The sequence below is a fragment of the Homo sapiens genome, chromosome 1 (assembly GCF_000001405.40).
Source record: "Homo sapiens chromosome 1, GRCh38.p14 Primary Assembly".
NCBI lineage: Eukaryota > Metazoa > Chordata > Mammalia > Primates > Hominidae > Homo > Homo sapiens.
In genome coordinates, this window is record NC_000001.11 from 212,817,037 (window position 1) to 213,098,644 (window position 281,608).

General features: G+C 42.5%; 5 protein-coding genes, 2 long non-coding RNA genes and 2 pseudogenes across 75 annotated transcripts in view, besides 38 other annotated features; 5 read left to right on the forward strand and 4 right to left on the reverse strand.

Moving 5' to 3' along the window:
- RPS5P4 (RPS5 pseudogene 4) lies at window positions 6,921–7,471 on the forward strand (annotated as a pseudogene).
- Window positions 13,105–30,613, reverse strand: SPATA45 (spermatogenesis associated 45). Its single transcript, NM_001024601.3, has 3 exons — window positions 30,544–30,613; window positions 18,837–19,151; window positions 13,105–13,225 (listed from the first exon to the last, which is right to left on the reverse strand). Exons 2-3 carry the CDS (start codon window positions 19,111–19,113, stop codon window positions 13,206–13,208), a joined length of 297 nt encoding a protein of 98 aa, NP_001019772.1. The 5' UTR covers window positions 19,114–19,151; window positions 30,544–30,613; the 3' UTR covers window positions 13,105–13,205.
- Window positions 34,952–35,539: an enhancer, noted in NCBI's record as "OCT4-NANOG hESC enhancer chr1:213025330-213025917 (GRCh37/hg19 assembly coordinates)". NCBI's record gives its function as "activates a minimal SCP1, AML or CMV promoter by ChIP-STARR-seq in naive H9 embryonic stem cells {active_cell/tissue: H9 hESC(naive)}" and the evidence as "EXISTENCE:reporter gene assay evidence [ECO:0000049][PMID:30033119]".
- Window positions 38,133–38,330, reverse strand: RPS28P2 (ribosomal protein S28 pseudogene 2; annotated as a pseudogene).
- FLVCR1-DT (FLVCR1 divergent transcript) lies at window positions 39,568–41,102 on the reverse strand. 2 transcript variants are annotated; one of them, NR_027286.1, is made up of 2 exons: window positions 40,730–41,102; window positions 39,568–39,882 (listed from the first exon to the last, which is right to left on the reverse strand). It is a non-coding gene; the product is annotated as an FLVCR1 divergent transcript (long non-coding RNA). The 2 variants fall into 2 exon arrangements; NR_027285.1 differs by having other exon boundaries at window positions 39,568–40,136.
- On the forward strand, window positions 41,239–82,327 carry FLVCR1 (FLVCR choline and heme transporter 1). 8 transcript variants are annotated; one of them, XR_247024.4, is made up of 11 exons: window positions 41,239–42,154; window positions 46,689–46,833; window positions 55,642–55,782; window positions 66,335–66,402; window positions 68,257–68,360; window positions 70,855–70,965; window positions 71,453–71,558; window positions 72,110–72,221; window positions 77,950–78,017; window positions 78,180–78,318; window positions 78,576–82,327. XR_247024.4 is itself a non-coding variant. In NM_014053.4 (10 exons), the coding sequence occupies exons 1-10, from the start codon at window positions 41,417–41,419 to the stop codon at window positions 78,252–78,254; spliced, it is 1,668 nt and encodes a 555-aa protein (NP_054772.1). In that variant the 5' UTR covers window positions 41,239–41,416; the 3' UTR covers window positions 78,255–82,327. The 8 variants fall into 8 exon arrangements, 3 of the variants coding, with proteins under 3 accessions (NP_054772.1, XP_011507749.1, XP_011507750.1); XR_007059232.1 differs by lacking the exon at window positions 70,855–70,965; NM_014053.4 differs by having other exon boundaries at window positions 78,180–82,327.
- Window positions 41,340–41,399: a silencer, noted in NCBI's record as "silent region_1806". NCBI's record gives its function as "represses an Ori minimal core promoter by ATAC-STARR-seq in GM12878 lymphoblastoid cells {active_cell/tissue: GM12878}" and the evidence as "EXISTENCE:reporter gene assay evidence [ECO:0000049][PMID:35858748]".
- Window positions 41,480–41,689: a silencer, noted in NCBI's record as "silent region_1807". NCBI's record gives its function as "represses an Ori minimal core promoter by ATAC-STARR-seq in GM12878 lymphoblastoid cells {active_cell/tissue: GM12878}" and the evidence as "EXISTENCE:reporter gene assay evidence [ECO:0000049][PMID:35858748]".
- Window positions 45,907–46,408: an enhancer, noted in NCBI's record as "H3K4me1 hESC enhancer chr1:213036285-213036786 (GRCh37/hg19 assembly coordinates)". NCBI's record gives its function as "activates a minimal SCP1, AML or CMV promoter by ChIP-STARR-seq in primed H9 embryonic stem cells {active_cell/tissue: H9 hESC(primed)}" and the evidence as "EXISTENCE:reporter gene assay evidence [ECO:0000049][PMID:30033119]".
- Window positions 46,409–46,908: an enhancer, noted in NCBI's record as "H3K4me1 hESC enhancer chr1:213036787-213037286 (GRCh37/hg19 assembly coordinates)". NCBI's record gives its function as "activates a minimal SCP1, AML or CMV promoter by ChIP-STARR-seq in primed H9 embryonic stem cells {active_cell/tissue: H9 hESC(primed)}" and the evidence as "EXISTENCE:reporter gene assay evidence [ECO:0000049][PMID:30033119]".
- Window positions 91,143–91,998: an enhancer, noted in NCBI's record as "OCT4-NANOG-H3K27ac-H3K4me1 hESC enhancer chr1:213081521-213082376 (GRCh37/hg19 assembly coordinates)". NCBI's record gives its function as "activates a minimal SCP1, AML or CMV promoter by ChIP-STARR-seq in naive and primed H9 embryonic stem cells {active_cell/tissue: H9 hESC(naive and primed)}" and the evidence as "EXISTENCE:reporter gene assay evidence [ECO:0000049][PMID:30033119]".
- Window positions 91,999–92,856: an enhancer, noted in NCBI's record as "OCT4-NANOG-H3K27ac-H3K4me1 hESC enhancer chr1:213082377-213083234 (GRCh37/hg19 assembly coordinates)". NCBI's record gives its function as "activates a minimal SCP1, AML or CMV promoter by ChIP-STARR-seq in primed H9 embryonic stem cells {active_cell/tissue: H9 hESC(primed)}" and the evidence as "EXISTENCE:reporter gene assay evidence [ECO:0000049][PMID:30033119]".
- Window positions 92,857–93,712: an enhancer, noted in NCBI's record as "OCT4-NANOG-H3K27ac-H3K4me1 hESC enhancer chr1:213083235-213084090 (GRCh37/hg19 assembly coordinates)". NCBI's record gives its function as "activates a minimal SCP1, AML or CMV promoter by ChIP-STARR-seq in naive and primed H9 embryonic stem cells {active_cell/tissue: H9 hESC(naive and primed)}" and the evidence as "EXISTENCE:reporter gene assay evidence [ECO:0000049][PMID:30033119]".
- Window positions 96,699–97,300: an enhancer, noted in NCBI's record as "OCT4-NANOG-H3K27ac hESC enhancer chr1:213087077-213087678 (GRCh37/hg19 assembly coordinates)". NCBI's record gives its function as "activates a minimal SCP1, AML or CMV promoter by ChIP-STARR-seq in naive and primed H9 embryonic stem cells {active_cell/tissue: H9 hESC(naive and primed)}" and the evidence as "EXISTENCE:reporter gene assay evidence [ECO:0000049][PMID:30033119]".
- Window positions 97,301–97,901: an enhancer, noted in NCBI's record as "OCT4-NANOG-H3K27ac hESC enhancer chr1:213087679-213088279 (GRCh37/hg19 assembly coordinates)". NCBI's record gives its function as "activates a minimal SCP1, AML or CMV promoter by ChIP-STARR-seq in naive and primed H9 embryonic stem cells {active_cell/tissue: H9 hESC(naive and primed)}" and the evidence as "EXISTENCE:reporter gene assay evidence [ECO:0000049][PMID:30033119]".
- Window positions 97,902–98,503: an enhancer, noted in NCBI's record as "OCT4-NANOG-H3K27ac-H3K4me1 hESC enhancer chr1:213088280-213088881 (GRCh37/hg19 assembly coordinates)". NCBI's record gives its function as "activates a minimal SCP1, AML or CMV promoter by ChIP-STARR-seq in naive and primed H9 embryonic stem cells {active_cell/tissue: H9 hESC(naive and primed)}" and the evidence as "EXISTENCE:reporter gene assay evidence [ECO:0000049][PMID:30033119]".
- Window positions 99,707–100,306: an enhancer, noted in NCBI's record as "H3K27ac-H3K4me1 hESC enhancer chr1:213090085-213090684 (GRCh37/hg19 assembly coordinates)". NCBI's record gives its function as "activates a minimal SCP1, AML or CMV promoter by ChIP-STARR-seq in primed H9 embryonic stem cells {active_cell/tissue: H9 hESC(primed)}" and the evidence as "EXISTENCE:reporter gene assay evidence [ECO:0000049][PMID:30033119]".
- Window positions 100,087–103,352, forward strand: LOC124904507 (uncharacterized). Its single transcript, XR_007066874.1, has 3 exons — window positions 100,087–100,164; window positions 100,324–101,350; window positions 102,549–103,352. It is a non-coding gene; the product is annotated as an uncharacterized LOC124904507 (long non-coding RNA).
- Window positions 103,269–104,068: an enhancer, noted in NCBI's record as "H3K4me1 hESC enhancer chr1:213093647-213094446 (GRCh37/hg19 assembly coordinates)". NCBI's record gives its function as "activates a minimal SCP1, AML or CMV promoter by ChIP-STARR-seq in primed H9 embryonic stem cells {active_cell/tissue: H9 hESC(primed)}" and the evidence as "EXISTENCE:reporter gene assay evidence [ECO:0000049][PMID:30033119]".
- Window positions 111,272–112,214: an enhancer, noted in NCBI's record as "OCT4-NANOG-H3K27ac-H3K4me1 hESC enhancer chr1:213101650-213102592 (GRCh37/hg19 assembly coordinates)". NCBI's record gives its function as "activates a minimal SCP1, AML or CMV promoter by ChIP-STARR-seq in naive H9 embryonic stem cells {active_cell/tissue: H9 hESC(naive)}" and the evidence as "EXISTENCE:reporter gene assay evidence [ECO:0000049][PMID:30033119]".
- Window positions 111,932–111,991: a silencer, noted in NCBI's record as "silent region_1808". NCBI's record gives its function as "represses an Ori minimal core promoter by ATAC-STARR-seq in GM12878 lymphoblastoid cells {active_cell/tissue: GM12878}" and the evidence as "EXISTENCE:reporter gene assay evidence [ECO:0000049][PMID:35858748]".
- Window positions 112,215–113,156: an enhancer, noted in NCBI's record as "OCT4-NANOG-H3K27ac-H3K4me1 hESC enhancer chr1:213102593-213103534 (GRCh37/hg19 assembly coordinates)". NCBI's record gives its function as "activates a minimal SCP1, AML or CMV promoter by ChIP-STARR-seq in naive H9 embryonic stem cells {active_cell/tissue: H9 hESC(naive)}" and the evidence as "EXISTENCE:reporter gene assay evidence [ECO:0000049][PMID:30033119]".
- Window positions 121,077–121,277: a silencer, noted in NCBI's record as "peak689 fragment used in MPRA reporter construct". NCBI's record gives its function as "represses an SCP1 promoter by STARR-seq MPRAs in K562 erythroleukemia cells {active_cell/tissue: K562}" and the evidence as "EXISTENCE:reporter gene assay evidence [ECO:0000049][PMID:32103011]".
- Window positions 133,491–133,640: an enhancer, noted in NCBI's record as "active region_2520". NCBI's record gives its function as "activates an Ori minimal core promoter by ATAC-STARR-seq in GM12878 lymphoblastoid cells {active_cell/tissue: GM12878}" and the evidence as "EXISTENCE:reporter gene assay evidence [ECO:0000049][PMID:35858748]".
- Window positions 133,505–174,549, forward strand: VASH2 (vasohibin 2). 4 transcript variants are annotated; one of them, NM_001136474.3, is made up of 9 exons: window positions 133,505–133,704; window positions 134,303–134,356; window positions 134,553–134,782; window positions 144,130–144,218; window positions 148,686–148,742; window positions 149,235–149,309; window positions 155,544–155,925; window positions 156,919–157,034; window positions 171,476–174,549. In NM_001136474.3, the coding sequence occupies exons 3-9, from the start codon at window positions 134,702–134,704 to the stop codon at window positions 171,546–171,548; spliced, it is 873 nt and encodes a 290-aa protein (NP_001129946.1). In that variant the 5' UTR covers window positions 133,505–133,704; window positions 134,303–134,356; window positions 134,553–134,701; the 3' UTR covers window positions 171,549–174,549. The 4 variants fall into 4 exon arrangements, with proteins under 4 accessions (NP_001129946.1, NP_001287985.1, NP_001129947.1 ...); NM_001301056.2 differs by having other exon boundaries at window positions 134,303–134,782; NM_001136475.3 differs by lacking the exons at window positions 134,303–134,356; window positions 134,553–134,782.
- Window positions 134,161–134,210: an enhancer, noted in NCBI's record as "active region_2521". NCBI's record gives its function as "activates an Ori minimal core promoter by ATAC-STARR-seq in GM12878 lymphoblastoid cells {active_cell/tissue: GM12878}" and the evidence as "EXISTENCE:reporter gene assay evidence [ECO:0000049][PMID:35858748]".
- Window positions 138,365–138,414: an enhancer, noted in NCBI's record as "active region_2522". NCBI's record gives its function as "activates an Ori minimal core promoter by ATAC-STARR-seq in GM12878 lymphoblastoid cells {active_cell/tissue: GM12878}" and the evidence as "EXISTENCE:reporter gene assay evidence [ECO:0000049][PMID:35858748]".
- Window positions 141,269–141,926: an enhancer, noted in NCBI's record as "H3K27ac-H3K4me1 hESC enhancer chr1:213131647-213132304 (GRCh37/hg19 assembly coordinates)". NCBI's record gives its function as "activates a minimal SCP1, AML or CMV promoter by ChIP-STARR-seq in naive H9 embryonic stem cells {active_cell/tissue: H9 hESC(naive)}" and the evidence as "EXISTENCE:reporter gene assay evidence [ECO:0000049][PMID:30033119]".
- Window positions 142,586–143,243: an enhancer, noted in NCBI's record as "H3K27ac-H3K4me1 hESC enhancer chr1:213132964-213133621 (GRCh37/hg19 assembly coordinates)". NCBI's record gives its function as "activates a minimal SCP1, AML or CMV promoter by ChIP-STARR-seq in primed H9 embryonic stem cells {active_cell/tissue: H9 hESC(primed)}" and the evidence as "EXISTENCE:reporter gene assay evidence [ECO:0000049][PMID:30033119]".
- Window positions 142,683–142,832: an enhancer, noted in NCBI's record as "active region_2523". NCBI's record gives its function as "activates an Ori minimal core promoter by ATAC-STARR-seq in GM12878 lymphoblastoid cells {active_cell/tissue: GM12878}" and the evidence as "EXISTENCE:reporter gene assay evidence [ECO:0000049][PMID:35858748]".
- Window positions 143,304–143,804: an enhancer, noted in NCBI's record as "H3K27ac hESC enhancer chr1:213133682-213134182 (GRCh37/hg19 assembly coordinates)". NCBI's record gives its function as "activates a minimal SCP1, AML or CMV promoter by ChIP-STARR-seq in naive H9 embryonic stem cells {active_cell/tissue: H9 hESC(naive)}" and the evidence as "EXISTENCE:reporter gene assay evidence [ECO:0000049][PMID:30033119]".
- Window positions 150,662–151,307: an enhancer, noted in NCBI's record as "OCT4-NANOG-H3K27ac-H3K4me1 hESC enhancer chr1:213141040-213141685 (GRCh37/hg19 assembly coordinates)". NCBI's record gives its function as "activates a minimal SCP1, AML or CMV promoter by ChIP-STARR-seq in naive and primed H9 embryonic stem cells {active_cell/tissue: H9 hESC(naive and primed)}" and the evidence as "EXISTENCE:reporter gene assay evidence [ECO:0000049][PMID:30033119]".
- Window positions 150,791–151,085: an enhancer, noted in NCBI's record as "tiled region #306; K562 Activating DNase unmatched - State 20:ReprD". NCBI's record gives its function as "activates a minimal TATA promoter and a strong SV40 promoter by Sharpr-MPRA in K562 cells {active_cell/tissue: K562}" and the evidence as "EXISTENCE:reporter gene assay evidence [ECO:0000049][PMID:27701403]".
- Window positions 162,594–162,643: an enhancer, noted in NCBI's record as "active region_2524". NCBI's record gives its function as "activates an Ori minimal core promoter by ATAC-STARR-seq in GM12878 lymphoblastoid cells {active_cell/tissue: GM12878}" and the evidence as "EXISTENCE:reporter gene assay evidence [ECO:0000049][PMID:35858748]".
- Window positions 162,931–163,225: a silencer, noted in NCBI's record as "tiled region #1741; K562 Repressive non-DNase unmatched - State 12:CtcfO". NCBI's record gives its function as "represses a minimal TATA promoter and a strong SV40 promoter by Sharpr-MPRA in K562 cells {active_cell/tissue: K562}" and the evidence as "EXISTENCE:reporter gene assay evidence [ECO:0000049][PMID:27701403]".
- Window positions 164,476–164,695: an enhancer, noted in NCBI's record as "active region_2525". NCBI's record gives its function as "activates an Ori minimal core promoter by ATAC-STARR-seq in GM12878 lymphoblastoid cells {active_cell/tissue: GM12878}" and the evidence as "EXISTENCE:reporter gene assay evidence [ECO:0000049][PMID:35858748]".
- Window positions 164,806–164,955: an enhancer, noted in NCBI's record as "active region_2526". NCBI's record gives its function as "activates an Ori minimal core promoter by ATAC-STARR-seq in GM12878 lymphoblastoid cells {active_cell/tissue: GM12878}" and the evidence as "EXISTENCE:reporter gene assay evidence [ECO:0000049][PMID:35858748]".
- Window positions 174,550–175,145: 596 nt separating the features above from the next.
- ANGEL2 (angel homolog 2) lies at window positions 175,146–198,831 on the reverse strand. 13 transcript variants are annotated; one of them, XM_017002774.2, is made up of 9 exons: window positions 198,618–198,831; window positions 196,057–196,382; window positions 191,174–191,430; window positions 190,093–190,162; window positions 187,997–188,418; window positions 183,750–183,876; window positions 183,290–183,347; window positions 180,119–180,282; window positions 175,146–178,156 (listed from the first exon to the last, which is right to left on the reverse strand). In XM_017002774.2, the coding sequence occupies exons 2-9, from the start codon at window positions 196,373–196,375 to the stop codon at window positions 178,005–178,007; spliced, it is 1,569 nt and encodes a 522-aa protein (XP_016858263.1). In that variant the 5' UTR covers window positions 196,376–196,382; window positions 198,618–198,831; the 3' UTR covers window positions 175,146–178,004. The 13 variants fall into 13 exon arrangements, 12 of the variants coding, with proteins under 12 accessions (XP_016858263.1, NP_001287682.1, NP_653168.2 ...); NM_001300753.2 differs by lacking the exon at window positions 196,057–196,382 and adding an exon at window positions 194,172–194,422 and having other exon boundaries at window positions 198,577–198,831; NM_144567.5 differs by having other exon boundaries at window positions 198,577–198,831.
- Window positions 197,668–198,256: an enhancer, noted in NCBI's record as "NANOG-H3K27ac-H3K4me1 hESC enhancer chr1:213188046-213188634 (GRCh37/hg19 assembly coordinates)". NCBI's record gives its function as "activates a minimal SCP1, AML or CMV promoter by ChIP-STARR-seq in naive H9 embryonic stem cells {active_cell/tissue: H9 hESC(naive)}" and the evidence as "EXISTENCE:reporter gene assay evidence [ECO:0000049][PMID:30033119]".
- Window positions 198,257–198,844: an enhancer, noted in NCBI's record as "NANOG-H3K27ac-H3K4me1 hESC enhancer chr1:213188635-213189222 (GRCh37/hg19 assembly coordinates)". NCBI's record gives its function as "activates a minimal SCP1, AML or CMV promoter by ChIP-STARR-seq in naive H9 embryonic stem cells {active_cell/tissue: H9 hESC(naive)}" and the evidence as "EXISTENCE:reporter gene assay evidence [ECO:0000049][PMID:30033119]".
- Window positions 198,257–198,866: a biological region, named in NCBI's record as "NANOG-H3K27ac-H3K4me1 hESC enhancer GRCh37_chr1:213188635-213189222".
- Window positions 198,557–198,866: an enhancer, noted in NCBI's record as "active region_2527". NCBI's record gives its function as "activates an Ori minimal core promoter by ATAC-STARR-seq in GM12878 lymphoblastoid cells {active_cell/tissue: GM12878}" and the evidence as "EXISTENCE:reporter gene assay evidence [ECO:0000049][PMID:35858748]".
- Window positions 228,171–229,129: a transcriptional cis regulatory region, noted in NCBI's record as "candidate enhancer chr1.11646 targeted for multiplex CRISPR interference". NCBI's record gives its function as "positively regulates RPS6KC1 gene expression with high confidence in K562 cells {active_cell/tissue: K562}" and the evidence as "EXISTENCE:mutant phenotype evidence [ECO:0000015][PMID:30612741]".
- RPS6KC1 (ribosomal protein S6 kinase C1) overlaps window positions 234,205–281,608 on the forward strand; it is an 811,495-nt gene continuing 764,091 nt past the window's right edge. For 18 of the 46 annotated variants that reach the window (XR_007058661.1, NR_146207.2, NR_146209.2 and 15 more), the window contains exons 1-3: window positions 234,205–234,473; window positions 253,970–254,005; window positions 260,660–260,780. Coding sequence is in view for 12 of the 46 variants with exons in the window: in XM_047417936.1 (XP_047273892.1) it covers window positions 234,369–234,473; window positions 253,970–254,005; window positions 260,660–260,780 (262 nt within the window). In the remaining 34 variants the exon portion in view is untranslated. Of the gene's footprint in view, window positions 234,474–240,721; window positions 244,492–253,969; window positions 254,006–255,833; window positions 255,951–260,659; window positions 260,781–270,925; window positions 270,995–281,608 lie in introns of those variants that run through there. The other 28 variants (NR_146210.2, NM_001349651.2, NM_001349660.2 and 25 more) reach the window with 6 other exon arrangements.
- Window positions 234,334–234,433: a silencer, noted in NCBI's record as "silent region_1809". NCBI's record gives its function as "represses an Ori minimal core promoter by ATAC-STARR-seq in GM12878 lymphoblastoid cells {active_cell/tissue: GM12878}" and the evidence as "EXISTENCE:reporter gene assay evidence [ECO:0000049][PMID:35858748]".
- Window positions 240,735–240,894: a silencer, noted in NCBI's record as "fragment chr1:213231113-213231272 (GRCh37/hg19 assembly coordinates)". NCBI's record gives its function as "represses an EF-1alpha promoter that drives an FKBP-Casp9 reporter gene in an ReSE screen in phorbol 12-myristate 13-acetate-treated (for megakaryocytic differentiation) K562 erythroleukemia cells {active_cell/tissue: K562(+PMA)}" and the evidence as "EXISTENCE:reporter gene assay evidence [ECO:0000049][PMID:32094911]".
- Window positions 253,405–253,704: an enhancer, noted in NCBI's record as "active region_2528". NCBI's record gives its function as "activates an Ori minimal core promoter by ATAC-STARR-seq in GM12878 lymphoblastoid cells {active_cell/tissue: GM12878}" and the evidence as "EXISTENCE:reporter gene assay evidence [ECO:0000049][PMID:35858748]".

Here is a 281,608-nt window from a genome sequence, read left to right on the forward strand (position 1 = left end):
TAGGCTGCCCACTAGTCTAGGTTCCTAGGTTACAAAGATGAATAAGATATGATCTTTGCCCTCAGTTCACAATTTAATCAAGGAGATAGCCAAGTGGACAAATAATTTCATAGCAATGTGAGAAGTGCTATTGTTAGAGGAACCCCTGCTTACCAGGCCTCTGGTTTAATAAAACATGACTAGAGGCTGGGCACAATAGCTGACGCCTGTAATCCCAGCACTTTGGGAGGCTGAGACAGGCGGATTACTTGAGGTCAGGAGTTGAAGACCAGCCTGGACAACATGGCAAATCCACATCTCTACTAAAATACAAAAAAATCATTCAGGCGTGGTGGAACACACCTGTGATCCTAGCTGCTCAGGAGGCTGAGGCACAAGAATCACTTGAACTCAGGAGGCTGAAGTGGCAGTGAGCCGAGATCGCACCACTACACTCCAGCCTGGGCGACAGAGCAAGACTCTCTCCCCACCCCCCTACAAAAAAGAAAACATGACTAGAGTGACCCCATCTTAAAGTGAGTAGCTAGGCTCTCACAAGGCAGTTATAATATTAATACTTAAGGTCTGAAAATAGCCACAAGTATTATAATTACAAAATATTCACACCTGTAATCCTAGCCCTTTGTGAGGCTGAGGCATGTGGATCGCTTGAGGCCAGGAGCTTGAGACCAGCCTGGCTCACATGGCAAAACCCTGTCTCTACTAAAATATTAATAGTTTAAAAAGCTGGGTGTGGTGGCGCATGCCTGTAATCCCAGCTACTCAGGAGGCTGAGGCATGAAAATCGCTTGAACCTGGGAGGTGGTAGTTGCAGTGAGCCAAGATGGTGCCACTGCATTCCAGCCTGAGCAACAGTGAGACTCTGTCTCAAAAAAAAAAAAAAAAAAAAAAATTATGGTCATGCAGAACATCTCCCACTAAGCCTGCAGAATGTCCAGATGTCCTGAGTGCAGCCCACTTCACTCAAAGATAACATTAATGAGTAGGCTTAGTTTGAAGGATTAATGGTCATTATAGCACCAATAGCCTTGACCTTTAGTGAGCATATATGCACATTCCAAGTTTAATCATAGCTCCTTACAGTTTCTTCTAAGTAGAGACACTACCCAAGGACAGTGTGTTCCTCCTGCTTTCTGAGGACTTACTACTCTCTAACAGAGTAGTTCTAATAAACTTTCTTCCTTCACTGTGCTCTGTGACTCCTCTCCAGTTCTTCCCTGTGCTAGACCCAAGGACTGGCTCTTGGAGTCTCTTTTCCAGCAACACTATAGCAATGTAGAACAAAGTACTATAAACCAGTTCGTTGACACTTTCACATATTCCTTTTGACTATAGCTACCTGTGTATGTGTTTTCCATCTTTAGAAATTGCAAGCCTTTTGAGAACAAACCAATTTTAGTTTGTTTTTGCATCTTCTACATAGTCTGAAACAAGGCCTGCAATATGATATGCTCTCAATTTTTTTTTTTTTTTTTTTGAGACAGAGTCTCACGCTGTCACCCAGGCTGGAGGGCAGTGGTGCAATCTCGGCTCACTGCAACCTCCGCTTCCCGAGTTCAAGCGATTCTCCTGCCTCAGCCTCCCAAGTGGCTGCTATTACAGGTGCCCGCCACCACAACCAGCTAATTTTTTTGTATTTTTAGTAGAGACGGGGTTTCACCATGTTGTCCAGGCTGGTCTCGAACTCCTGACCTCGTGATCCGCCCTCCTCGGCCTCCCAAAGTGCTGGGATTACAGGTGTGAGCCACCATGCTCAGCCTCAAATATTTTTAAATTAGTGAATGGAGGCAGTAAGTCTTAAACTGACTGCAATAGAGAAAAATATTTATCTTTCAATCTGCAATGGCTATTGGATATCACATACCTTTCCACATTTTTTTTTTTAAATGAGTCCCACTCTGTAGCCCAGGCTGGAGTGCAGTGGCACGATCTCGGCTCACTGCAACCTCTACCTCCTGGGTTCAAGTGATTCTCTTGCCCCAGCCTCCTGAGTAGCTGGGATGACAGGCACCCGCCACCACGCCCGGCTTATTTTTTGTATTTTTAGTGGAGATAGGGTTTCGCCATGTTGACCAGGCAGGTCTTGAACTCCTGATCTCAGGTGATCCACCTGCCTCAGCCTCCCAAAGTGCTGGGATTACAAGTGTGAGCCACCGAGCCCAGCCTCCTTTCCACAGTTTTTTGAGAAACATATTTTTCTCCTTTAACTTATAAATCTACTAAATACCATCCAGAGATTTCCTAATGTTGAACCATTCTGAAAAATAGGAATAAACTCTTTTGGCCTGGAACAAGTCTTTCTGCATTCTATAGGAACACCCTCTCCCCTCAACTGAAAGGCAAAAAGAGATCTGCCACCTCCCTCGCCACACTGCCGCAGCATATGGTGACCTTCCTTACTAAAGGAAATGGTTTGTATTCTAGCTCCTTTTTTTTCTTTTCTTTCTTTCTTTCTTTTTTTTCTTTTAATTTTTTTTTTTTAGGTTAGAGCAGAAGTTTAATAAGCAAAAGGAAGAAAGCTGTCTGGATGAGAGAGGGGTCCCAGAAAGATGGGTTGCCCTCTTATTCTAGCTCTTGTCTTTATTTGAGTAAGAATCAGATGAAATTGTCTTATTCTTTAAAGAATTGTTATCGGCTCTTTTCTTTCATTATTTTGTAACTAAGAGTTCATTTAATCACCTTGCTGCTTGCTCTTTATCTCTGGTTCACTATTTTCCTGTCGTAATCCCCTCCGTACTTTGCTGTTGCACATTTCCTTCCCCTCTCCAAGCCCGCCTTCTAAACTAAACATGAAGGGGAATCCCGTTTTTGCATGGTCAAGCTTCACTCATACTTCAGAGTTTAATTTCTTGCCTTTGCCCTTTCTTGCCCTTTTGTGCTTTTGACAGAATACTTCAAAGCAGCATATGTAAATTTTCATTTCATTTATAGGATCTGAGTAACTTAGAAAGGGTTTCCAGAGACTGTTCTATGCTTGTTAGAGCTTAGCTTTTCAAGCATAGGCAAATCTCACTGTCCTTTATAAATTATGACAACGTCAGTACTGATGATTACAGAGTCAGTAAAAAAGATAAAATGGAAAGAGATGAGATAATTCAAAGATTACCAGTGCTACAAGTTTAAACATAGGACTCTAAGCAAAAATATCCTAATAGGACCTCCTGAAACCCTTCCTCTTTGGCTAATTCTGAAACACACATATCTCCAAAAAAGATGACTTCTTTAGTGAGCATTCCTGTAATTCATGAAAATCTGTAGTATTTATGCCTTAGGTATTAAAAATGGTGCAAATAACTTCTCATTTCTCAGTTTAGTAGTTTAAGTTATACATATTGAGGCTAGGCACAGTGGCTCACGCCTGTAATCCCAGCACTTTGGGAGGCTGAGGCAGGTGGATCTCTTGAGGTCAGGAGTTCAAGAGCAGCCTGGCCAACATGGCGAAACCCTGCCTCTACTAAAAACACAAAAATTAGCTGGTCTTTGTGGCATGCACCTGTGGTCCCAGCTACTCAAGAGGCTGAAGGAGGAGAATCACTTCAACCCAGGAGGTGGAGGTTGCAGTGAGCTGAGATTGTGCCACTGCACTCCAGCCTGGGCAACAAGGCGAGATTCAGTCTCAAAAAAAAGTTGTACATGTTGAGAACCTTGCCTAGCATGTAAGAACAGAAAGTGTTAAGAGCCTAATGTGTGTACAAGACTTTTCTGTGGATTACTTCTGAGGCTCAAGTAATTTAACTAAATTGTATAAATTCTCACAGCTAATGTGTGATACATTTAGAACTATAATACCCTGACTTCCATCCCAGCACTGTTTTCCAAATATCAAATGCCTCCCAGTCTGCCATCTACATGAGCTTAAGTGACATCCTTCACAGGCCATCCTTAGAGTATTGCAAATCAGGAACTCTGAATTGGGGGGCTGGCCTCTGAGTGTACAGGCAATAACTGAGGGAAGTATTAGGGAGGGAGAAGGGATCTTGCGGTTCACATGGATGGACGTTAGACAGGTTTGTTGTTTTTGTTTTGTTTTGTTTTGTTTTTGGTCATCCCATATGTGAGTTCCCTTTGTGTGGGGAATGCCTCACCTTATTAAGCAAACCTGCTTCCCACTATAGAAGTTAAAACTGCCAAGTAATCACTTTCCAGCCCCTCTTGCAACCAGGACACTGATTTTAAAAAGCCAGTACTGAGCTTACTCCATGCTTACAAGTGTGGGTAGTGTGGCAGGGATTTTAATGGCAATATTCTGAGGCTAGCTTGCAGAAGGTGGCAGTGTGTTAGCCACACAGTCTATGCCCAGTGTCTGTGGCAGTGGAGTCTCTATGGTTCTTGTACACTGGCTTGAGTTTGTTTTGTCATCCCTCCTGGAAATTTTATGAACTATTCAATATCCTTCAGTAAATTCCTTTTCTGCTTAAATTAGCCAAATTTGGCTGGGCACAGTGGCTTGTGCCTATAATCCCAGCACTTTGGGGGGCCAAGGCGGGAGGATCACTTGAACCTAGGAGTTCAAGACCAGCCTGAGCAACATAGGGAGACTCGGTCTCTACAAAACATTTAAAAACTCACCAGGCCTGGTGGTACATGCCTGTGTTCCCAGCTACTTGAGAGGCTGAGGTAGAAGGATCGCTTGGGCCCAGGAGGTCGAGGCTACAGTGAGCCATGATCGTGTCACTGCACTCCAGCCTGGGTGACAGAGCAAGATTCTGTTAAAAAAATAAATAAATAAATAATAATAATAAATTAGCCAAATTTTGTTTCTGATGCTTGCCTTTTTTTTTTTTCTTGAGACAGAGTCTTTCTCTGTCACCCAGGCTGGAGTGCACTGGTGCGATCTTGGCTCACTGCGACCTCCGCCTCCTGGGTTCGAGCAATTCTCCTGCCTCAGCCTCCTGAGTAGTTGGGATTACAGGTGCCCACCACCATGCCCAGCTAATCGTTGTGTTTTTAGTAGAGACGGGGTTTCTCCGTCTGGTTGGTCAGGCTGGTCTCGAACACCTGGCCTCAGGTGATCCACCCGCCTCGGCCTCCCAAAGTGCTGGGATTACAGGTGTGAGTCACCACGCCCAGTCATGATGTTTGCATTTTTAAGAACCCTGTTTAATGAGAAAATCAATACCCTGAAGTAGTTGTCATCAAGAGACCCTTAGGAAAATGAAGGAAAATAGGAAAGAAGGAAGAGAGGGAAATCTGGGATTGGTTATATAGCCTGCATAGGTCTCCAGGCAGCAAAATTCCAATTAATTTAAAGGATGAGACACTGGAAGGATATGGAAGATGCTGATCATACTTGTGAAAGCATTTTAAATTCTTATGGCAAGAAGGATATGTATTGACTTGGAGGCAACCAAGGGATACACTGCAATGAACACTGTTTAATATTTTGGGCCTACTTTTCATATAATAAAGTGAGAAAGCCCTCATTTTATGAGGCAGGACCCATCTTCCACCCTAGAGACTGAAAATGCCAAATATTTACTTTCCCAGTGTTCCTCACTATTATGGCAAATACATGACTTAAGTTCCACCAATCAGAGGTACACAGCCCAGATTTTGAGTCAGAAGCCAGGAATATAAAGAAACCAACTGCATGGGACTTTGTGCTGGTGTGGGAAGTAGCAGCTGCACCCATTTTCAGAGGCAGTGGTGGCACTGATCCTAGTAGCTGTATCTAGTGTCCCAAGGCAGTGAGTCTTCATGGACCAGCCTTGTGACCTGATTTGGGGCACTGTTTCTAGCTCTATAACCTACAAACCTGGTTTTTGGCCCTCTTGGAGATTATGTGAGCTACCTAATATATTAATAAATTTGTATGCTTAAATTAGTCAAGGTTGGTTTCTGTTTCTTGAAACTAAACTCTGACTGATAGGGAAGGCAATCAGTCCACAAAACTCCACCATTCCCAAGACCAAAACTTACCTTCCTCTCTTTCCCTCCCATCTTTCATGTATTTTGAGGCTTCTTTCCTGATTTTAAAATGTCAGGATAGGGAATAAGAACTTTGAATTTTCCAGGAATTGCTTAACCTCAACCCCAGAGATGGTCTTGAGCCATTAAACCCTTAGGGGTAGTTATGCCTTGCAATTCATCAATAGCCACAATTCACTGTTTATGTAATACTCCTGTCATTATAAAAAGCCCTCTTGTTGAGGCCGGGAGTTGTGGTCATGCCTGTAATCCCAGCAGTTTGGGAGGCTAAGGCGGGAGGATCACTTGAGATAGAGTTCCAGACCAGCCTGGCCAAATGGTGAAACCCATCTCTACTAAAAATACAAAAAGTAGCCAGGCATGGTGGGTGCGCCTGTAGTCCCAGCTACTCCGGAGGCTGAGGCACGAGAATCACTTGAACCCGGGAGGTGGGGGTTGAAGTAAGATGAGATCGAGCCACTGAACCCCAGACTGGGTGACTGAGCAAGACTCTGTTAAAAAAAAAATCCTTTTGTTGGAAACTCAGAAGAAAAGTCAGGAGTCAGGAATTAATTTGACCAGAAAGAATACACCCGTTGGAATCAAACAAAGAATCGAGTCTGTGAAATTGTAGCACAAAACCCCACACAAAACAAGTCCTAGGGGAACTTCTCCCCAATCCCCAAAGGTCACAAGAGATCTCCAATAACCCCATTTCCCAAGGTTCCTCTCTGGGTTTGAGGTGTGTCACACAGCTACCTCTACCACCACAACAAAGCTTGCCAATGCAATACTGTCACCAAACAGAAATTTACTGGACTGACTAACACATATTATCAGGGAAGCCCATTTTAACAGGGGCCTTCTGAAATCAGTAGCTTCCTATAGAAGGACTCTACATGCAAATGTCATTTGAATCTGCTTCCTCTCACTTTCTTATCTGGGACCCAAATGGAAACATTTATTATTGATGTAATTTAAGAAGCCTAAAAACGATCATTGAAATATCTAGTTTCCTGTCTGTGCCAGGGCGGCACGCGGTCCACGCCAAACAATAGAGATGCTCAGGCTGTGCCCTCAGGGACCAAATGGGAGACAATAGCACCTGCGGGGACAGAGAGCCCAGACATCAAGCTCTTTGGGAAGTGGAGCACCCATGATGTGCATGCAGATCAATAACATTTCCCTGCAGGATTACATTGCAGTGAAGAAGTATGCCAAGCACCTGCCTCACAGTGCAGGGTAGTATGCCGCCAAACGCTTCCGCAAAGCTCAGCACCCCATTGTGGAGTGCCGCACTCACTCCATGATGCCGCAACAACTGCAAGAAACTCGTGACCTTGCGCATCACCAAGCATGCCTTCGAGACCATTCACCTGCTCACAGGAGAGGACTCTCTGCAGGTCCTGGTGAACGCCATCATCAACAGTGGTCCCCGGGAGGACTCCATACGTATTGGGCGAGCCGAGCCTGGGCCGTGAGACCACAGGCTGTGGAAGTGTCCCCCTTGTGCCGTGTGAATCAGGCCATCTGGCTGTTGTCCACAGGTGCTCGTGAGGCCCTTTGGGGCAGCCCCACGAAAAAGAGAGAGAAGAGAAGAGAAGAGAAGAGAAGAGAAGAAAGAGAAAGAGAAAGAAAGATCAAAAACTGTTAATAAAATAGCAATTTGGTTTTCTTTTTCTGTGTGGGTTTTTTTTTTTTTTTTTTTTTTTTTTTTTTTTTTTGAGATGGGGTCTCACTTGACAGAGCGACGATCCAGGCTGGAATGCAGTGGCGCCATCTTGGCTCACTGCAACCTCTGCCTCCCTGGCCCAAGCCATCCTCCCACCTCAGCCTCCCAAGTAGCTGGGACCACAGGCACAAGCCACCATGCCTGGCTAATTTTTGTATTTTTGGAAGAGACAGGGTTTCGCCATGTTACCCACGCTGGTCTTGAACTCCTGAGCTCAAGCAATCATCTCACCTCAGCCTCCCAAAGTGCTGGGATTACAGGCATGAGCCATTGTAGCCAGACACAAAATTTGTTTTTATTTAAATGTTATTAATTTATGTTTAGGGACAGGGTCTCGCCGTGTTGCCCAAGCTTGTCTTGAACTCCTGGCCTCAAGCAATCCTCCAGCCTCGGCCTTCCAAAGTGCTGGAATTACAGGCATGAGCCACCACACCCAGCCACAAATAGCAAATTTCTTACAATTCCTCCAGAGTGCCAGTCAGCCTTGCTCTTTACTAAATTTCCCAGAAGCCTACCAAGGCTGCCCTGTGGATTTCCTGAGCCACCTGGTAGAGCTGAGGATAATGAGTTTCATGTGGGGCCCCCTCTACTCCTCTCTGGTTCTCAAGGGCACGGGCAAGGCCAGAGTCCATCCACCCCAGTGGAATTCAGAGAGTGGGGAATTGGGAATCACGAGCATTGGCCTGGGTCTTTCAGATGCCAGAGAATCCCCCAGTATAAGGTAAAGGGTTATTTTGGGGGACAGCTTCTGTGATGGTTAATTTGATGTGTCAACTTGGTGAGGCTACATTACTCAGCTAGTTGGTTAAACATTATTCTAGATGTTTCTGTGAAGGTATATTGTAAATTAGATTAACGTTTAAATCAGTGGACTGTGAGTGAAGCATGTTACCCTCTGTAAAGTGGATTGGCTTCCTCCAATCAGTCGAAGGCCTTAGAAATAGAAAAAGACTGACCTTCCCAAGCAAGAAGGAATTCCGCCAGCAGACTGCCTTTGGGCTTTGCAGGGAGCCAGGGCAGAAAAGGAGGAAAGTGTCTGTGATTTAGTGCTACTGAGGAAACCCATGCATTGACAGATATGAAACACTCCTGGGAGGGGGTAGAGAGCATGTGGACTTTCTGCCATTTCAGGTAAGGTCAGAGTCCCAATGGATATATTGTCTTGTGACTTTTGAGTTTCTGGTTTTAGCCTGAGACTGTTGTAGGGTGTATAGAGGAGGATAAAGTAGAAAATGCCTAAGGTGGTGTTAGAAATGCAAAATGCTTGTTCCCCAGTGCAGCAAAGAAATAGCACTCCAACATAAATTTAATTTTCTCAGCAAGGCAATTTTTACTTTCTGCAGAAAGTGTGCCCTTCACAGATGGAACAATGGTGAGAGCATACCTGGACAGGGGAAGGGAAGGAGTTATTCCTGATGCAGGTAGCTCCTACTGCTGTGTCGTTCCCCTATTGGCTTAGGTTGGACAGCACAGTCTAAGCTAATTCCGATTGGCTGTTTTAAAAAGAGCAGGAGTACGAGCCGGAGTGGCAGCGTGAGTAGTTTGGTGGGAAAGATGGTTAGGAACAGGTAACTAAGGTGACTTAGGTCAGACTGGGTGACCAGGCATGACTCAGGTCAGAGCAGGTGACCGGAATGAGTCAGGATGAAGCAGGTGACCAGGGGAACAGATGTGAATTACTAACTAGGACTGGTGGGAGAGTTGTTTACTGAAACCAGAGGCAAGGGGGTGAAGAGAACCAGGAAGTTAAGCTTTAAAATGGAGAATCAAAGAATAAGAGAGCTGAACATACTAATATACTCAGCCAGGCGTGGTGGCTCACGCCTGTAATCCCAGCACTTTGGGAGACTGAGGTAGGTGGATCACATGAGATCAGGAGTTTAAAACCAGCCTGACCAATATGGTGAAACCCTGTCTCTACTAAAAATACAAAAATTAGCCAGGTGTATTGGTGCATGCCTGTAATCCCAACTACTCAGGAGGCTGAGGCAGGAGAATTGCATGAACCCAGGAGAAGGAGGTTGTAGTGAGCCAAGGTCACGCCACTGTACTCCAACCTGGGTGACAAAGCTAGACTCCATCTCAAAAAAAAAAAAAAAAAAAAAAAAACAGGCTGGGTGCGGTGGCTCACGCCTGTAATCCTGGCACTTAGGGAGGCTGAGGTGGGTGGATCATGAGGTCAGGAGATTGAGACCATCCTAGCTAACACGGTGAAACCCCATCTCTACTAAAAATACAAAAATACACACACACACACAAAAAAGATTAGCCAGGCGTTGTGGCAGGTGCCTGTAGTCCCAGCTACTTGGGAGGCTGAGGCAGAAGAATGGCGTGAACCCAGGAGGCAGAGCTGGCAGTGAGCCGAGATCACGCCACTACGCTCTAGCCTGGGCAACAGAGCGAGACCCCGTCTCAAAACAAACAAACAAACAAACAAACAAACAAAACATGCTAACATACTGATTCTTTGAAGAGAAAATTGGGGTTCACTATAAATTTAACAGTGGGATCAGGGGTGAGGGAAGGTTTCCAGAAGGAGGTGTTATCAAATTAAATCTTGCACAAATTGAAGTTAGGTAGAGAGGAGGTAACGGAATAAGGCAAGTTCAGAGAGTCACAAGTAGGTCTATAAAACCAGAGGCACACAGCTGGGAGGGTGGATAGGGTTAGGAGAGAGCTGAGGTTAGAGAATGTGTTAATTGTACTGTCCAGCTGGGTGTGGTGGCTCACATATGTAATCCCAGCACTTTGGGAAGCTGAGGTGGGAGGATTGCTTGAAGCCAGGAGTTTGAAACCAGACTGGTCAACATAGCCAAAGTAAAAAAATTAGCTGGGCACGGTGGTGCACACCTGTCTTCCCAGCTACTTAGGAGGCTGAGGTGGGGCAATTGCTTGAGCAGGAGAGGTTGAGGCTGCATTGAGAGGTGATCACCCCACAGCACTCCAGCCTGGGCAACAGAGTGAGACCCTGTCTCAAAAAGAAAAAGAAGAAAAAGAAATGTACCGTCCATACCCTGACACGCCTTTACCAAAACCTATGTGTTTATTTCCTATTATTCATCCTAGCTAGAGCCAAAGAAATAATACTGTATTTGATAGTCTTTATTTGAGCTTCTGAATGTGGGGAGATAATTATCTACAGGACTCCCATGTTTCTGCACATCTAGGGAGCAGAAGCACTGACGACCTTTGTTTCAGGTAATCTCTTTGGAAGATCGTGACTCCCTCTGGAGCAGAGGGCAGCTCTGTTTACCATCCACTATAATGAAGATAATGTCTCTTTCTGGGCAAAGGTTGGGTTTCTTTAAGCTCAGGATTCCTCAGCTATGAGGCAAAACCTCTGCGTGTGTGGCATCTACCTGGACATCTTCACATCGCCCCATGGATCTTGAGGGAGTGGGGGAGGGCAAGGGGAACTGACCCCAACAAGAGGCTTGTGTTCCTTGCTGTGCTCTAAGTAGTAAAATCCTTTGCCTCTGAACCAGGAGCCTCATGTCTTCTGCAGGTGCCCATGACAGCTGTGCCAGGATAATCCTTTAGTTATTAACACTAGGTATTTGCTTTAAAACAAACAAACAAAAACAGGCCGGATGAAGTGGCTCATGCCTGTAATCCCAGCACTTTGGGAGGCTGAGGAGGGCGGATTGCTTGAGGCCAGGAGTTCACGACCAGCAACATGGCGAAACCCCATCTCTACTAAAAATACAAAAATTAGCCAGGCATACACTTGTCATCCCAGCTACTCAGGAGGCTGAGGTGGGAGAATCATCTGAGACCGGGAAGTCCAGCTGCAGTGAGCCATGATCATGCCACTGCACTCAAGCCTGGGTGACAGAATGAGACCCTGTGTCAAAAAAAAAAAAGGCAGACTTTCACCATGTTGCACAGGGTGGAGGGCAGTGGCTATTCACAGCCATGATCCTGGCACACTACAGCCTTGAACTCCTGGACTCAAGTGATCTCTCACTCCAGCCTCCTGAGTAGCTGGGACTATAGGTATCTGCCACCACTGCCTGGCTAGGTATTTGCCTTTTGGGAAGTGAAAAATTAGCTGTAGTTCTGTGTCGTTTGTTTTTATTATTTTTAACATTTTCTCATGGTTGATGAGTCTTATCCACACTGTGCCCTACTATATAGTCCTGACTGACATAGGGTTTTAAGCCAGCTGGCTTATCCATATCCCTTCTAATATCAGAATGCTTTGGCTCTCTATGAATCTGAGCTTCCTGTGGAAGTAGAGGGCAACCAAATAAAAAGTGAATGTCTTATTGAAATAAATACAAATGCCAAGAAGCTCTGGGTTCCAGGCCAGGCAGTGCTCTGCTTGGCATATGGACTAGGTTCTTAACCACACAAAGGAACATAAGCCAAGTTAAGATCTGAAGAGGCTCATGCCTGTAATCCCAGCACTTTGTGGGGCTGAGGCGGGCAGATCACCTGAGGTCAGGAGTTCGAGACCAGCCTGGGCAACATGGTGAAACCCTGTCTCTACTAAAAATACAAAAATTAACCTGGCATAGTGGCACACACCTGTAGTCCCAGCTACTCAGGAGGCTGAGATGAGAATTGCTTGAACCTGGAAAGCAGATGTTGCAGTGAGCCAAATCACACTGCTGCACCCCAGCCTGGGCAACAGACCAAGACTCCGTCTAAAAAAAAAAAAGTGATTTGAAGAGACTGTGATCCAAGAAGCAATGAAACGGAGGTGATAGTAGCCAAATAGGATGTGGCCATGAGATAATTCTAACCATCACCACTGTGGGGATGGACAACGTAATGTAACAGAAAGCCCTGTCTACAGGCACCTTATATTAGCCTCTCAAATATCTCCTTATTCAAATAATCAAAACCATAACTTTAACAGAGGAAGTTAATCTATCATTTATAAGCAAGTGTTAACTTTTTAGCCTTCAACCTGATCAGTGGGGTTGGTCAATATATTCCATTGAGTTATAGAAACAAATATAAACTATTATTTAAACATTTTAGATTACTAAGGAGAAGATTGCCTGGGCATGGTGGCTCACACCTGTAATCCCAGCACTCTGGGATGCCAAGGCGAGTGGATCACCTGAGGTCAGGAGTTCAAGACCAGCCTGACCAACATGGTGAAATGTCATCTCTACTAAAAATACAAAAATTAGCTGGGTGTGGTGGCGTGCGCCTGTAGTCCCAGCTTCTCAGGAGGCTGAGACAGGAGAATAGCTTAAACCCAGGAGGTGGAGATTGCAGTGAGCTGAGATCATGCCACTGCATTCCAGCCCGGGGAACAGAGCAAGATTCTGTCTCAAAAAAAAAAAAAAAAAAAAGGGATCACTGTAAACTAAACTCTTAGGTATTCATGTTTGAAAGTAACTAAAAAACTCAAATCCTCTCTTCAAATCATCTAAGTTTAAATGATAGAATGGAATGAATAAAGATATGTTTTATGTGACTTAATGTTTTTTGAGGGATCTAGTGAATACTTTTGTTTAGCTTTGTTTATAATTAATAATTTGTAAATAATTTAGACACACTGAAGAAGAATCAAAGAGAATGTATTTCCGTGTGTCTCTGGAGATGCACTTTATCCAAATATGGCATTATCTGAAAAAATAAAAAATAAAAAGTATTTGTTATATAACTTATAACACATTTCATGGTTTTTAAAATAACCCTGGAGGGCAGAGTATTGTTTTTCAGATACAGGAACTAAGGTTTAGAAACACCAAATGGGCCGGGTGCGGTGGCTCACACCTGTAATCCCAGCACTTTGGGAAGCCGAGGTGGGCGGATCACGAGGTCAGGAGATCGAGACCATCCTGGCCAAGATGGTGAAACCCCATCTCTACTAAAAAAATACAAAAATTAGCCGGGCGTCGTGGCGCGCTCCTGTAGTCCCAGCTACTCAGGAGGCTGAGACAAGAGAATCGGTTGAACCCAGGAGGCGGAACGTGCAGTGAGCCGAGATCACACCACTGCACTCCAGCCTGGGCGAAAGAGCAAGACTCCGACTCCAAAAAAAAAAAAAGAAACACCAAATGGCGGCCAGGCGCTGTGGCTCACGCCTGTAATCCCAGCACTTTGAGAGACTGAGGTGGGCGGATCACGAGGTCAAGAGATGGAGACCATCCTGGCCAACATGTTGAAACCCCCATCTCTACTAAAAAGACAAAAATTAGCTGGGTGTGGTGGGATGCGCCTGTAGTCCTAGCTACTCAGGAGGCTGAGGCAGGAGAAATCAGTTGAACCCGGGAGGTGGAGGTTGCAGTGAGCCGAGATCGCAACACTGCATTCCAGCCTGGTGACAGAGCAAGAAAAAATCTCAAAAAAAATTAGCTGGGTGTGGTGGTGCACACCTGTAATCCCAGCTACTCTGGAGGCTGAGGCAGGAGAATCGCTTGAACCCCGGGCAGCAGAGGTTGCAGTGAGCCAAGATCGAGCCACTGCACTACAGCCTGTGACAAAGTGACAGAGTGAGACTCCGTCTCAATAAATTAAAAAAAAAAAAAGAAAGAAAGAAACACCAAATGGTTGGGCACGGTGGCTCACGCCTGTAATCCCAGCGCTTTGGGAGGCTGAGGCAGGCAGATTGCTTGAGGTCAAGAATTTGAGACCAACCTGGGCAACATGGCAAAATCCAGACTCTATTAAAAAAATACAAAAGTTAGCCAAGCATGGTGGCACATGCCTATAGTCCCAGCTACTCGGGAGGCTGAGAGGTAGGAGGATCGCTCGAGCCCAGGAGGTTGAGGATACAGTGAGCTATGATCACACCACTGCGCTCCAGCCCCAGTGACAGAGCAAGACTCTGCCTCTAAAAAAAAAAAAAAAAACCTCAAATTACTAAAAGCATGATACTAGTCAATGACAGAGGCAAAACTTGAACCCAGGTGTTTTTAATTCTATATATTTAAATAAACTGCCCCCCTTTTGGGCTCCACATCTCCAAGTGGAAGATTGAAAAGAGGGCCTGGAAATCTCGGACTAAGAGAACTTCTTTCCTAGTCTTCACGTCACTATTAATAGAAGCAAAGAGGATCACCCAGAACTCCAAATACTCTATGCAAAATCTGTAACATTACTTCCCCTCAACACACAGGCCTCCCCACCAGGTTAGACCACCGCTAGGTTCGACCATCAGGACTAATCTCATTCTGTCCCTTATCCCTGTTTACACTGGACTCCTCAAGGAACCCAGGAGTCCTGGGTCATCCCTCATGCCCTGGATAGTAATCCCCATATAGTTATATGGGCAGCAATACACCCTCCATCCAACACTTCCTATCCCCCACCCTGCTGTTTTCTGTTTCCCCATAGCTCTTACCCATTTATCACTATCTGATCGGACATTTACTTCCTTTTTTTTTTTTTTTTTTTTGAGACGGAGTTTCGCTCTTGTTGCCCAGGCTGTAGTGCAGTGGCGCGATCTCTGCTCACTGCAACCTCCTCCTCCCGGATTCCAGTGATTCTTCTGCCTCAGCCTCCAGAGTAGCTAGGATTACAGGCATGCACCACCATGCCCAGCTAATTTTTGTGGGGTTTCACCATGTTGGTCAGGCTGGTCTCGAACTCCTGACCTCAGGTGATCCACTCGCCTCGGCCTCCCAAAATGCTGGGATTACAGGCGTGAGCCACTGTGCCCGGCTGAAATGTACTATTTTTTAACTTGTTTATCTGGCTCTCTACCCAGTGAAATCTAAGCTTTTTTTTTTTTTTTTTTTTTTTTTTAGAAATAGAGAAGAGGTCTCTCTATGTTGCCCAGGCTACTCTCAAACTCCTGGGCTCAAGGGATCCTCCTGCCTCAGCCTACCAAAGTGCTAGGATTACAGGCATGAGCCAGCACACCAAAACCTAAGCTTTTTGAGGCAAGATTTTATTCATCACTGTATTGACAAGCACGTAGAAGAGTGCCTGACATCAAGTAAGCACTGATATATATTCGTTGAATGAATAAAGAGTAAATGAGTGTTTCTTCCTCTTGCACAGGTATGCAAAGGAAAGGAGTACAGTGCCTTCCAATTCGTATTGAATATGTCCAGCAAAATTACTGTATTATTACCCTCCTGCATTTCTAAAGATTATTCCACAGCAACCAACTAAGGTTGCTGTGAGAAACTCTTAGGTTTGTGAGCCATTGCCCAAGGACATAGCTATTGGTCTCGAGAGGAATGAGGTAAGTTCTACCACTACTTCTGGGAAAGTATATTCCATGTCCCAACATTTATTCAATCAGCCAGGAAACGTTTCCTGAGTTCCTAATTTGTGCCAGACACTGTTCTAGGGACTGAAGATAAAGTGGTGAAAAAAGCAGATACCATCCCTGCCTTCAAGGAGCCTAGCCTTCATTAGGGAGTGATAAACACTGTGGTAAAAAAGAAAGCTGGGTAAGGGATTATAGAGTGTTGAGGAGTGCTGCTTAGATAGGGTGGTTTCTTTTGTTTATTTTTAATTTCAGTAGTTTTTGGGGTAAAGGTAGGTTTTGGTTACATGGGTAAGTTCTTCAGCGGTGATTTCTGAGATTTTGGTGCACCCATCAACCGAGCATATAGTCTTTTATTCCTTGCCCCTCTTTTACCTTTCTTTCCCTTGGGGTTCCTAAAGTCCATTATATAATTCCTATGCCTTTGCATCCTCATAGCTTAGCTCCCACTTATAAGTGAGAACAGACAATATTTGGTTTTCCATTCCTGAGTCACTTCACTTAGAATAATGGCCTCCTGGCCGGGCTCAGTGGCTCAAGCCTATAATCCCAGCACTTTGGGAGGCCGAGATGGGTGGATCACTTGAAGCCAGGAGTTTGAAACCAGTCTGGCCAACATGACGAAACCCCATCTCTACTAAAATACAAAAAAAAAAAAAAAAAAAAATTAGCCAGGCGTGGTGGCAGGCAATCCCAGCTACTTGGGAGGCTGAAGCACTTGAACCTGGGGGCAGAGGTTGCAGTGAGCTGAGATCACGTCATTGCACTTCAGCCTGGGTGACAGAGAGACTCAGCTTTCACAGAATTGAAGAGAGTTGGGGCCTTGCTCTGGGTTAGGCTTTGACTTAAGGAAATGTTGTGGCTGGGTTCATCTGTCCAGATCACTGAAACTTTCTCCCTATCAGCAATAAGGCTGTTTTGCTTTCTTATCATTTGTGTGTTCACTAAAGGGAATTTTAAATTTCCTTCAAGGGTTTTTCCTTTGCATTGATAATTTGGATAAATGACTGGCACAAGAGGCCTGGCTTTTGGCCTATCTTGGCTTTTGCCATGCCTTCCTCACTAAGCTTAATCATTTCTAGCTTTTGATTTAAAGTGAGACGTAATACTTCCTCCTTTCATCTCAGGTGATCCGCCCACCTCGGCCTCCCAAAATGCTAGGATTATAGGCATGAGCCACCTTGCCCAGCCCTAGAGTTATTTTTGAATAAAACAAACACATGACTGTTACAAATTAACTCTAAACACAGTGGAGAATCTCAGCTTTCTACACCACACTGTATCACACTCTACTCCACTTCCTAAGAGCACTGGGCAAGTGTAAAGTCACAGCCACATCAAAGAATTGAAATCTCAAGTGTGGTGATTCTTTTGTTTCTGATCTAAATTAATAATTTGTTGGTTGTATTAGATATGATTACACACCCCCTTCTCTTTTTTTCAAATAAATGAAAAAATGCTATCTCAGCTGCCTGCCTAGACTAAGAAACAAGTATTCACAATGAAGGTATTTATCAGCTCCCCTTCTTCCTCCTATAAAATAATACCACCACCATCACCACCATGCCATCCCCTGCCCCCAACAACCTTCGTCCACTTTTTTTTTTTTTTGAGAAGGAGTCTCACTCTGTCGCCCAGGCTGGAGTACACCGGAGTGATCTCGGCTCACTGCAACCTCCACCTCTGGGATTCAAACAATTCTCCTGCCTCAGCCTCCCAAGTAGCTGGGACTAAAGGTGCGTGCCACCACGCCCAGCTAATTTTTGCATTTTTAGTAGAGATAGGGTTTCACCATGTTGGCCAGGCTGGTCTCAAACTCCTGACCTCAGGTGATCCGCCTGCCTTGGCCACCCAAAGTGCTGGGACTGGAGGTGTGAGCCACCGCGCCCGGCCTCTCCACATTTTATTAGGGCTTTTTGTGTGATATTTGTCATCAAAAGGATCTCCACTGCACCTCAATTTTGCACATGAAATGTTTGTAAAGGCCAGAGAAATTGACGAGATAGCAGGTTTCTGAAGTTTTTGTGGTCTATTGTAACTATTATAACAACTCTTATCAAAATGTGGTTCTCAGGCCATTGGCATCAGCATCACCTTAGTCTGCTGAGAATGCAGATTTCCAGGCACCTCCCTAGAGTCTACTGAATGAGATGGCCTGAAGCTGAGGCCTGGGATTCTGTATGCATAAAAAAAGAGAGTCTCTGGTCTATAATAGATCTTACAATCCACCAGCCTAGTTTAATGACACTTTTACCTTCAAACAGATTGCCTTTATGCTATACCAGGGCAATACTCAGGGGACCTCTTTCAATCCCAGAAATTCTTCCTAATTTTTAGGAATACCTACAAATCATTCCTATACATTGGTTAAGAATCCTATCATAGGCCGGGCACGGTGGCTCACGCCTGTAATCCCAGCACTTTGAGAGGCCAAGGTGGGTGGATTACCTGACGTTGGGAGTTCAAGACCAGCCTGACCAACATGAAGAAACCCGGTCTCTACTAAAAATACAAAAAAATCAGTCAGACTTCGTGGTGCATGCCTGTAATCCCAGCTACTCGAGAGGCTAAGGCAGGAGAATCGCTTGAATCCAGATGGAGGTTGCTGTAAGCTGAGATCGTGCCATTGCACTCCAGCCTGGGCAACAAGAGCAAAACTCTGTCTCAAAAAACAAAAAAAGAATCCTATCATAGGCTGGGTGTGGTGGCTCATGCCTGTAATCGCAGCACTTTAGGAGGCCGAGGTGGGTGGATCACCTGAGGTCAGGAGTTTGAGACCAGCCTGGCCAACAAGGTGAAATCCCGTCTCTACTAAAAAATACAAAAAAATTAGCCAGGCGTGGTGGCAGGTGCCTGTATTCCCAGCTACCTGGGAGGCTGAGACAGAAGAATCGCTTGAACCCGGGAGGTGGAGGTTGCAGTGAGCTGAGATCGCGCCACTGCACTCCAGCCTGGGCGACAAGAGCAAAACTCCATCTCAAAAAAAAAAAAAAAAATCCTATGATAACTTCTTACTTTTTGGTGGAAAGTGCTTTCTCTCCATGTGAGCAAGGAGACTCAGCTTGATCCAGGAGCTCCTGCCACTGTTGGGAACAGGCTCTTTGGTTGTGGTATCAGTAAAGGACTGATAGGCATCCGGGAAGTGCCTCTTTTGAACTCTCAGTAAGCTGACTTGATTGCTTCGTTCCACCAAGCAGTTGGATTCACGCTTTTTGTTTATCTCCTCCAGGAGATGTTGTTTGCTTACTCCATGTTTTTTCATTATTTCAATGGTTCTGTTTATAGATGCCATTATGGTCACAAACCAATTGTCAAGTGATTCTTGCTGTCCTACAAACAAATGAAAAAATACTTTCAATTGTCTTTTTGACTCAGAAGCCAGTATTCACAATCACGTTTGCCAGTTTCTCTTTTTGCCTTCTATAAAATAACACCACAACCACCACCAAGCCTCCCACCCCACGCTTCACTTTTTTATTTACTTATTTTTTTAGACAGGGTCTTGCTCTGTCGCCCAGGTTGACACACAGTGGCATGATCTCAGCTCACTGCAACTTCCACCTTCCAGATTCAAGTGATTCTTGTGCCTCAGCCTCCTAAGTAGCTGGAATTACAGGCGCGCACTACCATGCCTGGCTAATTTTTCTATTATCAGTAGAGATGGGGTTTCGCCATGCTGGCCAGGCTGGTCTCGAACTCCTGTCCTCAGGTGATCCACCCACCTCAGCTTCCCAAAGTGCTGGGATTACAGGTGTCAGCCACTGTGCCCGGACAGCACACCTCACTTTTTTTTTATTTTTTTATTTTTTGAGATGGAGTCTCACTCTGTTGCCAAGGCTGGAGTGCAGTGGCTCGATCTCAGCTCACTGCAACCTCCGCCTCCAGGGTTCAAGCAATTCTCCTGCCTCAGCTTCCTGAGTAGCTGGGATTACAGGCATGCACCACCATGCCCAGCTAATTTTTTTTTTTTTTTGTATTTTTAGTAAAGACGGGGTGTCACCATATTGGCCAGGTTGGTCTCGAACTCCTGAAGTTGTGATCCACCCGCCTCGGCCTCCCAAAGTGCTGGGATTACAGGCATGAGCCACCGTACCCGGCCACACCTCACTTTTTATTATTGTTTCTTAAGGGTTTTATTTTTTGTTTTTTAGGTGTTCTTCAGGGGAAACAAAGGTTAAAAAGATATGGTAAGAGGATATATTATTGTTTTTTAAAATTATACTATGCATTGTTTTTTGCTTTTAGAAGCATTATTTCTTCTGATTATAAAAATAATACATGTTTATTACATATATTAATAATGTAATAGATAAATAATACATGTTTAATACATGATTATAAAAATAATACATATTCATGGTAGATAATTAAGAAAATACAGAAAAAGATAAAGTAGAAAAGTTAAAATTACTCTCGATCCAGAGACATCCATTAATATTTTGGGTGTTACTTTCCCAATAAGTATCCAAAGGGATTTTATTTTTTAAAAGTGGCGGCCAGGCGCTGTGGCTCATGCCTGTAATCCCAGCACGTTGGGAGGCCAAGGCGGGCAGATCACAAGGTCAGGAGTTCAAGACCAGCCTGGCCAACATAGTGAAACCCTGTCTCTACTAAAAATACAAAAAATTAGCCAGGCATGGTGGCAGGCACCTGTAATCCCAGCTACTCAGGAGCCTGAGGCATGAGAGTCGCTTGAACCCGGGAGGCAGAGGTTGCAGTGAGCTGAGATCACGCGATTGCACTCCAGCCTGTGCGACAGTGTGAGACTCTGTCTCAAAAAATAAAATAAAATAAAGTGGCCAGGCGCAGTGGCTCACGCCTATAATCCCAACACTTTGGAAGGCCTAGGTGGGAGGATCACTTAAGCCTGGGAGGTGAAGGTTGCAGTGAGCTGAGATTGTGCCATTGCACTCCAGCCTGGGTGTCAGAGCAAGATTTGGAAAGATAGCGAAATATTCAGCACTGATAAATGATACAGTCCACAGTCTCAAGAAGCTCAAACAATAGCAGTCAGGATTTTTAAAAAGCCCACGCTGAGATTACAGTGAACTTAAAAAGAAAAGAAAATCTTAAAAGCAACCAGAGAATAAAAGGAGGGACAATTGGACCAACAGCTGACTCCTCAACAAGCAATAACATAAACCAGAAGACAAAGAAATGGGGCTGGGCGTGATGGCTCACACCTACAATCCCAGCACTTTGGGAGGCCGAGGTGTATGGGTCACCTGAGGTCAGGAGTTCGAGACCAGCCTGTTCAACATGGCAAAACCCTGTCACTACTAAAAATACATAAAAAAATTAACCGGGCATGGTGGTATGCACTTGTAATCCCAGCTACTCAGGAGGCTGAGGCAGGAGAATTGTTTGAACCTGGGAGGCGAGGTTGCGGTGAGTCAAGATCATAGCACTACACTCCAGCTTGGGCGGCAGAGCAGGACTTTGTCTAAAAAAAAAAAAAAAAATACATTCGTCATCATCAGTCACTAGGAAAGTGTAAATCAATACTACAATGAGATATCACTACATACCACTAGAATGGCTGAAATGAAAAAGACTGACCAAACCATGTGTTAGCAAAGATATGGAGGACCTGGAATTCTCATATGCTGCTAGTGAGAATGTAAAATGGAACAATGTCTGGAAAATAATCATGCAGCTTCTTAAAAAGTTAAACATACTCCTATCATTTGATCCATTCCTAGGTATTTACCCTAGAGCAATGAAATTCTCCAAACACATGCATAAAGAAATGTATCTGTACATATGAAAACTAACACATGAATGTTAATCACAGCTTTTTAAAAAACTTTTGTTGTTGTTGTTGTTGTTTTTACACAGCTTTATTTTTATTTATTTATTTTTGAGACAGGGTCTCTTTCTGTCACCCAGGCTAGAGTGAAGTGGCGTGACCATGGCTCACGGCATCCTCGACCTCCCAGGCTCAAGCCATCTTCCCACCTCAGCCTCCCAAGTAGCTGGGATACAGGCGCAGGCCACCACACCTGGCTATTTTTGTTTTTATTTTTCATAGAGATGAGGTCTCATTATGTTCCTAAGGCTAGTCTTGAATCCTGGGCTCAAGGGATCCTCCTGCCTTGGCCTCCCAGAGTACTGAGATTACAGGTGTGAGCACAGCCACCAGGCCCAGCCCACTGCTTTATTTTTATGAGCCAAAAAGTTCTAACAACCCAAATGTCCATCAGAAGCAGAACAAATAAATTGTGGTATATGTGCACAATTGACACTGAGTTATAAAATATATTTATATATATTATATATATATATAATATATTCCTTTTACCTGAGATGCTAATTCATCAATATATATTTTTGAGTAGTGTTCATATATTGTTGATAAACACAATATTATGGCTGAAGCTCAAAATAACTATGCTGAGTAAAAAGAAAAAAAAAAAGCCAGACAAATCAGAATGTATAGTGTACGATTCCATGCATATAAAACTCTAGGAAATATTAGGCTAGGTATGGTGGCTCATGCCTATAATCCCAGCACTTTGGAAAGCTGAGGAAGGAGGACTGCTTGAGCTCAGGAGTTCAAGACCAGACTAAGCAATATAATGAGACCTTGTCTCTACAGAAAATTCAAGAATTTAACTAGGTGTGGTGGCACCTGCCTGTAATCCCAGCTACTCAGGAGGCTGAGGTGGAAGGATGGCTTGAACCCAGGAGGTGGAGGTTGCAGTGAGCCGTGATCACAAAACTGCACTCCAGCTTGGGCAACACAGCAAGACCCTATGTCAAAAAAAAAAAAAAATGCTAGGAAATATGAAGTCCCCTACAGTGACAAATGAAAATCAATGGTTGCTTGGGAATGGGGAAAGGTAGGCAGCAAGGGTGGCAGGGATTACAAGGGATATGAATAAACTTTGGGGCTGATGAATATGTTTATTATCTTAATTGTGGTGATGCTTTCCTGGGTGTATGCATATGTCAAAAACATCAAACTGTACATTTTAAACATGGACAGTTCATTGTATGTCAATGACCAGTCAATAAAGCTCTTACATAAAATTGGGCTGAGTACCTAGCACATTGCCTAATGAATATCAGGTGGTTGATAAATATTTTAATGAATGAATAAATAGTATATATTACTTACAAGTTTTGATTTTCTTTCACTTTAATATAGTTATTGTGAGAATTTTTCATGTCTTTACATATGTCATTAGTAATAAAAATGTAAGATTTGACAATGTAATAGTCTATCATGTGAATTTATAATTTTTTTTCTTTTTTTAAATTTAATTTTAGTGGGCCAGGCGCAGTGGCTCATGCCTGTAATCCCTGCACTTTGGGAGGCCAAGGCAGGCAGATCACCTGTCAGGAGTTCAAGACCAGCCTGGCCAACATGGTGAAACCCCGTCTTTACAAAAATACAAAACTTAGCCGGGCGTGGTGGCGCGCACCTGTAATCCCAGCTACTTGGAAGGCTGATTCGGAAGAATCACTTGAACCCGGAAGATAGAGGTTATAGTGAGCGGAGATCGTTCCATTGCACCCCAGCCTGGGCAGCAGAGCGAGTCTCCGTCTCAAAAACAAACACACAAAATTAATTTTAATTTTAAATTATTTTGTTTTCATTTTGTTTTGTTTTTTTGAGACAGAGTCTTGCTCTGTCGTCCAGGCTGGAGTGCAGGTTCAAGCGATTCTCGTGCCTCAGCCTCCCAAAGTAGCTGGGATTACAGAGGCGCACCACCATGCCCAGCTACTTTTTGTACAGGCGTGGGCCACCGCCCTCGCCTGTTTTGTTTTGTTTTGAGACCGAATCTCGCTCTGTCGCCCAAGCTGGAGTGCAGGGGCGCGATCTTGGCTCACTGCAAGCTCTGCCTCCTGGGTTCAAGCCATTCTCCTGCCTCAGCCTCTCGAGTAGGTGGGACTACAGGCGTCCGCCACCACGCCCGGCTAATTTTTTTGTATTTTTAGTAGAGACGGGGTTTCACCATGTTAGCCAGGATGGACTCGATCTCCTGACCTCTTGATCTGCCCGCCTTGGCCTCCCAAAGTGCTGGGATTACAGGACTGAGCCACCGCACCCGGCTCCGCGCTCACCTTTTAAATTCTCTCTCTCTCTCTTCTTTTTTGAGGCGGAGTCTCTCTCTGTCTCCAGGATGGAGTCCAGTGGAGTGATATCGGCTCACTGCAACCCTGACTCCCTGGTTTCATGCGATTCTCCTGCCTCAGCCTCCCCAGTAGCTGGGATTACAGGCATGTGCCACCACACCCAGCTAATGTTTGTAAGTCTTTTTAAATTCTTTTAGAGTGGGAGACACCATCTTTCCTTTTTTTTTCTTTTCTTTTGAGATGGGGTCTCATTCTGTCACCCAGGCTGGAATCCAGGGGCATGATCTTGGCTCACTGCAACCTCTGCCTCCTAGGCTCAAGTGATCTTCCAACCTCAGCCTCCTGAGTGGCTGGGACCACCACAAGTGCGCACCACCATGCCCAGCTAATTTTTTTGTATTTTTGGTAGAGACAGGGTTTCAACATGTTGCCCAGGCTGGGCTGAAACTCCTAAGCTCAAGCGATCTACCCACCTCAGCCTTTCAAAGGCTGGGATTACAGGTATAAGCCACTGTGCCTCACATTAATTATTCTTTTTATTGCTAGACTTTAGGTTGTTTTTGATTTATTTTTATAATAATGCTTTGAAACACATTGAAGTGACAGAAATCACACAAACACACATTGTTTTAGGAAAGCTACCAGAGCCATCAATTTTTCTTTCCTAAATAAGCAAAGAAGAGGTATCTTTCTTTTTTTTTTTTTTTTTTTTCTTTTAAGAAGGAGTCTCGCTCTGTCGCCCAGGCTGGGCGTCACTCCCTCTCAAAAAAATAAAATAAAATAATAAAAAATAAAAAGGTCAGTTTGTCAAGTGCCTATTTTTGTTTGTTAGTTTTGAAATGGAGTCTCACTCTGTCACCCAGGCTGGAGTGCAGTGGCGTGATCTTGGCTCACTACAGCCTCTGCCTCCTGGGTTCAAGAGGTTCTCATGCTTCAGCCTACTGAGTAGCTGGGATTACAGGTGTGCACCACCATGCCCAGCTAATTTTTTTGTATTTTTAGTAGAGAGGGGGTTTTCACCATGTTGGCCAGGCTGGTCTTGAACTCCTGACCTCAAGTGATCTGCCCGCCTTGGCCTCCCAAATTGCTGGGATTACAGGCGTAAGTCATCACTCCCAGCCTGAGTTAATTTATATTTTGTTAAAAGTCCATTTTAGGCTGGGTGCGGTGGCTCATGCCTGTAATCCCATCACTTTGGGAGGCCGAGGCGGGTGGATCACCTGACGTCAGGGGTTCGAGACCAGCCTGGCCAACATGGTGAAACCCGGTCTCTACTGAAAATACAAAAATTAGCCAAGTGTGGTGGCAGGCACCTGTAATCCCAGCTACTCAGGAGGCTGAGGCTGGAGAATTGCTTGAACCTGGGAGGCAGAGGTTGCAGTCAGCCGAGATCACACCATTGCACTCCAGCCTGGGGGACAAGAATGAAACTTGGTCTCAAAAAAATAAAATAAAAATAAAATAAAAGCCCATTTTATAGGTGAACTGCAAATAAAACATAGATGTCTTAGTTAAAAGTTCACCATGAAGTTCTCAAAATTCAAACTCTTATTACAAGTTACCTGACAACTGGAGCTAAATAAAACAAAATAGACACAGTAATAGAGTCTAGTGGTACAAGCATATTTTTTAAGTAAAAAAGATTTGATTAATATTTTACCTATGCTGCCTCCTAACTGTATGATCTTGTTTAAGTTACTTACCTTCTCTGGGCCTCAGTTTCCTGATGTGTTAAATGAAAATAATATCCAGGCCAGGTGCGGTGGCTCACGCCTGTGATCCCAACACTTTGGGAGGCCTAGGCAGGTGGATCACCTGAAGTTGGGAGTTCAAAATCAGCCTGGCCAACATGGTGAAACCCTGTCTCGGCTGGGCGTGGTGGCTCACGCCTGTAATCCCAGCATGTTGGGAGGCCGAGGCAGGCGGATCACTAGGTCAGGAGATCAAGACCATCCTGGCTAACACGGTGAAACCCTGTCTCTACTAAAAATACAAAAAAAAAAAAAAATTAGCTGGGCGTGGTGGCATGCGCCTGTAGTCCCAGCTACTTGTGAGGGTGAGGCAGGAGAATGGTGTGAACCCAGGAGGCGGAGCTTGCAGCGAGCCGAGATTGCACCACTGCACTCCAGCCTGGGCAACAGAGCAAGACTCCGTCAAACATACACACACACACACACACACACACACACACACACACACACTTAGCTGGGCGCGGTGGCACATGCCTGTAATCCCAGCTACTCTGGAGGCTGAGGCAGGAGAATTGCTTGAACTCCAGCGGCAGAGGTTGCGGTGAGCCAAGACCGCACCATTGCACTCCAGCCTGGGCAACAAAAGTGACACTCCATCTCAAAAAAAAAAAGAAAAGAAAGAAAGAAAAGTAAAGAAAATAATATCCAACTCACAGAGTGTCATAAGGACTAAATGAGCTAATAAATACCAAGAGCTTAATACAACCAACCCTCAATAAGTGGTAACTTTATCATATTAAATAGGCACTTTAAAAAAAGTTTTGTTCAATTTGATAAGTAAATAATTTAGTATTTTCTTTTCTCCCCAGTTTCTAATCTTGTTTACTTGCTGTGTGACTAGAATTGGCTACATAATTTGTAGGGTCCAGCGAAAATAAAAATGCTGGACCCTTTATTAACAAACAATGGAGACGTTCAAGGTAATGACAGTAAAACTTAAAGCCAATTGTGAGACCCTTCTGAGCAAAGGGCCCTATGTGACTGTTTGGGTCTCATGCCTGTGAAACTGGTCCTGTGTGTGACATAGGAACAGGCCAATTCCAACTGCTAATTCATCCAATTTTACAATCTCTTAAATGGAGATAAGTAATATGTTTAACTAATGACTTTGAAAGGTCTGGTCCAAAAACCAGACAAGTCTTACAGGTTAGTTCAGGATCTGTGCCTTATCAACCAAATTGTCTTGCCTATCCACCCTGTAGTGCCAAACCCATATACTCTCCTATCCTCAATATCTCCCTCCATTATTCTGTTCTAGATCAACCTAACTGACCCCATAAATCCTAAATCCTTTCCCCACTCTCCTTTCCATTCCTTAAAAGACAGCCCTAAAAGCTGCTCCCACACTAGCTCTCCCTAACTCATCCCAACTTTTTCATTACACACAGCCAAAGTGCAGGGCTGTGTGGTCAGAATTCTTACACAAGAGCCGGGACTGCACCCTGTAGCCTTTTGGTCCAAACAACTTGACTTTACTGTTTTAGCTTAGCCCTCATGTCTGTGTGCAGCGGCTGCTGCTGCTGCTTTAATACTTTTAGAGGCCCTCAAAATCACAAGCTATGCTCCACTTACTCTCTACAGTTCCCATAACTTTCAAAATCCATTTTCCTCCTCACACTTGACGCATATACTTTCTGCCCCTCAGCTCCTTCAACTATACTCACTCTTTGCTGCGTCTCCCACAGTTACCATTGTTCCTGGCCTGGACTTCAATCTGGCCTCCCACATTATTCCTGATACAACACCTGACCCCCATGACGCTATCTCTCTGATCCACCTGACATTCACTCCATTTCCCCATATTTCCTTCTTTCCTGTTTCTCACCCTGATCACACTATTGATGGCAGTTCCACCATGCCTAATCGCCACTCACCAGCAAAGGCAGGCTATGCTATTGTATCTTCTACATCTATCACTGAGGCTACTGCTCTGCCCCCCTCCACTATGTCTCAGTAAGCCAAACTCATTGCCTTAACTCAGGCCCTCACTCTTGCAAGGGACTATGCATCAATATTTATACTGACTCTAAATATGCCTTCCATATCCTGCACCACCATGCTGTTATATGGGCTGAAAGAGGTTTCCTCACTACGCAAGTATCCTCTATCATTAATACTTCTTTAATAAAAACTCTTCTCAAGGCCACTTTACTTCCAAAGGAAGCTGGAGTCATTCACTGCAAGGGCCACCAAAAGGCATCAGATCCCATCGCTCAGGGCAATGCTTATGCTGATAAGGTAACCAAAGAAGCAGCTAGCCTTCCAACTTCTGTCCCTCATGGCCAGTTTTTCTCCTTCTCATTGGTCACTCCTACCTACACCCCACTGAAACTTCCACCTATCAATCTCTTCCCACACAAGGCAAATGGTTCTTGGACCAAGGAAAATATCTCCTTCCAGCCTCACAGGCCCATTCTATTCTGTTGTCATTTCATAATCTCTTCCATGTAGGTTACAAGCTACTAGCCCGTCTCTTAGAACCTCTCATTTCCTTTCTATCGTGAAAATCTATCCTCAAGAAAATCACTTCTCAGTGTTCCATCTACTATTCTACTACCCCTCAGGGATTGTTCAGGCCCCCTCCCTTCCCTACACATCAAGCTTGGGGATTTGCCCCTGCCCAGGACTGGCAAATTGACTTTACTCACATGCCCCAAGTCAGGAAACTAAAATACCTCTTGGTCTGGGTAGACACTTTCACTGGATGGGTAGAGGCCTTTCCCTCAGGGTCTGAGAAGGCCACCGCAGTCATTTCTTCCCTTCTGTCAGACATAATTCCTCAGTTTGGCCTTCCCACCTCTATACAGTCTGATAATGGACCGGCCTTTATTAGTCAAATCACCTGAGCAATTTCTCAGGCTCTTGGTATTTAATGGCTCCTGGTTTTACCTCAAATCGCCACCCTTAAGTCTCTGTTTAAGTGGATAGAAGATCTTCATTGACAAAGTACACTCCTATACTTTCACCCTGATGAAGTCCTATTCTTTACTTTTATACTCACTCTTATTCTGGTTCCCGTTCTTATGCCACCCTCTACCTCTCCCCAGCTATCTCCACCACACTGTCAATCTCACTCTCTCCTAGCTGTTTCTAATCCTTCTTTAACAAACAATTGCTGGCTTTGCATTTCTCTTTCCTCCAAAATCACCCAGGCCTCCACTTATTCACTGCTAAAAAAAGAGGACTCTATATTTTTAAACAAACAGTGTTTTTACCTAAATCAATCTGGCCTGGTATATGACAACATAAAAAAACTCAAGGATAGAGCCCAAAAACTCACCAACCAAGCAAATAATTATGCTGAACCCCCTTGGGCACTCCTTAATTGGATGTCCTGGGTCCTCCCAATTCTTAGTCCTTTAATACCTATTTTTCTCCTTCTCTTATTCGGACCTTGTGTCTTCCTTCCATTTAGTTTCTCAATTCATACAAAACCACATCCAGGTCATCACCAATCATTCTATACGACAAATGCCCCTTCTAACAAGCCCATAATATCACCCCTTACCCCAAAATCTTTCTTCAGTTTAATCTCTCCCACTCTAGGTTCCCATGCTGCCCCAATCCTGCTTGAAGCAACCCTGAAAAACATTGCCATTATCTCTCCATACCACCCCCAAAAGTTTTCGCTGCCTCAACACTTCACCACTGTTTTGTTTTGTTTTTCTTATTATAATATAAGAAGACAGGAATGTCAGGCCTCTGAGCCCAAGCTAAGCCATCATATCCCCTGTGACCTGTACGTATACATCTAGATGGTCTGAAGCAACTGAATATCCACAAAAGACCTGAAAATAGCCTTAACTGATGACGTTCCACCACTGTGATTTGTTCCTGCCCCACCCTAACTGATATGATATATTCTCCCCTGCCCTTAAGAAGGTACTTTGTAATATTCTCCCCCCTCCACTTAAGAAGGTACTTTGTAATATTCTTCCCTGCCCTTAGGAATGTACTTTGTACACCTATCCCAAACCTATATGAACTAATGATAATCCCACCACCCTTTGCTAACTCCTTTTTTGGACTCGGCCCGCCTGCACCCAGGTGAAATAAACAGCCTTGTTGCTCACACAAAGCCTGTTTGGTGGTCTCTTCACATGGACGCACGTGACAAAAGGGGCTTTGAAGGGCTCCCCAAAATAGCTCAGTTGGGAGAGCATTAGACTGAAAAGGGCTTTGAAACTTCTTTTTCTTTTCTTTTTTTCTCTTTCTGAGACAAGGTCTCACTTTGTCACCCAGGCTGGAGTGCAGTGAGTGACTTGATCACAGCTCACTGCAGCCTCAACCTCCCGGGCTCAGGTGATCCCCCCACCTCACCTTCCAAGTAGCTGGAACTACAGGCACACACCACCATGCCTGGCTAATTTTTGTATTTTTTGTAGAGATGTCATTTTGCCATGTCGCCCAGGCTGGTCTTGAACTCCTGGGGTCAAATGATCCTCCTGCTTCAGCCTCCCAAAGTGCTGGGATTACAGGCGTGAGCAACTGTGCCCAGCCCAGGTTTTGAAAATATTAAACATGCATATACAGTAGATCCTCATTACTCATTGATTACGTATTTGCAAATTTGGCTACTCCCTAAAATGTATTTGTTATACATATAGCAAATAGCACTAGTAGCACTAGCCTGGGAAAAAGATCAAAACTGTGGTTTCCATATTGCTTTTGCGCCATCCATATTGCTTTTGAGCCATTGTAAAGTCGAAAAATTGTATGTCAAACAATTGTAAGTTAGGGGCCGGCCGTATTCTTTCTAGGAGCAATGGTTCAGTATTTGCTAATTTAATGTTTGTGGCAACTTTATAGAACATAACTATCATAATAATAAGAATTGACTGTACGAGAAAATATATTACTATTTCTACAGGTATATTATTATAAATTACCTTTAGCATACTACCATACAGCAACCCAAAGCGTGTTTCAAGTCCACTGGTGTGGATTAGCCCACTGGGATGACACCTTGGTGATGGAATATTCTGATCAGTGCCATTCCAACTTTGTTCTATTCATAGAAGCCTGGTTAAGAGAGGTTCTGGAGTCAGAGATCATTTACTTACCAGCCAGGTGACCTTGGATAAATATAAATTCCTCTACCCTCTTTTTTTTTTTTTTTTTTTTTTTTTTGGAGACAAGGTCTTGCTCTGTCACCCAGGCTGGAGTGCAATGGTGCAATCACAGTTTCATTATGTCGGCCACGCTGCTCTTGAACTCCTGAGCTCAAGCGATTCCTCTTGGCCTCCCAAAATGCTGGGATTACAGGTGTGCATCACCAGGCCCAGCCATTCAACCCTCGTAATATTGGTTTCATCATTTGCAAAATGGGGGCTAAAGATACTGCTTTCACCAAGCTGTGTGTTTGTATGTGTGGTAAGTGATGAGGAGAGTGTTGAGATTAAATTAGGAATGCATGTAAAGATTTTTGCATTGTGGCTGGCATCAATTTATTACATGTACTGATATGTTTTGAGCACATACTGTGCTTGGAGCTATTGTGGATACTGGGGACAAATGGGTCCTTGCCCCGATGAAGAAGAGTTCTAATCTAAAGATTCATTGTAAGTACTCAGTAAGTGGTAGCTACTTTATTGGTTTTATTAAAACTTTATATTTTACATGGGGAACTTGTTGTTGTTGTTTGTTTTTGTTTTGGTTTGGTTTTTGAGATGGAGTTTCACTGTTGTTGCCCAGGCTGGAATGCAATGACACGATCTCGGCTTACTGCAACCTCCATCTCCCAGGTTCAAGTGATTCTCCTGTCTCAGCCTCCTGAGTAGCTGGGATTACAGGCATACGCCACCACATCCGGCTAATTTTGTATTTTTAGTAGAAATGAGGTTTCACCAAGTTAGCCAGGCTGGTCTCGAACTCCTGACCTCAGGTGATCTGCCTACCTTGGCCTCCCTGGCCTCTTTTGTTTTTTGAGACAGGATCTCATTCCATCGGACAGGCTAGAGTGCAGTGGTGTGATTGAGGCTTACTGCAACCTCGACCTCCTGAACTCAGGTGATCCTCTCACCTCTGCCTCCTGAGTAGCTGGGACTACAGGCGTGGACCACCACAACTGGCTAATTTTTAAATTTCTCATAGAGACGGGGTTTTGCCATGTTGCCCAAGCTACATGGAAAGTTATTTTATTCATATATTTCTTTTCTAAGAAGAGGAGGTCTCCAGTTTTTTTTTTTTTTAAATCTTCAGGTCACTCTGGAATGTTTCCAATGTGGAGGAAGGGGCCCAGCAAAACTAACTAACTCACTCACTACATGGAGAAGCAACTCAAGAAACAAGCTGACTCAAGAAATTAGAGATCATTCATAGTGCCATTGTTGCCTTCAAAGGTGGGCAGTGCATTTTTTAAAAACACATTTATTTATTTTATTTTTTTGGTGGCAAGGTCTTGCTCTGTTGCCCAGGCTAGAGTGCAGTGGCATGATCTTGGCTCATTGCAACCCCCGCCTCCAGGGCTCAAGCCATCCTCCCACCTCAGCCTCCCAAGTAGCTGGAAGAATAGGTTTGTGTCACCAGGCCCGGCTAATTTTTGTATTTTTTGTAAAGACAAGGTCTCGCTATGTTACCCAGGCTTGTCTCGAATTCCTGAGCTCAAGCCATCCTCCTGCTCGGTCTCCCAAAGTGCTGGGATTACAGGCCTGAGCCACCGCTCCCAGCCAACACATTTATTTACTTTTAGAAAATACAGTTTAATCCATCTTGAATTGATTTTTGTATAAGGTGTAAGGAAGGGATCCAGTTTCAGCTTTCTACATATGGCTAGCCAGTTTTCCCAGCACCATTTATTAAATAGGGAATCCTTTCCCCATTGCTTGTTTTTCTCAGGTTTGTCAAAGATCAGATAGTTGTAGGTATGCGGCGTTATTTCTGAGGGCTCTGTTCTGTTCCATTGATCTATATCTCTGTTTTGGTACCAGTACCATGCTGTTTTGGTTACTGTAGCCTTGTAGTATAGTTTGAAGTCAGGTAGTGTGATGCCTCCAGCTTTGTTCTTTTGGCTTAGGATTGACTTGGCGATGCGGGCTCTTTTTTGGTTCCATATGAACTTTAAAGTAGTTTTTTCCAATTCTGTGAAGAAAGTCATTGGTAGCTTGATGGGGATGGCATTGAATCTGTAAATTACCTTGGGCAGTATGGCCATTTTCACGATATTGATTCTTCCTACCCATGAGCATGGAATGTTCTTCCATTTGTTTGTATCCTCTTTTATTTCCTTGAGCAGTGGTTTGTAGTTCTCCTTGAAGAGGTCCTTCACATCCCTTGTAAGTTGGATTCCTAGGTATTTTATTCTCTTTGAAGCAATTGTGAATGGGAGTTCACTCATGATTTGGCTCTCTGTTTGTCTGTTGTTGGTGTATAAGAATGCTTGTGATTTTTGTACATTGATTTTGTATCCTGAGACTTTGCTGAAGTTGCTTATCAGCTTAAGGAGATTTTGGGCTGAGACAATGGGGTTTTCTAGATAAACAATCATGTCATCTGCAAACAGGGACAATTTGACTTCCTCTTTTCCTAATTGAATACCTTTTATTTCCTTCTCCTGCCTGATTGCCCTGGCCAGAACTTCCAACACTATGTTGAATAGGAGTGGTGAGAGAGGGCATCCCTGTCTTGTGCCAGTTTTCAAAGGGAATGCTTCCAGTTTTTGCCCGTTCAGTATGATATTGGCTGTGGGTTTGTCATAGATAGCTCTTATTATTTTGAAATATGTCCCATCAATACCTAATTTATTGAGAGTTTTTAGCATGAAGGGTTGTTGAATTTTGTCAAAGGCTTTTTCTGCATCTATTGAGATAATCATGTGGTTTTTGTCTTTGGCTCTGTTTATATGCTGGATTACATTTATTGATTTGCGTATATTGAACCAGCCTTGCATCCCAGGGATGAAGCCCACTTGATCATGGTGGATAAGCTTTTTGATGTGCTGCTGGATTCGGTTTGCCAGTATTTTATTGAGGATTTTTGCATCAATGTTCATCAAGGATATTGGTCTAAAATTCTCTTTTTTGGTTGTGTCTCTGCCCGGCTTTGGTATCAGAATGATGCTGGCCTCATAAAATGAGTTAGGGAGGATTCCCTCTTTTTCTATTGATTGGAATAGTTTCAGAAGGAATGGTACCAGTTCCTCCTTGTACCTCTGGTAGAATTCGGCTGTGAATCCATCTGGTCCTGGACTCTTTTTGGTTGGTAAACTATTGATTATTGCCACAATTTCAGCTCCTGTTATTGGTCTATTCAGAGATTCAACTTCTTCCTGGTTTAGTCTTGGGAGAGTGTATGTGTCGAGGAATTTATCCATTTCTTCTAGATTTTCTAGTTTATTTGTGTAGAGGTGTTTGTAGTATTCTCTGATGGTAGTTTGTATTTCTGTGGGAACGGTGGTGATATCCCCTTTATCATTTTTTATCGTGTCTATTTGATTCTTCTCTCTTTTTTTCTTTATTAGTCTTGCTAGCGGTCTATCAATTTTGTTGATCCTTTCAGAAAACCAGCTCCTGGATTCATTGATTTTTTGAAGGGTTTTTTGTGTCTCTATTTCCTTCAGTTCTGCTCTGATTTTAGTTATTTCTTGCCTTCTGCTAGCTTTTCAATGTGTTTGCTCTTGCTTTTCTAGTTCTTTTAATTGTGATGTTAGGGTGTCAATTTTGGATCTTTCCTGCTTTCTCTTGTGGGCATTTAGTGCTATAAATTTCCCTCTACACACTGCTTTGAATGCGTCCCAGAGATTCTGGTATGTTGTGTCTTTGTCCTTTGTAGGGACATGGATGAAACTGGAAACCATCATTCTCAGTAAACTATCGCAAGAACAAAAAACCAAACACCGCATATTCTCACTCATAGGTGGGAATTGAACAATGAGATCACATGGACACAGGAAGGGGAATATCACACTCTGGGGACTGTGGTGGGGTGGGGGGAGGGGGGAGGGATAGCATTGGGAGATATAACTAATGCTAGATGACGAGTTAGTGGGTGCAGCGCACCAGCATGGCACATGTATACATATGTAACTAACCTGCACAATGTGCACATGTACCCTAAAACTTAAAGTATAATAAAAAAAAAAAAGAAAAGTAAAAATTGGAGTAAAAAAAAAAAAAAAAAAAAAAAAGAAGATACCTGTGAGTGAGACCTCTCCCTTCCAAATCGCCATTCGAATATTAATATAGTAAAATATTAGTGCCATTCAGATAGTATTAGGGAGGGTATGGAGTTTATTTCAGGACCAATTGGGAATATCAAGTAGTATAAAACCATTCAGATCTGGGAAAACCAACTTTATTTTAGTGTAAGACATCTGCCAATTTTATGTATTTTGTCATCCTTTTTAATACTGTCTTTGAATGATTTTTTTGGTATGAAAATAAATTTTTAAAGTGAAATAAAAAAAAGAAAATACAGTTTAGTTCAACATAGTTTATGTATATCTGCTTTCACTACATCTTAAGAGATTCAGAAAGTTCTTGTTAATAATAAGGCCCAGCATGGAACTAGGGTGTACTTTGCATTTGTATAACCCAGGTGGAAGAGCATATGTAGGCTAAAGAAACAAACAAAAAACCGATAAAAGAACAATAGGGCCTAGCCAGGGTGAAGGTACCTTAAGGCAACAAGAGAGGGAGGAAGGGGCTTCCGAGAAGGAGGGAAGAAAAAAAACTTCAGAAATAAGTGTTAGAGGGCTGTTGCAGTGGCTCACTAATCCCAGCACTTTGGGAGGGTGAGGTGGACAGATCACTTGAAGTCAGGAGTTCAAGACCAGCCTGGCCAACATGGCGAAACCCCATCTCTACAAAAAACACAAAAATTTGCCGGGCATGGTTGCATGCGCCTGTAATCCCAGCTATTTGGGAGGCTGAAGTGGGAGGTTGAATCTGTTTAGTAAATTGGGGGCTTAGAATATTTCATTTTTGGTTTACAGGGGCTTGAGTTCTCCTTGTGGCCTGTCTCCATATGGCATTTCCTCTAGCTACAGTTTTCAGGAGCTATTTGGTCTCTCAACTCTAAGCATACAAAACCCTTAAGACTCCTCTGTAGTAGATGCTCTGAACAAGCCAGGGCTGGGAAGGAGGTCTATTTATTTTTTGACTCAATTCTTTCATCAGAGTTTCAGTAAGTGAGTTACAAATTAGTGAATCAAGAGGAAACATGTGAAGCAGTTGCACAGTTTTTTCAGAGTAAATCTGGAAATGAAGATATTAGTTGCTACAGGTGGGAGGGGTGAGCAGAGGCAGATTTACCATGAAGTTAATATGAGGGTCTCTGAAGGCTTGTATCTCTCTCTCTCTCTTTTTTTTTTTTGACAAGGCCTCACTCTGTTGCCTAGGCTGGAGTGGCGTGATCTCAGCCCATTGCAGCCTTGACCTCCTGGGCTCAAGCGATCTTCCCACCTCAGCCTCTCAGGTAGCTGGGACTACAGGCATGCACCAGGCCCAGCTAAATACTGTATTTTTTTGGTAGAGAAGGGGTTTCGCCATGTTACCCAGGCTGGTCTTGAACCCAGGCTCGCCATTGCACTCCAGACTGGGCAACAAGAGCGAGACTCCATCTCAAAAAATAAATAAAAAAATAAATAAAAAGATCTAGAAAAGTGACAGAATAATTTGTTCCCATCTCACCAGTTTGGTTTCGCTGTACTGATGACCTCAACTGGCATCATGGACCGAGAAGAAACAAGACAAAAACACAGGAGAAAAAATCCTGGGACTCTTTTTTTTTTTTTTTTTTCAGGAATAAATATATACAAATAAAATGTCTCAATGGAGGGAAGAATACATGTGGGAGGATTCTGATTTCCAACCTTCTCCTCTACTCCTCCATTTCCAACTTGATCTTTTCACAAAATAGAACCATATAGCCTCTGCTGATCAGGTGGACAGAGCCTGATGCTAGTAGGAGTAAACTGAAGGCAAGGTTGCCCAAATCTACCCACCTCCCCATGAAACATCATGGATTGCACATCCAATAGCATTGTTCTGGTTTGCATCTTAACCTCTGAGGCTCGTAAACTGTGGCAAACCTTTGTTCAGGGACAGCTACATCACTCCTATTAGCATCTTGGACCTTGGCTCCTGGATGCTGTCCAGATCTCATATTGCTGAAGTGTTACTTATTCAAATCTCTCTGACTTGGCATTCCACACCCATAAAGTAGCTCAATCTCATCTTGACTCCCAGCCAAACGATGCTCCCAGTAGTATCTTTTTTGACAGAGATTAAGGTTCATTTTACGTTATACATCCAAACATTTGATATAAATAATGACTCATGTTTAAACTGGTTAATAAATATCTACCACTGAAGCCAGAGAAAGAAGACAAGATTAAGAAATTAGAATGGTGGCCGGGCACGGTGGCTCATGCCTGTAACCCCAGCACTTTGGGAGGCTGAGGTAGGTGGATCACCTGAGGTCAGGAGTTCGAGACCAGCCTGACCGACATGGAGAAACCCTGTCTCTACTAAAAATACAAAAATTACCCGGGTGTGGGCACCTGTAATCTCAGTTACTTGGGAGGCTGAGGCAGGAGAATCACTTGAACCCGGGAGGCAGAAGTTGCAGTCAGCTGAGATTTCATCATTGCACTCCAGCCTGGACTCCAAGGGCAAAGCTCTGTGTCAAAAAAAGAAAAAGGAAAAGAGAAAGAAATAGATTTCACTCCCTCCTTCCCTTCCTTCTGGAAGTTTGCAAGACTTTTTTTGTTTTTGTTTTTGTTTTTGTTTTTTTCTGAGACGGAGTCTCGCTCTATCGCCCAGGCTGGAGTGCAGTGGCGCGATCTCGGCTCACTGCAAGCTCCACCTCCTGGGTTTACGCTATTCTCCTGCCTCAGCCTCTCGAGTAGCTGGGACTACAGGCGCCCACCACCATGCCCGGCTAATATTTTGTATTTTTAGTAGAGATGGGCTTCACCGTGTTAGCCAGGATGGTCTTGATCTCCTGACCTCGTGATCCACCCGCCTCGGCCTCCTAAAGTGCTGGGATTACAGGCGTAAGCCACTGCACCTGGCCAAGATTTTTTTTTTTTAAGAAACAGATTTCACGTGGTGGTGGGCGCCTTAATCCCAGCTACTTGAGAGGCTGAGGAGGGAGAATCGCTTGAACCCCGGAAACAGAGGTTGCAGTGAGCCGAGATCGCATCACTGCACTCCAGCCTGGGTGACAAGAGCGAAACTCCGTCTCAAAAAAAAAAAAAAAATAATAATAATAATTTAAAAAAAGATTTCCTTCCTTCTCTCCTCCCTCCTTTTTTCCTTCCTTCCTTTCTTTTTCTCTCTTTCTTTCTTTCTCTCTCTCTTCTTTCTTTGTCTCTTTCCTTTCTTTTCTTTCTAATTTGGCACACAAACACTTTATTTAAATGCATATCTCAATTCCTGTGCGGCTGGCAAATAAAATAAAGGAGCAGATCATGGCACAGCATTCTCATGGACCAAGTGGTCGAACCCAACATCCAAGACCCAGTGAGCAGCCAAGCTCAGTGCAACCTCCAGGCCTCTCGCTCTGACTCCAACAGGGTGAGCACATAGCCCTTGCGCATGGGGTCTTTTACACTGTGGATGATGGAGTGGCTTGTGTCTTCCATAAATTCCCGCATGCACTGTCCCTGAGAGCTGGTTCTGCCCAGGACCTTGGTGACCCTGGCTAGCTAGATAGGCTGCACATGGCTGGTGTCTGTGATGGCGATGCAGCAGCAGTTGGGCAGAGAGAAGAAATAGATTTCTTTACAAAGCAAGTAATTATTTAAAATATTCACGGTAATTCAGTATTCATTAGCTGTACTCAGTAAATATTTATTGAACAGCTACTATGTGCTAGGTACTCGCACAAAGTACACTGGTTACAAATTCTTGAAAAATAGTAGCGGTAGCAAAAAGCAACAAAACTTTCAGCCCTGCCCTTATGGAACTCACATTCTAGTGGGCAGGGAGAAAATAACCAGAAAAAGGCCCAGCACAATGGCTCATGCCTGTAATCCTAGCACTTTGGGAGGCCGAAGTGAGCTGATCAGTTGAGACCAGTCTGAGCAATGTGGCAAAACCCCATCTCTACAAAAAATACAAAAAGTACTCAGGCTTGGTGGTCAGCCGAGAGAGAGAGAGAGAAGGAAAGAAAGAGAGAGAGAAAGAAAGAAAAGAAAGAAAGAGGCCAGGCTCGGTGGCTCAGGCCTGTAATCCCAGCACTTTGCGAGGCTGAGGCGGGCGGATCACGAGGTCAGGAGTTCAAGACCAGCCTGGCCAATATGGTGAAACCCTGTCTCCACTAAAGAAAAATACAAAAATTAGCCAGGCATGATGGCGCGGGCCTGTAGTTCCAGTTACTCGGGAGGCTGAGGCAGAAGAATCGCTTGAACCTGGGAGGTGGAGGTTGCAGTGAGCCGAGATCGCGCCACTGCACTCCAGCCTGGGTGACAGAGCAAGACTGTCAAAAAAAAAAAGAAAGAAAGAAAATAACCAGAAAAAAAAAGTAAAAATATAGGACATTTTAGGTGAAGGTAAGCACTAGGAAAGAAAGAAAAAAAAAAGCAGGGAAGGGATGTTGGCCGGGGCGGGCGGAGGGGGGGATTTATACAGTTTGGCCAAGGAAGACATTATAATAATGCACTTATTCCTTAGTTTAGAACATGTAGCATTTCACCTGTACCGAGAGATGCCTGATATATTTCATACATGACCAAAATAATAATGTAAGAGGCAATAAAAAAGTGCAGGGTTTTAGGGTTCTAGATATCAGCACATTTTAAGATTAAATGCATGGTAAGAACTTTTGTACTATATACACCTAGTTTGAACTTAAATTTAATAACAAACTCTTTGGAGTCTCTCTCTCTCTCTTTTTTTTTTTTTCCCAAACATAGCTTCCCAAGGAGCAGAAGGGCTGAATTTTCTCTAGTTCCAGGAAGACCGCAAGGCTACTGTGCTCTGGATGTCTCGTTTTTATTTTTTTATTTTTTTATTCTCCAGATCTCAAGACGGTGTCTGGCACATACCATTCAATACAAGTTTGGTACCTGGAACCCACTGAATATGCATGTCCAGTAACTATTAACTACATGTGTTGGTGCAAGGGAGAAGGTCGAGCAACCGGATCTGCTCCATCATAGCCCGTCTCAGTCGCTTCATTCAAGTCAGCGGGGTGAGGTTGAGGGGATTCCAACTTCACAAGGGCAGATTTCTCATGGACTCTCTTTCTCTGGTTGTACTGGAACACTTTCTGGCGTTATTCCTCTGCTGGGACAGCATGAACTTATGAAACGTGGTCCTGTCTGCCCTAAAGCCAGGGTCTCACCGACAAGGACAGCGATGCTGGGGCGAGAAATAAAGTTCGTCCTGGGCCTGCGTACGGTACAGCGCCCTTGGGAAGCCCTTGTGGAGTTAAGGGTGATGCCCACTTCTTTGTCTCCCTCATTCTGTTTCGGTGGCTCTCTCGTTCCCAGTTCCAAGCTGCCCACTTGTTAGAGGAGCCACTGCTTACCAGGCATCTGGTTTAATAAAACATGGCTAGAGCGACTGCATGTTAAAGTGAGTAACTAGGCACTCACAAGGCACCTATAAGGTTAATGCTAAAGGTCTGAAAATAGCCGCATTCTAAGCTGACCAACAATTATAATTACACAATATTTATGGCCATACAGGACATCTCCCACCAAGTCTGCGGAATTGTCCAGATGTCCTGAGTTTTTTTTTTTTTTTTAGACAAGGTCTCACTTTGTCGCCCAGGCTAGGCTGGAGGGCAGTGTGGTGCGATCTCAGCTCACTGCAACCTCCGCCTCCCAGGTTCAAGTAGTTCTCCTGCCTCAGCCTCCTGAGTAGCTGGGACTACAGGCATGCACCACCACGCCTGGCTACTGGCTTTTTTTTTTTTTTTTTTTTTTTTAAATAGATGGCATCTCAGTATGTTGCCCAGGCTGGTCTCGAACTCCTGGGCTCAAGGGAGACTCCTGTCCGGCCTCCCACAGTGCTGGGATTACAGACGTGGCCACCGAGCCCGGCCCAGCCCTCTACTCAGAGATAACGTCAATGCGCAGGCTTAGGTTGAAGGATTAATGGTCATTAGTGCACCAACAGCCCCTACCTTTAGTGGGCACATCAGCACATTCCACGATTAATCACAGCTCCTCACAGCTGCCTCTAAGTAGTGACACTACCGAAGGACGGGAGTTCCTCCTCCTGCAGTCTGAGGACTTGCACTCTCTAACGGAGTAGATTCCAATAAACTTGCTTCCTTCACTGCGCTCTGTGACTCGCCTCCAATTCTTCCCTGAAGTAGACCCAAGAACCCTCTCTTGGGGTCTGGATCGAGACCCCTTTTTCCAGCAACACAACCCGCGGGGCCGCCTCCCGCCCACCCTCAGGTGCAGGAGACCCCGGGCCATGCATCCTTCCGGGCAGGAAAATGTCAGCCAGCGCTCGCCGGCCGCTTTCCTCCCCCGCCTCCCGAAGTTCTCGCCCGGTAGCTCCCCGACTGGCTCTCGCGCCGGACAAAGGCGCACGCTGATTGGCCGGAGGGCCGTAGTCATGCAGGACGCGCGACTCTAGGGGCGGGACCAGACAAGGGGTGACTGCCGCGCGGCGCGGGGGAGGAGACCTTCATCTGTTCACGCGGTAGCGCGGATTGCGGTTCGCGGCGCGCGCCACCGGGGAAGGAGCGGTGGGCCGAGGGGTTGGAGGTGGGGCCCCAGGAGGACCTCGGGCTGTGGGCCGGGAGAGCGGAGTCGGGGAGTGGGGCGGGGGAGCGAGGTGGCGCCGGGGAGCCTGGGATATGGCGCGGCCAGACGATGAGGAGGGGGCGGCGGTGGCGCCCGGACACCCGCTCGCGAAAGGATACCTCCCGTTGCCGAGGGGCGCGCCCGTTGGGAAGGAGAGCGTGGAGCTGCAGAACGGGCCCAAAGCGGGCACCTTCCCGGTGAATGGGGCCCCCCGGGACAGCCTCGCTGCCGCCTCGGGAGTTCTGGGCGGGCCTCAGACTCCACTGGCCCCAGAAGAGGAGACCCAGGCCCGGCTGCTGCCTGCGGGCGCGGGAGCTGAGACCCCGGGGGCCGAGAGCAGCCCGCTGCCCCTTACGGCGCTCTCCCCGCGGCGCTTCGTGGTGCTCCTGATCTTCAGCCTGTACTCGCTGGTCAACGCCTTTCAGTGGATCCAGTACAGCATCATTAGCAACGTCTTCGAGGGCTTCTACGGTGTCACCTTGCTGCACATCGACTGGCTGTCCATGGTGTACATGCTGGCCTACGTGCCCCTCATCTTCCCGGCCACCTGGCTGCTGGACACCAGAGGCCTGCGGCTCACCGCCCTGCTGGGCTCCGGCCTCAACTGCCTGGGTGCCTGGATCAAGTGCGGCAGTGTGCAGCAGCATCTCTTCTGGGTCACCATGTTGGGCCAGTGCTTGTGCTCGGTGGCCCAGGTGTTCATCCTGGGCTTGCCCTCCCGCATCGCCTCAGTGTGGTTTGGGCCCAAAGAGGTGTCCACAGCTTGTGCCACCGCCGTGCTGGGCAATCAGGTAAGTACTGGAGTGGTAGGTGAAAGTCAGATCCTTAAAAGACCGGAAAAAGTCATAGGCCGTGAGAACTATGGCCTGTATGGATGAACTGCCCCAGGAGGTATTTGTCTATAAAAGAGGAGATGAAGCCGTTGAATAGGAGGCCGTCTTGGATTGAAGTGGGCTATAAATTTCTTTGTAAGGACAAAATTTTCCAAACGACCTTGTCATCTTGCTTTGAAAATTACCTATAAAATAATTAACTGGGCCGGGCGCGGTGGCACACACCTGTAATCCCAGCACTTTGGGAGGCCGAGGTGGGTGGATCACTTCAAGTCAGGAGTTCCAGACCAGCCTGGGCAACATGGGGAAACCCCGTCTCTGTTAAAAATACAGAAATTAGCCAGGCCTGCTTGCGGGTATCTGTAGTCCCAGCAACTCAGGAGGCTGAGGCAGGAGAATCTCTTGAACCCGGGAGGTGGAGGTTGCAGTGAGCGGAGATTGCACCTTTGCACTCCAGCTTGGGTGACAGAGTGAGACTCTGTCTCAAATAATAATAATAAACTGTAACCATAATAATAATAATAATAATTAACTGTATTGGCTTGTGTATGCCTAACATGGAAAATTTGTCAATGCAGTAACGAACAAGACTTGGGGTATTATTTTTGTCACCAGTGTATTTGTGAAAGGAAGGTATTGGGTTCTGGGAAGATTGTTTCCATTTTGAGAGGTCATTGTGAACAGCTCCCTTTTAATTTCATATATTAGCAGTCAGCACAGTTCCTGGCACATAAGGGACACATAAATGACTGCTAACCAAAAGTTCTGGGCTGGGCGTGGTGGCTCACGCCTGTAATCTCAGCACTTTGGGAGGCTGAGGCAGGCGGATCACTTGAGGCCAGGAGTCTGAGACCAGCCTGGCCAACATGGCAAAACCAAATACACAAAAATTAGTGGGGCATGGTGTGGTGCATGCCTGTAATTCCAGCTACTCAGGTGGCCAAGGCATGAGAATCTACATGCTTATTGCTTTATAGTCATTTCCCTTATCTAAAAGTACAGAAGATGGAGTAGGTTGAACTATAGTTGTTTGTCCAAAATAATTTATGACTGATACTTGAGTTGGTTGCATCTGCAGGTTTGGACAGAAGCTATTATAAAGTTTTTTGTGTGTGTGGTTTTTTTTTTTTTTTTTTGTAGAAATGGGGTTTCTCCATGTTGCTCATGCTTGTCTCGAACTGCTGAGCTCAAGCTCTCTGCCCACCTCTGCCTCCCGAAGTGCTGGGATTACAGGTGTGAACCACCACGCCCGGCCATGATTACATTTTCTTTGTCACACATCTCTCAGTTTAAATTCATTTTTAAATATTCAGTAGCATTTCTTGATCCCATTTAGAGTTGCCCAGTCACTCTCTTTACATTATTTTACTTTAATTCTCCTTATAGCACTCATCCCTGTCTCATATGTTATTGTTTACATGTTCATATGTTACTTACCTATTACTTTTCTCTTATCCCCACCATTAGATTGTAAGTTTCATGAAAATAGGAATGTGGTCTGAATGTACACAGCTGTATCACCAGCATTTATTACTCTCCATAAAACCATGTTGAATAAATAAAGGAGCTTCAGACTCATACAGATACTGGCCAGCTGGATAGTCTACTTGGATATCTCATGGGAACACACCACTCAAAATTGCTTTCTCCTTGCTCATTTCCCTTTATCTCTAATGCCACTGTCTTGGTTTGGGCCACCCACAGCTCTCACCTAGAGCTTGCTAACTGTCCTCCCTATCTGTAGCCCTTGCTGTCTTCCCTCTGTTCTCGCATTCATCCAGCGTGGTCTTTTACAATGTGCAAATCTGTTCCGGGCACATCCTTACCCCCTGCAGTGGCTTCCATTGTCCTTAGGATAAAATTCAAACACTCTAGTGTGACATATGGGACCCTCCAGATCTGCCTCCTGCCAGCCCTTCCACTTTATCTGTATGCACAACCCCTGTCCCCACAGACATATGCTTTCTCTGCTCTGTGCAGAACTATGCCTACTTATAGTTTCTCACAAGGTCGTGCCCTTTCCCTCCTGGCCTTGTATGTAATGTCCTGTTGGCTTGGAATATTTCTTCACTTGACTAACTCCAATTTCTTATTCAGATCTTTGCTCCTCCAGGAACTTTTTCTGAACCCCATTTCTTTTCATTCTTTTTGATAGCTGAATAATATTTCTATATAAGGTGCTCCCCCAAAGTACTCTCTTAGCTACCATGATCATATGTCCCAGTTTGCTTGGGATAGTCCAGGTGGTACACCTGTTGTCTGGTATGATTACTAATGAAGTCCCTTTCATTCTGAAGAGTATTCTAGATGGATAGTAAATTACGTGGTCTCCCCAGTCTTGGCACTGTTTACGTCTCAATCACAGTACTGTATTACCACCCTCTCTTGTAATTACCAGTTATATTCTTTCTATCTAGCTTTTTGTTTTATTTTTATTTATTTATTTATTTATTTTGAGATGGAGTCTTGCTCTGTCCCCCAGGCTGGAGTGCAGTGGCGCGATCTTGGCTCACTGCAAGCTCTGCCTCCCGGGTTCATGCCATTCTCCTGCCTCAGCCTCCCGTGTAGCTGGGACTACAGGCACCCGCCTCCACACCCGGCTAATTTTTTGTATTTTTTAGTAGAGACTGGGTTTCACCATGTTAGCCAGGATGGTCTCGATCTCCTGACCTCGTGATCCCCCCACCTCGGCCTCCCAAAGTGCTGGGATTACAGGTGTGAGCCACCGCGCCTGGCCTCTATCTAGCTTTTTGTAAGGGAGCAAATGAAATATTTGATAAGTGTGACTATCTCTGCCTCAGACTCCTTTCTTGGGCCCTTCCTCCTCACGCCCTTCCTCCTAAAAATCTTCCTCCTAAAAACCTTCCTCCATTGAACCTCCTAATAGTTTGATTTTATTTCTTGTGATTATGATATTTAGCCATATTTTTTGTTGAGGTAAAATTCACATAAATAAAACTAACCATTTTAATGTGTACAATTCAGTGGCGTTTAGTACATTTACAGTGTTGTGCAACTGTTACTTCTGTCTAGTTTCAAAACATTTTTATCCACCCGCAAAGAAGGCCCAATACCTACTAAACAGTCACTTCCCCACCATTGCCCCCTCCCCTAGCCTGTGGCAAGTACTAGTTTCCCTTCTCTTTCTGTGGATTGACCTGTTCTGGATATTTCATATAAATGGAATCATACAGTAGGTGACCTTTTGTGTCTGGCTTCTTTCACTTAGCTTATTTGCAAAGTTCATCCATGTTGTAGCACTGTATCAGTACTTCATTCCTTTTTAATAGCTGAATAATATTTCATTGTATGAATATACCACATTTTGTTTATCCATTTATCTGTTGATAAATGTTTGGGTTATTTTCACCTTTTGGTTATTGTGGTAATGTGAATAGGGCTGCTGTGAACATTCATATGTAATTATTTGTTTGAATTTCTGTTTTCAGTTTTGGGGACATATACCTAGGAGTAGAATTGCTAGGTCATATGGTAATTCTATGTTAAACTTATTAAGGAACTGCCAAACTTGTCTGCAGTGGCTGCACCATTTTATAGTCCCACCAGCCGTATTCAAGGGTTCCAATTTTTCCACATTCTTGCCAACACTTTTATATTGCTATTATTGTTATTATAGTAGCCATGCTACCTGGTGTGGAGTGGTATCTTATGGTTTTGATTCGGGCATGTTTTCAAATGCTTATTGACCATTTGTATATCTTCTTTGGAGAAATGTCTATTCAAGTCTTTTGCCCATTTTAAAATTGGGATATTGCTTTTTTGTTGTTGAGCTGTAATAGTTCTTTATATATTCTGGAAGCTATACCCTGATCAGATATATAATTTACAAATTTTTCTGATTCTGTAGGTCATCTTTTGTCAGCCTTATTTTGCATATTCTTATTCCCCTTTTGTAAGCATCTGCAGGGCAAGGACTGTATATTACACAGCTTTATAATAGCAGCATCACTCAGATGGTAGGAACTCAGTAAATGTTTTTTGGATAGGAGAGATATTGGTGAGCAATTTCCCTTTAACAATACAATAGTAAAAAAGACATTAGAGCATAGTAGTTTAGGCTGGGTGCAGTGGCTCACGCCTGTAATCCCAGCACTTTGGGAGGCCGAGGCGGGCGGATCATGAGGTCAGGAGTTCGACACCAGCCTGACCAACATGGTGAAACCCCGTCTGTACTAAAATACAAAAATTAGCTGGGCGTTGTGGCGCGCGCCTGTAATCCCAGCTACTCAGGAGGCTGAGGCAGGAGAATTGCTTGAACCTGGGAGGGAGAGGTTGCAGTGAGCCAAGATTGCGTCACTGCACTCCAGCCTGGGAGACAGACTTTGTCTCAAAAAAAAAAAAAAGAACATAATAGTTTAATTTTCAAAGCACCTTTATAAACACTAGCTGTCCTCTTTATGTTCTGTTAATTGCCAGCATTTACTTTTTTCTCTAATGATAATAGCTGTTAACAGGACTATGTGTTTTTCAGCTTGGAACTGCAGTTGGCTTTTTGCTACCACCAGTTTTAGTACCCAACACACAGAATGACACAAATCTCCTGGCTTGTAATATCAGCACCATGTTTTATGGAACATCAGCTGTTGCCACACTTTTATTTATTTTAACAGCAATTGGTAAGTGAATTACTTTCCCTAAAGCTTAAATGAATGCATGATAGAAATTTGAGAATAACTAACTCTGGAAATTTTTGTTGATAATATCTCAAGTGTCATGTGCTTTGTTTCATTCTTCCATGCCCTGTCTTGCTCAGGTAATGAATGCTACAACCCTAGGGATGTTATGGCCCACTACATTTATTTTCACATTGTGAAGGGTTTGAAGACTAATTCATTTATCCCTCTACTAACTTTTCTTCTTGGTAACTGTTGGTTTCAAATATATTACCTGCCTCCTCTTCCCATATTCGCCTACATGGTCTGCATCTTATGCCTCTTATGCCTACCTAGCCAGGAACAAGTTCTTGCCATGCTTTGAAGTGATGCACGTAGGCTATGGTCTTTCTGGTAATGCTAAATTCTCCCAAGGCTTTCCAATTTAACAATTAACTGGATCTGAAAATGTTGACTAGTGAATGGTCCTGGGCAGCAGCAAGCTGTTCAGCAGAATTTCAAACTGTGGCAACTATCTACTTGTTAGGCCACTCCAGCAAAGCACGGCTGCCACCACTCGTCACTGAGTCCTCTCGTCTGAGCCTGTCTCTTGAAGCAGTCAGTCAAAATCAACTGCAAGCAGCCATCATCAGTTTGGAAGAAGCTTTGGGAAGGTCTGCTTTTTAAAGTTTATTTTTAATGGGAAACTTTTGATTTCAGGGAAAAGGATAGGTAAGGTTTATTTAAGTAATATAGCTGCTAGCATAACTATAATATTGCCCTTTAGGCACTCATCTGAAATTGATTTGAAGAGGAAAAGAACTAATAAAGTTGAAATGCCATCTTTTAATCATTCAAATTTATAATTTCATTATAGCTGGAGTTTTAAATTTATATACTAGTTTTTACAATGGCTATAATAGTAATGGAAAATTCATATTTTGTGATCTCCAGATATAAAATTCTTAGTTTTCAAAGAAATGTATGCTGAAGATTCTAGAGTGTTTGGGTAGAGACTGCCTTGGTAGATGAACTGCAGGATCCAGGTACAGGAAGCTCAGCCCACATACTTAATTTCCCTTAATATAATGAGCAGAATGTTCTCTTGGTAACATATGAAGTATTCAAACATGTGTAATCCACTTGTTGGTTTTGGTTTTCAGTTAGTTATGGAGTGGCATATTTGTGATGTGCAGACTACTAAGAAGGACACATTATTCCTATCCTATTTTAGCAGTTTAGCAAAGTTTTAAAAGAAATTTGTATTCTTAAAAAAAAAACACCAAAATTCTTTTTTTTTTTATTATAAGTTTTAGGGTACATGTGCACAACGTGCAGGTTTGTTACATATGTATACATGTGCCATGTTGGTGTGCTGCACCCATTAACTCGTCATTTACATTAGGTATATCTCCTAATGCTATCCCTCCCCCCACCCCCCATCCCACAATAGGTCCCGGTGTGTGATGTTCCCCTTCCAGTGTCCATGTGTTCTCATTGTTCAGTTCCCACCTATGAGTGAGAGCATGCGGTAAAAACACCACAATTCTTAAGTCTGCTTTTCTGGTAGCCATGTTTGATTTGCTAGATGAAATAGGAAATACATTTTGCATAAATGGACCTTCCATTTGCAATAGGGATTTTTTTTTTTTTTTGAGACAGAGTCTCGCTCTGTCACCCAGGCTGGAGTGCAGTGGCATGATCTCAGCTCACTGAAACCTCTACCTCCCAAGTTCAAGTGATTCTCCTGCCTCAGCCTCCCGAGCAGCTGGGCTTACAGGCATGCACCACCATGCCAGCTAATTTTTGTATTTTCAGTAGAGACAGGGTTTCACCATGTTGGTCAGGTTGGTCTCAAACTCCTGACCTCAAATGATCCACCTGCCTCAACCTCCCAAAGTGCTGGGATTATAGGCATGAGCCACCAGGCCCGGCCAGCAATAGGGATTTTTAAAGTATAGAATTCTCTCTCTTTTTTTTTTTTTATCAAGACGGAGTCTCGCTCTGTCACCCAGGCTGGAGGGCAGTGGCGCTATCTGGACTCACTGCAATCTCTGCCTCCTGGGTTCAAGCAGTTCTCGTGCCTCAGCCTCCCTCCCTGGGATTACAGGCATTTGGCTAATTTTTGGGGTTTGGTTTTTTTTTTTTTTTTTTTTTGAGACAGAGTCTTGCTCTGTCAGCCAGGCTGGAGTGCAGTGGCGCAATTTCGACTCACTGCAACCTCTGCCTCCCACATTCAAGGGATTCTTGTGCCTCAGCCTCCCAAGTAGCTGAGATTACAGGCGCGTGCCACCATGCCTGGCTAATTTTTGTATTTTTAGTAGAGACGGGGTTTCACCATGTTGGCCAGGCTGGTCTCGAACTTCTGACCTCAGGTGATCTGCCCGCCTTGGCCTCCCAAAGTGCTGGAATTACAGGCATGAGCCACCGAGCCCGGCCTTTTTTGTGTGTTTTTAGTAGAGATGGGGTTTCACCATGTTGGCCAGTCTGGTCTCGAACTCCTGACCTCAAATGATCTGCCTGCCTCGGCCTCCCAAAGGGCTGGGATTACTGGTGTGAGCCACTGCACCCGGCCAAAATTCTCTTTCTTTTGATTACTTTTGTGTCTTCACATAAATTCTGATTTTCCTTTTTTTTTTTTTTTAAATCCTCTTCAATTGCTTGTCTCAGAAAGAAGTGAGAAAGTAAGAGATTGCATGTAAGATATCACGAAATCATACATGTGATGTGTGTATGTTTAAACTGCTACAAATAAAAGATCTTTACTTGTTGAAGGAGGGAGACCAAGAATGATAATAATAGGTATGACTATTGGCATATTACCCTTTGTTATTTGAGAAATTAAAAGAGATCTGATTATGTACTTAACTAATTATGTACTCATGGCCTACAGGTAGAGAGTGGAAATAGAAATGAGGGGAAAATAATGGGAAATATGGCATTAAACAAAGGCTCTTTGTCAACTTTTGCTTGGAGGACTCTAATTTTAATTTTATGATCCCAAGCATATTATAAAAGCAAGATAGTATACAGCTGTGATATGAAAGTCTTAAGTTGAAAATTGTGACATTTAAATAGAACACATACTTGTTTTCCTCATTCCCAAATATTTGCTATTGAGCAAACTTTGGATTACTTAAAAAAATCCATACCAAATAAAGTTCCTTAATTACTAAAAGGTGATTTTACTTCTCTCTGAATTCTATCCATACTTACTTTGGAAGTCCCACCACGTCCTCATAAAATAATTTAATTTTGTTGAGATTTTTCCGCAACGTGACATGTACTAAATTGATACTCAGCAGTCTGCTTAAAATATTTTCTCAAAGGTTCATGCCATGTAACTGTTCCTCTCCCTCATGGAGCTTATATTGAGTATAATCCATCTAGTGTTTCCAGGAATTAACCCAAGCATTCCACTGAATTTCACACTAATACCCTATTCCTATTAGGAGAACTCTATTATAGCCTCAAACATTTGGTTTGTTGGTATGTGCCAAACATGTTTGGAGGCTTACTACATGCTGTATCTCATTTAATCCTCATGACTCTGTGAGGAGGGTACCAATATTCCCATTTTATAGACAAGGAAACTGAGGCACAGAATTTAGTTAAATCTAATTTGTCCAAGGTTATAGTAAACACTGAAGGTCAGATTTAAGCCTAGACAATTTAACTCCCTATATAAAAGTTACAGATAAAAAATAACATTTTAATTTTTACTGAGCCTTATTTTTTGTTCGAATTCAGATTCTTGCATAAGTGGTAATGCTGTTGTATTTAAAAGCTGTTCTTGTGCAGCAGAGCAGTAAACTATGTCATTTAACTCATGTGTCAATTAAAATACTTTCCTGATTCACTAAAATGAGTGGATGACAGAAGCCAAAAGTAATCACAATAAAAATATTTAATATTAATATGCTTAAACACATAAGCATATAATGTGTGCATAATTTTACTTTTTTTTTTTTTTTTTGAGATGGAGTCTCGCTCTTTCACCCAGGCAGGAGTACAGTGGCGCGATCTTGGCTCACTGCAAGCTCTGCCTCCCGGGTTCACACCATTCTCCTGCCTCAGCCTCCTGAGTAGCTGGGACTACAGGCACCCACCACCGCGCCCGGCTAATTTTTTGTATTTTTAGTAGAGATGGGGTTTCACCGTGTTAGCCAGGATGGTCTCGATCTCCTGACCTCATGATTCGCCCACCTCAGCCTCTCAAAGTGCTGGGATTACAGGTGTGATAATTTTACTTTTAATTCTTTTTTAAGAGATGGGGTCTCGCCCTGTCACCCAGGCTGGAGTGCAGTGGCACAATCTCAGCTCACTGCACCCTTGATCTCCTGGCCAGCCTTAAGCAATCTTCCTACCTCAGCCCTCTGAGTAGCTGGGACTACAGGTGTGTGCTATCATGCCTGGCTATTTTTTATATTTTTTGTAGACAGGGTTTCACCATGTTGCCCAGGCTGTTCCCAGCTTGCCTTGGGCTCCCAAAGTGCTGGGATTACAGGCATGAGCCACCATGCCCAGCTGCTTTTGATTCTTAATTCAAGATATCTATAAACTTTATTTTATTTTATTTTATTTTGAGACAGAGTTTAGCTCTTGTTGCCCAGGCTGGAGTGCAGTGACGCGATCTCCGCTCACCGCAACCTCTGCCTCCCGGATTCAAGCCATTCTGCTCAGCCTCCCGAGTAGCTGGAATTACAGGCGTGCACCACCACACCCGGCTAATTTTGTATTTTTAGTAGAGGCAGGGTTTCTCCATGTTGGTCAGGCTGGATTCAAACTCCTGACCTCAGGTGATCCGCTTGTCTCGGCCTCCCAAAGTGCTGGGATTATAGGCGTGAACCACCATGCCTGGCCCGGCTGCATACTCTTAACAGAAATACATTTAACTTAGTCTGTAAGAATTTCAAACTCCTGAGGCAGTCTCTGATTTTTTTAAATAAATATTCCTCAAAAAAAGACAATATTTTTGTGTTGCACTTGATAATTACAGAATTATTTTACATATATTGTATCATGTAATCTTCATAACAGCTTGCTATTGTTATTTACATTTTATCGATGAGAAAGCTGTAAAGGTGAGAGACAGGAGTTTACTTCCTCAAAGTCATACAGTGAGCTGAGGCAGAGCCAGGATTCAAACATTTATTTGTCTTATAATAACCTAATATATGTAATATATGCCTGAATCACACAGGGACAAATAACGAAATTTTAAAAATGTTAAAATACGGTTTTAAAATGTAAAAGTAGCCCTAAACAGCAATAGATTTGCAACGTATTCATCACAGGAGGAAAAGTTTGAATGTGGTGCTCGAGAATATTTTGGCTACTTTATAAGACTAACACCAGAAGTGGAGAATAACTGCTTCAAATAATCAGTTGTTTTATTGGTGCAAATTTTTGGTTGGGAGAAGACAATAGAAAGCTATTATTTTTCTGTTTCAAAGGAGAAAGAAGAAGCCATATTTCATCCTTTGAAAGTAGCAGTTAGGTGTAAACAAGGCCATAGATCCATGGCTTTTTGTTTCTCTTTCTTCAAGTAGACTTAAGTTCGACTTTCCTACAACATGTAGCTGGTAAATACAGGCTTGATTTTTGCCAAAAGATAGTTTGACTTCCTGAAACTAACAGATAACTCTTGTATTCAAAAAATAAATGTAATGGATTTAAAGACTGGTAAGAAGTATTTTCTTTTCTTTTCATTTTTGAGACACAGTTTCACTCTGTCGCCCAGGCTGGAGTGCGGTGGTGCGACCTTGGCTCACAGCAACCTCCGCCTCCTGGGTTCAAGTGATTCTCCTGCCTCAGCCTCCTAGCTGGGATTAAGGTGCCCACCACCCCTGGCTAATTTTTGTGTTTTTAGTAGAGACAAGTTTTTGCCATGTTGGCCAGGCTGGTCTCCAACTCTTGACCTCAGGTGAGTTGCCCGCCTCAGGCCTCCCAAAGTGTTGGGATTAGAGGCGTGAGCCTCTGCGCCCAGCCAGAAGTCAGAAATATTTTCATTTTTGCATTTCAGTTCAGATTTGGGCCATTTAGATTTATTTTGCCATGGTAAATAAAAAAGTAAGAGACTTAAGATTCATTAAATACCCATGACTACCTTGTAAGCATAGTTTTTATTTTCTGAAACTTTGTTTTATAACTATGTGAGTTCTGCATTACCAATCTTAGTAAGAAGAGATATTTCCTATCTGATTAGGATACAAAGAGACTCAGGAAAAGACAACAGACATCCTAACAGTACAAGATCAGATAGAATGAAAGGAAGAGGAGGATTTGCAACTTAAACCTTTTATGTGTACCAGCCTTCCAATGTAAGGATATTAAAAAGTAAATATTTATGAGTTATATCTCCTCTTTAATTAGTTGTAAGATCTGTAAAAAGAAAAGTATATTTTAGTTTGATAAGTTTTAGTTATATCACAGTTAATGTGTTGGTCAGCAATGAACTGTAATTTAAAAAATTTTTAGCAGCAAACAGGAAAATTAGAGAATTGTAGTATTTCATGGAAATTTTAAGGGTCATTTCTTACTTTCCCAGTGATTGTTTCTCCCTGGCTGGTTTTCAAAAGCATTTGGGGAGTTTCGTGTTTAAAACAGTTTCTTTGGCTTCATCCTGGAGTTTCTGATTCATTGAGCCTTGGGTAGAATCTCAAAATCTGTATTATTTTTAATTTCCAAATGATTCCAGTTGCTAGGTCCATCAGATCTAACCCTCTTTCAAACACAAAGCAGGTCTTCCTTGTTGGAAGAAAGAAATAGCCAATTAAAAAAAAATCCTAATTTCTATTAAAAAAAATTTTTTTTCTTGCTGTCTGGCTGAGAATGGCAGAAAAATCCTAATTTCTAAAAAAAATTCCTAAACAATATTATTTACTGAATCCATTTACCTTCTTTTTTCTTTCTGTTTCTTTTTGTTTGTTTTGTTTTTTGAGATAGTCTCACTCCGTTGCCCCGGCTGGAGTGCAGTAGCACAATCTCAGCTCACTGCAACCTCCACCTCCTGGGTTTGAGCAATTCCTGCCTCAGCCTCCTAAGTAGCTGTAACTACAGGCATGTGCCACCATTAATGCCTGGCTAATTTTTGTAATTTTTTGTAGAGACGGGGTTTCACCATGTTGGCCAGGCTGGTCTCGAACTCCTGACCTCACATGATCCACCTGCCTCGGCCTCCCAAAGTGCTGGGATTACAGGTGTGAGCCACTGTGCCGGGCTTCTTTTTTCTTTTTGAATTTACCCTGTTTCATCAATCTTGAGGTATACCTTTTTCATGAAATCTCTGAAATCAAGATGCCTTTAATAATCAGTGGCATCTAACATTTGTGGTAATTGAGATATGGTTATGTGAAAACCTTCTATTGATACCTGGCAAGATCATTGACTGCAAGTATTAGAGTATCTTAGATTCAATGAAGTACAGTATTTTCCTTCTATTGTAATTAACAATTTTGAGAGAGTTTAAAGTTTTGAGTCAATACAAAGTCTAGATTTTAATTTCTGCTGTACCATATTTTAGCAGTTCAGCCCTTCTGTAAATAGTTTTTTGTGTTTTTTGTTTGTTTTTTACAGACAAGGTCTTGCTTTATCACCTAGGCTAGAGTGTAGTGATATGATCCCAGCTCACTGCAGCCTGTATTCCTGGGCTCAGTGAAGCGATCCTGAAGCGATCCTCTCGCTTCAGCCTCGCAAGTAGCTAGGATTACAGGTGCATGCTGCCATGCATAGCTAGTTTAAACAATTTTTTTCTAGAGACAGTCTTGTACAAGTGATGGACCCACTTTGACCTCCCAAAGTGCTGAGATTACAAAAGTGAGCACCATGCCTGACCTGTGAATTAGTCTTGACTTCTGGTTAGCCTAACCCTAAAGAAATCTCTCTCTAGTCATCTTTTATGGAAAGTTGGTCGATCTTTCCTGCACAGCAAAAAGGTGGTCTCTAGATGTTGTCTGCCTGGGGTGGCTGTGAAATTTCTAACTAGAAATGGATAGCGCTAAAACTTAGAGTGTCAGACACCATATACCACCACACTTTTATGTCTCTTAGCTCTACCCCTGTACTTTCCATATGAAGCTCAAGTGAGTTAGCAAGACCTAGCTCTGCTTCCATGAATCTACCTGGAGTTTTTCAATCCCAGAGGTGCAGTTGGATCAGATGATAAACTTTATATCACATTTCAGAAGAAAATGGTTACTAACTCAAGTCTTTTAAAAGTTCAATAGTATATTGGCTTCCTCATATCTGATTTTTTATTTCTTTTATTTTCCTTTTTTTTTGTTTTGAGACAGGGTCCTGCTCTGTTGCCCAGGCTGGAGTGCAATGGCGCAGTCACAGCTCACTGCAGCCTTGACCTCCCAGGCTCAAGGGTTCTTCCCCCTTCAACCTCCCAAAGAGCTGGGATTACAGGCATGAGCCACTGTGCCCAGCCTTCATGTTTATCTCTAATTACAAATTGAACTGAATTTAAAAGTAGAATTGTTGAATATTTAATGTAGTAAAAATTAGTCTTTCTTAGGTAAAAATAGAATAATCAGTAGGCAAGGTTGTGGCATATTATTGATGGTTTTGCAGTTCACTTATATGAATTGGCCATATCTCTGAGTTTTAGTCAGTTTCAGAGAACTGAGATGACAGTGTTAAACTATTCTTCACTTAGAAATCAGTGAAAATGAAAACCCTTACCATAAAAGACTTATATACCTCTTTAAACTTAAACTGTATTCTGTCTGCTCACTAAGAATGATACATATAATTACATATTGTAATATATAACAACATATTGTATATATATTAAATATACATAATCCTTTTCGTGTATATTCTCAGCCTTCAAAGAAAAACCTCGGTATCCACCAAGTCAGGCTCAAGCAGCTCTTCAAGACAGTCCCCCTGAAGAGTACTCCTATAAGAAATCAATAAGAAACCTGTTTAAAAACATTCCTTTTGTCCTTCTGTTGATCACTTATGGTAAGTGGTTTTCTTGTACTTTCTTTAATGTCTGTGTGAGCCTTTCAGCATTGTGGATTCTTTTCATTTAACCTAGTGGTTTGAACTTCAATGAGATTGGCCTGTTAACTCTACAGCATAATCATGAACTTAAACTAAAAGCAGAAAATCCAGGATGGATCTTCTTACATATTTTTAAAAATAATAATTTTTAAAAGGTAGTTTTTGGCCAGGCATGATGGCTCATGCTGGTAATCCCAGCACTTGAGTTGGCCGAGGTATGTGGATCACTTGATGTCAGGAGTTGCATGTCAGGACTAGCATGGTGAACATGGTGAAACCCCATCTCTACTAAAAATACAAAAATCAGCTGGGCATGGTGGCACACGCCTGTAATCCCGGCTACTCAGGTGGCTGAGGCAGGAGAATCGCTTGAACCTAGAAGGCAGAGGTGGCAGTGAGCCAAGATTGCGCCACTGCACTCCAGCCTGGGCAATAGAGTGAGACTATCTCAAAAAAAAAATAAAAGAAAGAAAAGAAAAGTAGTTCTCAAATACAGAAACTCGGTCTTCTTTTGTGAGTTCTCATGGAGTATTTTAGGCCATTTGTGAACTATAGTTATCCTGATGTAAGCAGGTGGGAAATGCTATCAACAATACTTTTCTTTGACACTGTGCAAGCTGGCATCTGTTTTGATTACTCAGTCAAAAGTGGACATTAAGGAACTCACCTTAACCAGTTCTGACATCTAAGAAAATTCTCTCTCTCCACATCTTTCAGGATAGCTGACAGATATTCATCCTGACACTGTAGCTTTGACTGCAGACACCAACACACTTGGTTTTCTTCAGAGTTTTCTGACGGTTCATTCTTTGTTTCTTGTGTTAACACCATTTACATGAACACCAGCACTCCCTATTTCTGTCTTACTTGCCTCCAGAAATCACTCACTGCTATTCTCTGTTTCACATTTTTTGGGGAAACACACTCTAGTACATAAATGTTTTACAAGTTGTAACCAATTAAGTCCGGACCTAAACTATTTTTATCAGGATTAGTTCCTTTTTTTTTCAGTAGAAATTGCTAATCACCAAAGTTGAACATTTAATCTAATTCCTATATACCCATATCCTGTGTATGGCATCATCCAGCTTCAACAGTTATCAATATTTTGCCATTCTTGCTTCATCTATTTCCTCCAGTTTTTTTCCTGGAATGTATTTTTTTAAGACGGAGTTTTGCTCTTGTTGCCCAGACTGGAGTGCAGTGGCACAATCTCAGCTCATTGCAACCTCTGCCTCCCGGGTTCAAGCAATTCTCCTGCCTCAGCCTCCCAAGTAGCTGGGATTACAGGCCCCTGCAACCATGCCTGGCTAATTTTTCATATTTTTAGTAGAGAAGGGGTTTCACCATGTTGGCCAGGCTGGTCTCAAACTCCTGACCACAGGTGATCTGCCCGCCTTGGCCTCCGAAAGTGCGGGATTACAGGCGTGAGCCAAAATGCCCGGCCTTTCCTGGAATATTTTAAAGCAAATCCCAGGTGCCATATCTCATCCTTATATATTAATACTTTTGCATGACATAGTTCATTTTCTTAATTTTGCTGGTTATCTCCTTGTTTAGGTTAAACCTAAAATTCCTAATTAGATATAGAGAAAATATAGTGGCTTATTGTTAAATAGTAGAGCAAATTCATTTCTTTTGCCTGTCATTTAATTTTCTTTTTTTCTTTTTTTTTTTTTTTTTTTTGAGATGGAGTTTCTCTCTGTCACCCAGGTTGGAGGACAGTGGTATGATCTCGGCTCACTGCAACCTCCACCTCTCAGGTTCAAGCAATTCTCCTGCTTCAGCCTCCCTAGTAGCTGAGATTACAGGCACATGCCACCACGCCCAGCTAATTTTTGTTTTTTTAGTAGAGGCGGGGTTTCACCATGTTGACCAGGCTGGTCTCAAACTCCTGACCTTGTGATCTGCCTACCTTGGCCTCCCAAAATGTTGGGATTACAGGCGTGAGCCACTGCATCCGGCCTGGCTTTTTTCTTATCACTCTTTTATCACTCACTTTCCCAATACAAAATTCTCTTTCAGCCACACTTATAACCAACCCTGTCACAGACGTACACACACACACACACACACACACAGACACATCTCCACATGCATATACACTGTTAATTCTAGTCTCTGTAATTTTGTGCCAATATTTCTTTTACCGGAAATGTGCTTCTTTTTTCTGTAAGCAATCCTATAAGAGCTGGCTTAATGTTTGCCTCACTTATTGTTCATTTTCGTGTTCATTCTTTTATTTATTTATTCCATCAATAGCTATCAAATACCAACTAAATGTATAGTAGTGCTCTAGATGCCTTGTGGCTAGAAAGAGGCATGATATATGATTTCTGCCCATAGGAAATTGATCATCTAATTGGGGAGATAATATAAACATCTGAAAAGTAACAATATAGTCGGTATTTATCAAAAGGATAACAACACAAGATGAGTTGTATGGCAAGTGCATGCTGAAGCCCTTCATTGAGGCCTATCATTGAGAAAGGATAAATGAAGGGAAGCCCTAGGGATGGCCGGGAGAGTCTCACAGAAGGGAGTGGTTGAGCTGGGCCTTGAAGAGAGGGTTGGATTTGAATAGACAAAGGGGAGGAAGAAAATGGCACCAGCGAGGGTGTTAGATGGTGCCTTCAGTGAATACTCAGGTATCTGTGGAGTTTTGGTGTCTTTGATACCACATCACTTAATACTTACTGGGGCTGGGCACAGTGGCTCACTCCTGTAATCCCAACACTTTGGGAGGCCAAGGTGGGTGGATCACTTGAGGCCAGTTCAAGACCAGCCTGGCCAATGTGGCAAAACCCCATGTTTACTAAAAATACAAAAATTAGCTGGGCATGGTGGGTGCGCACCTATAGTCCTAGCTACTCGGGAGGCTGAGGCAGGAGAATCGCTTGAACCCAGGAGGCAAAGGTTGCAGTAAGCTGAGATCGTGCCACTGCACTCCAGCCTGGGTGACGGAGCAAGACTCCATCTGAGAAAAAAAAAAACAAAAAACTTGACTATACATAAAAATGATTAAGTTAATTGCAATCTCGGTTTTATTGGTCTCTCAGTCTGTCACCCAGGCTGGAGTGCAGTGGCGTGATCTTGGCTCACTGCAACCTCCACCTCGCAGGTTCAAGCAATTCTCCTGCCTCAGCTTCCCGAGTAGCTGAGACTACAGGTGTGTGCTACCACACTTGGCTGATATTTGTGTTTTTAGTAGAGATGGGGTTTTGCCATATTAGCCAGGTTGGTCTCGAATTCCTGACCTCAGGCATCACCTAGGTATTAAGCCTAGCATCCATTAGCTATTATTTCTGATGCTCTTCCTCCCCCAAACCCCAAAGGTCCCAATGTGTGTTATTTCCACCCCTCGTGCACCATGTGTCCATGTGTTCTCATCATTCCGCTCCCACTTATAAGTGAGAACATGTTGTGGTTGGTTTTCTGTTCTTGCCTTAGTTTGCTGAGAATAACTGCTTCCAGCTCCATCCATGTCCCTGCAAAGGACATGATCTCATTTCTTTTTTTTTTTTTTGAGATGGAGTTTCACTCCTATTGCCCAGGCTGGAGTGCACACAATCTCGGCTCACTGCAACCTCCGCCTCCCAGGTTCAGGTGATTCTCCTGCCTCAGCCTCCCGAGTAGCTGGGATTACAGGCAAGTGCCAACACGTCCAGCTAATTTTTGTATTTTTAGTAGAGACAGGGTTTCACCATGTTGGCTAGGCTGGTCTCGAACTCCTGACCTCAGGTGATTCACTGCCTCAGCCTCCCAAAGTGCCAAGATTACAGGTGTGAGCCACTGCGCCCGGCCTGATCTCATTTCTTTTTGGCTGCATAGTATTCCATGGTGTAAACATACCACATTTTCTTTATCCAGTCTATTATTGATGGGCATTTGGGTTGATTCCGTGTCTTTGCTATTGTGAAGAGTGCTGCAGTGAACATACACTTGCATGTATCTTTATAATAGAATGATTTATATTCCTTTGGGTGTGTACCCAGTAATGGGATTGGTGGGTCAAATGGTATTTCTCCTTCTATGTCTTGGAAATTGTCACACTGTCTTCTACAATGGTTGAATTAATTTGTACTCCCTCCAGCAGTGTAAAAGTGTTCCTTTTTCTCCACAACCTTGCCAGCATCTGTTGTTTCTTGACATTTTAATAATCGTCATTCTGACTGGCATGAAATGGTATCTCATTGTGGTTTTGATTTGCATTTCTCTAATTATCAGTGATGTTGAGCTTTTTTTTCATGTTTCTTGGCCACATAAATGTCTTTTTTTTTTTTTTTTTTTTTTGAGAGAGAGTCTCGCTCTGTCGCCCAGGCTGGAGTGCAGTGGCATGATCTTGGCTCACTGCAAGCTCTGCCTCCCGGGTTCACACCATTCTCCTGCCTCAGCCTCCTGTTGTTTATATTATATTTTAATATAAACAATAGATGTTTATATTATCTCCCCAATTAGATGATCAGTACTCCCTCCCGAGTAGCTGGGACTACAGGCACCCGCCACCACGCCCAGCTAATTTTTTGTAATTTTTAGTAGAGACGGGGTTTCACCGTGTTAGCCAGGATGGTCTCGATGTCCTGACCTCATGATCTGCCTGCCTCAGCCTCCCAAAGTGCTGGGATTACAGGCGTGAGCCACCGCGCCTGGCCATGAATGTCTTTTGAGAAGTGTTTGTTCATGTTCTTTGCCCACTTTTTAATGAGGTTTTTTTTTCTTGTAAATTTAAATTCCTTGTAGACTCTGGATAATTAGATCTTTGTCAGGTGGATAAATTGCAAACATTTTCTCCCATTCTGTAAGTTGTCTGTTCACTCTGATGATAGTTTTTTTTTTTTTTTTTGCTGTGCAGAAGCTCTTTAGTTTAATTAGGTGCCAATGAATGAACTTTCTGAACCTGATAAAGCTTATCTACAAAGACCCTATAGCAAATATTATACTAAAGGCAAAAGTTAGAGCCATTATCCTTAAGAATCAATAAGAAGTATCCTTAAGGATATTTATTGTCATCACTTCTGTTCAACATCTAACTGGAGGTCCTGGCTGGCTCAGTAACACAAGAAAGAAGAAAAGGTATACGAAACAGAAAAAAAGGTGTTATTGCTCATAGTATGATTCTGCATATCAGAGGTCAGCAAACCATGACCCATGAGCCAAATCTGGACATTGCCTGTTTTTATATTAAAGTTTTGTTTGACTACATATTGTCTATAGCTGCTTTTGAACTACCAGGGCAGAGTTGAGTAGTGACATTAGTTACATTAGAGACCGTATGTCCTACAAAGCTAACAAAGGTTTACTACCTGGTCCTTTACAGAAAATGTTTAGTGATCACCCATCTATTAAAATAATACAAGAGAGACCAGGCGCGGTGGCTCAGGCCTGTAATCCAAGAACTTTGGGAGGCCGAGGCGGGCGGATCACGAGGTCAGGAGATCGAGACCATCCTGGCTAACATGGTGAAACCCTGTCTCTTCTAAAAATACAAAAAATGAGCCGGGCATGGTGGTGGGTGCCTGTAGTCCCAGCTACTCGGGAGGCTGAGGCAGGAGAATGGCGTGAACCTGAGAGGTCCGCCTCTCAGTGAGAGGCACTTGCAGTAAGTCCGCTTGCAGTGAGCTGAGATCGCACCACTGCAACTCCAGCCTGGGCGACAGAGTGAGTCTCCGTCTCAAAAAAAAAAAAAAAAAAAAATACAAGAGAACCTAGAGACAACTATTAAAACTAATAAGAATGAGTTAGCAAAGTTACTAAATAGCTGACAATGTGAAAATATCAATTGCATTCCTATGTATATATAGGTATTGTATTCCTATGAAAAGATATCTTTTATAATAGCAACTAAAACTATAAAGATATCTTAGAATAAATACACCAAAAGAACTTCATAGAGAAAATTAGAAAACATTGAAAGGGATAAAGGGAGACCTGCATCCTAGGCAATGTGGCAAAACCTCATCTCTACAAAAAATACAAAAATTAGCCAGACACGGTGTTCTGTGCCTGTAGTCCCAGCTAGTTGTGGGGCTGAGATAGGAGGATTGCTTGAGCCCAGGAGGTCAAGGCTGCAGTGAGCTGTGTTTGTGCCACTGTACTGCAGTCTGGGTGACAAAGTGAGATCCTGTCTCAAAAAAAAAAAGACCTAAATAATTTATTTTTTCTCCAGCCACCTCTCCCCTAAATAATTTAAATGGAGGGATATACCATGTTATAAAAGATTTAAGATTATAAGGATGCCAGTTAATCCTTACAGGACCACTGTGTTATCAAATGCCAGTTGTAGATTTGGATTGATTTTTTAAAAACCAGATACAGAAACTGCTTAGGAAATTAAAGAGTTTATTTGTTGAAGGAATTATAAGGAGGAAGGAGTTGGGAAACACTGTGGAGAGTTCAACAGTATTTTCTGATAAAGTTCGAGTAGTTTCTCGACTTCATGTTCTTCACCAAAGGGGTCCAGAGTTAGGGATCATAATGTTTGCGTGAGGGTCACAGCATACCTTTTAGACATGTCCCTGTCCCCCTCCGTGCCTAATATGATATATATAAGCTTGGAGCAGTCTTGCTTGTGGGATACTCTGGATAAGGAATAATACTTCTAGAATAGAGCTTCGGGATCATATATGCAGTGTCCCAAACTCAGGACCCAAATGGACTAAGATAAAATTTTTTTTGGAAAAAAATTATCGGTAATAAAGTCTATAATATAAATAGATGTCTTTATAGACTCTGTTGACCAAGCTGGAGTGTAGTGGTGTGATCTCTGCTCACTGCAGCCTTCACCTCCTGGGTTCAAGCAATTCTTATGCCTCTGGCTCCGGAGTAGTTGAGACTACAGGGACGCACTACTATGCCCAGCTAATTTTTTGTATTTTTAGTAGAAATGGGGTTTTGCCATGTTGCCCAGGCTGGTCTCAAACTCCTGACCTCATGTGATCCATCCACCTTGGCCTCCCAAAGTGCTGGGATTACAGGCATGAGCCACCACACCCGGCCAAATTTTTTTTTTTTGAGGTTGCACTATTTGGAGAAAAGATGATTCCTTACTATCCCAACTGTTGCTGTTTGCTCTCTGAAACTTAGATACCATACTCTAGGTTCAGATAACATAGTATTTTTTTTTTTTGGCTGTTATAATTCTTCATCCAAATTTTTGCTATCCTTATTTCAGTATGTATTAGATTCAAAATCACCATAGGGTGCAGTGCAGTAGAGTACACTCAGGCCTGAGCACAGGCCTCATTTGTTATCCTCATCTTCCGCAGGCTAACCCAGCGTGGTCCACGTGCATTCTTGAGCTCAGTGGGAAGTTGAATAACAAAGGCCAGTTACCCAGGTGTTTTTGATAAGTGTTGTTAACAAGTTTTTAGACGAGCTATAGGTCTCATCCTTTAATCGCCAGTTTAAACAGGGATTGTAATGGAACAAACCAACTGTAAAAATTCCTGTGAGTGAAGTAAGGGCCAAGAACAGCAAAGATAATTTTGATGAAGAACATGGTGAGGGACTCATTCTTAGTTATCAAAATTTATAAATCTATGGTAATTAAGATGCCATGAGTAAGGGATAGACATCAGATCACTGGAACAGAATAGAGAGCCCAGAGACCTACCTTGGGTGTCACTTGACCTAGGCTAGCTTATATTAATCCTGCTGGCCAGGTGCAGTGGCACATGCCTGTAATTCCAGCACTTTGGTAGGACAAGGCAGGCAGATCACCTGAGGTCAGGAATTCAAGACCAGTGTGGCCAACATGGTGAAACCCGGTCTCTAATAAAAATACAAAAATTAGCCAGGTGTGTTGGTGGGCACCTGTAATCCCAGCTACTCAGGAGGCTGAGGCAGGAGAATCACTTGAGCCTGGCAGATGGAGGTTGCAGTGAGCCGAAACTGCTATTTCACTCCATCCTGAGCAACAGAGTGAGACTCTTTATTAAAAAAAAAAAAAAAAAAGAAGTCCTGCTAAAAAACTTCAGTGGCCTGAAACATGAAAAGTTTATTTCTTGCTAAAACTGCATGTCCAGTGTGAATTGACAGCTAGTTTCTGCTCATCAAAGTTACTCAAGGATACAGCCTGACATCTCTGTAAATGCTTCCATGATTACTAAGGCAGAAAACAGGGAATGTCACCTTTGCTTATATTTAAAGTCATGTTGCCATGCCTAGAAAAATAAAAACTAGAATATTTGCAAACTGCTCTAATAACTAGTACATTATACATATAGGAAAACTTGAGGTTTTGCAGAAGAGGAACTGTTTGGTAAATTGTCCCAGGATAATTGATTGTCCATATGGGAAAAATAAACTAAAATTAGAACTCTACATCATACCATGCATAAAAATGAATTATAGTAGAGACCAAAGAGTAAAAATAAGAACTTTAAAGTTTTAGGAACAAATATAGGAGACCATCTTTAGTATTCCCAAAGAATTTCTTTGTCTTTTTTTTTTTTTTTTTTGAGACAGAGTCTCACTCTGTCGAATTTCTTTTTTTTTGAGACAGAGTCTCGCTCTGTCACCCAGGCTGGAGTGCAGTGGCACAATCTCGGCTCACTGCAACCTCCACCTCCCGGATTCAAGCAATTCTCCTGCCTCAACCTCCCCAGTAGCTGGGACTACAGGCGCACACCACTGCGCCTGGCTAATTTTTGTATTTTTAGTAGAGACGGGGTTTCACCATGTTGGCCAGACTGGTCACGAACTCCTTGGCCAGACTGGTGTCGAACTCCTGACCTCGTGATCCACCTGCCTCAGCCTCCCAAAGTGTTGGGATTACACGCGTGAGCCACTGCGCCCAGCCAAGAATTTCTTAATGCAAAAAACATAAACCCTAAAGAAGTATATTGATAAATATGATTATATTAAAATAATCTTTTCTAGGAAGACATTATTGAAAAAGGGAAAAGACAGGACTTAGACTATGAGAAAATTGTCTGCAATGCATATAACCAACAAAGGATTAGTATTAGTTAAAAATAACTCCTACAAATCAGAAAGAGCAAACAATCCAAGGACACCAGAAGACATTTGTGTGTCTGTGTCTGTGTGTATTGTTCTTATGTGATATTCAGCCTTAACAGTAATCAAGGAAATACAAATCAAAGCCAGAGTAAGATGTAATATCACACACATTCACATTGGCAAAATAATTTAAAATCTGGTGAAAACAAATTTGGCAAGGATGTGGAGCAGTAGGAACTCTGCTGGTAGTATGAACGGATAACAACTACTTTGAAGAGCAAATTGCTTATATCTAGAAAGTAGAAGGTCTACTCTAGATATATACTTAGAGAAGCTCTTATGTATAAGAACAAAAACATAATACTCATTGCAGTCTTGTTTTAAACAGTGAAAAACTAAAAAAGAAACCCTTAAGTGTCTATTGACAGGACGAGATAATTAAATTGAAGTATATTAACATAATAGAATACTGTACAACAGAAAACTAATGAACTACAACAAAAAATATCAACATGGATACATCTCAAAACCATCTCAATATAGTGTAACAAGAGCAAGTTGCAGATGGATACAAATAATATTTATATACTTACAGAATACTTCTAATTGTTTATGAATATGCATATATGGTAATATATAAAATGATAAGCACCAAGCTCAAGCTAGGGCTTGACTTTGGTAAAGAATAGGATTGGGAAAAGTCTGAAAAATGAATCTGAAGCAAAGATGGAAAAATGTTAATGTTTGCCAAATCCGGGTGATATATGAGGATATTTGTTGTATTCTCTATGCTATTTTATATTCTTAAAATATTTAATAATAGATAAATAATAAACTTAAGTTTTAGCTTAATTTAGGTTAAGAGTCTTACCTAAATTCATACAATACATGCTAGGAGACATCAGGATTCAAACCTATCCTGTGCTTCTCATAGCCAGTTGTTTTTATTGTTCACTTCTAAAGTATCCTTTGGGAGGCGAGGCAGTAGAATTGCTTGAACCCAGGAGACGGAGGTTGTAGTGAGCTGAGATTGCACCACTACTCTCCAGCCTGGGCAACAGAGCAAGGCTCCATCTCAAAAAAAAAAGTATTAACTGATTTTGTCTTATGAATTTTCAGTAAGTCTTTGATACAAAAAGGTAAGATCTCTGAAGCACAGTTTCTGTTAGGCTTTGCACATTTGTTGGCTGTAGTAGTACATTGTAGGAATTCAGTAAACAATCCATTGCTTGACTGGTTGCCATATATGTGTTGCATGTGGGGGTATGATTTATGGTCAGTATATCTCAATCTAAATAATAATAGTATTAGGACAGAGTTCTGCTATTACATCTTTAGTACAGTTAGGTGTTAAATTCATTAGTCCAGGTTCTGAAAGGGAATGACAATGGTTTTTAATTTCCTTTATCAACTGTGTTAAGAAATGTATTTCCACAATTGTCACATAATATTCCATGTCACTTCATGAACTGGTAAATGACACACTTTTAGTATTCTCTTTATTATTGTAGGTATCATGACTTAATATCATCTTTATTTATTATTGTAGGTATCATGACTGGTGCCTTTTATTCAGTCTCAACGTTATTAAATCAAATGATATTGACATATTATGAGGTAAGCTTCTGCTTATATCAGATTGCATGCCTGGCCAAAAATTTTTCTTTAGCAATATAATTGTCGTTAGCAGGGTCATGAGATTAAGGGTTATGACATTGTTGCTATCAAATATTTACATTTGTTTTAATTGAGAATATATTTGTTAAAAAATGAAATTTCCACAACTTTATATATCTAATTGGCTTTTATTATCAATTCGTTTATTGGACAGCATCCCATCTAAAGATTTAGAAAGGTACTGATGAGCTGAGCAGAGGAGATGGGCTTTATAGGCAGAAAAAGGCTGAAGAAAGCAGAAACAAGGAACAAAGAGCAGATTGGTTGCTACAAAGTTACTTTCCTTATAGGAGTAAAACAAAGGGGACTGGGCCCCATCTGATAGGTTGCTATGAATCTCCTTTTTTTTTTTTTTTTGGAAAAGTGGCCCATTTTAAAGTTCAGTTTGATTATGTGACACCTAGCACTAGTGACACCATTCTATGTGGTCTGGTCTGTTGGGCCTACTGTGGGAGCTCACTCCAAAACAATGGCCTCCCATCATTTTAATTTAACATATTTAATCCAGTTTATAAAGCACATAGTATGGCCAGGCATAGTGGCTCACGCCTGTAATCCCAGCACTTTGGAAGGCCGAGGCGGGTGGATCACCTGAGGTCGAGACCAGCCTGACCGACATGGAGAAACCCTGTCTCTACCAAAAATACAAAATTAGCTGGGCATGGTGGCGCATGCCTGTAATTCCAGCTATTCGGGAGGCTGAGGCAGGAGAAACACTTGAGCCTGGGAGGTGGAGGTGGCGGTGAGCCGAGATCGTGCCATTGTATTCCATCCTGGGCAATAAGAGTGAATCCCCATTTAAAAAAAAAACAGGCTGGGCGCCGTGGCTCACACCTGTAATCCCAGCCAAGATAGCGCCACTGTACTCCAGCCTAGTGACAGAGTGAGACTCCATCTCAAAAAAACGAAACAAAACAAAATACACACACACACAATATGGAAAGCAGAAGTTACTATCCCTGTGACAATACCTAAGTTTATTTTTAGGAAATAATATGATTGGTTATATGGAAAAAGACAAAACATTTTAAGGGAACTCAGCATAAATATAGATAAATAAATATCAAGTTTTGATTGACGTATCTGCTTTTGAAAGGATAAAGCAGTTGTACTATGTAAAAGCTATCGATTAACCTCCTTTTCAGATATCTATACAGTGTCATACCTTGCTTAGTGACAGGAATACCTTCTGAGAAATTCGCTAGGCAATTTCATTGTTGTGTGAATATCATAGAGTGTACTTACGCAAACCTGATGGTAGAGCCTGCTACATACCTAGGCTACGTGGTATAGCCTATTGCTCCTAGGCTACAAACCTGTATAACATGTTATGCTACTGAATGTTGTAGGCAGTTGTAATACAATGGTAAGTATTGTGTATCTAAATATATCTAAACAGAGAAGGTAGAATAAAAATACAGTATTATAATCTTACAGGATCATACTGTATATATGATTCAGAGTTGACCTAAATGTAATTATGGAGCACATGACTATCTATACTTAAGAATCCTAACAAAAATCATTGTACTTCTAACCATAGAGGATTAAGGAAAATTTACCTTTTTTATTTCTTCTATTATTTTAGGCTTTTTTTCTGGTTTTAAAATATAATGCTTTTATATATTCTTTACCTGCCCTCCCCTCCCACACTGACACATGTACTAAATCTTCCTACTGTGTGCTTAGTTTTATCTAATTATTTTCATTGACTATGAAAAGGTGTGGGAATGTGAAGAGTCTGAATTAGTTAATCCATTTATTTGATCAACTTCTTACGCAAATTTTTTTCAGGGAGAAGAAGTCAATGCTGGAAGGATTGGGCTAACGCTAGTAGTAGCTGGAATGGTGGGCTCTATTCTTTGTGGCTTATGGCTGGATTATACTAAAACATACAAGTAAGTGAAAGTAAATACATGTATGGTGTATAACCAAAGGTATTTTGATTTTAAAGGACAATTTGCTTTTTATTTCAAGAAATTTAAAACATGTTATTACTTAAAGATACGGATTCTAAACACTAGTAGGTTCTCTTCACTTAACAAGTGTTTCTTTTTTTTTTTTTTTTTTGAGACGGAGTCTCGTTCTGTCGCCCAGGCTAGAGTGCAGTGGCGCAATCTCGGCTCACTGCAACCTCTGTCTCCCGGCTTCACGCCATTTTCCTGCCTCAGCCTCCCGAGTAGCTGGGACTACAGGCACCCGCCACCATGTCCGGCTAATTTTTTTATATTTTTAGTAGAGACGGGGTTTCACCTTGTTAGCCAGGATGGTCTCGATCTCCTGACCTTGTGATCCACCCGCCTCGACCTCCCAAAGTGCTGGGATTACAGGCGTGAGCCACCGCGCCCAGCAACAAGTGTTTCAATACTCTATGTATTGTATTATTTTATTGGTCACATTTATTTCAATTCTGAGAACTTGGATACCTTATGAGCCCCTTCTTTCTAACAGTACTCATACCTACCACTTCCGAAGGAATTATTTCTATTCTAAAAAGAGCCATTTCTGAGAAATATTTGACTTTTGATAGACTTTATCTTGTTCTTTTTTTTTTTTTTTTTTAGGTGGGGTCTCACTCTGTCACCCAGGCTGGAGTGCAGTGGCACCATCTTGGCTCACTGCAACTTCTGCTTTCCAGGCTCAAGTGATTCTCCCACCTCAGCCTCCTGAGTAGCTGTGACCACAGGTGTGCGCCACCACACCCGGCTAATTTTTTGACTTTTTGATAGAGACAGTGTTTCACCATGTTGCCCAGGCTGATTTTGAACTCCTGAGGTCAGGCAATCTGCCCACCTCAGCCTCCCAAAGTGCTGGGATTACAGGCATGAGCCACTGCACCTGGCCTATGTTGTTCTTTTTTTATGTTGTGGGCTTAAATACAAAAACAAAAAAGTAGTTCTTTCCAATCAAAAAATTATTGTTGAGCATAAGGCTTTATTTTGGTAAGAACTTTTTGGCTAAAGTACGCCCAGACTACAGTACCACTTAACTGTAATATAATGCATAATGTGAAAATGCTGGTTTGACACAATGTCTTATGCCTGTAATCCCAGCATTTTGGGAGGCCAAGGCGGGTAGATTGCTTGAGGCCAGGAGTTCGAGACCAGCTTGGGCAACATGGTGAAACGCCATCTCTACTGAAAATACAAAAAATAGTCAAGTGTGGTGGTGGGCACCTGTAATCCCAGCTACTCAGGAGGCTAAGGAAGGAGAATTGCTTGAACCCAGGAGGCAGAGGTTGCAGCGAGCTGAGATAGCGTGCCACTGGTCTCCAGCCTGGGTGACAGAGCAAGACGCTGTCTAAAAAAATAAAAAAAAAAGAATATACTCTGTTAATTGTACATTATATGGAACCACCAAAAGGCTAATACCAAAGAAAATGAATGATACCAACTGGGAGACTAAGAAAGGGGTTTCAGAGGCAGCATATTTTGCTCTGGGAGTGAAAAGAATCACCACATTTTGTAACATGCCAAAACTTACCCCTGTACTTGGAAATGAATGAATGAAACTATTAAGGAATAAATGAATGAAATATGGAACTGTGTCCCGTGTACCTTTCAAGGCTCAAGATATATTTGATATTATTAGTCTAAACGCTACCAAAAGTATCTCTAATCTTGAAATTCTCCATATTCTTCCATAATTTAAGACAGCACTTGCCTTAGCTTCATTATTTTAAAATGATAGCTTAGAGTGAAACCTACTTGATATATAGATGAAGGGAGCATATGTAAAGGATTATATTTCTTAAGTCTTTCATCCGTTATACATTTAGAAAACTTGATAGGCATAGATGTGTGTTCTTTGCCACTGTGGCTTCCTTCTCAGGGTAACTGCCATTCATTCACCAAACTCCTGTTGTGTGCATCTTTCTTAGATGAAAATTATGGCTGGCATTATGTGATCCCTGTTCTTAAGATGTTTGTGGTCTAAATGGAGCAAATAAGGCATTCACATGTGAAAAGTTAAATAATATAACAAACTAAAATAGATGTCATAAGTTTTATAGTGCCAGTATGATAAGGGAATTTGGAAGAAAGAGAGACTCTTATAAACTGGTGTCGTTACAGAAGGCATTTGGAAGAGGTAGAATTTGATCTGAATCTTGAAATGTGAATAGGGAACTATCCCATTTGGTGGCATAAAAATGATTTTATTCCTATAAAAGGATCCTATCTGAGCATTCGATATGGTGTGGTTTTCTGGTGCTGCTGAATCTTAAATTAAAAATGCTTTAAAATTTGTGCTTTGGTGGATACATATTTCCATGGACAAGAAGGGGTGAACTTTGAAAAACAAAGATTCATTACTGAACAGGTAAGAGTGATGATTTTTGTATTCCTAGGAGAATCAGACAAAATACTAACAGCTTTGTTGTTTTTGTTTTAGACAGACTACTCTGATAGTTTATATTTTGTCTTTTATTGGAATGGTTATCTTTACTTTCACATTGGACCTTAGATATATTATCATCGTGTTTGTTACTGGAGGGGTGCTTGGGTAAGTATCAGATGTGTTTAGGAGGAATGATAGCATGCTGTTATAATTCTGAAGTATTATTACTCTGGTCTTTAATTTTTTCAGTTCATCCAAAGTTTCTTCAATATTTTAAACTTTAAAGGATTCATTCTATGCATATAAACATGTAATTCTTAAGAACTATTAAAAATTATTTAAAATTGGTTTTTGGTATACCATAGGTAAAAAATGGATGAGCCTTACTTAATCTGTGTAACTTTATTTGGTTACAATCAACTTATAAAACTAGAAGTAAATTTTTCTCAGAAAAAAATGTGTATTTGTTGCTTCCAGTTCTGTAACCTTGAGCTGATTGGTCAATGATAATAGTTCCTTACTTTGACATAGCAACTTCAAAATATTCACTTATTTGGTCATTAGAATAAGCCCGAGAGGCAGAATGATTGCATCAGTATGTGATTGTGACTTTCTGGTAGTTCTTTCTGTAATTCTGGATTTATTTTCCTAGCTTCTTCATGACTGGTTACCTCCCTTTGGGTTTTGAATTTGCTGTTGAAATCACTTACCCTGAATCTGAAGGTACTTCATCTGGTCTTCTTAATGCTTCTGCACAGGTAAACCTCTGATTTCTCTAAACCTGAGATGATTATTATACCAGATATTCTAGTGAGTAATGAGTTTGACCATGGTTTTATTTGTTGTTGTTGTTGTTTTGTTTTTTGGAGACAGAGTCTTGCTCAGCCATCCAAGCTGGAGTGCAGTAGTGCAGTCATGGCTAACTATAGCCTCAAACTCCTAGGCTCAAGCAATCCTCCCCCCTCTGCCTCCAGAGTTTTTGGGACTGCAGGTGCACACCAGCATGCCCAGCTAAATTTTTTTTGTTATTTTTTGTAGAGATGGTGTTTTGCCATGTTGTCCAGGCTGGTCTCGGACTCCTGGGCTCAAGCAATTCGCCTACCTCAACTCCCAAAGTGCTAGGATTACAGTGGGTGTGAGCCACTGCACCCAGCCTGACCGTGGTTTTTGTTTTAACAATTCAACTTTTCAATGAATGTTTCTAGAAACCAAATCATATAACCAAAATAAGAAAAGTTCTGGTGAAAACTTTATACTTGCTTTAAATAATTTAACTTAATAACGAATGATTTTTCTTATTGTATTTTAGATATTTGGAATTTTGTTCACATTGGCTCAAGGAAAGCTCACATCAGACTATGGTCCTAAGGCAGGGAACATTTTTCTCTGTGTCTGGATGTTTATAGGCATCATATTAACAGGTAAATTAGGGCGTTTGCCTGGCAAAAGGACTTGTGTCATGTGTTAATTTTCATATATATTGCTTCTCAATAGCTTGACAGAACTCAAGGGGAAAAAAATGAGATAAAAAGCAGGACATTATTTGTTTTCTTCTAAAGACATGAATCTCTTACTTCATTTTGCAGATTTCAAATTCAATACAGTTACTCTGCATAGCAAGCAAAACTGTTATAATAAGAGTAGTAAAGGCTGGGTGTGTTGGCTCATGCCTGTAATCCCAGCACTTTGGGAGGCAGAGGCGGGCAGATTACTTGAGGTGAGGAGTTTGAGACCAGCCTAGCCAACATGGCGAAACCCCGTCTCTACTAAAATTAGCCAGTTGTGGTGGCGCACACGTGTAGCCCCAGCTACTTGGGAGGCTGAGGCAGGAAAATTGCTTGAACCCAGGAGACAGAGGTTGCAGTGAGCCAAGATCACACGAGTGCACTCTAGCTTGGGCAACAGCGAGACTCTGTCTCAAAAAAAAAAAAAAAAAAGAGTAGTAAAGACCTGGAGTTGGGAAGACCTGGCCTCAAATTCCGATTCTGTTGCTCAGTGGGAGTGTGACTTTAGACCCGTTGCTTAACCTCTCAAATCCTCCTTTCCTTATTTATATAATAGAGTGTTAAAGCCTGCTTTATAGGGTTACTGTGAGGATTAATTGAAATGGTTCATGAAAAGTTCCTAGTGTCTGGCACCTGGGACGTGCCTAACATGTGTTACTATTGTTATAATGTGGTAGAGATGGTAAGCAGTCAAGTGGTAGTGGTGGAAATAGTATGTGGAATCCTTAGCTAGTGCTTATACTTCTTAGGTATAGTCATCATAGACATGGGCAGGAAAGAAAATAGTGCTCAATCTCCAGAGAAAGAGAATGTCAGAGAATTTTTATCCATAGTTTGCCCATGCACATGGGTGTACAATAGATTTGGAAGCAGAACTTTTTCCAGGTGCATACTTTTAAAATGTCATCATTCCCTAAACATTATAGTATAACAGCTATTTACATTGTATTAGGTATTAGTAATCTAGAGATGGTTTAAGTACATAGGAGGATGTGTGTACGTTATATGTAAATACTTCCCAGGGGCGTCCAATCTTTTGGCTTCTCTGGACCACATTGGAACAAGAAATATCTTGGGCCACACATGAAATACTCTAATACTAATGATAGCTAATGAGCTAAAAAAAAAAAATTGCAAAAAATCTCATAATGTTTTTTAAAAATTTGTGAGTTTGTGTTAGGCCACATTCAAAACTGTCCTGGGCCACATATGGGCTGCAGACCACAGGTTGAACAAGCTTATACTACACCATTTCATATAAAGGCCTTGAGCATTCGTGGATTTTGGTATCTGAGGTGGGGTCTTGGAATCAATCCCCCGCAGATACCAAGGGAGGTTGTGCTTCGTTGATCTGGTTATAACTTAGTTGGAGGATCTGGTTATAACTTAGTTGGAGAATCTATCAGAAGGATGTGAATCAGAATTTCTTCTACTGTTTGTGGAATACCTGATCATTCTTTGTGAAACCTTCAATATGAAATCTCACCAGTGATAGACATTTTGGATATACACAACTACCTAAGGTCGCTCACTCAATTGTATGAATGATAGGAACCTGAGCATTCATTCACGAAGCTAAAAGAAAGTGAATGCACTCTGTTTCCTCAAAGAAAAACATCTTATCACAGGGAGTTTTTCCCCCTGTCCAGTTAGTAAAATAAAACATACAAAACTGTGAAATATGTAATACATTAACTGCTTTAACTATTGTTCTTTCATAAGTAATTCCATGTTGGTTCTTAATTCCTAGGCAAGTACTATATCTTATCTAAGATTATTACTATTGGCTGGACGTGGTGGCTCATACTTGTATTCCTAGCACTTTGGGAGGCTGATACAGGTGGATCATTTGATGTCAGGAGTTCAAGACCAGCCTGACCAACATAGTGAAACCGTGTCTCTACTAAAAATACAAAAAACTTTAGCCAGTTTTATGGGCACACACCTGTAATCTCAGCTACTTGGGAGGCTGAGGCAGAAGAATTGCTTGAATCTGGGAGGCTGAGGCAGAAGAATTGCTTGAATCCGGGAGGCGGAGGTTGCAGTGAGTGGTGAAGATCACACCACCACTCCAGCCTGGGTGACAAAGTGAGACTCCGTCTCAAAAAAAAAAACAGTATTATTGTTATACCAAAGAAGGGAGCAGTTTTGTAATCCTCCTTCAAATTACTTTTACAAGAGATTCATGAATACTAATTCAAACAAATCAAGTCTAGAAAATTAAGAAGTGAAAATAGATCTTTAAAATTAGTTTTACATTGATGCTTTTACCATCTCAAATGGTATTCCCTGAGGCACAACAATATTGAAATCAGGGCCCTGATTAATACCCCCAAATTATTACCCCTACAGTGGCCTCCAGGTGTTTAAGCAAAAGGAAGAGTAGTAAATCTCTCCTCTTAAATCAGAAGCTAAAAATGATTAAGCTTAGTGAACAAGTCATGTCAAAAGCCCAGATAGGCCAAAAGCTAGTCCTTTTGCACCAAACAATTAGCCAAGTTGCTAATGCAAAGGAAAAATTCTTAAGGGAAATTAAGAATGCTACTCCAGTGAACACAAATGATAAAACAGCCTATTGATATGGAGAAAGTTTGAGTGGTCTTGTTAGAAGATCATACCAGCCACAACATCGCCGTAAGCCAAAGCCTAATCTAGAGCAAGGCCCTAACTGTCCAATTCTGTGAACGTTGAAAGAGGTGAGAAAGTTGCGGAAGAAAAGCTGGAAACTAGCAGAGGTCAGTTCATGAGGTAAGGAAAGAAGTTGTCTTCATAACATAAAAGTGCAAGGTGAAGCAGCAAGTGCTGATGTAGATGCTGAAGTAGGTTATCCAGAAGATCTAGCTAAGATGATTGATGAAGGTGGCTACAATAAACCACAAATTTTCCATGTAGATGAAACAGGCTTATACTGGAAGAAGATGCCATCTAGGACTGCCATAGCTAGAGAGGAGGAATCAATGTCTGGCTTCAAAGGACAAGCTCATTCTCTTGTGAGGGGTTGATGCAGCTGGTGACTTCACATTGAAACTAATGCTTGTTGACCATTCTGAAAATCCTAGGGCCCTTAAGAATTAGGCCAAATTTTCTCTGCCTAAGCTCTAACAATGGAACAATGAACCTGAACCCCGTAGTTGATAGTACATCTGTTAGTAGCATGGTTTGCTGAATATTTTAAACCCATTGTTGAAGCCTGCTACTGAGAAAAACATTCCTTTCAAAATACTACTGCTCATTGACCAATTCACCTGTTTACCCAAGAGCTCTGATGAAGATGTACGAGGAGATCAATGTTGCTTTCATGTCTGGAAACACAGCATCCCTTCTGCAGCCCGTGGATCAAGGAGTAATTTCAACTTTCAAGTCTTATTCTTTAAGAAATACACTTCAAAAGGCTGTAGCTGCCAGAAATAATTATTCCTCTCTTGGATCTGAGCAAAGTAAATTGAGAACTTTCTGGAAAGGATGCACCATCCTAGATGCCATTAAGAACATTCTTGATTCATGGGAGGAGGTCAAACTATCAACATTAACAGGAGTTTGGAGGAAGTTAATTCCCATTCTCATGGATGATTTTGAGGTGTTCAAGACTTCAGTGGAGGAAATAGCTGCAGATGTGGTGGGAATAACAAGAGAACTGGAATTAGAAGTGGAATATGAAGAGGTAACTGAATTGCTGCATCTTATGGTAAAACCTGAAGAAATGAAGGGTTGCTTCTTTTTTTTTGGGGGGGGGTGCCGGAATGTTGCTGTGTTGCCCAGGCTGGAGTGCAGTGGCGTGATCTCGGCTCACAGCAAGCTCTGCCTCCCGGGTTCAGGCCATTCTCCTGCCTCAGCCTCCTGAGTAGCTGGGACTACAGGTGCCCGCCACCACGCCCGGCTAATTTTTTGTATTTTTTGTAGAGACGGGGTTTCACCATGTTAGCCAGGATGGTTTTGATTTCCTGACCTTGTGATCTGCCTGCCTCGGCCTCCCAAAGTGCTGGGATTACAGGTGTCAGCCACTGCGCCTGGCTGGGTTGCTTCTTATGGATAAGCAAAGAAAGTGTTTTCTTGAGTTGGAATCTACTAGTAAAGATGCTGTAAATGTTGAAATGACAACAAAGGATTTAGAATATTATATAAACTTAGCTGATGAAGCAGTGGCAGGGTTTGAGAGGATCAACTCCTGTTTTGAGGAAGTTTTGTGGGTAAAATGTTATCAAACAAGTATTGCACACAGAGAGATCTTTCATGAAAGGAAGAGTTGATTAATACGGCAAACTTCGTCACTGTCTTACTTTAAGAAATTGCCACAGCCGCTCCCACCTTTTAGCAACCACCACCCTGATCTGTCAGCAGCCATCAACATCAAGGCAAGACCCTCCACCAGCAAAAAGATAACTTGCAGAAGGCTTGGATAATCATTAGCATTTTTTAGCAGTAAAGTGTTTTTTGTTTTGTTTTGTTTTTTTGAGATGGAGTTTCGCTCTTGTTGCCCAGGCTGGAGTGGAATGGCGCCATCTGGGCTCACTGCAACCTCTGCCTCCTGGGTTCAAGTGATTCTCCTGCCTCAGCCTCCTGAGTAGCTGGGATTACAGATGCCCACCACCACAACCAGCTAATTTTTGTATTTTAGTAGAGATGGGGGTTTCACTATGTTGGCTAGGCTGGTCTCGAACTCCTGACCTCAAGTGATCCACCCGCCTCGGCCTCTCAAAGTGCTAGGATTACAGGCATGAGCCACTGAGCCTGGCCAGTAAAGTGTTTTTAAATTAAGGCATGTAGATTGATTTTTTTTTTTAGACATAATGCTATTGCAAACTTTAAATAGACTACAGTATAGTATAAACATAACTTTTTATGCACTGGAAAACCAAAAAATATGTGCAGTGGTGCGATCTCTGCTCACTGCAACCTCCACCTCCCAGGTTCAAGTGATTCTTCTGTCTCAGCCTCCCTAGTAGTTGGGACTACAGGTGCGTGCCGCCACGCCTGGCTAATTTTTTGTGTTTTTAGTAGAGATGGAGTTTCACCGTGTTGGCCGGGATGGTCTCGATCTTCTGACCTTGTGATCCACCCACCTCGGCCTCCCAAAGTGCTGGGATTACAGGCATGACCCACCACGCCCAGCAATATTCACTCTTTTGTGGTGATCTGGAGCTGAACCCACAATGTCTCTGAGATATACCTGCATTCCCTTCTGCCTAGAATGCCTTCCTCTCCTCTTGTCTGCTTGACAAGTTATTACTCAGTTTTTTCCAGTATCAAGTATGTCTTCTCTGGAAAGCCTTCTCTAATTTCCTTTGGCTGACATAGACTTTTTTTGCTCCCACTTCCCCACCATACCTTGCAATTATCACACACTGTTATACTTGTTTACATGTCAAAGTTTCCCTAGATTGGAGAGTCCTTTAAGAAAAAGAATTACACTTTTCATTTTTGTATCATTGGTTGCTAGCATTCCCGTATTTGTTCAATAATGAATGACTTATTAATTGTTAACAACTTTAGAGAGGTACTATTATTTTTTAGGCTGTTGGGATGCTATTAAATATCATGACACTACAGTGCATTAAATTTGACAATACCAAGAAAGACTTTGAGCTGCTTTTTAAAAAAATCTTCACATAACAGTTTATAGTAACTTGATGCCCCTCTGTTTCAGCATTAATCAAGTCTGATCTGCGAAGACACAACATAAATATAGGAATTACAAATGTTGATGTTAAAGCTGTAAGTAATATTTTTATGATTATACTGTTGAGAAGTATGTATAGAATAAATGTGAAACCATATTTTTTTATTTAGCTATTTTTCTCCCGAGTCAACTGTTGATCTGTTATAATAGGATATGCCAGATGCTATACATTTTTAATCTTCTGATTGTTTTTATAGATACCAGCTGACAGTCCCACAGACCAAGAACCAAAAACGGTTATGTTGTCCAAGCAGTCAGAATCAGCAATTTGAAGAGAAAGGCAAAGTTACTGTCCTGTAGTAATTGGGGACAATGTGATCATCCTTGGAGAGAGATGTGAGCACCAAGGCTGGGTTTGTATGTGGTGGGGGAATAAACACACTTACTTGAAAATTACCATATGAACTCTAAATGCATAATTATTATTTTGCTTAATTGTTAAATTAAGGGAAATTTTCTTAAAATTCTTCTGTTTACATCATGTTAACACTACTGTTTATCTAATTAGTATCCGGTTTTTAGTCTCATATTGTATCTGAAAGTAAGCTTCTTGACGTTTACTTTTTAAAAGTCGATGTTTTTCTTTTTTGTAGAAAATGGAAGCTTAGAATACTTTTTAAAGTGATAATATGGGGTGTTCAGTCCCCATAAGATATAATAGTTCATGCAGTTTATATATTAAAGTATCCAGTGGAACTAAATGTACAATATATTCCTAATTGGCTGCCTTTTTCACTGTGCTGACCAGCTGTTCAAGCCACTTCAGTTTGAGTACAACATACCAACATGACACTACTCACCCACAAAGGACAGCATTGGGATCAGGCTTTCAGATGACCTCTAAGATTTTTCCCATTTATTGTACTCTTGTTACAAAGTACTTTTTAACACATGCAGTCAATGGCTATAAAAACTATTCTGTGTACAGATTCTACCCAGACTTTGGTCTTAGAATTATGTTCTAATTAAGGAGCCTGGTTACAGGTTCATTCTGTCTTGAGTTCTTTTCTGTGCTGCCTTTCTATCATGGATAAATGCTAACGCTGTATTTTTTCACTCCAACTTGAGATAGAGTAGTTTTGTACCCATTGCCTTTTTTTTCTTTTAAACTCTCTTTTTTTTTTTTTCCTGATGTGTAACTTTCTAGTAAGATAATTTCATCATGTATGTTACTGGCTATTTCATGATTTCATGTATCACATCGTATATTTTGCCTTGAAGATTCCTGAAATAAGGAAATCTATAATAACTTCAGATAGCCTACATGTCCCCATTTAGTGGAGACCTCTTGAATGCTATTTGAATTCTGCAGTATCATTTTTATGACCATTCTCCTTTGAGGAATACTATGCCCAGGTACATGCTCTATCAGTGTGCCGGGAGAGTGGATTCTTTTCTTCACTGCAGAGTCATCACACTGTTAGAATAGTCTGCTCTTTTACATGCTCAGGTAGGGAAAATAGGACCAAATATATTTCCACAGTGCCTACCACTGTGTCATGTTTACAGTGAGAGTTTAAATATTGTTGATGTCCTGACTCTGTGAGCTCATAGGGAGTATCTTCATAGTAATGACATTTGATCAGCCATAAAATTTACATTATGTTCATATGCACCCAAAAAAGCTAGTCAGGTAATGAATACCCTTGAAGTGAATAGCAATTTTGATTTAGGCAGTGTGTTAGGCCATCCTTGCATTGCTATAAAGAAATATTTAGGCTGGGCGTGGTGGCTCACGCCTGTAATCCCAGCACTTTGGGAGGCTGAAGCGTGTGGATCACCTGAGGTCAGGAGTTCAAGACCAGCCTGGCCAACATGGTAAAACCCCATCTCTACTAAAAAAAAAAAAAAAAAAAAAAAAAAAAAAAAAGGCCAGGCGCAGTGCTGTGGCTCATGCCTGTAATCTCAGCACTTTGGGAGGCCAAGGCAGGTGGATCACAAAGTCAGGAGTTCAAAACCAGCCTGGCCAAGATGGTGAAACCCCATCTCTACTAAAAATACAAAAATTAGCGCAGTGGCAGGCGCCTGTAATCCCAGCTACTCAGGAGGCTGAGGCAGGAGAATCGCTTGAATGCGAATGGCAGAGGTTGCAGTGAGCGAAAATCACACTACTGCACTCCAGCCTGGGAGATAAAGTGAGACTGTCTCAAATAAATAAATAAATAAATAAATAAATAAATAAATAAATAAATAAAACCTGAGGTTGAGCACGATGGCTCACACCTATAGTCCCAGCACTTTGGGAGGCTGAGGTGGGTGGATCATTTGAGGCCAGGAGTTGAAGACCAGTCTGGCCAACATGGCAAAACCCCATCTCTACTAAAAATACATACACACACACACACACACACAAATTAGCCGGGCATGGTGGCACACGCCTGTAGTCCCAGCTTCTTGGGAAGCTGAGGCATGAGAATTGCCTGAACCTGGAAGGCGGAGGCTACAGTGAGCTGAGATTGCGCCACTGCACTCCAGCCTGGGTGACAGAGCGAGACTCTGTTTCAGGAAAAAAAGAACAGAAATACCTGAGACTGGGTAATTTATAAATAAAAGAGGTTTAAGTGGCTCACAGTTCTGCAGGCTGTGTAAGCATGGCACCAGTGTCTGCTCGGCTTCTGGGGAGCCCTCAGGGAGCTTTACTCATGGTGAAAGGCTAAGTGGGAGCAGAGATGTCACATGGCGAAGCAGGAGCAAGAGAGCAGGGAGGTGCCACACACCTTCAAACAACCAGATTTTGTGAAAACTCACTCATTACTGCAAGGACAGCACCAAGCCATGAGGGATCCACCCGCAGGACCCAAACACCTTCTATTAGGGCCAACCTTCAACATTGGGGATTACATTTCAATGTGAGATTGGAGGGACAAGTATCCCAACTATATCAGGCAGAATATATGCATTGATATATATTGAAATTATAACATTCTCTATAATCAAGTGACTGTAAATTATGTCGAATCTGACCCTGGGGAATGTGTTATCTAAAGAATTTGACTAAGAATCAGGAACTCTGTGTCCATGTCCTGGATGTATTTCTGTATGTTCCTATAACTCTGGACAAATCATTAAACCTCTCTGGGCAGCGTTTTCCTCATCCATGAAATGAATGTGTTCAATTTGATCTCAAAGATCTTTCCAAAATATTAAATGCCATTAATCATGGAATAGACCAAATTATTGTATCACAGGAACTTGAATCCAGCCAGAGAAAAATTCCCTGGACAATTGGATAAACAAATGTGATTGCTACCTTATGGATACAACGGACTTTTACATTTCTTTTTAGCCTTTTTAGTCAGTTGAGGGTAACTCAAGCAGAGTATGTCCAATCATTAGCTTCCTTTGATATTTACATTACAGGTAAAAACGGCCAAAAATATATTTTAAGGTCTCTCCCCAAATGTTTTTATTTTTAAACTATCAATGTTGTTTAAAATAATCATGTACTTGTTGAGTTCCTGAGGTTTGGAACAAATTACACATAAAATTTAGAATACTTTATTTCTGAAAAGCATATACATATATGTTATGTTTATTTTTCCTTGTTGATTAGAAAGGTGATGGAATATGTGACAATGCAAAATGAATTGATAATTTTTCTGTATTTTGAGTGAAAGTTGTCTGTAATATGTCAAGCAAGAATGTTATAATTCTACAGTAATGTGTGACTTCATGACAGAGCTACATTCTGAGAAATTTGTCATTAGGTGATTTCATCATTGTGTGAACATCATGAAGTGTACTTACACAAACCTAGGTGGTAGAGCCTACTGCACACCTGGGCTAGATGGCAAAGTCTGTCGCTTCTGGGCTACAGACCTGTACAGCATGGTACTGTATTGAATACTGTAGGCAACTGTAACACAATGGTATCTGTGTAATCTAAACATAGAACAGATAATACATTGTGCTACAATGTAACAATGGCTGTGGCATCACTAGGTGATAGGAATTTTTCAGTTCCATTATAATCTTATAGGATCTCTGTCATATGTGGTCAATTGTTGATCGAAACATGACTGTATGTCGTATTTTCAGAAAATGGAATAGGTAATCATCACTTGTGTGAATTTTAATCAAATGACTTAGGAAAGAAACTGGATGTTTCAAAAGCTGTTGCATTTATTACAAATGTCACAAATACAGCTCTTGCCTTTTGAGAATGTTGGAGAGATGTCTTTAAAAAATATGTTTGTGTGTAAAAATGTGTCTGTATGCAATAGCTAGAAAAATGCCTGTGTCTTAAGTCATTACTCATGTTCTAATTTTTGTTCTTTGTACTATTTATCTGTATGCTTGTTCTTCAGTATTTCAGACTCAAAATAAATTTATTTTTTTATGTTAATTTTCTGTGACTTTTTGAAAAATTCTGATGCTTAGGTACACATGGGGAGTTTAAAGGGATTATAAAATTTCAGAATGGGCAAAGAGGGAATGAGGTAGTGCATGGAACATAAAATGAGGAAACAAAGTCTACCAGGGTCAGGGCTAAAATAGATACTAAAATATTTTATTCCTTTAAAAGTAACTTTAGAGAGTGATGTTAGCAAGATGGCAGAATAGGAGCTTTATATCATCATTCTTCCACAGAAGCATTGATTTTTACCAGTACTTTCAGATGGTAGTTCTTTTGTAGGAATCCAGAAGTCCTACGTGGAAGTTCCAGCACACCATTGGAGCAGAAATATCTGAGAATAAATGCATTAAAGAAAAGGAAGAAGAAGATTTTCACTTTATCTGCATCACTCTTTGAAGTTGGCACAGCTTAGTGGCAAGAGAGACTCCCCTCAGTCCACAATTTCTCCCATGGGAGAAGGTGATAGCATAGTGAGAGTGCTCAGCCCCTAGCTGTGTGGGATGCTGCCTAAGAACCCTACCTCTTTCTTGCTCCAATTAAAATATTGAGGTGACTGTCATAGCTAAGCGTTGGGAAAGGCTGGGAGCAGGGAAGAAAGGCTCTGAAACCTACTCAGCACTCCACAGACTCCATCAGGAAGCCTCACCAGCCACTGGGATACCTTGCATATGGACCTCCCACATGACCCATGGCCACCCCAAATTCTCTGTGCACCTCACCCCCATCTCCCTGAGGCTGGCTTCCCAAGCATGCCACATTGGATGGCAACTGCAAGCATCAAATATAGAGACAGATGGCTTGATTGTGGAATTGAAGCAAGGTACACAAACTTGAGTACTTCAGGACACCACCCCAGGGGAAACAAACAGGAAGCTGTCAGCACCTGGCCTGGCTTTGTGGGATTGAGATAAGGCATATAACTTTTAAGAATCCCCTGCTGCAAGTGGGAACAGGGGTTGTGGAGCAGGTGAATCCACAGGAAAGGTAGGAGAGAGCCTCAGAATTCCTAGCCAGGCAGATTGATGAAGGCATTTCTCTCCTGAAGCTAGTCAATAAAGACTGGAGGAAGTGATTTTCTTCAAATGCAAGGATGGAAATGGAAGACTTCAAGAAAACAAAAAATGGAAACATGATATCACCTAAGGAGCACAATAATATTACAGTAACAAATCCAAAGAAATTGAGATATATGAATTGCTTGACAATAAATTTAAATTGTTTTAAGAAAATTCAGTGAGCTACAAGAGAACAGATATACAACTCTATGAAATCAGAAAAACAATGCATGAACAAAATGGAAGTTCAGCAAAGAGAAATCATAAAAAAATTCTGCTGCTGAAGAATACAATCAGAAAGGAAAAAAGCAGTAGTCAACAGCAGATTTGATCAAGCAGAAGAAAGAATCTGAATTCCAAGACAGGTCATTTGAAAATATGCAGCCAGAGGAGAGAAAAAGAATGAAAAGATTAAAGAGAGCTTATGAGATTTATGGAACAACATTAAGAGCTAACAGTTGCTTTATGGAAATAATAAAGGAGAAGAGAAAGAAGGAGCAGAAAGCTTATTTAATAAAGCATGGCTGAAAGCTTCTCAAATGTGGGAGAGACACAGACATTAAGGTATATGTCGCTCAAAGTTCTGCAATCTGGTTCAACCCAAAGAAGACTTTGCCAAGACACATTACACTGAAACAGTCAAAAGTAAAAGAATTAAACTTTTTTCCTTTTTTTTTTTTCTCTTTTTTGAGACAGAGTCTCACTCTTGTCTCCCAGGCTGGGGTGCAGTGGCATGATCTTAGCTCACTGTAACCACCTCCTCCTAGGCCCAAGCGATTTTCATGCCTCAGCCTCCCAAGTAGCTGGGATTACAGGCATGCACCACCATGGCTGGCTATTTTTTTTTTTTTTTTGTATTTTTAGTAGAGATAAGGTTTCACTACGTTGGCCAGGCTGGTCTCAAACTCCTGGCCTCAAGTGATCCACCTGCCTTGGCCTCTCAAAGTGCTGGTATTACAGGTATGAGCCACTGTGCCCAGCCAAAAATCAAAGAGAATTTTTAAAGCAGCACAAGGAAAAAGAAGCTTATCACATACAAGGGAGACCCCATAGGCTATCAGATTTCTCAGCAGAAACCTTGCAGGCCAAGAAGAGTAGGATGATATATTCAAAATGCTGAAATTTAAAAAAGAAAAATAAACTGCTAACCAAGAATACTTTACCTGATAAATCTGTCCTTCAGAAAAGGAAAGATTAACTTTCCCAGACAAATAAAAACTGAGGGAGTTAAATCACCACCAGACCTACCTTGCGAGAAATGCTAAGTGGAGTTCTTCAAGCTGAAACAAAAGTATGCTAATTTTAATGCTAATATGAAAACATAAAAAGGTATAAAACTCACTGGTAAAGATACGTATATAGTCAAAATCAGAATATTCTAATACTGCAGTGGTTATGTGTAAATCATTTTAACTCGTGTATAGGCTAAAATAAAAATATTAAAAATAACTAGCTTTGGTAATTCATTAATTGATACACAATATAAAAGGATGAATATTGTGACAGCAAAAGCATAAAATGGCGTATAAAAGTGTAGAGTTTTTGTGTGTGAACAAAGTTAAGTTGCTATCAGCTTAAAATAGACAATAAGATGTTTTATGTAAGCCTGTTTTAACCACAAAGCAGAAACCCGTAGTAGACACACACAGATAAAGAGAAAGGGATCTAAGTATACTACTAAGGAAAATCATCTAATCACAAAAGACAGCAAGAGAGGAAGAAAAGGACAAAGGATCTTTAAAACCGCCAGAAAACAACAAAATGCCTGTAAGTTCTTACCTGTCAATAATTACTTTAAATGTAAATGGGTTAAATTATCCAATCATAGACATAGATTGGCTAAATGGATTTAAAAACCAAACTGTATGCTGCTTACCAGAGTCACTTTAGCTTTAAAGATATACATAGGCCGTAAAGGGATGGAAAGAGAGAATCCATACAAATGGAAACAGAAATAGAGCAGGGTAGCTTTATTTATTTATTTATTTTTGAGACAGAGTCTCACTCCACCCAGGCTGGAGTGTAGTGGCATGATCTCAGCTCACTGCAACCTCCACCTCCTGGGTTCTTGTGATTCTCATGCTTCATCCTCCCAAGTAGTGGGGATTACAGGTGTGCACCACCACACCCATCTAATTTTTGTATTTTTAGGAAATGGAGTTTCACTGTGTTGGCCAGGCTGGTCCTGAATGCCTGACCTCAGGTGATCTGCCTGCCTTGGCCTCCCAAATGTTGGGATTACAGTTGTGAGCCACTGCACCTGGCCAGGGTAGCTATATTTAAATCAGACAAAATGGACTTTAAGTAAAAACTTTGGCCAGGCATGGTGGCTCACGCCTGTAATCCCAGCACTTTGGGAGGCCAAGGCAGGTGGGTTACCTGAGGTCAGGAGTTCGAGACCAGCCTGACCAATATGGTGAAACCCCATCTCTACTAAAAATACAAAAATTAGCTGGGCGTGGTGGCAGACGCCTGTAATCCCAGTTACTCAGGAGGCTGAGGCAGGAGAATCGCTTGAGCCTGGGAAACAGAGGTTGCAGTGAGCTGAGATCGTGCAACTGCACTCCAGCCTGGCCAACAGAGTGAGACTCTTGTCAAAAAACAAACAAAAAAAACACCTAAAAAACTTTAACAAGGGACAAAGAAGACTATTATATAATGATAATGGAGTCAATTTTTTTTTTTTTTTTTTTTGAGACAGAGTCTCGCTCTGTCGCCAGGCTGGAGTGCAGTGGTGTGATCTCGGCTCACTGCAACCTCCGCCTCCCAGGTTCAAGCAATTCCCCCTGCCTCAGCCTCCCAAGTAGCCAGTACTATAGGCCTGCACCACCATGGCCAGCTAATTTTTTGTATTTTAGTAGAGACGGGGTTTCACCACATTGGCCAGGATGGTCTCGATCTCCTGACCTCATGATCCGCCCACCTTGGCCTCCCAAAGTGCTGGGATTACAGACATGAGCCACTGTGCCTGGCCTTAATGGGGTCAATTATTTAAGAGGATCCAACAAGTTGTGTGTGCATGTGTGTGTGTGTGCCAACAGTGGACTACCTAAAATTATGCAAAGCAAATATTAACAGATCTGAAAGGAGAAATAGCAGTAGAATTAATAGGGGATTTCAGTACCCCACTTGCAACAATTGATAGAACATCCAGCCAAAATCAATAAGGAAACATTGGATTTGAATTACACCTTAGACCACATGGACTTAATGGACATATATTGAATATTCCATCCAATAGCAACAGAGTACACATTTTCCTCAAGTACACATGGAACATTCTCCAGGATGGGTCATATGTTAGGCCCAAAAGAATGTCTTTAAAATACATTTAAATAAGAAATACAATTGAAATAATCATATATTCCTTAAGACATAATATCATATTAAGCAACTTCTCTGATGCTTACAATGATAGGAAATTACACAATTACATATTATTTCACAATGATATGAAATTACCCACCAATAGAAAGAAAACTGGAAAATTCAAAAATATGTAGAAATTAAACAACAGATTCTGAACAACTAGTGAGTCGAAGAAATCAAACAGGAAATCAAAAAATATTTTGGGACAAATGAAAATAGAAATACTTTCTATTTCCATTACCATATCAAAACTGATGGAATGCAGCAAAAACAGTTCAAGGAGGGAAATTATAACAATAAATGGCCACATGAAGAAATATCTTAAATAAATCACCTAACTTTACACCTGAAGGAACTAGACAAAGAAGAACAAATTAAGCCCAAAATTAGTAGAAGGAAGTAAATGACAAAGATGAGAACAGAAATAAATGAAATATAGACTAGAAAAATAATAGAAAAGATCAGTGAAACTAGGAGTTGTATTTTTTGAAAAGAAAAACAAAATTGATGAACCTTAGAGTAAGAAAAAGAGAAGTCTCAAATGAAATTGTAAATGAAAGAGGAGATATTACAACTGATACCACAGAAATACAAAGAATCATGAGACTATTATGAACAATTGTACTTCAACAAACTGGATAACCTAGAAATTGATAAATTTCTATAAACATACAACCTACCAAGACTGAGTCATGAAGAGATAGAAAATCTGAGTATACCAATAACAAGTAAGTAGATTGTATCAGTAATCAAAAATTGTCCGTAGAAGAAAAACCAAAGTCCCAGTGGCTTCACTGGTGAATTCTACCACACATTCAAAGAAAATAATACTAGTCCTTCTTAAAGTGTTCCATAAAATTTCAGAGGACGAACACTTCCAAACTAATTGTCAGCATTACCCTGATACCAAAACCAGTCAAGGACATTATAGAAAATAAAATTACAGGCCAGTATCCCTGATCCTCCACAAAATACTAGCAAACCAAATTTAACAACACATTAAAAGGATCATACACTATGATCAAATGGGATTTATCCCAGGGATATAAGGATGGTTCAACATATACAATTCAATAAATGTGATATACTATAAGGGTAAAAATTATATAGTCACCTCAATAGATGCAGAAAAAGTATTTGACAAAATTCAACACCCTTTCATGATAAAACCTCAAAAAAAAAAAAAGACATAGAAGGAGCTTAACCTCAACACAATAAAGATCATTTATGAAAAGCCCACAGCTAACATTATACTCAATGGTGAAAAAGCTGAAATCTCTTCCTCTAAGATCCAGAACAAGGCAAGGAGGTCCACTCTTACCACTTCTATTTAGTAGGACTGGAAGTTCTAACATGAGTAATTAGATAAGAAAAAGAAATAAAAGGCATCCAGACCTGAAAGGAAGAATTAAAATTGTGTGCAGATAACATGATCTTATGTATAAAAATCTCTAGAGATTCTATGAAAAAACATTTAAAAATAAATTCAGGAAAGTTGCTGGATACAAAATCAACATATGAAAACAGTTGCATTTCTATATACTAATGAACTATCTGAAAAACTAAGCAAAAAATTTCATTTACAATAAGATCAAAAAGAATAAAGTACTCAGAAATAAGTTTAATCAAGGAGGTGAAAAATCTGTACAATGAAAACTATAATGCATTGATGCAAGAAATTGAAGACAAATTAATGGGAAGATATCCCAAGTACATGGATCAGAAGAATCAATATTGTCAAAATGTCCAACTACCCAAAGCAACCTTAAGATTAAACACAATTTCTCTCAAAATTCCAATCGCATTTTTCATAAAAATAGAACAATCTTAAAATTTGTGTGGAACCTCAAGAGAACTTGAATAGCTAAAGCAAACTTGAGAAAGATCAAAGTTGTATCACACTTCCTGATTTCAAATTATATTACAAAGTTACTGTAATCAAAACGGCATGATACTCTCATAAAAACAAACTAGGCCAATGGAACAGAAAGCCCAGAAATAAACTCATACATACACTGTCAATTAATCTGTGACAAGAATACACAATGTGGAAGGGATAGTCTTCAATAGATACTGTTGGGAAACCTGGATAACCACATGCAAAAAAAAAAAAAAAATGAAATTGGATTCTTATCTTACATCATACACAAACATCAACTCAAATGGATTAAAGACAGGGCAGGTGTGGTGGCTCATGCCTGTAATCCCAGCACTTTGGGAGGCCGTGGTGGAAGGATCACTTGAGTTAGGAGTTTGAGGACAGCTTGGGCAACATAGTAAGACCTCGCCTCTACCAAAAAAAATTTAAAAATTAGCCAGGTATGGTGGCACACGCCTGTGGTCTCAGCTACTCAGGAAAGCTGAGTTGGAAGAATCTCATGAGCCCAGGAGGTTGAAGCTGCAGTAAGCCGAGATTGCACCACTGCACTCCAGCCTGAGTGACAGAATGAGACCTTATCTCAATAACAACAACAACAACAACAAAGACTTAAATATAAGACCTGAAATCATAAAATGTAAGGAGGAAACATAGGCATTGATGAGCAATGATTTTTTTTTAATATGACACCAAAAACAGAGACAGCAAAAGCAAACATAAACAAGTGGGACTAAACTTTTAGCGTAGAACAGCAATTTTGCCCGCCACCACTTTTGCACCATCATTGCAAATGTCAACATAGTGAAAAAGGTATATAACTTCTTTGTATTATTATGAAAAGAGTTTGGACATTATGGATTCCCTGAAAAGGGTCTTGCTTCTAGAAAGGAGAAACTGGCTATCACTACATTGATCAATGATTCACAATGCCAGAATATGGAGAGAATAAAGAGTAAGGGAGGATCAAGGATCAAAGGCCTCTAATTAAAGGAGGTAGGTGGAACATAAAGAGTTAGTGGAGACAAAGAAGGAGCCTAAGGGAAAGACAGGCAGAAGATTTAGGGTGGTTTTATTAATGAGACCAAAGAGAAGAGAATTGGTAGCTGCAAAGCAAGATACTACCTCTGTGTAAACGAAGAGTTATAAAAAGCTGCTACTACCATCTGTTGTCATGCCATTTAAATTATAATTAGTATGATATTTCAGGATAAAGTTTCCAGCATTATTTAGTTTTACAAACAGCTAAATATTTGAGGCAAAAGCCATGAAACTGTTTAAAATATAAAATAATAACATGGCATTTTATCTGTTACCGGCTACCCTATAAGAAATAGGAACTTTAAAATCTAAGACCTTTCTCAGATCCCATTCAGAATCACTAAAATTTACATTTAGATTTTCAGTGGGAAAAACTACTTCCATCCAGAAAAAAAGATACTCTTTATTTTCAATAGCAGGCGAAGAAATCTAGGTAAGTAACACATTTCTGAAGTCACCTCTTTCCTGTAAGCCACCTGTTAGTGTCAGCTTCTTGTCCTCACCACACTGCCCCTCACTTTCTGCAGGAAGAGTTGGTCAAACTAATAGGTGACATCCCGCCCTGAAGTAATTTCAGGGCCCTTGACAGGATCCCATGCCTGGAAGATGCCTTTATGACCTTTCACCGGAGATACGATATTTTTGGGTCCCTAAAGAGAGAGAAGGTTTCAAAGCACACCAGACTACCAAGAGGGAATATCTCATCTTAAGTCTGATGGCTGTCCTGCAAGCAGGTTTGAATAGGAGGGAGGAGGAGATGGGGCTTGGAGGCCCTATAGCCTTGAGAAAGGAGAAAAGGACGGCACAGGAGAGAAATTTAGAAAGGACTCATTAAAATAAGACATATGAGCCTCATTTTCCATTTCGACAAGTGACGTATTAAGCCTTTGTTTTATCTTGTTATATGTACCCATTTGCACTTTTCCCTTTATCTTGATTATTTTAACCCGTGGGCGAAATGGTAACTGTAAAGAGAACAACCTGGCGGAAACCAGTGGAAACTTGATTTCTGGTTGGAGCCCATAGGTTTCGGTTGACAAATGCTGCTTGAGCATACCTCTCATTCCCATAATGAGGAAAACATTTGATTCTTCCAGGGATGAACTGGCCCCAAACTCCCTGAGATAAAATGATAAATTAGATTTTTATAAAGTTTCATAATGCATAAAAATTAAAATGAGGCTGAAATAGGACTGACAGTGCTTTCTTTTTCAGTGAAAAGGCTGAATCCTTCAAAACATACTTTGACCCCAAACCAAGACGGACAAGATCTGGGTCATTCCAGCTAGGGCAGAATTTGTCCATGGCCAGAGCTTTCTATTGTGTCATCAGGAGCTCAGAATTTAAAAAGATGTCCCTGGAGAGGCTATACACAGCAATAAACTCATTCTTTGCAACGTTATTCAATACTTGGTACTCTTATTCATAAGGTAGATTCCTTGAATGGTTTTCTTCTGTTATTTATGTGCATTACCTCACTGCCTCAACTGTACCATGAGCCCTTTGAAAGTATTCATCGGCCGGGTGCTGTGGCTCACACCTGTAATCCCAGCACTTTGCGAGGCTGAGGTGGGCGGATCACCTGAGGTAGGTTTCATGCGCGTCCGTGTGAAGAGACCACCAAACAGGCTTTGTATGAGCAACAAGGTGGTTTATTTCACCTGCGTGCAGGCGGGCTGAGTCCGAAAAGAGAGTCAGCGAAAGGAGATAAGGGTGGGGCCATTTTATAGGATTTGGGTAGATAAAGGAAAATTACAGTCAAAGGGGGGTTGTTCTCTGGCGGGCAGAGTGGGGGTCACAAGGTGCTCAGTAGGGGAGCTTTTGAGCCAAGATGAGCCAGGAGAAGGAATTTCACAAGACAATGTCATCAGTTAAGGCAGGAACAGGCCATTTTCACTTCTTTTGTGGTGGAATGTCATCAGTTAAGGCAGGAACCGGCCATCTGGATGTGTACGTGCAGGTCACAGGGGATATGATGGCTTAGCTTGGGCTCAGAGGCCTGACAGTAGGGAGTTTGAGACCAGCCTGACCAACATAGAGAAACCACGTCTCTACTAAAAATACAAAATTAGCCAGGTGTGTTGGCACATGCCTGTAATCTCAGCTACTCGGGAGGCTGAGGCAGGAGAATCACTTGAACCCGGGAGGTGGAGGTTGCAGTGAGCCGAGATTGCGCCATTGCACCCCAGCCTGGGCAACAAGAGCAAACTTCCATCTCAAAAAAAAAAAAGAAAGAAAGAAAGAAAGAAAAAGAAACAAAGTATTCATCATGGATTACAGGATAAAAACATGGTCTTTGTGGGGCCCAAAGTCTTAGGTTTGAAACCTATTTATGATCTTGGGAAAGTAACTTAAACCCCCTGAATTTCCGTTTCCTCCTCAATTAAATAGGACAATATTTCCTGTTTTGCAGCTTTGTGGTGAGGGTTAAATTTAAGCAGAAGGCACACAGTAGGTCCTCAATGAATCAGATCCATTATGACTCTCATTTTAAAAAAGTGTGAATAGGAACTTGCTGCTGATAACACACACTTAAGAAGCAGCAGCCTGATTTGAAAGAACCAGTGTTCGAACTTGACTTTTTTTTTTTTTTTTTTTGAGATGGAGTCTCACTCTGTTGCCTAGGCTGGAGTGCAGTGGCGCAGTCTCAGCTCACTGCAGCGTCCACCTCCCGGGTTCAAGTGATTCTCCTGCCTCAGCCTCCTGAGTAGCTGGGATTACAGGCATGCGCCACCACGCCTGGCTAATTTTTGTATTTTTTTTTTTTTTAGTAGAGACGGGGTTTCACCATTTTGGTCAGGCTGGTCTCGAACTCCCGACCTCGTGATCTGCCCGCCTTGGCCTCCCAAAGTTCTGGGATTATGGGTGAGCCACCGCCCCAGGTCTAAACTTGACGTTATTTATAAGCAGCTGCCAATAAAATTATTATTTTCCCAAAATATTGTCACTTGCATGTGTATGTGGGTACAGTGCTGGGCACTGTGCAAAGATGGTGAAACAAAAATGAATTCAGAAGATATCTGAATTCAGGGGAGATATGGGCAAATAAGATGGTAGCCAAGGGATTTGGGCACCAAAAGAACAAAACTGAGTTGTTTTGTGAGCAGGAAAAATGGTTCCTATATTTATCGCACAATCCTCAACAAAGGAAATTAAAAAACAAGCTAGAAAGGAAGCCACCAACAAGCCCACTACCCATGAATAACTCACTTTTCTTGTTCTCTTTTAGTTTATAGGCATACATAATTTTACATAAGAATAAAGCAGTTTCTATATTTAACATAAGACCATTGTCAGGCCTCTGAGCCCAAGCCAAGCCATCGCATCCCCTGTGACTTGCACGTATACGCCCAGATGGCCTGAAGTAACTGAAGAATCACAAAAGAAGTGAATATGCCTTGCCCCACCTTAACTGATGACATTCCACCACAAAAGAAGTGTAAATGGCCGGTCCTTGCCTTAACTGATGACATTACCTTGTGAAAGTCCTTTTCCTGGCTCATCCTGGCTCAAAAAGCACACCCACTGAGCACCTTGCGACCCCCACTCCTACCCGCCAGAGAACAAACCTCCTTTCACTGTAATTTTCCTTTACCTACCCAAATCCTATAAAACGGCCCCACCCTTATCTCCCTTCGCTGACTCTCTCTTCGAACTCAGCCCGCCTGCACCCAGGTGAAATAAACAGCCATGTTGCTCACACAAAGCCTGTTTGGTGGTCTCTTCACAAACCCCTTCTTCACCCTTAGCAGCAAGTCCCGCTTTCCTGGGGCAGGGCAAGTACCCCTCAACCCCTTCTCCTTCACCCTTAGCGGCAAGTCCCACTTTCCTAGGGGGCAAGAACCCCCCAATCGCTTATTTCCGCACCCCAACCTCTTATCTCTGTGCTCCAATCCCTTATTTCCGCACCCTGACCTCTTATCTCTGTGCCCCAATCCCTTATTTCCGTGCCCCAACCCCTTCTCTGCTTTTCTGGAGGGCAAGAACCCCCCACCCCTTCTCCGTGTCTCTACTCTTTTCTCTGGGCTTGCCTCCTTCACTATGGGTATGTTTCCACCTTCCATTCCTCCTTCTTCTCCCTTAGCCTGTGTTCTCAAAAACTTAAAACCTCTTCAACTCACACCTGACCTAAAACCTAAATGCCTTATTTTCTTCTGCAATGCCGCTTGACCCCAATACAAACTCGACAGTAGTTCCAAATAGCCAGAAAATGGCACTTTGAATTTTTCCATCCTGCAAGATCTAAATAATTCTTGTCGTAAAATAGTCAAACGGTCTGAGGTGCCTGACGTCCAGGCATTCTTTTACACATCAGTCCCGTCCTAGCCTCTGTGCCCAGTGCAACTCGTCCCAAATCTTCCTTCTTTCCCTCCCGCCTGTCCCCTCAGTACCAACCCCAAGCATCGCTGAGTCTTTCTAATCTTCCTTTTCTACAGGCCCATCTGACCTCTTCCTTCCTCCCCAGGCTGCTCCTCGCCAGGCCGAGCTAGGTCCCATTTCTTCCTCAGCCTCCGCTCCTCCACCCTACAATCTTTTTATCGCCTCCCCTCATCACACCTGGTCCGGCTTACAGTTTCGTTCCGTGACTAGCCCTCCCCCACCTGCCCAGCAATTTACTCTTAAAAAGGTGGCTGGAGCCAAAGGCATAGTCAAGGTTAATGCTCCTTTTTCTTTATCCCAAATCAGATAGCGTTTAGGCTGTTTTTCATCAAATATAAAAATCCAGCCCAGTTCATGGCTCGTTTGGCAGCAACCCTGAGACACTTTACAGCCCTAGACCCTAAAAGGTCAAAAGGCCGTCTTATTCTCAATATACATTTTATTACCCAATCTGCTCCCGACATTAAATAAAACTCCAAAAATTAAATTCCGTCCCTCAAACCCCACAACAGGATTTAATTAACCTCGCCTTCAAGGTGTACCATAATAGAAAAAAGTTGCAATTCCTTGCCTCCACTGTGAGACAAACCCCAGCCACATCTCCAGCACACAAGAACTTCCAAACGCCTGAACCGCAGCAGCCAGGCCTTCCTCCAGAACCTCCTCCCACAGGAGCTTGCTACACGTGCTGGAAATCTGGCCACTGGGCCAAGGAATGCCCACTGCCCGGGATTCCTCCTAAGCCGCGTCCCATCTGTGTGGGACCCCACTGAAAATCGGACTGTTCAACTCACCTGGCAGCCACTCCCAGAGCCCCTGGAACTCTGGCCCAAGGCTCTCTGACTGACTCCTTCCCAGATCTTCTCGGCTTAGTGGCTGAAGACTGACACTGCCCGATCGCCTCGGAAGCCCCCTAGACCATCACGGACATCGAGCTTCGGGTAACTCACAGTGGAAGGTAAGCCCGTCCACTTCTTAATCAATACGGAGGCTACTCCACATTACCCTCTTTTCAAGGGCCTGTTTCCCTTGCCTCCATAACTGTTGTGGGTATTGACGGCCAGGCTTACTAAACCTCTTAAAACTCCCCAACTCTGGTGCCAACTTAGACAATACTCTTTTAAGCACTCCTTTTTAGTTATCCCCACCTGCCCAGTTCCCTTATTAGGCTGAGACACTTTAACTAAATTATCTGCTTCCCTGACTATTCCTAGACTACAGCTATATCTCATTGCCGCCCTTCTTCCCAATCCAAAGCCTCCTTTGCGTCCTCCTCTTCTATCCCCCCACCTTAACCCACAAGTATAAGATACCTCTACTCCCTCCTTGGCAACCGATCATGCACCCCTTACCATCTCATTAAAACCTAATCACTCTTACCCCACTCAACGCCAATATCCCATCCGGCAGCACGCTTTAAAAAGATTAACGCCTATTATCACTCGCCTGCTACAGCATGGCCTTTTAAAGCCTATAAACTCTCCTTACAATTCCCCCATTTTACCTGTCCTAAAACCAGACAAGCCTTACAAGTTAGTTCAGGATCTGCACCTTATCAACCAAATTGTTTTGCCTATACACCCCGTGGTGCCAAACCCATATACTCTCCTATCCTCAATACCTGCCTCTACAACCCATTATTCTGTTCTAGATCTCAAACATGCCTTCTTTACTATTCCTTTGCACCCTTAATCCCAGCCTCTCTTCACTTTCACTTGGACTGACCCTGACACCCATCAAGCTCAGCAAATTACCTAGGCTGTACTGCTGCAAAGCTTCACAGGCAGCCCCCATTACTTCAATCAAGCCCAAATTTCTTCCTCATCTGTTACCTATCTCGGCATGATTCTCATAAAAACACACGTGCTCTCCCTGCCAATCGTGTCCGACTGATCTCTCAAACCCAAGCACCTTCTACAAAACAACTCCTTTCCTTCCTAGGCATGGTTAGCGCAGTCAGAATTTTTACACAAGAGCCAAGACCACACCCTGTAGCCTTTCTGTCCAAACAACTTGACCTTACTGTTTTAGCCTAGCCCTCATGTCTGCGTGCAGCGGCTGCCGCTGCTTTAATACTTTTAGAGGCCCTCAAAATAAGTAGAGGCCTTTCCTACAGGGCCTGAGAAGGCCACCGCAGTCATTTCTTCCGTTCTGTCAGACATAATTCCTCAGTTTAGCCTTCCCACCTCAATACAGTCTGATAACTGTATTTATTAGTCAAATCAGCCAAGCAGTTTTCCAGGCTCTTAGTATTCAGTGAAACCTTTATATCCCTTACGGTCCTCCATCTTCAAGAAAAGTAGAATGGACTAAAGGTATTTTAAAAACATATCTCACCAAGCTCAGCCACCAACTTAAAAAGGACTGGACAATACTTTTACCACTTTCCCTTCTCAGAATTCAGGCCTGTCCTTGGAATGCTACAGGGTACAGCCCATTTAAGGTCCTGTATAGACGCTCCTTTTTATTAGGCCCCAGTCTCATTCCAGACACCAGACCAACTTAGACTGCGCCTCAAAAAAAAAAAAAAACTTGTCATTCCTACTATTTTCTGTCTAGTCATACTCCTATTCACCATTCTCAACTACTCATACATGCCCTGCTCTTGTTTACACTGCCAGTTTACACTGTTTTTCCAAGCCATCACAGCTGATATCTCCTGGTGCTATCCCCAAACTGCCACTCTTAACTCTTGAAGTAAATAAATAATCTTTGCCGGCAGGACTATGCCAAATCTCCTTAAGCACTCTCTAATCAGACATCCTGAGTCGTCCCAATTCTTAGACCTTTTATACCTGTTTTTCTCCTTCTGTTATTCCATTTAATTTTTCAATTCATACAAAACCGTATCCAGGCCATCACCAATCATTCTATATGACAAATGTTTCTTCTAACATCCCCACAATATCACCCCTTACCACAAGACCTCCCTTCAGCTTAATCTCTCCCACTCTAGGTTCCCACGCCGCCCCTAATCCCGCTTGAAGCAGCCCTGAGAAACATCGCCCATTCTCTCTCCATACCACCCCCCAAAAATTTTCACCGCCCCAACACTTCAACACTATTTTGTTTTATTTTTCTTATTAATATAAGAAGGCAGGAATGTCAGGCCTCTGAGCCCAAGCCAAGCCATCACATCCCCTGTGACTTACAGGTATACGCCCAGATGGCCTGAAGTAACTGAAGAATCACAAAAGAAGTGAATATGCCTTGCCCCACCTTAACTGATGACATTCCACCACAAAAGAAGTGTAAATGGCCAGTCCTTGCCTTAACTGATGACGTTACCTTGTGAAAGTCCTTTTCCTGGCTCATCCTGGCTCAAAAAGCACCCCCACTGAGCACCTTGCAACCCCCACTCCTGCCCACTGAGCACCTTGCGACCCCCACTCCTACCCGCCAGAGAACAAACCCCCTTTCACTGTAATTTTCCTTTACCTACCCAAATCCTATAAAACGGCCCCACCCTTATCTCCCTTCGCTGACTCTCTTTTCGGACTCAGCCCGCCTGCACCCAGGTGAAATAAACAGCCATGTTGCTCACACAAAGCCTGTTTGGTGGTCTCTTCACATGGACGCGCATGAAAACCATAAGCATTTTCCAATTGTCCTTTAAAACCATTATTTTCCATAACCACATAATATTGCAATAAGCTGACATAACATCGTTACCTAATGCTTCTCTACTCTTGGACATTCATTCATTCACTTATTCAACATGGAGCATTTAGAATTTTGTCAGTTTGTGGTAGGAGCTGGAAATGCAAAGACAGTGTTCCTCTTTCAAGATGCTCAAAGACAAGAAAAGAAATCATTTCAGTCCACAGCACTTGCCAAGAGGACATACATGTGCAAATGAAATGGGAGCCCCAGGGGGGCAGCGGCCCCTTCTGCTAGACACAGACATGCAGGAGCAGACTCAGTTCTCAGTGTTGGAATCAGGCAGGGCTTTTCTGATCGTTTGAGCAGAGGATTGCGCTGTTCAGGAGGCCCCAGTTTGAGTGTTTTATGCCCCTTATGCTTCTCTGTCCATCCCAGAACTCATTCTCACCTTCTAGTTTGTCAAAATACTCTCTCATCTCCTTTCATCTCAGATACAAAAGACAGGCAACAACCTCAAATATAATCCCAGTTGTATTTGCATTTTAACGTGGTCTAGACTGAATAGATACAGCCCTGCCTGCCTCCATTGTCCAGTAAGGCAAACGGGGTGAGGTTTTGGCTCTCCTTGTGTCCTTATCGTTACTCTGCCTTAGACCATTGCCTCTTTGGCTTGCAAGTACATCTGACTTTTTCTAAGTCCTGAAAATCTGGCTGCTAGACCCTCACCTGGCACTGTGCCTGGAGAGAGCCATTTCCATTCCACAGATGGGGAAATCACCCTCTCTACTGGTCATTTCATGAACTGTTGCAGACTCATTGCTGAAATTTCACTGGATTGTGGTGAGGGGGTTGGGGGTGTTGAGGATAAGGGACCGGGATGTGCCAGTTCATTTCAGCCATATCATCAAACCTGTAGCAGTCACTTGCCCCAAACACACACACTCAGACACACACACGCACACCGAGACCTCCCACTGCCTGGATGGAAGGTCACACTGCATGGGGCAGTGGTGAAACATTAGCTATCAATGACCTTTCTAGTGACGCATGAAGCCAAATCATGGGATGGTCTATGCGAGAACAGCCCAGTGACTCAGCCTAACTGGAGGTAGAAGTTGTCCAGGACCCCACTTCTGTGAAATGGGAGACAGCATGCTGTTTTTCACCAAAGGCTGCTCCTTTGTGGAATCCCTTGGGCGCCCTTGGGCTGTGCTGCTCCAGGCCCCACCCAGTGGCCCAGTGAGGGGTTCCCTTCCACAGGAACCCCTCAGCCACACCCGCATGCTTTCTCCATTCCCAGTCCCTGGGGATGAACAAGCAAGAAATGGTGGCCCTGCACTCAAACAGCAGATGCACGTGGGGCAACAGGATTTGGACACGGTGTTAGCCTCGGAGCCAGGTTACTTGGGAATCTGTGAAAACAAGCTCTCCAAGTCGGGATAGATGCTCGCCTGTGCCTGGAAGAGTGAAAGCACCAATCCTCAGCATTTCTCCCCCATTGTATGCTTCTCAGGGAGAAAAGGACACGACTTTCTCTCTTTCTCTCTCTCTCTCTCTCACACACACACACACACACACACACACGAGTACTATGTATTTCTGCAACACTGGGGTAAATGGATGAGGTCTGTGAGTGGAGGCCCCAGCATGATCTCCAGTACCCCAGCTTCTGCCTCGCACCCCAGGGCCAAGGACTCGCTCCATGGCATCCCTTAACCCAGAGGTTCCCAAACTTGGAATCACCCGGAAGGCCTGTAGGAACACAGTAGGTCTGAGGCGGGACCCAAGACTTTGTATTCCTAACAAGGTCCCGAAGAACCCTGGGATCTTGCTGGAGCTGCTGTTTTGGGACTATACCCTGAAGGCATCGCCCTGCAGTAGCTGCCCCAGGCAGCCGAGAACAGCCACTGCCTCTCTCCACCGTGGCTCCCGGGCTGTCCCAGAAACACTCCCTCTGGCCTGACTGGAAAGATGACCCGGCTGTTCTTTTCTTTACGGAAGGCTTTTGTATTTCCCCCATGAAGAGGAACAATATAGAGATTCGGTTTCTCGGGCAGCCCGGCTGTTCCAAACCCGTGGGTGCATCTGTGACTGTGGTGGGGAAGGAACACAGATGGTGCTGCGAGGCCGTCTCCAGACTGTGGAAGCCACAAGCCACTGGCGTCTGCTTCTGTGGAGAAACAAACTTCAGCCACCCACGGGCGCCCCCGCAAGGGCCGGGCTGATTCCTCGAGAGTGGCTGGCGCTGGGCCTGCACAGCACTCTTCCCTACTCTACGCTTACCTTCCTCCCCTCCCCTATCCTCTGGGGCAATTCAGAAACGGAAGACATGGTGGATGTGAGAAGGGAGTGGAGGATAGGGAAAGGCGGGTTGGAAAACCTGGCCTGGAGGTAATAAAAGTGACTTCCCACCCAGTGAAGGCAGCACTGACACCCGCTCCATGCAGTCCCGGGATGGCCACCAAGTGAGGGAGCAGCAAAAAAGAGAAGACGCAGGGAAGGTGAGAAGAGGCTCTGCCCCGCAGACTGCACAGGAGATCCACCGCTTCCAACAGGGAGCATTCCTAGGTTTCAACCACAGCCCTCGTTCTTCTGAGAGAGCAGAGGCATGAAAGACAGACGTTCATTGTCTTAATTTTTTTTTTTTTTTTTTGCTCCAGGAATTACCTAGAGATCCCCAGGACTGCCACGCTGGGCCAGACTCACAGGACACTACTTCCCTGAATTATTCGCTTCTAGAACTATGGATGATGGGTTCATCTAACCCTTCCTTGATTTGTTTGTTTTCACTATGTTATTTATAAAGATAATGGGTTGTATGATAAATACTTCTTTTTTCTTTTTTTCTCTCTCTCTCTTTTTTTTTTTTTTTTTTTTTTTGAGATGGAATCTCGCTCTGTCGCCCAGGCTGGAGTGCAGTGACGTGATCTCAGCTCACCGCAACCTCTGCCTCCCGGATTCAAACAATTCTCCTGCCTCAGCTTCCCACGTAGCTTGGATTACAGGTACCTGCCACCACGCCTGGCTAATTTTTGTAGTTTTAATAGAGATGGGGTTTCACCGTGTTGGCCAGGCTGGTCTCGAACTCCTGACCTCTGGTGATCCACTCGCCTTGGCCTCCCAAAGTGCTGGGATTACAGGTGTGAGCCCCCGCGCCCGACCTTCTTTCTGTCTTTAAATTATTTCTTAAAATTGATTCTCTCCTTTGGATGTTCATCCCACAAGTTGATTATGGAATTGGTTCATTTATTCATTCAACACACATCTAACAGCACTTTGGGCCAGGGGTTGGGGTTGCAGAGCCAAGCAGGACCTCATGCTAGCTCTTTTAGCTTAGTGAGGACAGACATGTGGAGAACTTCAAAGGTGAGAAAGTGCTAAGGAGGGGCCACACGGCATGTGTGGCACATTAGTGAGGACGGCTCTGCAGAGGGGTGGGTGTGCTGGGGAGGGAGTGACGGAGGAAATGGCATGGCGGAGCTGAAATTTGGGCCGAGTCTGATGGGGCACCCACCAGTCCCCCTAGTGAGAACTCCTCTAGTTTTCTATCTTTTACCACAGACAGGAGTTTCTGCCCTTAGCAAAAGCTGCAAGTGCAGGAGGACCTGACCTCCCCAGTCTTCCTTTCGATCTCAGGTTTTCTTCCTGCACTGTCTGAGCTGACTGTTCCCAAAGGACACTTGGCTGGTAAGTTTTATGCATTCCTGTCACTTCCTTATCCTCCAAAATAAGGTGGGCTCTTGAGAAATGGGAAAGATTCTCTGGAATTTGAATGGTTCACAAGAAGTCTCTTCTGGACAGGGGACCAGATCTCATAACGGTTCCTTTCCAAAACTCAAATTTAGTGTGCACAACAATAAACAGGAGTGCTTATAATTAAAAAAAAAAAAAAAAAAAAAAGACACAGATCGCTCAAGCTCACTCCCAAAAATGGATTCCTTAGACCCAGGATGGGGCCCTGGAATTTCATTTTTCACCAGCATCCCCATGTTCCTGCAATAATTGGGCAGTGGTCACCTTTTGAGGACTACTGACCCCTTAGAATAAAGCCCTCAAGCCTTCGAAGGCTGTGGCCACCTATTTGGAGGACCACCTGGGCTGTTGATGAGTAGGGAGTTTCCTCCTGCAAATAGTGCTCTAGGGGGCTTGGCAGATCTGACAAAGTCCCTGGCTTGGGAAGAAGCCCAGCTGGTGCATGGTGCAGGTCTGGGAAAGTGCTCATTGGTGGCTCTTCTGCAGAAGGGGTCCCAGGGGACATCATTCACTATGCCATCAGTAAGCAATGCTGGTCAGGCTCTTGGCTAGAGGGTTGCAGTCCTACTGTAGGAGGGGCTAAGCATATGCTCCATCTGTGGAGAGGATGACAGTTCCTGAAGGGCCTCATCTTCATCTGCATGATCTCATTTGACCATTGCAACCACCCCATGAGGGAGGCAGGCTTTGAGCCACGTAACCAGTGGCAGCACCAAGAGATGTCTGGGAGGGGCTCAGTATTGCCCTGGTTCCCAGTCCCCAAGGCTCCCGAGCCATCTCTAGTTAGCCTATAATCTAAGCAAAAGATAAGTCTACTGAGATATCTTGTTGGGCTATACCTAAACGTTTGAAATGTCTATTTTATACTGAGTTTGCCTAAATGTCAGCAATTTTATCATGACCTAGTATTCAATTATGAAAACAAATCATAAATAGAATAATATTGTTTGCATTTGATGTTCATACTATTTCTCTGAAGAACTGAAGACTCACCTGTACCAGATGTGTTGTTGTAAAAATAATAAACAATCTGTAATAAAAAGAAATGGCAAAGCCAAAAAAAAAAAATCTAAGCAAAAGAGTGTGCCTGTGCTTTCAGGCCCTTTTCTAGCACCCTACTCCCCTTCTTTAGGGTACATTGGTGTTCATAAGTGCCTCCTATAAAGAAGCCTGGAGCCTCACTCAACCAATCATTTTGCAGAAAAGTAAACTCAGACCCAGGCTTACCAAAAGATGCATGGCTAGAAAAGAATGGAGTCGGAACGAGGGCCCCATTCTTGAGATTCCCAGGGGAGGCCTTTGCTGTCTCATTCGGCTTCCTTGGGAAAGAGAAGGTCAGATCAACCTTGAGCAGGGAGTGGCTGGCAGCAGCCTCAGCCTCAGGCAGGTGCCAGTCTATCCCCACAAAACAGAGGGATGTCTCCAAGAAGGAGTCCGCACTGATGACCAGCCTGAGGGCATCAGATGTAGGCTGCCTTCCACCTGGCATGGAACTGCTGCTGGCTCTTCTGCCTCCCAAGGCCTGAGACACGATTGCCTGGATTACTCCATGGAGCCGGGGCCTGTGCAGACCCTCAAGAGAGGTCTTTTGCAGCCAACCTGTTGGGCAGCTGCCCTGGTGCCCTCAAGGTGCCCCCCTTTCTGTGCCCACCTCATCTTTGGGGCCTCACAGTGAGGATGTGGCCAGTGACAGGGGCTGGGGAAGATACACCAGGGTAGAGAGGTGGACACTCCGGGCTTCTGGTTATGATGATGATGATAGCCAGACTGGTGATTCCCAAACTGGAGGGTCCTTGGGATCTTCTGGCAAGGCAAAAAGTCCAGCATGCCATATCCACCGACTCCTGAGTCAGATACCCGGAAAGAACCTGAGGTTATCTATGTCAGGCTCTCTGATGACGATTTTGTGTTGAATAAAGTTTAAAGCACAGATCCATTCATGCTTTCTCATGTTTATTTTAATGACTGTTAGGTACTTTCAAGTCTGTGGCCGGAAATGTATCTTTAAAAAACCACCTTGCTTTTGAGTGATCTGTACTCTGAGGGTCTGTGGCCCACGTGGTGCACCCAGAAGAACAGTGGGGCATCCAAGGACCACCATCCCAGGCTCAGAGGGCTGGGCACTGGCATCTGGGGCTCATGGTGGCCGAGCTGCCGCATGCTGCTACAGGGGCCCCCATCCATCCTTCCTCTGGATGAGCCGGGCAGTGGCTTTGCTGCTCCTCCTCCCTCACATCCCGATCTCCACTCTGCACCTCTAGCTTGGAGTTCTGTGCTCTCCCAGGGAAGAGGGGACTCTGCCTGCCTTGGTACCCCCTGAGGATGATGGTAGCATCTTAAAGCCTGGACCCTGTTGGGTTCATCGGTCCAACCACAGATGCCTCTTCCAGCCAGCTGTGCCTGGTCCCTATGAAATGTAAATGTAGGTGGGTTCACCCTTCTGGAAACAGACTTTGGGTCTGGCTCCGGGCTGGACTCTAATTCAAGTCTTAAAAACTGTCCAAGAGGCAGACCCAGGTAAGCCCCATGCTGGGCACTGTGGGATTCCCAGTGCCTTCTAGAATTTGCTTCCTAATCTACGTGTTGTCATTGCTGCCACCTCAACCCCAAGTTTGTCCCCAGAGCTGGAGGCTTGACTGTTGTTCACTTTATGGCCACTGGAGGACAGTAAGAAGCACTTTCCCATTTGCACCCTTCCCGTGGGCCCCATCCATTCCTACAGCAGAGACTGTCAGACCTGCGTGCACCCCAATCATCTGAAAATCTTGTTCAAATGCTTTTGTCCTGTCCCTTACTTGCCGTGTGACTTGGGGCAGGTTACTGACTTTTCGGAGCTGAATTTCAGATTTAGCTGGTTTGGGGCTGAGAGTTTGCATTCCTAAGTTCCTTGGCGATATGGCTGCTGCGGATCAGGGAGATCATCAGAGGCTAAGATCCCCTGCAGTCTCCTGGGAGCCTGGCAGCCTGGGATTTTGCTCTCCTGGTCTCACAGGAAGCAGGTGGAAGTGGCCACGGCTCTCCTCCCTGGAAGGTTCCTCTACCACCTCCACCCTTCAACATCCCTTATTGCTAAATCCCTAGGGAACCTTGCCACCAGAGGCCTCCATGGCCAAACAATGAACCTTTCTCCAACCACAGGAGCTCAATAGAGGGTAGATGCCCTCGGAGAGAGAATAGGAAGAGGAGAAAAGTAACTGGAGAAGGCTGGAGAAGAAGGAGACAGGAGGAGTGAACCCTACACATGGATAGTGGTCCTAGAGCAAGTTGCAGACAGGACAGCCACCATGGGTCTGGGCGCCTGAGATGGGAGACAGTTTGGCCCACTAAGAAGATCCTGGAGGCCGAGTCCTAGAGGCCCCTGTCTTAGTCTGTTTGGACTGCTATGACAAAAATACCATAAACTGGGTGGCTTATAAACACTAGCCATTTATTTCTCGCAGTTCTGGAGACTGAGAAGTCCAAGATCAAGTTGCTGGCAGCTTTGGTGTCTGATGACAGCCCATTCCTCATAGTGGCTTCTTGCTGCCTCCTCACGTGGTAGAAGGGGTTAGCCAGCTCTCTGGGATCCCTTTTATAAGGGCACTAATCCCTCATGACCCCCTAAGAAACCCACCTCTCCCTACTTTCACATTGGGGGTTAGAGCTGAACATGTGAATTTTGGGGGAACATAAGATTCAGCCCTTTCTGCACTTCCTCCTGGGTACCTTTCCCAGGCGCCTGTGGCATACGACTGAGTTCTGGTTGGTGGGATGTGGGTGGAAGTGATGCCACTCCCTGGCCTGCAGAAGCCTTCCGTGTGACTCTGCACTCACTCCCTCATGTGGTGTGTCACTGGGATGTCAAAGCCCTGGGATGCCTCGGGATTCATGCCTTGAAGATGATGGTACCTCGGCACCCTAAATGGTTGCATGGAGCCCAGCACCCCCTCCCCAGGCCCATCAGACTTTACATGAGAGAAGAGTGAACTCCTATTGAATGAAGCCACTGGGATTTCAGAGCCTACCTCTTACAGCATCTGCCATTACCTTAACCAACATATCCGCCCCATGCTCTGATGTGAAATGAGAAAGAGCAGATACCACCATACTTCATTAGCTTCATCACAAGTACATTTAACATCTTCTGCTCCAGGATAATAACAGTCACCACAAACTGAGCGTTGATCATGTGCCAGCCTTTGTTAGTAACTGCTTTGCCTGTATTAATTCAGGCAATTCTCTTCACAACAATCTAATGGTTAGTAAAAGGTGGTGCTATTACAATCCCTGTTTTGCAGATGCAAGCTGAGTTAGGTGGCGGGGTGCTGTTAGGTATTGTGACCAAGGTCACACAGCGATAGTCTCTAGTAAGAGGCCATCTGTCTCTAGCCCTCACATGCTAAACTACACCATCTGCTCCCCAAAGACGCAAGGCCCAATCCTCAACTGTGAGGAGCTCGTGTTTCAATTGGGAAGACCTGATATATACCTGGGAGCGTGAATTTGGGATCAGGGAGCAGAATTTTTCTGACCCTACTGTTGCTTGCTAAATTCAGATATATATGACCCCAGAGTTGAAGGAGGAAAGGAAAATGAGATTAATGGGACAAGGACAGGTCCATAGTAACCTTAGGGATTTGAGCAAATAATGTATAAGTTTGAAAAACTCCATGTGAATCACATTCCCAAATTTCCCTTTCCCTCCCATTCTCTGCACCACCCTGCACTCTTCTTTAACTTTGTGGTTTCAGGTCTCTCCCAATAGTTGAACAAAGGAGAGAGTCAATAGTTGAACAAAGGAGAGAGCCTACAACAGTGCCAGGCACATAGTAGATGCTCAATAAATATTTGTAGAGTGAATTAATGGAGAGAAACAGTTGGCTGGAATTTGGCAGCAAGTTCCCATCTACTCAGGGTCTCAAATCATTGAATCTTATGGACCGTGGAACACTCAAGAAGCCATTTGGTCCATGCTTTGCTTCTACTGAGGACTACCTGCCAGCCACCCCCTCTTTCCTTTTCTTAAAGACTTAATGAGGCCGGGTGCGGTGGCTCACGCCTCTAATCCCAGCACTATGGGAAGCCGGGGCAGGTGGATCACCTAAGGTCAGGAGTTTGAGACCAGCCTGGTGAAACCCCATCTCTACTAAAAATACAAAAATTAGCTGGGCATGGTGGTGGGTGCCTGTAATTCCAGCTATGTGGGAGGCTGAGGCAGGAGAATTGCTTGAATCCAGGAGGCAGAGGTTGCAGTGAGCTGAGATCACACCACTTTATTCCAGTCTGGGCGACATGAGTGAAACTCCGTCTCAAAAAAAGAAAAAAAAAAACTTAATGAATGTCAGGGCTGATGGAGACCTTTAGATACCATCTAGCTCTGCAAGTCTCAGACTTGATCATGTACAGTATTCCAGCTGTGGACCCCACTCCTAAAGATTCTGATAGAAACTGTCTAGGTTGCAGCCTAAGCATGGGGATTTTTAGCAGCTCCCAGGTGATGCTAATGTGCGGCCAAGCTTTAGAAGAAGGGATGTCTTTCAGTCCCCTCCTTTTATGGACCCAACTTCAGAGAGGGGAGGGGCATGCCCAGGATTCTCCATGGGTTATTGACAGGGCTGACCCCAAATCCAGTGAGTGCTGCTCTCTACCCAAAAGGCATCTCCATTATCTGTTCAGAAAATGCATTTTAGGGTCTCCTGGCTCTTTCAGTAGAAAGTTCTTCCTTAAGTCACATCCTTCAAGCTTTTCCTTGATCTGCCCAGAGTAGATTTAGTTTGAATCCAGCAGAAAGTGCAGCTTCACTGAGGTCCTCCCCTCTGCTCAGTTCTGTCCTCCCTTTAAAATCCTGTGCATAGCTGGGGGCGGTGGCTCAAGCCTGTAATCCCAGCACTTTGGGAGGCCAAGGTGGGTGGATCATGAGGTCAAGAGACCGAGACCATCCTGGCCAACATGGTGAAACCCCGTCTCTACTAAAAATACAAAAATTAGCTGGGCGTGGTGGCACGTGTCTGTAGTCCCAGCTACTCGGGAGGCTGAGGCAGGAGAATCGCTTGAACCCAGGAGGCAGAGGTTGCAGTGAGTCAAGATCGTGCAACTGCACTCCAGCTTGGTGAGAGAGCGAGACTCCATCTGAAAAATAAAATAAAATCCTGTGCATTGATGTATTCCGTTTCTTGGAGAAGTCTCCGATGATGCACCTCCTTGGATGCCTCCCTCTGCTCTACCTCTTTGTCCCTTGCCACTTTGTTTCTGGCCTTCCTTCCTCCACCTGGCCTCTAGCCCGTTCATTCTTCTTTGGGCTAGTCCTCCCCAGATCATCACTGCCCCACTGAGCTGCTCCCCAGCAAGACCTGGAAATAAGTGAATTTTTGACTCCTCATTTTTCACTCCTTCATCCTTGTGACTTCCCTCCAGCTCTGCAAAGGGAGGGCTGGCCCCAGAGGATCCGGCTCTGTCTCCCTCACAGCTGGCAAACAGCTAACTTGAGTCATGGCCTTGGAACACAAATAATCTGTTCTCATTTATTTAAAAAATAAAACAAACCATCAGCAGCCAAAACAACACACTGATAAAGGCTTTGGTGAAAGATGATCCAGAGTAGATAAACTGTTCCTTAATCAGCAGTGTGGTAAATAAAACCCCTCTTGGGGAGCCTTGCTGAGGGTATTTTGGGCAGCCTGGAGAGTTTTTAACCCTCATTAGCCCCAACTAAAAATGGAGCCACTGGAATTTCTGCACGCAGCTGTTAAGCAGTGAGTAGGACTTTGAGTGTGTTATTACAAACACTCTTACTGATTATGCCTCCCAATCCCTCAGGAGCAGAGGAGGAGGCTGTTTTGTGCCTATCTTCCAGGGCTGAGATCACTGCTGCTCTCACGGTTTCCTGACAATTTCTTCACCTCCCAGCCATTCCCTTGGGCTGAGTAGAACATCCCCTGCTGCCTTTTAGAACTTTGCCAATCATGGCTGGGCATGGTGGCTCACGGCTGTACTCCCAGCACTTTGGGAGGCCGAGGCAGGCGGATCACCTGAGGTCAGGGGTTCAAGACCAGTCTGGCCAACATGGTGAAACCCCATGTCTATTAAAAATGCAAAAATCAGCTGGGCGTGGTGGGGGGCACCTGTAATCTCAGCTACTTGGAAGGCTGAGGCAGGAGAATCACCTGAACCTGGGAGGCGGAGGCTGCAGAGAGCCGAGATCACACCAGTGCACTCCAGCCTGGGCAGCAGAGTGAGCCTCCATGAAAGAAAGAAAGAAAGGAAATGAAAGAAAGAAAGAAAGAAAGGAAATGAAAGAAAGAAAGAAAGAAAGAAAGAAAGAAAGAAAGAAAGAAAGAGAAAGAAAGGAAGGGAGAAAGAGAGAGACAGAAAGAAAGAGAAAGAAAGAAAGAGAAAGAAAGAGAGAAAGAGAGAGAAAGAGAAAGAAAGAGAAAGAAAAGGAAGGAAGGAAGGAGGAAGGAAAGAAGGAAGGAAGGAGGAAGGAAGGAAGGAAGGAAGGACGATACTGAAAGCAGAGAATGATGGCTGAGGGAAGAGGCAGGAAGAGAAAGGTGTATAGAAAAATAATCTAGCCCAGAAAGGACAAAGTGGCCACTGCACACTGAGATGTCCCATAGATGTGTCTTCATTGGCTTGTACACTGTTTTGTGATGGAATTTCTTGCTAACAGTTGAAAAACCTAAATACTTCCTAAAAAGATCCAGATGTCTTGAAAAAGTGTAGCTCTGAGAACATGAGGCACTTGGCCAGCGATTGGTTGACGCTGACTAGAGGCTGCATCTCTTTTTTTTTTTTTTTTTTTTTTTTTTTTTTGAGACAGGGTCTCACTCTGTCACCCAGGCTGGAGTGCAGTGGCATGATCTCGGCTCACTACAACCTCCACTTCCCAGGCTCAAGTGATTCTCGTGTCTCAGCCTCCTGAGTAGCTGGGACTACAGGTGTGCGCCACCATGCCCAGCCTAATTTTTTATATTTTTAGTAGAGACAGGATTTCACTGTTGGCCAGGCTGGTCTCTAACTCCTGGCCTCAAGTTGACCTGCCCACCTCAGCCTCCTAAAGTGCTGGGATTACAGACGTGTGCCACGGCGCCTGGCTGGAGGCTGTCTCTTTCTAAGGGGGACTGCCCTCTCCAGTTTGCCACACCCCTGTGCAGACAACTTCGCTTGTTTCTGTTATCTGTTGCCTCCCAGTTGACATCTGAGGCTACGACCCCTGATCTATTTCTACCAACCCATTTCCTGTAAGAAAAGCAGGACCCTGAGAGATGCAGAGACCAAAATCTAAGGCAAATGGGTGAGTTTGACTTAGCTTCCCTATGATGCATCATACTTAGCTTCCCTATGATGCAATTTCTTCGTTAATAAATGAGGAATATTGATAGTGCTTGTATTAGGCTGCCATAACAAAGTGCCACAGACTGAGTGGTTTAAACAACAGACATTTACTTTCTCGCAGTTCTGGAGGCCAGAAATCCACGATCAAGGTGTTGGCAAGTTTGGCTTCTGGTGGGGGCTCTCTTCCGGGCTCGTAGATGGCCACCTTCTCACTATGTCCTCACATGGTGTGTGTGTGGAGAGACAGAGTGTGAGGGAGAGATAGAAAGAGAGGCACAGTTAGAGGAGAGAGAGAAAGTGCTTTGTGGTGTCTCTTCTTATAAGGACGCTAATCCTATTGGATCAGGGCTCCACCCTTATGACCTCACTTAACCGTAATTACAACCCTAGAGGGTCCACCTCCAAATATAGTTGCTCTGGGGGTTAATGCTTCAACGCATGAATGTGGGGTAGGGGAGGACACACAACAGCACCCCTTTCCTAGGGAGGCTGTGTGAAGATGGAGTGAGTCCGTGAGAAGCACGGGGAACAATGTCTGGCATGCAGTACGTTCTTGGTGAATCTCAGCAATAATACATACTGGTCATATCGAGGGGAAGGGTTTCCTCCTGAGCTTTTTGCAGCACCTTTTCTGTCAAAACATGTATTTGTCCTGGGCACTCACTCTGCTCCCCAAATAGCTGCCATCTTTCATGAGGCCTAGGAAAGTGTTATGATTAAGGAAGACCTGTTGGCACGTTTCCTTCTTTTTAGACAGATTCTCCCTCTGTCACCCAGACTGGAGTGCAGTGGCACCATCTCAGCTCACTGTAACCTATACCTCCTGGACTCATGTGATCCTCCCACCTCAGCCTCCCGAGTAGCTGGGATTACAGGTGCCTGCCACCACACCGGGCTAATTTTTGTATTTTTAGTAGAGACAGCGTTTCACCATGTTGGCCAAGCTGGTCTCGAACTCCTGACCTCAAGTAATCCGCCCGCCTTTGGCCTCCCAAAGTGCTGGGATTACAGGCGTGAGCCACTGTGCCCAGTCTGTTGGCACACTTCTAATGCTGAACCCATTCCTCAAATCGGATGCTCAGGGAGGATCAAGAAAGAAGGTTGGACCCCCTTCCTATAGAGCCGTGGGCTCCTGGTCTCAATCCAGTAGTACATCCAGGAGTGGATTCAGCCTCTGAATGTGCTGGCGTTGACAGTCTGAACGCACCAATGTCTTGTTTTCCCTCACGTATTATTTGGTTCTGTGACGTCTGATCTGTTTTTCCCTTTTATCTCTGAGTGAAACACCCCCAGAAGGCATGGGGTATGTGCCAGTGTCCTGAAGATTGGGGATGCATGAGGTAGTCTCTGTCTGTTCCCCAAATCCACTTTCTTCCCTGCTCTGTGCACGGGAGGCTGCCCTCAGGGGGCTGGGCTCCTGGGGCTCCTGACCTTGCTGGCTCCTCCAGGCCTCAGTGGGAGAGCTTTCCAGATGTTTCCAGTCCTGGATGCTTCACCATCCTTGGTGTTTCCCTTCATCCTGCCTATACCTCTGTTAACATTCCCTTCACAAGTTTATTTCACTTACACCCTTTTCAGAGTTCCACCTGCACCCTGCTTGCCTCCTGACTGATACAGGAGGAATCTGAGCTGTATATAGTTTTCTGGGGAATAGTGGAGAAGTCTGAATTCAGATAATGCTGTCCAGTGGCTGGACATGAAGGGGATGCACCCATTGTGCTCAGGCAAGAGTTTCCGACTCTAATTTTGCTGACTATTCATAATACAAATCCTCCGGCATTCACTAAATAGGTAGGGACTGCTACCTGCCTTGCCCAGGACATTCCAGGCTGAGCTGAGATGAGCAGGTATAGCTCCCTTCACAGCACGCAGGTTCCTGGACCTTTGGAAACTCCCCAGCCTGGCTCCTGTACAATCCCAATGCCATGCCCCCAGCTTAACTGCTTGAGGTCTTGCTCATCTGACTGGACAGGCCTGTAGCAGTGTGTTCTCATTTCCGTTGGAATAAAGATGCTATCTTACTAAGCTCATTTCATTTTTGTCTTTCTGAAGTGCCAGGGAGCCCAAAGGGGAACTTCCACACACCACCCCTGCTGTCCCAAGGCATCTGAGCAACAGCTCCCCTCTGTATAAATCTGTCCAGGAAACCCCCGCAGAGGCCAGGGCCGAGCAGCTGCAGGATGGCTGCTTTCCTAGGAAGGCCAGGCACAGAGCCTGCGGCTGCACTGTTAAAAAGGTGACAGCAGGTTTCTCCCTGAAGGCTGCCATTGTAAGAGAATGCAGTTCTTTTACAGCAGATGATCCTCTTCTCTGGACAAAGAGGAGCTGTCATCCAAGAAAGGCTTAAATTTCTGCTCCCTCTCGCCAAATGTCCTCAAAGCACCCTAGAACCCTAAACCTGCAGGAAGGACCATTATCCAGGCCCGAGGCTCTCCAGTGGATTATTCAGATGCTAATTTGGCTCTTTCCCCTGGCCGTGGTCATTTAGTTTCTTATTCTCTGCCATTTTCCCCCTCCTCTGTCATCCCCCCCTCCAAGAGATAGGTCAGAGATGTAGATGAATCTGAAATTCCAGCCACTTCCCTTGGAGGCAAAAGTTTGAAGTAACAGGGCAGTACAAAGTCTTTGATCATCAGGACATCTGGGAAGTGTCTGTTATTACCACTTAAATCTATGTTCTTCCTGCTATTAAAAAGGAAAAGAAAGAAAAGGAAAAAGGAAATAATTATATTGAAATGATCTAGGTCTAATTCCCAGTTCTGACACTTACTAGTTACATTACCATGCAAGTTACCTAACTTTTTAAACCTCAGTTTCTTCTTTTGTAAAACAGAAATAATAATATGTATCTCACGAGGTTATTATAGTGGATATTTATTATGTATTTTCAGTCCCCATACTTTAAAACTTTTCATTCAGAAGGCCGGGCACCGTGGTTCAAGAATGTAATCCCGGTACTTTGGGAGGCTGAGGCGGGCGGATCACGAGGTCAGGAGATCGAGACCATCCTGGCCAACATGGTGAAACCCCGTCTCTACTAAAAATACAAAAAATCAGCTGGGTGTGGTGGCGTGTGCCTGTAATCCCAGCTATTTGGGAGGCTGAGGCAGGATAATCGCCTGAACCAGGGAGTCAGAGGTTGCAGTGAGCCGAGATCGCACCACTACACTCTAGCCTGGTGACAGAGAGAGACTCTGTCTCAAAAAAAACACAAAAACAAAAAAACCTTTTCAGAAATAATTTAAAACTTACAGAAAAGAGGCAAGAATAAGAATAGTACAAAGAACACCCATATACCCTTTACCCAGTTGCAAATATCATGCCCCTTTTTCTCTATATATTTCAGTGTGTATTTCCTACGACTAAGAATATTCTCTTATATCACCAATGTCGTTAATAAATGGATAGTTATTAGTTAACATGGATACAATACTTTTAATCTAATCTAATATGTATATTTCAATTTTTGTCAATTGATCAAATAATATCATTTATATTTTTTCCTGCAGGTCAGGATCCAGTCTATGGTTATCTATTACATTCAGTTATCTCTCTTCAGTCTTCTTCAGTTTGAAACATTTCTACAGCTTTTGTCTTTTATTGCAGTGACAGTTTTAAAATATGCAGTTTTGGGCTGGACGCGGTGGCTCATACCTGTAATCCCAGCACTTTGGGAGGCCGAGGTGGGTGGATCACGAGGTCAGGAGATCAAGACCATCCTGGCTAATACGGTGAAACCCCGTCTCTACTAAAAATACAAAAACTTAGCTGGGTGTGGTGGCGGGTACCTGTAGTCCCAGCTACTCGGGAGGCTGAGGCAGGAGAATGGCGTGAACCCAGGAGGCGGAGCTTGCAGTGAGCCGAGATCGCACCACTGCACTCTCTCCACACTGGCATTGTACTCTACACAAGGATCTTCCCTTTTTCCCAATTTATTTATTTATCCATTTATAACCAATATGGACTTATGAATTCCTATTTTTTTCCCAATGATTTGTAATTCATTACTGTTGTTATTTTGTACTGAAAGTGTCCCAGATTTGAGCAGTGGAAGCTAACTCTTTGTCCTTCTGCCTTTGTGAAATGCCCTTATTATTTTTTAAGCAGCTAATTTCTGACAGAATAAGATTGTGATAGTTAATTTTGGGTGTCAATTTGACTGGGATAAGTGATGACCAGATAGCTGATAAAATATTATTTCTGCGTATGTCCATGAAGTTATTGCTGGAAAATACTATCATTTGAATCAGTGAACTGAATAAAGCACCTGGCCCTTTTCAATGTGGGTAGCATCATCCAATCCTCCGAGGGCCTGAGTGAAACCAAAAGTTAGAGGGAAGGTGAATCTTCTGTCTCTGTTTGAGCTGAGTCATTCATTGTTTCCTGCCCTTGGATGTCAGTGCTCCTGGTTCCTGGACTTTTGGACTCAGACAGGGACTTAGACTATCAGCTCCGCAATTCTCAGGCCTTCCGACTCGGGCTGAATTATACCACTTGCTTTACCTGTTTGCCAGCTTGCAGACAACAGAGCACAACAGAGCATGGGACTTCTTGACCTCCATAACCATGTGAGCCAATTCTTATAATAAATAGCCTCTAATATTATCTCTACATAACCTGTTGGTTCTTTTTCTCTGGAGAGCCCTAATACAAAGGCAATCTGGGTTCATCTTGTATTTACCCTGCACCAGCCATGGAACTGGCCATTTCTTTTTTTTTTTTTTCTTGAGATGCAGTCTCACTCTGTCGCCAGGCTGGAGTGCAGTGGCACAATTTCGGCTCACTGCAACCTTCACCTCCCGGGTTCAAGCAATTCTCCTGCCTCAGACTCTCGAGTGGCTGTGACTACAGGCGCCCACCACCATGCCCGGCTAATTTTTGGATTTTTAGTAGAAATGGGGTTTCACTATGTTGGCCAGGCTGGTCTCAAACTTCTGACCTTGTGATCTGCCTGCCTTGGCCTCTCAAAGTGCTGGGATTAGAGGCGTGAGACTGCGCCTGGCCCTCGAAATGACCATTTCACCAAGGAGCCCTGGGTTTTGTTTTGTTTTTTGACAGCTGGGGAATGGTATTTAAAAACCAAAGTATGGGTTCCAGGCTTGCTCATTGCTACTAGAGCATCTTTGCTTCTTGGCTGTTTCAGCATATGGCACTAGTAAATGTACATATATAATACATACAAACATGCATAAATATGTAGATAAATACATGCATATATACATATTTTAGAAATGAGTTCTTATCAATACCTACAACTCCAATTCATCCTACAGGGTTTCTTTTTTTCTAAATTTTAAATTCCTTTAAAAATTTGTTTCCGCTGCTTGACTCAGAGCCACAGGGTTTTGTTTTTTTTGTTTCCCCTCATTCCATATTTGTATATCTCTTCTTCCATAGTGAGAACACTGTCTCCCAACAATATCAATATATTTATTTATTTGTTCAATCCTATAAGACATCTCGAATAGTCTCAGAATTATGCAACCTCTTTTTTTAAATGTATTTTTTTCATATAAAAACCCCGTAACGGGATGCAGCCTCTTTTGAACACACTCTTTTTATGTCTGTGGAATTTCCCACCATGTGAGTCTTTTTTCCCTAAGATAAAATCTAAAAAACTCCCTTCCCAGTCTTCTTTGTAGGTAGGGCACAAATAAGTTACCTGGGTTCCACCAGTTAACTTCACCTGTGTGGGATGCTGGTCCACAACAAAGCAATGGGAGGAAACAGGCTCTGCCCTAAACATCTATTTATCTGGTGAGAATGGCCGATGGCTGAAAAGTCTGGAATTCAGAGTCCACTGAGTGTGTTAGGTGGAGCTCTATACAGAAATGGCATTGGAGGTGGCAGCAAGGGCCACTCCAGCAAAGTCAATTTGGAGGCAATGCAAGTTGTGTGGTCTAGAATCAAAGGTGGTAACAGAAATTCCTCATCAGTCCAGTGCTGAAATGTGGTTTTGGATATTGACCTTGGAAGCTTAGCCTAAAGCATAGTTCTCTAGTCCTACCAGAAATTCTGTGAGCTACTCAGCATTCTTTAATAAATATTTTTTTTTCCTACGTGGGCAAACAGAGTCAGCTTTGATACTTATTATGAAGAATTCTGCCCCATAATTTTTTCTGATCATGGGTCATTTTCCTCTAAAAATTTTACATTTGTTTTTCTTTAGTTTATTGTTATTATTTTTTTCGTTGAGACAGGGTCTCACTCTGTCACCCAGGCTAGAGTGCAGTGGCACCATCACAGCTCACTGTAGCCTCAACCTCCCCAGGCTCAGATGATCCTCCCACCTCAGCCTCCCGAGTAACTGGGACTACAGACATGCACCACCACGCCCAGCTAATTTTTGTATGTTTTTTTGTAGAGACAGTGTTTCACCATGTTGCCCAGGCTGGTCTCAAACTCCTGGGCTCAAGCAATGTGCTTGCCTTGGCTTCCCAAAGTGTTGGAATTATAGGCATGAACCACCACACCCAGCTTTGTTTTTCATTTAAATAATTAACTCACCTATAATTTTAAAACTTTCTTTCTTTTTTTTTTTTTTTTTTTGAGATGGAGTTTTGCTCTCGTTGCCCAGGCTGAGTGCAATGGTGCAATCTTGGCTCACTGCAATCTCCGCCTCCTGGGTTCAAGTGAATCTCCTGCCTCAGCCTCCCAGGTAGCTGTGATTATGGGAATGCACCACCATGCCTGGGTAATTTTGTATTTTTAGTAGAGATGGGGTTTCACCATGTTGGTCAAGCTGGTCTCAAACTCCTGGCCTCAGGTGATCCACCTGCCTTGGCCTCCCAAAGTGCTGGGATTACAGGCATGAGCCCCCCTAGCCTTCAACTTTTTTTCTTAAGGCTATGTCTTAACCAAGGTTCCCTAAAACTTGCTTCTCAAAGTGGGGTCCTCAACTAGCAGCATCTGGGAGAGTTATTAGAAATGTAGATGCATAGGCCTCACCCCAGACTCACTGAATCAGAATCTGCATTTTAATGAGCCCCCTAGGGGATGCAAAATTTGAGAAACACTGCCCTAAAAATAGAGCCTGAAGCAAGGATTAAGTGCTGATGCTTTATTTGGGGGGTGTTAACTCAGAATAACAAGAGTAGGAAAAAAGAGAACTGAGGCAAGGAAAACTGGAAGCATGCATGGTGGTGGGTTTCTATTCTGGCCTCTTCTTTATAATGAGCCTCAAAAGACACTGCAGGTTGCTTGGCAGTTGTGCACACTTGACCATGTGGCAAGTGTTTGGACAGGCTGTATGGAGAAACCCTGCCTAAGAGAAATCCACCAATGGAGGTAGGTGAGGGAATTATCCTCATAAACCTCCCATCTCCTGTTTCCCAATGGTTGCTCCACAGGGAGTTAACCCTTATGCTTCTGGGTGACAACACTCAGACACTTTGGTGGCCATTCAGAAGCCAGATTACATATCCTGTTGCATAGTATTTTATCCAAGTGTGGAAGTGGCAGGAGGAGCCAGAGAGTACATCCACCAGCTAGTCACTCTGGTTATACAACAGCAGCCAGAGAGAAGGGCCTGGGCAGTGGGACTGGGTGGAGCTGGTTGGCTACAGCAGCAGTCAAGGCCAAGGAAATCTGAGAAGATGTCAGAAGACATATCCAATACAGCTTACCCGTTCACCAATCAGAAAAGTTGTGTGGTGTAACATGCCAATGGATAGGACCTTCTGTAAGCTTTAGATGGTGGTGCTGGTTGAAGCCCTGTAGACAATTAAAGCAAACCCATATATGCTATGCATATTGATTCTGGTAAAAATAAATCACTGCCCCAGAGTAGAAGGCATGCCTTTCCATTATAGATGGCTCCCACATTAGAATATAGAGCTGCCATTCCTTAAAATAAAATAAAATAGAATAAAAACTCTTTACCTCTTTTCTAAGAGAGGAAATACAAATCCATTTATTTATAAAGTTCCCTTTAAGGTTGTGGGCAGTTGCAATTTTCTGGAAGGCCTAATGGAAGAGACAGATGCATCAAGCTACAGAAGGCTTGATTCAAGCTACTGTTACTGGTCCTAAGGCTATAATTGATATTCATCATCTCCCTTCTCCACCACCCATGCTAGACTTCCTTCTTGTCCAACACTTCAGCTGATTCATCTAGATTGGTTGCCTGATTGGATGATCTTCGTATCTAGGGGAGGAGATGGGGATCTGAAGCTCTTAGTTGAATAGCCCTTATTGAGTTATAATTGCTTTACCAGGAGTGGAACAACTAGGAGGTATCTCAGTGAATCCCCTGGATTTCCTGCAATCCAAGAGGAATAATCCAGGCTGCTAAAGGTTTTATAATTTTTTTGGAGACAGGGTCTTGGTCTGTTGCCTGGGTTGGAGTGCAGTGGCATGATCATGGCTCCCTGAAGCCTTGCACTCCTGTTCTCAAGCGATCCTCCTGCCTCAGCCTCTTGAATGGCTAAGACTATAGGTGTGCACCACCATGCCCAGCTAATTTTTTAATGTTTCTGTAGAAACAGGGTCTCACTATATTTCCCAGGCTGGTCTTGAACTCCTGGGCTCAAGCAATCCTCCCATCTTGGCTTCCCAAAGTGCTGGGATTACAGGCTCATTCATGAGTCTCCACACCTGGCCAATTATTATAATTATTGTACTTTAACTCCTTTCTTTGCCCACCGACTTGCGGTGCTTAAGGCAGCCAGGTAAGTAGTTACAGATTCCAGGTCAGTGGAACCTCAGTGTGTGCCCTCACAGAGATATCTCCTGGGAAACCAGAACTTCTAACACAACAGAGTCCAAAGTTCCGGAAACAAAAAGCAAAAATTCCTCAAATGTATCACTGGGTATAATAGTGAAAGGGGCCACTTCTACTTCCATCCCTTGGTTTCTGGATTCATTCTTTCTAGCCATTACAGATTAGTACCATATATTGGTCTTTATTTCAAAGTGTATAATAACCTGGAGGACTGTGCCACAACCCTGTGAGATGTTGTCGCCTCGCTTTGCCTTATCTGAGTCTCAGCAGGCTTTTCCACGATATTATCAGGTCAGCTGCTCTTGCATGTGTGGTACATGGTAAGGCCAGTAGACCACGGTCATCAGCCCATTTTCATTCCCTCTTTCACCATAAAATAGCTCTCCTGTTTGGAGGAAGTGTTACATGGGTTAATATGTCAATGGATAAGGTGTCTATGAGCTCTCAGATGGTGGTACTTCTGAAGTCTCTGGCAGGAAAGGCAAACCCATGTATTATGTTTATATTAACATATGTGTTTATATCTTACCCCTTCTGTTTCTACCTCACCCCTTGGTAGGGTGACCATAGGTGTCAGTTTGATTGGGATGGTCCTGGTTTACACCCACTGGTATTTACCCATTGTTCCTGTGTAATCATGACTAGCATTCCTTTTTGCTCTCAACAGTGACCAAATTTGGAGAATAAATTCTGTGGTTACCCTTCCCCTAGGAACACCATGCTATGTTAGCCGAGCACCATGAGTCCCTGCAGAGAAGGTCATCCTGATTGCCCCTCTACCTTGCTGTCTGTTGTGGTAAGTATGGCTGCCTTGTCCTTTATGGTGAAGTGCTCCCACCTGGCCCCTGCAATTCTGGGATTTTTATCATCTCCACTAACAATAGGAAACCCAGTTTCATAGCAGTCTTTTCCTTACCAACAACTCTGGACTACAAGGAGAGCAAGTACAACCCAACCCAACGCCTCCAAAAGCCTCCTCAATAGTGCATTCTTTTTTTTTTTCTTTTGAGATGGAATCTCGCTCTGTCGCCCAGGCTGGAGTGTAATGTGGCATGATCTCGGTTCACTGCAACCTCTGTCTCCTGAGTTCAAGCAATTCTCCTGCCTTGGTCTCTTGAGTAGCTGGGATTACAGGAGTGTGCCACCACACCTAGCTAATTTTTATATTTTCGGTAGAGACAGGTTTTTGCCATGTTGGCCAGGCTTGTCTTGAACCCCTGACCTCAGGTGATCTACCCACCTCTGCCTCCCAAAGTGCTGGGATTACAGGTGTGAGCTACCGTACTTGGCCAATAGTGTATTCTCTATTGGCTTAGCAGGGAGTGTCCTCTGGGCCAGCCCAGGGAACCAGGCAGGTGGTGGGTTCTTGAGCCATACCTGGGAAACACTTCAAATACTCCCACCTCCCTGAGTCTTCTGACTCCTTCCTCAATAATACATAAGGAAATCTGGCTTCTCCACTTTGCTTATTGTAGGCCATTGCTGAGACCAGGCTTTCAAGAGCCATCCCAGAAAACAACTAGGACAAGCTCCAGCCTTCCCCGCTGAACGTTAATTCTCACGTTCTGTATGTGTGTATTAGCCAGGGTTCTCCAGAGAGACAGAACTGGTAGGATATCTACACTGATATATAAGGGAATTATTATGGGAATTGGCTCAGGCAATTATGAAAGCTGAGAAGTCCCACAATCTGCTGTCTGCAAGCTGGAGAAACTAGGGAAACTGGTGGTGTAATTCAGTCTGAGTCCAAAGGCCCGAGAGCCAGGGTGGCTGATGGTGTAACTCTCACTCCAGGGCCCAAAGGCCTGAGAAGAGGGGGTGGGGGCAGCTTGGGTAGAAGCCTCAAAGTCTGTAGGCCAAAGAACATGGAGTTCTGATGTCTGGGGGCAGGAGAATATGGATGCCCCAGCTCATGAAGAGAGAGAGAGAGAATTTGCACTTGCTTTGCCTTTTTGTTCTATGAGGGCCCTCAATGGATTGAGTGATGCTTGCCCATATTGGGTGAGGGCAGATCTTCCTTACTCAGTCCAGGGAGTAAGAAAGTCAAATCTCTTCTGGAAACAACTCACAAAAATACCCAGAAATAATGCTTTACCACCTATCTGGATAACCCTTAACCCAAGTCAAGCTGACACCCAGTCGAGTCCACACACGTTTCCACAATTCCTGCCAGTCCACATTAGCCAAGCTCTGCAATATCTTTGGCAAATATGTTTTTTCCCCCTGGAGCAGGGCATTTTCTTCCCAGTATGGGCTGTGCTATAACCTGACTCTGGTATTGTTGGAGGCAATAAGGGGTGGGGCCAGGTCTTGAGGAGAACAAATCATGAGGAAGTGGGTCTTCTTTGGGCAGGAGACTTCAGGGCATTTGAATGGTCAAGATGCTCATCCACTCTTATATCCCTATCCCAGGTCTTATTGTCCCAGTCTTTTCCTATCTGGGCTCTCACTTTGACATGGCAGGCTGTCAAGGGCATGCGTTTAGTTTCCTTTGCCATTCTGCTACCCTTTGATCTTGGGCTTGATTTTAAGAGCCTATCCTATGAATACAGGAAATAAGACTTTCTCTTAAAGTTTCCATAGAGGCTTTCTGGCTTTAAAGCATTGTATGACTTGGCTCTGAGGCTATTTTTTGTTTCCAAGATCTCCAGTGCCTTATAATTATCATTGTTTCTGAGCTGATTATCACAGCCACTTGATCTTCCAATGTCTTGCTCTCCATACAGTTTACCCCAATTAAACCCAAGTGAAAGCTATGGTGCTATTGCATATCAGGGTTATCACCATCTGCCTTAGAGAGGTCTCTATTGATTTCAGGAAGGTGAGCTATACAAACCCAAAATTTATCTTGAGGATTTGCTTTCTAGAACTACTTGTGGACCCAGTTGTCTTAACTTATTTTCTCTAGAAAACAGAATCTGAAACAAAGATTAAATGCTGATTGGGAAGGCAGACAGAGTGAGTAAAAAGGGAAATGACATTGGCTAGGATGAGAAGCAATGCAAGGTGGCATGTTATCATATAGGCAACTGCTTCATGACCAGAGGCAAAGAGCCATGGCAGGTTACTTAGTAGGTATGTCTGCTCAGCCATACAGGACATCTCTGGACAGGCTATTTTGGAAAACCACAACTCAGAACAGTTCATAGGAGGGAAGAAAAGGAATTTATCTGACCAGCTCCCTCCCATCCTGGTTTGTTGGTTTTTATTTTTATTTAATTTAATTTTAATTTTATTTTTTTGAGACAGAGTCTCACTCCGTTCCTGAGGCTGGAGTGCAGTGGGGCAATCTTGGCTCACTGCAACCTCCGCCTGCTGGGTTCAAGCAATTCTTATGCCTCAGCCTCCTGAGTAGCTGGGATTACAGGGGTGTACCACCACAACGGGCTAATTTCTTGTATTTTTAGTAGAGATGGTGTTTCACCATGTTGGCCAGGCTGGTCTCAAACTCCTGGCCTCAAAATGATCCACCTGCCTCAGGCTCCTAAAGTGCTGGGATTATAGGCCTGAGCCACCGCGCCCGGCCTCCCTCCCATCTTGTTTCTCATTGGTCAATATGCTCCCCATAGGGAATTAATTCCCTAGGTTGCATCATCCAGCCCCTCTGGCTGCTCGGAAGCCAGATGCCACATCCTACAGTGTGGCGTTTCATCTGAGTCCAGAAGTGGTAGAGGACCAGAGACTCCAGACAGGTGGCTGGCCAGCCTTATTGTGCAGCAGCAGCCAAATGGAGAGCTGAGCACTTCTGGGCAAGTGACTAGTCAGTCGCAGATGGCTGAATGCACAGATCTAGTTGGCCATGGAGGTAGCTGTGGAGCAAGGAGAAAAGCTAGACCTAGGGAATCTGAGGCAGCACATGGGATGTGTCTGATACATTTATTAATAAGCTATTAATACACACATTGTCTTTGTTTTATATGGAAAATGTCAAACATTCATAAACATTGAGAAAATCATTTACTGACTCTGTGTACCCATCTTTTAGTTTCAACAATTATGAGCATTTTACCAACTGTTTTTTTACTGCAACATTGTAAAGCAAGTCCTAAACATTGTGTCATTTCATCCATAAATATTCATTATGTGTTTCTGAGATTTTACATAACCACGTCACTGATAAAGCTAACAAATTATCAATAGTTTTGTAACATTATATAATGCTTAGTCTATATTCAGATTTCCTTAATTCTCTCATACGAGTTTGTTTTATTTTGGTTGGTTTTGGTTTTATAGCTGTTTATTTGAAATAGAATTGAAGCAAAGTCCACACATTGCATTTGATTGCTATGTATCTTAAATCTTTTCAGTTCTATTTGGGTAATTCACCACCCCATCCCACACTTTTTTTTCCCCATTGCCATCAGTTTGCCATTAATTTGTTAGAGACAGTGTAACATTTGTCTCACATTCTGAATTTGACTGATTGTTTCCTTCTGGTGTCACTCAACTGTTTCTTCAATCCCCACTTAAAATTTTTTTTTTTTTTGTATTTTTTTGTAGAGTTGGGGTTTCACCATGTTGACCATACTGGTCTCAGACTCCTGGCGTCAAGTAATTCACCCTCCTCAGATATCCCTTTTATTCCTAAAAGTTGTTCTTTAGATCCAGACACTTAATTACGGGTTCAATTGTGTTTTTTTAAGGCAAGAACACTTCATAGGTGCTATTGTATACTTACTATGGCACAACACCATAAGGCTCATAGTGATGAAGCTATGACTGACAAACTCATGTGGAATTAATTTTCTTATATAGCAGGAGGTAGGAATCCAGCTTCAACTTGGTTGTGAGGCATGATAGCTTTTATACATTGCTGGATTCCATTTGTGGATATTTTGTTTAGGATATTTTCACTTATGTTCAAAAGTAAGATTATCAGTAATGTTCCTATCTTGTACTTTCTTTGTCTTATACCAAGATTTTACCAGCTTAATACAATTAATGGGGGAATGGTTCTTTTTCTGTTTTCTCAAAGATTTCATAGAGGATTTGTTTCTTCAATATTTGATGTGACTCAAGTAAAACTCTCTGGGTCAGGTGATTTTTTTGGAGGGTAAATTTTAACAGTTGTAGGACTACTAAGGTTTTCTATTTTTTCTCAAGTCAGTTTTGAAAATATGTTTCCTTAGAAATTTAAATTGTTAGCCGGGTATGGTGGCTTACTCCTGTAATCCCAGCACTTTGGGAGACTGAGATGGGTGGATCATCCGAGGTCAGGAGTTCTAGACCAGCCTGACCAATATGGTGAAACCCCATCTCTACTAAAAATACAAAAATTAGCTGGATGTGGTCACGGGTGCCTGTAATACCAGTTACTCGAGAGGCTGAGGCAGGAGAATTGCTAGAACCCAGGAGGCAGAGGTTGCAGTCAGCTAAGATCGCACCATTGCACTCCAGCCTGAGGGACAAAAACTCCAATTAAAAAAAAAATTAAAATTGTTTTCTGTTTGTTTGTTTGTTTTTTGAGACAGGGTCTCACTCCTGTTGCCCAGGCTGGAGTACAGTGATACAATCACAGCTCACTGCAGCCTTGACTTCCTGGGCTCATATGACTCTCCCACCTCAGCCTCCCGAGTAGCTGGGACTATAGGCCCATGCCACCATGCCCGGCTAATTTTTGTTATTGTTTTACTTTCAGTAGAGATGTAGCAGGCAGAAAGAAATTTAAGTTGTTGACTTTGTTTTCAAATTCATTGGCATAATGTTTTCGCAGTATTCTATTATCTTTTTAACCTGTCATATCTATAATTTCTCTTCCAACTTCATTTGTTTCTATTATTGCTTAAGTCATTCCTCTTGTTTCTTATTTGTCTTATCAGAGGTTTTTTTTTAGCTCATTAGTTTTTTAAAAAAATCAACTTTTGGTTTTGCTGATCCTGTCTCCCATAACTTTCTTTCTTTTTTTTTTAATTTATACCTGTTCTTTTGTTTATTATTTCCCTTTTTATTTTCTTTAAGTTAATTCAGTTGCTGTTTTGTAACTTCTCATGTTGCATGCTTAACTCATTACTGTTTAGCCTTTCCTATCAGTACTAGAAGTGGGATCCTAAACATGTGATCCTATCACAGTGATCTGTTGGCACACGGCAAGGAAATACACATCATAGGCTGGGAAGATAGGAACCTAGGTTATGTAGTAACAAAACACTTGGTAAAATGGTTACTTGCAGTGACTTGATTGCAAATCTGATCAAGTGCCTACTACTGATTCAGCTGCTTCAAAGGAAGTTGTTGGAAAGAGCCAGAGTGTTAGCATGTGTTGGTTATCTTTTGCTTTGTTTAGTAAGGTTTTTAGATAAAGAGATGATCCCTGGAAAGAATTGACTAATACATGAAAAATGGAAAAGAATGGACTGAGCACAGATATTTGGGGCTTTCTTGTGTTAGAAAAAAATTGCTTTTAGACCCCAAATACAAAGTAAGACTAATAAAAGTTTTGAATGACTAACGCCAATTAACACTTTCTAAAAAAAAAAAACAAAGTGATTGAGTCTATGGCAAAGATCGGATTGGAAGTTTAGACTTCTCATTCAAGCCTATTATTTCAGATGGCCTCAAAATAACCATTATTAGGTGAAACAGAAAGGCATGGGAACAAGGAAATTAATGAGGTTTGGGAATTTTATTTAAAAGAGAAATTTGGATGTGCTTGTTGGCATATGGAACTATCTAGAAGCAAATAGGTTAGAAGGCTACGAAATTTGTAAGGAATTGTATAGCCAAAGAAATCACAAATGCAACTTTGAAAAAGGCTTTGACTATTTAAACTTTAAATTAATCCTAAAGTCCTTAAATTCACACCACCATGGCATTGGCTGTAAGAGCTCTGCAGCCCCCTAAGGATGTAGCCACTTCAGATGTGTCCATAGAAGAACCAGAGAGCAGAGTGAGGGGCTACGATAACACAGGATAAAGAATCTTTCCAGAAAGCAGAATCAGGGTCTAAGGAAGGAACTTTCCCTATCCTCAGGGCAGACTTCATAATGCCTGTTTCTCAGGGTGTAAGTGATAAGTTCTAGTGACTTTTTTTTTTTTTTTTTTGACAGAATCTCGCTCTGTTGCCCAGGCCAGAGTGCAGTGTTGCAATCTCTACTCACTACAGCCTTGAACTCCTAGGCTCAAGCAATCCTCCCACCTCAGGCTCCTGAGTAGCTGGGACCACAGTCATGTACCACCATGGCCAGTTAATTTTTTGTGCTTTTTTTATAGAGACGGAGTTTCGCCATGTTGGCCAGGCTGGTCTCAAACTCCTGGCCTCAAGTGATCCGCCCACCTCGGCCTCCCAAACTGCTGGGGTTACAGGTGTGAGCCACTACTACGCCCAGCCTGCATCTAATTTTAGTATCTGAAGTCTTTAGAGATTTAACTCTAGTTGTGTATGCTGACTCTTGATTTTGGTGGCTTGCTTCCTTGTGACTTGGTAATTTGTAGACATGGGTTTCTGTTTGCCTGAGGTCTTTAGGATTACCTGTGGGCCTGGGTTGAGGATGTGTTTATCCAGAGAAGATGTTCATTTGCTGTTTCCAGGCACCTAAGGACGTTATCAGCCTGGCACTATTTAAACATAATTTTTCAGCTTGGGTTTTCCTGAACTATCCAGATAGTATAAGTTAACTGCAAGGCCAGATAATATAGTTACAAACTCTTGAAGGAAACTTTTTTATTATTATGCTTTTTTTCTATTCAGAGCTGAGGCTGAAATGGACAAGTTATTTTTGTGGTTTTCCTTTGCTGGCTGGACTTTGGGCCAACTGTTTAACCTTTTCCAGTTTCAGTTTAAAACTTACAGCATAGATTTCTTGTGAGCATTAAATGACATAATGCAAGTGAGGTGCTTAGATTGTGCTTGACATAAAGTACTTGATAAGTGTTACTTTTTGTTTTGCTCTTTTTGTGGCAAGAACTAGATCCAAACCAATTAGAAATGGTACAAAACAGGCCAGGCATGGTGGCTCACTTCTGTAATCTCAGCACTTTGGGAGGCTGAGGCCAGTGGATCTCTCAAGCCCGAGTTTGAGACCAGCTTGCGTAACATGGTGAAACCCCGTGATATGGCTTGGATTTGTGTCCCTGCCCAAATCTCATGTCGCACTGTAATCCCCAATGTTGGAGGAGGGGCCTAGTGGGAGGTGATTGGGTCATGGGGGTGAATTTTCCCCTTGCTATTCTAGTGATAATGAGTTCTCATGAGATCTGGTTGTTTAGAAGTGTGTAGCACCTTTCCCTTTGCTCTCTTCCTCCTGCTCCAGACAAGTAGGATGTGCCTGCTTCCCCTTCACCTTCCACCATGATTATAAGTTTCTTGAGGCCTCCCCAGCCATGCTTCCTGTACAGTCCGTGGAAACATGAGCCAATTAAATTTATTTTCTTTATAAATTACCTAGTCTCAGGCAGTTCTTTTTTTGTTTGTTTTTGTTGTTGTTTTGTGATGGAGTCTTGCTCTGTTGCCCAGGCCGGAGTGCAGTGGCACGATCTCAGCTCACTGCAATCTCTGCCTCCCGAGTTCAAGTGATTCTCCTGCCTCAGCCTCCTGAGTAGCTGGGATTACAGGTGCGTTCCGCCATGCCCGGCTAATTTTTGTATTTTTAGTAGACACAGGCTTTCACCATGTTGGTTAGGCTGGTCTCGAATTCCTGACATCGTGATCCACCCACCTTGGCCTCCCAAAGTGCTGGGATTACAGGCATGAGCCACCGCGCCCAGCCTGGCAGTTCTTTATAGCAATGTGAGAATGGACGAATACATCCTGTCTCTACAAAAAAAATAAAAAGAAAAAATAGCTGAATGTAGTGATGTGCACCTGTGGTCCCAGCTACTCAAGATACTGTGGTGGGAGGATCACCTGAGCCCAGGAAGTCACGGCTGCAGTGAGCTGAGATTGCGCCACTGCACTCCAGCCTGTGCCTATGAATAGGTGACAATATATGTGATTCAGATACTACCATGGAATATATGCAAAATATCCTTTAGGGAAGTGAGAGATGAAGAAGCTATTTGATTTTTCTGAGACCTCCAGGAAAGACGCTTAAGTTCCTCATTTGGCATTCTCTTCTGTGGTCCTAGAACACAGCAGGATTGCTAAATCTCATGATTTACAGAATATTAGTGTTGATATTTAGTGAAAAAGTCAGTTCACTAGTTCAGTGCAGTGGTAACATCCCTCATCAGGATGATCATAGGCCCCGAACACATGGGCTGAACTTTCATCAGCCCCATGTGGGTATCAGCCTCATATGGGGTGTATTAGTTTGCTAGGGCCACTAAAACAAAGTGCCACAAACTGTCTGGGCACGGTGGCTTATGCCTGTAATCCCAGCACTTTGGGAGGCTGAGGAGGGTGGTTCACCTCATGTCAGGAGTTCGAGACCAGCCTGGCCAATGTGGTGAAACCCCATGTCTACTAAAAATACAAAAATTAGCAGGGCGTGATGGTGGGTGCCTGTAATCCCAGTTAATTGGGAGGTTGAGGCAGGAGAATCACTTGAACCCAGGAGACGGAGGTTGCAGTAAGCTGAGATTGCACCACTGCACCTCCAGCCTGGGCGACAGAGCGAAACTCTGTCTCAAAACAAACAAACAAAAAAACAAAGTGCCACAAACTGAGTGGCTTAAACAGAAATTTATCATCCCACACTTCTGGAGGCTGGAAGTCTGAGAGCAAGGTATTGGCAAGGCCAGGATCCCTCTGAGGGTGCAGGAAAGGGTCTGTTCCAGGCCTCTCTCCTGGATTCTGGTAGTTCCTTGGCTTGTGGCAGCAACACTCCTATCTTCACATGGTGTTCTCTCTGTGCACATGTCTGTCTCTGCATCCAAGTTTCCCTTTTATAAGGATATCAGTCTTACTACTCTGGTATGACCTCATCTTAACTAATTATGTTTGCAAAGACTCTATTTTTGAATAAGGTTACATTGTGAAGTGCTAGGGGTTGGAACTTCAACATACGAACATACGAATTTGGGGATGGGGACACACAATTCAACCCATAACTGGGTAGATCTTCCTCTGTGCTGTCAATAGAGGCAGAAACAAATTCTTCCTGTTCCTGTGTGCCACTGCCCGCCTACTCCTATGCCTCTCAGCTTTTTCTTTTCCCCTCCACACACCCATGGCTTGTTTGAAATATACATCCCTTTCCCTGGGCAGCTGCAGTAATTTCTCAGTCTTGACTCCCAGGCAGTGAAATGTGCTGGGAACAGATGTCTCCAAATCTGTTTGTGTCACTGTCTCAGATTCAGATGAAAGCCCAACTTACATGTACCAGGAATTTAGCATGTGTTTTTACATACCTTACCTCTCTGTCCTCACAATATCCCTCTAGAGTAGTATCATACCGTCTTCATGAGGAAATTAAGGCTCATAGATGCTGAGTAACTTACCCAAAATTTTACCATTAATAACTAGTAGAGCTAGAAATATGAACCATCAGGGTAGGATTTTGTCTTATTTCTCATCATGATAGCAGCTGGCATTTGAATAATGAGATATTATCTAAGTCCAGTTCTTCTCATTCCAAACTTTTCCACTACGCTTCCCTGCTATACCGGTAGTTATGCCAACAAATACAAGTGGCCTTTCTCTCAGAGGTTGAGCATCCAGCCACCATGTCCTTGCTCAAACTGCAAATTGGTCTTGTCCAATTTGCAGTGTGTATATGTGGCTGTGTCAGTCTTACTAACTACCAGAACATTCAAAATCCTTAATCTAACTTGCCTGGGTTCACTGGAGTGTCATATAACACAAAATACACAAGGAAATGGAGAACAAAGTTGGCCGGCCCATGCAGCCTAGTTCAACTGTCAAATGAGAAGGAATTCTGAATAAGACAGCCCTTCTGCCTGACAATGCCCTTGCTGAGACAGCACAATTCACTTCAGAAGCTTCCTTACCAGCTCTTTGGAGAAGTAGCAAAATCTCCTAACTATACTCATGTGCCATGCCACTTGGTTCTCCACTCCATCCCACTGCTGGGGAAGAGAAGAAAAGATAATTGGAATATTGGAGATGAACAGCAAAAGCTCTTCTCCTCAACTGTCAGGGAGTCCTGAGGTGCCTGGAGGCAGGAAGATGAACTGATAACCCTCTCAGGTCCCCGGGACTTTAATTCAGGTAAAGCAGGATGCAGGCTCTGGCTTAACAGGGTAATCGTAGGAGCTCGGACTTGACCTGAGTGGGGACACTGGGAAGTGATTCCAAGGAAGGTGACCCTTGCCAGACATTCTTCGATATTCACCAACTGGTCTGTTCACCTGAGCTTTGAGAGCTCAGTTTTCTCCAGAGGGACTGTCAGGTCAAATCCTCATTCTCTGCATACAGGTCCTCATCCTGAAATTCTAGTCTCCTGGACTTGAAACTCCCGGGAAATGTGGAGAAAAGGGTGGATTTGAGAGGTGAATGCAAAAAGAAGGGAAGAAGAATGTTCAAGATGAGAAAATAGATCACTCTCTGAGACATGTTTTCTTTTAATCAGGAAATGAAAACTGAGGCAATTATAGGTTGAGGGGATAATTTTCTTTCACTTCTTGCTTTTTTTTCCAGGTGTTCTTCTTGCAGTCAAATGAGTCAGACAATTTCATGAATTGGCCCATTTCCTTTGTCTCTATGAACCTAAGGTATTATTCTCATTATTTATTTTTGTTTTACTTTTAGAAATGGAGTTTCACTCTGTCAACCAGGCTGGAGTGCAGTGGTGTGATTATAGCCCACTATAATCTTGAACTCCTAGGCTCAAGCAATCCTCTCATCTCAGCCTTTAAAAAAATTTTAATTTTAATTTCAATAGTTTTTGGGGTACACATCGTTTTTGGTTACATGGATAAGTTCTTCAGTGATGATTTCTGGGAATTTAGTGCACCTATCATCTGAGCAGTGTGTATTGTACCCAATATGTAGCCCTTTTTTTGTTGTTTTTGTTTTGTTTTTGAGACAGAGTCTCACTCCATCACCCAGGCTGGAGTGCAGTGGTGCAATCTCAGCTCACTGCAACCTCCGCCTCCTGGGTTCAAGTGATTCTCATGCCTCAGCCTCCTGAGTAGCTGGGATTACAGGTGCTGTGCCACCATGCCCAGCTAATTTTTGTATTTTTAGTAGAGATGGGGTTTCATCATGTTGGCCAGGCTGGTCTCGAACTCCTGACCTCAGGGGATCTACCCGCCTCAGCCTCCCAAAGTGCTGGGATTACAGGCATGAGCCACCCCACCAGGCCCAATATATAGTCTTTTATCCCTCACACTCATCCTCCCCTTCCCGGCCCACCACTGAGTTCCCAAAGTCCATTATATCATTCTTTACATCCTCATAGCTTAGCTCCCACTTATAAATAAAAATATATGATTTTTGGATTTCCATTCCTGAGTTACTTCACTTAGAATAATGGCCTCTAGCTTCATCCAAGTTGCTGCAAAAGACATTATTTCATTCCTTTTTATGACTGAGTAGTATTCCATGGTGTATATATACCACATTTTCTTTCTTTCTTTTTTTTTTTTTTTTGAGACAGAGTCTTGCTCTGTTGCCCAGGCTGGAGTGCAGTGGCGCCATCTCAGCTCACTGCAAGCTCCGCCTCCCAGGTTCACGCCATTCTCCTGCCTCAGCCTCCCGAGTGGCTGGGACTACAGGCGCCCACCACCATGCCCGGCTAATTTTGTGTATTTTTAGTAGAGACGGGGTTTCATCATGTTAGTCAGGATGGTCTCGGATCTCCTGACCTCGCGATCCGCCTGCCTGGGCCTCCCAAAGTGCTGGGATTACAGACATGAGCCACCACGCCCGGCCTATATACTACATTTTCTTTATCCACTCATTAGTTAATGGGCGCTTAGGTTGGTCCCATATTTTTGCAATTGCAAATTGTGCTGCTATAAACATGCATGTGCACGTGTCTTTTTCATATAATGACTTCTTTTCCTTTGGGTGGATACCCTGCCATGGGAATGATGCATCGAATGGTAGCTTTAGCTCTACTTCTAGTTCCTTAAGGAATCTTGCTGTTTTCTATAGTGGTTGTACTAGTTTACATTCTCACCAGCAGTTTTATGCATGTTCCCTTTTTGCCACATCCACATCAAAATCTATTATTTTTTGACTTTTATGACAATTCTCGCAAGAGTAAGATGGTATCTTATGGTGGTTTAATTTGTATGTCTCTGATAATTAGTGATGTTGAACATTTTTTCATATGTTTGTTGACTGTATATCCTCTTTTGAAAATTGTCTATTCATGTCCTTTGCCAATTTTTTGATGGGATTGGTTTTATCTGGCTGATCTGTTTGGGTTCCTTGTAGATTCTGGATACTGGTCCTTTGTCAGATGCACAGTTTGTGAATATTTGCTCGCACTCTGTGGATTGTCGGTTTACTCCGCTGATTATTTCTTTTGCTGTGCAGACCCTTTTTAGTTTAATTAGGTCTCATTTATTTATTTTCATTTTTGTTACATTTGCTTTTGAGGTCTTAGTCATGATTTCTTTGCCTGAGCTAATGTCTAGAAGTGTTTTTCTCATGTTATCTTCTAGAATTTTTATGGTTTCAGGTCTTAGACTTAAGTCTTTGATCCATCTGGAGTTGATTTTTGTGTAAGGTGAGAGACGAGGATCCAGTTTCATTCTACATGTCCACTTCAGCCTTTTGAGTAGCTGGGACTACAGGTGTGTGCCACCACATCTGGCTAATTTCAAAATATTTATTTAGTAGAGACAAGGTCTCGCTATGTTGGTCCAGTCTCTAATTCCTGGCCTCAAGTAATCCTTCCTCCTCTTTCTCCCAAAGTGCTGGGTTTAAAGGTGTGAGGCACCACGTCTGCCCTATTCTCATTATTGAATCTATAAAGTTCTTGGCATGGGCTCTGTCTCAGGGAGCAGTGCAGGGCTAAGTCCAGAATCCAGGTCTCCTCACCCAAGCCCTGGCTCTCAACTACCCCTCAGGGGTCTCTGCCCTCCTGTGGAAGAGAAGTTCCAGTTCCATGACAGGCAACTTGTCAGGATAAGCATCCAGAAACTGACCCGCCATCAGTGGCACTTTGACAACTGTCTTCTTAATTCAAGGTTCACTTAGCATAGGTCTCATAACTGCTTTGCTCAGAGCTGGCCTGCTGGCCTGCAGTTTAAAGAGAAAGGATGCTATGGCCAGGATCCTCAGTGTCACAAGAGAGGAAGTCAGGGAATCACAGAACCTTACAGCCAGAACAGACCCTGGAGAGCGGGAGGTCTGCTCTCCTTTCAGAAAGAGAAGCTAAGGCCCAGAGCAGGGAAGTGGCTTGTCCAGGGTCACACAGCTGAGCAAAGTGACAAACCTGGACCAGGAGCCAGCCTTCAGGTCAGCAGTCTGGTGCTCTTCCCACCTCAACCTGCTCTCCTCTTTCTTAAAGAAAAAGAAAGAGAAGGTGTTTCAGTAGTGAGTGTGGGATAGCCACCCACTTCACCATGGTTTGGAAGCATCTCTCCATCCCTCCTCTCACTCAACAGCTGTGGCAGAACAGTCAGGGCCTGCCTGACCTCTTGAGTTTTATTGTCTCCTCTCAACTTGGGCTTAAAGGGACTTTATTAACCATGACTAATACCAGAGGATCCAAAGCTGCACCCACTTGTTAATTTTGAGGAATTTTTAAATGCGGGATTTAAAAAAGATTTAATTTCACGCATAGGTATGAACAGCCCCTCATCATCCCAGGTAGAGGATGAACAACTCATCATCCCGGGTAGAGGCAGGTAAGTGTGTCCAGCGTCCCTCAGGGAATGCTCTTCTGATGCCAAACCCTCTGCTTCCGCGGGGTCACTTCTCGGGTGGTTTTGTTTCTCCTCTGCTTCCACAGTTGCAAACCCTCGAAGTGCCACGACCCCTGGGGAAACTCGATCTTAAGTCCCATGGCCAAACGCTCCAGCCCGCGGGGCTCTCAGGACACCACAGCGATCGGATTTCGCGTGGCCGCCAGGCTCCCCCTACTCCTGTCCCCTCCCGCCAGAGAACCCCTGGAGCCAATCAGAGCGTCGCGGAGCCCGGGGTTGTAGAGTCCCGAGCCCGGGACCCGCCCCTCTTTGTTGCGGTGGCCAATAGACGCATTCGGAACATCGGCGGCTGCCCGGGTGACTTGGTTATATGTCACAGAATAACATTCGAGAATGGGACATGGAATGAGGCGACGGCCCCAGCAAGCCCCAGCAGCCCCAGCCCCAGCCCCAGGCCCAGCAGCAGCAGCAGCAGCCCCTGCTCTCCCGCCGCCCGGAGAGGCTCTGCAGCCATGAAGCCAACCGTCCCGAGGTAGGATCTTGGAGCTGCCGCGCGCCCTTCCTGCGCGCCGCCCGCCTGCAGCCAGTCCCTCCCGGTGATAGGCGCTGGAACTCGGGGAAAAGGGGGCGGATGGAGCTCTTTCCACTAGATCCCCGCCGGGGTCCGGGAGGGCTTCCTGGAAGAAAGCGGGCCGCCTTGCAAGCCAAGGCTGCTGCAGCGCCCTCGCGCCAGCTCTGGGCGCTCACATGCCAGCACGTTCGTGGCTCCCCTCCTCTCTTGGCCACATCTGAGGACCCAGGAATGTGTGGAGCCTTGCGGGAACCTCCTGTTCCTTCATGCTACACAAGCTGTCTTTCTTCTCCCCACATCTTGCGCTCCGCATCCCCCAAGCTCCTTGTGCCCCTCCATCCCCAACCCCCCGGGTTTAGGTGTGTGTGAAGCTTCGTGGCACATTTTGAGCTGCCTTTCTAGGTAATCGCAGGGCTGGAAGCCCGTCATCGATTCTCAGGGAGGCTGTCAGCGTGCAGGGGGGAGCGGGGAGTGTCGTGGAGACACTCCGGGACCCCTCACTCGGTTCCGCTGTGCGTCCACTTAGCTGTGGTGTCAGCTGTGTCTCCGCTGATTTCAGGCACCGCCGGTAAGCAGGGAGCCTCCGCGGAGCTCCCGCCGCCGCTCCCCCTTGGTGAGTCCTGCCGCAGCGAGAGGCATGGAGAAGGCCGCCCCCGCGGGGCGCTGATCCCCTCGCCGCGCCCGCGCGCACACGCCCCCCGCCGCCGCCGCCGCTGCCGCCGCCGCGCGCCCCCAGTACCTCGCTCCCCGCCCAGGCCCCACCATGACCGGCTCCGCGGCCGACACTCACCGCTGCCCCCACCCCAAAGGCGCCAAAGGCACCCGGTCCCGGAGCAGCCACGCGCGGCCCGTGAGCCTCGCCACCAGCGGGGGCTCAGAGGAGGAGGACAAAGACGGCGGGGTGCTGTTCCACGTCAACAAGAGCGGCTTCCCCATCGACAGCCACACCTGGGAGCGCATGTGGATGCACGTGGCCAAGGTGCACCCTAAGGGGGGAGAAATGGTGGGCGCCATCAGGAACGCCGCCTTCTTGGCAAAGGTCAGTGGCTTCCAGGGCGGAGTTGGGGGGCTGGGGGTAGGTAGGCAGCGATGGGACCGTTTCAGCCTATACATAGCAAACACAGGCAATCTCCATTTTCCTAGTCCTGCTACAAACTCCCTTCCTCTCCCCATTCCTTCCTGCCAGCCCTTTTCTAATTGAGATATTTAGATTGGAAGCCTAAGAAATGGGGAAGGGAGAGGTAGCGGGCTTGCTATCCTGGGACTGTGTAATTGGATTGTGCCAAGGTGTCTTTGAAGCTCCAGCCAAACTCTATTATTTACTCACCCCCACATACATCCTCCTTCAGCAAAAGCTAGAGCCACCAGGTACCAGCGATGCCAAAGAATGCACAGACCCCAGGGATCCCACCCTGCTTGTTCTCTTTGGAGTGTCTTGCTCCTCCTCTGCTCCCCTCTTCCCCCAGCAAATGATTTATTAAGCTGTGAATGAATTTGAAATCAACCAGTCAGACTTCTCAGTGTGAATAATTTCCAGACTTTTTGCCAGTTTTTTTTCTTTTCTTTCTGGTTTTTTTGTGTGTGTGTGTGTGACAGTGACTTTCACCTCTGAAACTTGCAAAACGGTGAACTCTCTCTCTCTCTTCCCAGCTTATTTGTGCTCCAAGAAAAAAGAAAGACTTTTGGCTGAGACTTAAAAGGGACTTTCCAGTACACATGATGAATTAGTCTCACTGGATAGAAAAAGAGGATGAGGAGTGAAACTCTCTTTTTGCCTTGGAGAGAAGCCAGTGAGCCATTTGGGTTTGGTGGCTAAGGATATCTTTACCGAGGGAGGGAGATGTACCCTGGTGGGAGTAGATACGTTATATGAAACATCAAAATGCAAACTGGGGAGAAATGCTGCCGAGCCTCGGGGTTATAGCGTGGCGGATGGTTTCCCCTGGACCCTGGGGACGCTGGTACGGCTGAGAAGATTCCTGGGCAGGTCTAGGAATGCCAGACTTGAGACCCGGAAGGCCATCTGGTTGATTCCCCAGCCTGGTGACAGCTGAGCATCTGAGCCTGCAGGCCAGAAAGCTGTGTGTGTCCTTGGAGAAGTGACAGAGCCTCTAAACTTCCTGCTGCAGTCAGTTACAGTGTTCTATTACTCTGCTGGTCAAGGAGATCTTCATTGTGCCCAACTAGAATCTTGCCTGCTTTAGTGTCAACCATAATTACCCTTGCTGAGTTCTTGAATATGAGAACAACCTTTGTTCCTGGTTTGCAGTTCTGACTTGAGAATTTTTCCTCCAGTGAGGAGCCGAGAGCCCTTAAACTTGGAAGAAAAGTGACCACAAGGAAAAAAACGCCTGTTCCTACTGTCCCATGCTGCCTTTCTTAGTAGCACCCGTACCAACCCTGCCTCTAATTGTGCTTTTATCCTTCCTCCAACCATGTATGCGGGTGCGCGGGGGGGGGTGCATTCTCTATGTGGGAATCATGGAATTTTGCTGTTTGTAGAGACCAGTCTCCCACCTCTCAACAGAATCCCCTCCTCTTTCTGAAGACCTCTTGGGAATGGGGAGCTTGCTGCTTCCCAGGGCAGCTGATCTTAGGCCTGGCCAGAGTCGATTGTTAGGAAGCTCTTAGACCAACCATAAATCCTCCTCGCAGCACCCTCCCACCCGCAAATCACATTTCATCACTGATTGTTGTGTTCCTCTTGCCTTTTGAATCAGGGCAGAGCATTGTCAACTTCCTTTGCTACTCACAGCACCCTTGAATGTTATGAGAGAGTGCTCTTAGGATGGAAGGGACTTGGAGTAAAAATCAAGGAACTGAATCCTAGTCTTGGTTGTATGACATCTAGCCTTGTGCCTCACTTAAGTGAGGTCATTCACTTAAAATCTCTGTCCTTAGTTTTCTCATCTATAAAATGGGAATAGACCAGACTTTGTAAGTTCTTTCCAGCTCTAAAATCTCATGATGTTATGACCCGTGAGTCTCCAGGTCACTAATGCTGATCTGTGTGATGCTAGAGGTCTGCTAGACTATGAGCCCTCAGGACTGTGACTTTTTCTATCATTCTGCTTCTGCTTCTTCCTTTGGCCTTCTTTGTCCACAGATAGCTCCTTTTGCCCTTTTTCTTTTCTTTTTTCTTATTTTGGAGACAAGGCCTTCCTCTGTCACCCAGGCTGGAGTGCAGTGTGTGATCATGGCTCACGGCAGCCTCAACCTCCCAGGCTCAAGCAATCCTCCCACCTCAGCCTCCTGAGTGTAGCTGGGACTACAGACACGTACCACCCAACCTGGCTAACTTAAAAAAAAATTTTGTAGAGACAAGCTCTCACCGTGTTGCCCAGACTGGTCTCAAACTTCTAGGCTCGAGCGATTCTCCCTCACTGGCTTCCCAAAGTGGTGGGATTACAGGTGTGAGCCACCGCATCTGGCCTTTTGCCCTTTCTTATATGTCATAGCTCCCAGACCAACTCACCCTCCTCCTTCTGAGACAATTCCTAGTTTGTCAGTAGTCATTTGCAAGCACATATGAAACACAGGCTTCTAAATCATGTCTGAGCAGTTTAGAACACAGACTGCTACTTCCTGAGACCTGTACCTGATTTTTCCATTATTGTAGCTGAATGCTGTGTTCTTAAGAAAGTGTTACCTTTTCTTTTGAGATGGAGTCTTGCTCTGTCACCCAGGCTGGAGTGCAGTGGTGCGATCTCGGTTCACTGCAACCTCCACCTCCCGGGTTCAAGCAATTCTCCTGCCTCAGCCTCCTGAGTAGCTGGGATTACAGGCACATGTCACCATGCCCAGCTATTTTTTGTATTTTTAGTAAGATGGAGTTTCACCATATTGGTCAGGCTGGTCTCGAACTCATGACCTCATGATCTGCCCACCTCGGCCTCCCAAAGTACCGGGATTACAAGTGTGAGCCACTGCGCCCAGCTGGTCTTCCCTTTTTTACACAGTGGCCACATCATATTGTACTTTTCATAGTAACTAGAAGGTTACGCGAAAACTGCTTCCAAGCCAGGAATCCCCAGCCCAAATGTGGACAGTCAGCTTTTTGGCCCTAAATATAAAGAACTTAACATTTCTCTCACATTGCATCTTAATGGTTGGTTCTCTATCCCCAGTCCTATCATGGTATCTCCCCTGGTCCTGACATTCCCCAAGCCCTGACCCCTGCCTAGGCCTTAACATGGGAAGAGCCTCAAAAGCTCCCTTTTCCAGGGGCCACTCCTCTCGGATTAGAGGGTTGTTTCTGTGCTCAGCATGGCAGACTCTTTCCTCTGGGGTCAAGTCCTTTTCTCCATCAACCAAATCAATATCTTACTGAGGAATTTGTACAGAAGAAGGGTGGTAGGGTGGCGGCGGTGGTAAAAGCTTGGCAGGCTTCAGGGGGATTAACCATTTTTGGCCATTGAATGTAGACTAAGAAGCAAAAGAAGTAGATGGGGGAGGTTTTCAAGGGCCTGCATGGAGGACTAAATGACACTTCATTTGACTACAGGACATTCCCTTAGCAGCCATGGTAACTTCTGCCTGAAGGTCCAGATATCCCCATCTTGCAGGGATTCCCCTGCTTTGAGATCCTCCTTCTAAATTTGTGACTGCAGGCCTCTCCCCTGGAGGTTGTTGAGTCTGAAGTTAGCAGTTGACGAGGTCAAAGGCAGGATTTTTCAGAAAGACTTTAAGGAAACAGCAAGAGTCAGTTGGAGGATAATAGCAGATGGGAAGCGAGGCTCAGAGAGAGTGGCCAGCCCAGAAGAAAACAGTGGGCATTCTAGGAAAATTCTAGGACAATCCTCCTGTTTCTTAACAGCTTGGAACTGGACTCTCCTTGGGGCAGAAAACCAGGATGGATTCAGCAAGAAACAGCAGTCGGTTTCTTGCAGACCTCACTTCTTGTGCCTTATTCTCGAGTTGATTCCCAATTGGAAAATAATTCACATTTAGAGGACCGAGCTTCACCTGAGTGAAGACACGGGAGTGTTTGGTACTAGAGACCTGGCTGCAGTCAAGGGCTGTCCCTGCCCGCTGCCACCTCTTGCAGGCATCTCCTTTCCTCCCCCATCCTGGATTGAGAACCTTCCGTCTGTCTGTCTGTCCTGCACCTCTGTCCCAGGCCCTTCACAGGTTCCTGGCTGCCTCTGTTGCAGGAGCCTGGGGCTCATTCTGGGCTCATGGGTGCTGTTTTGTGCTTCTCTTCCCAAGCTGCCAAAGAAGATTCTTCTGCCTGGTGCCTGCATAGTGTTTTCAGAGTAGGGATGACAAAAGGTTTTGAATTCCCCTTGCTCTTGTTAAAGATTCCTAGTGCCTGGGGTTCTTGCTGCCTCTCTGGTTCCTTTCCTGGTCTTTCCCTTCTCTGCCACACGGCAGTTCAGTTACACAACTGTCCATCCGTATCACTTCCCTTGCGTTCTTCCCACAGGTCAGTTGTGCTTCACAAGAACAGAGTGGAAGAGAGGCTGCTCACAAGAGCCTTGCCTGTGGTTTGTTTCATTGTTCTTTCTCTTGAACACCATCTTTCTGTCCACTCCACTCCCTCCTCCTGCCCCCTAGCCCTCAAGTTTTCTGGGGCCCCCACCCCTAGAAAACAGGCACAGTGCCTGTGTGAAGAGGTTGGTTTCGATCTGTTTCCTCTAGATTGTGCCTTCATCAGCCTGGCCACGGCTGTGGGGCTAACGTAGGCAGCAGGTGGTGAGACCGTTGAGGGGAAGGGCTACAGAAAGACAAAGTTGGAGTTTCAGGTAGTACAGCAATTGATGAAATCTGGCAGGAAAATAGCATGAGGAGGGACCCCAGTCACGAACAGAAAAAAGGGATATGCCCTGGGCTTTTCTTGAAAAGGTTGCACCAATTTATGTTTGCCTCGATCCTGTAGGAGAGCATCCTTACCAGCATTGGGTATCTGTATTTCAGCATGTTTTTGCTAATTGGAGAGGTGAAAAATGACATTTTGCAGTGGGTTTAATTTGCATTTCTTATATTATTAGAGCACTTAAACAATTTTTTCAAGTATTTGGTTATTATTTGCTTTTCTTCTTTTGTGAATTGTCTTTTCGTGGCTCTTAAAATTGTGGAGAGAGAGATATATATATGATACAGTTTACCATTTTCACCGTTTTTAAGTGTACAACTCTGTGGCATTGAGTACCTTCACACTGTTGTGCAGCCATCACCACCATCCATCTCCAGACGTTTTTCATCTTCCTAACTGAAACCTTGTATCCATTCCACACTAACTTTCCATTTCCCTCTCTCCCCAGCCCCTGGCAACGACCATTCTACTTTGTGTCTCTATGACTTTGACTACTCTGGGAACCTTATATAAGAGGAATTATTCAATATTTGTCCTTTTGTGATTGGCTTACTTCATTTAGCAAAATGTCATCAAGGTTCATCTATGTGATAGCATGTGTCAAAACGTCTTTCCTTTTAAAGGCTGAATCGTGTTCCACTGTATACCATCGTATATTCCGTGGTGCGCCACATTTTGTTTATTCATTCATCTGTCAATGGACACTTGGGTTGCTTCCACCTTTGGGGGCCATTTTTATTTTCACTGAGGCCTAAAGATTTTTCTTGTCACTTTGCATGAGCTCATAATGAATTAAGGGTATTAACTCATTGTCACCAATGCATCCCCAGGGAGCAGTGAACGTTTTCATCCTCTCCATTAAGGTAAGAAGGTATCTTCATGATGTGAAGCTCCCAAGTTGAGTGTCCAGGGACTCTGCTGCTGCTGTTTCTGTTTTCCAGTTCCAGAAAGTAGGGATCATTCAGGTTTCCCCAGCCTAGACCCCTGACAATATATTGGTGATGAATAATACACAGCTTACACTTTTTTTTTTTTTTTTTTGAGATGGAGTCTTGCTCTGACACCCACGCTGGAGTGCAGTGGCTCAATCACTGCAACCTCCGCCTCTCAGGTTTAAGCAATTCTCCTGCCTCAGCCTGCCAAGTAGCTGGGTTTACAGGCGCCTACCACCATGCCCAGCTGATTTTTGTATTTTTAGTTTCGCCCTGTTGGCCAGGCTGGTCTCAAACTCCCAACCTCAAGTGATCCACTCACCTTGGCCTCCCAAAGTGTTGGGACTACACGTGTGAGCCACGGCACCTGGCCAACACAGCTTACACTTAATGAGCACCATATGCCAAGCCCCAAGTTGCCTACTTTTGCATTAGGTCATGTAATGCTTACAACCAGCTTGGAAGGTTGGAAGTAGGTGATACTATTCCTATTTTATCAGGAAGAAAACAGAGGCTTAGAGAGGTCATGCAGCTTGACCAGGGCCCACAGCTAGTAGGTGGCAGAGCAGGGCTTTGGACCTGGTTGTGTGTGTCTCCTAATGACACTCCGGGAAGCCCACCTGGTTTACAGTCCATGGCCAGTGGGAACGTTGGGAGCCCGAGGCGCTGGTTGGAAGTGGACCCTCCAGGCTGAGCCCAGACAGCTCTCCCAGACATCAGAGTGAGCTGTAGCCTATGACATCATTCCCTCTGTGGTCTCTGCGCCTCCCCGCCACTGCCCTGCCCCCAGCTGGGACTTGGGGAATGTATACGTTTGTCCTCCCGTTGGGCAGGAAGTGTGGCCACAGCTCCTGCACTCTGCTTACAGCCAGGCTGAGGTAACCATGCAGCTGTTTTTAAAAGCCCTTGGGCGCCATCGGGTTGCTATTTTGGGGACCACCTGCCGTCTGCTCCCACCCTGCCATCCAGCTCTTGTGGGCTCTGCTGGGCTTGAGGGGGGTTGAAATAATTTGGTGGTCAGTCCTTCAGCAGACTCTTGAACCAAGTCACTGGTTACAGCAAGGCTCTGGCCTAGGGACACCCCTCTGGGGATCTCTTAGGTGGCTGGTGATTCCTCAGAGCATTTTCCCACACTTACCAGCTTTTCTATTAAAGAGGTTCAGACTGTGCTTTTCTGTGCAGAAATGTTTATGTCTTTTTTTTTTGAGACAGGGTCTTGCTCTGTCACTCAAGCTGGAGTGCGGTGGCCCATTTATGGCTCACTGCAGCCTTGACCCCCTGGGCTCAAGCCATCTTCCTACCTCAGCCTCCTGAGTAGCTGAAACTACAGGCGTGCATCACCATGCTCGGCTAATTTTCTTTCTTTCTTTCTTTCTTTTTTTTTTAGTGATGGGGTCTCGCCATGTTGCCCAGGCTGGTCTCGAACTTCTGGGCTCAAGCGATCTGCCCACCTCGGCCTCCCAAAGCGCTGGGATTACAGGCGTCAGCCACTGCGCCCGACCTGCGTATGTCTTAATAAACTAGAATTCCCCTCCTCTCTGCCTCTGCTCCTGGGCTTTCTCTCTCGTTCGTTCGTACAGGGCCTAAAACTTGAAACACAGGAGGTGCTAAAGACATACTTGTTCACGTCTCCCCTTCTCTCCCCACTTTGTGAAATCTCTGGCACATTTTTTACATAGAACACTTTCTAGTGTATGCTAGGGCAGAAACACAGAATACGCTTTACATTTTGACTTGCTCTGTGTGTGTGTGTGTGTGTCTCTGTGAGTGTCATGGGAGCAAATATTCAATGCCTTGCCCCCTGAAATGACTCTCTCAGACAGCAATGTGATTGATTTGGGTTGACATGTTGTAAACAAAATGGAGCTTGCAGAATAGCTGTGCCTGAGTGTGCACACACACTCACATTCACACGCACATTCACACACACACACACACACACAATACCTTGGCTGTAATGCAGGAAGTGTGATTCTGATGAGTTTCCTTCCAGCTGAGGAGGCAGTTGCTGTGAAGTAGGACATTTCAAAGCCAAGAGAGAATTGAGGCAGTGAGAGGAAAGGAATGTCAAGGAGTACTTGCAGTAAGTGTAGGCAGCGGGGTGGAAGCATGGAAAGACCCCGATGCCCAGGCGGGGGGCAGCGTGCCCTCAGCCTCACACTGGGGCTGGCGCCTGGAGAGTCAGGGAGAGAGCCTCGAACAGCCTTAGGCAGTGTCTGCCTCTGCTGCCTGGCCTGGCTGCACAGGGCCATCCCTGCACCTCCCCAGCGGAGTCCCCTTCCATCAGCGGAGCACCAGATCCCCAGGGCTGCCCTTGCCCTGTTTGCTCTGAGGATGGGCCTCACCTGTCCTCAGGCCCTTTCTGCTTCTCCTTAAGTGGCTTAGCCTGGAGGAGCCTCCTTTCTCCTTCCCAGCAGCAGCACTGCCGGAGCCCCACCCACGTGGGCTGAGATTCTCTGTCACCAAGGACCCCAGGGAGACAGAGGTCAGAAGACCGAGAAACATGTAGGTGAAATAAAGCGAAAAACAAAACCAACCAAGAAAACCCCAAACCGTGCCTGGCTTTTCAGCAGCGACTTGATTGGACGTCCCTGTCTGTTCTTGCTCTTGGCCTTCAGGGTACGGCTGCTCAGAGCCGAGTGGATATCTTAGCTCTAAATTCCTGAGAAGTGGGACCTGCTTCCCCCTTTCCAGTCCTTGCCTGACTTTGGTTCTTTCTCTTCCTGGCAGGGATTAGGACTTCGTCTGCTGTGTTGTAGACATTCAGGGAGTGTTGATTGAGGGGCAGACTAGGAAGTGAGTGTGTTGGTGGAGCTGCTGTGAGGGGTAAAGTGGTAAGATGGCGTGTGAGCCAGAGGAGCTGCACTTGTCTGGGGAGAGTCGAGGCAAGAGGAGGGATCTTCCCTAATCCATCTGGGGGTGGGACTCAGGGAAAGGGACACACTGGGCGTTGCAGGGAGGGTGGTATTGAGATGTGGCACTCGTAGTGCCATGTTGCAATTCGCTAGGGCACCATTCACTTTATTTATTTATCTATTTGAATTTTAGAGATGGGGTTTCACCATGTTGCCCAGGCTGGTCTCAAACTCCTGGACTCATGTGATCCACACGCCTTGGCCTCCCAAAGTGCTGGGATTACAGGCGTGAGCCATGGCGCCCGGCATCCATTCACTTTATATTCTGTGTAAATGTTGCCCTGCAGTAGAGCACTTGTAGTGGATCACCATTTGCCATGCAGCAGGCATTATGCAATCATTGATGGAATGCTGGAATGCTTTCGTGTCCGTCCTGGGCCAGGCTCGGTGGGGGGACATGATAGAACATAGTCCTTCGCATCAAGGAGGCATTAGCCTTCTGCAGGGAAAAAGGCTGTATTCACACAGCACGGAGGGCCATAGAGAGCCACCATGACTCAGAGGGAACTCAGAGAGGCAGAGCTTCAATGAGGGACCCACTGTTCCTGGGAGACCTCATGGAGGAGGCACTGCTCAATCAGGTAACCACACCAGGGTGACCATGCTGCCATCGGCTCTCAGGAGCACCTCTCTCTCTGGTGGCTTTAGCCCTCTGCCTGCCCCCAGAAGCTGGGCCCCAGAGCGCCTCCTTCATAAACACCTCCTCTTCTCTATTTTTCTGCAGCCTTCAATACCCCAGGTCCCAAACTACAGGCTGTCGATGACGATCCCAGACTGGCTCCAGGCGATCCAGAATTACATGAAGACCCTACAGTATCCTTCCAACCAAGGTCTGAGCACACCCAGCCAGGGGACAGGCATGGTGATCGCAAGCCTGGTGGCAAATCTGTCCCCAGCTGGTCATCAAAAGCTCTCTAAGGTTGGTGAGGCCAGGCATGGAGGGATGTCCCGGGTGGGAGTCTAGAAAGAGTGTGCGTGGAGGTTGTCATTGCAGTGACCCAGTAGGGCAGGCTGGTTCCCCTTGAGCCCTTCTGCTTCTCTTTCTCCCTCCTCTTCCCTGTCCTTTCCCTTTTTCCCCTGAGCACCCCTCTTCCTTCTATCTTCTCCTCTTTCTCCACTTCCTTTCTCTTGGGCATCTTTGTTCCCCTCCTCCTGTTCTCCTTCACTGTCCTTCTTTTTGACATGAGGACTTGCTTTGTCACCCAGGATGGAGGGCGTTGGCGCATTCTCAGCTCACTGAAACCTCCACCTCCTGGGTGCAAGTGATTCTCCTGCCTCAGCCTCCTGAGTAGCTGGGATTACAGGCATCCGCCACCACACCTGACTAATTTTTGTATTTTTAGTAGAGACAGAGTTTCACCATGTTAGTCAGGCTGGCCTGGAACTTACCTCAAGTGATCCGCCCACCTCGGCCTCCCAAAGTGCTGGGATTACAGGCGTGAGTCACCACACGGAGCCCTCCACTGTCTATTGCCTTCTTCCCTCCTACTCTTCCATTCGTTTTCTCTTTCTCTGTTTTGCCCTCATCCCTAACTGCTCATGATCTACAAGAGGCCCACCTGGTGCTGCCTTTGTCTCCCCAGGTGACCCAGGCTGGTGACCTGCTTGGTTCTACATGAATGGTTCGGCTTCTGGGATTGGGGGCCCTCTCCCCCGACTCGAGCTTGAAGAAGACTTAAGAAACTCACTGGGTTCAGTCTGAGTTCAGACCAGCTGGTTTGGTCCCTTTCTTCTCCGCATCCGCAGGTTGTTTGCAGTCAGGATTACATCAGTTCTGAGAACTCCCACGAGCAATGCTGTAGGGACAGAGGGGCAGGAGCGGGTGGTCCACCTGCCCCTTCTGGTATTTTATAGAGGAGTCAGATGGGAAGCTGGACCCCAGCACATTGTCCAGGAGGTCAAGCTTCTGTGGACCGCTATCCTTCCTCCATGAATGTATAAAACATAGCCTGTTCTACAAGGTCCCAGGCACATTGACTGGCTTTCTGTTTGTCTGTCCATACCCAGCCCTGAGGCAGAAAGGATTTCAGGGGGCACTGCACACATGCCCCACATGTCCCAGAAAAGCCCCTCCATTCTATGTTATGGCAAAAATCTTTCTGGTGGATATTTGTGTCTTCCTTGCAGGGACCGAACACTAGCACCTCCCCCACAGGGGTTGGTGTTTACTAGATCGGAAAACACCAATTTCTGCTCATTTGGGTAGGGAGATTACTTGATTGGCTTCTCTGTTTTCACTTCACGGATCATCAACTCCCCAACATGGCATCTTTCCAGTAAAATCCTAAGGCAATATTAGGAGGAGGAGGTAGCGCCGGTCTCCAAGAGTGAGGCTGGCAGCCCTAGCCCTTGGAAGGCTGTCTGCTGTTTGTGCTGATCCCCACTCTGGGACCTGCATGGGGAGTTCCACATGGTCCCAAGGCACAAACTCCTGCCAGAGCAGACCTGGACCCCAAGAGCTGGCCCTTTCTGGATGTGACTGACTCCTCATAGGCTATTCTAGAAGGTGACAGCAATTAGAATGCCTCCCCATCTCTTTTTTTTTTTTAACTTAAAGTCAACTGATTATAGGCTTTAAGGTTCCCCACTTCTATCTAGGACATGGTCTTCACAAGGATCATCTGGCTGAGAGTTAAGAGAATTAAACTGGGAATGCATTGATGGGGCAAATTTGCATGTGCTTTACATATCATTTGCTCACACTGCTGTAAACCTGACAGCATATTCTCTGCCACATTTTCATGGTTGCCCTGAAGGATCTGCTTTTCCATTTTTCTCTTCTCTGACCCATTATGACTGCGAAGGTCAATGACCAACAGCATCACTGACTGCAGAGAGGGCCAGAGAAGGGAAGCACCAGCAGGCTGCGGGGACCTGCTCCCAGCCCCCTGCCCACTGGGGCCACTGCACGAGGAAGACAGGGCACCCACTCTTCTACCTGCTGACCTGACTTTTATTTAGTTCCTTGGGACTTCCTACTGCTTTGTCCTGGACACAGTGACAGGTGCCAGGATATGGGGACTGGTTGGCATCAGTCCTGACTGTGAATGTGCTCAGCTGGCGGTGGGGATAGGAAAGGACAAATCCTGCCTTCCCCTCAGACATCCTCGGCAGCAACCAACAAGAGTACTGGTGTTGCATGGGGTTCTGGAGAGAGAGGTGCCATGTGAGCTCTGCTGGATTGGGGGAGAAGCCTTCTAACAGCAAATTCGGGCTCAGTGAGTATCTCCCACTCAGGGCATGTTTAGAGCAGACTTCTCCCCAGCCCACTTTCAGGGACTCAATGATTAACTCTAAGGAACTGAAAGAAGATGTTCAGGTACACTTTTTTTTTTTATTTTACTCTACGTTTGTCTCATTTGTTACACTAGATGTATAAATTAGATATGTGAGCGGAGGAAAGTTGGGCATAGAACTGAATTTTTGCCAATTGAATTCTACTTTATGTACCAGGAACCTCGTTGCTTGTATAAAATTTTTGGTGAGGTAAAGAAATCACTTCACAATGAGAATATTTAGCCCTTCATTTTCCTCTTTTACCTCTAGGATCTTGTATGTTGTATGTTTTAAAAACTGGGCAAGACTGTATGGTTAGTTGTTGTTCTTAATGCCCAGGTCAGTAACTCTCAAACTGGTGATCTTGGGAGGCCCCCCAGCCCTCACCCTGGAGCTTCCTGCTCAGTCATCTAAGGTGAGGTGACTCTGAGTAGCATCTGGGGTTATGCTCCATGGCCTGAAATCAGACTCTCCAGGGCTGGAGCCCAGAATCTGCTTATACTGAGCTCTTCAAGGGGTTACGTGTGCTCGTGTCTGAGTGACCAAGCACAGCTGTGCCAAGAGAGGAATCCCAGCCCTTTTCAGGAGGGATCGAAGTGCCGCTAGGCGCCCCTGTCACTGTGGGGCACCCATTGACTCTCCCATCCCCACCTGGCCTGCAGCAGCTCTGGGCATAGAAATTCAGGCTTCATTAGCACCTTCCCGATGTGCACTTTTCCTATAGGCTTTTGTTTGAGGCAGAAGAGCAAAACCTACAAAGCAACTTCTCATTAGGCTCAGAAAAATCAAAACCCAGTCCTCAGAGAGCACGGCATCAGGGAACTCTCCATCTCCTTCAGAACAACTTGGTGCAAGCTGGTCAGTCCCTGAGACCTTCTGGGCAGTCAGCTAAATCCCAGATAGTGAATAATGGTGCAGCTTCTCAGATTTAGTAATCAATGCCAAGTGCCAGCATAGGCATGAAAAAAAGTGACATCTCCACAGTAAGCCCTGCTACAGAGTCTATGCGCTACTGCAAAGCCCTACTGCTAACAATCCACCCTTTCATCCTTGCTTCCATCCGTCCCCATCCACCCTTCCAATCCATCCATCCACTCATTCATCCATCCACCTTTCCATCCATCCATATATTCATCCATCCATTCATGTATTCCTCATTCATTTAGTAACATTTGTTAACTTGCATATGTTGGGTTTCTGCCAGGTTTTTTTTTTTTTTTTTAGACAGAATATCACTATGTTGCCCAGGCTGACGTGCAGTGGTGAGATCTTGGCTCACCATAAATTCTGCCTCTTAGATTCAAGTGATTCTCCTGCCTCAGCCTCCTGAGTAGCTGGGATTACAGGCCCATGCCATTACACTTGGCTAATTTTTGTATTTTTAGTAGAGACTGGATTTTGCCATGTTGGCCAGGCTGGTGTCGAACTCCTGACCTCAGGTGATCCACCCACCTCAGCCTCCCAATGGGGTTACAGGCATAAGCCACTGCACCTGGCCTTCTGCCAGGTTTTATGGGTGATATAAAGATAATGAAAGAATAGTTCTAGCTAGGTATGGTGGTGTATACCTGAGGTCCCAGCTACTTGGGAGGCTGAGGCAGGAAAATCACTTGAGCCCAGGAGTTCAAGACAAGCCTGGGCAACATAGCAAGACCATGTCTTAAAAAAACTTGTTTTTTTAAAAAAAGAATAGTACCAGCTCTCAAAGAGCTTGTAGTCTAGTAGGTGAATTAAGACAAATAGTCAACTACCCGGAATACAGAGCAGATTGAAAAGAGCTATTATAAAGGTCCATGGTACTTTGAAGCCTAAGTTAGAAATTAGATTTCCAGGGCAGGATAGTGAGGAGTTAGAGGCTACTACTAGCTACCTTCTGGGTGCTGGCGACTTCTGAAAGCCCTCACATCCTCATCTCATTGAGAAATCAGAATGCATAGCTTTCTCTGCCACATTACTGGGACCTTTGGAGTTTTCTGTCACTTTCCCTTTACATACTTTACACAGATATAATCACACAGGGACCCAGTTCTTTGAAATTAGGAAAATGAGACCGCTGAGTGGGTAAGTGGTGCATGATCTATGGGCCAGATGACCTCTCTCCTACATTCGAGCTGCCAGCTTCCTCTCCCAACCTCTATTCCCGTAGCCCATGGCTCAGGTATCCTAGTCTGTAAGGGGTGGAGGCGGAGGGTGCCCCAGGGCCAGGTTGGAGGTGGGACTGAGGACTGAGCAACTCTGACAGTGGAGCTCAGTGGTGAATTCTAGCTTCCAGGGTGGAGGAGGCTTGTAAACTCTGCCTCTCGAGGCTTCATTTATTTGTTCTATTGTAATGCCCCCGTGCTGGGGCATTGGGAGGGTGCTATGGAGTACTGGCACTAACTCCAGGAATTAACTCTTGTGCTTTGGTGCCTTCCTGCAAGGTGACTTCTCCCTTTTCCCTCCGTGCTCCTGTGTGGTTCCTGGTGTGGGGACAGGCATGCTGATGGATTGACAGACTGACCGAGTGTGTAATTAAATAGGTTCTGAGATCCTCTGCTGTGCTCTATCCTACAGGTTAATGGAAACAGCAAAAGAAATGACCCGAGAGTCCTTGCCTATCAAATGCCTTGAAGCTGTCATCCTGGGCATGTATCCTTTAAGTTATGTATGCTTAGTTTACTCCATAAATGGCGGCTTCACAATGGGGCTTGTTGTGCCTTTAACATTGTAAATTCTCAGAGATGATGCCCATTATCTCCTTTGAGGAAAGTGTCAAACTCCTCTGGTTCATCTCTTTAACTTTCACCATGTAGAATTGAACCAAATCAATGCTTGGCTTCTTGGACCAATATCAGTCTAACCTGTGAGCTTCAGCCTCCATCAGGTCCAGCTCTCAGGCCAGTGACCTTGCAGACTCACTAATCACAAGGAGAATTCTAACTTGGAGGGACTAGAGAGAGTGTGTATGTGGCTGTTCTTTGCATTAATATGACATTGCAGCAGGAAAGACAGTCAAGGGGAAATGCAATCAGAGCCAAGAGTGCTAGTATCCAAACCCATCTCCAGGGAAATGTCTTTGAAAATTCAGTGATATGATCTCAGCTCGCTGCAACTTCCGCCTCCCAGGCTCAAGTGACCTTCTGACCTCAGCCTCCTGAGTAGCTGGGATTACAGGCGCAGGCCACCATGCCCGGCTAATTTTTTGTTTGTTTGTTTGTATTTTTGGTAGAGATGAGGTTTCACCATGTTTCACCAGCAGGCTGGTCTCAAACTGCTGAGCTCAAGTGATCCGCCCACCTCAGCCTCCCAAAGTGTTGAGATTAGAGGCAGGAGCCATCGCGCCTGGCTCGCCAGGGAAAATTCTAAGAGTGGCGTGTGGAGGAGACCAAGCAGTGGTGGTGTATCCTGACTTGACAGAACCCACAGCTAAAACAAGGGTCTAGCTTCTCCCACACTTTCTGTTCCATTTTTCACCAGACTCCCGGCTCTTCAGCCTGAGAGGAATATGGTGCAGAGAAACTGTGATGGCATCGACATATTGGTGGTGATGACCACCTCCCTTACACAATAGTCTCATCCCTGCACAATTTTATACATTCGAGCATCATGCCATTGGAATCACCCACAACCCTTTGAAATTGTGGGGATAGACCCAGGAACAGCCTTTGAGCCTGATCTGCCACAATCAGATAGAAGAGCAAAGATGCTCCGAAGTCCTATGGGATGGATGGCTGTAAGGGACAGTGGAAAAGGAAACACTGCAAGACAGGAGCTTGAGAGATGGTCCCAGGCAAGATCAGTTAGGTCCTTGAGCGCTGTGCTGAGAAATGACTTTTTTCCAAAAGGCAATGGGCAACCCAGATGAAAGCTCTGAAGCAGAGGTGTGGCATGCTTAGGTATATGCTCTAGAGAGGTAGTTCTCCAAAGCACAGGCTGAAGGACAGATTGGGAAAGGCTGGGCTGGATCAGCAAAGCCCGTTGGGAGCTGTTACATGAGGGAATGGTGAGGCTAGACTCATGGCCCTGGGGATGGGAATGGATTTCAGGGAATGGTTTTAAGAGCTATCAAGGAGATAGAATGTATAGGACTTGCAGGCCAACCAGACGCAGGAGTTAATGAGGAAGGAGTCAACGTCTCCAGGTTTCTGAATTGGGCAATCGACTGCGGGATTAGCTGGAGGAATGAGAGTGGCAGAGAAAGGATATGCGTCAATGCAGACCTGAACTAAGACAGTGCCAGTGAAGGTGGAGGGAAGGGATGGAGGCATACATCATCACCACCACTAGGGGACTGCTTAGATGGGAGGAGTTATTGGAGAAAGGCAGTGACTCCACATTTCTGGCTTGCATGATAATGCCACAAGGGAAGAACTTCAAGGAGAGGATCGGATTTAGGGAAAGATGAGCTCAGATTTGGACATGTGAAATTTGAGGTGCCTTGTGGGATGTCGGAATGAGGTATTTGCAATGTGGAGCTCACAGGGGAATCTGCACTGGAAATGCGAATTTAGGAGCTGTGATTAGGAGGTTGTGCTTACTGTTCAATAAGTGAAAGGAGAAAAAGATCAAAGATGAAATCAGTATTTTTTGGTCTAGTTTGGCACAAAGAGCCCATGAAAGAGACTTAAGAAGGAAAGAGAGGTAGAAAGAAAACCAGGAGAGAAAGGGGATGGAGAGGTCAGTGGAAGGACATGTGGCTCAGAATTAGACTGGGGACAGGAGGATTGGTCTAGTCTGTTTTCTGGGTCTCCTGGACATCTTTGTGGGAAGGAGAATCTCTGTGCCTCTCTGCAGTCTGTGGAACACTTGCAGCCCTGATCTGAAACCAGATTGACCACAGGTGCCTTGGCTGACATTTGAAAAATGGAAACTTGAACCTTACTGAGGCCCCTCCCCAACCCTCTTGTCATCCTCCTCCCTGTTTCCCACAAAGGAGATGAAACATGTGCCTGGGGAACCCAGCAGGAAGCTGGGAATGGGGGTCGGGGCAGCAGATGGCTCAGGGCCCCAACTCTTTAGTGGCAGGAGTCAGCCACAGCTGTTCAGCGAAGCCTCCTGCAAGTTTAATGGGGGCAGATGATTGGCTGGGGATTTGCTGGTGGAAGAGATCAACGAAGGGGAACACAAGCCCAGGCCCTTCATGGGGTAGACAAGCTAACTTCAGACTCTTTGTTGAGGGGTGTCTGAGTGCCTCTGGATTTAGGTCATTGAAATGACCACCTCCCTTACACAATAGTCTCATCCCTGCACAATTTTATACATTTGCGCATCATGCCACTGGAATCACCCACGACCTTTTGGAATTGTGGGGATAGACCCAGGAACAGCCTTTGAGCCTGTCCAAATCAGAGACAGTGTGCTCGTGGTTTTCCTTTGTTCTTATCCTTCTGACATTTCAGAAAAGTGCAGGAAGGTGGAGAGCTTCAGTTCACGCTGCTGAACTCAGGGAAATTTGACTCTTGCACACAGACAGGAAACACAGATCCGAATTCTTCTTCTTTTTTTTTTTTTTTTGAGACGGAGTCTTGGTCTGTCGCCCAAGCTGGAGTGCAGTGGCGAGATCTCAGCTCACTGCAAGCTCTGCCTCCCGGGTTCACGCCATTCTCCTGCCTCAGCCTCCCCAGCAGCTGGGACAACAACAGGCGCACGCCGCCATGCCCGGCTAATTTTTTTGTATTTTTAGTAGAGACAGGGTTTCACTGTGTTAGCCAGGATGGTCTCAATCTGCTGACCTCGTGATCCGCCCACCTCGGCCTCCCAAAGTGCTGGGATTATAGGCGTGAACCACTGCACCTGGCCCGAATTCTTTTTTTGAGACGGAGTCTCGGTCTGTGATCCAGGCTGGAGTGCAGTGGCGCGATCTCGGCTAAGTTTTTGTATTTTTAGTAGAGATGAGGTTTCACCATGTTGACCAGGCTGATCTTGAACTCCTGACCTCAGGTGATCTGCCCGCCTCAGCCTCCCAAACAGACCTGGATTCTAAAAGTTACAGCATCTCTGTCTTTTCTCTTTGCTTTGGTCAGCATCCCTGGGTCCTGCTTTCCACTCGGGGATAGTGAAGGATATGAATGGGTTCATCCGTCTGTGTCTCCCACAGGCCCTTCTGCAGGTCCTGGCTCAACAACTTTGAAACTGGTTGGCTTGGCTGCTTGGACGCCTGTGTCCATTGGCCTGTCCTTCCTTGCCTTCTCTTTTTTTGACTTTGGCCCAGAGTTCAGGATTCATTAGTTCTGAGCCACTTCTTTTTATCTTGCTTGAGGGCATGCGCATGCTTTTACATGCATGCTGGAGAGGTAGATCTTTGCTTCCAAATTATCTTGTGAACTATGGCAGGTATTTTGGGGGGCCTCACTGGCCATGGTGGGGCTTGCTTGTGGTACTAAAGCACTGTGGTTTATTAAAGAAACAGGTTCATTATGAGAGGCAGGTTAGGAATAGCCCCAGGAGGCTGGATGCCAGAAAGATGATCCCTGGCTTGGCGCTGCTGCTCCCGCTTCCCTGGAAAAGGTCAGGTTACTCCCCTGCCTGCCTCCATACTACCTCGCCACCTCCCTCTCCATTCCCAGTTGCTCCAGGTCCCAAGGCTTTACCAGTTGACATCATGATGGGAGAAATCCTCAAGATCAGTGACTCGTGACATGAGGGACTGGTGCTCTCTCTTGTCTCCTCCCCACTTCTCCACCTGGCTGACTACTTATCCTGTAAGATGAATTCCAGTGTTACTCTGCTGAGGCCCCTCCTCTGTCCACCCAGAGGTTGCTAGGCTTGCCTTTCTTATAACACACTTCACATTGTGTTTTGGTTTTTATTGTGGTAAAATATAACATAATTTACCATTTTAACCATTTTTAAGTGCACAGTTCAGTGACATTAAGTGCATTCATAATGCTCTGCAAAATGACCACCATTCCGGCCAGGCGCAGTGGCTCATGCCTGTAATCCCAACACTTTGGGAGGCCGAGGAGGACAGATTACCTGAGGTCAGGAGTTCGAGACCAGCCTGACCAACATTGTGAAACCCCGTCTTTACTAAAAATACAAAAATTAGCCAGGTATGGTGGCGGGTGCCTGTAATTCCAGCTACTCAGGAGGCTGAGGCGGGAGAATCGCTTGAACTTGGGAGGCAGAGGCTGCAGTGAGCTGAGATCGCACCACTGCACTCCAGCCTGGGTGACAGAGTGAGACTGTGTCTCAAAAAAATGAAAAAAAAAAGACCACCATTCCTCCCCAGAAATGAAACCCCATACCCGTTAAAAAGTACTCCCCATTTCCCCCCTCCAGCCCCTGCCCACCACCGTTCTACTCTCTGTCTGTATGCACTTGCTACTCCAGGTACCGCAGATGAGTGGAATCATACCATATTTGTCCTTTTGTATTAGGCTGATTTCACTCAGCATGTCTTCAAGGCTCATTCTGCACATTGCAGAATTTCCCTCCCTTATGAGGCTGAATAAATTCTATTACATGTATACACTACATTTTGTTCATCCCTTTATCCATCGATGGATATTTGCGTTGTTTCCACCTTCTGGCTATTGCAAATGATGCTGTTCAGAGCATGGGTGTACAAATACCTGCTGGGGTCGCTGCTTTCAATTCTTTTGGGTATGCACCCAGAAGTGGAATTGCCAGGTCCTAGGGTAATCCTGTTGAATTATTTGAGGAATTGCCATACTGATCACATTGTGTGCATTCTGAGTCCATCTCCCACCAGACCTCCGGAGAAGGGCTGTGTTCTTATCTTTGGCTCCACAGCCCTACCTGGCAGGCTGTCGGGCACAGCAGACACTCAGGGTAAGTGTTTGTCACACTGACTTAAGCAGCTAAGGAATGCCCTTGTTCCAGCCCCAGAGAACTTGCCCCAGAAAGCAGCTAGGAATTTACGTAAGAGGACTCAGAAGGATGTGATTTCACTCCCTAACTGCCAGGTGATCTCACATGATAAAGTGAAGAGAAAGCAAGTACAAAACTGCTTTCTTTCTAGAGAGTGGAGGCATCCGTGATTAAACCGAGAGCAGAGGACAAGGCTGCCGCCAGTGCTGTGGATGGATTCTGTCAGCATCCTTCTCTTCAGGGCACTTGGATTAGCTCTGGCACCGAGAGCAGCCCTTTTAAGTGTAAGGCAGTGCACATCCACAATCTAAGGTTCGTTCTTTCTGTAAGCATTAAACAAGCCCATCTGTGTACCAGGCCAGTGCTGTGCCCAGGGAATGCCAGGATGTGAGACACAACCCCCGCCCTCACAAGATACAAACAATTACAGTACAGGATGGGTAAGCACCAAGTGCCATGGGGGTTCTTGTGTGTTTTGGAAAGATGATCCCAGGCTTGGTGCTGCTGCTCCCCCTTCCCTGGAAAAGCTCAGGTTATATACTCCCCTGCCTGCATTCACATTTCATTGCCACCTCCTTCTGCATTCCCAATTGTTCCAGGTCCAAAGCCTTTACCAATTGACTTGGGGCGGGGCAGGGAGCAAGAATACCTAAGCTAGGATGAGGAAGGTCAGGGAGGCAAGACACCCAGGAGAGGGGAAGGGATAGTCATGAGGCTGTTCCAGGCCGGGTTGCAGCCTGTGTGAGCCCCAGGAGCAGAGGAAAAAGTGCCTTGTTATTGTTTTGTTTTGCATGTATGTAATTACTGAAGAAAATGACAAGTTTTTCTCTTTGTCTCATATTTACTTGGTTTGGATATACAGCATATAGTAGATAGTCAAACATAACAAGCGAATCCTTTATAAAAGGATTAGTCTGGAAAAGTTAGATGTGGGCCTGCTCAGAGGCAGGGGGATGGACTCACTGAACCCTGAGACACTTTCCCTTCCTTTGCATCCAGGCTTCAAATTTTCAAGGCCTCCTTTCTCTTCCTTGACTCAGATTGTCTAAGCTACTTAACCAATGGGCAGCCTTCCATTGAGCGGTTCCCCATCAGCTTTAAAACCTACTTCTCAGGAAACTACTTTCACCACGTTGTGCTGGGGATTTACTGCAATGGCCGCTATGGCTCATTGGGCATGAGCCGCAGGGCTGAGCTGATGGACAAGCCATTGACTTTTCGGACTCTGAGTGACCTCATCTTTGACTTTGAGGACTCTTACAAGAAATACCTGCACACAGTCAAGAAGGTCAAGATTGGGCTGTACGTCCCCCATGAGCCTCATAGCTTCCAGCCCATTGAGTGGAAGCAGCTGGTCCTCAACGTCTCAAAGATGCTGAGGGCTGACATAAGGAAGGAGCTGGAGAAATATGCCAGGGACATGAGAATGAAGGTGGGTGCTGGGAAGACAAGGAAGCCATGCAGGAGAGCTCTTTTCCCATTCCTTTCTCTCTGTCTCTTGCTCCAGGCCTCATTTTTCTAGGATGGCCAAAAATTTCTTGAGGTTAAAGTCTCTCTTTGCACATACTACTGCAAAGAAAGCCATCTAAAATCAATTTAGATGCGACAGTTAAAACAATGTCTCGTCCTGCAATTCCTTCTATGAAATCAGATCTAAAGTGTTAGTCATTTTATATTGAAGCTCTAGTTTGTTCTGTTTTGTCGATGTAATAGGGTGACCAGTTGTACTAGTTTGCCTGGAACTGCGGGTTTTCCCAGGACATGAGATTTTCAGTATTAAAACCTGGAAAACCTTATATGCTGGCCTTATATAGACTATACTCATACGTCCCTCTTCTCTCTCTCAGTTTTACCTCCAAAGTGATGTGATTCCCGCTTGTCCATGTCCCTCCAGGGCTTGTGCAGTCACTAAGAGAAAAGGATTATGCTGACTTCAGGCCTGGCTATGTTTAGCACTTGTGGACTTGTCATCTTCACTCTGCAGGACCTGGAGTGGAGATTCCTGATCAATTAAAACCATTCTGTCATATGTGTGGGATGGGAGCATCAGAGGAAGAACAGGCTGGTTTCTGAGGCAATAGAGATGGGACTTTGCCTTCGTGAGGAGAGGAACTTGCCAAGCAAACAAACACAGCCCCGGGGAGACTGAGGCATTGGGCTGTGTTCCTCTCTCTACACGGCACAGGGAGCACAATGTGACCATCTGTATATCTGTCTTGGAAGTGGTGCCCTTGCTGCTTGACAGTACAGGACGAGAGAGGAATGTGTGTGTCTCCAGCCTCCTTTTTTAGAAGTCTTCCTGCTCAATGCCTTCTAAACCATGGCATCATGATTGGGCTGGGGGGTGGAATGTGGTGCTAGAAGAAGACCTGAGGGTGGAGGTCCCTTAGGAACCAGGGTGATTAACTCCTCACATCTCCTTCAGATCCTGAAACCTGCAAGTGCCCACTCTCCGACCCAAGTGAGAAGCCGGGGAAAATCCCTGTCCCCCAGAAGGAGACAGGCAAGCCCCCCGAGGAGGCTCGGCCGGCGAGAGAAGTCGTGAGTAATATTTCCTCTTCCCCAACTCAAAGCCCAACACACACATTCAAGGGGTTGTCCTGGCCCATGGGGACAAAGCTGTGTCTTGGGCATGGCATTTGAACCTGACAGCAATCTCCAAGAGGACTGCCCCTCATTCAGGGGACATCTGTGGAAAAGGATCCACTGGGCACATCACCCCATTGCCACTTCTCTGCTGTCAGTTGCACACAAACGGAGGGATAAGCCCCAGGCAGAATGAGGTGAAGAATAGTCTGAAATGCAGGTGGCCCGGAGGGAGCCTTGGACTTAGAATTAGGAAACCTGGGGCTGGAACTGGCTCAGCTGCTTGGGGATGTCTTTGTTATCTTTCTGGGCATAAGTTTTCTCACCCATAAAATGGGATTGTTAGAATTTATGAACTTCCCTAAAATTCTGTAGTCCTCTGTACCCAGCAGAAGGTGTGATTACCATCAGTGGACGGTGGCATCAGAAACACCCACCGGCTCTTCTTCTTCCTTGGCTAACTCTACCCTCTCCGTTTCAGCCCTGAGGCCAGTGATCCCACATCTACTTCTTAGACCAAAATAACCCACTTAAGCAATGACAGATTGGAGATGCTGGGGATGCCCAAATTCACCAGCGATAATCCGCTGGCAAATATTTGAACTATAGCCATCCTGGGAAAAAATACTGCTTTTCTTAATAATAGCAGCATGCTGTGTCACCCAGCCTCTTGCCATGCTGGAACCATGTGGCACAGTGCACAGGGGGCTTGGTTGAATCCCAACTGTGCCACGTGTTAGCTGTGCAGCTGGGCACATCCTTCCTCCTCGGGGAGCCTTGGTTTCTTCATCCATAAAAGAGTATCAAATGCTCTCCTTGCCTATCTGACACGGTGGTTTGTAAAGATCCAAGTAGATGATGTAACGAGAGTGACTTGTCAACAGTGAACTGCTTTCACACAAGCACATTATCGTCATTACATCAATCCTGTACAGTGAGCAGGGAACATTTTACGAGTTTTGTTTTCAGGTGAAGAAACCAGGACACAAAAAGGGCTTGTTATCTTGTAGTAAGTTCTGTAGCTGGTCAGTGAGAAATGGGGCTGAAACCCAGGTCCTCTGATTCTGGGAGGTGGCAGGGCAGAGTCGGGGAAGGTTCTGTTTTCGGAAGAACAGGACAGGACGAAGTATTTTCATTTCCAAGGAAGGTTCTTTACTTGCCCCATTCCGCGTCCTACAGCCAGTCCTGGGTTCAGCAGGTACTGCCACGAGGGCCTTGGTGACAATGGCTGTCGTTCTGGGTTGGGAAGGAGGGTGTGAGGTGTGAAGCAGTGAGAGGTCAGGTGTTCCTGGTAGCAAGAGAGGCTGAAGATGAGAACAGTTTTGGCATAGGTTTGTCCTTGCAGGGAGCAGGATGGCTTCCAGCCATTCACACGTGGCCTCCTGACCCCAATCCTCCCCGTGATGCTGGCCACTGCCCTTGACCCTGGACCCTAACCTTAGCCCTTACCCTATATCTCTCTCTGTCTTTGATTCAAACATCCATTAACTGCTGTCATCACAAAGTAGTTGTTGTCTCAGAGGACTATGAACATAGAAACTCTTCCCAGAGGGTCATTTAGCATAGAGTGAGTGACCCAGCAATAGCAAGTTGCTCATAAAAGAACTGATTTTGTCTGATTTATTATCTGTTTTGCCCAAGGAGGGCTGAGTCATTCCCTGAGGAGCTCCCAATCTTCAGCAAATGTCGAGCAGAGTCTATAAAAGCCTGCCCTTCCCTTTAGACTCTAGAATCCAGAGGACATGAAGGCCCAAGCATTCCACCTGGCAATGGATTCCTGCACAGAATGGTGGCTATTGATTTTGAAGACTAGTCCTGGTGGATCCGTTTTACTTGGATCCACAGGGACTTTGCATTCACAGGGCCATGTTGAGTTTTTAACCAGGAAACGTGACCATAAATGTGAGGGGATGGTAAAGATCTTAGAAACCATGGTAACAGGATGATGTCAGGAGTCAGGAGGTGGTGGTGGCTGGTTTGGGAAATGTGGAGGAAGGAGAGTTTGAGTTTGGATGATGGGATGTGGGGTGCATCTTCGGCATTGGGGGAGCTGCTAAAAATGCAGACCTGGAGTTTGAGGAAGCTGGGGGATAAAAGTCCTATTGGAGCCATCTACTTAGAATTGCCAGTTGAAATGACAGCCAGATAAGTCTGTGAGCAAAGAAAGAAGAGAAAAAAGAAATGGCTGGGCATGGTGGTTCACACCTGTAATCCCAACACTTTGAGAGGCCAAGGAGCGATAACTGCACAAGCCCAGGCATTTGAGACCAGCATGCCTATGCCACATAGGGAGACCCTGTCTTTACAACAACAACAAATTAGCCAGGCATGGTGATGCATGCCTGTAGTCCCAGCTTCTTGGGAGGCTGAGATGGGAGGATCACTTGAGCCTGGCGTTTCAAGCCCGGATAGCACCATTGCTCTCCAGTCTGGGCGAAGGAGTGAGGCCCTGTAAAAAAAAAAAATGGTGACGACAAGGCCCTGAGGAAGCCCAAGAAAAAGAGCCAGAACAGAAGATGGAAGAGGAACAGTCAGAGAGGGAGAGGATGGATCAGGACTGTGAGTGCACCTGCGCCTGCAGAGGACAGCTGTCAGAGTGCCGCAGCCGTGAGTGCAAAGCTACCTTCTGGTGTTGAGGCACCACTTGCCCTCTGCCCTCCTGCCCATCTGGCACACCAGAGTGGGCCTGGGAATGGGGAGAAAGACCAGGGAAAGGGAGTGGTCGCCTGAGGTCAGGAAGGAAGACCTGCAGGAAGAGGGCATTCTCCTCCATTACCTTCTGTCGCGCATGTCCCGGAGTCGACCCCAGCCCCACTGGGGGAAGCACAGGAGCACAGAGGTGATGGCTCAGGGCTCAGCAGTGAAAACATAAGCTTTTCAAAAACGATGAGAAGTGGCCGCAACAAGGTGAGGAGGGGTGGGTTTCAAGGGGGAGGAGGGAAAGTAGTGGGGGAAGGAGAAGCACTATGCACTGAGGTGACATTTAGAGAGGCAGTGTTGAGAGGGCTGAGGGGCTGGAACCAGCCTGCGAAAGGGAGTGAGAGTGAGAGCTGATGGAGCTGATGCAGGCCAGATTCCTTTATCAAGAAGGAGCCCTGAACAGAGATGCAGCAACCTGATTTCTCACTCCAACTCTGCCATGAACCAGCTTGCGGCTTTGAGCAAGCTGCTTCTCTGTGCCTCACCTGTGTAAGGGGACGGGGGACTTAGAGCAGATTATTCTAGGTAGTTTGTAAACTCTATAGAGTTCTCCTGGGGCTTTTGTCTTTCTAGAATTGGAAGAGACCAGAGTGTCTTTGGACACACGGAGAAAATAACCAGGAGAAAGAAATGAGTGTTCAAGAGCAAAGGGATTAATGGAGGAAGATATATGAGCAGCTGGGGTCACATGGTATGGAAGGCTACAGAGAGGGCTTAGAAGGTGGTGGGTGGGGGAGAGGGTAGGGCAAAGGAAGGGGGGACATTAGGGAGAGCTTGACATACATGAGGAGGTAGAAGTTGAAGGACTGTACCTTAAGTGGCCTTTATCCTGCCAGTGAAGGAGTTGAAGAAAGGGCCCAGCTGAGGACAGATAGATAGGCCCTGCAGTCCTGTTCTCAACTCTGAGTGTGCACCAGCATCACCTGGAGGGTTTGTTGAAACAGAAGACTGCTGGACCCCTTTCCCAGAGCTTCTGATTCAGCACATATGGGATGGAGCCTGAGAACTGGTGTTTCTAATGATGCTGATCCTGCTGGTCCGGGGACCACACTTTGACATCTACCGTTTGCTTCAGCCGCAGGCCTCCACCTGTGTTTGATGAATCAGAATGGGAAAACTGAGTTGGCGGTTGACCCTGAAAAATAACAGTCACTGGCTAAAAGTACTGGGTCTGCTGAGAGGGGCAGATAAAGCCGTTGGGTGTGATTTAGGGGCTCAGCCTTGTCCAGTGTTGCCTGGATCTCTGGATAATGAGGTTGTGGAGGTGAAGTTAGGGGGTCTGACCCTGCACTGGCTCCCATGTTTGGGCCCCAGTGAAGTCATTCTGGGAGGGGCCCAACTGGTCACTCTCCTGGGGGCCAGACTGGGCCTCCGGTCCTTCATCCCCTAGGCCATGCCCATACGCTAATCTCTGACTACTTTTTCATGCAGCCAAGGCAAGTGACCACCCCTGCGCCTGCAGAGGACAGCTGTTAGACTGCCTCAGTTGTGAGTGAAAGCTATCTACTCTCCCGCTCCCCTCCTACCCTGCCAGCACATCAGAGTGGGCCTGGGAATGGGGAGAAAGACTGGGGAAGGGAGTGGTCGGTCACTCGAGGTCAGGAAGGAAGACCTGCAGGAAGAGGGGAATTCTCTTCCATCACCCTCCTCCCTCCACGCCCCAAAGTCGATCCCAGCCCCAGTGGGGAAAGCCCCAGGAGCACGGAGGTGATGGCTGATGGTTCAGTGAAATCATCAACTTTTCAAAAAAGGTGAAGAGTGATTGCCACCTGCCTCAGAATCCCCCTGACTCACGCCCCTGCCCTCGAGCCCTTCCTCCCAGGTAAACATTGATTCCCAAAAGTCCTCCTTCCTAAACTGCTCCCAGTAGGTCAGAGTCTTTGCGGTTTTTTTTCCCCACAACTAGGGCCGAGTGGCCTTGGAACGGTTTGACCATCCACAGAGCCCAGTTGGCTTGTAGGTGCCCGTGGACAATTTTGTATTAGCAAATCCAGTAAGACTATGGTTATTCTTGGTGGCGGAAACCCTTGCCACTTCTTTTCTCTTTCTCCAGCACTTGGAGGTTGGGAGGGAACTCTGGAGGGCAGATCTCTCAGCTGAAGTTTCAAATGGATTGAGGTGTTTGAGGAGGGAAGATTCTCTCCCTAATTCCTCCGAAACCTTGACTTCTGAGTTGCAGGGCTGGGGAAGAGATTGCAGGGTCTACTGTGTAGGAGGAGAGGGAAGAGAGGTGCAGGACATGAGAATAAGAAGAAGAGCTGTGAGAGGCCACAAGCACTGGAGCGCCAAGCCCCAGCTTCCCTCTCTAGATTCCAGCTCCCGCCATTCTGCCACACTAGAACTCAGGACAGCTGTGTTCCTGGAGGTATGTTTGGAGAGAAGCAGCTTCTCAGCTTCCACCCATGGCCTTCGCCAAGCAGCCTTTTCTCTAGGTAATCTTGCTTTTGGCGAGGAAATGAGAAAGTGACAAATATGGTCTTGACCCAATCACTCCACAAACTCCGGGAATCTTACTGTAAGATGGCCAGGACTAGGGTTTGGTGACTCTGTCCCTGTGCTATTCTGTCAGCATTACATAAGGCCATCGCGTCATTTCTAAATGTGTTGGGTGTCATGAGGAAGCTTGGGAGGGGCCCAAAGGGTGGAAAATTACCATAACAGGCGAGAGGCCCATCAGCTGTGGGGTCCCAGTCCCTGTCTGCCATGGATAATTTTAGTGGCATTATATCCCCATCCACCTCCTCCCTCCAGCTGGAGCGACTTCCAGCCTTGAATTCCTCTCCATTTTTGCACTTGTCTAAATAATCCCTTTCGAGAGGAGGATCAGTGTCACTGGGTTGACAAGAATCAGCCGAGGGGGAGGGCAGGTGAAGATGACTGCGTAGCATCCGCTGAGACCAAGTTTCAAGAGGGAAACCAGGACTCCCCCACCCTTCCACCCACGGGTCCTTTCTCACACTGCTCCTCTGGGAGTGTGTAAAGCACCTACTACACTGAATTGTCAAGTTTTTTCCTGTGGTTCGTAAAGAGAAAGGGAGAGGGAGGTTGAGATTCATGTTTCAAAGGCCATCTGTGAACTTAAACCAACTCCTTCCCAGCCCCGGGCCTCAGAACCCTTGCAGCTCTTCACTAAGGGGTGTTCCCAGGGGTTCTCAACTGGGTCAGCTCTGGGAGAGGAGGGTTAGAAGTGTGGTGGGAGGTGGAAGCGTTTGCTTCTCACATCTTGGTAAGTGAGGAGGCTCCTTGCTAGGGCCGGGGGCCTGAGATGGTAAATGCCCCGCAAAGCCCAGGACCACCCTGCCCAATAAAGAACCGTTCCACCTCAAATGCCAACAGCGCCCTCACTGGGAAGCTTCAGCGCTCTCCGAGGTCCTTTCCATTTCTGACAGTTCATGACTCTTGGCTTGCTGCCTATGAGCTGGCCCTGGGTGAATTGGAGTGAGCAGATAGTGATTTTCTGGTTTTGCAGCCAGAGTGACCACGTGAAACATTCTTCTCAATGGAGGCCAGTGTTCCTGAGGACCCATGAGAACCTCTTCATCTTCTCTCCCCTGTGTGGCTGCTTTTTTCCTGCTGTCTCTCCTCCTGTTTTCTTTGCTGGTCACCTTTCTTTGCCTCCCCTTTTCTTCCTCTTTGATTTCCCTTCTTCATCACTGATCTCTGTGGCAGTTCATGGCTCCAGCGGGCTCTGTCTGCCCTGCTGGACACCCTGGGGGTCCCAGAGGTTAGTAAGCCCTGAAAGCCCATCTCCTTTCACTGCAGGGCCTTGAGCTGGACAATGGAATTCCTGCTGCATTCTGTCAGGAAGGATTACGTATGTCCAGACATCTGGTTGAGTAAGGGCAGAAGTTGTTTAATGAAGTCATTGAAAATAAATTTGATTCCATGGTCTAATCACATTGACTGGTGCCCAAGAAGTAATTCTCCTTAGATCCCAAATGAGAAATATCCCCAGTGAGAAAAGGAGATTTCCTTAGGGTGGAAAGTAGAGGGAAGCAAACAAACAAAAAAGAACACTAGGAAGGCTACGAAGGGAAAAGCTAAACCGCCAAGATGGTGAAGGGGCAGTTTCTACTCCAGTGACTGCCTGGTCAGTTCCCCCAGGGAAATTCATATGGCCCAGAGTCTCCAGGGATGCTTGGAGAAACCAAGATGGAATGATGGGCCTCATCAGAAAAGACCACCTCAGGCAGAGTGAGCCAGGAGCCTCTGTGAGCTCCCCAGGGTCACATAGGGTCAGACAGGGGCAGACAGGGTGAGGTTTCCTAGAGCTGAGGGGTTCTTGTCCCGGAAAGGAGAAGTGACATCAGAGCCTGGAAACTGTGCCCTGGAATCTCCAACAGTTGGCCTATGGCCAGAGTCTCCTGCCTGGGGAGGGCTCAAAGGGATGGGCACCGGCTGAAAAATCTCTTCTGGGCCGAATCCGTCTTGGCTGAGGCCTCTGTTTACATAGCAACATCAGCTGTCTGCCCTGGCAGCTGCCAGCACCGGTGCTTTCCATCAGGGGAAGCAAGGAATGTGAGGGAGGAGCGGACTGGCCTGGAATGAAGGTGACAGGTGTGAATGAAGCTTCCCTTTCCCTGTGTCCGTCCAGCTGAGGCCATGCTCTGCCTCTGCGGCCTACCCAGACCGGCCGTGAATCCTAAATCGGGGCCTGGTCTGACCTGATTCTGGCCAGACTCCACAAGAAGGGTGGCCCTGGGGTCTTTGCTTAAACTTGTAAATGCTGGGCCAAGAGCACCCCTGGTTTAATCTCTTCCACATTCTTAACATCCGGGATTAAGAGTCTAACGTTTACAGTGGCACTTTTCCCACACTTCCCTTCCTGGACTCCCGAGCCTGCAGGCTGTACCGCCAGTCTGGCCTTTGTGTTTCTGTGTGAGGGTGAGCACCTGCCGGCACACGTACCCAGACATGGCCCTCAGTCAGAGGTGCGGAAGAGAGACTGGGTGGTTGAGGGAACCCTGTGAACTTCCTCTCCTCGTCCTGTTTCTTTTCTTAAACCTCATCTCTCCCAGATACACCCCTATGCATGTTCAGCCTTGGGATGTGGTCATGTCTCCACTCCATCACTTTCTGGTTCTGAGGCTTCTTGTGGCTGCACAGATGGCACCATCTGGTCAGGCCGAGCTCCTCCTCTGCACTGAGGCTGCCTCAGAGTGTGAAGGACTTGGTGTGCAGCTGTCAAAGTTGAGATAGCAGTGGCAGAGAGTAGTAGGATTTTTGACAGAATAACTTCTCTGTGGAACCACCACCCTGTTCTCCCTAGCCTACCTCCTGCTTTGAGCACCCTCCGTCCAGCTGGCTCCGGGAATGCAGACCTGTCATTGGGGTTAAGTGTAGCCTTGGGGCCAGGCCATCAAGCTTTCACCCTAGTTCACTCTGAGTCCATTTACGTCACAACAGGTGAGGCTGGGACTGTCTGTGCATGTGGATATCCTTTCTCCTGCAAAGTGAGTCAAAGTAAAGTTTTCTACTCTTTTTCCCCTAAAACAAAATGTTGCCGGAGAACCTTGAAAAAAGAAAATTCTTTCATTTCTTTGCCTTGTTTGGAGGAGGATGGCAGGGAGGTGGGGTTGGAGAAATATATTAGTCTAAAATAATAACCCTGGATCCGATGAGAGGTTCTGGGCAAGTGCAGACCCGGCTGAATCATCATCCTAGTGCTCGTGTTTCTTAAAAATAAACCCCCTTGCAATATTCTAATTAGAGCTGGGGGAGCACTTGGAAGAGTCCTCTCTATACACAATAGCTCACCCAGCTCTGGCCCTGAGATGAGCTGGCAAGGACTGAATGACATTTCTGGCTGGGCCCCACAGGCAGGTGGCATGCTGTGATAACCTACTTCTGCCCTATGCCAGCCAAGGAGATTGCAGCCACGGTTGCTGTAAAAGAAAAGGATTTCATCTTCTGGGCAGTTCACCAGGAATCTCAGTTTAGCTCATTTTCTGTCAGTATTAGCCCTTTTCTTCTCCTGGGTTCTGGGTACTTAGTGGAAGGTGGCAGGGGTGGGGATACAGAAGAAGAAGATGACCTAGTCCCTTTCCTTTGGAAGCACTCAAGCTGTTGATGCATTCAGCTTAATGAGTAGGCAGGTTCCCCACATGGCTTTCAGGGGTAAAGCAAACCCACTCCAATACGGAAAATAAATGTTCTTCCTGCTTGTTAATTCTGAAAATGTTGTCATGGTAACTTGAATTCCTGGCTTAGGACTTTGTCTCTAAAATAAAATATCCCATGATAAAGGTAACAGATGATTCACTATCATCCATTTACATGTTAGTGAGAATTTGATTGATAAGTACGTATTCCACAGTGGGATTCATAGATGAATTTCCCTGGTCCCTCCTTTCAAATTGTTCACAGTCTCTGAGGCAGGTGTAATGATTATGAATTGGCAGGATTCTGGAACAGATGTTGTCTTAGTCCATTTTGTGTCGCTGTAACAGAATACCTGAGACTGAGTCCTTTATAATGAACAGGAAATGTATTGGCCCATGGTTCTGGATGCTGAGAAACCCAAGATCAAGTGGCTGACATCTGGTGAGAGCCTTCTTGTTGCACTGTCCCATGACAGAGGGCAAAGAGAGGGAGAGAGGAAAGAAAGAGAGCAAGCACAAGTGTGCAAAGGGGCCAAAGTCATCCTTTTATAAGAACCCACTTTTGAGAAAATACTAATCTATTCATGAGGGTGATGCCCCCGGATCCACACACCTCCCACTAAGCCCTGCCTCCCAACCCCACTGCACCGAGGATCGAGTTTCCAAACCCATGAACTTTTGGGGACACATTTAAGCCATAGCAAATGTACCAAAGAAAATGCCAGAGCATACAGAGCAAGTAGTGGATTGTGATGGTAGGGAGTCAGAAAATACTTCCTGAGGTTAGTGACATTTGGGATTGCCTTCTAAGGATGTGGAGATGTTGGGGAGAGCATTCTAGACAGGAGACAGCATAAGCCAAGGTGCAGAGGCAGGAGTGGCCATGGTGTCCTTCTCAGATGCTTGGAAAGATGCTTTGAGGTGGCAGAGGAAGGGTGAAGTTTGCATTGTGGTTCAGGGTGTGGGCTCTAGATTCTGGGGACCAACTCTGGCTCCAACACTTGCTAACTGCATGACTTTGCTTTGAGCAAATTCCCTACCTTTCAGTACCTCCATTATCTCCTCTATAAAATGGACAGTACCAGTATCAACCCCGTGGGTTATGGTGAGGATTAATTAATCCACGGAAACCTCTTAGAATGATGCCTGGCACATCGTTAAGTGTCTAATAAATAAAAGCTATTTATAATGGTGATTTCCTGGTACCTGGAAGGCATGGGAAAACTGGTGCAAGTGCGAGGGAAAAGACTAAGAAAAGGAGTTCAAAGGTTCCCAAATTAAATTTCATCTATTTTCAAATGTGCCAATAGCAGAACACAGGTAATGGTAAAGAGTGAAGTTTAAGAAACACACAAACTACAAAAAATTTATGGGCTGAGGGGCTCCAAAGTGAGGAATTAAGGTGAGTGGCCAAAAAGTGGCTTCTCGAGGAGGTGGCAGGCCTGTGGCTAGTTAGCTGCAGTGATCCCAGTGAGCCTCCATGACAGGGATGAGCGGGTGGGCTTTGTTTTCTCCCTGAGCCTACCCTGTAGGCTGTTCTGGCCACTGACTTTCTAGGAGAGACTGTCGGGCACAGGACTGAGGGAGAGATAACAGGTCAGTGCAGATCTAGTCCAACAACTTGAAAATACTGTGAAGCTAGTGTCTTATTTTCTTATATGAAGGGCAGCATATTTAGAGTTTCAGAAGGAGGAGAGGTGTGACTTGGTGTTGAGGAAGATGCCAGGCCAGGAAGGCAACATATGTAAGAAAGCTTCAGAAACTCGGATGAGCTAACTGGTAGGTCCTACAAGGACCATGGAACAAGACAGTCTCTTGTTAAGCACATGCACTGCTTAATTTTCAGAGACAACAGGAGATCTAAAGAGCTACCATGGCTTAGGTCCTACATAGTTTGCAGGGTTACAGGGAAGAAGACTGACTCCTAGAAGTGAGTATGACTCCTGACTTCATTTGGACTATGGCCATTCCTCCCGAGTTAGAACTTGCTAGGAGCATGTTCTCCATACTCCACACAGTAACCTTCCTCAGGTTGACTTAGCACCCACTGTTAGTGGATCAGGTTTGGCTAAGGTTAGGTGTAAGCTGTAGCTTAAACATAATTCACTTTTTTTTTCTTTTTTGAGATAGGGTCTTGCTTTGTTGCCCAGGCTGGAATGCAGTTGTGCAATCTCAGCTCACCGCAACCTCCACCTCCTAGGTTCAAGCGATCCTCCCATCTCAGCCTTCCAAGTAGCTGGGACTACAGGCGCATGTCACCATGTCTGGCTAATTTTTTTTGCTTTTTTTTTTTTTTTTTTTTTTTGTAGAGATGGGGTTTCACCGTGGTGCCCAGGCTGGTCTGAAACTCCTGGGTTCAAGTGATCCTCTCTTCTCAGCCTCCCAAAGTGCTGGGACTATAAGCATGACCCAGCGCACCCAGCCATGATTCACTTTTATGTAAAAGCAGCTCAACAGAGGTGGAAATGGGCTTCCTGCTGCGCTGCCATCTTTAGAGACCATCTTTTTTTTTTTTTTTTCTGAGACAGAATCTCACTCTGTTGCCCAGGCTGGAGTGCAGTGGCACGATCTTGGCTCACTGCAACCTCCGCTTCCCAGGTTCCAGTGATTCTGCCTCAGCCTCCCAAGTAGCTGGGACTACAGGAATGCGCCATCATACCCGGCTGTTTTTTGTGTTTTTAGTAGAGACAGGGTTTCACCATGTTGGTCAGGCTGGTCTCAAACTCCTGATCTCAAATGATCCACCCACCTCAGCCTCCCAAAGTGCTTGGATTACAGGCCTAAGCCACTGTGCCCAGCCCTAGAGACCATCTTGAGGTCCCCACTCCAGCCGTCGCTTCCATGTTCCCATCAGCAGGAAGAACAAAGGAAAGAAAAAGATGAAGGGCACATACCAGTTGTCTTTTGAAGACGTGTCCTACTAACTGCCACACCACACTTCCATGTAAATCTCACTGGCTACAACTTAGTCTGAGGCCATGCGTGGGTACAGGGAGGCTGGAAGATGTACTTTGTATTCAAGGCAGCTATGTACCTAACTAAAAATCAGGGATGGGAGACGGGTGTTTTATACTAAAGAAGGGAAGAATGGATGTTGAGGGGCAACTAATAGACGCTGCTGCACACAGATCGTTAGATAAATCAGTTATGAAAATCTAATACAAATGTAGTTTATATTTGGATAAAAAATATATGCTTACCTAATTACAAAACCAGGAAAGGTAGTATGGAAATAATATTTTACTAGCTCTAGGAAATGACCTGCATTTAATCTTTTTCTAAAGCAAGGAATGCATAGGTACTGCAGGTTTATCCTTTTGCCTTATCCTGCAGGCAAATTGAATTTTTGATTGCTGAATTTTCTACAAGTGGGGCACACTGTGGAGCAGTGATTTACTTTTCTAACCACATTTGCATCAGGCTGATGCTAATGTATGGGGAGTCTACTTGAGAAAGTCTCAAATTAGCTATTTGTAAAGATGACACCACCTCAGGCAAGGAGACAAAATGGAGGCTCACTTCAGGCTTTATGAGAGAACCAGATGCATGTGGACTCTTTAAACCTGACTTGTGTGTAAGAACCCTAGTTCTGTCCACATTAGTGGGCTGAGGGCTAGGGTAGGAATATAAATTTGAATCCCCAAGCAAACATGTGTTCCTTTTCCTGTCAATCCAAGAATGGTCCTCATAGTGTCATCTGGGGGCCACTCCTCCAGGCCTGTAGCAGTGGCTTTGTTTAAGGGAATAGCTAATCTCCAGGGCATGCAGAGGCTGGAGGACACCATCCCCTGAAGGATGGAAGCCTTGAGCTCTGATACAATGAGCAGAGTCTACACACTGAAGTGTAGGGATTTCTACTGGCAGTCAGCTGTGTTAATTAGCATCATGTGTATGACCCAGTCGCTATGGGGAGAGACACAAAGAAATAAGAGGCATAATTCCTGACCGATAAAGGAGGGCACATGGTCAAGCTAAGAAATAAGGCCCATGCAACAGATAAGTAAGGTTACAAGTTATTTGAGTAGGGCCTAGTCAGGGATAGTTTCTTGACCACCTTGAGCAGTCAGGTTTCAAAGGGAATGATCAGACTGTTGATGACTATTCCTTCCCATTTCAGAGAGAGAGAGAGAGAGAGAGAGAAAAGGGGTAGTGGAATTGCTGGCAGAGATTAATGCCATTCACTGAGCTGTGCTTTAGCTAGAAGCTAGCTGTTGATTTCTAGTTCTATCAACATTGAATTAGTTGGACCACTTTTATGCCAGGGAAAAACCATTAGCTGTTAGGAAATCTTTCAAGGGCATAAAATAAGAAACCTTCTAACAATTATATTTTCTTTTTGGTCTTTTTTTTTTTTTTTAATACTTAAGAACAAGGTTCGGCTGGGTGCGGTGGCTCACACCTGTAATCCCAGCACTTTGGGAGACCGAGGCAGGCAGATCACCTGAGGTCAGGAGTTCGAGACCAGCCTGACCAACATGGTGAAACCCCATGTCTACAAAAATACAAAATTGGCCAGGTGTGGTGGCACATGCCTGTAATCCCAGCTACTCAGGAGGGTGAGGCAGGAGAATCACTTGAACTGGGGAGGCAGAGGTTGCAGTGAGCCAAGATTGTGCCACGGCACTCTAGCCTGGGCAACAAGGGCGAAACTCCGTCTCAAAAACAAAAACAAAAACAAAACAAAAACAAGGTTTATGTGTAACCTAAACATGTCTTTTTCTTGCAAAAATGGATGTGAAACTTTTGAATTAGAACTCACTAGCCATACTGAATATCCTAAACTTGATTCATGATCTCAGTTCTCTCTTATCCAAGGTGAGAAGAGGCTCATTAAGAAATGGAAAAGTTGTAAGATACATTGTGAGATTGTTTAGGCATAATCGTATATTGGAAGTCATTTAGGACGCATCTTTAATGAAGACAGATGATGTGCTATTGATGTGAATGTTGTATTTCCCAGCTTGAAGTACTTTCTCACATGACTTTGCATAATTGCTTAGTTGTAGTTTTATGTTGGAAGTGACTTTAGCACGTTTCTAGGGAAGAGATGTTTTGCCACTGAGTGATTTTCCACACTGACATGCTTTTTCAGATGAATCCTAAGATTCACCTTGATTTTATACATTCAAGCCTGAACATTAACCGCTCCCTGGGAACGTGAGTCACCTTTGATTCCTGGGCTTCCTCCAGGACACGAACACTAGGAAGCCAATGTTTCAAGGAGAATTTGACTCAGATTCTTGGCTCTACTGTAGTGTATGTGACTTTTAGACCCTTGCAAGGTTCAAGAGTACTGGGTTTCAAAAGCTATAATGTGACCAAAGTCAGGCTTAAAGCTGCAGAAGCTCATTCCACACCCTGAAAACTTTTCTGAACTCTACATTGAAAGTCTGTTAAAATGTTCCTTAAAACCTTTAAAGGTGGACTTAAGAACAAGAAGTAGAGTTGTGAGCTAAGGCTGGCAGGGTGGGGGAATGGGAGGATGAGACAAATATCAGAAGGATTAGGAAAACCGAGTAGAGGACCTTGAAAATGCTGTTGTCTTTCTTTGCCCCATCCCCTCTCCTCCACCATATTTCTGTCTTTTACCCTTAGGCCTGCACTGCCTGAAAAGAAGGTGGCTGATCTGAGCACTCTGAATGAAGTGGGCTATCAAATCCGAATTTAGCCAAGCCATACCGGCCAGCAAGAGGGTTTCTGTGGTGCTTCTCTCTGCACTTTACCCAGCATCTTCAGGAGGAACTGCAACTATTTATTAAGAACTTGTGAATTTTATTTTTAAGGATTCACCTGGAAATAGAATCTGAGTGGGTGGTAACCATTAGCTTTAAAAAATTCACTAAAAGGCACCATGAAAAGGCTGAAGTAATAAGCCCCACTGGGGTTGGACTATGTCCCTCACTCAAGATCTTAAGGATAACCGTAACTGAAGTTTTATATTTTTCCATTTACCTACTTTCTTTTACTTGCTTTGAACATTATGCCTCACCAATAGTAAATGTTCATGAAATAATCTCTTGAACTTTTGGTATAGTAAGGTAACTCTAACAGTATTACTGTCTTTTTCAGCAATAACAGAAAGCAAAAATGGGTGGGTTTTTTTTAAGCAGTTATTACCTCAGCATTTTGACATCAGATATGCAAACTTAATGGCGTTTTGTTTTTTTATATTCTATTTGTATTCTTTCCCCAGTATTTCCCATGGGGATCTCCACAAGTTTGGAGTTTTTTCCTGGTGCACACACGTGAGGAGATTTAAGGTACTATATGCAAGTGTTTTACTAAAAAGCACTGAAATTCTTCTGGCAATACAAGAACCATTTTCAGGATCTTGGAGTTACTTCCTTCTTAATCTTTCTTAAAGCATTCACTGATGTTTTTGTTTTTTCAAAATGAAACAAAAATATCACATTGAGAAGCTAGTCTATGTTCTGTCACTAACATTTAAACTTTGCAGACTCTAACAAAAAGCACAAGAGGTCACGTACTATTATACAAATTTAGCGGTACTGGATTTACCTCTGACATTAACACACTCAGGCAGAGACCAGGAGTGATCAGCAGGTCTTCAGAACCAAAAAACCTTTCTGTTCACATTTCATCTGATTTTTAAACTGAGGCAGGCTTTGATTCTTCTGAAGGATGCCAAGAATCAAACTAAGGGAGGACTCACTGTTAAAGATGTGTTCTGATGTCTTATATTAAGACCAAATGTGACATGATGTGATTATCTTCCAGTACTTTGCTTTTAGGTACCATTTCATGACATTTTAGGAATGAGTATTGGAAAATATAAAGAATTAGAAAAGCAGCACTTTTTTTTTAATGGAAAAGTCTTCGGTCCAGTGTTACACCTTATAGTGTAATTCAGTCCCTAAGCACAGAATGAATGTCTGGCCTGCATATGGTAGTTACAGTGTAACCTCTGGCTGCAGACCACACAGGACAACCCTAACAGCCTAGTCTTGTATGGTGTAAATATCAAGAGTACAGCTTCAATTTCATTTGCTTTATCTTAGCAACAATGCCAACTCAGGAGAGCAGACGGCCGATTTCAGTGAAGTCTGGTAGTCAACAGATGTTATTTCAGTCTCAGTGCATCTCCTCTGGCTTTCTTTGACTGAAGGTGTTTATAGGAAGGAAGTTAAAAAAAAAAAAAGCTCATTGAGATTCTTTACCAATTCTTTACAAGATTTCTGGGGGTGACAGGGAAAGCAAAAGGACTTCAAAGCAAAAGGGTGCACAAGAGCTTACTTCACCCTGAAAATCAGTATTATTAATGAAAAGTACTGTTTTCTTAAAGAAGTCGAATGTCCTTTAGATGAACAAGACCAAGTATACATCTCCATTAGATTAAAATGTAGCACAGGGTTAAAAATTATCAGTTTAATCTCTTTAAGAACAGTATTATCAGAGTTTAAAATGAGTTAGCTCTGTTTATCTACACACAGCAAACCCATTCGCAGCCTCTTGGCCACATGTATTCAGATGTTTGAAATAGTGAATCATTTCATTTTCATTCTAAAACAATACTGACTTAGCCATATACCTTCTGTTTGTCAATCTGAAACTTGCTTACATCTAATAAGTAGACCTCTTATAACACTGCAACCATTCTAAGAGTTGGAATTTATTTTTGCCAAGTATTAAGTACTGTTACATCTAAAATACAGAATGTCAAATGGTTGCATAGCTTGTTTCCCACAACAAGGAGGAAAAGAACAGGAATACAAACTCTGTAATATGCTGATAAAGAAGCCTTAGAACTGCCAACTGGCTTGATGGTTCAATTAGTAAGCTAATTTCTCCCACACCCGCTCCTTGATTTTTAGACTAATTTTCCCAAAGCAAGGTTTAGTCACACAAACTTGAAAGTACATTTAAAATGTTCTTAGTTGTCATCCTACTTTTATTGCCTATGGAATATGCTAATTTCTAAAAAAAATACGGGAGAGGCACCAAACCCCTAAATTCTAGTGCAATAATTTAAAAAACAAAAAACAAAACAAAACAAAAAACATGTTATATGCACCCCCCTCCCAAAGCTGATTTTAAGACTGGCTAGAATTCAAAATATAAAAAATAAAACTATGAAGTGATTTGAAATCGGTTTTAAAAAGTTGTTAGTGCAAGAGAAATTTTATGTTTAAGCCATCATGGCAATATATGCAAAGTTTAAATGAATGACAGAAATCTTGATTTTAGACTGTATGTTGTGCTGTTTTGAGTACACTTTATTTCGGAGATATTTAGTATTTTCTATACACTCTGAAATCATGAGCATTTCACTTTTTCTAAGTCAATTATTTCATAAGGATTTTATTAATAGATATTGGTAAATAGAACTTTGGAAATCTTAATTCAGAATTCTTACTATACCTGAGTCTTTTGTAAGCTATAGTTTTATGTACAACCTTGTACAGTTTTTTTGACATACAATTCAGAACTTTGTTTATTCTCTTGGACTTTGTTCTGGCCAATACATTTTTTTTAAATCTTTAAGAAGAACTGTGATTGTTTTAGTGGGTATTTTTCTAATTAAATGAAAACTTGTATAATGGTATTTTAGAGAATGCCAGTAAGTGCATGTTTCAAGTTAATGTTTTTCTCATCACTTGTATGTTTCTAACACAGCATGGGACTTTAATAAAACCATCCTGGAAACTTAAGGATTGTTTTTCTTCTAAATATGTAAGATGTGGCCGGGCTCAGTGGCTCAAGCCTGTAATCCCGGCACTATGGGAGGCCAAGGCGGGTGGATCACCTGAGGTCAGGAGTTCGAGACCAGCCTGACCAACATGGTGAAACCCTGTCTCTACTAAAAATACAAAAAATTAGCCGGGCATGGTGGCGGGCGCCTGTAATCCCAGGTATTTGGGAGGCTGAAGCAGAAGAATCGCTTGAACTTGGGAGGCGGAGGTTGCAGTGAGCTGAGATCCCGCCAATGTACTCCAGCCTGGGCAACAGTGCAAGACTCAGTCTCAAAAAAAAAAAAAGTAAGATGGTGTGATTTTTTTTTTTGGTCCTCTTATTATATATTTATTCTACTGAACCTATTTATCGTTCTTTCACCCTTCTTTCACAATCTGCAGACTCTATATTAAAAACACTCTATCACTCTATTTTGACATATCTCAATTCACTCATCTTTTAGCATCACCCCTAAGTAAAAATGGCTGCAAAGGGCAATGAAATAGTTTAGTAAAGGCAACAGTACAGCTTATACATCTCAGTATACCTACCACAAAACCTTCAGGCACAGAAGTACGAGTATAATAGTTTATTACCTAACTTACAGGTACAAAGTGCAAATGACTTGACGCCTCTCTTTCCCCAATCCCTTGAACTCTCTGGATCTCAAACTTTCTTTAGGAAAGCAAAGGTTAAAAGCAGACAGTAACTAAATTCCAAATAAAGACAAGATTTCAAACATGAATATTATCTTGATAGCAAAAGGTACAGTAAAACCAAAATTTCATTACTCCACAGTTTACCTTTCCATTTAAAACTTGGATAGTATAACACTTGAGACTGAGAGATTTGGTTTCAGGCATTAACCAGATTTAATTGTTTTTGGCAGGTAAGTACAGGCTCTGGCAGAGTTACCAACTATTCTGGTCAACAAAAGTAAAGACAAGTGGATAATTATTTTTAGTGGAGCTTTAAAAACCTGTGAGAAGCTCACATTGACTTTTTGGCCTCCAGTCCACAAAATAATACTTCATTTGATAAGCTAAAGTAAAGAGCAATTTTATGGATTAACTCTATCAAAGTGAAGCACATGAAAAATGGGCCTAAAGTCACAATATATTAATCAGGATATAAAAAATTAAATTTTCACAGAGGTTTTCAGGGATGTTTGTTTGTTAACAATGACCTATATGTAATAATGTTATTTGTTAATAAATTCACACAACACAAAGCAGTAATTAACTAATGAATTTTCATTTTTCTTTCCCCAATATTAAAAAGGGATAATTATACTATCATTATAATTTGATAATGTCTATATCTGCTAATTAGGGCACATAATATCCTGCAAACTACTACTATAAAATGTGGGAAATCCTAGAACTATAATTAATACTGTAATTAAAATCCCCCCAAAGGCCAGGCATGGTGGCTCATGCCTGTAATCACAGCACTTTGGGAGCCCGAGGCGGGTGGATCACCCCTGAGGTCAGGAGTTCAAGACCAGCCTGGCCAACATGGCAAAATTCCATCTCTACTAAAAATACAAAAATTAGCTGGGCATGGTGGTGCATGCCTGTAATCCCAGCTACTTGGGAGGCTGAGGAAGGAGAATTGCTTGAACCCAGGAGGCGGAGGTTGCAGTGAGCCGAGTTCGCGCCACTGCACTCCAGCCTGGGCGATAGCGTGAGACACCATCTAAAAAATAAAAAAATAAAAACCCCCCAAAATGAGAAATTAAATATTTAAACATATTCAATTACAATTTTTACTAGACAAATCTTATAATCCACATGCCTTCTCTGAGGTTTTCATCTGTTTGTTTTTTTAAAAATAATTATAGCAAATGCTTTAGTACAAAGACTTAGTCCAAGACTATTATTGTTTTCCAATTTAAGGTGAAGCATTCTATTAATAAAACTCACTGTAAAAACATTTACAATTCAGTGTAAAATTACTACTTAGTAAAAATGCATATAATTCCTTGTTCCTACTGTCTACAAAAAAGGAAATTTCCACTTTTTATGTTTTAAAATTGATTCAAACACTTGTATAGAGGATTTATTAAACCTGCTCATAACCACTTCATAGAAAGTGTCAGCACCATCTCATACTGGTGCATCACGGTAAAAGAAAACATTTTAGAAACAAAACCACTAAAACCAACAGTTTAAATGACTATTTACAGAGCATTAGGTCTCCAAGTTAATATCTCCCCACTAGAGTTTTACAGGCTTCCTCATATTTCTGAGGCTTAACAAAAATAATTTTATAGCTGCCACTTTGTTCCAAAGACAAATTTCCTAATAAAATAAATTTCTATAGAACTGGTTCAGTAAAATAAAATCTCTCCCCTAAACCAGAGATCTTAAAACTGAATTTTTAAAAAATGCTGCCATGTGCAGTGGCTCCCGCCTGTAATCCCAGCACTTTGAGAGCTGAGGTGGGCGGATCACCTGAGGTTGGGAGTTCGAGACCAGCCTAACCAACATGGGGAAACCCTGTCTCTACTGAAAATACAAAATTAGCTGGGAGTGGTGACGCATGCCTGTAATCCCAGCTACTCGAGAGGCTGAGGCAGGAGAATCGCTTGAGCCCGGGAGGCAGGGGTTGCAGTGAGCAAAGATTGCGCCATTGCACCCCCAGCCTGGGCAACAAGAGTGAAACTCCATCTCAAAAAATAAAATAAAATAAAAATAAATAAATAAAAATGCTAGGGAAACAAAGGTATATCCCCAGTCTCTGCCTCTATTAAGCCCACCTCTTGTCTGTTCCAGGGTGAAAGAGTGAGCTTTACACGTTATGCTGGCTTATATTTCCCAAACATTTCCCCAACACGATGCAGGCATATTACATGGCTCAGGACAGTAATAAGATGGATTAAGCATTCTGTACAACTTAAAAAGCATTATCAAACCCCTTCAAAAACAAACTAAACAATGGCTGGTTGGATACCTGTGAATGACCCAAGGCTTTCTAAGATAAACTATTTAGAACTCAATAGAGGGGTCTCCTAATGAAATCAAGCCTTCTGGAAAGGAAACAACTTGTAGTTTGCAAGAACTCAAAGATACTTTGGATCCACTACAGAGCTTGCCAAAATTATGAAATGAAATTTTTTACTAAGCAGACAAAGGAAGATGCATTATATTTAAAAATCACTGTCAATTTTACTAGGATTTAGAATATAAAACCTTTACATCTCTTTTACAATAAAGAGAATTTAGAGCTCACTTGTCACGAAAATATTTTTCATTATTAAAAAAAATTGTTATAAAGTTATTTCTTCTGATATGGAGTTTCAAAGCATCTAACATAACCGCTTCAGAATCTCCACAGTGCAAAAATAAACAACATGCATACACTTAAGAACTTTACATTCTTTGAAAAACAATACAAATTGGAAAGAAAATTAGTATGTGATCAAAGAGAGTCAGAGCTCAAGTCTGAACTTTGCCAATAAAGGCAGATGATCTGAAGAGTTATTTTCGTTTGGAAGTCCATTAACAGTCCATAAGTCTTGTTCTGTAAGAAGTGACAGTCTAGCTAGAAGTTTCAAGCCACCAACCAAAGCAACTTCAGCTCCTACATTAAAGAAGCACACACATATTTAGTAAAATTGTCAACGGGTTATTGTAAATTAATCATACAAGTCTTTTCTCCAAACAAATATAGAACTTGAGGCCCCTCCAGAAGACTAAAAACTATGACACAGTTTTTAGAATATCTAAGCTTTATTGAATTATAACCTAATTATAATTATCAAACACACAGCAGTTTGAGATATTTTTTCTATTTCCAGCTCTGTAAACAATCTTTAGAAGAAAATATAAATGAAATACTTAAGAATGTTAAGGGTAATTTGTGGTTGACAACTACATAAGAAACTCATCCAGCAACCATTCTGTAGTTGCATAAAGCCAGAGACACCGGGCCACAGCCCTGTAGCAGTTTATAAGGTGAATGGAGAATAAATTAGTATAATTTAGTCCCAGATAGTCAGCACCCACAGAAGTGAAGATGACATGCTCTTTTTGAAATGCTGATCCATAACACTCTCCTGCCACCAAGTGAACTTCTGTCAGCATGACAACTACGAAAACCTTACTATAAATTCAAAGCAGCAGGCATATTTTTTGTAGAGTAGATCTAGTGGCAGGAATAAGTCATCTCGTGAGTGTTACTAATAAGGTTATTCCCAGAAGAAAGGAGGGGGGAACAAACAGAGGGGAAAAGGGTAAAGAAAAAGAAGCATCCAAAAAAATGGAAGAGAAAAAAATGAAAAAAATCAGAAAAGAATAAAACAGCTGCTCACATTCCAAAGTTTTCTTAAAGGTATTTTTGTACTTCCAGTAATCTTAAACTGCATTTTCTTCTCCACTTTAAATCCTTTGGCTAATGTTTAAAACCTGATTTTCGGCCGGGCACAGTGGCTCACGCCTGTAATCCCAGCACTTTGGGAGGCCGAGGCAGGCAGATCATGAGGTCAGGAGATCGAGACCATCCTGGCCAACACGGTGAAATCCCGTCTCTACTAAAAATACAAAAAATTAGCCGGGCATGGTGGCGGGCGCCTGTAGTCCCAGTGGCTCGGGAGGCTGAGGCAGGAGAATGGTGTGAACCTGGGAGGCGGAGCTTGCAGTGAGCTGAGATAGCGCCACTGCACTCCAGCCTGGGCGACGAGCGAGACTCCGTCTCAAAAACAAACAAACAAAAAAATTATATAGACTTTTCTGACCGAATGTGGTGGCTCATGCCTGTAATCCAAGCCACCCTGGGAGGCCGAGGTGGACGGCTTGAGCCCAGGAGTTTGAGACCAGCCTGGGCAACACGGTGAAACCCTGTCTCTACAAAAAATACAAAAATTAGGTGGGCATGGTGGCTCATGCCTGTAGTCTTAGCTACTCGGGAAGCTGAGGTGGGAAGGTCACTTGAACCCGGGAGACAGAGGTTGCAGTAAGCCGAGAATCATGCCACTGCACTCTAGCCTGGGTAACAGAGCGAGACTCTGTATCCAAAAAAAAAAAAAAAAAATATATATATATATATATATATATATATATACTTTTCCTCCTCAGAAAAATCCAATATTCCAGAGTCAACATGACAGCATAAGCTGTGTTGCTGGCAGTGTAACTATGGTCCTCCAATGAAGGCAGGACGCCTCGGTAAAATTTAAGCACAAAACTATGATGACCATTAACAACATACTCAGTTCCTGTCACAGGAAAAACAGTAAATTTATGGCAAGCAAAAAGAAAGGGCAATATGAAAGACCTATAACTCAGAGGCTGACTGGAACTGGAGGGTAGGACTGCTAATGTAATTCTTGGGTAATAATTTGCTTGGATGTGTTTTATTGCCTCCCTCATATGCAAGTAATCAACTGATTTATTCAAATATATTACCAATCTGTCTATTTCGAAATATTTTTACCTTCTAGATCTAGAACTTCAACTGGATGTTTAGAGAGCTTTCTTAACTTTAACCTTGAGGTTTTAGCTACTGTGCTCTCTAGGAGAATTTAAGATTACATGCATTCCTTACCTGGGTGCCCAGCAACATCTTCCTTTTCTGCAGAGTAGAAAATATAATCCACAGTTATGGCACTTCGGGAATGACAGGTGGTCACTTCTGGAATTCCAGTGTCAGGAAAGTAATGTGAATAAACAGATGACAAACTGAAATGGTGCTGTAAATTTGAAGACAATCTAAATAGAAAAGAAGAAGTGTTTAGAATCCGAGTTTTTGTAACTTCAAGAATTCCTCCTATCTGAATTTCTTTTTCACTTAATTTCTAGACTAAGACCAAACATTAGGACAAGCTTTATTTAAAAAGACCATATCATAATTTAGTATTAATTTACTTATGCAGTGATATCTAAAACCCATCAATAAAGCCATTATAAATGTGGTTTTTAAAAAAAGCTCAATAATTAACATACTAATGTGTTTTTTCATTATTTATAACGTGTGAATGCCTCCACTTACTAAAGAACATGTATTCTAACAAGTTTTATTGTGTTTTTAAGAAAGAGAATCAAGGGGGTCTTCAGGAACACTATTTGGAATCCTCTAGACTTTTGATGACAGAGAGGCCATATTCTTCTCTAATTTTTCTTGCTATCACATATAATTTTGTACTGCATCTTAAAACAGCTTCTCTAATGGTTTATTATATTTGCCCCATGCACAAATATATGTGATGTTATGAGTAAAAGGTTTAAAGACTATTTTCTAGTGATACTTTATGAATCTTAAGGATCTTTTATGCCTTGAAGGAAAATAAAATTAAAAAAGAAACTTATCCAACAAACATTTACCAAACATCTTCTAAGTTCTAGGCAATATGTCAGGTGCTGAGAATACATAGATGAAGATGTTTCCCTTGCTTTTAAAGTGTTCATATGTCAGGAACAAAGGTAAATCCTTAAAAATGCCCTCTAAGTTTTATTAGCAACTTTTTATGTCTAAGGATTTATAATATTAAACATAAAATAGGGCCGGACGCGGTGGCTCACACCTGTAATCCCAGCACTTTGGGAAGCCAAGGCGGGAAGATTGCTTGAGCTCAGGAGCTCGAGACCAGCCTGGGCAACACAGTGAGACCTCATCTCTACAAAAAAAAAAAAAAAATCTAGAAAAGTAGCTACGCGTGGAGGCACATGCCTGTGGTCTCAGCTACTTGGCAGACTAAGGTAGGAGAAAGGCTTGAGCCTGGGAGGTGGAGGCTGCAGTGAGCCAAGATCATGCCACTGCACTCTAGCCTGGATGACAGTGAGATCAACTCTCAAATAAAAATAATAAATAAAAATAGGTCTTCTGCAAACTCTTATCTATCAATTTTTCAGTTTACAGATATAAGCTATGCATATAAACACTCTGTATTTACATAAAGATACAAAAAAGTATCTTTTTTTTTTTTTTTTTTTGAGACAGAGTCTTGCTCTGTCGCCCAGGCTGGAGTGCAGTGGCATGATCTCAGCTCACTGCAACCTCCACCTCCCAGGTTCACACCATTCTCCTGCCTCAGCCTCCCGAGTAGCTGGGACTACAGGCGCCCACCACCACACCTAGCTAATTTTTTTTTTTGTATCTTTAGTAGAGACGCGGTTTCACCGTGTTAGCCAGGATGGTCTCAATCTCCTGACCTCATGATCCGCCCGCCTCAGCCTCCTAAAGTGCTGGGATTACAGGCGTGAGCCACCGCGCCCGGCCTCTTTTTTTCTTTTAATTTTTAGACACCAAGGGCAAGTAAGGTATCTATTTTTTAAAATTATTATCATTATTGAGACGGAGGCTTGCTTTGTCACCCAGGCTGGAATGCGGTGGTGCGATCTCGGCTCACTGCAACCTCTGCCCCCCAGGGTTCAAGCAATACTCTGCCTCAGCCTACCTGGGATTACACGTGCATGCCACCATGCCCGGCTAATTTTTTGTATTTTTAGTAAAGATGGGGTTTCACCATCTTGGCCAGACTGCTCTTGAACTCCTGACCTCGTGATCCACCCACCTCAGCCTCCCAAAGTGCCGAGATTACAGGCACGAGCCACCACGCCCGGCCAGAATGTTTTAATTTTTTTTTTAATAGAGGCAGGGTCTCACTGTGTTGCCCAGGCTGGTTTCAAACTCCTGGGCTCAAGCAATCCTCCCGCCCTGGCCTCCCAAAGTGCTGAGATTATAGGCGTGAGCCAACACGCCCAGCCAATATCTTTTTTATATCCTATATTGTTACAAAAAGATTTAAGAGTTACTCAAAACGAAGTACTTGTTAGATTAGCCTCCTTATTAATCTTATTCAAAGAAGTTTTTACTATATTGAAAGGTTTAATCATGAATTTTAAAATATTCATTTAAAAAATTTTTTTAAAAATTGCTTCCATTCTTACTAGTTCTTATTTATGTAGTAATATTTTCTCAAAACAAGGTATACAAAATAAAGATTGAGAAGCAGATAAAATAAATGAGAATTGGTCCCTAAATTTAAATGTTAAAACAAAAAACTATAAAACAGCCACAATATAATTAACAATCAAGATATTTCAAGAATCTCCCTGAGACAAGATTTAAGTCTCTGTCCTGTTTTATTAACATGTATCAATTTCTCAACCATAGCCCCAAATATTCCTATTTCTTTAATGAAGAATTCCAGCATCTTCACCCCTCTGACAATCTTCTCCTACAGTTCAAGAGATAAATTAAAATGATCATCTTTTCAACTGGCATATTCATTTTTGGATCAATTCTCTTATAGATGGTTTTGAGATTTAGTAAATCAAAGACAACTAAAGATCCTTTTGAGATCTGAAAGATATTTTTATGTGATCTTGACCTTTGTTTAAGTATGTGAATTTCAAAGAGTATTTGAGCTGGTCCAGGTCCACAGACAAGCTGTTTCCCTTCCTAACACTACCTAGGTGCCTAGGTATGTTTCAGACATTGTGCTTTATATGCTTTGTCTCATCTAATCCTCACAACAATCCAAACTATAGACAAAGAAACTGAACCTCAGAGATGTTAAGTTTCTTGCTCAAAATCATTCGGCTAAAACACAGCAGAGTCAGGACTGGAACTCAGGCCTATCTGACTTAAGGGCCAGCACCCTTCACCAGCACGGAATACTATCACCTTCATTTTTTTATCCAAGTGATTTTTGAGAAATGAGTTTTTTATTCAACTAAAGTTAGCAAATGTCTCCTTTTGCTTTCCAGAACTCACTTTTCAGCTGTCACTAGGACCTCTGTTTGCTTCAGCTGTGTTTGTGTCAGATCACTGTCTGTAAGAATAGAGGAAAATATATTAATGTTATTGTTCTAGTTTGCCTTAATATCGTCATCTTACTCTAGAAACAATATTTAAGACTTATCTAGGTTAGAAAGATGCCTAGTTACATGTTTCATTCTGGAATCTATATATTTCGATGGCCTCCAGAATTAGGAAAAATAGAAAAATGCAAACAATTCCAAAGCAACATGCAAGTAAATCATGCACAGATAATTCTGGAAGTTCAACTTTAAAAAGGTAAATTTAGAGGTCTTAAGAAAAAAAATGAATAACTACATATTTATATATATGAATATTCATCCCTGAGATTTTTTCTTTTTAAAAACTTAGTTTTATGTCTTCAAAGGGAACATGATTACCCAGCAGACTGCCAAAATGTATTACAAACACTTACCTGTCTTTTCTACTTTTGGTACCTGCTGTACCTCATACACACAGTTCTGTGAGATACCTAGGTTTGGGGGCCAAATTGGAATAGATAAAATTCTTTGTCCCCGTGAAGACTGTTCCTGGCCAGATACCTAAACAAAATTTCAACAGGTATCTTAAGTGAAAAGATTTTAAATAGCTTATGAGTTGAAAAATTTATGTCTTAAATAAAAGGTAATCCAAAAGTGGTAAATTATTACCCTTTATTCATTGTATTAAGTGATTCTTTGGACTTATAAAATCTTCTTTTCTTTAAATACAATTCAGAAAGCACTTATCATTTACATAAAAATGACAATCTTTTTCCCATACATGCTTTTCTTTAATTTGGACATACAAATCATCTATCGCTTTGAACTAACACTATTCATCATTTTTTACTACCTGCAATATAGTTCCTATTGTATCAAATATAGGCATGCTCACAGGTACTGCGGGTTTGGTTTCAGGCCACCACAATAAAGTGAGTATCTCAATAAAGCAAGTCACATAATTTTTTCAGTTTCCCAGTGCATGTAAGTTGCGTTTATACTATACTGTAGTTTACTAAGTGTGCAATAGCATTATGCCTAAGAAAATACATACCTTAATTTAAAAATACTTCATTGTTAAAATATCCTAACAATCATCTCAGCCTTCAGTGAGTCATCATCTTTTTACAGGTGGAGGATCTTGCCTAGATATTAATGACTGCTGGCTGATCAGGGTGATGGTTGCTTAAAGTGGGGGTTGGCTGTGGCAATTTCTTAAAATAAGACAACAATGAAATTTGCTGCAGCCATTGATGCTTCCTTTCATAAAAGATTTTTCTGTAGCATCTGATGCTATTTGACAGCACTTTATCCACGGAACTTTTTTTCAAAATTGGAAACCCTTCCAATGTTTTATCAATTAAATTTATGTAACATTTAAAATCCTTTGTTGTAATTTCAGCAATGTTCACAGCATCTTCACCAGGAATAGAATGCATCTCAAGAAAATACTCTGCTCATCTATAAGAAGCAACTCCTCATCTATTTAAGTTTTATCATGAGATTGAAACAATTCAGTTAATTCTTCAGGCTCCACTTCTAGTTCTCTTGCTATTTCCACCACATCTACAGTTACTTCCTCCCCTGAAGTCTTGAACCCCTCAAAGTCATCCATGAGGGCTGGAATCAACTTCTACCAAACTCTTTTTAATGGTGATATTTTGACCTCCTCCCATGAATCACGAATGTTCTGAATAGCATTTAGGATGCTGAATCCTTTGCAGGTTTGCAATTTACTTTCCCCAGATCCATCAGAGAAATCACTTCTATGGCAGCTATAGCCTATGAAATGTATTTCTTAAATAAGGAGACCTGTAGGTACAAAATTACTCCTTGATTCCATAGGCTGCAGAATGGATGCCGTGTTAGCAGGGATGAAAAAACATTCATTTCCTTGTACATCTTCATCAGAGCTCTTGGGTGACCAGGTGCCTTGTGAACGAACAGTAATCTTTGGAAAGGAATCTGTTTTTCTGAATAGTGGTCTCAGCAGTGTGCTTAAAATATTCTATGCCATAAACAGATGCACTGTCATCCCCAAGCTTTGTTTTTCCACTGACATAGCACAGGTAGAGTGGATTTAGCATAATTTTTAAGTGCCCTAGGATTTTCAGAATGGTCAATGAATGCTGACTTTAACTTAAAGTAACAAGCTATATTAGCTCCTAACAAAAGAGTCAGCCTGTCCTTTGAAACCAGGCACTGACTTCTTCTTTCTAGTTATGAAGTCCTAGATGGCATCTTCTTGCAATATAAAGTGGTTTCATCCACATTAAAAATTGTTGGCCAGGTGCGGTGGCTCATGCCTGTAATCCCAACACTTTGAGGGGCTGAGGCAGGAGGATTGCTCAAGCCCAGGAGTTCGAGACCAGCCTGGGCAACATGGTGAAACGCCACCTCTACCAAAAAATATTAAAAAATTAGCCCGGCGTGGAGGCATGCACCTGTAATCCCACCTACTTGGGAAGCTGAAGCAGAATCGCTGGAACCCAGGAGGCAGAGGTAGCAGTGAACCGAGATCGTGTCACTGCAGTCCAGCCTGGGCAACAGCGCGAGATCCTGTCTCAAAAAAAAAAAAAAAAAAATCTATTATTTAGTGTAGCCACCTTCATCAATGATCTTAGCTAGATCTTCTGGATAACCTACTGCAGCTTCTACATCAGCAGCACTTGCTGCTTTACCTGTACTTTTATGTTATGGAGATGGCTTCATTCTTTAAACCTCATAAATTAACCTCTGTTAACTTCCAACTTCTCTTCTGCAGCTTCCTCATCTCTCAGCCTTCAAAAAATTGAAGAGACTTAATGCATTCCTCTGGATTAGGCTTTGACTCAAGGGAATCCTGTGGCTGGTTTGATCTTCTATCCAGACCACTCAAGCTTTCTCCATATTAGCAATAAGGCTGTTTTGCTTTCTTATTATGCCTTCATACACTGGAGTAGCACTTCTAACTTCCTTCAAGAACTTTTCCTTGCATTCACAACTTTGCTGTTTGGTGCAAGAGGCCTAGCTTTTGGCCTCTCTCAGCTTTCAAAATGCCTTCCTTGCTAAGCTTAATCATTTCTAGCTTTTGATTCAAAGTGAGACATGTGAGTCTTCCTTCTACTTGAACACTTAGAGAGCGCTGCAGGGCTATTACTTGGCCTAGTTTCAATATGGTTGTGCTTCAGGGAATATAGAGGCCCAAGTAGGGGGAGAGAGATGATTAGTGGAGCAGTCAGAACACATTTATCGATTAAGTTCTCATTTTATATGGGTACAGTTCATAACACCCCAAAACCATTACAATAGTAATATCGAAGATCACTAATCTTGGATCAACATAACAGATGTTAATAATAATGAAAATGCTTGAGTAATGCAAGAGTTACCAAAAGGTGACAGAGACAGGAATTGAGCACATGCTGTTGGAAAAATGGCAATGATAGAGCTGCTTAAGGTAGAGTTGCTATGAAACTTCAATTTTGTAAAATGCAGTATGTTTGAAGCTCGATAAAGCAAAGCACAATAAAATGAAGTATACCTGTACTAAGAGAGATTAACTCTTACAAAATTTTAAACTTATTGGCTGGGCATGGTGGCTCACGCCTGTAATCCCAGCACTTTGGGAGGCCGAGGTGAACCTGCAGGTCACCTAAGGTTGGGAGTTAGAGACCATCCTGGCTAACACTGTGAAACCCCATCTCTACTAAAAATACAAAAAATTAGCCGGGCTTGGTGGTGCAAGCCTGTAGTCCCAGCTACTCGGGAGGCTGAGGCAGAATTGCTTGAACCTGGGAGACAGAGGATGCAGTGAGCCGAGATCCCACCATTGCACTCCAGCCTGGCGAAAGAGCAAGACTCCATCTCAAAAAAAAAAATAAATAATTTTAAACTATTACTCAAAACTCCAGTGTTGGAGAGCTTATTTTGGTAAATATACTGAAGATGAAATGATCTAAAGTAAGGAGAGGAAAGCACAATAAAAATAATCACGAGATAAATTGTGCTAAGCTAAAGAAAATATTTATTATTCTACAACGGAAACTTGTATAATAAATGTTAAATTACTATTTTGCCCACAACCAGCATTCAAAATTCTATCCTGCCACCTTGTGTTACTTATCGGTGAAGTATCCATGTCTGTCAATACTTTTTTTTTTTTTGCTGCCTGTTAATTCCTCCAAGCAGTATGTTGCCACAGATAGATGAAAAAGATATAAATCAACCAAGTGAAAATAATTACTTACTAGAAGAAGCTGGGCACAGTGGCTCACGCCTGTAATCCCAGCACTTTGGGAGGCCGAAGCAGGTGGATCACGACGTAAGGAGTTCGAGACCAGCCTGGTCAACAAGCTGAAACCCCGTCTCTACTAAAAATACAAAAATTAGCCAGGTGTGGTGGCACACACCTGTAACCCCAGCCACTCGGGAGGCTGAGGCAGGAGAATCACTTGAACCCGGGAGGTGGAGCTTGCAGTGAGCTGAGATCATGACACTGCACTCCAGCCTGGGCGACAGAGTGAGACTGTCTCAAAAAAAAAAAAAAAAAAAAAAAAAAAGTCATGGAAAATCATAGTTTGATAAAGTGAGGGTACTGGATCATCCAAGGTTTTCAAATAGCCATGTAATGACTATCTTCACATTATCATGAGCAGAGCAACTATGTCCACTCCCTAATAACAATGAAGAAAGCACTTACCTTTCCTATGGGAAGTCCTTCATAATTCAATTTTCCTTCCTTTATGAAACTATATAGTGGAGAACCAGGAACAGAATTAAAGTCACCACACATAACAATAGGGCAGAAGCTGCCATCTTTCTGGTGGGCAACACTGGAAATCTCTGCCAGTAGCATTGCCAATTGCGTCAGCTTAATATCACCTCGCCTTGGATTATACAACAGATGCGTATTTGCTACGCAGATTGCAGGGCAGGCAGCATATGGAATTTTGGGCTGTAAGAGTAAAACTAATCCAACATTGTCTCTGTCCAACAGAGAAATATCAGGGCGGAAGAATTCCACTGGGTTCACTGACAAGAGTGAAAATTTGGAATGTTTGAAGCAAATAGCACAGCCATCAGGTTTCCTTCCTGTCCGCATCTTATATTCACAGTGATAACCTACAAGAAACAAATGAATTTAAAACAAATGACTGCTTTTATATATTTATCAAAACACAGCTCACCTGATACTTCTGAACAATGTTTACCAAACTGTATTCTGCAAAACATTAGTAATGTAGGATGTCAATAAACATTGGAATAAAAAACGTTTGACACTGGGTCTAACAGGCCTCTTTATGCGCAGACTTCAGCCCTTGATATGCTAATGTGTATTATCAGTCTCCCGTTGCCATCCTAGTAAAACTTAGTCATGGCAATAGTAAAGCTTTATAATAATCTATTCTCTCACTCTCTCCACCCTATATTCCTGATCTTTTTGCCTGTAACTCCTTCCCCCTCACTTCATTCCAATCTCACTGGCCTCCTCACTTGCCTTAACACACTCCAACCTCAGGGCCTTTCCCTTGCTATTTCTGTTGCCTAGAATGTTCTAGGCATCGCTTATTCCTTCACCTCCTTCAAATATTTGTTCAAATGTCACCTCGTCTGATCATTTTGTTTAAAACTGAAACCTCTCCTATTCCACTTTCCTGCTTTTCTCCAGAAAACTATCATTACTTAATATGCTATTTACTTATTTATTTGGTTAGCCTTTCTCCACCAGAAGGTACACTCCACACAAGGGAGAAATTTTTTTAATCTTTTTTGCCCAATGCTATATCCTCATTCCCTAGAACAGTGCACGGTATATAGTAGGCACTCAAAAAAAAATTGCTAATGAAGGCCAGGCGTGGTGGCTCACGCCTATAATCCCAGCACTTTGGGAGGCCAAGGCAGGCGGATCACGAGGTCAGGAGATCAAGGCCATCCTGGCTAATACGGTGAAACCCCGTCTCTACTAAAAAAAATTCAAAAAATTAGCTGGGCATAGTGACGGACGCCTGTAGTCCCAGCTACTAGGGAGCCTGAGGCAGGAGAATGGCGTGAACCTGGGAGGTGGAGCTTGCAGTGAGCCGAGATTGCACCACTACACTCCAGCCTGGGCAAGAGAGAGACTCTGTCGCAAAAAAAAAAAAAAAAAAAAATTGCTGAATGAATGAATGCAAAGTAAGCACACTTCTCAAGTATATGGGACCACAGATAACTTGTTTCTAGGAGTGTTTATTTATCAAACAGGTTTTTGGCATCTATCCATTAGGTAGACACTGGCAGGCACTGGTATTATAATGATGAACGAGACAAAATGGTCTCCTGGAGCTCAGAAGCTTATAGGTCTACAGGTGGACAGAACAACTCCTAGGAAAGGGAGCTACTAAGATATTCTTACACATCTTTCTGTTTGAATTAAAATTATACACCAACACAAAAGTTTCCAGTGAGTACCTCAATCTTTTCCTCTTTGAAATTAAGTTTTTAAAATTAAGATTTTTAGCCAAAATATGCCACACATCTTTGTCAGCAAGTTATACTTTAATGACACATGAATTTTCAAAAGTAAATTTGGCTAAAAGTTACATTGCCTTGTCTCTATAAAAAAAATTAAATAATTGGCCGGGCATGGTGGCACACATCTCTAGTCCCAGCTACTCAGGAAGCCGAAATGAGAGGATTACTTGAGCCCAGTAGGTTGAGGCTGTAGTGAGCCATGATTGTGCCACTGCACTCCAGTTGGGCGACAGAGTGAGACCCTGTCTCAAAAAAGAAAAAAAAAAAAAAAAAGTTGCATTGTACCCAGTGATTCCAAACTTGGCCTGATCTCTGCTCCATAATGATCTTCTTGAACTTCTTGCAAACAAAGTACCTTGGAAGAAAAAAATAGCTTGAATTAGAACACAGAGATGCAATCATGAATTTCCTGGTGCTTTTATCTTAAAATATCTAAAAGCAGGCTTCTAAAATTCCACACCTGATAAGAATTGAAATAAAAGACTTACCTGTTTTTCTTGTTATAGATCTACCAAATTAATGTTTCCGAATTTTGATCAATCTCAAAACTCTGGCCCTCAATCACATGGAGCTCCCTTAGTACTCAAAATTATTATTTCCAAAAGGAAATATTCTTAGCTTACATGTCAGGATATTTTTCCGGGTTTTACATGTTCATTGGTACTATCTTTCAGGTCTTAAGAGGCAGATTTCTTTGAATGCTATCAGGTAGGTGACATTTTTGCATGAATTACTGAAATTTCAAATCAAAGTTAATATTTACTGAATACTTAATATGTTGCCAGTTTCTGTCTCAAAACTGACCCATACTTAAAAACTTTTTGGACCCTCTTTGAAAAGTTAGATGATTATTCATACCAGCAACCACTAACAAATGCCTCTCTGAAAGTTATACCTTATTAAGACTTATTCCATCATTATTCTTAAACATATTCCTTTCTTACCCCACAAACAAAATGGATAAAACCATTTAGTTCATAAATGCACAAATGAAACATTTAACCCAACTTTTTCTTTCTTTCTTTTTTTTTTTTTTTGAGGCAGAGTTTTGCTCTTGTTGCCCAGGCTGGATTGCAATGGTGCAATCTCAGCTCACTGCAACATCGACCTCCCAGGTTCAAGTGATTCTCCTGCCTCAGCCTCCTGAGTAGCTGGGATTACAGGCATGAGCCACCACGCCCGGCTAATTTTGTATGTTTTAGTAGAGACGGGGTTTCTCCATGTTGGTCAGGCTGGTCTCAAACTACCGACCTCAGGTGATCCACCTGCCTCAGCCTCCCAAAGTGCTGGGATTACAAGCATGAGCCAGTGTGCCCGGCCCCAACTTTTTCTTATGTGAAGAATTTCAATAATATTTTGCACTTACGTCTGCATCAAAATGTTTAATTTCTTTCAGAATATTGGGAAACCTAAAACTCCAGTGTAATACTGGCCGCCGGCAATGTCTATAAAGGTGAGAGTTATCTTCCAGTAAATCTTGTGAAAGTATATTATAGGACATCACTGAAAAGTCAAACTTGTTCTCACTGTCTTCACATTTGGGATCAACATTTTTGTCTCCTAGGATCTTCGTTTTTTCTTTATCATGGCTACATATATATTCCCAATTCCGCTTTATCACACCTGTTAAAATATATTGCACAAATATAAGGAATTAATCAAAAGCAGACCATACAGTTTCCCACATATATGTATTTTTCAGCCTCTTAAAAATTCCCATAAGCAATGAATAGAATGTTTTTCCCTAGGAAGTGGCAATATAGCACTGAATAATTAGAACTGTTATCAAATTGGTTACAAATGCGGTAACACAATATACTGACCAACAGGTTTAAAACAGGTTTAAAAGAATCTTGCAAGTCATTCTGGAGGCTGAGAGTATGTGTTAACAAAGCTAAGACTATACAGAGGTTGTGGTTTCTCACTTCTCTACAGTTAAGAAGTGGCTCTGCCACAGATGTGATTGGCAGTTTTATAACTATAACAACAAATTTGTATGTCAAAGTTGGCTTTTCAATAAGATGATTTTACACTGTATTTTATTCCCTATTAGTGGGATAAGATCGTCAAATGATTAACCAAGTTCCAGAAGCAACCCTTAGTTCAGAATTCTAGTTTATACATGAAAGAAGTGTATATAATGGCAATATATGGAAGAAGTTTTAGTGTTTAAAACACTGAAGTGGAACATGCAAACAAAATAACAAAAGAAATCTTTTAAATGTACAACAAAGGAAAAGTTAAATATGACATAGCTACAGAATGCTAGTAAATGATGGCTAACCAACAAACCTAGCATGCAACAACCAGGCGTGTGTTCATATTCTGCAAACACATCATGCATTCTGCAAAAGTGATGAAAAGAATAAAAAAACACAAGACTTTGCAATCATAGGCAGTCCCTGACTTAGAAATAACCGTGTGTGTGATGTGTGTGTGTGTATTCACCTTTGATCTTGTCTCCTACATCCTATCATTAAAGAGCATGCTCTTACTGCCATGGAAACCATGAAGAGAAACACGGAATTTTTGGAGAATTTATGAGTTCAAAAGAGAAAACAAAAAAATGGGAAGAACATGGGAAAACAGATTTGGAAATGGACTTCTAAGTATGATTAAATTATATAAAAAATTTCAGCCCCTAGAATATCTCCCTCTATCCTGCAAAGGTTTTCACTTCACTGGAATACAATGCCTGGAATTCCACCAATCAAAAATTAAATTGAAGTTAAAATATCCTATACACTTATATAGAGGGTGAAATAAAGACTAAAAGGAAACACACCCATATTTTTAAGAGTAGTTATCTCTGAGTGTTAGGACTGTGAAATATTTTTGCAAATCTTCTGCACAATACATTTACAATCAAAATATCAATATGCTATTTAAAAATGCCAATGAAGTAATCATTTTAAAGTATGATTAGGCCAGGCACAGTGCCTCATGCCTGTAATCCCAGCACTTTGGGAGGCTGAGGCGGGTGGATCACCTGAGGTCAGGAGTTCGAGACCAGCCTGGCCAACATGGCGAAACCCTGTCTCTACTAAAAATACAAAAATTAGTCGGGTGTGGTGGCATGCACCTGTAATCCCAGCTACTCAGGAGGCTGAAGCCAGAGAATCGCTGTAACCCGGGAAGCAGAGGTTGCAGTGAGCCGAGATCGCGCCATTGCACTCCAGCCTGGGCAACAAGAGTGAGACTCCAACTCAAAAAAAAAAAAAAAAAAGATGGAAAGAAACAAAACCAAACTAAACAAAAGTCTTCAACTATGAAGAATTTTGCCTAGAGCCTATCCTATGCCCAGGAAAGGAAACTATCCTCTTCCCTATCATTCACTGAAGATAGGAATCCTACCCCCAATGGCTCAGAACTAAGGCCAATTGTACTGGCTCTGCAGAGCCATTCAGATTTATAACAAAATTTCTATAGGGAAAACAGAACTGATTGGCCGGGCGTGGTGGCTCACACCTGTAATCCCAGCACTTTGGGAGGCCAAGGCGGGTGGATCACAAGGTCAGGAGACCAAGACCATCCTGGCTAACACCGTGAAACCCCGTCTCTACTAAAAAATACAAAAATTTAGCCGGGCGTGGTGGCGGGCACCTGCAGTCCCAGCTACTCGGGAGGCTGAGACAGGAGAATGGCGTGAACCTGGGAGGTGGAGCTTGCAGTAAGCTGAGATTGCGCCATTGCACTCCAGCCTGGGCAACAGAGTGAGCCTTCGTCTCAAAAAAAAAAAAAAAAAGAACTGATCATGTGTAGAACACAATTCATTCATAAACTGGAGACTGTCTATGATGGTTTTAGCCAAATCAAAGTCTTCTTATGTATACAAGATGGAAAGGGTTCCAGTCATGCAAACAATATATAAGCTATCATCACAGATGGAGCACTACCCTGGTTTCACTGCCATATTAAAATATGAAAATTAAGGTCTAAAAACCTTATTCATATTTCCTTATAAAACATGTACATGTAATGGCATATAAATGCATTAAGATTTTTATTGTCCTGGTCATTAAAGTTTATAAACAACTCTTTTTGCAATTCCATTTTTTAAACAACCAGGACCATTAGTTTATCTGGTTACTACAGTGGCTTTCAAACTTCTACAACTTGTAGAACCCTTCTGTGTTACTTTTCATGCCATGGAACACCAATCCCTGGCATGCTGGGACTGGGGCTGGGATGATGGGGTGAACACATATTTTATACTGACCACATTTGCTTTTAATAAACTTACAGAAATGTGTTCAAATATGAGGGTTCCATGGAAGACAATTTGAAAACCACTGATAAGAGTGGATAGTCTCTGGCCTTCATATGCTTCACAACATAAATTCACACTACAAAAGCTTATATACCTTCCATATCAGGAGGAACAAGGTGATCACAGCAGAGAAGACAGATGAATCAAAGAAAGTAAGCAATAGGCCTGATCAGGTTTTTAGGGTGCCTAATTACAAAGTCATAATTGTATCACACAAATCCTTCAAATACCACTTTAAAGTGATAGGCAAGTTAGCAATGCTGTTTTCTTGATTGAAAAGTATTAGTGAAATATCGGAAGTCACAAATATGGCTTAACGAAGAGCATTTTCCTTATTCACAACACCTAGGAAGAATGGACATATAGAAAGTCAGGTTGTAATCAAGCTTTATCAGTAGGTAAATGTAATTCCCCATCCATTAAGGGAAAACAACACCATAATTTTCTGAGTACCTACTATGAAGCCAACAGTGTGTTAGGCACTTTGACATACAGTATCTCATTTCATTCAACAGACTTTCAAGTAGGCATTATTTTACACGAAAAAATCAAGGAGCAAAGAGGTTAAGTAAGCTGTCCAAGTTCATATAATTAGTGGTGGGGCAGAAAAGAAAGCAGGGAGTGGTTCCTAAATCAATGCTTATGTAGCTATGCCACAGCTCCATCTGAAAGCATCCCAGATTTCTAAGAGGCTAAACAAGAGGAGTGTGCTGACCTGATGGACAAATTTTTATGAGTGAAAAGCAATCTGGTATCATCATACTGCCCTATATTTATAGATCTTAGGATTGTTCTTAGAAACCTAATTTTAATGCCTCTAAATACACCTTTCATTCATTCAAATATTTCTTGTTTATCTCCCTATGCTGTGGTTAAGTACTATACACAAACAGATTTTCACTTTTGGACAGTTAAGAATTTCTACAAGTGTTTTTTTCTGACTAGGTCCTTTGTAACTGTGTAGCAATAAGTTACACATTTATTTGAATATTAGCTTAGCAAAGTTGATTGGGACCCAGCTGAAGCCTGTAGACTACTTTCTGATAACAAAACCAGAGGGAACCTGAAGAGCACTAATTCTAGCTTTGATTTCCAGATGAGACTCACCTTGAATGCCTTCCTTTGACAAACTTACATGTCAGCTCCCTAAACATTAACACCCACACATCCTTCTCTCAAGTTATCTTCAGAGGAATTATCTTCACTGAAAATTATGGTTCAATAAGAAAGACAATTCCAAATTCTACCTAGACACCTCACTTATACTTTCAGGAGATGGGGTTGTGATGGGGGCAAGACTGGCAGCACAGAGGGAGTCTAGTGAATTGTTCAGAGTAGAAAGAATATGAAAAAATAGAAGTAAATTAACACATTTTAAAAAACTGTTTCTCAAAGTGGAATAAGATGTGGTTCCCTTTCTTAAAGATAATACTTCGGGCAAACTCTCAAGATTTTATCTATGGACCCAATTTGAGATATACAGATGTAATAAATGAAAATCTTATCCTATAAGACCATGTCTTCCATTTATGATTGCTTCTATTTATGAGTCCTTTCGTCTTCCATAAAAATGTTAGCTTAAAAATGAAAACACTAAATTTTTTTTAGATCTGTAGACTTCTAAGCATATAGCCATCAATTTCTAAGAAGTCTAAGGGCCTTTGTTTCAAAAACATTGGATTTAAAAATTATCCTTAAATAAAACTTACTTTTGTAATCTATTTCTCCTTTCTTTGCCAATCTTATTCTATCTGTAGACTCATTTCTATTTTTATAGTCAGAAATACACAATTAGTTGAAGATAAAAATAAAGACTTCATTTAAGGAAGAATTCATTTTTTTCTAACATAAAACTACTGGCTAAAAGTCAACACCAAACACCTCTAAAACCTTAGGAGGTTTAAAGGATTAGATATGAAAGTTTCAATTTAGTCTATCACTTGTATCTATTTCTACACCAAGATAAATGTCACCTTTACCTTGGTGTTTTCTTCGTTTTGATGAAGGCTCATCTCCCTCAGCGTTCATGACGTAACTAGAGAGATGAATCAAAGATGTCTGGCTCAGGTTGTCAGGTCTCCAGTTACAGTACTGGAACTGAGTTCTAGACTCAAACAAACAGGGTGGTCTCCAATTTAGTGAAAAATGCCTACTACTGAAGTATGGGTAAGGAGCTCGAGAGTAATGTCCAGGCCACCTCATACAACTAGAAATATGTCTGTTCCAGCAACACCTTTGCAGATTCTCCCACGGTGTAGTCCAGTCTCTGCCCAGACTCCTCGAGTGATGGGGAAACATGGGGTATCTAAAAGAAATAAATACACTCCTTGAGGCACCACTTTTTGTTCAGCTATAGTTTACAAAATCTAAGCCTGTTTCCTCAAGGGAAGGTAATGTCTAATATTTAAAATCTGGCTGCTAAATCTGTGAAGGATGAAGAGGAAAGCACCCATGATTTACCTATTGGCATCAATATCTCAATACTCTCGTCCTAAAAAACCATGAATGGTATTCTGAATACTTAACACAGAATGCCTCCCAGGCTCCCAAAATACCACATACCCCTGAAAATGTACATAGTTCAACTGAGAGATGAATCAACTATCAAAATGATATTCAGAGTAGCTTTCAAGCACCTACAAAACTCAATGAGAAAATAAAATACACAACAAGTATTATACTGAAATCGAATAAGGAACTCATATCACACTACAATTAAAGTAAACCTCTCCTCCAACTTGGAGTAATAACAAGTTTCTGAACAGTTTTTTATACCAAGGGCAGATTTTTCCAAACACTTGTATAGTTAGGAAAACAAAAGCCTATCCACAACTTCATAAATTCACAAAACTACTTCTCTTACTAATCAACGGGTGGATAATTTATTTCTCCATTCTTTTTTAAGCATGATTCTCGTTGGGGGAAATGAAAGAGGATGGGGATGACGTACTACGAATGCACCAACACTCCAAACCAACAGCTTCAATTTAACCCATCATCCAAAACATCTCCAAAGTGGCGCTAACATTTTTAATAGGTATGTTGCTCTCAGGCTCTCAAGAAACACTTCAGCTTAATAAAGCACCATGTTCCTCTCACTATACTACTTTGGCAAAATGTTAAGATTCAGAGAAGGACTTTTATCCTTTCCTCCAAAATTCTTAACAGCTACATTTCTACCACAGCATCAATAATGTGCGCTCCCATCCCTAAGGGAATTTTGTTTAAGTTGCGTTTACTGTTATTTAACTTTATACGCTGTTATTCTCGTTTTAACAGCATTTAAATTTTTATTATAATTTTTACAGTTTAAGTATTCGCTAGTTGTTCTCTAAAATCTACTTAATTGTAAATCTTTAAAGGCATAACATGGGCATTCTACACTGCTTTGTGATAACTCTGAAAGCCATAGGAATTTGGGCACTTGGTCCATGCATTTTCTATGCTAATAAGCCACTGTATTGAAATATAATACTTGTACTACAAAAGCTATTATCTATATTTGCAGTTATTTATTCAGACTTTTTTTTCTCTTAAGATGTTAAGCTCCTTCAGGGCCAGAACAGAACCGTCTTATTCATTTTAATTCCGTTATCTTCACAAGTGCCTAGCACAGTGCCTGGCAAACAGCTGGTACTCAGGAAACATTGTTGAACTGAATTACCATCAAGTCCCAGGCCTATGGGAGTTACAACCAAATCCCCATCGCTTATGTAATAATACATGCTGTGTTTCCCAAGCGTGGTGGGTGGTACACGAGTCGGTTTCACAGAGTACACAGTTAAATTACTTGATTGTAATTTCTAAATACTTATGTTAGTTTATTAGGAAAAAACATAATCGCACATCAAATCCAAGACTCTGCAGACACTGCTTAGGGTGAAGCTAATGTGGGCAGCACCTACTGAAGTGCTTTTTAAAAAAAACTGAGTCAATTTAAAGAAAAATATCCAGTAAATAATACACGTGAAACAAGAACTTGGCCATAACAGTAAGGGATGACATACAAGTGACTAAAGTTTGAAAGACACTAACACATCAACAAAAATCAAGCCCCTCCTGGGCGTGTGCCACACACGCGCCTCCAAGGGATCAGGCCCGCCGAGACCTACTGCGGAGAGGCGGCCTCCCCGCCGACGCTCGGTTCCCGGGACGGTGCTGCGGAGTGTGTGGAGCAGGCCAGCGCTGGTCTGGAGGCTGGGTTGGGGGAAGCAGGCCAGGGATCCAAAGCCACTGGCACAAGCCTGGCCGGCGGCCCATGAACTCCGCGCCAAGACCCCAGACCTCGTTGGCCCAGCGTCCCGCCAGCTGCGCGGCGGGTTTACCTATCCCGCTTGGTCTCTGGAGGCTCGTCCCGGATGCACCATCGCCCAGACCCTCTTCCTCTTCCTTCCACCCCTAGCCCGCCCCGCCCCGCCCCGGGTTAGTCCCGGACGCCCGCCCGCTCTTTCAGGCCGCCCGCCCCTCTCTCCTCCCTCCGAGTACCCAGCCCTACTGACCGGCCTCTTCCCACCACACAGTGGCCGTAGCCCTTCCTCACACAGCGCCAGGCTTCCATCTTCGCCCTCCGCGTGCGTCCAGTTCCCAGGCCCCGGGTTCCACCTCAATCTCTATAATCGATGCGACGGCCTAAAGTATCTAGGGAACCCCATCACTCTTAAGTACCGACTCCAGTCCTGGCTGCAAGGCATGCTGGGAGGTGCAGTCTCGCCGGCCGGCCTACACTCCATCTTGCGCAGTCAGAGTCCCTGAATGCCTTAACCCGGAATTCTGCTCAAGGAGCATGCGCAGAGCGTGGGACGCGCGTGCAACCATTTCTGAAGAGGGCAAAACACCCGAACTTCGTCTTAAAGAAACAGAAATAAACTTTCTTTTTTTTCTTTTTCTTTCTTTCTTTCTTTTTTTTTTTTTGAGATGGAGTTTCGCTCTTGTCGCCCAGGCTGTAGTGCAATGGCACGATCTCGGCTCACTGCAACCTCCACCTCCCGGGTTCAAGCGATTCTCCTGCCTCAGCCTGCCAAGTAGCTGGGATTACAGGCATGAGCCACCACACCCGGCTAATTTTTGAATTTTTAGTAGAGACAGGGTTGCACCATGTTGGCCAGGCTGGTTTCGAACTCCTGACCTCAAGTGATTCGCCCGCCTCGGCCTCCCAAAGTGCTGGGATTACAGGAGTGAGCTACCGCGCCCGGCAGAAATAAACAGAGCAGTGAAAATTTTTAATTGCCCAAAGTGCAGATTCCCAGCTGAGGCTGAACAACGCATCCTCTGGGTGCCCATGGAACTGAGGTACCACAGAATTTTGCAATTAATGTTGCGGAAGCACAGCCATAGCTCTCACTTTAAAATGTACGTGTATGGGCCGGGCGCGGTGGCTCACGCCTGTAATCCCAGCACTCTGGGAGGCCAAGGCGGGCGGATCACGAGGTCAGGAGATCGAGACCATCCTGGCTAACACGGTGAAACCCCGTCTCTACTAAACATACAAAGAATTAGCCGGGCGTGGTGGCGGGCGCCTGTGGTCCCAGCTACTCGGGAGCCTGAGGCAGGAGAATGGCGTGAACCTGGGAGGCAGAGCTTGCAGTGAGCAGAGATCGAGCCACTGCACTCCAGCCTGGGCGACAGAGCGAGACTCCGTCTCAAAAAAAAAAAAAAAAAAAAAAAAAGTACTTGTATGTCTTGTGTGTCCACCTTTATTAAATGTATTATAGGACTGTAGATTGTTGAAAGACATTATTTAAGTGGAGACCCTGCAAGAAACAGGAAGAGAGAAACCGAGAAAGAATAAAGTGTGGAGAGTAGAGGGGAAAAGGATACTAGAAGGCAGGAGCACTGCTTTTATAGGCTCTTTGAAACAGTGGTAATTTCTTGGGAAGGCTTTTCTTATCCCTGGTGCATAAAAGGAAGTAAAGTGTATTTGAAAAAAACCTTTCCCTCAGTATGTAATTGATTCTTGTTATTTGCAGTAGTTAGGTTCTGTAAAGTTGCTGGAAACACTGAATTAGTAAATACTGAATCATTACTCCTAAGGGAAATACAGGATTAGGATCCTGTAAGCCTCTGGTCGCATTTTCATCAACTTAATCAATACATAGTTTTGTTGTATGTGTGTTTCCGCTTAAAGACATCTTATTTAATATATATTGTTGATTCATTAACATTGAACTCAGTCAACAGCACTATAATTCATACCTCAACAAAGCTTATCTAACACTGCTATTTTCTCTGCAAGGCTCATGACAGCCTTCTTGTGCTTAGGAGCACTATACAGCACAACGCTTGGGGACCATTTTAAACAGCAACATCAACAAAAAGTACAAAAACGTGAAAAACATATCACTAAATGGAATGTGAAAAGGACACTTGGTCCTGATGGCTCACGCCTGTAATCCCAGCAATATGGGAGGCCAAGGCGGCTGGATCGCTTCAGCCAGGGAGTTCAAGACCACACTGGACAACATGGCGAAACCCCGTCCCTACAAAAAATACAAAAATTAGCCGGGCATGGTGGCTCTCGTCTGTAGTCCCAGCTACTCCAGAATTTGAGGTGAAAGGATTACTTTAGCCCGAGAGGGCGAGGCTGCAGTGAACCAAGATAGTGTCACTGTACTCCAGCCCTGGCAACAAGGGGACACTATGGTATAGCATGAGAGCTGAAACAAAAAGGCAGAGAATGCCTTGTTTAGCCTCAGCTGGGAATGTGCACTTTGGGCAATTAAAAATTTTCCCTGCTCTGTACATGTCCAAGAATACATGGAGGTTACAGATCAATTTTAGCAAGTAGGCAAATTTGCAAATATGGAATCCACAAATAATGGAGAAAGACTGTATTTCTGTTTTATACTGCCCTATTTTCTAGTTGTACTCACAATTTTGTAGTTCATTAAATTGACTAGTAGTTTACTGTATGTCTTGTCTTTATAATGAGATTGTAAATAACTTCTGAGGAAAGACCATGACTCATTATTTCCAAAATTTACTTGACCTAGTGCTGTGCTAAGTACACAATATATAGTAGTAAAAATATTTTTGAATGAATGGTTAACAGTGGGCCAGAACTTGGGACTTGTGAATGACCAGAAGCTTTTTCCTTTAGCACACCCTAAGAGGTAAGGAGAAATGTAACATTTTTAAATAAGTAAAAGAAATTAATAGATATCTTTTCATGCAGTGTTGGAATTTGGGGGTTTATCTGATCCTAAAAGATATTTGCCTTTATCTGGGCCTAGACTATTGCAAAGATTAAAGTTAACTTGCAGGGCGCTTGTGGCAGTGCAAATGATTTTTGTCTATGGACTTGTAAAATAATTCTACCTAGTTGGGGGGAGAACTCTCCATCTCTATGGAAAAGCCAGTTTTGGCTGCCTGCAGTGGCTCACACCTGTAATCCTAGCACTTTGAAAGGCTGAGGCGGGAGGATCACGAGGTCAGAAGTTCGAGACCAGCCTGACCAACATGGTGAAATCCGTTCTCTACTAAAAATACAAAAATTAGCAGGTGTGGTGGCATGCCTGTAATCTCAGCTACTCAGGAGGCTGAGGCAGGAGAATCGCTTGAACCTGGGAGATGGAGGTTGTAGTGAGCCGAGATCGCGCCACTGCACTCCAGCCTGGGCGACACAGCGAGACTCCATCGCAAATAATAATAATAATAATAATAATAATAATAATAAATTAAACAACAACAACAACAAAAAAGCCAGTTTTGCACCATTTGCAAGATCAATATTTCTGATCTATAAACATGTCTGCTCTTTGGATTCTCCTTTGAACAGGTGATAACATCTGTCTGGTTCACCTATGTAATGAGTTAAATAAAATGGCTGGGTGCAGGGGCTCACGCCTGTAATCCCAGCACTTTGGAAGGCCAAGGCAGGCGGATCACTTGAGGTTAGGAGTTCAAGACTAGCCTGGCCAACATGGTGAAACCCCGTCTCTACTAAAAATAGACAAAAATTAGCTGGGTGTGGTGGCTCATGCCTGTAATCCCAGCTACTTGGGAGACTGAGGCATGAGAATCGCTTAAATCCAGAAGGCGGAAGTTGCAGTGAGTCAAGATCGCACCACTGCACTCCACCTTGGGTGACAGAGTGAGACTCCGTTTCAAAATAAATAAAATAAAATGACTAATGTGTTCGTATTATATCTGTTTGAGAGTCATGATTTTACCTTTTTTTTTTTTTTTGGAAAATTATCTTTTAAAAGTTCAGTAGTTCCCACCAAGATGCCCAATGTATTCATCTGACAGAGGCAGGTGAATTTTATCACTGTAAAAGTACACTTCATGGATTGCCTGAGTTCTGGCAATTTTCTTGCTCCCAGAGATAAATCTAAAATGGCAAAAGCATGTTGCTGAGTCTTTGTTTTTCTAATTTTTATTTTCTTCTCCAGTAATTGTGTGTTTTTCTTTGGTTTGTAGAAGCATATCTTGTGTTATTGTGCTTCACTTTATTATGCTTCACAGATACTCTGTTTTTTGCAAATTGAAGATTTGTGGCAACCCTCCCTTTTGCAATTCTATTGATAACGATTTTTCCAACAGCATGTGCTCACTTTCTTTCTCTGTATAACATTTTGGTTATTCTCGCATATTTCAAACATTTTCATCATTCTTATATCTATTATGGTGATCTGTGATCAGCGGTCGTTGATGTTACTATTGTAATTGTTTTGGGGCACCACAAACTGCACCCATTCAAGATGGCAAACTTAACAAATGTGTGTGTTCTGACTGCTCTGCTGACTGACCAACCATTCCCTGTCTCTCTCCCTCTCCTCAGGCCTCCATGTCCCCTACACAATATTGAAATTAGGCCAATTAATAACCCTACGATGGTGCCTAAGTGTTCAAGTGAAAGGAAGAGTTACAGATCTTTAAATCAAAAGCTAGAAATTATTAAGCTTAATGAAGGGATGACAAAAGCTGAGATAGGCCCAAAGACAGGCATCTTGCACCAAACAGTTAACCAAATTGTGAATGCAAAGGAAAAGTTCTTGAAGGAAATTAAAAATGCTACTCCAGTGTATGAAGGCATGATAAGAAAGCAAAACAGCCTTATTGCTGATATGGAGAAAATCTGAGTGGTCTATATAGAAGATCAAACCAGCTACAACATTCCCTTAAATCAAAGCCTTGTCCGGCGTAAGGCCCTAACTCTCTTCAATTCTATGAAGGCTGAGAGAAGTGAGGATGCTGCAGAAGACAAGTTGGAAGTTAGCAGAAGTTGCTTCATGAGGTTTAAGGAAAGAAGCTGTCTCCATAACATAAAAGTGCATGCGGAAGCAGAAAGTACTGTTGGAGAAGCTGCGGCAAGTTATCTAGAAGATGCAGCTTTGATTACTGATGAAGGTGGTTATAATACACAACCGATTTTCTGTGCAGATGAAACAGCCTCTGTTGGAAGAAGATGCCATCTAGGACTTTCATAGCTAGAAAGAAGTCAATACCTGGCTTCAACACTTCAAAGGACAGGCTGAGTCTCTTGTTAGCAGCTAATGGAGCTGGTGGCTTTTAGTAGAAGCCAATGCTCATTGATCATTCTGAAAATCCTAGGACCCTTAAGAATTCTGTTAAATCTACTCTGCCTGTCCTCTATCAATGGAAGACAAAGCCTGGACAACAGCACATCAGTTTATACCATGGTCTACTGAATATTTTAAGCACACTTTTGTGCTTAGAAAAAAAGACTCTTTTCAAAACGTTATGCTCATTAACAATACACCTGGTCACCCAAGAGCTCTCAGTTGAATGTTATTTTATCCCTGCTAACACAACATCCATTCTACAGCCCATGGGATCAGGGAATAATTTTGACTTTCAAGTCCCCTCATTTAAGAAATACATTTTCTAAGGTTATAGCTGCCACAGAAGGATCTGGGGAAAGTAAATTAAAAACCTTCTAGAAAGGAGTCACCATCTTTGATGCAAATCTTCTGGAAAAGATTTGCCATGTTAGATGCCTTTCAGAACATTTTGATTCATGGAAGGAGGTCAAAATTTCCACATTAACAGGAGCTTGAGAGAAGTTGATTCCAGCCCTCATGGTTGGCTTTGAGGGGTTCAAGACTTCAGTGGGGGTAGTAACAACAGATGTAGTAGAAATAGCAAGAGAACTAGAATTAGAGCTTGAAGAGGTGATTGGATTGCTACAATCGCATGATAAAACTTGAACAAATGAGGAGTTGCTTCTTTCGGATGAGCAAAGAAAGTGGTTTCCTAAAATAGAATCTACTCCTGGTATAGATGCTCTGAACATTGTTGAAATGACAACAATGGGTTTAGAATATTATATAAACTTTGTTGATAAAGTGGAATGAGTATTTCAGAGAATTGACTCCAATTTTGAAAGACATTTTCTACTGTGTATAAAATGCTATCAAACAGCATCACATGTACAGAGACATCTTTCATGAACGGAGGAGTCAATCTATGCAGCAAAGTTCATTTTTTTCTAAGAAATTTCCACAACCATCCCAACCTTCAGCAACCACAAATCTGATAAGTCAGTAGCCATTAACATAAAGGCAAGACCCTCCACCAGCAAAAAATATTATGGCTTGCTAAAGGTTTAGTTGATTGTTTGCAATTTTTAGCAGGAAAGTACTTTTTAATTAAGATACATACTTTAGGCCGGGCGCAGTGGTTCACACCTGTGATCCCAGCACTTTGGGAGGCCAAGGCGAGTGGATCACTTGAGGTAAGGAGTTCCAAACCAGCTTGACCAATATGATGAAACCCTGTCTCTACTAAAAATACAAAAATTAGCGGGTGTGGTGGTATGCGCTTGTAATCCCAGCCACCCGGGAGGCTGAGACAGGAGAATCGCTTGAACTTGGGAGGCAAAAGTTGCAGTGAGCCCAGATCGCGGCATTGCACTCCAGCCTAGGCAACAAGAGTGAAACTCAGTCTCAAAAGAAAAAAAAAAAAAGATACATACTTTGTTTTTAGACATGATGTTATTGCACACTGAATAGACTACAATATAGTGTGAACATAATAACTTTTATATGCACTTGGAAACCAAAAAATTTGCATGACTTACTTTATTGCAATATTTGGTTTATTGCAGTGGTCTGGAACCAAACCCACAATATCTTTGAGATGTGCCTGTACATGGCCAATAAGTTATTTCCCTCTGTTGGAAGCAATGATTAAGAGTTTGGTTACATGGTCTAACCATTTGGTGATCTCTATAAAAGGACTAGTGGTTTACAGAGATATAATTTCTGTTGAGTGAGAGACAACAGAAAACCTTGTATGTTCTTTTTATTTATTTGTCTATTTGCCTATTTTGAGTTCAACTCAAGAATTTTGTGCCCGTTGGAAGGAGAACGCTCATTTATATCTGGACTGGTGAGTTTTTGTATTCCTGTGTTTACTCTTGACCCATGGTTGAAATGGTAGAATTGAAGCCATAAATTCTCCATATATCTGTGTGTCTGTAATTTATAAACGTCTTTATACCTCACTATGTGAGTATAAGATATTGTCCTGCCTCTGTAAGGTATTATGAATTAAAATCTAGTTTATTTTTATCAAAGGATCTCTGCTCTGATTGGCTTATAGAGATAAATAAGCACTTACATAAATTTAATTCCTAAAATTACCTGAAAATAAGTAAATCAAGACATTCCAAATGTAATATACTTTAAAGAAAAATAGACGGCTGGGCACGGTGGCTCACACCTCTAATCCCAACACTTTGGGAGGCCGAGGTAGGCGGATCACAAGGTCAGGAGATCAAGACCATCCTGGCTAAGATGGTGAAACCCCGTCTCTACTAAAAATGCAAAAAACTAGCCAGGCATGGTGGCTCGTGCCTGTGGTCCAGCTACTCAGGAGGCTGAGGCAAGATCATTGCTTGAACCTGGGAGATGGAGGTTGCAGTGAGCCAAGATTGTGCCACTGCACTCCAGCCTGGGTGGGAGAGTGAGACTCCATCTCAAAAAAAAAAAAAAAAAAAAAGAAAGAAAGAAAAAATATATATATAGAAACTAACTCAGAAATATTTTAAGAATTCAAGCTTACATCATTAAGGTCAATCTGTAGTGAAAGGTGATTTCTTTTTTTGAAGTAGTTTAATGTTAATAAGAATTGGGTAGGGAGGAACATTGATTGATTTTTAGAATACCATCCAACCATAATTGCATACCTAGTCAGGGATTGAGACAATGAAGAAGGGTGGGCAAAAAAACCTCAGAGACCAAGGTCTCTGCTAAAGAGAAGCCAAGTATTTTGGACAGGCACACGGAGATTCATATACTATGGATGAAATTCAGGAACTTGAATTGGCTGGGGTGTGGGTAGCCAATATGGCAAAAGTATGAGTTAAACCTCACCCAGAAGGACTGAGGTTTGAAAGAAAATGGAAGTACTTCAGAACTCACATTTCTATGAAATGGAGAGAGCTTGGACACTCACTGGGAGTTGTTCTCCCTGGCAAAAACTAAAGTAGGTAAAACTGTCCTCTCTTCTACTGGTATTGCCAGATCTGATTACAGAAAAGAGAGGAGGATTGAGAGGTACAGTGTAATGAAGTCAGTGTGTCTCCTGTCCTGAGGAATAAGTCACTAGTGGAGGTACTTTCAGAGTGTGACCAAGATACAGGGAATCTCATTAAGGACTGTACAACTAGAAATTGAGAAGGCTAGAGCTACTGAAATGTGACAGAGGAAGAAACTCAGCATATGAATTTTCAGCAAATAGCAGAGACCCTTAGAATTATCTGAAAATTGATTGTTTTTCAGATCCCTGAGCAGGAGAGTGACCATTTCAGCTATCTGGTCTAGAATATCCAGATTGGCTCAGAAGACAAGGCAGAGCCAGGGTTATGATGGAGGAAAAATCCAGAACAGACTAGAAAAGAAACATTTTATTTTGACATGCCTATATAAGGCCTTCATTAGTTTCTAGAGGGCAAGAGTCACAAGTTAATATTAATAGCACAACAAGAGGCTGGGTACAGTGCCTCATGCCTATAATCCCAGCACTTTGGGAGGCCAAGCGGGAGGATCCCTTGAGCCCAGGAGTTCAAGACGAGCCTGAGCAACATAGTGGGACACTGTCTTTAAAAAAATAAAAAGTAAATAAAAATTAGCTGCGCATGGTAGTGCACACCTGTGGTCCCAGCTATTCAGGAGTCTAAAGCAAGAGGGTCACTTGAGCCTGGGAGGTCGAGGCTGCAGTGAGCTATGATCATGCCACTTCACTCCAGCCTGGGTGACATAGTAAGACCCCGTCCCTGCTCTCTCTCCTCAACAGAAAAGCCATAACAAGAGCATAGCACTTTGCAATTTGTTAAATTCCAATTTAAAAAATCTTTCCAGATACTATTAAAGTTCTATCTTTATACCAGATGGATGCCAATGACATTTTCAAATTCAAAATTCATTCACTCATTCATTTATTTATTTATCTCCACACCTGGTTTAAGAGATAAAATATTACAAATACAGTTGAAGCCTTGGCATCCCATCTGCAAACCCTTTTCTCTCCATCTCCCAAGATGAAACTACCATCCTAAATTTAGTGCTTTTCATTCTCATATGTGCCATTATATATTTTTATATGTGTATTATAGACAATATATAATAATTTTATATAACATATTTTAGAACTACATATAATTTTTATATATAGTAAATATATATATAATTTTAAATATATAATAATTTTATATAACATATTTTAGAACATATTTAGAACTATGTAGATGGTATCATACTCTGTATCTTTTTCCAACTTTTCAGTCTCAACATTATGTTTTAAGATTTAACCATGCTTATACCTGCAATTCTGGTTAATTGCTTTTTCACTACTATATTCCAAATACAAATCACAATTTATTAATCCTTTATTCTGCTGATATACATTTAGTATTTCTCCTCCTTCTCATGTTCTCTATGCTGAGAACTTGATGAATTCCTTAGTTCTACTAACTTACTAATATTTTCTTTAACTGAGAAAAGTCTATACTGTGTTTTGTCTATTCAGTATTTATTTCAACTGCTATATGTTTTTTTATTTCCAAGATTTCTTTGTTGATTTTTTCTGCATCCCCTTTTTTGTTTTATTTCTGCTTGCTTTTATAATTCCTTATTCTTGGCCAAGTGCAGTGTCTCACACCTCTAATCCCAGCATTTTGGGAGGCCAAGGTGGGCAGATCACGAGGTCAGGAGTTTGAGTACAGCCTGGCCAACATAGTGAAACCCCATCTCTACTAAAGATACAAAAAATTAGCCAGCATGGTGGTGCGCACCTGTAATCCCAGCTGCTTGGGAGGCTGAGGCAGGAGAATCGCTTGAACCTGGGAGGTGGAGGTTGCAGTGAGCCAAGATCACACCACTGCACTCCAGCCTAGGTGAGAGTGCTGAGACCAGCTCGGTCGGGGAGACCCTAACCCAGCGGTGCTAGAGGAATTAAAGACACACACACAGAAATATAGAGGTGTGAAGTGGGAAATCAGGGGTCTCACGGCCTTCAGAGCTGAGAGCCCTGAACAGAGATTTACCCACATATTTATTAACAGCAAACCAGTCATTAGCATTATTTCTATAGATATTAAATTAACTAAAAGTATCCCTTATGGGAAACGAAGGGATGGGCTGAATTAAAGGAATAGGTTGGGCTAGTTAACTGCAGCAGGAGCATGTCCTTAAGGCACAGATCGCTCATGCTATTGTTTGTGGCTTAAGAATGCCTTTAAGCAGTTTTCCACCCTGGGTGGGCCAGGTGTTCCTTGCCCTCATTCCCGTAAACCCACAACCTTCCAGCATGGGCGTTAGGGCCATTATGAACATGTTACAGTGCTGCAGAGATTTTGTTTATAGCCAGTTTTGGGGCCGGTTTATGGCCAGATTTTGGGGGGCTTGCTCCCAACATGTCCCCCTTCTCTGATTTCCAAAGCGATAAAAGCAAAGGCAGCTTTGTCACGGTGAGCTACTTCTTGCAGGAGTCAGGATTCACATCTGCAGACTATACAAAGACAAACAACACAAATCAAAAGCACAATCATCATTGAAATCACAGAGCTTCCAAGTGTTTTTATCCATTTCCTTTAAGCACTCCAGTTCCTGGCATTAAGGTCAGGTGTGCCTGGGATGCTTTAAATATTTGTTCTTTAATTTTGCTATATCCAAAAACAAGTTTGTAGAGTGTCCTTCTAGATGCTTTTTTATTCTTTCCCAAATTTTGATCTTATTAAGAGTTATTAATAGTTTCCACAAATCCTTGTGTTTAGCTCCCAGAGCAGGCTGTATCATGAAGTTGAGGTGCCACTATACTGCCATGGTTCCAGATAATAGGAACTCTTGCCATACTTCTTATATCTACCATCTGATCATTTTGTTCAGATCAGCTGAACATAGTGTGGCCATGGCACGCAGACTGAGAGGTGCAATTTAAGCTAAACATCCCCTTAGGGGACCAATTAATAATGATTCCATAGGAATCGTTGTGCAGCACCTCTGCCTGTTCTGCAAAGCAATCTTCCTAAACAAGTACGTTCATTTTTTCTAACTGGGTCCAATCCTATTTACAAAAAGGTTTTTGAGGGCAGTATGCCTCAATTATAGGAGCAGATTTATTATGGTAAATACTGAGATCAGAAAGCATGTGTAACTGTGTCATAGAGTGATTGCATCCAGGCATTATTGCCAGCCAAGATTGATAAATATGCCCAATAAGTATAATTGTTCTCTGTGTCAGCCCTTGTTGAAGGAATACTCATGGCAGTGGTGATAACCGCTATCATAGCTACCATTAAATTACTCATTGTGACTGGTTGTCCTGCTTTCCTCAGGTTTTCTTCCACCATCTGTGACAGCTTCTTGATCTGTCCCCTGGTGGGTGGCTGTGTTCAACAGGTGTTGCTCGTGACAGTTGGGGTCCTCCTCAGTGTCAGTCTCCACATGGCTGCAACCGAGGGGTCCTTGGGATCCTCCTGGAATCTCTTCCTCAGCATCTAGCTCATGATAAGGTTTCAGGTGTCTTGATGATATCCAAATCGGCTGTTGATTTTGGCCTGGAGAAACACAAGCATAACTTCTATCCCAAGTTATTATTTTACCTATTTCCCAACTTTTTGTAATCGGATCTCTCCACCAAATCAGTTGTTCTGCTTCTGTCTTTGCAGCTGGTTTCTGTAGATGCTGTTCAGCTGCTGATAACATCTGGCCTTTGGGCAGGCTCAAAAAATTTAAAGTTAATAATGTTAGATTCAGTTGCATTTGTGGGGTTCCATATCTCTGTCTCCCACTTTCTGCTTTTGCAACTGCTGTTTTAGGGAGATATTTATTCTTTCCACTATGGCTTGTCCTTGAGAATTGTATGGGATATCAGTAATGTGTTTAATATTCCACATAGAGAAAAATGTAGCTACAGCTTGGCTAGTATAGCCTGGGGCATTATCTGTTTTAATAGAAGCTGGAATGCCCATCACCGCAAAACAGTGCAAAAGATGACGTTTAACACAGGCAGAAGACTCTCCTGTTTGGCATGTAGTCCAGACAAAGTGAGAAAAGGTGTCCACACATACATGTACATAAGCTAGTCTCCCAAATGAGGGAACATGTGTGACATCCATTTGCCAAAGAGAGTTTGGTTCCAATCCTCGAGGATTAACTCCTGCTGTAAAAGATGAGGAATGTACCATTTGGCAAGTTGGGCATTGCTGGATAATAGCTTTAGCTTCTTTCCAGGTAATGCTGTATCTGCATTTGAGACCAGAGGTATTAACATGGGTTAAATTGTGAAAATGTCTAGCATTAGATATTGCATTAGCAACTAGGTGATCGGCCATTTGATTCCCTTCAGTCAAAGGTCCTGGAACAGGTGTATGAGCCCTAATGTGAGTGATGTAAAAAGGGTGCATTCTACTTCTAACTGCTCTTTGCAATTGGGTAAATAAAGTCATCAGTTGTTCATCTGTATGAAATCATATCTGAGCATTTTCAATTAACTGTGTGGAATGAACCACGTATGAAGAATGAGAAATCACATTAATAGGCATATCAAAAGCAGGCAATACCTCAATTACGGCTACAAGGTCCACTTTTTGAGCTGAAGTATAGGACATCTGGAAAACTACTTTTTGAGCCAAAATAAGAAGTTTTACCATCACTAGACCTATCTGTAAAAACATTCTCAGCACCTTCAATTGGTTTAAATTTAGTTATTTGGGGTAGAATCTAATTAGTTAATTTCAAAAACTGAAACAGCTTCGCTTTAGGAAAATGATTATCAAGAATACCTACAAAGTCAGCTAAATGGGTTTGCCAAGTAAGACTATTTATAAAAGCTTGCCTGTATTTGTGCCATCATGAGAGGGACAATAATTTTTCCAGGAGCATATCCATGTAATTTAACAATCTGAGTTGTCCCAATCCCTATCATAGTAGCGATTTGATCTAAATAAGGAGTTAGAGTCCATGAATTAGTATGTGGAAGAAAAAGCCACTCTGCTAAGTCCTGTTCTTGGACAATAGCACCAGTAGGTGAATGTTGAGTTGAAAAAATTAGGAAATCTAGAGTCTTCTCTGGATCTATTCTATTTATTTGAGCTTTATGGACTTGCTTCTCAATCAGTTGTAACTCTGCCTCAGCCTCCTTTGTTAATTGCCGAGGGCTAGTGAGACTAGGATTTCCTCTAAGGACAGAAAACAGATTACTCATGGCATAGGTAGGAATGCCTAGAGCAGGTCATATCCAATTAATACCCCCTAGCAATTTTGGAAAGTCATTTAATGTTTTTAGTTGATCCCTACATATGGTTACTTTCTGTGGCACAATGGTAGTGTCATTTACTAAGGTTCCCAAGTAGGAGTAAGGAGTAGTAGTCTGAATTTTGTCAGGAGCTATAATTAAACCAGCACAAGAAATCAAATTTTGTAAGTGATCATAACATTGGAGTAATATTTCTCGAGTAGGGGCAGCACAAACTATATCATCCATATAGTGAATAATGTAACACTGAAAATTTTTTATGAGTAAGTTCAAGTGCTTGCCCCACATATGTCTGGCAAATTGTGGGACTATTTAACATGCCCTGTGGCAACACTTTCCAGTGATAATGCTTAGCAGGCTGCAGGTTGTTTACTGCAGGAATTGTAAATGCAAACCTTTCACAGTCTTGCTCAGCTAAAGGGATAGTAAAGAAACAGTCTTTTAAATATATGATTATTAAAGGCCATTTTTTTTGGAATTAAAGCAGGAGAAGGCAATCCTGGCTGTAATGCCCCTATAGGTTGTATAACTGAATTGATAGCTCTTAAGTCAGTTAACATTCTCCATTTACCTGATTTTTTCTTAATTACGAAAACTGGAGAATTCCAAGGGGAAAATGTTGGAGCTATGTGCCCATTTTCTAATTGTTCAGTAAATAATGTCTCTAAAGCCTCCAGTTTCTCTTTACTTAGCGGTCTTTGTTCTATCCAAATTGGCTTATCTGTTAACCATTTTAAAGGTATAGGTTCTGGTGGCTTAACAATGGCCACCATCAAAAATGATATCCTAATCTTTGGCGGGAACTTTGTCTTTCCACTTGAAGCAGTTTTTTTCAAACCTTGCAAATTTTTTTCTAGTCCCATACCAGGGACATACCCCATTTCATGCATCATATGTTGACTTTGAGGGCTATATAATTGTTCTGGAATTAGAACTTGTGCTCCGCATTGTTGTAATAAATCTCTTCCCCATAAATTTATAGGTACAGAAGTTATAATTGGTTGAATAGTCCCAGGTTGTCCATCGGGTCCTTCACAATGCAAAATATAACTACTTCGATATACTTTGGGGCTTTACCAGTTCCAACTATGTTAAATTGAGAGGGCTGAATTGGCCACATGGGCGGCCAGTGCTGTAGAGAAATGACTGAAATGTCCGCTCCTGTATCTACCAAACCTTTAAATTTCTCTCCCTGAATAGTTATTTCACAGGTAGGGCATTTATTAGTAATTTGATTTACCCAATACACTGCTTTGCCTTGTTTATTTGTGCTTCCAAATCCTCCTGTTCGTTTAATTTCACTTTTTCCCATTCCCACATATGGCACAATCAGGAGCTGTGCTATACGCCCTCCTGGCTCTGCTTTCCAGGGAACAGAAGTAGATATAACAATTTGAATTTCCCCATTGTAATCTGAATCAATGACTCCTGTATGTATTTGCACCCCTTTTAAACCTAAACTAGACCTTCCTAAAGGTAATCCTATTGTCCCTGCTGGCAAGGGTCCACAGACTCCTGTTGGGACCTTTTGCAGGGGTTCCCCAGGCAGAAGGCTCACAGCTTTTGTGCAGCATAAATCTACTGTGGCACTACTGGCTGTGGCAGGGGATAGACATTGTACGGGGGTGAGAGAATGGCCTGAGCTGGAAATGTCCCGGTTTAGAATGGGACCCAGGATGGGCCCCTCGTGGCATTTCCCAAAATCGGGTTCTCTTCTTTATCAAACTTAGAGTGACACTGATTAGCCCAATGTTTTCCTTTTTTACATTTTGGACATATTTCAGGATCAGCAGTTTTCTTTTTTCCCCTGTCTGGCGGCCTGACTTGCTGATTTTTTTCTACATTTTTGTTTAGTATGACCATGCTTCCCACAGTTAAAACAAGCTCCAGGGAATGGAGTATTTCCTTTATCCACTCTCAGTCCTGCCATTGCCTGTGTTAGCAGAGTAGCTGTATGCAGATTACTTTCGATACCATCACCTTTCCCTCTGATAGGTCGCAGAGCAGCCTGGCAATCGGGATTAGCATTGTCAAAAGCCAATAACTGCAACACTATATCCTGAGCAGCCGAATCTGCAATCATCTTTTTAAGAGACTCCTGTAACGGAGCTATAAAATCAACGTATGGTTCTCTTGGTCCCTGTTTTACAGCACTAAAGGAAGGGTATTTTTCTCCACCTGAAGTGATTTTTTTCCCAAGCTCTAATGCACACTGCACTAAGCTGTTCTATGGCATCATCCTGCATGACCAGTTGTGCATGTAAACCAGCCCAGCTGCCAACCCCCAAAAGTTGGTCTGCAGTTATATTAATTTGAGGTTGGGCCTGGGCATTTTGAGCAGCCTGAATGGAAGCTTCATCTGCTCACCAAGTTTTAAATTATAAGAACTGAGCAGGAGTTAGACAAGCTCAAGTAAGAGCATCGCAGTCAGTAGGTATCATTTGACTGGAAACAGCAACATTCTTTAACAGTCCCATTACAAAAGGAGAACCTGGTCCATACTGATTTATAGCTTGTTTAAATTCTTTGAGTAATTTAAAAGGAAAAGGCTCAAATGTAGCTGTAATATTTCCCTGTTGACCTGGTGGGTGTATTCTAACAGGGAACTGCCAAGCCTCTTTATCACCCTCTCGTCTAGCTTGCTGAATTCCTGCCTGAATAGAACTAAGAGTGGTCGCTCGAGGCACTGCTTGAACAGTCACTGGGGCAACTACTTTTTGCTGTGTCCTCCAGAAAAGAAAGATCTGGAGGGTCTTTTTCTTCAAAATAATAAGGAGGGGGTGCAGAAGGGTAGGGATGAACCTCTCCTTCCTTTGCCACTTTAGCTTTAGCTGGTAAATAAACATGCTCTGTAACCTCTTCTGTTGTTTCATTATACTCGCGTTTGTCCTCATCATCAGTGTGAAAAAGTTCCAAGGTGGAATGAACCAGACCCCATACCTGTCCCATTGTTACCCTGACGCTTCCGAGCTCCCCTTCTTACTCACCATGGGGATTGCTTTAAGAGTATTTACTTGTCCTCCAGCTAGTTTTCCATTCCAACCATTGCTCCAGTGAGCCTTCAACCTGGATTCGAGCCCCCACAATGGATGCCACTTGCCGAGACCAGCTCGGTTGGGGAGACCCTAACCCAAGAGTGCTAGAGGAATTAAAGACACACACATAAATATAGAGGTGTGAAGTGGGAAATCGGGGTCTCACAGCCTTCAGAGCTGAGAGCCCCGAACAGAGATTTACCCACATATTTATTAACAGCAAACCAGTCATTGGCATTTTTTCTATAGATATTAAATTAACTAAAAGTATCCCTTATGGGAAACGAAGGGATGGGCTGAAGTAAAGGAATAGGTTGGACTAGTTAACTGCGGCAGGAGCATGTCCTTAAGGCACAGATCGCTCATGCTATTGTTTGCGGCTTAAGAATGCCCTTAAGTGGTTTTCTGCCCTGGGCAGGCCAGATGTTCCTTGCCCTCACTCCCGTAAACCCACAACCTTCCAGCGTGGGTGTTAGGGCCATTATGAACATATTACAGTGCTGCAGAGATTTTGTTTATAGCCAGTTTTGGGGCCGGTTTATGGCCAGATTTTGGGGGGCTTGCTCCCAACATGAGAGAGCGAGACTCTGTCTCAAAAAAAAAAATTATTATTATTTTTTTCTTTTACCTCTCTCAAACGATACTAATCACACTTGTTTAAAGCTCATTTTCTGATTATTCTGTTATGTTTATTTTGTCCGGAGTAAATTTATCTTCCCTATTTTGATTTTGCTGGTGGCTGTTCTAGTGTGAATTTCTTCATGTGTTTTGGAATTTTCATGTGCAAACCTCCTGATTAAGAGATTTTTATTTTTTCTCTCTGTTGACCCTGTTTGTCTTAATTGCCTCCATTCCCCCTCAAGGGAATCCTTGACCAGAATCAGGTTTTATATTTGTGGCTTGGGTCTGTCTAGCTATGCTATCAGAGATGTTACATTTCTAATCTGTGAGCTAGTGGATAGCTTGGCCCAGGTCCTGGATGTGAAGCTGTATCCCTTTTCTTCTGCCTCCCTAGGCCATGGCTATGGAAGTAGTCACTGCAGCACCTTTCAGCCTTTCTTTATGGGTAAAGTGGCCCTTAGTTTCAGCAGTGAGCCTGAATCCATCCCTTCTCTTTCTTGGGAGGACTTTTAGTTCCTGTTAACCTTCAGTAGCAAAATTCCTAGATAGGAGGCCCAGCATGTCTCAGCTTTGGTGTTTCTGGGCCTCAAATTTTGAGCATGATGGTGTTTTCCAGTTCTGTTTTGTTATGATTTCTCTTTTTATATTTTATCTCTCACTGCCATGTGTTTTGAGCAGAGAATGTCTTCAATGCAAGAGCTTAAATAGTATCTTCACTAGAAGTACAAATATACAGTATTATGTAATATTCAGAAAAAATATCTTTATAAGCTGAAAGTCTGTTCCTCAAGAATTATTGAGATGTAGTGTAGCACAGTAAAATGGGAAAACTTTTTTTTTTCTTTTTTGAGACAGAGTCTCAAAGCTGGAGTGCCAGTGGTGGGATCTCAGCTCACTGCAGCCTTAACCTTTTAGGCTAAAGTGTTCTTCCTGTTTCAACCTCCCAAGTAGCTGAGCACCACCATGCTTGGCTAATTTTCTATTTTTTGTAGAGACAGTGTCTTGCTATATTGCCCAGGCTGGTCTTGAACTCCTGGGCTCATGCCTTCCACCTCAACCTCCTAAAGTGCTGGGATTACAGGTGTGAGCCACTGCAGCTGGCTGGAAGACGCTTGAATCAAATAGACATGGGTTTTAACACATACCCTGACACTTCTCAGTTGTGGCATTGGGCAAACATATCACCTCTTTGGTCACAGTTATCTGCAAAATGGGGATAATAGTACTTATAAAATATTATGAAGATGGCTGGGCGCAGTGGCTCACTCCTGTAATCCCAGCACTTTGGGAAGTCAAGGCGGGCAGATCACAAGGTCAAGAGATCAAGACCATAATGGCCAACATGGTGAAACCCTGTCTCTACTAAAAATACAAAAGTTAGCCAGGCGTGGTGGTATGTGCCTGTAGTCCCAGCTACTCGGGAGGCTGAGGAAGGAGAATTGCTTGAACCCGGGAGATGGAGGTTGCAATGAGCCGAGATTGCGCCACTGCACTCCAGCCTGGCGACAGAGTAAGACTCTGTCTCAAAATAAATAAATAAATAAATAAAAATGAAGATAAATAAAATGATAGATGTAAAGTACCTGTCAAAAGATACAGAGGGGCAGAAATATTTTGTTTTTTCATTACATTTATATGCAAATTTTTTCATCACATAAACTTGATTAATAAAGTAGCATAGCCAGGGGCGGTGGCTCATGCCTGTAATCCTAGCACTTTGGGAGGGCAAGGCGTGTGGATCACCTGAGGTCGTGAGTTTGAGACCAGCCTGACCAAAATGGAGAAACCCCATCTCTGCTAAAAACACAAAATTAGCCGGGCATGGTGGCACATGCCTGTAGTCTCATCTACTTGGGAGGCTGAGGCAGGAGAATGGCGTGAACCCAAGAGGTGGAGCTTGCAGTGAGCCGAGATCGCGCCACTGCACTCCAGCCTGGGTGACAAAGTGAGACAACGTCTCAAAAAAAAAAAGAAAAATAAAGTAGCATATACTGAGTGGATAATATACATATAACAGAATTTTGTGCTGTTCTGTTCCTTTGGAAAATAGTACAGAGAAAAATTAAAAACAGAAGACAAAAATTATATAAAATGAGAACTAATATCATATAGATTCAATACATAAGAGAAGTATCTATCTGATACTTTCAGATTTTTCTAAAAAAGTATCTATTTTGGTTATTGTACATTAGCATACTCCTTTGGAAGATTGATGTTAATCTTCCTGTCCATCAGGAAAATGAATATCCTTTGTTAAAAATCTCCCTAATTAGTAGTTACATAATCATACATACATGCTGATAACATGTATATATAATTCTGGGGTATAAAAATTACTTTGCCCTTTTCTTCTGTCTTAGTCTGTTTTGTGTTGCTGTAACAGAATACCTATGGGGTAGTTTTTAAGGAATAGAGGTTTATTTAGCTCACAGTTCTGCAGGCTAAGTTCAAAAAGCATGGCACCCCAGCATCTGCTCAGCTTGTGGTGAGGGCTTTTATGTTGGCTCAAGACATGGCAGAGAAGGTCAAAGGGGAAGGGAATATGGCAAAATCTGAGGGGCATACTGGCTTTACAGCAATTCACTCCCATGGGACCGTCCCACAAAAATTAATCCAGTCTTGTAAGACTGAGAACTCACTTACTACTGCAAGAACTGCACCAAGCCATTCATGAAGGATCTGCCCCCATAACCCAAACACCTCCCACTGGGACCCACCTTCTAATACCACCACATTGGGAATCGAATTTCTTTTCTCTTTTTTTTTATTTCTTAATTAATTATTTATTTTTTGAGACAGCGTTTCACTCCCGTTGCCCAGGCTGCAGTGAAATGGCATGATCTTGGCTCACTGCAACCTCCACCTCCTGGGCTCAAGTGATTTTCTTGCTTCAGCCCCTCAAGTAGCTGGGACTATAGGCATACACCACCACGCCATGCTAATTGTATTTTTTGTAGAGAATGGATTTCACCATGTTGCCCAGGTGGGTCTCAAACTCCTGAGCTCAAGCCATCCACCTGCCTTGGTCTCCCAAAGTGCTGGGATTTGTGAGCCACCATGCCCAGCCATGGGAATCAAATTTCAGCATGAGTTTTGGAGGGGACAAAGTCAAACCCATAGTACCTCTTATAAAACAGAATTTGGCAAAATATAGATTGCGAGGAAAAGCTAAAAAATAAGGATGAAAAGCCCATTCAGAATGTCTCTCAACTCCCACACATGTACTTGTACTTTGCTCTCAGCCTCCAAATCCTGGAAAATGTTTCTGTATAACCTACCAACTCTTTCAGTAAAAATATCCCAGGTTGTCATGGTGACATAGTTTTTCCCGTACAGAACCTTATAGTCTGGTATGGTAGTTTCCTAATTTTTTATGGTTGTGGAATTCTTTCTTTCTTTTTGGTACTATTTCTTATTTTTCCAGCTGAATATTATATCTAGGCTTGCTGAAGTGGTAGCAAATTATAGATTTAATTTGAAGCAGGGCAGATTTAACCAATGGTCTTATAGTCATCAGTAAGTCAGTCTATAACGCTGATAGAGTACTCCATGAGTATGTGTTCTGCAGTGGTCCTTGATGAAAACATCATAGCACTTAGCCCTTGCTAGAATTTCTAATTTCTTTCTCTAACATGTGTAGACTAAGAACTTTTGATGTCCAGGCTTTTAAAACAGAAGAACAGTGATAGGAATTTGGTAGTCAGGATATAAAATTTAAGTTAGCCCTTCTCTTTCCTCCATCCCTAAATCCCTCTTTTTTTTTTTTTGTCACCCAGGCTGGAATGCAGTGGTGCAGTCTTGGCTCACTGCAACCTCCGCCTCCCTGGTTCAAGCGATTCTCCTGCCTCAGCCTCCTGAGTAGCTGGGACTACAGGCGTGTGCCACCACATCCAGCTAATTTTTGTATTTTTAATAGAGATGGGGTTTCACCATGTCGGCTGATCTCAAACTCCTGACCTCGTGATATGCCTGCCTCAGCCTCCCAAAGTGCTGGGATTACAGGCGTGAGCCACTGCACCTGGCCAACCCTTTCTTATTTCTACCTCTCAGCCCCAGAATAGGGCTTTGCAGATTTGTGAGAACTTACACTACAGAGACTTGTGGATGTTATGTAATTGAGCTCATCTCTAGCAGATGACCTTACTGCCTGGCCTGGTTTGTTTTAGGGTTCCTAAAATGGTTTTTCTCGAAAGGTATTAAGAAGCAAGAGCCAATCTAAGGGGCTCCTTAGACCCAGGAAAGAATGAAGAGGCTGAGCAATGGAAAGTCAGAGGAGAAATGAGAGAGCTGCATGTAAGAATGAGCAAAAGTGCTTTCTGTGATTGTCTGATATCCATTTGAGGAGAGAAACCATGTCTATTGTTTGTTAAATAATGAATAAATAAATGGCTATTTGGTGGTCACGTATTCTGCCTCTGCCCATGCCAAAGCTAGATATTGATCTGGAAGTAGTGTATGTTCTTAAGGATGATTAACATCAAGGAGCAAGGTATGTATCCTTTTGTTCCTTTTAATGAATGTTTTGTTTATTGATATCTAAACCTTGGGTGTCTGGAATACTGGAGGTTAAAAAAATGATTTAAGGGACTCTTTGAGCTATTATAATATTTTGAAAAAAATCTAATAGAAATTGAAGAAAAATTCACAGCCATAAAGCGAAAGTTCACCAAAACCTTGTGTTTTTGTTTTTGACTGATAATATATAAGTTTAATATAGTAAGATTTGTTATTCTGGTCAGAAGCTCAGATCTGTCAATGACTTCAATTGACAAAGACAAAAAAAGATGATATTATTGTTGTTATATTAATATTTAATATATTTAATTTAGTTATACATTAATTGCCTTTTATTTGTGATTAATTATACTGGACAGCCTCCATTCCACAAAATAGAATTAGAACTTCCGGCCAGACATGGTGGCTCACGCCTGTAATCCCAGCAATTTGGGAGGCCAAGGCAGGCGGATCATGAGGTCAAGAGATTGAGACCATCCTGACCAACCAACATGGTGAAACCCTGTCTCTACAAAAAATACAAAAATTAGTTGGGCGTAGTGGCACACGCCTGTAGTCCCAGCTACTCAAGAGGCTGAGGCAGAAGAACCACTTGAACCCGGGAGGCGGAGGTTGCAGTGAGCTGAGATAGTGCCATTGCACTCCAGCTGGGGTGACAGAGCAAGACTCCGTCTCAAAAAAAAAAAGAGAGAAAAAAATAGAAAAGAAAAGAAAGAAAAGAACTTCCATTGGCTAATAACAGAAAAATGGGTTTTGGAAGATGGGAGCAATGAAACAGAACAATAGAAAAAAAAAAAGAAAACCTGGCCTGTAATCCCAGCATTTTGGGAGGCCGGCGTGGGTAGATCACCTGAGGTCAGGAGTTCGAGACCAGCCTGGCCAACATGGTGAAACCCCTTGTCTACTAAAAATGCAAAAATTATCTGGGCATGGTGGTGCACACCTATAATCCCAGCTACTCGGGAGGCTGAGACAGGAGAATCGCCTGAACCTGGGAGGTGGAGGTTGCAGTGAGCTGAGATCACGCCCTTGTACTCCAGCCTGGGCAACAAGAGTGAAACTCCATCTCGGGAAAAAAAAACAAAAACAACAACAACAACAACAAAAAAAACCTAATTGGTTAACATTGGGTTACTTTTTTGTAAAGGATAATGCAGAAGAGACTTCCTTACGATGACTCAGTTAGACTAGAATCTCTTGTTTTCAGAAAAGAAACTGGTATTATTTGGAACCTATCTACTTCCTTAAACTTTCAGTTTGGTTAGGTGGCGTTTAGGATGAGTGACTCCATTTTGGTTTGGTTTGTTTTGGGCCCATTGCAGGAGCTCAGTTCAAACAACGACCTTTCATAATCTTGTTCAACAATTCTTCCCTTTTTGGTCAGGCTCTCTCCTAGGTGGGAGTGTGACCAAAACTCTGAGAGTGTTAGCGCTACTCTCAGTTACCACCACTCTGGGTTTCCAGTCTCAATACACCATTCATAGGTTACAATGTCCTCATGATAATACATTTCTTTGTTCCAGCCAAAGAGAGATTATTTGACATTTGATGGATGACTGCATGCAAACATTTAAAGCTTTTTTTTTTTTTTTTTTTTTTTTTTTTTTTTTTTTTTTGAGACGGAGTCTCGCTGTCGCCCAGGCTGGAGTGCAGTGGCGCAATCTCGGCTCACTGCAGGCTCCGCCCCCTGGGGTTCACGCCATTCTCCTGCCTCAGCCTCCCGAGTAGCTGGGACTACAGGCGCCCGCCACCTCGCCCGGCTAATTTTTTGTATTTTTAGTAGAGACGGGGTTTCACCGTGTTAGCCAGGATGGTCTCGATCTCCTGACCTCGTGATCCGCCCGCCTCGGCCTCCCAAAGTGCTGGGATTACAGGCGTGAGCCACCGCGCCCGGCCACATTTAAAGCTTTTGAGAGAATACAGCATACCAGAGAGACTTCTGTTATGACTATCAGAAGGGTAATCCAAAAGTTTGGAGTATACTCTTGAGCCAGGATCCCCATGAACCAAACCAATTAAAATTGATTAGATCACAGAGAGAGCCAGATGAGGAGTCTACTCATTTTAACCAAGTAGCCTGTTTGTTAATTTTTGCAAATGAGGCTCTACAATATCTGATGTATTTATCCATGTGCAACAAGAAATGTCAGCAACTGCACAGACTCATCCTATTCAGTTAGCAGATAATCTAGCATCCCATGACGGGGTTAAATTAAAACAGGGAATGAGAACAAGTGGATCTAGAAGTTTAACTCTATAAAAGAGACCATAAGTACAATTTGAAAAAAAACAGTGGCATTAGGGATGTTGCTAAAGTTAGCCAATGGGTGAACTAATGGATCTTGAAAGCCATGTAAAGATTCAGGTTTGACATGATGGATCCAACACTTCAAGTTGCCTGCAGAAGCTACTGACTGTGAAATTCTAATTACAGCATTATCCTGCCAAGTGAAAGAGGTAGGTATAAGCAAAGAAAAATTAAGAGAGGGAAGAGTCTCATTACGATGGGGAGTCTGTTCTGATATCTTGGGAAAAGCTGTCCAAAGCATGAAGTCATCAACTTCCCATGGCCTTCTATAATTTTCATTTAACAGTTGTAAACTGTCTTATATCAGCATTCACCATTTCATAATTTCTAGAAATATATTTCCTCCATTTTCCATGTTAATTAACAGATCCAAATATATTTAGCTTCTTTATACTGTACAAAAACAAGATGCCAATATATATTTTTAAATTAAGTTCAACAATTAATGTTTCAGTATTTTAACTTACTCAGAAATGACTCAGACATTTCATGGATCTCTATCTCTTATATAATATAGCTAAGATTTCAAGTTATGAAAAAGAATTCTGTAATTATTACATTAGCCTAACTTACTCATTCTTAACAATTATGTTTGAATTGCTCATGGCAAACAAGGCTGGCCATCATCTGAAGTTACTTTTTAACAAGTCAGGCAAGTATCAAAAATATCACAGAAGCAAAGAAATGAAAAAGTTAAGTATGATTTTTCCCTCTGTTTTTCCTTTCATTAATGACATGCATTAACCAATTTATTTTCATCATGCATTCGGCTCCTAGGTTGGATTTATAGTTTTGTGACCTTAACCATCTAGGAGATAAAACTTGTTTGACTAGTAAGCCTATGTTTTAAAACTGCATGCTTGGGCCAGGTGCAGTGGCTCATGCTTGTAATCCCAGCACTTCGGGAGGCCGAGGTGGGCGGATCATGAGGTCAGGAGTTCGAGACAAGCCTGGCCAACATGGAGAAACCCCGTCTCTACTAAAAATACAAAAATTAGCTGGGTTTGGTGGTGCATGCCTGTAGTCCCAGCTACTTGGGAGGCTGAGGCAGAAGAATCACTTGAACCCGGGAGGCGGAGGTTGCAGTGAGCCAAGATTACACCACTGCATGCCAGCCTAGGCAACAGAGTGAGACTCCATCTCAAAAAAAAAAAAAAAAAAAAAGAGCTTAGAGCGAGCATGTTGCCTGTTAACAAAGATTAGTGTCATTGAGGCTGTGGAGTAGCTTTTAGGTCCAAATGTATCAAAAACTCACCTGAGTGACAAAGCATCCATTTCTGCTAAATCTGGATTTGATGTATTTTCCTCTAATTTGGTCTTGAGGTTGTCTCTGTAGAGTGGCTATGAATTCTAGCCCTGTCCTGGTGGAAAGCCAAGAGATTTGGTCATGGATATTTACAGTATGCCTTTCATGGGATACTTCTTTATCCTGGAATGCCGCCTAACACCTAAATGCCTGATCTGCAATGTGTCCCTCTGAAAGGAAACTTGTTTATACTGCAGATGCCCATGTGGCTCCATGATTGACCTGTGTCCAGTTTATTCCTATCATGAGAGCCACTTTCTAGGAGAGCCCTGACTAGGAGAAGAGTTAGGCTCAGCTGTGTCAGTCAGGTGAGACACAGAGGCAGGCGCCTGTAATCATAGCTACTTGGAGGCAGGAGAATCGCTTGAACCCGGGAAGTGGAGGTTGCAGTGAACTCATCAGATAGGGCCACTGCACTCCAGCCTGGGCGACAGAGGGAGAAAAAAAAAAAAGAAAAAAGAAATTAGCTGCACATTGTGGTGAGCGCCTGTAATCCCAGCTACTCAGGAGGCTGAGGCAGGAGAATCGCTTGAACCCGCGAGGTGGAGATTGCAGTGAGCCAAGATGGTGCCACTGCACTCCAGCCTGGGTGACAGTGTGAGAGTCCATCTCAAAAAAAAAAAAAAAAAAAAAAAAGAAGTTCAAGATCAAGGTGTCAGCAGAGTTGTTTTCTTCTGAGGGCTTCTCTTCCTGGCTTTTAAATTTACTAATACTAACTTACTAATACTAATTGGGATACAACATGCCCATAGATGCCTATCATCTTTGTCTTCAAATGGTCTTTCCTCTGTGTTCTAGTTTCCTCTTCTTGTAAGGACATAAGTCATATTGGATAGGGCTCATCCATATAATTTCATTTTACCTTGATTGCCTCTTTAAAGGCTCTATCTTTAAATACAATCACATTCCGAGGTACTGCAGGCAGAACTTCTCAGTATATGAATTCTGCAGGGACACAGTTCAGCCCATAACACCATCCTAATGAATGTGAATTTGTAGGTCATTGTGGTTTTGATGTGCATTTCCCTGATGACTAATGCTACATCTTTTCATGTGCTTATTGGCCATGGGTATGGATTCTTTGGAGAAACATTTTCAGATCATTTGCCTATTTTAAAATTGAGTTATTTATCCTTCTATTGTTGGGTTGAAAGAGTTCTTTATATATTCTGGATACTAGACTCTAGTCAGATACATGATTTGCATATATTTTCTCCCATTCTGTAGATTCTCTTTTCACTTTGATAGTGTTCTTTGACACACAAAAGCTTTTAATTTTGATGAATTCCATCTTATCTATTTTTACTTTGCCTGCTTGTGCTTTTTGGTGTCATAGCAAACCATTTCCTGTTACAAGGCCATGAAGATACACACTTATGTTTCCTTCTAAGAGCTTTATGCTTTTACCTCTTACATTTCCATCTTTAGTCTATTTTGAGTTAATTTTAGTATGTGGTGTTAGGAGGGGTCTAAATTCATTATTTTACATGTGAATATCTAGTTTTCCCAGCACCATTTGTTGAAGACTATTTCTCTGCTCTCCCCATCTCTCCTTCCTATTGATTGCTTTTTGTTGAAAATCGCTTGACTGTAAACATATGGATATATGTCTGAACTCACAACTCTATGCCATTATCTATACAGTTACCTTTATACCAGTATCACACTGCCTTGATTACTGTAGATTTGTAGTGAGTTTTGAAATCAGGACATGTGAATTCTCCAATCTTTATTAACATTGTTTTGCTATTCAGAGTCCTTTGCATTTCCATATGAATTTTAAGATCAACTTGTTCCTTTCTGTTAAAAAAAAAAGTTGAAATTTTAATAGGGATTGCACTGAATTTGTATTCAATTTGGGGAGTATTGCCATCTTAATGACTTTCTCTCAATATTTTATTGTTTTAGGTGTACGAGCATTACATTTCCTTTGTTAAATTTATTCCCATTAGCCAGGTGTGGTGGTGCACGCCTGTAGTCCCAGCTACTTGGGAAGCTGAGGCAGGAGAATCGCTTGAACCTAGGAGGAAGAGATTGCAGTGAGCTCAGATTGTACCACTGCACTCCAGCCTGGATGACAGAGCAAGACTCTGTCTCAAAAATAAATAAAATAAATAAATAAATTTATTTCCAAATACTTTATTATTTTTGACAGTGTTGTAAGTAGAATTATTTTCTTAATTTCAGTTTTGGATTGTTCATTGTTAGTGTATAGAAATACAATTAATTTTTATATAAGGGCCTTGTATCTTTCAACTTTGCTAAACTTATTCTTTGGCTCTAAAAGCTTTTTGAGAGTGTGTGTAGATTCTTTAGAGTTTTCTATATATAAGATCATGTTGGCTGGGTTTGGTGGTTCACACTTGTAATCCCAGCACTTTGGGAAGTTGAGGCAGGTGGATCACTTGAGCCCAGGAGTTTGAGACCTCCCTGGGCAACATGGCAAAACTACATCTCTACAAAAAATACGAAAATTAGTCGGGCATGGTGGTGCATACCTGTAGACCCAGCTACTGGGGAGGCCGAGGTGGGAGGATCACATGAAGCAGAGGGAGAGGGTTGGGGGAGGTGGGGAGGTGAGGAGGTGGGTTGAGACTGCAGTGAGCCATGATTTTAAAAAACAACAACAACAACAAAACCTAAAAACAAACAACTTTGGCTGGATGCTGTGGCTCATACCTGTAGTTCCAGCACTTTGAGAGGCAAAGGCAGGCAGATTGCTTGAGTCCAGGAGTTCAAGACTAGCCTGGGCAACATGGTGAGACTCCATCTACACAAAAAATACAAAAATTAGGGGGGCATGGTGGTGCACACCTGTAATCTTAGCTACTTTGGAGGCTGAGGTGAGAGGATTACTTGAGCCCGGGATGTCGAGGCTGTAATGAGTCAAGATTGCGCCACTGCACTCCAGCCTGGGTGACAGAATGAGGCCCTGTCTCAATTAAAAAAAAATCGTATCATCTGACAATAAAGATTGTTTCACCTCTACCTTTCCAACCTGGATGACTTTTATTTCTTTTTCTTGTCTAATTGCCTCCGCCAGAACTACCAATACAATATTGAATGGATGTGGAGGAGCGGACATCCTTGTCTTGCTCCTGCTTAGGGGGAAAGCTTTCAGTTTTTCACCATTGAGAATGATGTTAGCTGTGGGTTTTTCATCAGTGCCCTTTTTCAGTTTGAGGAAGTTCCCCTTCTATTCCTAGTTGGTTGTGTATTCTTAACATGAAAGGATGTTGGATTTTGTCAAATGTCTTTTCTGCATCTATTGAGATGATCCTGTATTTTTTCCCTTTATACTATCAATATGGTGTATTACATTGATTTACTTTCATATATTGAACCAACTTTGCATTTTGGAGATAAATCCCACATGTTCATGTCATGTAATCCTTTTACTGTGCTGCTAGATTTGGTCTGTGAGTTTTCAGTTGAGGATATTCACAAGGAAATTTTTTTTCTTGTGATTATTTGGCTGTGGTACCTGGGTAATACTGGCCTCATAAAATGAGTTGGAAAGTATTCTCTTTTCTTCTTTTATTTGACAGAGTTTGAGAAAGATTGACGTTAATTCTTCTTTAACACTCAGTTTCACTGAATTCATTGGAAAAAGCTTCTAATCCCAGGCTTTTTGTTTGTTGACATTTTTTTGATACAGACTTAATGTCTTTACTGGTCTATTCTGACATTTTTGTCTTCTTGAGTCGGTTTTGGCTTTGTCTTTCGTTCCTTTAGACGTGGTTTTCTTTAGCTTTTTGGATGTATTTAAAGTAGCCAATTTAAAATTTATGTCTAGTAAGACCAACATCTGAGCTTCCTCATGGACATAGTTTTTAATTGATTGCTTTTTTATCTGTGTATGGGTCACACTTTTTGTTTTTTATAATGCTTCATAAATTTTTGTTGAAAAATTAATTATTTTAAATATTCTAATATGACAACTCTGAAAGTCAGATTATCTCTCCTTCCTAGAGTTCATTGTTAGTGCTTATTGTAGTAGTTGTTTATTTAGTTTTCTGAACTAATTCTGTTAAATCTGTTATTTGTTGTGTGTGACCACTAAAGTCTCTGTTCCGTTAGCTTATTAATTAGGCAGAGATTGGACAGCAAATGATTGGACAGTGATTTCCTTAGGTGCTGGAACCAAAAAAACAGCTCCCAGTCTTTGCAGAGAGGCCCTGTTTTTATTTTATTTTATTTCTATTTTTTACGGTGACAGGGTCTCACTATATTGCCCAGGCTAGTCTCAGACTCCTGGGCTCAAGGGATCCACCTACCTTAGCCTCCAAAGTGCTGGGATTATAGGCACGAGCCACCGCGCCTGGCCTTATTTTATTTTTATTTACTTATTTATTTTGAGACACCGTCTTGCTATATCATCCAGGTTGGCATGCAGTGGCATGATCTTAACTTACCACAACCTGTGCCTCCCAGGCTCCAGCAATTCTCTTGTTTCAGCCTCCTGAGTAGCTGGGACTACAGGTGTACGCCACTATGTTGGGGACCAGCCTCAACACCACCTGTAGGGTACTCGAAGTCCGGTGGTGACAAAGGAATGAGAAGAGACAGCTTAAGAGTTTATAAAGGTGGGAGCCAGGGGGCCAGTTGCAAAATGGAGGCTGCAAAAGGTTTAGAGCTCTGGTCTCTATACTATTTATTGAGTACAATTACTTAGATTTAAGAAGCAGATTTTTAGGGCGAAACAGTGAAAGGGTTGCAGTGCGTCATAGGCGTAATTTATAGTAATAGCGGTTTAAATGAATCTCCTTTGTGCTCAAACAGCGTATCTTTAACTATCAGAGAGCAGCTAGTGGGAGCGGCTTAACTAGGAGCCTGCATGTCTGTCTACATTTCAGTGTTTTAAAGGAGTGTCTTTCTCCCTGAACACAGTGTTTACAGATAAGAGAGCGGGTCTAGTTCTGAGCATGGGAACATGATGGCAATTAGGAGGCTTTCCTCCTCAGAGGCCTCTTGCGGCTTTCCACAACTTAATGTCCCATATTTTTATGGCCAGTTCATACAGGCACCCCACAAGCCCTTTTCCTGAATGAGAAGAGACAGGTTGAGAGTTTGTAAAGGTGGGAGCCAGGGGGCCAGTTGCAAAATGGAGGCTGCAAACAGTTCAGAGCTCTGGTCTCCACACTATTTATTGAGTACAATCACTTAGATCTAAGAAGCACATGTTCAAGGCGAAACAGTGAAAGGGTTGCAGTGCGTCATAGGCGTAATTTATAGTAATAGCGGTTTAAATGAATCTCCTTTATGCTCAAACAGCATATCTTTAACTTATCGGAGAGTAGCTAGTGGGAGCGGCTTAACTAGGAGCCTGCATGTCTGTCTACATTTCAGTGTTTTAAAGGAGTGTCTTTCTCCCTGAACACAGTGTTTACAGATAAGACAGCTGGTCTCTCTCTGAGCATGGGAACTTGATGGCAATTAGGAGGTTTTCCTCCTCAGAGGCCTTTTGTGGCTTTCCACAACCTATTGTCCATATTTTTATGGTCAGTTTATACAGGCACTCCACAAGCCCTTTTCCCAACACCACTATGCCCTGCTATTTTTTTTTTTTTTTTTTTTTTTTTTTTTTGCATTTTCTTGTAGAGATGGGGCCTCACTATGTTTCCCAGGCTGGTCTTGAACTCCTGGGCTCAAGTGATCCACCTGCCTCAGCCTCTCAAAGTGCTGGGATTATAGGTGTAAGCCACTGCACCCTGCAGAGGCCCTGTTTTTATGCAGGTGTACATCTTCAACACTCAGCCAGGCAGTTTACAACCCTGCCTTAGTCTTCTCATCTTGCTTGTACAGAGCTTCAAGTTTGGCTAGATGTGAAAGCTTAAAGCCTTCTCAAGTCTTTCCTGAGCATCTGCGTAGCTCTGGTCATGTGCATGGTCTTCTAGATTCTCAAGAATATATTGGAACTTTTCAAGGCCCTTATTCTTCCAAAGCTTCTCATTCTCCAGCCTTTTCTCTCAAGCTTCTTGGGCAGTCGATTGTTTGCTCAGCTGTTATCCATTACTTCAGGGAGCAAAGACAAACACATTTACCTATAAATATTTGTGGAAAAATGTCCCCTGGTTAATGGCTTTAGCGTTGGGACAAGGTGAAGATAAGCCTTTTGAGTTGGTCTTCTGAAAGCCACCAGACAAATAAGACCAGATATTTATTTATTTATAGTAATAATTACTATTCTATAAAAATGAGGTCTCTTCTCCCTCAGAACTAGTTGTAGGAATGTTGGCTGTTATTTTCAAGGATATCCCTGAGTTGAGGAGCAGGGGATGGGCCTAGGGTTAGTTAAAATGCCAGAAAGTTTGCTGTTCTTAGAGATTCAGCCTATTTTCTTTCTTTCTTTTTTTTTTCTTTTTTGAGACAGAGTCTCGCTCTGTCGCCCAGGCTGGAGTGCAGTGGCGTGATCTCAATTCACTGCAACCTCCGCCTCCCAGGTTCAAGCAATTCTCCTGCCTCAGTCTCCCGAATAGCTGGGACTACAAGTGCCCACCACCACACCCGGCTAATTTTTTGACTATTTAGTAGAGACGAGGTTTTACCATGTTGGCCAGGCTGGTCTCAAACTCCTGACCTCGTGATCCGCCCGCCTCCGCCTCCCCAAGTGTTGGGATTACAGGTATGAGCCACCACGCCCAGCTGAGATTCAGCCTATTTTCTTAAATAAGTGTTCCTGGGTTGCTGTAAGCTTTTGGTTAGTTTCCAGAGTTCTGAAAGAGTTAATACTGAGAGTTTTTGTTAGTTTTTTCATAGTTTATGTGGAGCAGTGAACTTTTGGAGTTCCCCCTAACAAAGAATCAGTTTTTGGTTTCATTGGTTTTTCTTTATTGCTTTTCTCTTTTTCTATTTCATTGTTTTTCTCTTTTTAAAAAAATTTCATTGAGTTATTACTCTTTTCTTTATGTTTTATTCCTTATTCTTGCTCTAGGGTTCAATATTTTTTTTTCTAGCTTCTTAAAGTAGAAGCTTAGTTCATGACCCTTCTTCTTGTCTACTATAAGCCATCAAGGTTATACATTTCCCTCTAAGCACTGCATTAGCTGTGTCCCACACATTATGATATGCTTCCATTTTCATTCAATTCCAAATATGTTTAAAAGTTTTTGTCACTTATTTTTGATCCAGGCATCTTTAAGAATTGTATTTACTTTCCAAATATTCATGAATTTTATGGGTAACTTTCTATTATTAACTTCTAGTTTAATTCCCTGAGGTCACAGAGCAAATCCAATTTATATTGGTTTTAAAAATTTTGTTAACATTTATTTATTTATTTATTGAGACGGAGTTTCGCTCTTGTTGCCCAGGCTGGAGTGCAATGGTGCGATCTCAGCCCACTGCAACCTCCGCCTCCCGGGTTCAAGTGATTCTCCTGCCTCAGCCTCCTGAGTAGCTGGGATTACAGGCATGTGCCACCATGCCTGGCTAATTTTGTATTTTTAGTAGAGACAGGGTTTTTCTACATTGGTCAGACTGGTCTCCAACTCCCAACCTCAGGCTATCTGCCCACCTTGGCCTCCCAAAGTGCTGAGATTACAGGCATAAGCCACTGCGCCCAGCCTGTTAACATTTATTTTATAGCCCAGGATATGGCCTGACTTGTTGAATGTTTTCTGTACACTTGAAACAAACATTTTCTGCTACTATTGAGTGGCGTGTTCTATAAATGTCTATCAGGTAGAGTTGGTTGATAGAGCTTTTCAGGTTTTCTGTATCCTTATTCATTTATTTGTTTACATGTTTTGTCAATTACCGAGAGAGGAGCGTTGAAATCTTTTTTGTTTTTTTTGAGACAGATTCTTGCTCTATTGCCCACGCTAGAGTGCAGTTGCATGATCTTGGCTCACTGCAACCTCCACCTCCCTGGTTCAAGTGATTCTTGTGCTTCAGCCTCCCAAGTGACTGGGGTTACAGGAATGTGCCACCACGCCGGCTAATTTTTGTATTTTTAGTAGAGATGAGGTTTTGCCATGTTGGCCAGGCTGGTCTTGAACTCCTGGCCTCAAGTGATCTACCCACTTCAGCCTTCTAAAGTGCTAGGATTACAGGCATGTGCCACCATGCCAGGCCTGAGTGTTGAAATTTTAACTATAATTGTGGATTTGTCTATTTCTTCTTTTAGTTCTAATCGTTTTTGCTTTTTACATTTTTAGTTTTGTTATTAGGTATATACACATTTAGAATTGCTCTGTCTTCTTTATGAATTGAATTCTTTAAGTTTTGTCCTTCTTTATTCCTGATCATATTTCTTTGTCTTAAGTATTTCTAGTAGTGTTTTCGTGGCACATGTTTTTCCACTTTTTAAATTTTTAATCAATAATATCTGGTAAATCAAAGAAACTCAGAGAACATGGAGAGGAAGTTGCTAAGGATGATATCAAATAGCTAACTAATGTAATTAAATGGAGAGTAAAACCAGTCATGGAGATAGAAATAGGTATATGAGGGGAAAAAATGTTGAGATTTTGATTTGTTCTGTTTCCAGTGTTAGATATATAATAAAGATGTAGGTAAAGTGAGTCAAGTCCTGGAAGAGAGATATGCTGGGAGATAGACATTTGCAAGTCAATGGGAATAAAGAACAAAGGATCAAAGGCAAAATCTTGAGAAACAAGAATACTAAAAGTTCTTGGAAGGAATAGAAACCAGCAAAGGAGACTGAAAAAAGAGCAAGTCATCTGAGTATAAAAGAGAAAAGAGAAATAATGCTGACTCATATGCTAAGAATATACAAAAGTTTTAAAAAGGTAGAAATGGTCAGAGACTTTCAAAATCCAGAAATATTGGGCAAATTGAGGTCACTGGAAACTGTTTTCAGAGCAGTTTCAGAGTAGCAATATAGAGGTGAAACCAGATTGAATTGGACATGGGAATAAATGGGTGATGATGCAATGTTGATGTAGATTACTTTAAAATCAACTTAAACAACTTTGACGGTGAGTGGAAGGAGAAAGAAAGGAAGAAAAGAAGGCAAAATGAATAATGCCCTTTACTCCCTTCTCTCCTGGCTAACTCCCATCTCTCTTCCAAGACTCAGTCTTCTATCAGAAAGCCTTAGGCGATCTTCCATCCTGAATTGATGTGCTCTTTAGTACTCCATATATACATTCACCATGGTACTTATCACAGTATATTTTGTGTCTTTATTTTTCCTACTAGATGGTACTTGAGAACAGGGACTATCTACCTTTTTTTTTTTTTTTTTTTTTTTGAGAGAAGTCTTGCTCTTGTCCCCCAGGCTGAAGTGCAATGGTGCGATCTTGGCTCACCGAAACCTCCACCTCCCGGGTTCAAACGACTCTTTTGCCTCAGCCTCCCAAGTAGCTGGGATTGCAGGCGCCTGCCACCACGCCTGGCTAATTTTTTGTATTTTTAGTAGAGACGGGGTTTCACCATGTTGGCCAGGCTGGTCTCGAACTCCTGACCTGAGGTAATCCGCCCGCCTCGGCCTCCCAAAGTGTTGGGATTACAGGCGTGAGCCACCGCGCCCGGTCGGAGAACAGGGACTATCTTTGTAACTCCAATGCCAAATTGGCATCATGTCTGGCACATAGTAGGTGGTGAATTCAGGTTTAATGAATGACTAATAGACTTAGATATATGTAGGTTGAAAAGAAGGAGCCAGTGGTGAGAAAGAGATTAAACATACAGAAAGGAGATTTGGAATGTCATTGAAACAGTGTCTTAAGGTTTGCCAAAGAGGATGGGATTCAGATCACATGTGGAGTCATTAGCTGTAAAAATGAGCAAGTGATATGTGTACGTTTCAGACTGGCATGGAAATGTGAGAAGACAAAGGAATTGGTACTAAGGGCCATAGCTGCTTCTTCCTCTTCTTTTTTCCCTGTAAAGAAGAGTGGTGGTGCGGAGAGTAGGGAGGCAAAAGGAAGAGGAACAGAGTCTTTAGGATAATGGCAAAGACTTGGCATGAATATTTTGTGGAATGAAAAGGAACCTTGATCACAAAAAGATAAAGGAACTGCCAAGCGTTGATAACAACCTCAGCTGAAATTGGAAACTGTAGTGAGTGACTCGGAGAGGTCGAGTGACATATTTCTTTCTTCTAGCCAGAGGCGGACTCCAGATTTTCGAACCTGTGGGGATTTTTAAAAGATTGATATTGGCTTGGGAGCTTTTTTGGGTTGGGGGCTTGCTGTGCAGATGTGTTACAGAAAGGCGCTCAATGGAAGGAAATTCGTCTTAGAAAGAAGTAAGGGATATGTCTCAGAGAATGAGATGTTGCTGTGGGTATTTAAAATGATAGGCTGTGAATAGGTAAGGAAAGAAGGTGCTAGGCTATGGTATCTCTCCATCCCTTCAACACTCCACTTAAGTTTGTACCACGGCGGGGCGGAGGCAGGGAGGACCACGCTCTCCCGGTGTGGCGTGGCTATACCAACTCTCATAAAATCTCATAAAAGGTGACGGAGCTAGCGTACAAGAGGTCGTCTTTAGTGGAGAGGCCTGAGGTCTCCGCAGTGACGGGGGTGGCAGCGCGACCCCTTAGTCTTCAACTACAGGCCAGTCCCAGGTGCCCCAAAGGGGCTAGAATCTAAGGAGGAGTCTCCCCTCCCCCTAGAAGCGGGAGATAGCCTGGCCCGGAAGCTTCTCTGCTGACCCGGAAGCAGAGCTGTGCAGCTGAGGCGCCGCCGTGGAGCCGCCTTGGAGCCACCGCCCCCTCGCCGCTTCGCCGCTGCGTTGGGGAACCTGGACCGCGGCGGCGCCGGGTTTCCCTCATGATCCCGGGCGGGTGGCGGCGGCGGCAGAGGCGGCGGGAGGATGACCTCTTACCGGGAGCGGAGTGCCGACCTGGCCCGTTTCTACACTGTCACCGAGCCCCAGCGACACCCGAGGGGCTACACAGTATATAAGGTCACCGCCCGGGTGAGTGCCGGTGTCGGGCTGGGGTAGAGCTTGGATTGGGACCTGAGGATCTGGGGTGGGGACCCTGATGTGAGGGTACCTGACTCTGGCTCAGAGCCGAGGGTGGGACTGGGTGCTGCTCCTACTGGCGGGACTTGGGTGTCGGAGGTTGGGATTTTTAGAGTAGTGGCTGAGTGTGATATGCCCAGGGCTTCACTGTAGTAGGTCGTGGTAGAGTCCTCTTTCTGGGGGTGGGGCAGTCAGTGGTTGATGGTTTTAAATTGATGACTCAGTTCCCATCCCGTTTGGACTTTCTCTTCTGAGTTCGCAATTTGCAGAAGTGGTTTTGCTTGCTCCAGGAAGATAATGCAGATTAAAAAGTGTTAATTTATGTATTGTTTGGCTTATGTAATATAAGTTGTTTTTTCTCTTGACCTTTATCAGGTTTGCTGTGAGAAAGACAGATTCTTGGGACAGATGTCAGTGTTAGGCCACCAACCTAGGAACTGTGGATCCGGGCTTTGTCAAACCTTTGAGTTTTTCATGTTTTTCAGTAGGAGACGTGAAAAAAATCTGCTGAGGGTGGCTTGTGTGAGCTACCATGAGGGCACATTTTAAAGTTGGGAGGCTCCTTTACATCAACTAACTGGTCCAATTTTTAGTACCCACTTTATGTTTCATTGCTTTTGCCTTGAGTTTTAAAGAGAGTCTGCATCTTCTAGGAAAGTAAGAATAAATCAAAATTAAATAAGTATATATGTATGTGACGTATGTGTGCATGAATATATGTGTATAGTAGGCATTTTATGCACATCACCCAATTTAATTCTCATTTTAATGAGGAAGAAATAGATTAAAGCAAGTTTAGTAACTTGCCCAACTTTACATTGCAAGGCAGTAGCAGATCTGTCTGGGATCTGAAACCAGTTTTGCCTAACTCCAAGTTATATAAAATGTTAATAATTAACTTTATCAATTTTTAAAGAAGAGAGGTACAGATTAAGTAACAGTAGTTCAATATACATTTGGAGGATGTAAAGCAGGCCTTCAGAATAATTTTTTTTTTTTTGAGACGGAGTTTCGCTCTTGTTGCCCAGGCTGGAGTGCAATGGCATGATCTCTGCTCACCGCAACCTCTGCCTCCTGAGTTCAAGCGATTCTCCTACCTCAGCCTCCCGAGTAGCTGGGATTACAGGCATGTGCTACCATGCCCTGATAATTTTTTGTATTTTTAGTAGAGATGGGGTTTCTGCATGTTGCTCAGGCTCATTTCGAAGTCCTGACCTCAGTTGATCCGCCTGCCTCGGCCTCCCAAAGTGCTGGGATTACAGGCATGAGCCACCACACCCAGCCTGAGAAGAATCTTAAAGGTTAAATAGATCAGTTTGGGGCATGGGAGTGGCACGTGATGTATGGAAATGGTGCACAATTCAGATAAATGTGAGAAGGAGGGATAGATGAACATGTCTGTATAAAGATAATGAGAAGACCTGACCTGCTATTGCCGATTGCTGTTCGGAGAATAGAGGGATGTTTGTTGCTCCCTGCTTGCACTTAAGGTTGTTACATGGGTGGAATGTTAGTTTCAGGTTGTGTAAGAAATTTTGTGAGAGTGAGGGGCCCTTATTATACCACTCTTGAAACCTTTCTAGTCATTGGGCCCTTTGAAAATCTAGGCTTAGTTTCCTAACACATAGTGTATGGAATCAGAACAGTTTTCAACATACGTAATGTTTCTCTCACAGCATCCTACTTATCCGTTAATTTAACAGGAAAGTTATATTGTATTAATTTAGTTGCATGTCTGTGTCTCTTAGTGGATTTAGAGCAGTTCTCTATCATTGGCATTTGTTTCTGCTTATATCAAATAATAGATAAAAGAACATGCATGTGCATGGCACACAGTGCCTGAAAAACATTGTTGAATGTTTTCCTCTTCATTGTACGGAGCACACCCAATAAATGTTTAGATCCAGGCACTAAATACTGAGGGACATAAGGCTGAATAAAGCAGGGATCTTTATTCCTTTCAAGGATACTCATAGTAGAAGAGAGTTTAGTATACTTAAGTGTGATATAACACAGGAAGTTCCAGCAGACACTACAGAAAAGGGCTGTGGGAAGACAGATTGCTTCTGGATCAAGAGATTGGGGAATATGTACCAATCAAGATAGTTGAAAGAGGGGAAGAATCCAGAAAAGGAGAGGGTATGAAAAGGTAGACAGTTGAAGGGGTAGAGTCCATAAAGACCTGGAGGTATGAATGTGTGTGGAACTGGAATTGGAAGCACTGAGTATAATTATTTGTATTGTTACTTTACAAAAGGAAAGGTTAACCAAATTCAGAATTTTTTTTTTTTTTTTCCAAGGCGTAGTCTCGCTCTCTTGCCCAGGCTGGAGTGCAGTGGCGCTATCTCAGCTTACAGTAACCTCGCCTCCTGGGTTCAAGTGATTCTCCTGTCTCAGCCACTCAAGTAGCTGGGATTACAGGCGCCCTCCACCATACCCGGCTAATTTGTCTATTTTTTGTAGAGACGAGGTTTCGCCTTGTTGTCCAGTCTGGTCTCGAACTCCTGACCTCAGGTGATCCACCCACCTCAGCCTCCCAAAGTGCTGGGATTACAGGCGTGAGCCACCGCATTGGCCAAATTCAGATCTTAAATATCTGAAGCTGTGACCTATTTACTGAGCTAAGTTTTGACAATATAAACTAGAAGATAAAGTAGCACATTGCCTTAGAACTAACCACATTTATATATATGCATGTTACATATTGCTCTGGTTATTTGAACTTGAAAATTGCACAGACTGCCTTTTTTCTTCCCGTAAATATTTATGTCTTCATTTATTGCTTATGTTACAGATTTTGTTTTTAAAATGTAAGGTCTGAGAGTCAACGTGGAGACATACTTTTAAAATAACTGTGCTTAGTATTATAAAATATTTCTTGAGAGTTAAGGAGAAAAACACCTTTTTTCAGGATAATTAACCAGGTAAATAGTGCTCTCCTGAGAGAACTTCATGAGATAAAAATTAAGAATGTCTTCTGTATATTTTCTACTACTGATTTACTTCTAGCTTCAAGGAACAATTTTCTATATTTTTGATCCTTGCAGGGTTATTTCTGTAGGAGTAGAGTTTTAATCATTGGAAGTACCAATGTTAAATTTTGGATAGCAAAAGAGCTTTTTCATCTTCTTAAATCTCCTTTGTGCTTTTTTGCAGTTCTCTGAAATCTGGCAAGGTTAGATGATTTTGAGGCCAGTTGCAAGCATACTAACAGATTCTGCAGTTAAACTCAGTGTTATTTCTTAATTTTTATGTAGAATAAGTACCTCTATTCAGAATTGGAAAATTCTTTCATAAGTTCCCTTTGATTCTTTAGTTGAAGGAGACACAAGTGTAAGAGAACCATCAGCAGTGTTTTCAGTTATTTCATCATGCTAAGTTTACAAAATTCTCATATTGTAGTATAGATTTCTCAGCAACAGTAGGTGAATGGCAGTTCTTGCCTGTATTCTTTCCATGAGTATAAAAGGTATGTTTTTATTCTCAAAAGACAGTGCTGTATTATAACTTATTTAATTTACATTGAGTCATAATTTATATACAGTAAAATTCACCCATTGTAAGTGTCCAATTTGATGAGTTTTGACAAATGTATACAGTTGTGTAACTACCCATGTTCATCACTGCACAAGTTCCCTCATGTTCCTTTGCAGTCAGTCACTCCCCCTCATTCCCTATCTCTAGGCAACCACTGGTTTGCTTTCTGTCACTATAGATTGGGTTGTATTTTCTAGAATTTTGTATACAAGGAATCATATAGTATGCACTTTTTTTTTTTGGTCTGGCTTCTTCCACTCAGTATGATTATTTGAGATTTATCCATGTTGTCATGTGTTTCATTCCCTTTTATTGCTGACTCATATTCCATTGTATGGTTATACTGCATTTTATCTGTATATACTGCATTTTATCTGATGGATATTTGGGTTGTTTCCAGTTTTTGGACATTATGAATACAGCTATTATGAACATTCATATACAAGTCTTTGTATGGACATATGGTTTTATTTCTCATGATACCACATGGCTTTGTTTATGTAGCTTTATACTAAGTTTTGAAATCAGGTAGTCTAAGTACTCTTTCTTTCTCAAAATTGTTCTGGCTATTCTAGATTGTTTGCATTTGTGTATAAAATTTAGAATCAGCTTGTCTGGTTTCTACAAAAATGCCTGTCCAGATTTTGATTGGGATTATATTGAGAATGTAGATGAATTTCAGAAGAATTGATATCTTAATAATATTGTCTCTGATCCATGAACATAATATATCTCCTCATTTATTTAGCTCTTCAGTATGAGCAGTGCTTTGTAATTCTCAGGATACAGTCTTGCACATGTTTATTTTTATTTATTGATCTTTTTCAGAGATGGGGGTTTCACTGCATCACCCAGGCTCGAGTGCAGTGACGCAATCATAGCTTACTGCAGGTTGAACTCTTGGGTTCAAGTGTTACTCCCTCCTCAGCCTATTGCCTGGGATTGTGGGCACAAGCTACCTCATTGGCTTTGCACCTATTTAAAGTAGTTTGGGTTTATTTTGAAACCAGGAGAATGTATAAATCCTAGTTTTATTATACGTAGCTAGTGTTTGTTGAGTAATAACAGCAAACACTTACATGGTGCTTACTGAGTCAAGCAGTTTATATTAAATTAACACATTTGTCACAGGGGCCCGGTGAGTAGGTACCATTATCATTTCCACATTTTCAATGAGGAAATTGAGGCACAGAGACGTTTAGTAACTTGTCCAGGGTCATATAGCCAGCAAGTGGTAGAGTCTACATTTGAACCCAGGTAGACTGGTCCCAATCACAGTGCTTTTAATCCCAATGCTATGCTGCTGAATACCTGTATTATAAAACATTTTTCATTAGGTGCTGTGAGTGTGCATATGGGGACACCTATGTGTCCCCACAAGGGCATTACTATAGTTTGGCAAAAGTGATGGATACGTGAATAATAAGTAACTGTGATGATGTGAACAAAGGGGAGTGAGGGAATTAATGGGAAGTACTGAGCTTCACTTAAGTCTGAAAAATTACCATTTCCAAAGCTTCAAATCGAAGCACTATTTATATTGCTTGGAGGGAACCTGTCCTCATTTCCTGACCATATTCTTAAGCAGCCTGCTTGTGCCTGGGAATGGAATTATTTGTAGTTTCCAAATTAGGTTAGAACACTACATTCTTCCATATCTCTCTGTTAGATGCTATTTTCTCTGTCTGGAATACTCTTTCCTTTTGTCTTGGCAATCTCTGCTCATCTCAGGTGTCAGCTATACCCTGTGTTCCGGGAAGCTTTTTTTTTTTTTTTTAGGCGTTGCTCTCTATATGTCTTGTATCTCCTCCGTTATCATAATGTACTTGTTTGACACCTCTTCTGATGGCAGACTCTATTCTTTTTTGAGAGTCTCACTCTGTCACCCAGGCTGGAGTGTAGTGGAACGATCACGGCTCACTCTAGCCTTGACTTTGCAGGCTCAAGCAATCCTCCCACCTCAGCCTCCCTAGTAGCTGGAACTACGGGAACATGCCACCCTGCCTGACTAATTTTTGTATTTTTTTTAAGAGACGGGGTTTCACCATGTTGCCCAGGCTGATCTTGAACTCCTGAGCTCAAGTGATCCACCCATCTCAGCCTCCCAAAGTGCTGGGATTACAGGCGTGAGCCACCATGCCCGGCTGACTCTGTCTTTTTAACTGTATATTCTTGGTGCCTAGCACAGAGCTTGGACTATAGTAGGGATTTCAGGGTAGGCTGGAAGGAGGCAGCGCTTTGCTTTTCAAGTATTGATTTTTAAATTAACATACAATGAAATTGACTTATTCTTTTGTATAATTCTTTGAATCTTAACATGAGTATAAATTCATTTATCTACCACCATAATCAAGAAACAGAAGTTTCATCATCCTAAAAAAACTCCACCCTTCCCCCTACTCCTTATACCCTGGCAAGCAGCGATCTATCTATACTACTATACTTTTGTCTTTTTGAGAATGTCATATAAATAGAATCATATAGTATTTAGCCTTTTAGACTGATAATTTGCCTATTTTTTTCTTTGGGTTGTTTGTTTCTTACTCCTGAGTTTTGAGAGTTCTTTATGTTCTGGGTATCTTTTTTTTGGGGTTTGATATGACATTTGTAAATATTTTCTCCTGATCTAGAGCATATCTTTTAATTCTCTGAAGTATCTTTTTTTTTTTTTTTTTTTTTTTTCCTTTGAGACAGAGTCTCCCTCTGTTGTCCAGGCTGGAGTGCAGTGGCGTGATCATGGCTCACTGTAGCCTTGACCTCCTGAGCTCAAGCAATTCTCCCACCTCTCAGCCTCCTGAGTGGCTGGGACTACAGGAATGTGCCACTGTGCCCAGCTAATTTTTGTATTTTTTAAATAGAGACCCAGTTTCACCATGTTGTCCAGGCTGGTCTCAAACTCCTGGTCTCAAGCAATCTGCCTGTCTTGGCCTTCCAAAGTGCTGGGATTACAGACGTGCGCCTGACCTTTTTTTTTTTTTTTTTTTTTTTTTTAGAGATGGGGTCTTGCTGTGTTGCCAGGGCTGGAATGCAGTGCTTATTCGCAGGTGTGATCATAGTGTGCTACAGCCTCGACCTCCTAGGCTGAAGTGATACCCACCTCAGCCTTCCAAGTAGCTAGGACTACAGGTATGCCACTGCACCCAGACAGTGTTTTTGCAAAGCACAATTTGTAATTTTGGTGAAGTCCAGTTTATCAGTTCTTTATTTTATGAACCATGCTTTTAGTGTCATACCTAAAATCTCTGCCTAACCTCAGGTTACAAATATTTTTCCCAATGTTTTCTTCTAGATAACTTATTTCTTTGCATTTTATATTTTGCTCTATGATCCATTTTGAGGTTTTTTTTTTTGTTTTTTGTTTTTTTATAAGGTGTAAGGTTTGGGTGAAGGTTCTGTTTTTGCCTCTGGTTGTCCCATTGCAACAAAACACCATTTGTTCAAGAGACTAACCTTTCTTCGTTGAATTGCCTTTATTCCTTTGCCAAAAGTCAATTGACTATATATGTGTAAAGCTGTTTCTGGATTCTCTTATTTTGTTCCATACCATACAATCTTGATTATTATAGCTTTATACTATATCTTAAAATTAGGCAATATTGTTTCTCCAATTTTATTCTTTTTCAAAATTATTTTGACTACCCTAGTTCCTTTGCTTTTTCATATATATTTTAGAATCAGTTTATCTATAGCTACAAAAAATCCTTTTGGGATTTGATTAGGAGTGCATTAAATCTGTAGATCACTTTAGGGAAAAATGGACATCTTTTCTATGTTGAATCTTCAAATCTATGAACACAGTATGTCTTGCAGTTTATTTGTGTTCTCTGATCTCTTCTATCAGCATTTTGTGGTTTTGAGCAAATTGCTTCTCTGTATATTTTGTTAGATTTATTCCCCACTATTTCGTATTTTTGTAGCTATTGTCAATAGTATTTTTAAAAATCTTGGTTTTCAGCTTTTCTTTGCTAATATATAGAAATTTGGTTCATTTTTGTGTTGTCTTTATATCACGTGACTTTTTTTAAATTATACTTTAAGTTTTAGGGTACATGTGCACAACGTGCAGGTTAGTTACATATGTATACATGTGCCATGTTGGTGTATCATGTGACCTTTCAAACTGACTTATTAGTTCTAAGACTTTTTAGTAGAATTCTTGGTTTTTTCCTGCATAGACAATCTGTGTTGTCTGCCAAAAGGCATAGTTTTATTTATTCTTTCCAAAATGTATGTCTTTTATTTCTTTTTCTTGCTTTATTACACTGGCTATGACTTGTAGTCCACAGTCTTGAATAGGAGTGGTGAGAGTAGACTTCCTTGCCTTGTTCTTGATGTTAGGAGGAAAGCATTCAGTCTTTTATCCTCTAGTATAATTTTCACGGTAGAGTTTTTGTGTATGGGAGGCTGCATGTTTTATTTATTTATATATATATATTTTGAGACAGAGTCTCACTTGTCATCCAGGCTGGAATGCAGTGGTGCGATCTCAGCTCACTGCAGCCTCCGCCTTCCGGGTTCAAGTGATTCTCCTGCCTCAGCCTCCCGAGTAGCTGGGATTACAGGCATGTGCTACCACACCGGCTAATTTTTTTTTTTTGAGACGCATCTCGCTCTGTTGCCCAGGCTGGAGTGCAATGGCGTGATCTTGGCTCACTGCAACCTCTGCCTCCCGGGTTCAAGCAATTCTCTTGCCTCAGCCTCCTGAGTAGGTGAGACTACAGGCACCCGCCACCGTGCCCAGCTAATTTTTATGTGTTTAATAGAGATGGGGTTTCATCATGTTGACCAGGATGGTCTCCATCTATTGACCTCGTGATCTGCCTGCCTCGGCCTCCCAAAGTGCTGGGATTACAGGCGTGAGCCACTGCGCCTGGCCACACCCGGCTGATTTTTTTGTATTTTTAGTTGAGACGGGGTTTTGCCATGTTGGCCAGGCTGGTCTCTAACTCCTGGCCTCAGGTGATCCGCCCACCTCAGCCTCCCAAAGTGCTGGGATTGCCGGTGTGAACCACCGCGTCCAGCTGCATGTTTTACTTTTTAGTTTTGTTAGCTTTTAAATTTTGAAGTAATATGTAGTCATACACATTTCAAGCAATAATTTGAGTCACTTTAAAGGAAAAAAGAAAGAACCTACTAAATTTTAAATCCTTAACCTGTTAGGATTATTAACAAATGTCTGATATTAAGGCAGTGGGAGTTGTTAGATTTCAGTTGTTAAATCAGTAGCTTCTTGAAGATTTCTTGAATAAATACTTAGTTTTGGCTTAATCTGGAGATATTTTCAACAAACAAAATAATCATAGGGATAGGGAGGGCAATTAGTTTGTTGTAAAATATATTTATGCTTAAAATTTTTGAAAAATGGCTCTCAAGGTGTCTTGTGTTTTCTAGAGTCTAGTTTTATTCTACTGTTCCTTTGTTTTTAACTTGTAATATTGTTTAGTAGAAAACTTTCTAATATACCAAAAATTTCAGTAAATGGAACTTAAAAAATGTAAACCATTCCTGATTTCATCTTGTTTGTTGACAACTTGTCTCAGATATTAAGATTTTATATTAAACTGCAGACTTTCTTTAACATTAAGGATTTTGATTTTCCTTGAACCTTGATTGGAAAATAGTTTAGAATACTGCTATAATTGGTAAAATTTGAGGTGAGAAAAATAACTTTAGCAAACATATACTGAGTATCTAGAGATAACTTGCAGTTTTAGCTTCTTTACTCTCCCTGAGATTTTGGGATTTTAATAATCTAGAAAGCCACAACTCCTTACTGTCTTTGTCAGTTTGGATTTTTATAACAAGATATTATAGACTAGATGGCTTCAACAATAGACATTTCTTTCCCACAGTTCTGAAGGCTGCAGGCTGGGAAGTCCAAGACCAAGAGGCCAGCAGATTTAATACCTGATGAGGGCCCGCTTCCTGATTTGCATACAGCTGCCTTCTTGCTGTATGGTCTCATGGCTGAGAGAGATCATTGTCTTTTTCTTGTAAGCGCAGTAATCCCATCATGAAGTTCCCACCCTCATGACCTGATTACCTCTGGAAGGCCTCACATCCACATCCATCACATTGGGGATGAGAGTTTCAACATGAAATTCAATATGAATTTTAGGAGAAACACAAACATTCAGTCTGTAGTACTTTTGACATAATGCTTTCGTGAAAACTTGTTAGAAAGTTGAATGTCTAAAATTTGTCCCATTGACTTATCTATCTTATATGGGAGTTCTTTCACTCCAGAGAACTAAAAATTATAAAATGTCTAATTATGGTTTGTGCAGGTGTTGCCTCTTGGGTCCAGACTGCCTGGCTGGTGGGTGATAACCAGCCCAAATATTCTTGCCAACCAGTGCCACCTGTGGCTCTGCAGGGAAGAGCGGGAGAGAAGAACTCAGGTGCAGGTGGTCATGAAAGGGAGGTTGAGTTGGTAAGGTAACAATTGCCTATGTGAGCTGGGTGCTTTGACCTACTTTTCCTGCAAGACTTGGGTGTTTTTTTTTTTTTGTATGTATGAAGTCCAGTTTAAATATGTCAGTATGTTAACATGAAAGTATGGATTTTAAATATCTGAAAATCAGGAATGCATGCATTATATTGATGAATGTGCCACTTGGTATACCTAATCACCACAAGGAGAAATGTTCAGAATAGTGTAGCCTTCCATTTCTGCATATTATTCCTGTCCCACATTCAGAGATTCATATCTTTGAAAAATGAAAAGAGTGGACATGTTTTCCATGTTTGATTATTTGTACCTTGACACTTAGTGTAATTACTAGTATTAATTTTGTCACTTTTTCTTCTTAGCTCTGCTACCCTTAACTAGCAGCTGAACAGTGATAGTGAAGTAGCCCTCAGAAGACTTGATTACAATACTTTGCTTATAAAAGTAGCTTCTTAAATTTTATGTTTAACTTCTTATCAATACTAGTTTCTAAAGGGGCTTATTTTATCTTTTTTTTTAACCTAGGAAATACTATAAGTTTGAATAATTTTTGTAGTTTTGTTTTCTAGTACAGGTTAGCATCCCTATTCTGAAAGTTTGAAATCCAAAATGCTCCAAAATCTAAAACTTTTTGAGTGTCAAATGATGCTACAGGTATAAAATTTCACACTTGACCTCATGTGATAGGTTGCAGTCATGCACACAATTATTAAAAATACTGTATAAAATTACTTTCAGGCTCTGTATATAAAGGTATATATGAAACAAATGAATTTTGTGTTTAGTCTTGGGTCATGTCCCCAATATATTTCATGTATGTGCAAATATTCCAAAATCCAAAAAAAATACAAAATCTGAAACACTTCTTGTCTCATGCATTTTGGAAAAAGGATATTCCACCTGTAGCTACTCTTTGTTAATCTTAACAAAAAATACAGCTTTTTGTATATGTCTGAGTTAACAGAGTGATTTCTAATCATCATTATGGTGATAATCAGATAAGAGAGTGCTTTTGAATCTTTTTTTTTTTGGGGCGGAGTCTCGCTCTGTCACCAGGCTGGAGTACAGTGGTGCGATCTTGGCTCTCTGCAACCTCTGCCTCCCGGGTTCAAGGTATTCTCCTGCCTCAGTCTCTCGAGCAGCTGGGACTACAGGCGAGCCCCACCACACCCAGCTAATTTTTGTATTTTTAGTAGAGACAGGGTTTCACCATGTTGGCCAGGATGGTCTCATTCTTGACCTTGTGATCCGCCAGCCTCGGCCTCCCAAGGTGCTGGGATTACAGGCGTGAGCCATCGCATCCGGGCAAGAGAGTGCTTTTGACCTGACTTTTAAGGAAACATGGTAATATTTATTAAGAAGTAGATAGAATAAGTTAGCATACTGGAAAGGATTTCAGGGACCCAGTGGCAATGTGACCTGTTGATTATTATGGAACTGACCTAGGCCAAGCCTCACAGTCTGATCTTTGTTTTCAGAATAGGCAAGGGGGCTGACTTTGGGTCTTTTCTTTGTTTTTACTTTGTTTTAGTACTGAGCTGGCAGAAAAAGCAGTTCATGGGCAGTGCCAACACCATTATTCAGACCCCATTCTTTTTAGTTCCAAGCCCCTTGTTTATTTTCTGCTTTTCCAAAGTGGTTCTTCAATTTCTGTATTTTAGTTGACTTGTAAGACAAAGGGTTTACCTAACTGTAATGCCTATAGGCATTTTGTCAGAGATATTTTGTCAGGAATATTACCTGAATACTTGGAATTTTAATCTTGAAGAGAGCCAATTGGCTTATGTCCTGGAGAGAGCACTTTGGAGTCATGGAGTTGTGAGATCTGGTCCTGCCTCTGTTATTTGATTGAGTCTATTTTCTAGGTCTTTGGTTATCTCATCTTACCAAGCATGGTTGTAGTGATTATTGAATGAAGTAGAGTATTTAATTTCTTAGCACAATAAGAGATAGTTACTTTTGCTGTGAGACATTGTTTTTCTAAATTCATAATTTGCTGTTCATGAACAGAGGCAGATAGACTACAGAAATTGTGGTAGTATTTCTCTAGTGCTTCAGATTTTAGTAGGTGTTGTACTAAATAAATAATGAGGATGATAATAATAAATAACATAAAAATAAAAAATTGAGTGGCTAGATGTCTTTGGGAAATACTATGTATCTTCCTTTTGGGGATTTACTAGGCATATTAATGTATTAAAGGGTTTGAAGAATTCTGCTGTAAACAACATTCCTTCTTAAAAAGAGGTAAATTGAATTGATTATTAAGCCCTTCCTGTGAGATCACTGATTTTAAAGAATACTGGTATTCCATGTAACATGTTTTGTGAAGCACTGCTGTAGGGTAATACTTTTTTTTTTGTATTTTTAGTAGAGTGTAAGGTAATACTTTTTAAGATGAGTTGGTGATAAATTTCTAAAAAGCAAGAAGCATTTCAAGATATATAGGTAGTACTAACTGAATCAGTGGCAGTTAATGCTTGCAGTGGAAATTTCTGAACTTTATTTTTATTTTTATTTATTTTTTTTGAGACGGAGTTTCACTTGGTCACCCAGGCTGGAGTGCAATGGCGTGATCTTGGCTCTCTGCAACCTCCGCCTCTCTGGTTCGAACTGTTTTAGTGCCTCAGCCTCCTGAGTAGTTGGGACTACAGGCACATGCCACCACACCCGGCTCATTTTTGTATTTTTGGTAGAGGCGGGGTTTCACCATGTTGGCCAGGTTAGTCTTGAACTTGTGACCTCAGGTGATCCACCTGCCTTGGCCTCCCAAAGTGTTGGGATTATAGGCGTGAGCCACTGGGCCCGGCCAAATTTGTGAACTTTTTTTTTTTTTTTTGAGGGGTTGTTTCACTCTTGTTGCCCAGGCTGGAGTACAATGGCGCAATCTCAGCTCACTGTAACCTCCACCTCCCGGGTTCAAGCGATTCTCCTGCCTCAGTCTCCCTAGTAGCTGGGATTATAGGTGGATGCCACAAAGCCTAGCTAATTTTTGTATTTTTAGTAGAGATGGGGTTTCACCATGTTGGTCAGGCTGTTCTTGAATTCCTGACCTCAGGTGATCCTCCTGCCTGGGCCTCCCAAAGTGCTGAGATTACAGGTGTGAGCCACTGCGCCTGGCCTTTGTGAACTTTTTTTTTTTTTTTTTTTGAGATGGAGTCTTGCTCTATTGCCCAGGCTGGAGTGCAGTGGCGTGATCTCGGCTCACTGCAGGCTCTGCCTCCTGGGTTCATGCCATTCTCCTGCCTCAGCCTCCCGAGTAACTGGGACTACAGGCACCTGCCACCACGCCTGGCTAACTTTGTATTTTTAATAGAGACAGGGTTTCACCGTGTTAGCCAGGATGGTCTTGATCTCCTGACCTTGTGATCCACCCGCCTCGGCCTCCCAAAGTGCTGGGATTACAGGCGTGAGCCACCGTGCCCGGCCTTTTTTTTTTTTTTTTTTTTGAGACAGAGTCTTGCTCCGTTGCCCAGGTTGGAATGCAGTGGCGCGATCTTGGCTCACTGCAACCTCTGCCTCCTGGGTTCAAGTGATTCTCCTGCCTCAGCCTCCCGAGTAGCTGGGATTACAGACGTCTGCTACCGTGCCTGGCTAAGTTTTGTATTTTTAGTAGAGATGGGATTTCACCATCTTGGCCAGGCTGGTCTCGAACTCCTGACCTCGTGATCCACCCTCCTCGGCCTCCCAAAGTGCTGGGATTACAGGCTTGAGCCATCGTGTCTGGCCCTTTGTGAACTTTTAATGAAAACAGTCACTGTTTTAAATTCCAACTTTTGTGGAATTTATTGGTTGAACTTTGTGACAAACTCTCTTGAAATTTATCCAGAGAAAAATTACTGAGTTGCTAGCTCAGTTTTATTTATTGTCAGTATGGTTATATTCTTCCCTCAGATTTCTGATTGATACTCTTATTTTTCATTAACTTTTCAGTCACGGAAGATAATTACACAGAAAGAATTGTTACTCATGGATTTTTGCACTCAATTCACATTATCCTAGCCATTTTGTGGTTTTCGTTTCCGTTTTGGGGGACACATTTGTGAAGTATTTAAATGAGATGACACATTCGGGAATACTGAATCCCTAATAGTGGGGTACCAAGTGGTTGAAGTTGGTAATGTATTTGGGAAGTGATTGTATTTTTATAATGCAGTTGCGTAGGAATCAGACCTAGTATATTCTCCATTGTACTGCAGTACCTGGCAGCAGAGTAGGCACTAATATGTGTTGAATGAGTAGGTGAAATAAACAAAAACCTAATGGCGATGGAATTTTATGGAAATAAGTAAACTTCATTATTGCTGAAAATACCGCAGATAAATAGAGGGAGGCAGTGTAATAGAGTGGAAAGAGCAGTAGACCAGGAGTCAGACAGTCGAGGATCTCATTCTAAATTTGAAGGTGAATAGCCATGTGGCTTTAGACAGGACTCTGAACCACCTTGTTTTCTTATCTGTAAAAGGGGAAGTCATAATAGCTACTCCTGCCTAACTCATAGGTTGTTGAGAAAATGAAGTGATTCATTAATATAAAATTCTTCGCAAATGTAAATGTACAGAGTCAAATTTTCCCTATGCCTAGCGCAGTGCCTTGAACAGTATTAGCACAGATATAGACTGTTAATAATAAAAAGGAGGCTAAAAAACAAGAGTTTAAAACAATTCTTGGAGTGTTCACAGAATACCAGGGGGCAGAAGGATGAAGAATAACCTACAAAAGAGAAGCAAAAGCACCAAAGAGGAAAGAGAATCAGGGAAGTATAACCCTGTGCTTTTAAGACACAGTTTTCACTAAGCTTTAGGCTTGTCAGGTAATACCTAAGTAGCTTTTGATTTGATTTTCCAAACCCTGTCTAAATTTCCTCCTTCACTGTGAAGTATTTGGTGGGTACAGAGTAGTTCCTTTTGTAAGCCTAAAATTAAAGACCTTCACTTAGGTAGTTTAAGTATACTTCAACTTTGATTTTCTGTATATTGCATAATAATCATGAGTTACTGTTGTTACCAAAACACCAGGGGTTCCGTCTAGGTCCTGCTGCTTGTCACACAGAAAGCAATCTCTGAGACAATGAGTATTGCTAAGGAAGCCGGCTTTAATCAGGTGTTGCAGTCAAGGAGATGTCTCAGATCCATTTCCCTGACTGACTAAAATTAGGAGTTTATATAGCAGGGAGAAAATGTGATTATCTATGGGAAAACAGGAACTACAGAGGGTTAAGGAAGCAATTGTGATGGATGAGAGGTCTGGCATCTCATTGTTTGGATGCAGTGATCTGGTGAATTTCAGTTTATTTAATATTGTAAAAGGAAAATAAATCTTGAGGCCCCCAAATAACTAAGCTAAAGGTGAAAGTCAAGTTGGGAACTGCTTAGGGCCAACCTGCCTCCCATTCTCTTCAAAGTCACCCCTCGGCTCACTGAGATAACCATTAATACATACCAGATTGCCTCATTTGGAGAAGCGAATCAGAAACTCAAAAGGATACAGCCATTTGTCTTTTAACTACCTGTGACCTGAAAGCCCCCTCCCCACGTCGAGTTGTCCCACCTTTCTGGACTGAACCAGTGTACATCTTACACGTATTTATTCATGTCTTATGTCTCCCTAAAATGTATAAAATCAAGCTGTGCCCCTACCACCTTGGGCACATGTTGTCAGGATCTCCTGAGGCTGTGTTACCGGTGCGGATCCTCAACCTTAGCAAAATGAACTTTCTAAAGTAACTAAGACCTGTCTCAGATATTCGGGGTTCACAATATTAATACTTTTTGAGAGGCCTGAGGGCCCTTTCCTGAAGAAGGAACTCTGATAAAACAAATGTTAAGTTTCAAGCTTTAATACCAGAAGGGTCAGTTTCCATGTTTATCCAAAAAAACTGTCCGTGGGACCATTGGGTCAGTTTCACTTTTATTATCATGAAGACATTAAGAGCCTTACATCACTAAACCATGACTGGTTGACTGCTTTTGGGATGCCACTTTGCTCTGCACAGTGAGGATTCAGTGTCATGGGAAGGATCTAGGATGAAGTGTTTCCCAATCTTTTGCTTAGCACTCTACTGTTATCTGAGGTATGGAAATATGTTTGGGAAATACACCCTCCTTCACTCTGCACTCCCCTCCCACCCCACCACTGTGTACCACTAGACTATGAGCTCCAGGAGGAAAGGGACTTGCTCACCATTGTAATCCAGCACATAGATGTATGTAAACCACTAAGAGGACGGCTGAGAAATAATAATCAAATTGGTTATTTCTGATAAGATGGTTTTAATATTGTGGCTATTGTTAGGGGATGGCTAATGTGTTTTTGTTTATGCAGTACACATGTATTTGATTTCCAGGACTGGCTCATCTGAAGAAAACCAAAATGTGGTACTTCTAATATGTACACCAAACTAAGAAATAAGTTATTCTGTCTCAAAAAGATCATTTGCTTATATTAAGGAAGATTATTTAAAATACTTAAGATATCTGAATATATTTATAAATTCAGGAAATGTATTAAGCTGAGAAAAACATAAATTGTGAAATTTAAAGTACATTTGAATAGACCTTGCTGTGAGTGATCATGTGCTATTTTTGGGGGGTGGATTATTAGTGGATTGGTTATCCATGACTTTTCTTCTCAATACATTTCATAAAAATGTAAGAACGGCGGGGCGCAGTGGCTCACGCCTGTAATCCCAGCACTTTGGGAGGCTGAGACGGGCAGATCACGAGGTCAAGAGATTGAGACCATCCTGGCCAACATGGTGAAACCTTGTCTCTACTAAAAATACAAAAATTCGCTGGGCATGGTAGCACATGCCTGTAGTCCCAGGTACTCGGGAGGCTGAGGCAGGAGAATCACTTGAACACAGGAGGTGGAGGTTGCAGTGAGCCAAGATCGCGCCACTGCACTCCAGCTTGGGTGACAGAGCAAGACTCTGTCTCAAAAAAAAAAAAAAAAAAAAAAAAAAGAAACACTTATAAGAAGCAAAATTAGTCATACTATGTGAAATACTATACTTTTGGAAAGGTGTGTGAGGGGACAGGCTGGTATTTGAAAGTAATAGCTAAAATCAAAGATTTGAATAATGTATAGTTGTTAGTTACCTGTTATAGTCTCTTATACTGAATCTGTGTTGTCTAATTTGGTAGCCATTAACCACATGTAGCTATTTTGATTTAAATTTAAATTAAGGCTTACAGTGGTTCTCACTTATAATCCTAGCACTGTGGGAGGCTGAGGCGGGAGGATTGCTTGATCCCAGGAATTTGAGAGCAGCCTGGGCAACATAGGGAGACCCCCATCTCTACCAAAAAAAAAAAAAAGTGTATATATGTGTGTGTGTGTGTGTGTGTGTGTGTGTGTGTGTGTGTGTATGCCGACTGTGGTGTGCCTATAGTTCCAGCTACACAAGAGGCTGAGGTGGGAGGATCAGTTGAGTCCAGGAGTTTGAGGCTGCAGTGAGCTATGATCATGCCATGGCACTCTAGCCTAGGTGACAGAGTGAGACCCTGTCTCTTTAATACAAAAATTTTTTTGAATTAATTTAAATGAAATAAAATTAATGTAGTTTCTCAAAGTAGCCATATTTCAGTGGCTCAGTAGCCACACACATGTGGCTAGTGGTGGCTGTGTTGAACACTGCAAATAGAGAACCTTTTTTTCCGTTATCACAGAAAGTTCTATTGCATAGCACTGTAGTATAAATTAATGACAATTACTACAAGATTTCACCAAGTTTATATATTCTGAAAGTTGGAGAATAGAGTGCAAGATATTTGTTCTCTGGAATTCTTAGGTGGGACCTTTTACAATGGTTAACCTGTCTGGTAGGGGACAGGAAACTTTTAAATTATAGAGTTCTTGCTGTGTCCTTATTTGTTGTTCACAACAGCCAGGCCAGGCAGTTAGTATTATCTCCGTTTTATCGATGAGATCAAACCTGTAAGAGGAACTGTAATTTGAACCAAGGTTTGTCTGACTTTACATCCTCTATTTTTTGTTCTTATTTTGGACTTTAGGGGTGTTGCTGAATGGATTATAATCCCTAGTTCATGGTGTATTGTCATTAGATATCAAAGACCCTTTTCTTCCTCACACTCCTAGGCAACCATTTTAATGTGTGTTTGATTTATCTTTTTTTAAAATTTTTTTTAAAGTGAAAGCAAGTTTATTAAGAAAGTAAGGGAATAAAGAATGGCTACTCCATAGGCAGAACAGCCTGATTTATCTTTTTGTTTATTTTTGCAAAATACACCATTGTAGCTTCAAAACCGTTAATTTGACACTTACATGGATGGTACCGTATTATGTAATCTAATGTGAGATTTTCCTAATTTAGGATGCTGTTTGATGATTTAAACACCTAGCCTTTTCAAAAGTTTTGTGAAAAAAATCTTTTTACCTGGTGTTAGACTTTTTGGCCTTTGTCATCAGGGAAGTCTGAAGGAATCTCTCCTTTTCCTCTTTGCTTAGGGAGTATTGATAGAAGGATTATTTGTCCCTGAATGTTTGTAAATAATTTATATTACTTTTGTTTTCTTCATCATAGGTAGCCAGTGATTACTTCTCATACTTCTCACATGTTGTGTCCGAGCATTGTAGCTGCTTTTTTTTAATTGAAAGTTTTATTGTGCTAATTGTAGATTCATATACAGTTGTAAGAAATAATGTAGGGAGATCCCTTGTACACTTTGCCTAAGTGCAGCTGCTTTTTATGCTTCTAATTTGTATATAGGCTTGCTGGGAAGGGGAGATGTGAACAAACTTGTTAGAATTATGTTAATTAAGTAAGAGTAAAGGCCAGATGCTTTTTCTTAAGAATGTAGTGAATATATGAACTTTAGCATGTGGACTTACTTTTAGCTGTTTTTTTGCTTAATTTTTAGTATTGTTAAAATAACATTTTTAGCCAAATTAAATTTAACAGAGTTTAATTGAGCAAAGAATGATTCACAAATTGGTCAGCCTCCTCAGCCAGTGTAGGTCCAGAGAGACTCCAGCGCAACCATGTGGTGGAAGATTTATGGACAGAAAAAGGAAAGTGATGTACAGAAAAGGAAACTGAAACAGCTGTATTGGTTCCAACTAAGCATTTGCCTTATTTGAACACTGTTTGAACAGTTGGCTCTCTTTGGCCAAAACTTGGTGATTGGCGCCAGAGTAGGTTACAGTCTTTACACATCTATTTACATATCTATTTCTCTTTCATTATGTACAGAGAAACTTTTAGGCCAAACTTAAAATATGTAGCCTAAGGGAGGTAACTTTAGGTTAAACTTGATTTAACAGTATGAATTTCAGATAGTGAAGTTATTATATAGCTGAGTTTTGGATAAATGATATAGTGTTTATTTTTTTAAGCAAATTGAATTTTTCATACAAATACTATTGGAAGTTAATTATACAAATATGAAATCTTAAATTTTGATAATGATTAGAGATTTCTATGTATGTTTTGTTTTAGGTTGTTTCACGAAGAAATCCAGAGGATGTCCAGGAGGTAACATTTATATGAAGATTTTATTTTATGTATTTGATAAAAATTTAACTAAATGCTTTTTTGAGGAAATTGCCTGAATCATTTGTACATCAACCTCTTTTTTTTGAGACGGAGTTTCGCTCCTGTTGCTCAGGCTGGAGTGCAGTGGCGCAATCTCGGCTCACTGCAACCTCTGCCTCCTGGGTTCAAGTGATTCTCCTGCCTCTGCCTCCCGAGTAGCTGGAATTACAGGCATCTGCCACCACACTCAGCTATTTTTGTATTTTTAGTAGAGATGGGGTTTTACCACGTTGGCCAGGCTGGTCTCGAATTCCTGACCTCAGGTGATCCACCTGCCTCAGCCTCCCAAAGTGCTGGGATTACAGACGTGAGCCACTGTGCCTGGCCTGTACATCAGTCTTTATATGTTTGCGTGAAGATTGTCTTCATTTCACAAAACAGTAGCTGAAGTGTCCTATTTGAGACCTACTAAGTAATTGTTAAGTTTTAGTAGGTGTTAAGTTATATAAATAAGAATTTAATGAATTATGGTGCTGTTTACTAAGTGATCATTGTTCTGGTAACTAGTGTTTACAAGATTTCAGTATCACTTAAGGGCCCCTATTTACCCATTTCAAGATCATAATGCCTGTGTAATAAAAAGTATTTGGTAACTAATATTTATTTTAAAGATTCTAACAGTAAATTATGGGTCTCTGCCTACTTTCACTTTTAGATTGAATTGACATGTTGACATCTTGGAAAACTGCTTTAGGCATAGATATTTCTTTTTTTTTAAACTTTAAGTTAGTAAGTTCTTTTGCAGATTCTTCTGTGCATTTTTTCATTTTTTTTCCTTCTTTCTATAATGGTACCAGCCTGTTATGTTTTGCTTAAAATTGTGGAATTCTCTATTTGTATTTACTTTGTGCTTGTTGTGTATCTTTAGGAATCCTTACTGAGGAGCTTGCTGCTTTGAATGTTTCTTGATTTATTTTCATTTTAGTCCCTGCTCAATTTCACTAAGACTAGAAGGACATATATCAGGATTTTTTCCGCCTCCCTAATGTGTTTAAAACAGATACTTTAAGTTTACAGTCCTGATTCTGCAACAGTATTGTTTTTTTTTTTTCCACAATTAAATATGAATGTCTTTGGGTGGTAGGTTGTTTCTGTTTAGCCACGGGTCCCACTACTCTACAGAAAATACCTGGCTTGATTCATACATTTAAGGTGACTGTTTGGTACTGGTTGATATGAGTGTATGGCCCCAGGTTTAGATAATATTTAAATTTTATACATTATCATTTCTGGCTATGTCTGATTTCATAGTTGTTTTTGTCCTATGATTTAAAACAGATATATTTTTATACAAAAATTAGCTGGGCATGGTGGCAGGCACCTGTAATCCCATCTACTTGGGAGGCTGAGGTAGGAGAACTGCTTGAACCTGGGAGGCAGAGGTTGCAGTGAGCTGAGATTGCACCACTGCACTCCAGCCTGAGCAACAGAGTGAGACTCTGTCTCAAAAAAAAAAAAAAATAGATTTAATACTATTTTCCTGATGGGTTTTAAGACAATTCATTCCCTACCAGGAAACAGAAAGAATATTGTAATATTGTTATTTTGAAAGAAAAAAATGTATACATACATATATATGTATCAGTGAAAGTAATTTGCACCATTGATTAAAGTACTTTTCTGTCTTTACTTGTATCAATTGATGAGTGTGAACTATTCTTTAGATTTCTAGTTTACAACTCTTAAAATTGAAAATGGGTGTATTTCCTTTGAATGCATTGTCTGATTGCTGTGCTGTAGTTTGTAGCTTGATGTTCCCATTTTCCAGGGAGAATCCTGAACCAACCTATCCATGAACATACTCTCTGCCATTTTCTTAGTCCTTTTTTCGGGAAAACTCTTTTATAATAACAACTGTTGGTGAACCATTCATCTGAAAACTCTTGTAAGTGTCTTTTAGTTAGACAATTGCATGGTTCTTTGTTAGAAGTGGTATAAATTTTTAAAAGTTTTCTATTTAGTTGGCTTCTTAAAATATAGAATAATCTTGAAATTATAACAGTACTTTTTTTAGTTTCCCACTTAGTGTATTTAAACATTAGAATTCTCATTTGGGAGAGGAATTCACCACTTAGAGTTTGTTTTTCACTTCCTTTCACTTTCCCTCTCCATTAACTTATTCATTTGTTACTGCTTTAGACTATATAGTAAAGCTTCACAAGGGCTATTGAGGACTAGATGTACTGATAGTTTAACAAAATGTAGGGCTAGTAATACGCTAGCCTTATAAAATAGGAGAAATTTTGTTGTTTTTCTTTTATATATACCTTGGCACATGCCACCACATCAGTGTTTTCTTCCTAAGAATGCTAAAAGATCTGTGGCCTGTCATTCAGTAGATTGTGTAGAACATGAATAGACAGCAGAAAAGTGAAGAAGAGATGGTTTTGCTCCCCCTCACCCTTTTTTAAACAAATTAACCTGTACCTGTTTCTCTCTACAGGTAGGATATTTCACTGGTGAAATTTGGGAAAGGAAAAGAACTGAAACAGGACTTTCTATGTATTATGTCAGAAATCTCTAACTTTTAAATCCTTTTTTAAAAAATAGTTTTATTATTTATTTATTATTTATATTATTTATTTATTTCTTGAGATGGAGTCTCGCTCTGTCACCCAGACTGGAGTGCAGTGGCATGATCTTGGCTCACTGCAACCTCGGCCTCCCGGGCTCAAGTGATTCTCCTGCCTCAGCCTCCTGAATAGCTGGGACTACAGGTGCCCACCACCACACCTGGCTGATTTTTGTATTTTTAGTAGAGACGGGGTTTTACCATGTTGGCCAGGCAGGTCTCAAACTCCTGACCTCAGGCGATCTGCTCATCTCGGCCTCCCAAAATGCTGTGATTACAAGCGTGAGAAAAAATCATTTTAGAAAATAGGTACACACTCAGAAATATATCGGGAAAGGAAAGGCTCTTGAAAAGAGGGAAAATAAAATCCATAAGCAAATAGTGTGGTAGTGATGTTGGTTGTAAGAAGAGATAATCCAGCAAATTTTAAATATTAAAACTATGTGAGCGTGAAAAGGACAAAGTTAATTCAATTGGTGGTTCTGTAAAATACAGGAATCTAAAAAGTTTTTGGTGTTATTAAGTGTAATTATCTGAAAAGGAAACATTTATGTAGAAAATATTTAAGGGAATGTTTTTAAAATTAAGCTTTTATTTGTATGTTTTATATGGTTGTCACTGAATTAATATTTCATTGAGACATTTTCTTCAGAGTGACTTTAATAAATAAGAAACTTATGGAGACTTGGTTCAATAAAGAAAGAGGTTGTTATAGACCTATTTTTTCAATGGGAAAGTATTGAACATTAATTAGAGAAAATAATTTCTAAATGTGTCTCTGAGGACTTTGTGTAGTCCAGATATGAACATCAGTACTTGCTGTTGTAGTGGAAGTATATCTTTGTTCACTTTTGTATTTTGAAGATTTCTGGAAACCTCAGAACTTAGAAGGAGTAAGAAGAAAAGGAGGCAGTGGATGTGACATTTTGCGATGCTGTTAGGTATTTTGGTTCTGCAGCCCTAGAGTTGAGAAGAAGGAATATAGGATTGAATAAATTAGGGCATGGTGAAGAAACACAGATTCTCACCTGGGGGGTTCTAATTCTTGCTCTGACAGACTATCTACTGGTTCATATACCATGGTATTTTAATAATTATTATGATTAAATTGTTAAATTTTGCTCCTTAAGTTTGTCTTGCAGTATTTAAAAATGACTTAACTAGAATAAATTTTTTTTTTTTTTTTTTTTTTTTTTTTTTACGGAGTCTCGCTCTGTCACCCAGGCTGGAGTGCAGTGGCATGATCTCAGCTCACTGCAAACTCCGCCTCCCGGGTTCATGCCGTTCTCCTGCCTCAGCCTCCCTAGTGCTGGGACTTCAGGCACCCACCACCACGTCCAGCTAATTTTTTGTATTTTTTGTAGAGATGGGGTTTCATTGTGTTAGCCAGGATGGTCTCAATCTCCTGACCTCATGATCCGCCCGCCTTGGCCTCCCAAAGTGCTGGGATTACAGGCGTGAGCCACCACGCCCGGCCTAGAATAAAAATTTTATCTGCAAATCTAATTGTTTCCATGAGCTACAGTCTTTTGAATAACTCATGTCCAGGTCATAATGACCTTAACCTTACGTAATGTCCAGTTTATAATGACATTTACCTTATATAAGGTACTGCTTACATAAGCCCATCAACCATTTCTCCTTTAATTCCTTGGCAATGTCGTATGATTGTAATTTGATATATTTTTAAAATATAAAAATAACAATTTTTTGTTCCCATCATTTCATTGTTAGAATCCTCACATCTCACTGCGTATGCTGAGAAACCTTTCCTGAGTGATTACTGCCTATCTGCTACTGATCTTTTAATCTACAAGCTAATAGATCCTGCTCAGTTTTTGCTCTTCAACCCTAAACCTATCTCACTGAACAGCTCCAAGCAGCTCCCTCACGAGCTCCTAAGTCAAATGTGTTGAAAATTGAACCTCTTTCTTGCCTCAGAACTGCTGCTGCTTCCTTAGTGTTCACTTCAGGGCATGGCACCACCATTCTGTAGCAAAACTTGCTACACAGCTATTTATTCTTCAGTGTTCTTCAGTTTATTTATCATTTTAGGCAAATACTGAGTATGTACTTTTGTTTAAAAATTGCCTAAATTAATTGTCTTCATTTAGTAATACATACTTAGCATCTCACTCTTCTTTTAGAAACTTCACCCCCGGTGCCCTCCCCTTTTATTTTATTTTTGTCAGTCTACTGACCACTTCCCTTCAGGACTCTCTAAGGTAGTACTTTTTGTGAAGCCTTCTCAGACATACAAGGCTGATTTAGGTACTACATCTACAGCACTCTTGGACTGCCCCTCTCAGCATTTTTCAAGCCGTCTTATGATGATGTTGTCTTGTGATGTGTTGGCTTATTCTTCCTAACTAGACTGTGAACTCTTTGAAGGCAGGACCTGTATTTCCCTTCTCTTCATACTTTGTAAGAATATGATGCTTAGTGGAAAGTAGGGCCATAGAAATATTTGTTTGGTGACTCTTTTTGTTGTTGAGTAAATGAACAGGGAACATCAGGAGGAACAAGGGAAGCATCAGGAGGAAGCAGTTTTTAAAAATTAATTCATATTATAGTCTGCCTAGCCTCCTAGGATTATAACTGTATTAAAAACAATAAACATTAATTAAGGTAGAATTTTTGGCAGCATGAAAAAGTTTGCTGAAGAGTTTTATACATACAGAGGGTAGGTTTTTTGGCAGGAATCTCTTAAATCACACCTGGTTACCTGCTTGACCTGTTATTTGCTCATTAGCATTATACTCTATTGTATATGAAAAACTTGTTAGAAAACTTTGTTAGAACTGAGATGATTAAGTTTTTCAGAAGACCCCAGTATCTGAAGTAATGGGATTTAAAACTCAATTTTACTCTATTTTCTAGAGATTGAGGGGCTGAATCTGTGATATCAAGGCCATGTTTCAAATCCTTTTTCTTTACAAAGTGGTTTTTTTTTTTAGATATAATCTGAGTAAGGTTAAATAATAATTCAGACTAATGAAGGAAAACACACTTTTTTACATGTCGTCTAATCTAGATGATATTTTGTTTTTTAAAAATATACTAATTTTAATGATGTTCTGGTCAGGATTCAGCTTGCCTGCAGACATCTTATTACTAGTGTGAATTAAGATTTATGACATGAAAGTCCATGTTAATTGCTTGCTGCATAGCTACTTCTTCAGTGTTACTCAGTTTATCCTTTTTTTTTTTTTTGAGACAAGAGTCTTACTCTGTTGCTGAGGCTGGAGTGCAGTGGCACTGTGTCGGCTCACTGCAACCTCTGTCTCCTGGGTTTAAGCAGTTCTCCTGCCTCAGCCCCCCGAGTAGCTGGGATTACAGGCGTCCACCACCACACCCTGCTAGTTTTTATATTTTCAGTAGAGATGGGGTTTCACCATGTTGGCCAGGCTGGTCTTGAACTCCTGAGCTCAGGTGATCCACCTGCCTTGGCCTCCCAGAGTGCTGGGATTATAGGCGTGAACCACTGCGCCCGGCCAGTTTATCCTTTTAGGCAAATACCGAGTATGTACTTTTGTTTAAAAATTGCCTAAATTAATTATTTTGTCTTTATAAATACATTATTTTGAGAAAGGATACATGTTTTGACATCTAACTCATTTGCAGGCCAATTGTAATTGGTTTTTGAAGAGATGAAGTGACATTTTATATAGTATAAATCTTCTCCATACTGGGTTGAATATTTTTCCAGTATGAATAAAACCATACTTGTTTAAAATGAAAATTTGAAACCAAAACAGAATAGTTTGAGGAAGAATTGCCGCTTTATATGTAATATATTTTTACTTTATTTTATTTTATATTATTTTCCTGGTCAGCAGGAATCTGCCTTATATTTTTAAAGCAAATATTATTAGTTAATTTCAGTCAGTTAATCATATTGTTTAGGACATGTGTTTGCCTTTGCATGACAATTTTGAACACTTTAATGAAAGGATTATTTGTTGTTCAGATATCTGAACCTAAATGGTTATGAGATACATGTTTAATTTTTTTCTCTCTAGATAATTGTATGGAAGAGATACAGTGATTTTAAGAAACTACACAAAGAACTATGGCAAATTCACAAAAACTTATTCCGACATTCAGAGTTGTTTCCTCCATTTGCTAAAGGAATAGTGTTTGGTAAGTGATTATTTTGAAATTGTAATTTAAAAAAATAATTAATTTTGTATATATACTGAACTCTAACATAACTACACTATGAAGTCAGAAGCCCTTTTACTTATTGAGATAATTCATATTGTTCAACAGCACTTGAAATTGTCTTTTCTTGTTCTTGTTATAGTTTTGTGTACCCAGAATATATTTACTCTTCCTATCTATGAAACAAAACAACTTCAGTTCCAACCAACCAAATAAAAAACCCTGTAGGAACATAAGAAAAGGTGATATTCAGTTATTCTTATAGTTTTAAAATTCTTTCTTTTTTTAAATTAAGTCTCATTTTGTATGTTTCCCTGACACTTTGCTTATAGTATGAATGGTGTGGTTTTCTAGTATTTGCTTCTTGCAACTTCTTTTTGATACCTTAGTATTCTTTTTTTTTTTTTTTTGCCTCATCAGTTTTCAAATACCTAGGTAACAGTATTTTATATTAAAGTTTCTGTGTCAAAATAATTGGTGTAGTTTCTGTCCCCTGTCTGGATTTTGACTGGAAGTATAGAATATTCATGTTTTTTTTCTATAACTCTAACGTAAATGTTCTTATATGGACAGAATTTTTTTGAAATGGAGTCTCATTCTGTCACCTAGGCTGGAGTATAGTGGCACGATCTTGGCTTACTGCAGCCTCCACCTCCTGGGTTCAAGTGATTCTCCCGCCTCAGCCTCCTGAGTAGTTGGGATTACAGGCGTCTGCCACCACACCTGGCTAATTTTTGTATTTTTAGTAGAGATGAGGTTTCACCATGTTGGCCAGGCTGGTCTCAAACTACTGACCTCAAGTGGTCCGCCCGCCTTGACCTCCCAAAGTGCTGGGATTACAGGCATGAGCCACTGTGCCCGGGCCAGAACATTTTATCCTATTACTTTTTGCAACCAATTTCTGCATATGTAATTGCAGAGTCAAGGTATATGCACATTTATTTTTCAAACTAGACAATTTTTTTTCAGGTTATGAAAGTAGTATATGCAAATAACTCAGGTGGTACAGAAAAATACTTAAAACGTAAAGAGAAATTCAGCAATAATACCATCTCCTAGATAGTATAATATTTTGGCATATTATTCTAGACTCTGTATCAGTGTGTGTGTATGGTGTATTTTTGTGCTTATTAATATGTATATGCCTTTTTACCCATCTATGTATAGAAACCTCAAAAATGGAATCTTGCTATGTATGATTTTGTAACCTGGTTTTATATAACAGTATATATATTTTTTCTTTATTTTTTATATGACAGTATATTATGATTGTCTTTTCATGTCAATAAAAAGATCTACATTACTAATTTTAATATGTACATAGTATTCCAGTTTTTGAACTGATTTATTAACCAATCTTTTACTGGTATATTACTTTTGGCCTTTTGCTGTTACAAATAACACTGCAGTTACTATTCTTGTTCATACATTACTGTGCAGGTGTACAGTAGGGTGAATTCCTGGGAGAAGAATTACTCAGTCAAGGGGTCTGCATATTTTTGAGACTTTTGATGCATATTGTCTCATTGTTTTAAATAATTGTAACATCATTTTCCTTTATACATTGGAATAACTTTTAAATTATTATTATTATTTTTTGAGACAGAGTATCACTCTGTCACCTAGGCTGGAGTACAGTGGTGTGATCTTGCTCACTGTAGCCTTGACTTCCTGGGCTCAGGTGATTCTCCTTCCTTGGCTTCCCAGGTAGCTGGGACCATAGGTGCACACCACCATGCCTGGCTAATTTTTCTATTTTTTGTAGAAATGGGGTTTCACCACATTTCCCAGGCTGGTCTTGAACTCCTGGGCTTAAGTGATCTGCCTACCTCAGCCTCCCAAAGTCCTGGGATTACAGTTGTGATCCACCGCGCCTGGCAGATAACTTTTAAAGAGGCATGTGGCTAAGTAAAATAAAAACAAAACACAAAGGTAGTATTGAAGAATGCACGATAAAAACAAGTTTCCTGCTCCTTCCCTCCACCTACTTTTGCTTCTAGACATAACTGAATTTTAATCCTTTTTTTTCAAGTACTTATATCTGTATCTGTAATAAGCTTATACCATTTTTTCTTTTTTTCTTTTTTTTTTTTTTTGAGATGAAATTTCACTCTTGTCACCCAGACTGGAGTGCAGTGGCGTGATCTCGGCTCACTGCAACCTCTGCCTCCTGGGTTCAAGTGATTCTCCTGCCTCAGCCTCCAGAGTAGCTGGAATTACAGACACCTGCCACCACGCCTAGCTAATTTTTTGTATTTTTAGTAGAGACAGAGTTTCGCCATGTTGGACAGGCTGGTCTTGAACTCCTGACCTCAGGTGATCTGGCCTCCTTGGCCTCCCAAAGTGCTGGGATTACAGGCGTGAGCCACTGCGCCTGGCCCATTTTTTCTTGATTTAACAACTTTTACGTATCTATTGACTCACTACTCTGGTGGGTAAGGATTTAGCTTGTTTACCCTGTTTCTCTGTATTATTACATAATATTTTTAGTTCTTCTGTTGACTTTATTTCTCGTTCTGTAAGTGTGGACAATATCATTTGTCTAAGATGATTCTAATAGCATTTTTGATCTTCCTCCTACCTCTTCAGCTCTCTTCACCACTTAACATTTGAAATCTGTGCTTATAGTTTAACATTTGTCAAAGGTGGTAATATTTATATTCTCTTTAATAGTCATAATTAAGCTCGTAATGTATAGAATAATTCTCAAAGCTAGAATGTAATAAACATCATTTATAAAATTATTATTTTTTGAGACAGAGTCTCACTCTGTCACCCTGGGTGGAGTGCAGTGGTGCAGTCCCACAGCCTCCATCTCCTGGGCTCAAGCGATCCTCCCACCTCAGCCCCCCGAGTAGCTGGGACTATAGGCACATGCCACCATGCCAGTCTAATTTTTGTAATTTTTGTAGCAACATGTTTTCACCATTTTGCCCAGGCTGGTCTTTAACACCTGTGCTCAGGCAATCCTCCTGCCTCAGCCTTCCTAAGTGCTGGGATTATAAGCGTGAGCCACCGCACCCTGCCTTATTAACGTTATTATGACAGAGCAAATATTGTTCATTATAACACCAGGTGGTATACCACAATTACATTTTGTTCTGCAAGGTTCAATTGTTACAATTACTGTGCCAACATAAGAAAAATGTGTAAGTGAAGTCTCTGTTTTCCTTATACTACATCAGGGAATTGAAATCATGCCACATTTTAGTTTGCTAAATATTTGGACCATGCCTTTTGTGATAGCCAGCCTCCAAGATAGCCTCCTATGATTCTTTTCTCCTGGTATTCACACCTTTGTGTCTTCCCTTCTGTCTTAGTCTGTGTAGTGTTGCTACAAAGGAATACCCGGGGCTGGGTAACTTATAAAGAAAAGAGGTTTATTTGGCTCATGGTTTTACAGGAGATAAAAGATGCATGGGGCCTCCATCTGCATCTAGGAAGGACCTCAGATTGCTTCCACTCATGGCAGAAGGGGAATGAGAGGCCACCACATGACGAGAGAAGGAAACGAGAGAGAGGAGGAGGTGCCAGGCTTTTTCCAACAGGTTTAGTTCACGGGAACTAAGAGTGAGAACCAGCAAGCCACTCATGAGACATCCATTCCCGTGATCCAAACACCTCACACCAGGCCTCACCTTGAACGTTGGGGATCAAATTTCAACATGAGACTTGATGGGGTCAGACACACCATATCCAAACCATAGCACCTTCCCAGATTGTACTAGGGTTGGTCTGTGTGACCAATAACAAAAGTGATGGTATATCTCATTCCTGAGATTTATTTATAAAAGACTGTGGCATCTCTCTTAAGGTTTTTTTTTTTTTTTTCCTTTCTCTTTCTCATAACTTGCCCTGAGGGATACCAGCTTTTCCTATGGTTAAGAACATTCTGGTAGCCTATGAAGAGGCCCACATGGTGAGGAACAGGGGCATCCAGCCAAAAACTAGTAAGCATGAAGCCTGCCACAGCCATGTGAATGAACTTAGGAGCAGATTCTCCAGTCCCAGTTGAACTTTGAGATGACTACAGCGTTGAATGACAGTTAACAGCAATTTCATGAGGGGCCTGAGCTAGAGCCACCCAGCCAAGCCACTTTTGAATTCCTGACCCTCAGAGACTGAGTGAGATAGTAAATGTTTCTTGTAAGCTACCATGTTTTGGGATAATTTGTTACCCAGCAATAACTACTTAATAGACTTTGTAACAAAACTGAAAATGTGGAGTGGTTTTGAAATGAGCTATGGGCTTTGAGGAGTGTTGGTGAGTGCCTGAAGTGCCTTGAAGAAGTGATTAATTGGGCCCGGCACGGTGGCTCATGCCTGTAATCCCAGCACTTTGGGAGGCGTAGTCGGGCAGATCACGAGGTCAGGAAATCGAAACCATCCTGGCTAACACATTGAAACCCCGTCTCTACTAAAAATACAAAAAAGAAAAAAAAAATTAGCCAGGCGTGGTGGCAGGTGCCTGTAGTCCCAACTACTCAGGCGGCTGAGGCAGGAGAATGGCATGAACCTGGGAGGCAGAGTTTGCAGTGAGCTGAGATCGTGTCACTGCACTCTAGCCTGGGCGACAGAGCGAGACTCCATCCCAAAAAAATAAATAATAAAAAAAAGTAGTGATTAGTTGGAGCCTCATGGTATTCGGTAAGACTGCAAGTGAGGTTTCCCAAAGAAGTTAGGTAAGTGTTACTGGAAACTGGAGGGAAGATCCCTCTTATGTAGTTGCAGAAAGTTTAGCAACACTGTTGCCTACAGTTATGTGGAAAGTTGAAAATGTACTTTGCAAATGAACTGGGTAAGCTAGCTGAAGAGATTTCCACCCAGAGTGTTTACAGTATGGTGCTTCTTGCTGCTCATAGTAAAATGTGAAAGGAGAGAGAGAAACTAAAGGAAGGATTGTTAAACAAAAAGGTCCTAGGACTTGTTTTGAAAATGCTATCTTTCTGGATAGCAGAGAGTACTAAAATTAAGAAATGACTTCTGAGCAAATATGGCCTAAAGATGAAGCCCAGTGTGAAATAAAATGTTTTTTAAGACCTTAGAAAGATTCAGTCAGACCAAATGCTCTCAATAAAGATTAAGGTTGTGCCTTACACATCCTCTCAAATAGTAGGGCTTCGTGGAAGTGTAAGCCTCTGCCAACTCAGCAGAAGCCAAAGCTACAGAAGGGTTTAACTTGAGATTTGTGGCTATCACTTTTGTTTAATTGAGTAAACCCCAATAAGAGTCACAGGTGACCCCCCCACAAAAAAGTTATAAGTAATTATATATGCAGAAACATTGTTAGCTTGGACTGACAAGCAGAAAAGCAGTACAAAGTGAAAAGAGACTTTTGTCTCCCCCAAATTTTACTGGAAGGAAGGCTAAAAACAACCACGAAGCCACACACCTTGCTGTTTTTCACCGAAAAGGAGGTATGACTCAGAGGGTGGAACCAGTAGCTCAGAGGGCAGAGCCATAGCCTTGGAGAATTTATTCCCAGCCTGTGAGCCTTAATCAGAAACTTCCAACATTTGCCCTGCTGGATTTCAGAATTACTATGGACCCATTGACTTCTTTGGGGCTCGCATTTACTCCCCTTTTTGTACAGGAATGTCTATAGCAGTTATTCCATGCCTATCCCACTATTGTGTATTGAGTGGGTAGAGGGGAGGTAACTTGTCTATAGTTTCACAGGTTAGGAAGATTGTACTTAAGGAGCTACACTTAGGGAACGACACCTGAAGAACCTCAGTCACACGTGGATGTGACTTAGATGAGATTCTAGACTTTGAATTGCTGCCATAATGGGATGAGACTTTTGGGGACCTTGGGAGGAGGGTGAGGAGATCTTGTATGTGGGAGGGGTGTGAATCTTTGAGGCCAAAGAGAGGTCTGTGTTGGCCAGCTTCCAAGATGGCCCCCAGTGGTCCCTGTCTCCTGGTGTTTATGTTCTTGTGAAGTCCCTTCCCACACTGAACCAGGATTAGTCTGTATGACTGTTAGCATATGCAGAAGGGATGGTATATCACTTCCAGGATTAGGTTATAAAAAAGACTGTAGCTTCCATCTTGTGTGCTCATGCTCCCACCTCCCCTCCATGTGTCGTTACATGTTTTGGGGAAACTGGTTGCTTTATGGTGAGAACACTCAGGCAGCCTGTGGAGATGAGGGATGTTTCAAACTTACAGAAAGTTGCAAGAAGAAGAATAGTACAAGAACACCTCTATACTTTCCAACCAGATTCACTTATTGTTAAGCTTTTATCCCATTTACTTTATCATTTGCTGGTGTCTCTCTCACTCTTTCTCCTTCCCTCTCTCCCTTTCCCTCTCTTCCTCTGTCTCCTCTCTCTCTCCCTCTTCCCCTTTCTCCCCCAGCACACACATATAAAATATATGCACGTAATTTTACATTATTTTAAGTTTTAATTTCTTAACTTTTCTTTCTTTCTTTTCTAACTTTTTTGAGACAGGGTCTCACTTTGTTGTCCAGGCTGGAGTGCAGTGTCACAGTCATGGCTCACTGAAGCCTCGACTTCCCAGACTGAAGTGATCCTCCCACTTTAGCCTCCCTAAGTGCTGGGATTACAGGTGTGAGCCACCACACCTGGCCATAATTTTTTAATGAGCTATTCCAAATTATATTCCAAATTTCATGTCCCTTTACTCCTAAGCACTTCAGTTCTTCACTAAGAATAGGGATATTGTATTACATCAATGGAGTTCAGTTATCAATTTGAGTAAATTTAATATTGATACAATACTTTGATATAATCTACCATCTGTATTCCACTTTTGTTAGTTGACCTTTTAATATCATTTTTCTTCTCTCTGGGATAGGATCCATTCTAGGATTGGTATTTTATTTAGTCACTGGAATGTTAATATAGCCGTTTTTTGTTTTCATTATATTGGCATTTTTGAAGAATACCTTCTGCCTCTCTATCCATATCCCTTTCCCCCTTTTTAAAGAGAACGATTCTCATTTTAGGTTCTCTGATGTTTTCTCATGTTTAGTTCTAGGTTATGAATTCTTCCTGGCTGGATACTGCATAGGTGTCCTCAGAGTATCTCATCTGAAGGCACATGATGTCTGTCTGCCCCTTATTAGTGATATGAATTTGTGTCACCTGGTCAAGGTATTGTCAAGCTTTTCCACTGTGTTAGTTTCCTGGGGCTGCCATAACAGATTACCATACACTTGGTGGCGTAAAACAATGGAAATTTATTTTCTCACAGTTATGAAGGCCAAAGTCTGAAATTGGTATCACTGGGCTGAAATCAAGGTGTTGGCAGGGATGCTCTCTTTTCAGAGGAGAGACACTGTTCCTTGCCTCTTTCAGCTTTTCGTAGCTGCCTATGTTCCTTGGCTTGTGGCAGCATTACTTTAGTCTTCAGGGTCCTCAACTTCAAACCTCCCTCTGTTCCATCTTCATATTTCCCTCTTTGTGAAATTGCCCTCGACTCTCTTATAAGGACACTTGTGAAGCATTTAGTGCCCATCCAGATAATCCAGGATAATATCCCCATCTCAAGATCCTTCATCATATCTGCAAAGACTCTCTAAATAAGGTAACATTTACAGGTTCCAGGGATTAGCTTTAGGGAACCAGTTTTCAGACTACTACACAATGTATATTCATTTTTTTTTCTTTCTTGAAGCTAATAAGTAACCTTTGGGTAGATATTTGTAAGATCATGAAAACAAAATTATCCCCTGGATTTAGCATCCATTGATGATTCTTGCCTGACTCAATGTTTATATAATAGTTACAAAATAATGATTTTCCAATTCCTGTACCTCTCCACCTTTGCTGTTACCCTTCCTTCTCCCTTTATCTGTGTCTCTTTGTTTATGCATCTACGTTTCTCTGTGTATCTATAGAGCTGTGTATCTGTGTCTGTATATCTATATATTGTATCCATGAATCTGTCCATCTATCCCTAATTGATCTGGACTCACATATCTTTTTTTTCTAGTAGTTTAGAATGCATTAATACATTTAATTATTTTGATTCACAAATTGTCCCAGCTTTGATCAGTAGGAGCCCTTTTAAGCTGGATTCTGTGTCCTTGTAACTTCCTCTCATCCTATTTTCTTTTTTTTTTAATTTCAGCACTTGTTATTTTTAGGCATAACAAGATGTTCAGTGCTCATCTTGAATTTATTCTGCTCCTGCCCTGAAATCTACCATTTCTTCAAGGAACCCTAGTTGCTTTTTGTGGATAATGGTGTTAAAGACTATGCTGCTTCTCAGTTTATTGTATTTTAGCTCCACATCCATCCTTCATTGCTTTGTCAGATCTCCTTTTCCAGCTGGTATGGATGAGCTTAGTCAGTAGAAGGTGTTGGAAGGACACTGTAGGAAGTAGGGTTTTGGTGTGCTTCCGTTCCTATTTGCTCTGTGCTGCCAGTGGCATGTGTGGGATGCCTAGTGGTACTCATCCCCTAGGAAATTTTGTTGTCAGTTACTGCCTGCGGCTCCTTGCCTTTCAGCCTGGATCTGCTGGCACCACAACAGAGCTTCCTGCTTGCCAGTCTCAGCCTGTAGTTCCTTGCCCATGAAGTTTGACCCTCCTACTATCATATTAGAACAGCTATGTCAGGGACAACCAGTGGGTTACAGCCACATTGCCTCCAATGAGATCTGAATTCCAGCCTTGGCAAGGAGGCACCTCTTTCAGGTATTTCCTTTGGTTTTCCTCCTCAATCTAGGCATTCCTAAGAGTTGTCTTTTATTTCTTCTTAGTAGTTAATTCTGGGTAAATAGTTAATAATTCTTTATAAGACTCCCTATTTAAATTGCTGTATGGATTTCATTTTCTGTCCAGACCCTGGCTGCTACAGAGATCACTATCTGGACAGTAGGTATGCTTCTTGCAACTTACATCTAAGCTTTTTTCAACAGCCAGAGATAGGAAATGTAATACATTTATCTATATGCATAGGTATAATGCACACATTTATACATACCTCTAATCATTTGCAAACCTGCATATATATATGTATATGTGCACGTGTATTATATAGATATACATATATTTTAGAATTGTTTATAATACCTTTAGTGAAACAAAATTTTATATGTTCAATTATATATTTAGTTCTCTTTGTACTCTCCTCCCACCTCCTGGTTTTGGGTTTCTGGTCTTGACTAGAAATGTCTCCTAATGCCTACCTGTTTTACAAGATGATTATTATAGTACTAGTTAAAAAAAAAGTTTAAAAAATAATTCTTGAGGAATTTATATTTGAACAGGATGTCAGATGATGTTTCACTTTACCTTTTTTTTTACAGATGAAATGGACTTATAAGATCACTTGTTAGATAACCCACCTTTTTCTCAATGAAGTTGAATTATTATCTTTGTTATGTATAGACTTCATGTGAGTTTTCACTAATTAAGGATTTTCTCTTTTGTGGCATTTATTTGTCTATTCTTATATAAATACCTATGTCTATATCACATTGATTTTTATGCAGCGGCTTTACAGAGTATGTTCTGATAGCTAATACCAGCTATATTTCTTATCAACATTGGGGAAATTATTGCCTTTCAAGATCAGCCTGGAGTTCCTGGGGCTCTTACAGTGATAATTATTGGTTCTAAGAGGCTGTGCCAGTTATCCCTTTATTGCTTCTTAGCTTCAAATCTCTTTCTTCATTTCCTCCTTGGTTAATGGGTAGGATTCTTTCAGTATTTTTTCTTTATGGTGAATACACTGTTAAGCTTAGCAACGGAGGGCACTCCATTTCAGGAGTATAGGGGGCTTGTCTTCCTTCTTCCAGTATCCTATGGATTTTGTTTTTTCTTGCTCTTTTTGCATTGTTGCCAGAGCCATTCTGCCTTGGCCACACAATCTCTTGATAAGCTTGCAGGCTCAGCCAGTTTGGTGATCACCTAGCTAAGGACACCAAGGTGCCGCAGTCCTATTGGAGACTGAGTTTCTAACTCTCTGGCTCCTTCTGTGTACCCGGAATTTGTCTGTGTATCTGCCCCTCAGCTTTGGCCTGCTAGCACCCTGCAGAGTTGTTTCCTGTGTCCCTTGTTCCCCCTCCCTGCCAACACATTTTGGACTCTAGACCTGGTTGCCCTCCTGGAGAGTACGCTCCTAATAACCCCCTCTCCTTCTACAGGCCTGTCTGCTAGCCTTGGTCTGCTTTAACCCCAGAAAGTTGTTTCCTATGGTCTTCCCACTGCAGATGGTAGGTACCCCAGGACTTGCATTACCTTGCTGGTGAGTTGGTTCCTCATACCATGACTGTGTGCTCACCTGTCAGCCTTGGCATGCTTGAATTCTGGAGGAGTCTTTCCTGTTCTTCTGGCAACTGTGGTTCAACGATGGCCCAGGGAACCTAGCAAACTTTTTTTCCATCCAATGGCTGCAACCCAACCACACCTTCTCTACAGAGATCCGAATCCCAGCCTTGGAGAAGAGTTCCCCTTTCTAAGTTGTTCCTTCTTTGGGTATTCTCCCTCACCCTAGGATATTCTTCAGAGTTCTCTTTTTACCTTTATTGTTACTCCACTCTCATGGCTAATAATTTTTTTTTTTTGAGATGGAGTCTTGCTCTGTTGCCCAGGCTGGAGTGCAGTGGTGTGATCATGGCTCACTGCAGCCTCTACCTCCGGGTTCAAGCGATTCTCCGGCTTCAGCCTCTTGAATAGCTGGGATTACAGGCTACCATGCCCAACTAATTTTTGTATTTTTAATAGAGATGGGGTTTCGCCATGTTGCTCAGGCTGGTCTCGAACTCCTGAGCACAAAGTGATCTGTCCGCCTCAGCCTCCCAAAGTGCTGTGCTGGTATTACAGGCATGAGCCACTGCGCCTGGCCTCATGGCTAATTTTTTTTATATTAAACTTTTCCCTGTTCAAATTACTGTGTGGCTTCTGTCTCTTGATTGAACCCTATATTGATACTCTGATTTAGGAAGAGTTCTGAATGATCTGAAGTAATTCTGAATGACCTGTTTCCATTGGCTGGTAGTCTACATGGAACAGGGGTTTCTCCAGGCTGATTATAGGATTACAGTATTCACTGAACTTGACACTTGCTTCCTCAGTACGTTTTACATTTCACGCCTACTTGAGATTTGGGGACAAGATACAGAGAATCTCACATAGTATAGCAACATCAGTGGCATTTGTGCCAGAATGAAGTGATCATCAAAAGCTTATTGCTACTATTCTTTAATTTTAACAAATATTTAATAGTAACAATTTATGATTTTTTAATATCTTGAGATATATGTAATAGAGGTAACTTGGGCACATAATAAAAAGAAAAACATTTTTATTTTCTTATGTGAAAGCAATTGAGGGATGTGGGCAACAGGTCAATAGCAATAGAACCATTAGTTCTGATGATGGGTCTTCAATCCATTCTGTTCCCCTACCAAGCATTTGGGAGTTCATGAACTCTTACCGTTGTAGGCTGTTAGCATGTGACTGCCTGCTTTTGGCCTTTGACCTTATATTCCATGGTGCTTCACATTTCTGTTGTTTTCTCTTTACAGTTACTATTCAATATCAATGGTTCCTTACTTTTTTTCTTGATACCTTTCCCATTTAAAGATGTATGTGTGTGCCCTTTCCCATTGCAACTACTACCTCTTTTGACCACCATTTTGCTGTTTGTTTTTTTTTTTTTAAGATGGAGTTTTGCCCTTGTCACCCAGGCTGGAGTGCAGTGGTGCAATCTTGGCTCACTGCAACCTCCGCCTCCCAGGTTCAAGCGGTTCTCCTGTCTCAGCCTCCCGAGTAGCTGGGAATACAGGCATGTGCCACCACACCTGGCTAATTTTTGTATTTTTAGCAGAGACGGGGTTTCACCATGTTGGCCAGGCTGGTCTCGAACTCCTGACCTCAGGTGATCCACCTGCCTCAGCCTCCCAAAGTGCTGGGATTACAGGCGTGAGCCACCGCGCCCGGCCCCATTTTGCTGTTAAAGTGCCTGGCAAGCATGTTTACATGCCAAAAATCTATTACCTCATGCTTTTATTTTGCTCAACTTATTTTTCAAGTATTTATATGTCAGGCGCGGTCCTACGTGCTGAAGATACATTCATAAGACTGAAACAGTCTCTGGATCATGTAGCTATTAATAATCTTCTTTGACTAATTTCAGTCCAGCTATCAATTATCTAGAAATTTTATGGGCATATTTAATTCAAGAAGCTTTCTAAAAATTGGCACTGAGGATATCATGATGCAAACAGCCCCTCTAAGAAACTTAGAGTCTTATGGTTGAAGAAGTGAGCATTAGGATCCAGAGTTGAGAAAGAGAACTGTTTCAGGATGTGGTATTCTCACCATCAAGTTTTTAAGACTTGTGGCACTCTAAATATGAAGATGAAGATAATTTTAAGAAGTCATCAGTCTGAGGAGTTTTAAGAATCATGCTTCTAAACCTACAGCCAGTATTTTTTCTTGTGTTCTAAAAGTAAGAACCCTGCCTTGCCCTTTAATTATAATTTTCTCTCTTTCTCTTTGATTCCTTGACAAGACCCTAAGCTGCATGATCCAGAGACTGCTTTGGTGTTATGAATGTATCTTCAGCATGTAGGACTGTGCCTGACATATAAATAAGTTGAGCAAAATAAAAGTATGAGTTAAGATTTAAAAGGTAGAGTAGTTATAGGTGATGATGTCATCAAAAGTCAATCCCAAAGCCAAAATTAAAATGTTTGATTATACCTAGTATGGAGCAATAGATATACAACAGGAAGAGTATAAATTCATACAGTTTCTTTGGAGGGCAATTTGAAATAAACCTTTTCTATTCTGTTTTTAATTAATTTTTCTACACATCTATTCTCATGTCTACATGGGAGATATATATGAATGACTATTAGATGTTTTGGTCTTAGATTCTTCTTTATATTCTTAAAAATTATTGAAGACTTCAAAGGACTGTTGTTTATGTAGGTTTTAGCTATTAATATTTACCATACTAGAAATTTTAGAAATTGTATTAAATAAAAATAAAAAATACACTACATGTTAACATAAAAGGATGTTTTTATGAAAAATGATTCTTCCAAAGCAAAAAAGAAATAGCAAGAAGAGTGGTGTTGGTTTATGTTTTTACAAATCTCTAATGTCTGGCTTAAGAGGAGATAGCTGGATTCTTATAGCTGTTTCTGTATTCAGCCTGTTGAGATATGTTATTTTGGTTGAAGTACATGAGTAAAATTCAGGGTCACAAAGATAATGCAGTTGAAAAAGGGAGGAGTGTTTTTTTTTTTGAGACGGAGTCTCGCTCTGTTGTCCAGGCTGGAGTGTAGTGGCGTGATCTCGGCTTACTGCAAGCTCTGCCTCCTGGATTCATGCCATTCTCCTGCCTCAGCCTCCCGAGTAGCTGGGACTACAGGTGCCAGCCACCACGCCCAGCTAATTTTTTTTTGTATTTTTAGTAGAGACGGAGTTTCACCATGTTAGCCAGGATGATCTCGATCTCCTGACCTCGTGATCTGCCTGCCTCAGCCTCCCAAAGTGCTGGGATTACAGGGGTGAGCCACCGCGCCCGGCCTGGGAGGAGTGTTTTAATACCTTTTTCAGATAATTAAAGGTATTCTTTGATACACCAAAACTTGATGTGTGGTAATTTCATAAAGGCTAGTTGCATTGTGGAATCAGAACCCTGTAAATGAACCTTTTGTACTTTGTTACATTACAATCCGTTGGTCTGTCTTAGATTTGAATATATCTTTTACCTGGGCATGAGTTTGTAACACCATGTATTGGTCATTTGAAAAATATTGGTTTCCTGAATTATGCAGATTTTGTAAACACTTACCCATTTTATTATACAGTGTTAAAAATCATTAATATCATCACAGATTTCTAAGGAAAAAATTTTAAAGTATTGGGAAGCTGTCAAGCTTACAGTGGTTTGACAGCTTGAATTTTATCACTGATAACAATACTGTTGGTTATTTTCCTTGAATTGTTAGGCCCAGTTGTTTATGTTTGAGAAAATGTCTGTCAAATATCCAAATCTGAATAGTTATAGTTTGTTTCATTTCACAGAATTTAAAAAATTATTGTTCTCAAGGGTTGAGATTTAATAAAGTTAATAATTTTTACTGCTTTATCAAGGACATTCTAAATGAAACTGGCATTACATTTCTTTTTTTTTTTTTAAATATGAGTGAGTGGCATATTATACTCGTAATCATTATATTCCGAGTAAGTATAGTTTGGTGCTGTTGCCTTGATTTCATGCTAAGAGGTCAGCAGTTTTATTACCATTGCTTTTAGATCATCAGTGCAAATGTTAGTGCAGTAAAAAAATGCAACTGCTTTTGTAGTAGTATTATTAAAATGGTTTGACCTTGCTGATTGCCTGAAAGGCCCTGCAGGGATCATCTGCAGTCTGTGGATGGCTCATAGAGAACACACGTACACACATATATACATATACACAGGGTGTTCATTGCAGCATTATATTCAGTAGAAGAAAACTGAAAATTGAATGTTTCTCTATCTGTGATTGTATGGATGTGCCATAATTTAGCCAAGTAATAGGATTTTGGGGCTGTTTGAAATACACTTGTATGGGCCGGGCCCGGTGGCTCATGTCTGTAATCCCAGCACTTTGGGAGGCCGAGGCGGGCGGATCGCAAGGTCAGGAGATCGAGACAATCCTGGCTAACATGGTGAAACCCCGTCTCTACTAAAAATACGAAAAATTAGGCCGGGCATGGTGGCGGGCACCTGAAGTCCCAGCTACTCAGGGGGCTGAGGCAGGGGAATTGCTTGAACCAGGGAGGCGGAGCTTGCAGTGAGCCCAGATCGTGCCACTGCACTCCAGCCTGGGTGACAGAGCAAGACTCCATCTCAAAAAAAAAAAAAAAGAAATACACTTGTATGGAACAATATCCAAGATATGTTTTTAAGCTAAACAAAACAAACGCGTATAATGATGTTTAGTAAGATCCTGTGTATGTGTAAATAAACATATATGAATCATACCTATACACATTTGTATAGTGTATGTAACCTCTGAGGGAGTGGTAGGAGGGATATTTTTACTTGTTGCATTGCACTTTCTGTACTGTGGAATTTAACACATTTATCTTTAATGTTAGAGGATACATAGCTGGCTTCTTAAAAAAGAAACTTGTCACTGGGTGAAAGAGTGGCTTTTAAATTGGTTGAAGTTCTTAGCTGTTATTATCAGCTGCTAATGGATTATCTTAAACTTTTCTCCACATCCTTCCATATTATAGAATGAAAGTTTCATATTAATCTTAATAAGTAAGCAATTTATCTCTTTTAATAAATGGTACCGTTCATTTGTAATGTTTGATAACTGTAATGAACCTTGTAGGCAGCAGCTGTGGTTGTGTGGAAGGAATTGTTGGTTAATAATCTACTTTTTTTTTTTTTTTTTAATGAGGCGGAGTCTCGCTCTGTCACCCAGGCTGGAGTGCAGTGGCGCCATCTCGGCTCACTGAAACCTCCACCTCCCGGGTTCAAGAGATTCTCCTGCCTCAGCCTCCTGAGTAGCTAGGATTATAGGTGTCTGCCACCATGCCCGGCTAATTTTTGTAGTTTAGTAGAGATGGGGTTTCACCATGTTGGCCAGGCTGGTTTCAAACTCCTGACCTCAGGTGATCCTCCCGCCTCAGCCTCCCAAAGTCCTGGGATTACAAGTGTGAGCCACTGCACCCAGCCAATCATCTACCTTTTTATAGGTCCTCTTACATTAGTAAGTAAACTTCAGCAGCAAAGGAGTCCTCTTGTAATTTTGCATATGATCGAGCTGATGTAGTTATTGTTCTAATGGTATGGTGAGAAGTACTTATTTTTTGCAGTCAGATAGATTTAGACCCGTATCTTCTGTTAACTATTTACTGCCAGTGTGATCTTATACAAATTAATATCTGAGTCTAGTTTTCTTATTGGTAAGGTAAGGATAATACCTTACTGTTCTAACAATTATATCTGTATAATATTTAGCTCCATGCTAGATGCATGTCAGCTAGTGTTAGCTATTATCTGTTACTCAGTGAGTTTACCATTCCTCTAACATACCTTACTCTCTTGTGTCTTCTTCTTTAGTTTTGTGTTGCTCCGCTGTGAAGTTTCTGGTTAGCCTTTCAGAAGATATCTCTTCTAGGAAGTTTGCCATGCTTCTTTTCAGCTGAGTTAACTGTTTACCCTTCCTGGTTATTCATCTCATCAGTATAGCACTTAACTCATGTATTTTTCCCCATTTTTTTTAAATTGACAAAATTTCAAATTTATGCTCCCCCCCCCCACCAAGAGAATAGTATAGTGAACACATATATATACGTTTTTTTCCAAATTCATGGATTGTTAATATTTTGCCACATCTTCTGCATTTCTGTCTCTATGTATGTGTTTCTCATTTTTTCCTGAACCATTTGAGAATAAAATGCAGACATCATGATATTTCATCCCTACTCCCCATGTTTCTGCTATGATCATAATACCATATTGCACCTATGAAATTTAACATTGATGCAATATTATAAAATAGGCAGTCCATCTTCAGATTTCTGTAGTTGTCCTTGAAATGTCCTTTTTAGCTTTTTTTTTTTGATTCATAATCATGCCTCTCTTGGTTTCTTTAATCTAGAATAGTTCTTATTTTTTTTCTTTTTGATTTTTCATAACACTGACATTTTTAAAGAACGTAGAACAGTAGTTTTGCCAGTTTCACAAGCTATATCTGTCTGATTGTTTTCTCATGAATAGATCATTGTTTGTTGTTTGTTTTCTTCTATCTGTCATCAGAGTATGACTTCCTGTGAGAGAGAGACAGGCAGCTCCCAATAGCTAAGAACTGGCCAGGCACTATATTGGTTTGACCTTGGTGTTTCTTAGAGTTGGCCTGGAATTCACAATTAGGCTGTGGTGTTCTCGTATTGAACAAAAACAATTCCATAGAACATTGAACATTAAGACAAGATCACTCCATGTCCTTGGATGACGACAAAAACAAGACCATCCTGTAGTCATGTCTGAACACAGACAAAAACATAAACATTGTTCAAGTCACAAAAATGATCAAATATCCTCATTCTGGTTACAATGAATGACTACTGCTTCTTTATAAATCATAACCTTAGCCTTGCTTTATTTTTCCTGCTTCATAGTAAGATACATTAAAAAATCATAGAATCATAGAATTAGAATTGAGAGAATCATAGAATTACCTCCACTTCCTGACAGCATCCAATCCAGGGCAGAACCCCACTTCCTTGAACCCTTCCCTAACACAAGCCAAAGCCCTGTAAGTCCTTTCTGATACCCTCTTGGTGAAATGCCCCAGTGTTCCCAATGGTATGTATTCTCCTTAGTTGTAAGAAGTAATAAATTCAGCTTGTTTAACTACAGGTGTGTTCCTGGTGCTGTTTGGCTAGAGAGAATTTAATCCAGAGAATCTTGACCTCTCTCTTTCTTTTTACTCTGTGAATGAACTTTTGATATAGTTAAGAATCATCAGCATTAAGCTTTTCTAGATAATTTCATACTGGTCAAGGATAAGTTTTAGTTCCATGAACTAGCTTTTGATGACTAACATGCATTTTAAAAAAGTTGTAAACTCTGCTATTTAGGAGTTCTTCTAAATAATAAAAACAACATAGGGAAGATACCAAAGACAGCTTATAAATCAAACAGAGAGGCTTTATTTTTAGTGAGTAATGAGCTTAGTTAGAATGTTTGGATTTAATTCCCTCCCCTCCACAGCTTTTAATAACCATTGTTGGGTGATTGGGAGTGGGAGAGTGTCTTATATATATTATACACACACAGAAATATATAGGTATACCTCAGAGATATTGCAGATTTGGTTTCAGACCATTGCAATAAAGTGAGTCACACAGAATATTTTGGTTTCCTAGTACATATAAAAGTTGTGTTTATACTGTACTGTAGTCTATTGAGTGTGCAGTAGCACTATGTCTTAAAAAAGTACGTACCTTAATTAAGAAATACTATATTGCTAAAAATGCTAATTTTCATCTGAGCCTTCAGTATGTGGTAGTCTTTTTGCTCATGGTGCGTCTTGTCTCCATGTTGATGGCTGCCAACTGATCAGGGTGGTGGTTGCTGAAAGTTGGGGTAGTTGTGGCAATTTCTTAAAATAAGACAACGATGAGATTTGCTGTATCCATTGACTCTTCCTTTCACAAAAGATTTCTCTGTAACATGTGATGGTGTTTGATAGCATTTTACCTACAGTAGAACTTCTTTCAGAATTGGAGTCAGTCCTCTCAGATCCTGTGACTGCTTTATCAACTAAGTGTATGTGACATTCAGAATCCTTTGTTGTCATTTCAACAGTGTTCACAGCATCTTCACCAGGAGTAGACTCCTTCTCAAGAAACGACTTTCTCTGCTCGTCCATAAGAAGCAACTCTTTGTTCATTTAACTTTTATCATGAGATTGCAGCAATTCAGTCACGTCTTCAGGCTCCTCTTCCAGTTTTCATTCTCTTGCTATTTCTACCACATCTGCAGTTACTTCCTCCACTGAAGTCTTGAACCCCTCAAAGTCATCCATGAGGGTTACAATCAGCTTCTAAAATCTTATTAATGTTGGCTGGGCATGGTGGCTCATGCCTATAGTCCCAACACTTTGGGAGGGCAGGGTGGGTGGATCACTTGAGGTCAGGAGTTCGAGACCAGCCTGGCAAACATGGTGAAAAATTAGCCGGACATGGTGGTATACGCCTATAATTCCAGCTACTCGGGAGGCTGAGGCAGGAGAATTGCTTGAACCCGGGAGGCGGAGGTTGCAGTGATTTGAGATTGCGCTACTGTACTCCAGCCTGGGTGACAGCACGAGACACTGTATCAAAGAAAAAAAAAAAAGTTGATAGTTTTACCTTCCCCCAAATGTTGTCAATGGCATCTAGGGTGGTGAATCCTTTCCAGAAGGTTTTCAACTTATTTTGCTTAGGTTTCTGAGAGGAATCACTTGTATGTCATCTATAGCCTATGAAATGTATTTCTTAAATAAATAATAAATAATAAACCATTGTTGGGTAATTGGGGGTGAGGAAGTGGCTTATATATATTATATACACACAGAAATATATAGGTAAATAAGGAGGATTGAAAGTACAAAATTACTCCTTGATCCCATGGACTGTAGAATTGATGTTGTGTTAGCTGGCATGAAAACATAATTAATCTCCTTGTACATCTCCACCAGAGCTTCGAGTGAACCAGATTCATTGTCAGTGAGCAATAATATTTTGAAAGGGCAGGGCACAGTGGCTCATACCTGTAATTCCAGCACTTTGGGAGGCCAAGGCGGGTGGATCACGAGGTCAGGAGTTCAAGACCAGCCTGGCCAACATGGTGAAACCCCGTCTCTACTAGAAATACAAAAGTTAGCCAGGCATGGTAGTGTGTACCTGTAATCCCGGCTAATCAGGAGGCTGAGACAGGAGAATCACTTGAACCTGGTAGGCGGAGGCTGCAGTGAGCTGAGATCGCGCCACTGCACTCCAGCCTGGGACAGAGTGAGACTGTCTCAAAAAAAATTTTTTTGAAAGGAATCTTTTTTTCTGTGCAATAGATCTCAACAGTGGTCTTAAAATATTCAGTAGACCATGCTATTAACAGATGCACTGTCATCGAGGCTTTTTCTGTTGATGGAACACAGGCAGAGTAGATTTAGCCTAATTCTTAAAGGCCCTAGGATTTTCAGAATGGTCAGTAAGCATTGGCTTCAACTTAAAGTCACCAGCTGCATTAGCTTCTAACAGAAGAGTCAGCCTGTGCTTCGAAGTGTGGAAACCAAGCATGACTTCTCCTGTCTAGGTATGAAAGTGTTGGATAGCATTTTCTTCCAAAAGAAGGCTGTTTTATCTCCATTAAAAATCTGTTCTTTAGTGTAGCCATCTTTATCAATGATTTTCGCTAGATCTTCTGTATAACTTGAAGCAGCCTCTACAGATCAGCCCTTGCTGCTTCACCTTGCACTTTTATGTTACGGTGATGGCTTCATTCCTTAAACCTCATGTACCAACCTCTGCTAGCTTCCAACTTTTCTTTTGCAGCTTCTTCACCTCTCTCAGCCTTCATAGAATTAGAGAGTTAGGGCCTTGCTCTGGAGTATGCTTTGGTTTAAGGGAATGTTGGGGCTGGTTTACTTTCTCCATATCAGCAATAACGCTGCTTCACTTTCTTATCATTCATGTGTTCACTGGAGTAACACTTTTAATTTCTTTCAGTAACTTATTTTTTGTATTCACGACTTGGCTAACTGGTGCAAGAGGCCTAACTTTCAACATTTCTTGGTTTGTGTTATGCCTTCCTTACCGAGTCTTGCTCTGTTTCCAAGGCTGGAGTGTAGTGATGCGATCATGGCTCACTGCAGTCTTGAACTTTGGGACTCAAGCAGTCCTCCCTCCTCAGCCTCCTGAATATCTGGGACTACAGGGGACTACAGGCATACTACAGGCATGTGCCACCATGCCCGGCTAATTTTTTTTTTTTTTTTTTTGTAGAGACGGGGTTTCACCATGTTACTTAGGCTGGTCTCAAACTCCTGGGCTCAACTGATCAGCCCGCCTCAGCCTCTGAGAGTATTGGGATTATAGGTGTAAGCCACTGCACCCTGCCTTATTTCCAGCTTTTGATTTAAAGTGAGACACCTGTAACTCTTCCTTTCACTTGAACACTTAGAGGCCATTGTAGAGGTTAATTGGTGTACTTTCAATATTGTTGTGTCTCAGGGAATACAGAGGCCTGAGGAAAGGGAGATTGGGTACAGCTGGTTGGTGGAGCAGTCAGAACACACTCAACACCTATTAACTAAGTTTGCG

Excerpts from the sequence above, each read along its gene's own strand:
- VASH2 (NM_001301056.2), top strand. The coding sequence starts at position 134,507 with ATGACCGGCTCCGCGGCCGACACTCACCGCTGCCCCCACCCCAAAGGC. Across the intron at positions 148,743-149,234 it reads AAAATGAGACCGCTGAGTGG|GTTAATGGAAACAGCAAAAG; the intron begins GTAAGTGGTGCA and ends TCTATCCTACAG. Across the intron at positions 149,310-155,543 it reads GAAGCTGTCATCCTGGGCAT|CTACTTAACCAATGGGCAGC; the intron begins GTATCCTTTAAG and ends AGATTGTCTAAG.
- FLVCR1 (NM_014053.4), top strand. The coding sequence starts at position 41,417 with ATGGCGCGGCCAGACGATGAGGAGGGGGCGGCGGTGGCGCCCGGACAC. Across the intron at positions 55,783-66,334 it reads CCTTCTGTTGATCACTTATG|GTATCATGACTGGTGCCTTT; the intron begins GTAAGTGGTTTT and ends TTATTATTGTAG. Across the intron at positions 66,403-68,256 it reads TGATATTGACATATTATGAG|GGAGAAGAAGTCAATGCTGG; the intron begins GTAAGCTTCTGC and ends AATTTTTTTCAG.
- SPATA45 (NM_001024601.3), bottom strand. The coding sequence starts at position 19,113 with ATGGCATCTATAAACAGAACCATTGAAATAATGAAAAAACATGGAGTA. Across the intron at positions 13,226-18,836 it reads AAAGCACTTTCCACCAAAAA|ATAATGCCATATTTGGATAA; the intron begins GTAAGAAGTTAT and ends TTATTTTTTCAG.
- ANGEL2 (NM_144567.5), bottom strand. The coding sequence starts at position 198,635 with ATGGAAGCCTGGCGCTGTGTGAGGAAGGGCTACGGCCACTGTGTGGTG. Across the intron at positions 183,877-187,996 it reads AAGGACTTCCCATAGGAAAG|GTATCTGGCCAGGAACAGTC; the intron begins GTAAGTGCTTTC and ends AATTTTGTTTAG. Across the intron at positions 180,283-183,289 it reads GTCCTAGTGACAGCTGAAAA|ATTGTCTTCAAATTTACAGC; the intron begins GTGAGTTCTGGA and ends TTTTCTATTTAG.